A 288,358-nucleotide genomic window follows, 5' to 3' on the forward strand; every position below is an offset into this window, starting at 1 on the left:
CAACTTCCATTTCTAGAAAGACCGCTGAGTGATCGGACAAGTGAACCCCTACATGTACAACCTCTTTCACTTTATCCGTTATTCTTGTATCTAATAGAAAAAAATCTATTCTAGATCTATGACTATATTTTTTATTATAATATGTATATCCAAGCCCAGTCCCAGCCAATTTCCTCCAAATGTCACATAATCCAAACTGTTCTATTAAATTTTTTACACTAGACGCCATTTTGCAATTTCCCAATGCTCTACTATTCGCAGATCTATCAAGCTTGGCATCTAGTACTGTATTAAAGTCCCTGCAAGAACAACGTAACCTGACAGCCCTGTCATCTCTTTTGTTAGTTCTAACAACGAAGTGTTATCATCCTGATTAGGGCCGTAATATCCAATAATATTATATATATTGATCTCGCTAACTTTAAAGTCACAATCAGCCACCTGCCTTTCTTGTCCGCTATACTACTCTCTACCTGGCAGTCCAGCCCATTTCTAATTATCACCAGTATTCCTCTAGTAACCCTTGTTTGTGGTGAACTATAAAAGTGTCTTATCCACCGCAGTCTACCCATATATTGTTTACATTCATCCTCTGTTAAATGAGTCTCTTGAAGAATCATTACATTCGCTGAAGTATCTCTCAAATACTTCAAAATCCTGTCCCTTCTCGCTTTTACCCTTAAACCATTGACATTCCATGACATCCATTTCACCATCTGTGTTCTTCAACTCGTACTCTTAGCCTCCATCATCATATGTTGCTTTCGAACTTTTTAACCTCAAGGTGGTCACTGGCATATGAGAACATTTTTGTTTTTCACCCCCCCTCTACCTAACCCACCCAGCCCACACCTGTGCCCCAACTGTCCCCCCCCCCCCCCCCCCCCGGGAGAACCCTACCAGATTCCTAAGGCCCAAGCCTATGCCCTGTGAGTGCCGGTCACCAGCGTGCGTGCTACCCAAACTTTTGAAAATAACCCATCTTTCTTTTTTTTATTTTTTTTATTATTTGTTTTACACTAATTATGCAAATTACATGCAAGTTACGCTACCCGTGATTTCGTCCTAGATCAATTAACTATATCCCACCACCCTGACAATACTCCAGGAAGCTATCCACGTCTTCAACAAATCTAAAAGAGTACATTTTATTGTTCCACATGACTTTTAAGAAAGCTGGTAATTTTAACTGCACCGTCGCTCCCAACTTCCTTAAAGGCTCGATTCGCTTCCCCAGCTCCCACTGCCTGTTTGCGGTGACTACCGACAAATCTGATCTGATCTCAATTTTAGCTTCCCCCACTGTTAGGGAGCCTTTCTTCAATGCCAGGGCAAGGATCTTTTCTTTTAAACTGTAAGTGAGGAAATTAATCAAGATCCTTCTAGGTTTGGACTGATTTGGATTCAATCTGAAGGGGTCCCTATGTACCCTCTGTATATCAGCAGCAATCTCCTCTTCCGACTCTTCTATCTGCAGTTCAGATTTTAATAAATGGACCACAAAACCTTTTAGATCTTCTCCCTCTTTTCCCTCTGGAAGCTTCAACACTTTCAGGTTATTCCTTCGCTGCATATTCTTCAACTTTTCTAACCGATCCTCATATGCTCTCTCTCTAAATTTAGCCTCCTCTAACTCCTTACAGTTGTCTTCCACAACCGCCTGTATCTCCTTAACCTCCTGCTCAAGTTTTCCTGTCCTTGTGTTTAACTCATCAAACTTGGCCTCCAGTAACCCCACTGCCTCTCTAATACCATCCTGCTTGACTTTAGATTCCTCAAACCCCCTATGTACATCTACATCTAATTTTCTTAGAAGGTCTATCACCACAGTGTCTGAATGGATCACTTCATCTCCTAAGATGGCTCCCTCCTCTTCAGCCCCTCCCGTCTTATCCGCGTTCTCAACCTCTCCGCCTCCTGGAATTTTCTCTGACACTATCAGCTTTTTAAATGTGCCATTTTCTGTTGGAGTTACTGACAAACTATCCTCCTTAGCCTCCATCTCTCCCCCTTCTGCCTTTAGCTCCTCCTCCCCCTCCACCTTCAGAATTTTATATCGGTTCAGACTCAAGTGTTCCACCCAGTCTGCCCAGCTATTATTCAGCTCCGTTATTGACTCTCCTTGCTTACACCCTCTAGTGCGAACCAAAGTCTTAGGAACAGGTTTAAAAAAAGAGTTTAAAGACGGATTGGTAGAGATTTTCTTCCCTAGAATTCCTAACCTGCTTGTTTGCTTTGTAGTTTGTTTTGTTGTTGTTTTTTTAGAATTTATATTAGGTTTGCTTGAAGCTTTACTCCTCTGCTGTTTCTGGTGTGGGTTCTGGGGACTCCACCCCCCTTCTACCGGCCTCCCTGTACTCCTCAAAGCGTAGCCTGAGTTAAACTTTTGCGGGCTTTTTCCTTTTTCCTTTAAACGAGTGGCCAGATCTTTGCAGTTATTTGACTTCGTAAGACTTCCCCCAGCTAATGCCTCTCGCCCTACTGAGTCCTGTAAGAAAATTTCAGAGCCGGGGTGGTCCCTACTTTTAAGAGGGGGAAAAGCAGCTACTTGAAAACTCCCCTTCTGTGCTAACCCTCTCCCCACAGCCCCACCTGCAGAAAACTGGTACCTCGCCGCCGCCCGCCTGCCTCTGCCTCTTTCTAAGGCAGCACGATTCCAACGTTCAAAACCTCCTGGCGAGGACACCTCAGGCAGACTACTTGCTTCTCCCTTCTCAGCTGCCTTCACTGCCACTAGTGCAGTGCAGCTTACGACGCCCTCGTCTATGTCTGTGCTATCCATAAGCCGCCGCTGCCTTGAGCCGCCTCCTCTGCTACTCTGCTGCCTGTACGCCGGCAGAGCCTGTCAGGTTTCAAGTCAAGCGATAACTCTCCGCTATCCGCTATCCCGCTATGTTTCTAAATCGCGCACCTCACTATCACGGGTTCACGCACGGCTTTCAAACCTCAGAATCGCTGCTTGTCCATAGTTTTTCTCGCCGCCGTTTCTTTTTTGCTCGATCCTGCGGACCTGCACGCCGCCTCTGACCGGCACTCCCGACCAGTCCCTCTAGCTGGCCGCCATGTTCTCCCTAACCCTAAATTCCTTGTGTCACCCGCTTTGCCTGCTTTGTTTATAGTTGTCTGACTGTGCTGACCAGTCTATTAGCGCTTCTTTAAGATCGTGCCCCATCTCGTCCTGTTGCGCTTTTTGACTCGCTGCCATTTTGTCTGTTTGTTTGTTGTTCTGCCTCACAGCCCGGCTATCCACCCCGCTCCCGCCTCCCAGCTGCTCCTCCCTCCCACAGAGAGTGAAGCCCTACCCATCCGACAATAGCGCTGTGACCGTCCTGAGCTTCTGCAAAGCGGTCGCTCCCCTTGCTGCTCCCTGCACATCAGCTGGTATCGTTACGATCGGATCTCCATGCTCTGCACGCATTGCTCGCACTGCTAGAAGCTGCTAGGCATCGTAGCGCCTATTACCTTACTTGCTCGCACTGCAGATTCATTAGAGATTGTAGCGCTGTACTTTTGAGACCGTGCATTGATATTTACTGTACCATTATTTTTGTCTGTGTCTCCCGCTTTGCCTGCTTTGTTTATTGTTGTCTGACTGTGCTGACCAGTCTATTAGCGCTTCTTTAAGATCGTGCCCCATCTCGTCCTGTTGCGCTTTTTGGCGCGCTGCCATTTTGTCTGTTTGTTTGTTGTTCTGCCTCACAGCCCGGCTATCCACCCCGCTCCCGCCTCACAGCTGCTCCTCCCTCCCACAGAGAGTGAAGCCCTACCCATCCGGCAATAGCGCTGTGACCGTCCTGAGCTTCTGCGAAGCGGTCGCTCCCCTCGCTGCTCCCTGCACATCAGCTGGTATTGTTACGATCGGATCTCTACGCTCTGCACGCATTGCTCATACTGCTAGAAGCTACTAGACATCGTAGCGCCTATTACCTGACTTGCTCGCACTACAGATTCATTAGAGATTGTAGCGCTGTACTTTTGAGACCGTGCATTGATATTTACTGTACCATTATTTTTGTCTGTGTCTCCCGCTTTGCCTGCTTTGTTTATTGTTGTCTGACTGTGCTGACCAGTCTATTAGCGCTTCTTTAAGATCGTGCCCCATCTCGTCCTGTTGCGCTTTTTGGCTCGCTGCCATTTTGTCTGTTTGTTTGTTGTTCTGCCTCACAGCCCGGCTATCCACCCCGCTCCCGCCTCCCAGCTGCTCCTCCCTCGCCCCACCCCCCTCCTCTATCCCCTTATGACAGATGCCTTTGCGCGCAGCGTTCACACGCAGCGGTCGCGCCGAAGGTGCGCCAAAGGTAAGCCCGTCTACGCCCGTCCGCGCCTGGACCACGCCCAGCGCCAGACCCCCTGGTCCCCGCAAAATTCACTCCACCCGCATAACGTATGCCGCCGCTTCTCTCCTTGCCCTTAACCCCGGTCACACCCCAAAATACTGCATAGCTACCCCAGGACACACCCACGGTCCTTTCTCCTGCCACTCCTGCAAGTTCGCCTGCATCAAGACCCATACCAAATCCTCCTCCTCCAAACACAGCTCCGAATCTAACCACCTTAAATGCATCCTGCTGAACACCCGCTCGGTCCACAAACATGCCACTGAACTCTGGGACCTACTCGACACTACATCACCGGACGTCGCCTTCCTTACAGAAACCTGGATGAACACCTCATCAGCGCCCGACATCGCAATAGCCATCCCGGACGCCTACAAGATCATCCGAAAAGATCGCACCAACCAAACAGGAGGAGGCATCGCCATCGCCCATAAGAACACCATCCGAATCACGACCAGCTCTGACGATAACCTCGCGACCGCCGAACACCTTCACTTCAAGATCCACACCGACCCCAGAACCACACTTAGAGGCACCCTCATCTACAGACCACCAGGATCCCGCACACAATTCAACGAAGACATCACTGACTTCATCAGCCCACATGCCCTCACCTCCGAGAATTACATTCTACTGGGAGACCTCAACTTCCACCTGGAAAAGAAAAACGACAGCAACACCACCACCCTTCCGGACAACCTGGCCAATCTCGGACTCAAACAACTTGTAGACACCCCCACCCACTTAGCCGGACACACGCTCGACCCTATCTTCACCTCCAGCAAACACATCTCCTTCGATCACACCACAGCCCTCCACTGGACGGACCACAGCTGCGTCCACTTCAGCTACAAAAAGACCACGACCCACATCCCACCAGAACCCATTCCTCGAAGAAACTGGAACAAAATCACCACTGACCATTTCTTCACATCGCTTAACCAAAACCCCCCCGCCATATCATCGGACCCAAACCAAGCTGCCACTAATCTCACACAATGGATCACCCACAGCACTGACGAATTAGCACCCTTTAAAAAACACCAGATCAAACAAGGAAGCAAAAAGGCCCCTTGGTTCAACGATGATCTTAAGAAATCCAAGAAGTTATGTTGTACCCTCGAGAAAACCTGGAGAAAAAACCCAACCACTGACAACCTGAACACCTTCAAGGACGCCACCCGCAAACACCACCAATTGATCCGATCCACCAAGAAATCAGATTTCAAGGACCGACTCGACAACAACACCCACAACAGCAAGGAACTATTCAACATCGTCAAAGAATTTACCAGCCCCACCGCCGGCACCAACGACATCACTCCTCCCTCCCAGGACCTCTACAACTCTCTATCCTCTTTCTTCCACAACAAAATCGCCAAATTCATAACAGCTTTGAAAACCTGTCCGAAGAACAACCCACTCCACCCAACTCCAAACCAAAACAGCACTCTCACAACCTTTGCGCCTGGAACCCAATCACGACTGAAGACACCATCCGCCTGATGAACTCCATCCACTCGGGATCGCCAACTGACCCATGTCCCCACCACATTTTCAACAAAGCAGACTCCATCATCGCACCCCATCTCCCCAATGTCATCAACTGCTCCTTCATCTACGCTACCTTCCCAGAAAGCTGGAAACATGCCGAACTCAGCGCCCTTCTGAAGAAACTCACAGCGGACCCCTCTGAACTTTAGAAATACCGCCCCATCTCACTCCTCCCCTTCCCGGCCAAAGTCATCGAGAAAGGCGTCAATAGTCAGCTCACCGCCTTCCTTGAATCCAACAATTCACTTGACCCCTCACAGTCCGGCTTCCGAGCCAAACACAGCACCAAAACCGCCCTCATCGCTGCTACAGACGACATCTGAACGCTACTGGACAACGGAGAAACAGTTGCCCTCATCCTAATTGACCTCTCCGGCGCATTCAACACAGTCTGTCATAACACACTCATACAATGCCTCAACAACGTCGGAGTACAAGGAAAAGCATTGGACTGGATCATCTCGTTCCTCGCAGGAAGAACCCAGAGAGTCGGCCTCCCCCCATTCAAATCAGAAGCCACCGAAGTCATATGCGGCGTACTACTAGGATCATCACTCAGTCCCACCCTCTTCAACGTATACATGAGTCCCCTCACATCCATCGCGCGACAACACAACCTCAACATCATCTCCTACGCTGACGACACCCAGCTGATCCTCTCCCTCACCAAAGACCCTAACACGCCAAAACCAATCTACACGAAGGAATGAAAGAAGTAGCCGAATGGATGAAAAACAGCCGTTTAAAACTAAACTCGGACAAAACGGAAGTCCTCATCTTAGGCTCATCCCCCGCTGCCTGGGACGACTCATGGTGGCCACCGGCCCTGGGAACCGCACCCATACCTACGGACCACGCACGTAACCTGGGCTTCATCCTTGACTCCTCCCTATCGATGACCAGACAAGTCAACGCCGTCTCATCATCATGCTTCAACATCCTGCGCATGCTCAAAAAAATCTTCCACTGGATCCCCACCAAGACAAGAAAGACAGTCACCCACGCACTAGTCACTAGCCAACTAGATGATGGAAACACCCTTTACGCCGGAACCACAGCCAAACTACAGAAAAAACTCCAACGCATCCAAAACGCCTCAGCCGGACTCATACTGGACATCCCCCGTCAAGCTCACATTTCCGGTCATGTGAAAGATCTCCACTGGCTTCCCGTCAACAAGAGAATAACGTTCCGTCTCCTCACCCACACACACAAGGCCCTCTACGAACTAGGACCCGAATGCCTCAACAAACGACTGTCCTTCTACACACCCACCCGCCAACTACGTTCATCCAATCAAGCCCTCGCCGCAATTCCACGCATTAATAGATCCACCATGGGAGTAAGATCTTTCTCCTACTTAACGGCCAAAACCTGGAATTCTCTCCCCACTCACCTCCGCCTCACACAGAACCACCTCTCTTTCAGAAAGCAGCTAAAAACCTGGCTATTCGATAAGTAACGCATCCACCCTCCCTCAAGCGCCTTGAGACCCTCTGGGTGAGTAGTGCGCTATACAAATTATTGAACTTGAACTTATATATATATATATATATAAATCTCTGCCACTCCACTCCACAAGCAGGATGCAGGCGCTCTCTCCTCACGAAAAGAAACGTGGAGCACAGACCCAGGTAAGTGTAAAAGTTAGTTGGTTTATTGAGCTGTTACTCAGTCGGCCATTATATATATATTATATGCATCGATCAATCACAGAAAAAATCTTGTGTTCCACAGCTCCGCATTCATCACCTTTACTGTGATGGCCTATAAATCAGTTTCTTCATGCTTGTTTTCTTTCAGGTTAATCACACTTCTGAAATATCACATGGTTCTCTAAGGGTGAATAGCTTTAAGGTCTGGATCTAGTGACTAGCAGTAGTAATGGATGGCAGATATAAACGTAGGTAAAGGTTATGTGCACAGTTAACTTGAGGACCAGTAATCCTTACATAAGATGGCAGCGAACCCTTCCATCTTCCTGTGGGAGCAGCAATGCACCTGAGCTTGGGGAACAGAAGCGGTGCATCAGCTGGGTGTTCAGATTGAAGCTGCACCAGTGGGGTGCAGGAGCCACTCACCACCTGGAGGTGCAGGAGCCTGGCGGTGGGTCAGAGGGGCTAGTGCTGGTTCACACTGTCCCGTCGGTAGAGAGTGTCCATAGGTCTCCCCTAGCTGTCCTATGTACCTCCAGCAAATCCTTCAGCGTCTCAAGCTGCACATGCTAACCATTGCTAGTGTACATATATTTAGTTTAGTCCTCCGTAAGATGTTTCACAAGACCTGCACAGATCACTTCCAGGCACTGCTGCTCGTCATGTCTGTTGGCTGTCCCTGACAACTCTAAATAATAATGCTGTAAAATTGCAAGTACTGGCTGAACGACTAGGGATTTAAAAATAAATTTGCTTTAACTGTTTTATTTCAGAGTAAAAGACTAGAGAATCAATATCAACAGGAGTGCCTGCACGCCACAGCAGATTGTGCTGGAGACATTGAGACATGGTGCCTCTTGCACCAAGATTCACTGAATACAACCATTTCTAATCAGCAGTTGCCTGTGTATGAATACCTCTGAAATTATCTTGGAAATGACTTGCAGATCACAGAAGATTAGGATGGTTTTAAAGTGGTGGGTTGGAGCCGGTAGACTCTGCTATGCGACTGCAGGAGGTGGAGTTTTTGCCAAGCCTTGTGCTTCAAGCTTAGTGCAGAGTGGCAAAACTCCATAAGTTCTGCCGGCAAAACAGCATTCACTGCCCGCTACTACATAAAAGCCTCCCCAAACAGCTTTTAGAGCCAACTGCAGTGAGTGCCTCTCAGGTCTTGGAACCTTGGTGTGGCTCATGGTCTTTAAATCAATCATTTGGGCTCTTCCCTTCCACTGACAATCAGCATGAGCCACCACCAGCCTGTTTCTTCACACAGCATGAATAGTTCACCTCCGCAGGATAACCAACATGAAGCACCAGCCCGCCTGTCCGTGGTGTTTGGCCTGCTGTTTGCGCCACACCAACCACTGCCCATGACACTCTCCTTGCTCCCCTCTGCCCTCTCCAATATGAACAGGATTCTCACTACAAAATTAGTGAAGGTAATATGTCAGCAGAACTAACCTGGGATTCCATCCAACCTGTCGTGGCCAGCCTGAACTTCGGACTTTTTCCCAGTCCATCGCGACCAGATAGCCGCTGTTGGGGCTTTTTGCTTTTCAGCGCTATTTTTCACTTCATTTTTAAAATAATCATAACTCTGCTTCCACAGATTGGATTTTTGTTGTAAGGTTGTTGGTTTATTTATTAAATACAGCTCTATTTTTCTAACCTGGTATGGGATCTTTTTGTGTGGTGTTTCCTCAATTTTACTGTTTAAAGTGTTGCACAAATATTTTACACAGTGTCTCTAAGTTAAGCATAACTGCTCTGTGCCAAGCTACCAGGGGACAGAGCACAGGTTTTTTGAGATTTAGTTGTACTTTACCTTGACCATGAACATGAATACTGCTTGACCAGGATCCACACCCCAGTCAATTAGTAACCCAATTCTAAACAATGGTGATCAGCAGTGAGGATAGGACTTGTGTTTGTGCAGTGCCATACAATTGTTTTGTGTATACTACATTCCCATATCTAAGACCAATTTTAGTTTGAATGTCCTCCTGATTGCCCTTTTTGTTTGTAAATTCCTTCTACTTTAACTATATGTTTGTGTCTGTGGTCCCACATGCAAGGATGGAGGTAGAGCTTGCTAGGCTGGAGGACCACACAGTGGCTGAGCTCAAGGAGTTTCGCCAGGAGAGAAGGCTGTCCGCTAAAAGGAGCACCAGGAAGGCAGAGCACCAAGGCCTATTGAGGAAGGGGATAACCTACTCCCAGGATTGGAAATCCCTCCCCATGCAGGCAGCAGTGTGTCTTACATGGGCTTAACCTCAGTAGTAGTTGGGGGACCGGAGGGTAGGAAGATCACGCTACAACTGGGCAAGTTAAATTTGGAAAAGAATGAGAAAATGGCTGAGGCTGAAATAGAAATGCTCTTAGACAAAGTAAATGCATGGCTGAGGAAAAGAGGACTGAGGCTGAGAGGGCATTGGCCAAAAAGAAGGCTGAGAGGGCCTTGGAAAAGGAGAAGGCAGATGCTGAGATGACCTCTGCTGAGAAAAAGCTACTGTTGTAGGATGAAAAGAGCATGAGCGAGATAGAGCTAGAGGCAAGGCAACCTGCTGGAACCAACCTACTGGAAGCAACAGTGATGTTGAGTCTTCATACCTCAGAAGCCGGTGCGTACCTATGTGGTGGGAGATGATGTATAAAAGTGGTTGGCTGCCTATGAACTTGCATTCAAGGTACATAAGTTCCCAGAGGAGTTCTGGAGGGCTGGCCTGTGGCATGGTGGGGAGGGACATACTCCTGACACTGGAACAAGAGGATCAGATCAGACATGCCCCCATGAAGTCAATCCTTGTTGCAAAGTTTGAGCTGACTCCAAAAAAGTAACATCAGCGTTACAGGGACAGCCACAACCTCCCTAATCAGTCCTGGTATAGTTCCTAGATTTTGCCAGCAAGGCACTGAAGGGCTGGGTGAGGGACAGCAAGGTGGATGATTTTACTGGGCTAGAGAAAATAATTCTGAGGGAGCACATATTCAATATTTGTTTTCCAGAGCAGCAACAGCACCTTGTACAGGGGTCTCCAACCATTTATATAATAAGAACTACTCATGTTCAATGAAAATCCTCTATAGCTGCTGATATTCTAAGAGTGGTAGTAGTAATCATATCAGACAAGATTTCATTAGTGGCAACCATATGAAAGACTACTAGCAGTGATAACCTCTGTGCATTAGACACAGTTATCATTAATTATGTAAAAATGATTTGTCAATGTGGAATACCTCTACACGAGTAATACATAACATCCATAACTGCAGTGCCCCTACACCAAGCAAATAATATTAATAATAGTCACCTCAACACTATTTGATTTTAATCACCCAAATATCAGCTTTGAATATATTTTTGAAATTCAACCATTTTTCTCCAGAAATCAGCTTATAAATTCTAAAAGTACATACATTATTGTTTCAAACAGCTGCAGCCTGTGCAGGTAAGAGCGGTGGGGCCGGGTGGGAGGTTATTTTGACAGACAACGAAGGAAAATTAAATAATATTCCCTCGTTATTTGTTGAAATCCCCCGCACCTAGCCCCACTGCCTATCGCTCTGACCTGCATGGGCCGAGGATGGTTTTAACTAGAACTTTTCAATTTTGCCATTCAAATATTAAGTTAAACAAGTAAAAGCTTCTAATTTTGTTCACTGGGCTACACACAGTAGATCTACTTACAGGTAGCTGAACTGTTACCAGTAGCTCAGAGCTTCTTGTTGAAGAAAGCTAGTGGATAGCAGGCTTACCTGCCACAGGAGGCTTGCTGAGGAAGCAGACCTCTGGGTCAGCACCAGAGTCTCTAGGAAGGTGCATTGGTGGGGGCGGGTGGGGGTGGTGGCTCCAAATAGAGTAGTAAGGGTTCCCCAAAACAGGTCTCAGGAAAAAGTGACCCACTCCCAATCTGGCCACCAGAAAAAAAGGCTTCACAGATCAGAAAACAGGAAACTCTGTCTCAAAGTTCTATGAGTGCTATGTGTATGGGCATGGGAAGGAAGATGCCAAGTGTTCCAAGTGGGTGCCACCACACAACAGTGGCGGGTAGTCACAGGGGATAGTGATCGTGGTGACTGGGGATGAGATGGCTCCAGTTGGTGTGATGTCGACTAGTGAGGTTACTCGAGTGTCCCTAGGTGATACAGAAATGGTACCCAATGCCCATATGCCTTGCAATACCTCAAAGTATAGGTAGCAGGTCACCATCAATGGGCAGAAGTGGGAGGCTCTTAATGACATAAGAGCCAGTATAAGACTTAGTACTGTCTGCAGTCATTTGGTGTCATCAGAGCAGATGATTTTCAATACATTTCACCAGTTGTGGTAGCAGACAACAAGGAGAGCCACTACCAAATGTCTTGTGTACTCTTTAAGTGCAGGAGGAGCTTCATGTCTTCTGAAAGTTGCTGTCAGCCTTGCTATGAAAGTGGTCTGTCTGTTAGAGAATGACTTGGAGCACATTGCCTGGAAGGTAGTGGATCTCAGGACACACCTGGAAATGTTTGGGTTTCCTGAGTAGACCTGTGCAACTACCAGGTCCATGGCTGCCCAAGAGAAGAGTCAAGAAGGACTGGAACCTAGAAGAATGGCCAGACAGCTGCCAGGAAAGGGAAGGGCAAGGAGATGGATGATGCGCTCGAGGAAGCTCCCCCAGAGCCCTCTGGGGAGGACATTTTCTCCCTTGGTACCCTGCCTCAACTTTCTGGATAGCAAGTGGATGAAGAGCCAACCAGAACGGAGTTCTGCAAGGTGCAAAAGGAGTGCCAATTCCTTGAGGACATGAGGCAGCAAGCCAAAGCCCTGGCAGCTGGTTACACCTCTGTATGACATTGTTCTGTATTCTGTCCATCAACTGTTGTTTTTGTGATTGCCTCATGCACTAGGAGAATGACCTCCTGTATAGTTAGCCTAAGACTCCTGAGCATGGGGCAACATGTGTACTAGTAGTTACCCAATGTTACGGGCCATCCTACTGGGGCTGGCTCATGAGATACCGCTTTCTGTACATCTGGCGCAGTACAAGACCTATGACAGGCTTGTCTCCTATATTAACTGTGCACTGGATGAGGACAGCTACTGCTGTATTTTCCAATACTTGTCTCAACTTCCAGGCTAGTGTGAAGACTGGGAAAAAGGTAAAAGCTTATTTGACCCCCATGCATGTTGTTTGTACACCCTTTGAGAGCATGGAAATGTATGCTTTTACACCCTTGGACATCAAGACAGCATTAGGCAATAGGTTTATCCAAGTCTTGATGGACCATGCCTCTAGATACCCAGAAGCCATTCCTCTGAGGTCAGTCATTGCTCCTGTAGTGGCCAGGGCACTGATAGGGATTTTCAAAAGAGTGGGTTTCCCCAAAGAGGTGAGATCAGACAAGGGCCCCAACTTCATGTCCAGAAAACATGAAGTGTATGTGGAAGGAGTGTGGTAATACCTTTAAGTTCTCTACCCCTTACCATACACAAACAAATTGGCTTGTTGAAAGATTTAACAGACCCTTAAAGGCATGATTATGAGCCTCCCTGAGCCTATGAGGTGGAAGTGTTGCATCATCCTGCCATGCCTGCTTTTTGCTTACATAGTGGTGCCAAAGAAGAGTGTGGGCTTTAGCCTATTTGAACATTTGTATAGCCACCTTTTAAGAGGACCACTTAGTCAGGTGAGGGAAGGGTGAGAGAAAGCCCCTAAGAACCCTCCCCATGCCCAAGAGGTGGCTAACTACATGTTAGCCATCAGAAACCAGGTGTCCAAGTTCTGGAAGTAGACTTCTCAGAACGTTGAGGCTAGCCAGGAGATAATGAAGCAATTGTCTGATCATTCGGCTGAAAATACAACCAGGACAGAAAGTGTAAGTGATTGAGCCAGTAGAGCCCAGCGTCTCCAGAATTGATGGACTGGGTCATTTGAGTTGGTGGAGAAAAAGGGTGAGTTTACCTACCTTGTGGATCTCAAGACCCCCAGGAACCCATTAAGGGCACTCCATCTCAACTCCCTCAAACCGCACTATGAGAGGTTTGAGGTCACCATGCTTCTGGAGACAGATGAAGGGGAGAAGGAGGAGAGTGTACCTCCTATGAACTGTCATCTCAAGAGAGGAATGGATCTGTGGAGAGTGTCAACCTTTTCCCCACCCTGACCCGCTAGCAGCAGAGGGACTGTCGCCAGTTACTGGAATAGTTTCCCTCCTTATTTTCCCTCACTCCTGGGCGTACACACTTGTGTACCCATACTGTATATACTGGGGACAGTCTGCCTTGTCAAAAACAAAATATACAGGCTGTCTGACAAAGTGAGAGCCAGCATCAAAGCCAAAGTCACTAAGATGCTGGAATTGGAGGTCATTGAGCCCTCCGGTAGTCTCTGGTCCAACCCAGCACCACTCCAGAGTTCAAGTTCTGTGTTGACTACCAGTGACTTTTCTCAGTCACCAAGACTGATGCACCCTTGAGCCGATGAGCTTATTGATAGGTTAAGGGGTGCCAAGGTCCTGAGTCACTATTTATTTTACTTCATGATACTGGCAGATTGCCCTGAATGAGGAAGGCTATGAAGAGGTCAGCCTTTTCCTCCCCCAGAAGGCCACATTTAAGTTAAAGTGAGACCCTTTGGACTCAAGAATGCCCTGTCTCCTTCCAGAGGCTGGTGAACCAGGGTTTAGCTGGAATGGAGTCCTTCACTGCTGCGTATTTAGATGCTATAGCTGTTTTCAGAAACACCTGGCAGGACCACCTTTTTGTTGTTGGTTGAAAGCTTTATTCGATATGCAAAGATATCTTACAAGCATAACATACGTTAAAAAACAACATTTAGAAAAAGTACAGGTATGTCATACATTTTAAAAAGGTAAAATTTTAGGGAACCCCCTGAGATAAATTAGCTGAAAAAGAATTAAATCGATATAGTCAATCTATTGCAACGAATCAACCAAGAACGTTTTAAAAATTTGGAAACACCACAAACTATAACTGGAGAGGTATCAGTCAATAAAATTCGGAGAGCCACCGAATGCATGCGTGTTCCCAGGCGTTTGAAGAGGGGTTTCAACCAGTATCTCCTTGGATGGATATAGTCTGGGCACTCAAAGAGTACATGTGCCACCGTCTCAGGCCTGGTTGGACAACAAGCGCAAAAGGGGGATAAATGAGCATAGGACTTCCACTTCGATACAGTTGCTCTTAATGGAAGAGTGCCAACTCTGAACTTGAAGTAAAGGGCCCTGTCCATTGGCATAGTAATTAGGTCCATATAGGGTTCATATGATACCACATCCTTTACTTTGAGGAACGCTGCCGTTGAATTGCAATGATGTGGATTCCCAATTAGTTGGCAAGAGACCCACTCCCAATATAGTGTTTTGAGGACTGCCTTAGGAGGAGCAGATCTTGTAGTCCTGCAGTCTCCTAGGCCCAGTTCCCCCAAAAGAGATTTTATGTCCCTCAGCCACTTGATCTTGTTCCAGCCCCCAGTGTTCAATATTTCTGATAGGCCATCGGCATAGGATTTTAATTCCGGGACCCTCCATATGCAGGACCATAGGAGCAATGGGCGAAGATGGGCCTGGTCTTTGATGCTTTTGCAGCCCAAGTCCAAGAGCACTGGAACTGTTGGAGTGCTCAAGGGAAGAGCTAGGAGGTCCTTCAGGAACTTATTTTCAGTCTTGGATAGGGAATCCAAATTGCAGTGACCCCATAACTCCGCACCATACAAGGCAGAAGTAACCCCCCTTGCCTTGTAGATCAAAATTGCAGGCGCCACTGAAGATCTGGGGGATGCATGATATTCCTTGAGTAAGGCACCCCCAACCCTTTTGTGACAGAGGACCATCTTGTCGATATGTGAAGGCCAGCTCATTTTATCATTCAGGCATAGTCCCAAATAATCAAATTCGGTCACTTTCTCCAGAGGGACTGAATTCAAAGTAGGAGGGCGACCTAATTTCCTTGGTGGACGTAGTATCAGATATTTCGTTTTTTCTACGTTTATCACCAGCCCTCTGGTTACGCAAAAGTCCTGAAAACGGGTCAACAACTTCTGGAGCCCCGGGGGGGTCTTTGAAATGAGCAGAGTGTCATCCGCGAACAATAATGTTGGGATCCGCACACCCCCCAGACAGGGTGCGTCCGCAGGTTCCTGTAGGAGATGCTCCAACACACCATTTACATATAAGGAGAAAAGTGTGGGAGCTAACACGCAACCCTGTCTGACACCCCTACAGACAGGGATCCTATCTGTTGTTTCGCCATTTCTCCCCCAGCGAACCTGGGCGAAATTGTTCGTGTGGAGTTTCATAAGAAGAAACAAAATGTACGGGGGCAGGCCCAAATGATGGAGAACCCTCCAGAGTTCTTCCCTGGGAACTAGGTCAAAGGCAGTCTTCAAGTCAATGAAGGCCAAATAGAGACTGCCCTTGCCCAGTTCCACCACCTTCCAGTGCAATAGTGTTAGCCTAAAGACCTGCTCAATTGTGCCTGTTCCTGAGCGAAAGCCTGCTTGGAAGTCCGATAGAACTTGATTCTCATCCACCCATTGAAGGATTCTCCTCCAGCTACTTTTTGTGTAGAGTCAATCAGGCTTATTGGCCTATAGTTCCCTGGAATGTCTCTACTTCCCTTTTTGTATATGGGGACTACCACTGCCCCTCTCCACGACTCTGGGATCGGGCCGCCCTCCAAGATGGCATTTAAGAGGGCCGAAATCACTTGGCCCCAATCAGATGGGTAGGCCCGCAGTAAATCCCCTGGGAGCCCACGGTTTTGATGGCATTCTCAACCTCCCGGGGTGTGAACAAGCCAAAGGAGCTATCCTCCGTGGAGAAGGGGAATAGAGCTGGCTCGTTTAGGGGCCCTTCTATCACTGAATATAAGGCCCCAAAATGATGAAACCAGTTCTGGAGTGGGATGGTGCAAGTTCTCAGAGTATCGTCGGGTCTGCTACGGGAGCATATCAATTTCCAGAACCCTCTAGCATCTTTACCTTTACTAGCAACCAGCAAGTCCGCCCAGAATTTCTCCTCCCATTCCTTCTTTGCTATCTGGATCGACTTGGAGTAGACCTTCCTAGCCTCCCTTGTCCTGACTTGGGATTTTGCTTTAACTGCCTCGACTAGGTTTGTTTTCGCCTCCCTACAGTTGTGGGTGTACCAGCCGTCTCTTTTGTTGGCCCTTTCTCTCGCCCCGCCATGCCTCTTACGTACAGTAAACAGATTTGTCAAGGCCCCCGTTAGTCCACAAAATACTTCACATACCTCCCCCAAACCCCCTTCAACTGCGCCTAGATTCTGGTGGGCTCGGGCCAGTAATTGGGACACAGCCTCAAGTTTACTTGCAGACAAGAGAAGTTTTGACCACTTCAGGCGTCTTCCGCAAAGGGATACCTCCGCCTCACCTAAGTCAACTGTGGGGCTAGATACAGGACCCCCACTACTAACAGACCACCAAGGGGCTAGAGTGAGGGACAACAGATTATGATCACTCTCAACTGAAGGTAATATTACCATATCCCTCACTGAGCTCCATAAGCACACATCAAGCAGGATGTAATCGATTCTTGATGTGTGGTTGGGCCTATTATATGTATGGGCACCCCCCCTGTCCAAGCTTGTCCTTCCATTTAGAGCCCTCAGACCGTACTCTATACTAAGGGCGTTTAGCTGCAATGCCACCTCAGACCATTTTTTGATCGGGGGCAGCTCTAGGATAGGTATCCCCCTCCTACCATCCTCCTCGTCCTGGTCCTGGGTAACATCCGAGCCCAAGGGCTCGAACGTACAGTTTACATCACCTGCAACCAAGCTGCAGGCTTTGTATGGCGTTGCCCCTAACAAATCCTCCAACAAAGCGATTGTGGGAGACTGCCTCCCTCCCTTAGTGCCACGGGCATAAACATTAAATATATTCAAAACAGCACGGCCCCTGGCGTCCTTCAATGTGATGTTAAGTAAATCTGGGCTATTGGTCTTAGTTTCCACTACCCTACAATTTAGGGATGAAGCTACCCAGATAAGAAGTCCCCCCGAAGGTCGTCCTCTGCCCGAGTCTGGGCAGACAGCTGGGATGGCATAAGCAGAGTACCCTGCCCTGTGTACTGGTTCTCTACTCCACGTCTCCTGAAAAATGCATATGGAATACTCTTCCACTAATGCATTCCAGTCGGGCAGTGCCAGTTTCCTAGTTATTCCAGCTGAAGACCTTTAAGACTTGGTCCGTCACAGCAGGAGCGCGACGAGAAACTATTTTCTGGCATGGAGCCACCCTATCTGTACCTGGCAATGCTCCCCAGTGACCACTAGGAACTAGGTCCCCCAAAGGTTCCAAAGTAACCAGTGGTATAGTTTGGATTTCATTAGGGGAGGAAGAGGTAGGTGACATTGCTGTATCGTATAGGGGCTCACCCATTTCTCCCCTATCTAGGCCTCCCGTTACCTCAAGTCAGTGGCTCATAGGGCCACAGTTTTGGCCGAGCCACCTAGTCTGTGGATATGGAAAGGGCTCAAACATGCTGTACATTCCGCCAATAGCACCCTTGCTTGTTTCCCCCAACAGAGGCCTAAGGATGGCATGATTTACATGCCGCGGGTAGAAATAGGTCAGGTCCACTGCACTAACTCCACTGCCCCCCACCGTTTGATCTTGACTACATATCAATCTGGCCACTCTATTATCCTGGAAGTTAATAATGACGCAGTCCCCTTCCAGCTGCTTCTTGCTCTTGCCAACCCAGCTCACCCTGCGGACACCGAGGATTAATCCATCAACGCCCGCAGGGAGTGGTCTATTTGTTTTTAGCCAGTGAAGGCATTTATTTTTTAAGGCCTGGTGGGTCTCTGGTTGGTTATCTTTCAAGGGTGGGACCTTAACCAGTACAACTACATAGGGGTGGCAATCCGGGGGAAGGTCAGTGCAAGGAATACGGGGAAATTTCTTCAAGGCGGGGGTGCAGCTAGATCATGTACTGCCGAGTGGGTTTCGACAGGGTTAGCTAGCAGAGCTGCCCCATCTCCCTTGGTCTTAGCACTATTTAAGGGTAATTGCTTAAGTTTGGAGTTGGGATTTTGCCCACCCACTGGAGCCTTTGGTTGCATTGCTATCTTGTGGGCTTTGGGGACGTTAGTGGAATTCCCTTGCGGTGGATTAGATTGCGGGGCAGGACCTGGTTTGGACTTAGGTGGGGCAATATTGGTTGAAGTTGGTGCCACACTTGGTGCTATTGGAGACACCGTCTTTAGCGTGACTGGATCCTGTAGCGGAGCAGCTGCAACAGCTGCTCCTTTTCCCAACTTGCCACATGTGGGGTCCTAACTATTTCTAGTCTGTTGTTTGATCAGGGTTTTGAGTGAAAAAAAGTTGTCAAGAGACGACTGCTCAAGACTATTTACTCTGGCCTCCACCCTCTTAATTTGGTCTATGAGCGGTATCAAAGAGCGATTGAGCGCGTTGATAAATTGGTCCAGGCAAACAGGGACTTGGATTGGGGATGACTTGTCATTAGAATCAAGACCGCTTACCTGGGACAGGGGCTCTCCCGACCCATCTAAGTGCTCCGGACTCTGACCATTACCTATTTTTTCACCCGTGGCCCTTGATCCTTGTTTCCTGAAGCGCTTGTACAGTGTAGGGTGACTACCTTTGCGTGTGCTCACAACTCTTTTCCTCTTGGCACGTTTCGAAGCACCCTGAAACACGCAAGGCACTGAGGTGCCCACAGGAGTAACAGGGTCTGACAACGGGGGGTAATGACTAATGACAGGGGAAGATAAAGGGGAAGGTAAAGGTGAGACACACCCTCCCTCAGTCTCGTCACTAGCAACACCTGGTGTTAGCTGTACTACTAAATTCTCTAACCTGTCAATACTTCCGCCTATTTGGGATAGCCGGGGATGCTCAGGCACTTCTACAATAGGTGGGGATAGAGCCCTAACTATGAGAGGTGACAAGACTTTACCCGCAGGGCCAAGAGAGGATCGCCTGACTGGTAAAAGATCCCTGGAGAGGCGACGTTCCGTCATTGCAATCTCCTTCTCTATGACTGCCGCTACTCTAGTTATAAACCTATCCATAGTGCCTATCATTGGATTCCCCCCAACCCCTTCTCCTGCAGCTCTGAGCGGTTTCCCAGAGCGAGTGGACATGATTGATGTTTTGTCCTCTAACAGTGACACAGTGCCTTTCAGGGCCAATATAGAAGATGTTGGGGACCTGGCCCAGCCCAGCCTCTGTCAGCCCCTGACTGCCACAGACTGCCCGCCCTTTGCTCGGGCTTCGCTCGGCGTCCCGCTCGCGTCCCACGAGACAGTAGACAGGCTGTTGAAATAAGGGGAGTTGCAGGCTGGGGGCGTGGCTATCAGGGGTGCGTCCACGATCTTCCTGGGTGTGCAGGGACTCCTGGAAGACAGAGTCCCTGCCGCGCTCCACCACTGAAACAACTGCCACACTCCAAGTCTCCCACACAATCCGCAGCACAGTCCTGCCGCCTGAGCCCACGGTCCTGAGCGCGAAGCGGCACCCTCTAAGCGGCACCCGCGAAGCGGGTGCGGCAAGCTGCAGCGCTGTTAGCAGAAATCCACTGAAGGGTCCAAGAACTGCTGCCCAGCCCGACACACAGCAAGAAGGTAGGCGTCCCACAGGCACGCAGGGAGGGCCCAACTATATCCACCTGGACAGGCTGGGGGTGTGGCTATCAGAGGGCGCGTCCACGACCTTCCTGGGTGTGCAGGGACTCCTGGGAGACAGAGTCCCTGCCGCGCTCCACCACTGAAACAACTGCCACACTCCAAGTCTCCCACACAATCCGCAGCACAGTCCTGCCGCCTGAGCCCACGGTCCTGAGCGCAAAGCGGCACCCGCGAAGCGGGTGCGGCAAGCTGCAGCGCTGTTAGCAGAAATCCACTGAAGGGTCCAAGAACTGCTGCCCAGCCCGACACACAGCAAGAAGGTAGGCGTCCCACAGGCACGCAGGGAGGGCCCAACTATATCCACCTGGACAGGCTGGGGACGTGGCTATCAGGGGGCGTGTCCACGATCTTCCTGGGTGTGCAGGGACTCCTGGGAGACAGAGTCCCTGCCGCGCTCCACCACTGAAACAGCTGCCACACTCCAAGTCTCCCACACAATCCGCAGCACAGTCCTGCCGCCTGAGCCCACCGTCCTGAGCGCGAAGCGGCACCTGCAAAGCGGGTGCGGCAAGCTGCAGCGCTATTAGCAGAAATCCACTGAAGGGTCCAAGAACTGCTGCCCAGCCCGACACACAGCAAGAAGGTAGGCGTCCCACAGGCACGCAGGGAGGGCCCAACTATATCCACCTGGACAGGCTGGGGGCGTGGCTATCAGGGGGCGCGTCCACGATCTTCCTGGGTGTGCAGGGACTCCTGGGAGACAGAGTCCCTGCCGCGCTCCACCACTGAAACAACTGCCACACTCCAAGTCTCCCACACAATCCGCAGCACTGTCCTGCCGCCTGAGCCCACGGTCCTGAGCGCGAAGCGGCACCCGCGAAGCGGCACCCGCGAAGCGGGTGCAGCAAGCTGCAGCGCTGTTAGCAGAAATCCACTGAAGGGTCCAAGAACTGCTGCCCAGCCCGACACACAGCAAGAAGGTAGGCGTCCACCTTTTTGACCTGCAGGACATTCTTCAGGCCCTGCAATGGACATGCCCGACTATCAGGGTCAGTAAGAACCAGATTCAGCAGGGGTCAGTGGTGAACAAGGACGCCTGGTGGACATGGGTCAGGTGCAGGCTCTAAAGGCCAAAATAGAGACTATCCTGGCCTCGGAGCCTCCAAAAATCTAAACAGAAAAGTGGGCCTTCCTGGACCTCACTTGATACTACAGGAGATTTCTCAAGGGGGATGGCACCATTGTTGCACCCTTGACTGAGCTGACATCCAAGAAGCAGCCCTGTAAGTTGATCTGGATGAAGGCCTGTCTGAAAGCCTTTTACTCCATAAAACAGGCCATATGCACAGCCCCTGTAGTCAAGGCCCCTGACTTTTCCCAGGAGTTTATTGTACACACAGGTGCTTTGGAGCATGGCATAGGGGCAGTCCTATCACAGCGAAATGAGGATTGCCTGGGTTCACTTCTGGGTTCAGACAGCCAACAGGCCCCTTAGGTGGCTATTGCAAATGAGGGGTGAGAGTCCAAAATTGTTAAGGTGGTCCATTTCCCTATAGAAACTGGACTTTACAGTGGAACACCACCCTGGGTAAGACCACAACAACGCTGATGGTCCTTCCAGGTGTTTCCACCTTAGTGAAGAGGACTCCTAAGAGGTTGGGTAGCTCTTCCCACTTTCAGCCTGACGTAAATAATTAATTTACTCTCTTAATTTCTATGCAGGTAAGTACTTAATCAATAATAACTCAATCGGAATGAAAAAAAGACAGAGTCCGTGGTGTTAGAGTTTCTAAGGGTTTTATTCCTCATAAAGGAATCAGGATATCATGTTCTGACCACCACAGGGGTGTCAGAAGGGATAGAGCGCTCTCGTTTATTGGGGGTGGGGCGTACATGTTAGATCTGTCAGCTTTAGGGTGGTGTTCCCTCAAATATTTTGCATCTCCTCCTCCATTTCTCTAGTCCTATTTTTGTTTTCCTTAGGACTCTATGGCAATTTACTACTGCAAACCAGTGATAACCTGCTTGTGCTCCCTCCCCTAAAACATGGATAAATTGGCTTACACCTAATTAGCACATATAATTTACTTGGGAACTCCTTTTTACATTTAATACTCTGTAATTCCCAATTCGAAACTTGTGGCTACAACATGCTCGGTGTCTATGAAATTTTAATAATAAACTCTCTTTAAAGTCGGATTTTAAATTACGATTTTGAAAATGCCACTTTAAAAAGTTGGCATTTTCCTTTCCCTAGTCGTTTTGTGCCCTAGCCTGTTCCTGGGTCGCATGACTGGGTGTGACTGACAGTTGGCATTTGTTTATTTATCCTAGACAGCCATCACACAATAGAGAACTTAGGTGTACCTCGATTGGTCATCACTGGAGGCATGAGAGGGCCGAGATGGGCACTGACCTACTTACACTTGAAAAGGATGTGTCCTACCACCACAGAAAGGGCTGCATGCACCCTCTAGATAGTCTTGAACCATGGTAGGGAAGGCATTATGCTTGGGGAATCCAGTGGGAAACCTCTAGAAGCTTCTCCCACTTCAATACAGAACTCCCTATAAAGATTAAACCTCAGAAACCAACTCTTCAGTGGACTCTGCCATTTGTGAGTCCTACCCCATGGACTCTTGGAAGTAGGCCGGAAGGTGCTCTGCCAGCCCATTTGTGGAGCCAGCAGAACAAATTGCCTATCCTCTGTGAAGCAGCGCATCGCCGGGCACAACTGTTGTGTGGCCTCTGCTGTGAGGTTCCTCTCAGCGCAAGCACTCAGCATTGACCTCACAGTCTGCAGAGGAACTGCTGCTGATTCACTGATGCAAGCCCTCACATCACAAATTTCTCATCAGCAGTAGCCTCAGCGATGATGCACGTTCTCGCATCACATCCTCACAGCTCTTCAGAACCGACACATTACCTCAACTGCAAGTCCTTGTTGACGGTATCCTGGATGTCAACGCAGGGCCTCACATCACAACCTCACAGCTCCACAGAACTGATGCATCGCCTCAACAGTACAACACAGCCTCCCCTCAAGACCTCAACACTCCCTGCAACCAGGATTTGAGGTATTCTTCTTCAATGGGCCCAACTGCGTTCCTGTAGCTGGCCCGCGCTCCGTGTGGGTCAACCTGATCTTGTGACTTTGCTCGTGTCCAAAGCGACCAGCTATCCACAGTTGGCGCCTTGTGCTTTTTGGTGCTATATTTACAGAAATCCTTAGACCTGCATATCTCCAGTCCTACTGATTGGATTTTTGTCATCTTGGTCTTGTTTAATTTTTTTTAAATGTACTATTTTTTTCTAAACTGGCGTGGGATTCTTTTGTTTTGTGTTTTTACCGTGTTACTGTTTGACATGGTGGACAAATGCTTTACACTGCCTCTGAGATTTAGACTGACTGCTCTGGGCCAAGCTACCACAGGCTGGAGCACATGTTATTTTAGGGTTTGCTTGTGACTTCCCCCTGACAAAGATTGTGGTTCCTTCTTGAGTAGGGTTTCACTCCTCAACCAGTAACCCAATTTCTTACACCTATCATAAAACTATCACACTGGTTATAATTGTATTCTTTGGGGCAGGGATATTTAAATTTCAACCTTTTAATCACCCTCTCCTCATCTGGTAAATTGCAGTGCCAACACTTAAGGCGTAGCACATCGATTCAGTACATAACAGTTGGTAATCACTACCTGATCATTGCTTCTGACATATCGAGTATAGGTCAGCGTTTTCAATACAGTTTCGTTAGTGGAACTGATTACGTTCAGGCACCCGCATGTCTTTATAAATCCAGAGTGTGATAAACTACGTTCTAAGCTAATAGCACGTTTCGTGTTAGGGCTGCACAATGAAAAACAGTCAGCTATTTAAACTAAGTAGAAAATATGCAACGCCCCCCTCTTTGCCACAAAAAATACAAATTTCTGTTTATTGAAATAGTAAAGCTTAATTATAAAAATGTATTAAAACGCACCTAATTTTTGAACAGTATAATTCCTTCGAGCCGTAATACATTAAAAGCTCCCGAATAAACTCTTTCTGTGTTGGTTGTACTGCATTGCTCTGTGACGAGTTAGTGAGTTGTTCATTCAGGCATCAATGCGCTCAAAAGTAAACACCGTGGGGCAGATTTACAAGCCCCTTACGTAGGGTGACCAGACGTCCCCGTTTTCCCAGGACGGTCCCCGTTTTTGGAGAAGTGTCCCCGTGTCCCGACACTTTTCTCCAAGTGACTCAAATGTCCCCGTTTTCAACCAGTGTCCCAGGTAAACACAGAAATGTCCCTGTTTTTCATTGTTCCAGTTGAGCATGCGCGCGCATGCTCTCTTTGCACTGGCATTTGCTAGCCAGTTATGTTTTATTGATTTTTGGCAAATATATGCTAGAGTCCTTAAAAGTGTAAATGTAATAAGAAGTACTAATGCTGCTGTGTAAAGGAGAGGGGTGCCAATAAAATACCTCAGATTTGTTGTCTGTAATGCTTCATCTCGGTCTGTGGAGGGAGCTGTCGTTGTTGTCCCTTTTCTATATCTATGACAGCTGTCAAATAATCCTACTTTTATGTCGATGGTTACTGCAAACCGTAGTCCTACTTCTATGTTTATGACCTGTCCCCGTTTTTTGTTTTGAGAATCTGGCCACCCTACCCTTACGCCACTTTTGTGGTGCAACGGCGGTGTAAAGCCAGTGCCATGCTGCTGGGTATTTACAACGTGACGCATCTAGGGAGATGCGACACGTCATGTGGGAGTTCCAAACAGGGTGGGGCATTCCGACGCAGGAACGCCTCGCAAAAGTGACTCGGTGAAATCTACAAGATTTCACTCAGTCACTTTCCCGAGCCTGCTGCGTCAACAACCTGCACCTGCTTGAAGCAGGTGTAAGGCTTGACACACTATGTTGGACATAGGCCAGTTTGAAACAGTGCTGGAGTTGCGTCGCACACCAGCAGATGTGACACACATCTGTTTATCCTTGCGCCATGATGCACCGCATTGTAAATGCGATGCATCTGTGGTGTCGCGATGGTAAACTTGCGTGACGCATCTTTCCGGGCGCATCCCGGCTGATTTGCAGGGATGCGCCAGGAAAAGTAAATCTGTCAGGGCCGGACTGGCCATAGCGGCACCGGGCAATCCCCTGGTGTGCCGCACAGGTGGGGGTCGGTTTTGGGCCCCTGGGGGCCGTTTTTGTTACAGGGCCGTTTTTCAGCCCTGTACCAAAAACTGCCAAAAACCTGCCCCGGCAAAGAGCTTGGCGGCACCTCCAACCACCCCTAGTGGTGGTGGGGTCCGGCCGAGCACTTTGCCTGGGCCGGTTGTGGTTCTCAGTCCGGCCCTGACATCTGCCCCCGTGGACCTGATCAAGTGGAGTGGGGATCGGCGAGGCCAGAGAGCAAACCCTAAAATGTTTGAGTGCTGGAGGTTTACATTCATCCCTCATAATGCGTTTAAAAATGATGAATTCAGTTACAGGTACATACAATTATTTTTAGCATGCTTGGCTCAAGAAATATGTCTACTTGGGGTGTAGTTCACTTTATTGCACCATCACAAAGGTTAGCGAAAGATAATTATTCCTTAATTGCGTTTAGGTTTTATCGGTTTCCCTCGTTAAGAAGAGAAGAGCCCACTGTGATTTCAAGACCAAATTGTCATCAATGCCTTGCATTTTTTATCAGTGCAATAGAGTATCACAGCACCTTTCATCTGTTAATGACTTTAAAGAAAGTTGGCTGTTTCTGACCTTATCGTGCCCTTGAATTTGGAAGTATTGTGAGTATAACACAACCATAATGAGAACGTATCAACTTGCAAAAAGAAAGGATGTATTTACCGCTAGTAACTTTTGTCCCCTGAGATAGGGATATTTCGCAACTCGAGTGTTCTCATCTATGCTATGGTCGCCCTATACAAGTCTTCCATGTTGTGTGTAACAAGATTTTAACATGTAAAAATACAGAAGTGAACATTTATCACTCAATAAAGTGATTTGAAATTGAGTAGTCATTCTTTTGTCCTTTGGTGAAACTTGTAGCATTCTTGAGTGTTTCCACATGAGCACAACCACATCTGGTACTTACATGCTATTTTGCAAGGGCGTGGCGACAGCCTCTGTGGGCAGCATTTATGGGCAAGCAGATGGAAACAGTTGCCCTTCCCTTCTAATGCTGGCTCCTAATGTAGACAGAGACGTGTATTGCATTTGAAAAATATTGATCTAGTTTCAAATGCTTGGCAGCTGTTTTAAATGTATTCAAATTGTCAATTGTTTTGTTTTTTGCATAAAGTCGTTTTCTTTGTACAATACTACTCCTAAAGGTTGCAGCCTGCAGAGGCACCTTTAGCATTTCCGCAATCTGAAGAAATAGTGTTCGCTAAAAATCAAAGTAATCATTTTATGCCTCACCACTTTCACCATTCACAGCTGCCACTGGCTACACCTTTGGTAAAAGTACAACTACGGAGCATTATGCCATTGGACAATCTGCAACTATGACTGGTCCATCTTCTCAATAACATATCTAATTTAGATCTCTGCATAGATCGTAATCAAACATAACACATCTTCTCTTATAACGGAGACTATGAATACCTTTTGTAGAGAATGTAATTTGATTGTACAGTGTATGTGATGAATGAAGTACACAACGAATTGTTGTAAAGTTGTAAAGTTCTCAAGTATGTTAACTCACTATGAAAGAAGGTCAATAAACAGATTAAACAAAACACAACCAGTGTGCTTGTGTCTCGTACGAACTTTTCAGATTTTGTAACCATCAGTGCCACTAACTGGCTTTGTGGTTCATAGCCCAACAAAAAGTCATATCATAGAAAGAGAGTGGGATGTACAAGTGCCACTATTTAAATACTAACATATGTTTTGAAATTCTGATTGAATTCACTATGGGACTGATTATGAGTCTGTTGGTCTTGCGACCGTCAGACTTGCGGTGGAGCAGGAGTGGAGGTCCAACGTTTTCTGATTACGACTTTGTAAGTCGTATCACGGTGGACCACTGGCCTGGCGGTGGCGCAGGAGTGCCACAGCGCATTATGCTGAGCAGGAACTGGTGCAGTACTGCTCACCATATTTTGGGATCCTGGACCACCAGCCTTTTCATGGCAGAGCTCCACATGAAAAGGTTGGCAGTGAAGGAACAAAGAGGGCCCTACATGGCACCCATGTCCCCCTCACCATGGGGATACATTCAGCAGAGCACATTTCCTCCCCCCTGTCAGTATTCCCCCCAGTTCCAGCATGACATGGAATTCACTGTCCATGCTGTGCTGGAACTTTTTGCCTGTTCCCCTCGCGGTACCTGTTTTTAAGGCACCGTCATGGGAAAGGCCAAAGGACCACCGACCGTATTACGAGTTGTACTTTTACAACTCTTAATACGGCCGGCAGTCCATGTGCCCTATGTTCTTCGATTATTTTATTTTCACATTCTGAATCACTTGCATTAACTCAAAAGATCTTTGTTGTAAGCATTTAAATCCCCAAAATATGGTGACATTGTATGATTAAGAGAAGCAGTAATGACGGCTATGCTTCCTTCTTCAAAGCAATTTCTTTGCATGGTCCATTCTGAACCCACACAATTACAATTAAGAAAATACCGACTGTGTCTTGAAAGCGTACAAAAATATTATAACAAAGCATATGAGACAAACAGTTCTGACGTTCACACTGAATCAAACACTACCACAGAAGGAAGAACAAGCACTTGCAATGCAATAGGTCTCGCAGCATTAAAGTTTGAGTTACTGGCATTGTAAATGAAAATGCTTTGCATTATTTTTTTTTTAAATTGCAATTGGTAGGCACTGCCTGCACTGCACGGGGTCACTGCTTTGCACACTCATACAGGAAAGTCCAAGGCACTGTCTGCACTGCGTTACTGCTGTGTGCACTCATACAGGAGAATCTCAGGCACTGTAGGGTTTGCTGCACTAGAGACCTTACAGCATTGGAGGAGTGAACCCTAGGCTCCCACAAAAAGGGATACCCCTGCACTGCATGAAGTCACTGCGCTACACTCACACTGGCCTATTCTACACTGTACCCCTTATCTGGCACATGGAATAGAGGTACTGGACTGAAGCCATTTATTGCCTCTCTCAGGGCTGCAGTGAATAGGATAACTGTACCCGGTCACAGTACCGCACACGGTGTGCCACTGGCGTAACAAAACTTGAAGGCCCCCCTCTGGCAAGGTACTTGCCCCCACCTTCCTAACTGTCAGGAGCTCTCAGGCCAGCCTATTGTGCTGGGAGGACCCCTGCAGCCCCCACCCCACTGCGGGGGCCTTTGTTACGCCACTGCCAGTGTCCCTCACTGTACAGCACCGTCCTTTGCCTCCCTCATTGCTGCAGTGAAAGGGGCTACTGCACCGCGCCCGGTCACCCGCACTGTACTGCGCCCATCCCTTGCCTCCATCACTTCTGCAGTGGATGCGAGTCACTGTACAGGTGGGCTTCCTCCTATGGCAGCGGAGGCAGTGTTCCTTCACTCCCGGACTTCAAAAGTGACAGGGTTGTGAAGCGCCCATATGGGTTTTATTTGAAACAACTGCCTAGACCCTCACACTGCAGCAGTGACAAACGGTAAGGGAACCCTACCCCGCTGCCCTCCCCTGCACTACACCAGAGACAAGGTGCCATTCAACCTGTACCTGGATTGCCTCACACTACAACAGCAGTAATCAATGTGAAGTGAGGGGTGGGGCACTGCTCACCTACACGAGCAGCAGTGATGTGTATATATTCTGATCTAGCCTCCCTCACGCTGTACCAGGGGCCAGAAGTTACTGCGTTCATACCTCGGCTCTGATACCAGCAGTGGCAGGCTGCCCTCGTACGTCGAGCTCTCGCACTGCAGCAGTGATCAGATGTCACTGCGTTCATTGCTCCGCTCGGACTCTGCAGCACTGATTGGCTGCCCTCGTGCACGTTGCTCCCTCGGAGGGCAGCAGTGGTCAGGTGTTACTGCATTCATATTTCGGTTCCGTAGCAGTCCTGTCTCACCCTGCATTTCAGGCTCATGGACTGTGTCAGTGGCAGGTGTTACTGCGCTCACTGCATCGGCTCCCTGACACTAGCAGTGAGAGGCTCTCCTTGTATGCTTTCACTGTAGCAGAGACAGATGTTGCTTCACTAAAATCGGCTCCCTGACACTAGCAGTGAGAGGCTCTCCCTGCACGCTTTCACTGTAGCAGTGACCAGATGTTAGTGCATTCATACAATGCCTCTAACTGGCTACCCAGTTATCTTAGACTCACTCGCTTTGCATCAGTGGGCAGATATAACTGCACTCCCCCCACCCCTCGTGTTCTAATTTAGCGCATACTCGACTCAAAGGTATTGGAGCGCTTTACTCGAGCACCCGTTACATTACACACGTCACATGCGTTATTTATAGGCAATGCGAGATAAGTGATTTGCCCAGAATTCCGTTGAGCCGACGCCAAGACTCAAACCTTGTTCCCCAGTTCCAAAATCGGTATCTCTGGTTGTTATTCCACACCCTCTTCACTTTATTTTACCTCAAACTAACATTTGTGGGAAGTAAACCTAAATATAAAGCGTAACTAAACAAGTTGCAGCAGAGAAAAAAAAGTACATATTTGATTATTGGCCAGTTACTATTTGTTCTCATAATATATATCTTTGAGGTTTTCAAAAGCCTCGGTCCCAACAATAGCGTATACATTTTGTCATGAAAGGACATGCAAACAAAACGTTAGCGAAATCGAAACTTTCCGTGGGGCGGGACTTCCGGCTTCGGAAGCCCGCGCATGCGCCCACGGAGAGAAGGCGCGCCCACGGACAGAAGCAGTGCTGGTGACGCGGGGCTCCCATGCCCTAGAGAGAGCCCCGCGATGGCGGCTGAAGTCCGGAGTGGCGGTAAGTGGGCGGGCGCTCGGTGCACTTGTGTGTGTGTGTGTATGCGACGGCGGGGGTGGGTTCTCTGTATGTGTGGGTGCGTGCGTGCACGGGCGCTCGTGTGTGTGTGTGTTTGTCTCTGTTTCTGCGCATGCGTGTGTGGTGTTGCTGCTTCCCAGGAGACAGCAGCTGAGCGCGTTCGCGAGCGCGTGGCCTGCTGAAATCGCCTCCCTGAAGAGGCAATGCGCGCGGCCAGATGCTGTCTCCTGGGAAGCAGAGTCAGTGACAAAAGATCTCGGCGAGACAGCGCTTACGCGCTGTATCGCTACGAGACCTAATAAACAAACCATGCACTTATGTATATTAAGACATGTATTGCGTGTGACATGTAGCTCTGCGGTGTAAATACCTGAAGCGTGGAAAGCACACCAGGCTGTGTATTTTTCAGATACACATTCAATGAAAATGCACCAAAGATACTCAATGGTTTAGTTATTATGAGATTTACTCACACCACGAGAAATATATATCTGGAAGGACTTACATCGAATTCATAGATTTCATTTACTAAAAGCCAAAAGTCACGACATTTTAGAGAAATCCAAAGTATTGCAATAATTAGAGAAGAAATGCCGCTTCAAATTGAAGGTCTTGTGATAATGGATGATTTCGTAAGTGCACTTTTAACTCAAAAAGGCTTGTAGTCCATGGTCCTTGATATGAACAGAAATGTGCAAGCCTTGCAATGCAGACAGATTTTCATTCTAACATTTTTTGTTTTTTTAGAGTTTATATAGCTCGAACTAGACCCGAAACTGGGTATTAGAGCGCTTTACATAGCACCAGTTTCGTTACAGAAGGACATATTAATTTTTGTTAGGCACGGGGAAATTGAGTGATTTGCCCAGAATCACAGGATGTTGAGCATGGTTGCAAAGACTCGAACCCGGCTCCCCAGCTTCGAGGTGGATCACTCTAGAAAAAAGGCGACATCCTCTCGTTAAATACATTATTCAAATCCATTTAAATTTGAGCAACTAGCCTTAATCTGACTTGGCAGGGCTTAAACCAAACTTGAACGTGGTAGAATGGATGCATAGTTGGTTGGAATCAGCTTTATCACGCTTGATCCATAGATAACTGCTAATTTGAACCTCCTCAGGCCAATTTGAAACTACATAGGAAGGTTTCCTTGGGTTTTACTTCAGTTTGTCTTGAAGAACTGACCATCGAGAAGAAGAGAAGGAGAGCGAGGAATAGTGTTCAAACGAAAGAGCAAGTGTAAGAGTGATGTAGAGACAGTGCAAAGTTGTTTGAGCTAAAAGCGTTTTCACTGATAAAATAAGCAAATCAACATTAAAACGTTCTTTAAATATACTTGTATCTATTTTAAAGAGGTAAAACAGAAAATGGATAAACATGTTATGTTTTGAAAATCTATCTCTCATTATTTGTGGACACGAATAATGTGGTATGGATACATTGGAGTAGTAAAGGGACATGGACCCTAAAGCAAGCAAGTAAAATTAACCAATTGTTTGGTAGTAAAATAGAGAAATATAAATGGTTTAGTAAGCCCTCAGTCCTCTGAGCCGCAGTGCCACTGCACGTGCTGCACCATTAACAGCTGTGCCTCTTCATTGATACGACAGTACAATAAAAACTTCAGAAACATTTTAAAGACTAAAAATCATTGAAGGATATATAAATGGATGACCCATAACAGGCTACAGAATGGCATTTTTAAGGGTTTGAACAGGTTTCAAATATTTTCAACCATTTAAAATTTTTGATGTAAACATTTTGAATCATTCAACCTGATCTAGGTCACTTTTAGTTTAGTAATTGTTTCATTAATAGTTAATTATATATTTGAAAGTTATGCAAAGTCATAACTACTTAATAAGTCCACTTGTATCCCTGAAATAAGAATTGCACGTTCTTCATATACTAAAGGACTAGAAGCCACAGATTTTACCTTTGAAAAAAAAGAGTGAGGAAACTATAAACCTGTCTGTGGATCTCAAATAAAAGTACTTAATGAAATATGTGACCTAAAACTATTATTCACTCCTGATTTTGAGAACACTACATTCAGGCCGAAGTCAACTGAAAATAAGCCTCAGGAAAAAGTCATTTTTCAGCTTCTCTTATAGCAATATTCACGGAATCCTGTGGTTTAAAAATGTTGACTCCGGCCTTACCTTCAAGTGATAAATTGTAGAAACTTCTTGCCAGTGTTGGAAATCACTAATAAAATTACCAAATGAAATATCTGCCCAAACACTCTTCTTTTCAAGGTTTACAAACATCCATAGTCTTGACAATAGCCCATTCAGATACAATCTCAGAGCCAACCAAGTGTCTGATAGAAGTCTGGGAATTGCTCACACTAAGCCTCGATGGGTATTTCCTCTTTCCACGTCTGTGACTCAGTGAGGTTCACTTTTGAATACCTGGATATAAGGATTATTTCCAGTGGAGCCACAGCACCCGCAGTAGTGCACAGAATACTATTGCATAGGCAAACGGTAGTTTACACGGTTAACCCACAAGTGACCTCACAAACTGGAGAAAAACAAAAATCAAAACATTGATGTGAACCGAGTAATTTTCCTCAAGCAAATTACAATAGGTGGAAAAATATTTTCTAAAACTATAACTAAAACCTGAGCCCAACCTGGTTGCAAGTTGGCTGTAAGCATACACTAAATAATTACCAGAACATATTAAGGCTATTTTGTCATAATCGACTTTATTACAGGGAAGTGGTTTGGCGCCACGGCTAGGGCGACTGACTCCGGAATCTGTGGATCATGGTTCCTTCCATCCCCGGCACCGGCGGCAGATAAGCCCAGCATCATGTGACTCTGGGTAATAGCTTGCTTAATCTTCCCGATGACCACCAGCGCCTGGAGACACCTTATGGGTGATTATGCGCTTTACAAATGTGGATTATTAATATAATTATTACATTAGAAAGGCAAACATTTCCTTCCTTTGTCTAATCTGTTTCTGTTGATTCATCATATATGTCAAACTGTACAACGGAATTCCTGTCAGACTTTTCTCAAAGTGTATAATATGATATGCAAGTAACTCGTTAATGTGTCATTTGATTAATACATCATTGGCCAGATGTAGGTGGGAGATTTTGGCCATTTACCGGCCGGTAACGGCCGAATTCGGGCGTTACCGACCGGTAAATGGCCATGGAGATGTAGGGGGATAAAAAACATGCATTTTCGGTAATTTTACCGAATCGGTAATTTTGCCGATTCGGTAAAATTACAGAATCGGTAAAATTACCGATTCGGTATATTTTACCGAATCATTAAATATACCCGTCGTAAAATTACCGAAAATGCATGTTTGGTATGTAGGTGCCAATTTTAACATTAACACAGGGCTTTGAAAATCAGTATTTTACCATGCAATACAATTGCATGGTAAAATACCGATTTAGGTGTACATGCACATATGTGCAAGTACACCTGTGCCATGTGGCACACATACATGCCCTTAGTCTAAAACAGGGGTGCCAGAAGGTGTCAAAGTGACACCCCCTGCACCCTTGCAAAAATCGGTATTTACCGATTCAGTAAATACCGAATCGGTATTTGATATTGAATCCTATGGGCTTCAAGGCCCATAGGATTCAATAGCAAATACCGATTCGGTATTTACCGAATCGGTAAATACCGATTTTTACCGATTCGGTAAAATTTACCGAATTGGTACCTACATTAGAAATTCCTACTCTTAATTACCGAATCAGTAAAATTCGGTAATTAAGAGTCGGTATTTCTGATTTTGCTACATCTGGCCCATTATGTCTTCCACACAGCAACCAGAGCGGTGAATTTTGCAGCGAGAGCTTTGGCACCCGGACCCAGAGGCCTATGTGGTCCAGTGACCCTGATATTTGGCTGAATTGAGCTGCCCAATCATGGGTACGGGCATATTTTCCTTGCTTGTACTAGGGCTCATAGCATCCTTGCTACTCCACTACACAGAAATATTTAAACTCAAAGAAGTTCAGTTTGATATGACGGACAGCCACTTAGCACTCCCTGACCAATTATGTCCATGGGACTATCTGTGACCTAGTGCATCAAAACACTCTCAAGGGATGAGCAGTACGGCCTGCTAATTTTTCTGTATTATTGACGATAGATATTAGGGCGCACGTGGGTGAAAATAGAATAATTAACACCATGTTCTCTAAGAAGAGACACTATTTTCTTTTCCTCCCAATCATCATTAAATACTTACTTTATAATTACTCACATTAAAACCATTTTGAATGAAAGGCCAGTCCTATTTACTGAAACAATGTAATTTATTGTAGTATTTCACAACTGAAATATTTTCATTTTGGAGTGCCAAAATAGTGTTTTCTTTGGCAGCCACTATTGTGTGGTTCTGAGAACATTTCTCATTCTGGGTTTCAAACAAAGACAACAACAGTTTTATCATTTTCACATGGCATAACTATTTTCAAATTAGATACCTCCTGTATACTAAGGAGAAAATTTCGCTTCAAATTGCCTGAGGTAGATAGTATCATATGCAATCACCCACTTTTGTGTTATGTCCATTCCGATTATATCTCCAAATGTATCGACCTTACCACAATTCACTTTTCTCGTGTAGCTGCTGAAAGAGGCCATCCAGGGAAAAGAATAAATGTTTTTCCTTGCCAGGAAACCAACACTACCAATCACCAACAAAAGACATTCTAGAAAGCTGCTTTGTCTGACGGTGTCAGCTGGGGTTTTGAGATCTATGGTGACATTTATCATATGGCTCCTTTAACACCAACATGCACAAATGAGCAAACGATAGGAATGGGTACTCACAAACATTTTCCCTGTGCCACAAAGTTTTGTCTGTAATGTGACCAAGGGATGCATTGATGCTAGCAGTGTGGCAGTAAGGGGTGGGGCAGGGGGTTGGCAGTAAGGTGGGGGGGGTGTAGGGGAAGGAAAGCATATCCATTTAGTGTCTGAATTACACAATGTGAAATCGGAATCTTGGAAATATTCGTGGCTTCTCCACTCAAACAAATTGTGTGATCCTATTCAATTAATTTATTTCACTTTCCCTCCTGTTTCTTCATTATCACATAGGAGGAATACATGACTTGAGGATGTGTGCTGTGCAAAACCACCACCTGTGTTTGGTTTGATAAACTATAATGCTATTCATGTACCATAGTAACCCATGCCACCCAAAGAGAGCATATAATTGACTTGACTCTTAATTCACTATTGACATTGTGTCAGGGTGGGGTGAAGAATGAATATTTCTATAATCTGATGTACTAGAGAAAAACAGTTCTGCGTGTGACTGGAATAACATTTTGAAAATACTTTATCAAACCTTTACAGTCTTACTGCAAGATGTCTCACAGAATGAAGGGATTTTTAAAGTTAAGCAGTGCAGGACACCCTAGTTACTTCCTTTCTTTAACTTAACCTCTAAATAATCGGGTTTAAAAATCTTTTTAATGTTAGTGTGGAGTTGAGTAAACAGCAGCTCAGTGCTGCTGTTAACTGAGGGGGGCGCATGTAAAGGTCAGGAGGGCTGCATGCGGCCCCTAGGCTGTAGTTTGAGTATCACTTCGAGAGGAAGACATAACCCATGGTTGGATTATGACACATTGGTGAGCCTGAAACAAAAATACAGAGTGAAAGGGATGTTAGGTGGCACGACCCAAACATCCTATGCCATGTTGTGACACTTTTCTGGTCATCTCCCACTATTACCTTTCCACAAGTTTGAACTAACAAAATCCCCCAGAATAAAACAAGGTAGGAGAGGAAATTACAGCACCTTGTAAATATGCCATGTAGTAATTATCACAAGACCTAGAATATCAAGCCCAACAGAATCTTCTGTTTGTACATGGATCAAAATGAATCGCGAACTTCATAATCACAACCAAAGTTGTATTTTGAAAATGCAGAGACATTTTCCAGCTGTTCTTTATTGTCCATTTGTAATAGCATGTTTACATACTGCCTTTTATCGTTCATCCACAACATCTGCTTTCAAGGGGACGACTGGATGTCACGCACTCAACCTGGGCTTCATCCTGGACTCCTCCCTCACAATGACCAAGCAAGTCAACGCCGTCTCGTCATCCTGTTTCAACACCCTGCGCATGCTCCGAAAGCTCTTCAGGTGGATCCACACCGAAACCAGGAAGACAGTCACCCAGGCCCTTGTCTCCAGCCGACTGGACTACGGGAACACTCTCTATGCAGGAACCACAGCCAAACTCCAGAAAAGACTCCAGTGCATACAGAACGCTTCTGCAAAACTCATCCTGGACATCCCCCGTCACAGCCACATCTCTGCCCATCTGAGAGACCTGCACTGGCTACCCGTCAGCAAGAGAATCAGGTTCAGATTCCTCACCCACGCACACAAGGCTCTCCACTACATGGGCCCCAAATACCTCAACAGCCACCTCAAATTCTACACACCCACCCGCCAGCTTCGATCCGCCAGCCTCGCTCTCGCCACCGTACCACGTATTTGCAGAACCTCCGCCGGAGAAAGATCCTTCTCCTACCTGGCCGCCAAGACTTGGAACTCCCTCCCCACCCACCTACGGCTGAACCAGGACCATCTCTCCGTCAGGAAACAACTCAAAACCTGGCTGTTCGAGCAGTAGCGACTCCCCCTCCCCCCAGCGCCTTGAGACCCTAACGGTTGAGTAGCGCGCTATACAAATCTGCTGATTGATTGATTGATTGATCATATTCTTTGCCAGTTTATCAAGCCCATATGTTTCTAATAAACAGAGAAGCGATAAACCATCAGAAACATTTATCCTGTTGCTGCCATAGTGGCTGTAGAAGGACGTCTGTCCTGCCTCTTGTTTGGAAAGGATAACCAGAGACCACTGACGATCATATATTAGGCTAATAAAAAGGAGCAGCTTCATTTTGACTTCACTATTTCATGCACAATTAGGCCCCATATATGCATTGTGTGGCCTTATCATGTGATGCGATGTAACATTACTAATATAATGTAGTGCACTTAAACAGTTATAGAAAATGCATCTTGAGTATAATCTTGACATATATATGACTGTACATATCAACATGTTCCCCTACAGTAACAGTGAGTTGAAGTTTTCACATATATCTGCATTTGTGTGGTATGAATAACATTGTAATTCTTATATATTCAAGCCTTCCATTAAATAGCACTTTGCATTTATGTCACATTGGAGTGGATTAATTTAGCAGATAGCAATTTGAAATTCACTGCACATTACAATGAGAACCAAGTTGAATTTTTGGACCTTCTCATTAGAGTCAACGTTGATAAATTGGAGGTGGATCTATTCGTGAAGAAAACAGCACGAAACACCCTATTACATTTTAGTAGCTTTCATCCAAAATGCCAAAGAGAGAGCATCCCTTTCTCGCAATTCCTCAGGGTCCGTAGGAATTGCACAAATTTGCAAGATTATGACAAGCAAGCAGCAATTATGCGCACGAAATTCTGTGAACGCGGATACCCGCATAGACTAATAAGGAACTCATACAAACGTGCTAGATTCTTTGATCGTGACGCGTTACTCACCCCCAGAGAAAAACAGGAAAATGATCGAATCGTGTGTGTCACCACCCATTCGACCATGAACGAACGGATTAGGCAAATCATCAATGCCAACTGGCACATCTTGAATTGTAATCCTTCCTCGACTTCCACCCTGACTAAACCCCTATTTGCGCACAGGAGAAACAGGAACTTGAAAGATAAAATAGTGCATTCAAAATTCAACTTTAAACATCAGAATGGTGATCAAACACAAAGATCACTATTAACGAATCTACCGGTACGGGGCACAGTTCCATGCTCCTCCTGTAAATCTTGTAAAAACATTTTGGGCGGCGAGACGTTCACCCACAATGGCTTTATATTTAAGGCACATGATCTGTGGAATTGCAAAACCACTAATGTGGTTTATTTCATTAATTGCCCGTGTGGTATGGGCTATGTTGGTGAGACGTGCAGATCCATGCAAACACGTCTCACTGAACATAGATCAGCCATCAAAACCCAAAAACTGAACGCACCACTAGTGAAACATTTTCTGGATTTAAATCATAAACCAGAAGATGTACACTGGCGCATCCTAGAAAAGATCAAGACCCCAGATAGCAAAGGAGGATGCGCCATCAGAAAAAAACGTGAAGTTTTTTGGATTTTCGTTCTGGACACACATAAAAAGGGATTAAATAACGAAATCCCTTGGGAAAACGCCATCTGTCTTTAATGGTAGTGCTGCCTCATGGGTAGTAACGTCATTGATCCATTCTCCGGTGGCAGAATCCCTTCCAGTTTTAATATCCTTTCAAAGATAATAATGCACGATTTTGGCACACAAATTATTATGATGCTTTTTTGAATACCCAAAAATACCTTCTAGCATACTGGGAGGAGCGTTACAATTATTTCTTATGTAACAGCAATGCTGATACTTATTGAGCTATCGGTAACCCCGCTTACCCCACACACGTAAATATGTTAATTTTGTTCCCTTATTTGTATCACGTTCAGTGATTTACAGCTTTTAAATTTTATCCCCCCTTTTTTTCTAACAAGGACTCTAATCCTGCACATAAGTGACAATGCAACCTTGTTACTCGCAAAGTGTAGTCCGTTTTTTATATTTAGCGCTAGCAACTTTGTTACACGCACTTTTGGAGTCCTTCATTTGTATTCTTTATTCCGGGACCTCCCTTCCTGACGTAGTAACCTTGGTCAACCAATCACCTAACACAGGTAATTAGGTCATGGCCTTTTAAGAGAGGGTAGATGCACTTGCAAGTTGATCATCTTTCCGAACGGCTGCGGGACGCCATTAGATTCATCGATCGTGACGCCCGCAGGTTGATGTACACGTAGATTTCTTTTTAATCATCGGTAAGCGAACAGCACCCTCTCCTTTTGTTTACCTGTTTAAGATTAACGTATTCCATTTATTTAATTTCGGCTCCCTTCAGTAATGGGCAATTGTACCTTTCCTTTGTCCCTCAGTATTATAGACAACGCTAAGGGAGCGGATATACTGACTGCGGTCCCTTGTCACTTGAATATTATCGATTCAACTGAATACTATTCACGTAAGTTCGCCGCCCATAGTTTTAAGCACTAGAACGAACTTTAATGTGGAGACAGCTTCCAAACGCCTTTGTCCCACTCATTTAGTCGGTGTTTTATCCTCTTTGCAACTGCCCCGATTCTCAGTCTCATCTAGCAATTGAGTAGCTGTAGTCGGTGTTTTATCCTCTCTGCAACCGCCCCCATTCTCAGTCTCATCTAGCAATCGAGTAACTGTAGGCCTTTCCACTTTTACACCCGCAGTCTAGAACAAACTATCAACAGAAACGAGCGCTAGACCCACAAGCAGCTGTCCCGTTTCGATATCAACAACTACCTTGTTACACACATTAGGTAAGAGTCGCTGCACTATCGATACCAATGTTTTGGCGGTTTAAGCCACTCGGCACTCGTTGAATAAATCATCCGGTCTTTGTTTATGTTTTTTTGACCTACAGTACTGGGATCGATTGGAGGTTCCTTCAAGTACTAAACTAGATGTATCGACTTGTTTAACATTAGGTAAGAATTTATACATCCACAGCCTGATACAATATTGCCGCATTTATAAATAATTTGAGTTCACAACTAAAAAAGCTTAAAATGTGTTATATCACTTTATTGTTTAGTATTTCGGCCTGGTGGTTGGGTACAAATATAAGAATCTGAGCCCTTTCAACCACTTCCACAACTGAGGACAGGTCTCCCTCCTATGTTCCATTTATCAGTTGGAATTATACAGAATATCCAGATTCTTGGTAAGGAAATTGCGCATGTAATTTATTATATAGCTGCATTATCTGATCAACATAAGCATCTAGAAGCAGCTACTTTATTGATTAACTACACCATAAAACAGAACTAGTAACAACTATTTAATCCTATTAGGCATGTGTGTATCATCGCATTTTGCAAGTAATGTTCAGTGAGACCTGTTTCTATTTTCAGGAAATGTATTTATAAGTCTACTCTTTTACTTGGATCAGTTGCAAGAATGAAGAGAACTAGGTTAGAAAATTTATCTAAAGTTATTTCTGTTCAGTTAGGAGAATATATTTGCATATATGAAGGAAAATTTCCCTATTTGCCACCTTTAGCAATATGACTCTAGTTTATCAAGCTCTTCGAGTCTGATATACAATTGAGTTAAGGGCCCAACTATCTTATAAGGCCCTTCTGTGTATAAACTACACCACTGCTCAAATATAACACCTTATAGTTTGTACCTTGTGTAGCTTTATAGTTAGGCTACACAAGTAGGGAGTTTTTCGATATGTAAAGCAGTTTTTTGATATACATCCATATGTACTTGTATTGAGATATTTTTGATAGGCGAGTACAACTCTCCTAAGTATGATTTTTAATTTGCTGTATATGTTTTTCAGATTGTGTATGTGGCTCCTGAAGAAGGCGTTCTTGTGAAAACGCCGAAACGCGCGTCGAAGAAGACTATAATTGTCCGCCACTGTTCTATGAATTGATAATTAATGGTGTCATTTTTATTTTGTATTGCGTTGATCGCTTAGAATAGGTTATGTGTTTCATTTTATTATGTGTCAGAATTTTAATGTTTTTATCCTGAGTATATATACTTAATAGTAAAAAAAAGTTTGTACTTTTTAATTGATTGTTGTGCTTTATACTTGTCGTTTTCTCCCTGGTGATATTACATTTGGTGCTCCTTTTCACATTGACATTGAAAATGTATCCATATGATTAATGCTTTATATTTATATTGTAATTGTATATGTACCTGTAATCATGGATTTAAATGTGCATTGAGATTGTTGTTGAACTGGGGTGACCAAAGGCCTTAAGCTTTGGATGTTGCATTGTTTAACATTTTAATGTGAATGTTTGCTTTGTTGAATGATGCATTGTTTTTCTCTCTGCAGGTACAGTTGCATTAGCTCCTGTTTAAAGTAAAGGACATTATGTGAAAGATATAGTGAGGCTCAAAAGGAGTATCTTTTGTGTTAGACCTGGCATCTTTGGCATGGTTTTCCCCTGTCTTTTTTGCTTCTGACCTCCTGATTTTGACTGCGTGCTGCATTTCGTTTTTGCTGGTTTTAGAACTCTGGGCACTTTACCACTGCTGATCAGTGCTAAAGTGCATATGCTCTCTGTATAAAGTGTATTTGTAAATAGTTATCCATGGTTGGCATATTGATATTGATATAGGATTAGTGGGAATGGCATGCCCAGATGTGGATCGCAAGGTCACTTCACTACTGGATTCAAGCTAGCCTGGCTGAAGAGGGGTGATGCCCCTAAGACGGTCCCAGGACGCTTGCTTTCGATTCAGGGAGGACCAGGTTTAGCAGTTTGGGCTAGACTCTTCCCATGGGGAACAGGGTAAAGACTGATTTGCATGTGGCTGGATCCAAATTGGGGTGGCTTGGTGAGCAAAAGAATGATGTAATAAACCCAGATCTCTTGACTGGGGGTGAATGTTTTCATTGTTCAGCATTCCGTCCATCAATTGTTCCTTTGACTTTTAGAAAGTGGACATTTTCTTGCTTTACCATTTTGTGCCTCTGCCTGTCTGTGGAATTCACATCTGGTTTAGACTGACTGTTGGGCTGTTTGTGAATTCACTCTAGACAGTCACACAAAGGGAGCTGAGCTGTGACCTACATATCCTGATGACCCATCACCAAACTGATGGGTCTTTCTGAGCTAGAGTGGTGGGAGGAGTTGCCACTGACACCTGAATAGGGCTGTGCCTGTCCTCACTCAAAGCTGTCTCCACCCCCTGTAGTGTGTCTTGAGCCAGGTCAGGGAAAGGCAGAGCCTTGTGCACTACAGAGACTTTCCTTTGAAGTTTGCCTACTTCAAAGGCAGAAACTGGTATACATACTAGAGAGAAGATTCTGCCAGGAAGAAGAGATTGAGAAGCTGTAGATGGGGAACTGCAACCCTGCTTGTTGCTGTGTTGTGATGGCCTACTGCTTGATGCCTCTGTCTTGGGCAGTGAAGGGACTGGACTTTGTTTTCTGTATCCTGCTTTGCAAGGTTCTTTAAGGGCTTGTGTGTGCTTGCCTCCTGTTAAGAAGTCTAAGGTCCATCAACAACTTTACTTGCAGCCCCTGAACTCCTCTGCTGGTAGGTTTGACCTGCCAAGTGGTGCCAATTCCAGTTCTGGGCCCTTGGAGGTTGTTTGACTGCAAAGGACTGAAGATAATCCACACATCAACCATCACTACCTGTCTTTCCCACCGCAGCAACACTAGGCAGTTGAAAAATCAACGTGTCACTGTGGTGTGGCTGAAGAATAGACGCAGCACCTGCTGTGTGGTGAACAGATGGCTGCAGCCCAAGTCCTGAGAACTGGGTCACCAACATCCATTGTACCTGCTCCGACTCCTACACAGGTCCTGCTGTGCAGCTGATTAAATCAGCGTATCACCTGCTTGCAGCTTGAAAATCAAGGCAGCACCTGTTTCACCGCATCGATCCAACGCACGTTTCCCTTTCCCAGCAGTATAGTACCCAGGCCGCGTATACGGAAACCAATGCATCACCTCCTGTTACAGTAGGGAACCAACTCGTCATCTCCTCTGACAGTAAAGAACTGACACATCATCTCCCCTGTGCTGCAATAAAGGATCTGACACATCAGCTCCCCTGGCAGTAAACAAGCAATGCATCACCTTCACTAGGAGTTAGGAACCAATGCATCACTTTGCTTTTCGGGCACCTCACCTCCCCTGCACATGCTTTTGTCTTTCAGTGTGATGCATCCCAGGTACTTTGTGATAAAAGTAACACATCCATACTTTCCTATGGACTGAACTATTTTGAACATATCATAAGAGATAGCTTTGCTTGTGTATGTCAAATTCTTGTTATTTTGGTCTTGTTTTATTCAGATCAATATTGGTTATTTTTCTGTTGTGGTGTCCTTTTTTATTGTTATCTCTGTGTTACTGTGTGTGTTTGTACAAATGTTTTACATATTGCCTCTGAGGTAGGACTGACTGCTCATGCCAAGCTACCAAGTGGGTGAGCAGGGGTATTCTTAGCTGTGTAATCCCCTTACCCTGACTAGAATAAGGATCCATACTTGGACAGGGTGTAAGCCACTGCCAACTAAAGACCCCCATTTATAACATTTTTGCAAAGATAGGAACATTTAACGAATGAAGGGAGAGCAACTGTCCGAGATAGGAGGAATCCAAAGACATTTTACTGTGTGGACCAAAGTAAAGAAATTTCAAGACTAGTTGCCAAGTTTGAGTGTTTAAGATGGAAAAATAATTGGACACATGACATGAGATTCTCGAAGGTTCTTTTGCTGGGCTTAATTGGATTTCACACTTGAGTCTTATTCTGATTCCCTTTAAACTTTGAGAGGTACAGACCTCTTTGCAACATTTATGTTGTGTGGCTGCATGCTATACAATATTCTTATTTTTGAGAACTTCTACAGAAGTACTGCTATGCTGAAACCTTTCTCTGCTTCCCTTACTCAAATAGGGTTCTTTTGATTTCTAGTTTAGAATAAGGTTTAGTAGATCTTCTTGTACAACCTCATGTATGGGCAAGGGGATTGAAATTTACAACCTATTCACCAGACTTTGTTTCTCATCCTTTGAATTGCAGAGACATAATTCCTTATTTGCTTCCTTTTATCGAGGATATCATTTGTAAGTCATTTAAACTATTCTCTAGTGATTCTGTAGTTTTATACTATGTTTCTGTGACTGATTTATATCAGATTGGCATTGAAATTGTAATTAAACTGTACTTAATCCCTTCAATCAACTCTGAGCCTTACTGTGCGGCCAAATTGGTTACACTTTAATTGGCAGATTGTAGTTGATCCTAACTCCTTGAGCATTCACAGTTCAGAGTTCACAGCGCTGGCAGGCCTCAGGGTAGCAATGCACTCTACAAATGCCGTTACAATTAATATTACAATTTCCGCACACTTTTATAACCTTCCATTGCAGGGCCCCCAGAAGAAAGAGTTCTCGGTCTATGCCTTCTCACAGTTAATATTCCTTACCACTGCTTTCTCCACACTCCCTGCTCCAGTTCACTAGAACCTGAGAGAACTGTTCAAGCTCAACACTTCCCGAAAATGAAGTGTTATTTGAAATTCGCCTTGAAGCCAAATTCTAATATTTCCGAGATGTCAACATCATTCATCATAGACTACATTATAAATTAAAGGGTGAACATTTGTGTCACTACGGTTGGGATTAGTGCCTTTACTGTTTCTATTTGTTACTGTTTTTTTAAGTATTTATTTAGCACAAGTGGTGCAGGACAATGGAATCGGTTACACATTAACAATGGAAAGAGTCACTCATGTGTGGTTAGAAGTGTCAATGTAAAAAACAGAGAGGCAGGTGAGTGGCTGGTGGAGAGAGAAGAATACAGAGTGGCAGTGATGAGAGTGTGCCGAGCAACTCAGTTGGATGCTGGCAATATTGGTAACAAAAGGCACATTTGTATAAATTCTTTCACAACAGTTTGTAGAAAGTGGAAAAGACCAAGGCTACTGTCTCAGAAGGCACACAAAAAGAACTGTCTATGGGTGTGTGTTTTTTTCTGCTAGTACCTTTTGGGTGTTCTGCAAGGGGAGTTTTACCAGCTGTGTAGAGCCTCTGTATATGTGCAGGTTGTCAGACAAATAGTCTAGATTGTATTTTGGCAGATCCTCAGAGCAAAAGAAAGAGGTTTTGACATTAGTTCAAGCCAGAAAAGATAGCATTTGAAGTTTTTTCAGGGGGGGTTAATGTGGTAAAGTTTTCCTTAATGCTAGAGGAGATAAGCAGCAGAATGCATGATCATTTAAGTGGGGCCACAGTGGTATTGGGACGACAAATAGAGAGGGCACTGCTGTCAGCAATGTGGGAATTCACAAGCGCCTGGACAGCAGGCCAAATTTTGCCACAAGGCAAGAAGAGTTTGATCGTGCTAAGGAGGATGAAAATTGGCTTAACATTCTACATGAAAATTAGTTTTGTGCAAGTAAGTTAATAGATCTGCCAGTAGTCAGAAAAAAATCCTCCTTTAGGCAAATACTTGGTACTAAACAATCACTCACATCAAAACCAGTCAATCACCAGAACAAAACACAAATACCCTCAATAGGCCAAGTGTTCAAAAGTATAAGTATTTATTTTAATTAAAAAGTTTTTCATCACAGTTAATCATCTACAATACATGATCTTGTCATTTTTCTAAAAGATAAAAACATAGATCAAAAGGGTAAAAACAATCAAACATTATATACACATATTTCATACTGGGGAGAACCTGCAAGAAAGATACTTTCCTATCAACAATGAAGGCAAAGACATTAGATCCAGATCATTTCTTAATCCGTAAAATTATTATTCTGGCTACTTGATTTATTTGAATGACAAATGTCTCCACAATCTATAGTCTGCCTTCTTAGTATTGCGTCAATGCTTTTCAGTGGATGTCAATGATTAGAACCACCTTCTTCAGGACAAGAACTAAAATCTCCCATATAAGAATTTTTCAATCTATGACAGACACTAGAACATCAATAACAAACAAACATTTAGCCCAGGGAGTGTATACACTTCAGAAGAAACGTAATACAACTCATCATACAAAGTTTTACGTCTTTATCTGATTATATTACTTCAATAAATCATAGATGTAAAAAAAAATTACAATCCAGAAGTCTGGAGCACAATGGATGCCATATCAACTCAAGATCACTTAACAACTGTGGAAGTAGTAATATAGTGTATTTTTTGTGGTGCCCATGTGGCAAGGGCTACGTAGGAGAGACTGATAGGGAGCACCCGATTAGACTCCAAGAACGCCGCTCTGCCATTAGCACGAAGAAGGCCAGTGCTCCCCTAGTAGCTCACTTTGTAGAAATGGGCCAAAATGATTCAGATATTGACTGGTTTATATTAGAGAAAATTTGGATAGGAGCACGTGGAGGCAATATAGAACAGAACCGCAAAGCAAGGGAACAATTGTTTATCTCAAGCTTTAATACAGTTAGAAAGGGCCTAAACTCTAAAGAAAAATGGGACCGTCTTATCAGGTGATTCACACTCTTCTTTTTTACATAATTCTACTGTGTAGAAGGATGGAGCGAGGCATCTGCATACAGTGGTGGAGCTATTATACTTTAGGCCAGTAACGGCTGATGTAATGCTGGTAAGAAATTATTGATGCTCGGTAGCCTGCTTTTACTGTATATCATTAGTGTCTGAGGCAGATTGCCTGTATTTCAGTAGTCTTGAGGGTGGCTGATCTTGACAATAGAGATTACACAGAGAGTACATAGACCTAATATGACCCCTTGGGCAGTTTAAGATGTCTGCCCTGATTGAGAGAGTGCAGCATACAGAGTTATGGTCACATGTCCAAATATCCGGAACGTGTGTTAGTAATTGTAGAAAATTAGCAATCACGGACGCCCATATTTTTGGAGAGAATTATTATTAACTTACTAACAAGCTAACAATAGAATTTGTCAGGATGTTAAAAATGGCCGATACAAACATATATTAATATAGAGGGTAGAAGTGAAGGAATCAGCCTGGTTCTGCCATTAGACAGAACAGGGTATTATCCATAAACTTATCTGTATTGTTAATATTTGGCAATATAATAGCGGCGCAAATATATAAAAATGGTAATAGAATGAGGCGACTGCAGCCTACTGATATTTTTTAATACATAGTTAGGAAAGGCTAAGATGGCCGCCAGAGTAGCAGTACGATCTCATGCATTTCTTAAGAAAATGCAGCTGTGCCTTATCTCTGCAACTAATTAGATATAGGCTAGATATAGTGGTTTCTGTGAGGCTCAGAATCCCTGAACCACGGAGCCGTCACCCTATACGAGGCGAGAATGCTCCTACTACAGATAAGAAGAAGGAAGACCGCAACACTACGACTAGCTCCTCCATTCAGCTTTTTCGTTTTTTATCGAGCTTTTTATCTTGTTCATGAAGTGTATTGCTTAAGCGCTATATATTATGTTGCTAATGCGTATTCTTCAGCTGATCTTATTGGGTTATAGTTAGGGTTTTATATAACTTCTGGTCTCGGTAATATTAATGAACGAGTAAGGAAAATGGGGGTTGAGCTCATCGCTGTAAATCAGTTTGAAAGCTGCTGGGATAATATAACCCAGTTTTGGTGAAATACATTGTGGTATTTGTATGGATTGCTTTTTTAAAACTCTGCTCTGTGCAACAACAGGACCACAGTGGGGTGTTTTAGTCCTGAGAGAGTTACTCGATCACCCCCAATAATGATGTTGCTATATAAATAGTGAGGCTAGCCTTGCGGGATGGTGTAAATATTTAAAACATCATAACCCCGGGGTGCCTAAACTTTAGCACATTAGTTAGCATTAAGAGCTAGGTCAACAATGGAACAATTTGGTAACTTATGACCCTCTGTTTTTCTAGTAATAAAAGAATTGCCTAATTGAAAATATGGGCACATTTCATTTGGACCGAGGAAGAAGCTCTGTGCTCAATATAACAATAAAGGTAATACTACCCACATGAATGTTTAAATCAGAGTGAATTGGACAGCTAGAGGAGTCATTAAAGCCTTAAATCTTTTAATCAATTTAAGATTTTTTTATATATCATCCATAACCTTGTCCCATAATTATCAGGATTGATGATTGGCAGGTAACTATTGTGGGTCATATTATCCAAGGTGATATATTTATTTTGAGGGCACATTGTACGCAAGGTCCTTATCTCATATGGTTCCCTTCTTTTCAGATTGATTGGCCAGTTCTAGAGCACGGCCTCAGGGAGAGACTTCCGTCCCTTGACACGATTTTGCAAGGTTCCCTACCTGCAACCTATTTGGATGTGTTTTGCAGCACCTATACAGGTATAGATGAAGTTTAATGAAAACACAAATACCTAAATGTGAAAGTTAGATATTTAGGAAAGGGTGGACGGATCAGTACCATCTAGAATGAATGAAAGTTTTTTTGTATGAATGAAATGTGGGATAGATCACCAGGAGAAAAACACTGTTGTTTATTTATGTACCCTCCGTATGGAGAGTCACCTTTTATGTCCTAATTGTTTTTTACATCTATGTTTTATTGAAGTAATATGATCAGATAAAGACATAAAACTTTGTATGATGAGTTGTATTACGTTTCTTCTGAAGTGTTTATGCTCCATGGGCTAATTGTTTGTTTTTTAGTGATGTTTTATTGTCTGTCATAGATTGGAAAATTCTTATAAGGGTGATTTTAATTCTTGTCCTGAAGAAGGTGGTTTTAATCAGTGACATCTATCGAAACGCGTCGGCGCAAGACTAAGAAGGCAGACTGTAGATTGTGGAGACATTTGTCATTCGAATAAATCAAGTAGCCAGAATAATAATTTTACAGATAACGAATTATCTGGATCTAATGTCTTTGCCTTCATTATTGATAAGAAAGTATCTTCCTTGCAGGTTCTCACCAGTATGTAATATGTGTTTATAATGTTTGATTGTTTTTTAATCTTTTGATCTATGTTTTTATCTTTTGGAAAAATTACTGGATCATGTATTGTGATGACATTAACTGTGATGAAAACCTTTTATTCTTAAAATAAATACTTCTACTTGTGAACACTTGGCCAATTGAGGGTATTGGGGTTTTGTTCTGGTGATTGACAGGTTTTGTTGTGAGTGATTGTTTAGTACTAAGTATTAGCCAAAAGGGAGATTCTTTTCTGAATTTCTGTCTAATTGGTGCCCTACACCTTTGTGGTAAAGGGCCCCTCTCATTAATTTTGAGTTAATAGATCTGCTACAGGGCATGATGCAGGGGAGAATGCTTTTAGATTCATATCTGATGACCAAACCTAAATGTCAGGTCAGAGGGAGCCACTGCAACTTGCTTATAAAGAGCTTCAGAAGGAAGATGTCCATTCCTAAATTCATGGTCATGAGTCATACATTTTGAAATAGAGTTTCATGTATAGGTTGATGTGGGTAATGGCGACATTATGCTGTGTAATTGGAGTTTCCGCTGGTTCCATAAGAAGGTTCCAGATTGTGTATCATGGTGGACTTCTTTTCAACACGCATTTAAAAATTCAAAAGGTTACACCTTTGGAACATATTGGCTGTGTCAATTGTGTTTAACCATGCTGTGCAGTATCACAGATGCTGTGTAATATGGCTAGAGAATGAAAAAACCTTTTTACATAGCCTCCTGTGTCAATTTGCAGGTCCACGCACACCACACATGGCCCCTGATACGATATGATGGAGGTGCTTTTTTCTGCTTAGTCATGGATCCTTTGTGGATCTGTAAGTAAAAGGAAAAAAATGCAAAAAATGTAAGTTGGGCAGAAGCAACATGGGACAAAAGCAACGTGGAAGGCGCGGCTGGGAGGGAGAAAAAATATGGTTAGAAAGCAAAGCAGTTGGGGGAAACTCATGGGTGAAAAAGCAATGGTGAAACTACACAATGGCAAGCACAAAATAGAGGGTAGGGGACAAAACATAGGGATGATAAAGCGCAAACACGGAGTGCAGGTGGAGGGATGTATACGGGGAAGACAGCTAGAAAAAACATACACTCTAATGAAGTGTTTAACTGATAAGAAAAATGTAGTGCTTCATCAGCAAGCAGTCGTACCATCGATCCCAGCCAATCAAAAGTAACAGTAAAGAGGCAATGCTCCATGGGATAGACAAACACAAGATTGACGATGTGGGACTCGAATATGAAACAGGCAAATGAAATTGACAGGAAAGTCAACCAATGGTAAACAATCTGTGGACTCAAAACCCCTGTATTTTCTTGGCAAGCCCACAATATATACAGAAATAGAGGATGCATGCACTGTCCAGTAGGTGAGAACTAATAATTACAAGCTAATCTGTATAATTTTGGACTGTATGGAGAGGTTTAAGCACACGCACAGGGTAATCTATGTGATGTTGGACTATATAGCTAGATTTGAGTACAAGCACAAGGGTTGCAACCAAATTGCCACATGGTACCTCTTTTCACGTCTGCCTTCCAAATCTGTGATTGAACGACCAAAGACAGAGAGGACTTAGCAACTAAAGTATCCGGAAGGGTGTTTTAAAGTATTACATCAGCTTTTAATGCAAATGTTTACCAATGTTTTTTTTAATCACTCCACCAATTGTGCAACGCATTTGATGTTCACAAAGAGCCAGATATGCTCATGCTTTTCCAAAATAAAGAAAATGAAGGAAAGACGTTTGTCTAATGTCTCCTGTCTAAACAATTGCATGGATTGTTTTCCTTAATTCTATTGCTGTTCATGGTATCACCATAAAAAATATGCTTGACTACACCAAATGTTTACATGGATTGTGGGGATAGTCATGTGATTCATAAAGGTACCAGTATTGCTGATGAGTGATCATAGTTTTCTTTTATGCAAAGCTCTACTTACATGTTCTCTCCACAATTACAATGCAACAATAAAGATCTTAATCCTTTGAGGAAATCATCAAAACTTTCATCATCTTTTTGCTCTCTGGTATAGAACTTGAATCTGTTTAAAGCAATACTTGTAACAGGCTTAATTCTTGTTTCTATTCTTAATAAAGCCTCATTATATACATTCAAATTATCACCGCTACCAACGCTCTGGGATGCGATTTGAGGCAAAGATCTAAACACAACTTGCCCCTCTGAACCTAAACAATGCAACAAAATACTTTTCTTTCTTTCTGCCCCCATACGTTCGCCATCTATAGCTTTCATATATGTAATAAATTCTTCCTTCCATCTAGCCCCAGGTATGGGGGGATCACCCTTGACTGCAAAAACTTTGCTGGGGGGTCAAACTGCATATTTACACGTTGTATTGAGAAAATGAAACAAGCAGAATTAAATACTGTATATATGCATCAGCTAAGTTTTAAATTTGCATGATATTATTATATCATTATATTATATGATAATATAATAATATAATAATAATTGTTAAACTAAGACTCTTAACATATTAATGTCATTTGAAAATATTCTATTATTTTTTAAAGAAAAAGAAATACCACATTAGTAGACCCTTGTGTTGAAATGCAGAGTAATCACCGTGAATTACTCGGTAAAACACAGGAAAATAAAGAATAAATTGTAATGTTAAACTGTAAAAAAAAAAAAAAACGATGTCTATATGTAAATCACCGTAGATGTTCGTAATTTGTTTATGAAGGGTTGCTCCGGTGATGAAAATGGCCGCTGATGATGTCAGAAACAAGCGTGCAACGTGTTGACAAAGAATTATGTGCTGCCTTCCGTGACGTCTTGACAAAGATCGATGTGGTGAGGTTAATGCCAAGACTTGGTTGCCATGGATGTTCGTTGGAATCTTGCAGTGTTAAAATACAGCCGCCGGTGCCATCAGAGCACAAATAATAAACAGTAATATCTCAACTGCGTCTGGTGCTATCAATGCACAAAAGTACTTAAAAATGAATATATTTTTTAAACACTCCGTACCTGTGCTGTTCAAAGGACAGGAGTGTACCTTGGTTCTTCTCCCTCGTCACCAAAATATTGTTAAAATCAACTCCAGGAATGAAATAAATTAAGTTGGTGTTTATTATCCAGCACAGCATTCATAGCCCCACTGCTTCAAGATCCAGATGCAACTAGCTTCCCTTCTCCCAACCACCTTCCAGAATGCAGAATGGTATTAGAATATCAACATGGCGCATGGACAGCAGCTCAGGAGCATCATGATGCCACTTACCCAGATGTTAATAAACATAGAAAAAGTATGACACAGAATTTAACAATGAGGCAGGTAGTTCTTCAGTTCTACTGGGTCAGAGGAAGGTTTCTTCAGGAAGGGCTTCACTGCAGCATGTTTCCAGTCCTGAGGGAAGGAGGCCTAGTTTATGGAGATCTTCAGGACTTTTTGGAGCATGCCGCTAATCATCTTTCTCCTGAGGTTGCAGAAGTTTGTGGGTGCTCCAGAGTGCGCGGAGTTCATGTTGGAGACTGTAGCTTGAGCCGTGAGAGGGTCCCAATGGGTGAGCAGGTACTCAGGGTTTGTACTCAGGGATGTGAGCTGGTTGATAGGCTCAGAGGGGTAGGGCTGGGGTTCGAAGTTTTCATAGATGGCTGAGATTTTTTTGAGGAACAAGTCTGCTAAGGTGTCACACAATTCATGGGAGAGGGTGATTTCATTCCTGTCAGCTGCAGAGTTGGAGAACTACTTTAAAATGGTGAAGAACTCCTTGCTCTGGTTTGTGCTAGCTTCTATGAGGTCTGCTAGGGTGTTCTTCTTTGTTTCTTGCAGGAGGCGGTGGCACTGGTTGAGTGCTGTCTTGAAGGTGGTGTGGTCCTGTCTCTTTGCTGGTGCGCCACTTCCTTTCTAGTTGCCAGCAGTTGCGTTTGGTGGATTTTAGAGCTGCGGTGAAACAACTGGCTCATCTGGCAGTTCCTTTGGAATTGGTGGGGGATTGTGTCGGTGCATTCTGTGATCCACTGGGAGAAGTTCTACACAGCCTGAACTCGGTTGGATGTTGTGTCTGGGAGGTTCGAGTGTTTTTCCACTGGTTTTCTGATACCCTTTTCCAATTTCTGCATGTGGAGCTGGAGGGCATGGTGACAGTATTGGTAGGCCCTGAGATGCTGAACTGGGCGCCATAAGGATCAGTCCAAGAGAGCTGTGAGATGTCATTGAACTTGGCTGTGTCGCTGGATGTAAATATTAGTTTGAGCTTATTTTTTGCTATGTGAGAAGGGTCTGTATCAGGTTGCTTGAGGCCTATGTTGCTCATGCTTTCAAGGAGGTTGGTTATGTTGGTGCCGTTGGGGTCATCAAGTTGAAGTTAAGATCACCTAGGAAGATGTAGAGCTCAAAATCAATGGCGGTTGGGGAGATGGTGTCCGGGATGGCGCTGCAGAAGCTGGATCATGGTCCTGGTGGTCTGTAGGCTAGGGTGCCTCTGATGGTGCTTTTTCCATCTGTGTGGAGTTGGAAGTTGAGATGCTCCGTGATCGGGGTCGAGTCATCTGAGAAAGTCATGCAGTGGATTGTGTCCTTGTGGAAATTACACCTCCGTGTTTGTTGTTCCGTCCCAGTGTTTTATCTTGTAGCTTTGGGGGTGGAGCATTGAAGATGTCAGGCACGGATGCAGGGTTCAGCCAGGTCTCTGTGAGGAAGATGACTTCTGAGGTGAGGGATGAGTTGTGTGCCAGATCTCCATGGCATGTTTGCTGAGTGATCATGCTTTGAGAAGGATGTACTGGAGCTGTGCCAATGCAGTCTTGGTTGGCATGGTGGACAAAGTCATGTTTGCGGTGTCTCTGGCATTGTTGATATTGCTTTAGTGCTGCAGGTGAAGTGGCAGTGCTGGGAGGAGAAGGATCCTCTGGTGGTGCATGGCGATGTGCAGCCGAAGTTGTTGTTGCCGATGCACCTGGGATCCAGTGCTTGGAGGTCTGCTGCAGTGTAGTTGCGTGGAGTGGAAGAGCCAAAATTCCTGGCACTGGATGCTGTCCAGGTGCGGACAGGGGCCGACGGGCTTGCCTTTGCTACAATTTTGGCTGAAATGCTTTTGGTGTCCAATATTTTGCGTCCCTTACAAAAGTGTATATGTCTCCCAGTACTGGTATATTTTATGTAAAAAGAGCACATGTCCTTTCTCTGGTGTGCTAATGTAGGTGTCTTCGATTCCCTGTACCATGGCCAATGTGTTTTCTGCAGCCGTAGGTGCATTCCCTGTTGAAGACTACCCAGGAGTGTTTGTCATCTTAGTCCACATGTGATTCTCTCCTATCGAAGGTTCACTATTACAACGTCAATTTTGCGCAGTTAAAATGCAGTTCTCTTTTATTTCTTGGTATGCTAATTTCCTTATTCACAGTCTTACTTGCTGACATAACCTGGGGCTTCCGGAAACAATATTACTTCCCATTATACAACTGTACACGCACACTTTGGTCCGTGTAAAAATGGCGAATGGTACTAAATTATCCAAATAAATACCAACTGAGATTGGATTAAAACAAGGCTGTGTATTAGCCCCCCATTTATTCAACCTTTTCATGGCTGACCTCTCACCTCGACTGGATCAAGTAAATGCACACCTGCCGCATTTGGGAACATTGGCCTTAACGCATCTCTCTTACGCAGATGACATCGTTTTCTTTAGCCTGACCCGAGTAGGCCTACAAAGAGCACTTAATGAACTCCTGATGTTTGCTAATACAAACGCACTAAAGATTAACAAGACCAAAACAAAAACTATGTCGTTCACGAACTGCACACGGTATCAGTATCATTTTAAAATAGGAGAAAAGCGCCTTGGAGTAATAAATACCTATAAGTACTTGGGGTATACATCGACAAAAGCCTGAATTTTCAATCTCAGAAACATTATCTTGAAAAAAAAGGAAACGGAAATATCTATACTTTCTGCGCTATCGCTAAGAAGCTGTATGGTCCCTCATTTACGCCACTAATCTCTGTGATGGCCGCAAAGTTACTACCGGCAATCACCTATGGACGCATTGTGTTAAATGGAAAAGATGGAAAAATCTTAGACTCGTTACAAATAAAGACCTATAAAAAAGTCTTCAGATTACCCCAGTCAGCAGCCCCGGCACAGTTCCGACTGGAATTTGGCCTCATAAAGCAGGAAATTAGGAGAAAATATGCAGCAATCAAAACCTGGTATAAATTATGGCAGAATCGATCTAATATGCTAAATGATGCCTTGTGGCAAGCCCAGGAGGATCTAAACTCAAGCTATGGTAAATTTTTGAAAAAGGCATTAGATGACACCGAGACGAGGGATCTATGGACGAAGAACCCTTCTTTTCAAATCTTCCGTAGCTTAACAAACAAGGCGGCAAAATTGCATTCATTATTGGTAGACAAAGGTACCCTAGCAAAAATATCCCACGGCTGAATGGTCCTGCAATCTATATACATCACTTCGACCGGCGGAATACCTCGGAGCAACATACTCGCCCCACTTGAAACTCAAGCTAATGGCAACTAGACTTGGGGTATTACCAAGCCTGGCTGAACAACCATTGTGGAAATATAGTGGCGTCAAATCTTGTGGTTTATGTGGTGAAGCCTGGCAAGACATTGTCCATCTAACATGTGTCTGTCCCACCTTAAAAAACGGAACGTATGGTATTACTAAAAAAGGCTTTTAATGACAGAGGAATTCGAACATGTAGAGGTGCAATTATTAGAGGACTTGGCACGACAGACCCTCAGCTGACTTGTATAATAATGAAATTCTTACAGTATTATGAGACAAACTATGTGGCACCAGGGCCGGCCCTAGGCATGTGCAAACTGTGCACCTGCACAGGGCCGCCAAACTCCAGGGGCCGCCACGAGGAGGATCGGATCAGAAGCCGAAGGTCACTGGCGGCCCCCTGGCAGGATTTGGCTTCCTCCGGGCAATGGCAGCGTGAGCGTTGTTGTCTTCAATTCATAGGTGACAGTCACTGCATCATCCCCGACCTGTGAGTGAATTGTTCACTTGGGAGCAGGGGCATAACAAAGGCCCACGCAGTGGGGGGGGGCGCGCTCCAGGGGGCCCCTCAGCCTCTTCATGAATGAAATGCCCGGCTGGCGGCCTCTTAATAAAACGGTGCGCCATGCCTGCTGCACTCACGCCTGGGGGGCCTCCCGCTCCAGGGGCCCCATAACACAGACTCTCTTCATGAATTATTTTCAGGGACTTGGCTATCAATGGCGCAGAAAGCAGTGGCAATGAGGCTCAGGGGTGTGAGGGTCCCAGAGACTCAAATTATGTTTGCATTTTTCTACAAAGCTGTGACTAACATAAATTAGAGAGGATCAAAAAAGTTTTAAAGAAGCGCACTGAATCTCACTACGTGAGTGTAACTGTACCTGTGAAAACAAAGTTACTTAGTACTGACCTCAGATATACAAGCAACAGTTTTTTTAAGCTTACAGGGCCAAGGGTGTTGGCAGAAGCATATATTTTGACTAACCTCGATGCCACATATTGCCATGAAGAAGTTCCCTGTAGAGATACGAAATGCGTTGGCTGGCCTTTAGGTGAGAAATTGGTACAAAGAAGTAATTGAACATGGTCTGAATTGGTTTGGGCAATCTATGGCATTTCACTCACTAAGGACTAGCAAACAACTTAAAGGAAAATAAAATATTTGAACTTTCGAGAGTGCCTTCCTGTCCTCATTACTTTTGTCAGCTAAAGGCACAGGAGGGGCTCTGCGCCACAAAGCTGCTTGAGGAGCATGTTCAGCAACTGTGATGCACATTGGCCGGCTGACGGCCTCCAAATAAAATGACATGGTGCGCATGCACATCTCCGGGGGCCCCGCGCTCCAGGGGCCCCCTCACAGACTTAGCAGCCTTTCATTAATTAAATGGCAAGGGCCGCCTGGCAGCCTCTTAATAAAATGGTCAAGGTGCGCACGCACGCCTGTGCCCCGGCTGGGCCTCCGGTGATGTCGATGATGAGATGTGCAAATAGTGAACGGGGTAATGAAGTGATTAATTTGCACTGTCACTCAAATACACACACTAAATGGTGGTGGTGTGCGGCCCCGGCCAGGAACGAGCCTCTGCCTGACTGAGGATCTTTATTAATTTATTAAATTGTGGCGGGTGAGTGTGGGCGGCACGCTGGTGTCATCCCGAGTGGGCCGGCAGGGGCTGATGACCAACCAATGCCTTTTATTTTAAATTAGTTGTCAGACATGCGCATTGCGAAGCGGCGCGCCCGCAATTAAAAGTGCGCTTGATGCTAAGACATGTGAGCCTGAGGTGAGCGAGGGCGAGGCATCGTGACCCTGCCACGCTATGCCTAACGCCCCGGCCAGACACTGAAAAGGACCGTCACCGGCCCCGGGCCATAATTTAAATTATTACTAGCCCTGGGCCCTGCTGCAGTGCCTGGCTAGCTTGCCTTTGCCCTGCCTTTTGTGCTGCCAGTTCGCCCCTGCCTCTGAGTCTGAAGCTGCAGGCCTGCCCTCAAGTCAGTCAGGTGAGTCTGCCCGAGGCATGCTCCAGGGGCCCACTCAACTCAGCAAGCCTTTTCTGACTTCTGCTGCTTATGAATGAATGTAAATGTTAAATGTTTTTGTACTTGTATAGCGCACAGCTACCCGCAGTCAGTTTCCCGGCGCTTGTACGAATACCGCAAGGGTACCCTTCCTGGCTTTCCCTGTGTAGTGTCCACTCCTGGGCACCCCCATGGTGCAGACCAGGCATCCCTCGCGTTGTGGGGGCCGTTGTGGAGACTAAGCAAGCTATTGCCCAGAGTTGCAGCGTGGGACCCATGATTAGAACAGGCACTGAGGCGAGAATATCCGGTCAGGGGAATTAATGAGCTCGAGACCCGCCGAGGTGGGAATCGAACCCTGGTCCCTGGCCAGAGCTCTGCATCGAGGTCTGCCTGCTCTAACCATTTAGCCACACTTCTCCAATGAAATGGTGCGCACCACGCCCGCCACCAGTGACACGGCCTCTTATAATAAATTAAATTGTGCGCACGCACGCTGGGCCCCAGCCGGGCCTTAGAGGCACTTCATAAATTAAATGGTGCCTGTTTCGGATATTTGTATGATTCCAAGTGTATGACTTAGACATGACTCTGATACATGGAAGTCATTTAACAATTATTTCTTACGCTGTGCACCAGTTAATTTAGAGTTTCTCGTTCCTCAAATGAGTGTAATTTCTCACATTTTTATGTTTTTCCTTATCTTCATAGCTTGATTTTGCGCGCAAGAAAATGTCACTAATGTTCATTAAAATGTCACTCATAATTACTCTGAAATTATGAAAATGTCACACATGGCAATCTGAAACCATGGCAGCTATGCTCTTCCTATAGTTTAGAGGTGTGCAAACTTAATTGATCACTGATATATTCAACAATTAAAGAGAGCCTTATGGAAACATGGTGGCAGCTTGACTGACACATATTGGAATGGTGTATCTACTCTAATTAGTTTGGAATTACAGGCAGGACCCTTAAGGAAATACAGCGGCCCAAAGTACATTGTTGGTCCTTTTTTAGAATTTCTCTTTCTGTAATGTTGAATGGATGATTTATTGAAGGTCCCAAGATTTAAGTTTGAGGGAACTTTAGATGGAAGACATGTCCAGATGAGACCCGAAAAATTGTCACGGGTCGAAAAGTCGACATCCCATCCCTACATTGCTTTCAAGAATTACAGGGTTCCCTAGAAGATACTGTATATATGCAGATAGGATCTCTACTTTTGTTTATTTCCCAAAAATGTGTATGCAACCCTAGGTTCTGTTCAGAGTCTTGTTACATGTTTTATAAATATTTGTTCACTGTGAGCACTGCGTCATCTGCAGTAATTTTGAGACATAAGAAATTTATATTGTTTCTATACCACAATTGTAAGACTTAAAAACGTTTTTTGTTGTAAATCAAACAATCATCTAACGACTTTTCTGGACGTATTATTAAAACACCTTCCTGAGCTCCGCCCCGTCCGGACCCCCTCTTCCGGGGCCCCCACCTACGCTCCCTGCACAGGGCCACCATGAGCCTAGAGCCGGCCCTGGTGGCACTTCCTAAACAATAATGGTTAGAATTTTATGGTCCTTTTATAAGAAACGTAAAAAAAACAAAAAAAAGGAAAGTTTTATGTGTTACAACTTGAAATCAATAACAATACAATGTCTCAGAATTATGTACAAACTTTAAATTGGCATCATGAGAAGTACACCGCTTTTGCTCTTTTGGAATTATATGATTAACATGCTTGTTCTTGTTTTTAAGTATTTTTTAATCATTTTATAGGGACATTACATCTGTTTTATGACATTGTTATGGTTTTAAATACATTAAACAATAAAGAGTCTACTACTTGCTGACTCACTATGTCCTCAATGTGTTTCCTCTAACTAAGCCCTTGGATCCATGTCTTAGGGGCAGATTTATGTTGGACTTGCGCCACGTTTACGCCGGCGTTGCGTCTCGCAACGGCGCGGAAACGTGGCGCATCCCTGCGACCTATTTGCAACGTGACGCATCTAGGCAGATGCGTCTTGTTGTAAAGCGCTGCGCCACATGAAACCTGCGTCAGGTTTTATGTGGGCGTTCTGTCGCAGGGTGGGCGTTCCCTCGTAGGAAAGCCCTGTAAAACTGATGCAGTGAAATCTACAAGATTTCACTGAGTCAGTTTTACGACGCTGCTGGGTCAAATCCATACGCCTCCTTTAAGCAGGCGTAAGGAGTGACGCACCACGTTATGTATGGGTGGCCTCTGTACATTGCAGGAGTTGCGTCGCACTTGCGACGCTACTCCAGCAATGCGCCGCCCGTACACCACAAGATGCATCACGCATCTGCCCTTCCTTGCACCATGGTGCGCCGCATTTACAATGCGGCGCATCTGTGGTGCCGCAAGGAGAGAATTGCGTGACGCATCAGTTCTGGCGCATCCCTGCTGATTTGCAGAGATGCGCCAGAACTCATAAATCTACCCCTTAGTTTCCACAGTTTGCCAGCTGCAGGTTTTCTTTCCCACCATTTACATGATGCATTTCCTGCTGTATGGTTACTCCTTGCCTCAGTGGAACTTTATTTCCCCCATGCACTAGTCTGTTTCCCATTTTCTGTAGGCACTTCTGTGTGCCTGTAAGTGCCTTTGAAAAGTTAACAGAAGAAGTACGGTCAAGTAGATAATCCTGGGTCAGAGAGGATTTAGTAAAGCTGCACACAGCAGGCACTGATTGCAGTATGTTGTATGCCACATCATAACAATTAAGGAGAGTGTTTGTGGACTGTCACAATATTGCAGCTCAGTTCTCATTAGTGAACAAATTCAGACTACTTAATGCTTAAAATGACTACTGTTTACAAAACTGTATTCTCCTGCCAGAGCATCTATTCTAAACCCATGATCTCTATTTTACCAGAGCATTCTACACCAAGAACGTACCCTTGCTATATTATCTATAAGTACATTTAAATTAATGCGTGAGGTTATTTACATCTATATTACAATTCTGTTAACTAAGGCACCTGAAGGCACTTCTATTTAAGAGATATTGTTTGCAAGATTCAGAACAGATGAAGTCTGAGTATTAATTTCCAGTGCGCTTGAACTCAGAAATGTCATATCCTTTTAGACTACACTTTATGTTATTGCCAGAGGAACACTGGGATATTCTGTGGGCATAGTTCTGTATTTTATTACAACAGTATTGGATGGAATTTGCATGAATGAATGTGTGTATTAGCCAGGGTTCAAGATCACCAATTTTTCCATTGGACATCTGTGAGTTAGTGTAGGACTTCTTTCAAGAAAGCCCATCCTGTCCTGTGTTTCATGACACTTCATATTTATCTACAGCAAAGTCCATTGAGTACAGTGAGTTGTCAAATTCATGTTGTTTAGATTGTCTTGTAAGTTTGCGGTACATTTGTCACTAGGGAACATTTCATATGTTTGCTACCAATGTTTTTCAGAAAACATGTTCCTATCCATGCTTTGTAGTGCTTGATTGGTGATGCATAGATAGAGTTGACAGAAATCAGCATTGGAGTGATAGATATTATTATGTTAACGGATTATAGTTAATTCAGTGGAGTTAGGACACTATGAAAAGTTGGCCTGACCTGGCTTGCTAGATCTGGTTCAGGGACAGAACTTCATTATGATAAATATCATACTCATATTCAAGATATTAGACCTATCAGCCTTAGGGTGGTCTTCACCAAACCTTTTGCCTGCTTACCTCCAATTATTTTTGCTGGTATCTTTTTGTTGGCCTTAGGAATTTGAGCACTTTACCACTGCCAACCAGTGCTAAAGCGTGCGTGCTTCTCCGCCAAACATGGTTTGATTGGCTTATTTACAACTGGTATATTTAATTTATCTATAAGTCCCTAGTAGAGTGCACTACATGTGCCCAGGGCCTGGCAATAAAATCCTACTAGTGGGACTGCGGCACTGATTGTGCCAACCACTTAGCCCTCTAAACATGTCTCAGGCCTGCCACTGCAGTGCCTGTGTGTGCAGTGAACACTGCCATGTCTACTTGGCATTTAAAACCACTGGGTAAGTCTTAACCCTCCCCCCCCCTTTATTACAAATGTCTCCCTTAAGGTAGGCCCTAGATAGACCATATGGCAGGGTGCTGTGTAATTAAAAAATAGGACATGTACTTTTACATTTTGCATGTCCTGGTAGTGAAAAACACCAAATTTGTTGTTCACTACTGTGAGGCCTACCCCTCTCTTAGGTTAAGCTTAACAATTCCTTATTACACTTATAAGCTATAATTCCTGATTGAGAAGGAATAGCACCGTCATGCTACATATTATTGCAATGTTAATGATACATTTTTGCTGAGAGATTTGATTTTATCATTACTATTTTAGAAATGCCACTTTCAGAAAGATGCTAATTCTTTTCTCTTAGCTCTGTGTACCTTCAGCCTGTCTCCAATACACGTCTGGGCTGGGTGACAGCTGGCCTTTGTGCATTCCCTCTAGACGGCACAAAGAAAGACTAGGTGTGACCCAGTAGCCATCTGCATCCTGATGGGTCATACTGAGCCGGATGGGAGGGAGGAGCTGAAACTTACACCTGAATAGGCCATGTCCTGTCCCCACACAAAGGGCTGCATAAACCCCTGTAGTGAGTATAGAGCCAGAGTTGGAAGGGAGGACCTCTGTGCACTTCAAAGTCCCACACTGAAATCATCTCCAATGCAAAAGCATAATGGGGTACTGGGTGTTTGACCCCACCAAATCAGACACTAGTGAATCTGTGAAGAAAATCTGCAAGGAGAAAGGCCTGCTGTGCTGCTACAAGGACTTCCACTCTTCTGGACTGCTGTTCTGAAAGAGCTGCTTTTATGCATTTCAGCCCTGCTGTCTAGTACCCTCTGCCCTGCTGAGGAAGAACTTGACTCTTTGGCTTCAACCGAGAGTGATATCCAAGGACATGCTCGCTTGCTTCCTACTTTAAGACTCACATATATCAAAATCTTACTCTTGTGTGTGGTCCATTGGAAGTGGATCCAGGCGCTTGCTCCAGTGAAACTGATGCACCATCTGCTGAGTACATCAGAATCAACGCAGCACTGCTGTTTTGAGAACAGAACCGGTGCATCGCACTTGAAACCAGCGCATCAGCATTAGAACCGACACATCTGAACCATCGCCTCGTCACCACTGCAGTGAGAGACAATCGACACATCCCCTCAAAGGCAAGGAGAAACCCAGTTTATCGCACTTGGATCCAACAAATCTCAGAACCAACGATTCATCTTTGGAACTGGCGATTTGCCATTGTTGCATGGAGAAAATCGATGCATCACCTCAACTGCCCAATCAACACCTACGGATTGCTGGGCTGCACCCCACATCTCACTGTTGCAATCAGAATCAAGGTACTTTGGTTCAGTCGGCACCCATGTATCCAGCCTGCACTCCATCCTGGCCTGAACTCTTGACTTTGCCCTTGTCCAGCACAACCAGATGACCACATAGGTGCCTCTTGCTTTTAAGTGCTATTTTTCACTTTAATCTTTAAAAATTCATATCTTGACTTCTCCTTACTGTTTTATTGTTATTTTGGTCTTGTGTTGTTTATAAATTCATAATATATTTTGCTAAACTGGTGTGGTGTTTTTTTCTTCTGTTTCCAGTGTATTACTGCTTGAAGGGTTGCACCAATATATTACACATTGTCCCTTAAATTAAGCCTGCCTTCTCTGTGCCATGTTTCCAGAAGGTGAGCACAGGTTAATTTATGGCTTGGATCTGACTTACCCTGACTAGGATTGTGGTTTCTGCTTGGACAGGGTGAATATGTCTGCCACCCAGAAACCTAATATATACTAAATGGGATCAGTATTGCTCACCTTTTGCCTGGACTTTGTCCTATGAAACCTCTCCTAAAGACGGTAATTGCTGCTGGGGGTCTGCCCTTAAATATTAAACCTTTACAGCTTATACCTTGAACCTTTTGAAGTCTAACATTATGTCTAACTTTAACCCCTCCGCCGTGGCCGGAATTCTGCGCCTGTGCGGCACATTCCGATCGTGGGCGTGGTCATGACGGCTCCCGGCCGTCATCAGCACACGCCCACCGTAACTGATGACGACCGTGCCGTCATCAGCACCGAAGGGGTTAACAAAGTACCTTTATGGTGGTCATTTTATCAGCTTGTCGGCCTGGTGAGTCGGCTCCTTAGTCAATCTGACCCTCTTTTTGACAGGCTTTTCCATACAAAATTATATTATTGTTTAAGTCTGGGTTTTCAGCCTAAAGTTATTTCAACATTTCATCTAGGAAAAGACATAACACTTCCTTCTATCTCAAAATAGCAAATTCCCTAGTGTCTACAAGATGTTTTCCAAGCAGTCTAGATATACTTATTTAGCTGAATGCGTTCCCGAAACTGTGATAGCTTTTTTGTAAATTGTGATATGTTAAGCATAGATGTAAAGCTTCCAACTCAACTCTGAATTGATGGGTCAAATGTGTTATTTCTTTGGTGTCGGCATCTCAGGGTGTTCTTCTTTCTTGAGCTGTACTGTGGTGAGTCACTAGAACAACTCTGGCTACCTCGGCATAGGCTGGGGAGCTTCTCTACAAGATAGATACAGCCCCAATAAATGTAAATGTAAAATGTAAATGTGTTTGTCTTGTAAAGCGCACTGCTACCCGGATGCGTCCTGGCGCTATAGACCACTGGGGAACCCTTCCTGGCTTTTCCTGTGAGATGTTCCTTCCCTCCTGGGTATCTCCAAGGTGAAACCAGGCATCCCCGGCGTTTGTGGGGGGCTGTGGTGGAGATGAGGCAAGTTAATGCCCAGAGTTGCCGAGTGTGATCCCTGGTTAGGGTAGGCAACGAGGTGCGAATTATCGAGTACCCTGACCCTGATTCAGGGCCCCGCCGCGTCCGGGATTGAACCCTGGTCCCAGGCTGTCCTCTACTTCCAGGTCTGCCGCCTCTAACCAGTGAGCCACACCACTCCATCTACCTTTGTCTCTCACTACAGGTTACTACTCATGGCTGCACTTGAGGACTAAAAAGTCCTTCTTCGTAATGCTGTACAGATGTCTTTCATTAGTTGAGAGTCTATGAGGTTTTTTTTCATAGTATGTCTTAACTATACATCTCTGTAGTATTTCCTTCAATACGTACTAGACTACGGGATTGATGATGTAATGTGTTGATTAATAACAGGTAATTTTCATTATCCTGATTACTCAACGAATTCCCAGTCGTTACAACCCACAGTCCAATTCCTAATGAAGATGTTCATATTTGTTGCTCGGAGTTAGCAGGATGTGTTGAGAGAAGGGCTTATCCTTTTGGCCTTTGAGGTGGTAAAAGCCCGTACGGAAATTGAGAGGAGATGGTATACGTTTTTCGTATTTTTTTTGCAGTCATGTAGCTAGTGGTGATTGGATTAATGACGACTGCAAGTAAAGTGCTGCATGTCCTAAATATCACTTTCAAAATGCTCCCCATTGGAGTTAATAATTTGAAATATACTCCCAATCGGACGAAACGTCTTCCACACAACTATGTTTGTGTGGTCTCGAACGTTGTCACTATTGACACAACCTTTGTTCCTAAAGTTTCTTTCCACGGGAGAAAAATCTCCCCAAAGTGATTTTGGTGCCCGGGTTGGTGATTCCAAATCCTAAAAAAAACATCGTTTGTTTTTAATGTAATACCTCTACTGCAAGTTGTTGACTCGGATCTACTTTTGAGATTGTCAGTACTTTTCCTGTGGCCTTTTGCTCTAGAATATGCATAATTAATACATTTTATATGCGTCTTCAATTTTGTAGTAATTAACCATGAGTGAGCGTTTATGCGGATAAGCACTTCCAGGGGAACAGAGGGAGGCAAAAGCAAAGCACAAGGAATTTTCAAGGTAGGCATTTCTAAAGAAACGTGCTGAAAAATGTGTGTTTCTTTGTGTTTTACCAACAAAATGAACACCAGTCATAGGACTACAGCGCTCTGGCAAAACATTTTCATAATGACGGTATTATGCTTCATATTGATGCAAAGCAAACACAATTTGTTTTTCTAATTAAAAAATGCTCTTAAATTCGAAATTTATATGCTGCCTGTGAATTGTATTTCTGCTCTAAATTAGTTGCAGGGCTACACTTAGTGGATTATTCATCATTACCATCATTTTAACAACCGTCTCACATCGATATTGTGCATATAATTTCATTTAAATGAAACCTTAAGTAAAAAATCGGTATCTGGTTTTCCTTTTGCTTGTAAAGACAGAAAGGGCATAATTCAAAGCAATTTTGAGGGACATTGATTCTCTAAAATCATTTTAAAAGCCTTTTCATGAGGGTGCTAATAGGGGCATAAAATGTTCACTCGGCGCTTAGGCTACTGTATGAACTATTTATAGTGCAGGATACATAAAGTAGGCGCCCTAGAGAAAACACATGTGTGACTAATATATTTTAGACATGTAATACGACATGCATCTCACTATGGTTTATTTTTTGAGTAAAAGGCCGCAACACCACCTACTCATTTGGAAATGTTGCTCATAAGCGTAGCTCCTTCAGGGCAACTTTTATTTGTTTTAACATTCATACTAACAATGGGTGCAGCTTCCTCCTTCCGTCTTATTTCTCATTGGGGTTCCAATAGTACTGTAAAGCTGTGAGTCTAACAAGAAACTTGTATACATTTGACATGGTTGCAAATGTGTACTTTTAAGCAACGATGAAAGTGAATCTAAATATGTTTACATTTATTTTCGCAGCTCCGTCCTTTCTGTATGGCTGGGACTTGGAACTGTTTTGAAGCTTCCCTCAAAATTCTTGTACAGTTGCCATGTTTTCGCGGTGCTGATTGATAGTTATTGGCCTCGTTGGGCTATGACTGATCGCAGAAACAACTGTCTCTACTTCTCACCGCGTGTTTGTAGTTCCTCTGGTTTCCTAGCGAGGATTCCACTGCACTGCCCATCGGATATCATTTTATCTGCTTCTGTTCAACAGAAATATTTCTCAGACTTTGCCAAGAAATTCGAAAGCGAGTCCCCTCCCACAAAAATTGTCAGAGAAAAGATGTAATATGTTTTTTGTAAAGAACAAAATGTTAATTCTTATTTTTAAATACTTGATATAGTAGTAGAATGTTGGAACAAAAAACCCTGCTATGTAAACTGAAAGTAAGTAAATATGCACATCAAATCTTGAAATTGGTTTCCATGAAATGATCTAGAACAAGCACTGACAAACTAACAGTTCTAACATCAATGCGCCTATATATGCAAGAAGCATTTGTGCATGTTTTTGTTGCATGCATTAGCATATTGAAACCGGAAAATATTGGATTGTGGTAGTGCCTGTTTAAACGTTTAGTTGAAGCAACGCGGGTACAAGCTTCTGAGAATAGAAACTGACATTATCCAGAAACTTCATAGGTTCTAATCCCAATGAGTCCGCTCACTTTTGATTTCTTCTCAGGTCTAAAGATAAGACTATTTATTTGGGCAATTCTAATGCATATTTTCTGCCTCAAGTAGAATACCACACTATTTCGTCAGAAAAATCTACCTCAAGTAATTACTATTTATCTTGCCATGCATATTCTAATCTATTTTGTGTGAATTAAGTGATGAAACACATTGAAAGAAACACATTTTCCTGCTTTATACTCCATGAATTGTGAGTCTTCTAGGTGAACTAACAATCTCCACAACAAGCATCCTGTCTACTGATAAGTTTCCTAAATTGAATGCATCAAACTTCTGGCAGTACCCAAAAAAGGCATATTTTAAGACTACAAAAGGGAGAATTTTATTTCACCACCAAGTGGCTCTCAGGACTCCTTGCGAAATGGGCATGGTGGAGCCTCCACTAGCTCAAAGAGTGGTAAGCTCAGTCGGCCACACGGAACTAGTGCGCCATCAGGAAAACATCGATGTTGGTAACTACAGAACTCCATCAACAAGACTGCGCATGAAGCCAGAAGTTACCCTCCAAGGCTCATAAATGTAACAATCTAGGCAAAAGTAATACCAACCATATTGGTAGTAGTAAACGCATCCTTCTCCCTTATATATTAAATTGTATCCAGTGATCCTGCTCTCCTCTCAGATTTCTGTTTCAATATGTATATCTAAATCAGTGTTTACTCTTAAGATTGTGTTATTATATTTAAATAACATACAAAACAATTTCTTTTTTGTAAAGCACTGAACCTGAACTAAAACTCCACATCTGAGAATGCAATACTGGCAACTGGGAGTGGCTCCTGGTGAACAAGTCTGCTCACCCATGGCTTTCTTGATCCAAGAAATTATTAGGGATACCAGTAGAAATAGCTAGTTTTGAATTTAAATAAAAACCACTCTTTAGAAATTAGTGGAACATTCCCTGCTCTTTATCAAACATTATCATGCCATTGTCTTTACACTTGACTCACTAATAAATTAATATCCAGACTACAGAAATGTCATCTTTCTCTCCTGTTAGGCCTGAAACTACACTTCTGCATCTTACCAGCACCGAAGGCACCCACCCACTCAGTCACTGTAAAGATTAAAGCACTTTTAAAATTCATCTACCTCATCCAGAATATCCTATATAGCCAACTTTTGAATCACCTAGTAAAGTTATTTGACCCTTATCCTTCCATCAGTTATCTAATGTCTTACTATCTCTGGCATCTCGCTGCCTTGTTAGATAACATTTGGAGGATTAATCATTCATGTGCAAAAGGTGCCGTGTAGAGTTGGGCAACGCGGGTGAGGGTAAGGGAGGGGTTGGAGGCTACGACTGGCCAGAGGCCAGGCTCTGAAGACAACTCCCTAGTTTTCACAGGCACATTTGGGCCTAGGTGCAGGACTTGACAGAGGCTGTGTACAGCAGGATATTTGGCTAAATATGATTTAAAAAATTCAGAAATTCACAGAAAAAAATGAAAGTTTAAAGTAATACTGCAGTTAAATATGGTAATACAAACTTAGACTACATTAACCACCGCCCAAAAATTCCCAGAACATTTCCATATCTAACTATATATATATATTCACTGAAAAAACAAAGGTTGCAGGGACATTATAGTTAGGCTCGCATTTCACTCATGCAAAACCACAGGAATTCAGGAGTTAAAGTTACCTGAGCCAACTATAACTGATGCCCCTGTGATTCACTGCTTATAACCTCACATATTACATCACTCATGATGATCAGTGACATCACTGATGACATCTCAAATGCAGCACTGATGACATCATCAAATGAGTGTAAGTGTTTTCTAAGAGTTTATGATTTTTAAATATATATACTAACCTTCTGCAATGGTTAGATTAGTATCCTAGGTGTACTAGTACTGAGTGATACTATTTCTAACATATGTGATCTGAGTAGCTGTGTGACTGTATCAGTGTGTGGCTGGGTATCTGAGTGTCTGTATTGGTTTGTGAGTAGGTTTATGAGTGGTGTATGGGTGAGTGAGTGGGTTTCTGAGTAGCTGTGTGGGTGTGTGAGTAGTTGTAGGAGTGTGTGAGTTTTGTAGGTAGTTGTGTGTGTGTGTGCTTACATGGATGTGAGTGGGTGTGTGAATGGTTGGGTGTGTGTGAGCCAAGACACTGCCACATCTCCCATTACCTGCACACACTCCACTGGCTCCCCATCGAGGCTAGAATCACCTTCAAGATTCTCACCCACATACACAAAGCCCTCCACAACAACGGACCAGCATACCTGAGCAGCTGACCCGAATTCCACGCACCTCAAAGGACCGTACGATCAGTCCAGCTTTCCTACGCTGTGGTCCCCCGCGCCAGGAAGACCAGGTTTGGAGGCTGCTCCTACGCCTTTCTCGCGGCCAGACCCTGGAACGACCTACCGCTCCACCTCAGACAGACGACATCACTACCCATCTTCATGAGAAACCTCAAAACATTGCTCTTCAATAGACCTCTTCCTTGATGGCCTGGAACCTGCTCCTCCCTAGTACCTTCTTGACGAGTAGTTGCGCTTAACAAGCACATGATTGATTGATTGATTGAGTGGTTGTATGGGTTTGTAAATTGGTGTGTTAGTGGTTGTATGGTAGAGTGAGCGTGGGTGTGAGTTGTGGGGGTGTAAGTGGGTGAATGAGTGGTTGTATGGATGTGTAACTGGGTGTGTGAGTGGTTGTGTGAGTGTATGTGTCTGTGTGTGAGTAGTTGTGTGGGTGTTTGCATGCCTGTGTCAATAGTTGTGTGGGTTTTATGGGTGTATAATTGTGTATGTAAGTGTATGTGTAGGTGAGTGAGTGGCTGTCTGAGTGCCTATATGGATGAGTGAGTGGGTAAGTCAGTGTCTGTATGAGTCAGTGATTAATGTTATGTTAATTACATTTAATATACCACACAATTCACCCTTGGGCATCTCAGTGCTGCCTGCAGTAGCAAGCCTTTTTTTTTCAAAAAGAATTACCTGGCCACCAGTTTTAGAACTGCTAGTTACTCATACAGATTTGGAAATACAACGCATCACGTCATTGCATTTTACTTTCACAGTTGTATTAATTCAACTTAATTTCAAACATCCTTTCATTTTTTTTGAAGCATGAAAAGAATACACATTTCATTCATTTATACATTCCTCATGAATAAATGTTAATAAACACATAAAAAACTGGACAATACAGTAGCAAGCAAGCATCCACAAGAAAAATAGATCACTTAAAAATAGGGAAGCTTTCAACTGTTTCCTAAATTGGGCGTAGTTTGTGCAGATGCGAATATGTACAGGAAGTCTGTTGAAATAAAAAGGAGCCAGATAAGAAAAGGCTCTGTCACCACATCTAGCCAAAATGGATGCGGAGTACACTCAACAGGGCTTTGTCCTTAGATCTTAAACTTCTGGTGGGCACATACCGTTTGATTTTCTGTTGGGGATAACTGAGATCTTTGCCCCATAAGGCATTATAGGTGAGGCAGCAGACCTTAAGCATGCTTCTCTATGTGAGTGCTTCTGTGGACATATGAGTGGGTGTATGAGACTTCATGGGGTTGTGAGTGGGTGTGCAAAGGAATGTGTCGATGATATCTTCTGTGATGTCACTGACCATTGTTGTGAGTGATGTGATATGATGTGGGCATAAGTTATAGTTAGATAAGGTAACTATAACTGCTGAATATCTATGGTTTTGTATGAGTGAAATGTGTGCCTGACTATAACTTCCCCATAACCTTTGCTTTTTTGTGAATTTCTAAGTTTTTTTTAAAATTCTGATTCCTAAGCATAACTCTCTGTAACCTTTGGTTTTCTTCATTGACTTTCATTGAACTTCTACGTTTTTTTAAAATTCTATTTTCTAACTATAACTGTTGGACTTGGCCCTGAACTTTTTTTCTTCCTCCTAGTGTTGGTGGTTTTAGGACTCTGGGCACTTTAGCACTGCTGTCCACTGTAAAGTGTGTGTGCTCTCTGTGGTAAATATGATAAGATTGGTCTACATCTGTTTGGGGTATTTAATTTACCTGTCAGTCCCTTGTTAAGTGGTGTCTCATATACCCAGGGCAGTAAATTAAATGCTACTGGTGGGCTTGCAGCACTGATTGCACCACCCAACAAAGCAGCCTTCCAAACCTGTCACAGGCCTCTGCCACTGCAGGGCCTGTGCATGCAGTTTACTGACGCTGTGACGTGGCACATAAAGTGGGTGCCCCTTGAGTCACCCCGAAGGTAGCCCCTAGGTAGCGCTATGGGCAGGGTGCATTGTAGGTAAAAGTTAGGACAGGTATCTTAATTGTGTGACATGTCCTGGTAGTGACAAACAGCCATTTTGGTTTCTCACTGCTGTGAGGCTATCCTTCTATAGGAATGCATTGGAGATTTCCTGATAGGTTTTGTCAGTGGTAATCCCTGATCTGAAAGAAGTAGCGAGATCAAGTTTGGTATGTTTGGAATAGTATAAATACATGCTATGTAATGGTGTGCACAGATTTATTACCACTGCTTTAGAAATTCCACTTTTAGAAGTGCAAAAACAACAGTTGATGGACAGAATGCAGAACAATGTCATACATTCACCTCAGTACAGAGACCTGGGCCTAAATCCATCGTTTTGTTGCTCACCATGACATTCAAGTTTGAACCCAACCATATACAAATCAGTCTTGACTCTGTGCCCCATGGGAACAGTCCAGCCCGAACTGACAACCCAGGTCCTCCCTGGACTAGAAACAAGCATCCTAGGACCGGTTTCGGGCTTTCAGCCCTCATCAGACAGGATAGCTTGATTCCAGTGGCATGGAGAGCACTGGAGTCACGTTTGAGCATACCCGTCCCAAACCCGGGGTGACAAATGCAAAAACAACAGTTGATGGACAAAATGCTGAACAATGTCATACATTCACCCTAGTACAGAGATCTGGGCCTAAATCCATTGTTTTTTTGCTTACCATGCCATTCCAGTTTGAACCCAGCCATATGCAAATTAGTCTTGACCCTGTGCCTCATGGGAACAGTCCAGCCCGAACTGATAAGCCTGGTCCCCCCTGGACTGGAAACAAGCATCCTAGGACCGGTTTCGGGCTTTTAGCCCTCTTCAGCCACATAGCTTGAGTCCAGTGGCATGGACAGCACAGGACTCACGACTGAGCATACCCGTCCCACTCGGGGTGACAAATGCAAAAACAAGAGTTGATGGACAGAATGCAGAAAAATGTCATACATTGTTATGTTAATGTTAATGTTATATGGTATTTATACAAGCGCACGGCTACTCCGAGGAGTGTCCCGGCGCTAAGAGAAAATTAAGAAAAAGATCCAGAAAAGAGAGACCCAGTTTACTCCTAGTCATACACAAATCTCAAATATTGATGGAACAGCCAGGTCTTCAATTGGCGTCTGAAGCTCAGAAGCTCTGCTCCTTGTCTCAAAGACAAAGGGAGCATGTTCCAAAGTCTGCTCACTACCACCTGGAAGGAGCGTCTGCCCTTCCTGGCCAAACAAAATGTTGGCACCCGCAGCAGATGTTGAGTTGATGACCTCAGGCCCCTGGCTGGAAAATAGGGCAAGATTCTTTTTCTGATATACTGAGCCCCACTATTATGAAGAGCCTTAAAGGCCAACACAAGAGACCTAAAAACGACTCTGTTCCTTACTGATAGCCAGTAAAGTGCTTTCAGATGATTCAACATGTGGGTTCTAGGCCCGACCATTGGGATTGCTCTGGCGGCTGAATTCTGAACAACATGAAGACGGTTCAGTAAATACTCAGGAATACCCAAGTAGAGCACATTGGCATAGTCCAGTTAAACACAGCACTCAGACACAAATATATTTGGTTTTCATCAAAAGGTTCACCTTTTTCATACGTGAACAGAAGTTACGAATCGTCGGCGTAGGTGAGAACCTTAGCCCCTAAGCTCTCGGCTAACGGAGCAAGAGGTGACCTATAAATATTAAAGAGAGTGGGGCTCAAATCTGAGCCCTGAGGCACTCCCACGTTCAGCGCAGGGATATTGTCTGTAAAAGGAGGCGCCCAGACCGACTGCTGACGGCCCTCCAAAAAGGAAGAAAACCACCTTAAAATCGTCCCCCCGACCCCACATTCCTTAAGCCTCTGAAGGGGTCGCCCATGGGGCACGGTATCAAAAGCTGCTGAGAGGTCTAGCAGTATTAAGACTGCTTTACCTCCTCGATCAAGAGTACCTTTGATACTTTCTGAAACCTCAAGTAAAGCGGTTTCAGTGCTATAATTAGCCCTGAAACCCGATTGGGTGGAATGAAGAACATTGGTGGCCTCAATAAATTTTGTAATAATCTTATTTGCATGCTTCTCCAAAGTCTTGGCAAAAAAAGGGAGCAATGTAATAGGCCTATAATTACTGGCTACCAAAGGATCCGCTGAAGGTTTCTTCAGAAGAGGTATAATTTTTAGGTGTAAGAAACAGGCGACACGCCTCACTTCACACTACCTAGAACTGAATCATCGACCAGAAGACATGGCTTGGACAATATTAGAACAACCATTCATCCCACAACATATCTCTGATATATCTTCTACTTAGAGAGCAGAAGTGGGTGTTTAGGCTAAGAAGTGACACTGAAGGATTGAATTACTCTATTCCTTGGTCTAGTTTGTAGTTGCACGTACCAACAGTGTTCTCTGGTCTGTAGGGGCTGCGTCACATGTTAGCGTTTTTTGAGTGGAAAATCTTTGGAGTATTTTGGTTTGAACATTTTTGTGATCATTTATTATACTCTGAGGCGTTATGATGACAACACGTGGCTCGCGCCCCTTATAACAATTTTTCGCATTTTGTGGTTTGACATATAAACAGTAGTCAATGTCAGAAACCGGTGCACAATCCTAATGAGATAGGTCGTTGTGTTAAGCTGGATGTACGTGCTAGGACACCGTGTGACCTGTAAAATTATTGACTCATTGGGATACTTTCAGGTTCCACATGTAACTATCTGTGGTCATCTGTTTCCCCCTTGTTTAGTTCAATTAGAGCTCTAATATGGCCTGATTTGTATTCTGTCGACTTATAGACTGATAAACTACATGCCCCATGATTCTTAGGCATTTCTGTAGTCTCAGTAGCTGCTCGCAAGAATACGCGCGTCTTCCCGCAAGGATTGCGCTGAGGGCGTTTTTCGAGAGGAAGCTGCCTTGGTAACCGGGTTTGTTTAAATACACCATGAAAACCCCCGGTCGGTACCTCCCCGACGGCTTGGATGTACGTCTGAGGTACCGAAGGAGAGGTAAGCGTTTCCTCTTTTTTGTGATTTCTGACATCAGGCATAGCGTTTAGGAGCCCCGCAGCTGACCTGGCAACCATTGTGTTATTTGTCATCAGTAGTGATGAATGGTCGTACTTAGGCTATGCCTGGTTTGTACGCTTGAACTTTGGGTTCAGGTACCAGTAGCTTAGTTATGGCTACTGTGTTGTATGTCGAATCCATCCTTTTAAGGGCTAAATACTCGCTTGAATGTACTGTTGTTCTATCTCTTAAGGAGATAGGGCACATGGAGGGTCGCTATTAACTATATACATTTCTAAACAGCACATTTTAAGGTTGTGCTTGAATGACATATCACCACAGCACTATACAGTGGATGATGGATTGATTATTAGGAAAGACAGGTTTTTTTGAGCGGTGAGGGTTCTCGCTATTGTTATGGGCGGTATGTATGTGTTTTTATGTGCAGAGGGGATGATCCACCATACGAATTAAGGTTTGGTGTTTTCTCCCTGAGCTGTTGCCAGGTGGGGTGGGGTTATTCCTCCATACCCTTGAGGCAAGGCTTGATGGAGTGTGCTTAGTCTACTATTTAGAGCTCTTCTGATGGCAATTTGTAGCCGCATAGATTTCTCAAAGACAAAGAATTACTGTTATCCAAGACTTCATTATGTACCTCTCACATTTCTTATAGATTTTTCAAGAGGCAAGAGGATTGTTTACTGTGAGAAGACTGGCTCACAACGTATCCTTTATGTTTATCATTTAAGTTTACATCACTTGTTTTCACTTTGCAGTAGCATATAATATCTAAGAAGTCCTGACGAAAGAACTAGGTGTAGTTTTTCCTGTTAGTGTTGAAACATGTTGACCAACTCTTATGTATGGAGTGTTATCTATTGAACCCGGCCTTTTTGCACTGTTTTTAATGTTTGTTCATATCAGACACCAATAAAATCAAAGTCTGATTATGCTTCAATTTTAATACTCAGATCGTCTTTTTTTGCACTGCTCTTTCGTTTATTTCCCATACACTCTGTATACTATACTTGCTCACATCTGTATCTAGAAACTTTGAAAACATCCTTGGGCTCCTCCATCACTAGGGTGGAGTGTTAGCCCTGTCAAAGGAGACCCAGATGATGAAGCATGTCACCGGGACCGGTGAGTGTTGGGAATCCGTACAAATTTTGCATATTTTTGGTTAGTCTTGGTAATTGTCAGTTATTCTTTGCTGTTTTGTCTGTAGACCGCAGGGTATTTTTCGTGTTTTTGACTAGTTAATATTGGGGCTGTATATCCTGCAGAGTCGTTAAACTGTGGCCTCTGACCCTATTTAAAATTTTAGTGTGTCCTGAGGTATAATTTTTCCCAATTTTCATCTAGCCGGAACCTGTCCACTGGACAAGGAAAGATTCAGGACTTTATTCACAGCAGGATTTAAAACTTCAGCGACACAGCTATTATCTTAGCTGGACAAGGATCCATAGGGGAACCTGATTTTAATGTCTTCATAATAGTAAGTGAGGTATCCAGAGACATCGGAGGAAACTCCAGCAGTAATTTTTCTCTGTGGTCTCCCTTCAGAGAGTATCTATCGTTCTGATTCAGAGCAACAGGCATATCAAAGGTCTGTTGAATGGCCTTAATCTTGTCGTGGAAAAATTCAGCAATCTGAATGGTCCATTCAAGGGTAGGAGCGAAAGGTCTTTGAGTAACTTTAGATGAAACAATGTCCTTTACAATCTTAAAAAGTTCCCTGCTACTATTACTGGCTGAATCAATTTTAGTGGTCAGGTACCTCTTTTTCTCCTCGCATACTCTAAGATAGTGCATTTTCAGTGCCAATTTATATGCCTGTTTGCTTTCAGAGTCAAAACTTTTCCTCCATAGGCGTTCCAGACATATACAGACACTCTTGCTTTTCTTCAGTGCTTCTGTAAACCAAGGAGCAGAAATATTTTCTCTAGAGGTCCTATGTACCTTAGGAGGAGCAAGATACAATGCCCAATTCTGCAGCCACTCCTCAAGACTAAATGTAACGTCTTCAAGAGACCCTTCTCCAGGGATAGGATAAAGGTCCAATATATCAGCCAAAGCAGCGGACTAATAAGTTTAAAAGATCTAAATTAATTTATTTTTTTCCCGACCTTGGATAGAGACCTGGACGTATCTTTCTCCATCTGAAATGTTAACATAAAATGGTCAGACCATGTGATAGGGAGGGAATCATCAAGGGCGATATGGCGTGTGGAGAAGATCTGATCCAGAGTATGCCCTTTTTCATGGGTGGGAGATATTACATATGGTGACATACTAAAAATATCCAAACATTCACATAACTTCTTAGGCTCAGGGTCTTCGTTTTGGTTAAAATGGAAGTTAAAAATCTCCAAGTCCCTGACATTGGCTGAATCTCATGGCAATAGGTTTTATGGCATGGCCAAAGGTCTCTAAAAAGTGGCCCGTCGGCCCTGGAGGTCTATAAATAATTACCCCAGCCACCGACTGGTGGGCGGAGACTGATAAAAGAAAGCCTAAGCCTTCTGCGCCCTCGGGGCCAATGATAGGTATAGGTGAGCAAGGGAGGGAGTGCTTAAATATAATTTTGAAACCTCCTCCTAAATTGCCCAATCTATCATTTCTAATTATCCTATAATTTGGGGGTATAGCGTTTGATAGAGTGGGGTTAGATCCCTCATGTAGAAAGGTCTCGGTAATGAACAAAATATCCGGCTTGGCTTCAATAAGTCAAAAATTTGGAATTAATGCTTCTTTATAGATCTGGCATTAATAAGCATAGCCTTAAGCTTTTAATCACTAAAAACCGTCAAGGGAAGTTGCAATATAGGAGTACAATAATTTCCAACTAAAACTCTTCCCTCTCTCCCAAGGCAAGCAGCCTCCCAATTGCAGGTGTCACATCGCAAGTGCTCAAAGTCAGCAGGCAGCTTCATAGAAAGACAACATTCGCTACGGTTCCCAATCTTCATCAGGCTATCTCTGCTGTATCTGACCATCGGTAGATTGTTACTGCAGTGGCCTCCAAACAAATGGGCAGCCTCTCCTGGGCCAGGCGCTTTCGGGATGCTGACGGGTGCAGATGGGCTTGCCTTTGGCACGCCGAAGGCGTGGCAGCAGCGAGCCCGCTGCGGGAGTCCGCTGCTCCCCAGTGCAGCATCCCCTCCAGAGCGACTCCAGAGCGGAGCAAAAATGGCAGCTCAGACGTGCAGTCCGAAGCAGTCTGCCCCCGGTTCGAGTCCCCAGTAATTTGACGTTATACACTGCCCCCAATTCAATTCCCACACAGCGAAAATTAACACAGTAAAAACTATTTCAAAATACAACTGGGAGGGTGAGTTAAAATGATCGTGTGGGTAAGTAAGAGCAGGGGAAGCATCTGCTCTCAATACATTCACCCCAGTACAGGCCTAAATCCATCGTTTTTTTTCTCACCATGCCATTCCAGTTTGAACCCAGCCATGTGCTCACTAAGCCATTGGAGTGAAGCTATCCTGGCTGAAGACGGCAGATAGCCAGAAACCGGTCCTAGGATGCTTGATTCCGGTCCAGGGAAGACATGGCTTGGCAGTTCAGGCTGGACTATTCTCATGAGGCACAGGGTCAAGACTGATTTGCATATGGCCCTGTCTGAACTGGGGTGGCTTGGTGAGCAAAATAATGATGGATCAAACCCAGATCTGTGACTGGGGGTGAATGTTTTGCCATTGTGCAACATTCCGTCCATCATCTTGTGTGTTTTACTTTTAGAAGTGGGTATTTCTGTGTGTTCTGTGTCTCTGTGTCTCTGTGCTCCAGAGGGGGTGGGTGAGTCAGAGCAAGGCTGAATAGGCAGATTTGCATTTGGAGTAGTGGGAGGAGTAGCCCCTGATCCTGAATAGGTCTGTGCCTGCCTGGGACAATGCTGGCTCTGCCCCCCTGTGGTGTGTCTGGGGCCAGGACCTGCGATGTCAAAGGGGATGGTTGTGCACTGTAAATAGAGTATTGAGTGCCCCCCAGAATTGGTCTTGGCTGGATCCCCAAGCCCTGTGCCAGGGCAGAACCAAGACCTGGCTCATATAAATATTGGGACTGTGACCCCATGTGTGTGGGCTACTTTGTACCTGTTGTGGAACTGGTGGCCGGCAGGCTGCTCGGCTGCCAGCAGGAACCACTGTGGGACCCAGCTGCTTCTTCCTGGGGGTCCCTATGTGCTGGTCTGTCTGGGTCCAGCTCTGCCCCTGATGACTTTGGACTAAGTGCCCTGAAGAGCACACTTGGTGCGAGCAGGGCACTGCCAGACTTGATGGGGGTGAATCACAGAGAGCGCGTACTGAGCGCTTATGCTTCTTTACCTTTGAGCTCTAGTGAGTGGGGTGATTGGCAGAGAGCGCGTGCTGAGTGCTTTTGCTTCTTTACCTTGAGCTCTAGAAGTGGGCTCAATATTCCAAAGTGCGGCGGGTGCTTGTCCTGAAAACATCAAAATCGATGGAGAATTTTGCTCCGTGAAATCGCTCCATCCCGGAATCCAGGTGGGCTGCCTGGTTGTGGGGAGAGCCGCGCAATGCACTGGAAGCTAAGCAGAGCCAACCGGGCTTGGATAAGGGTGGGGCTCCTGTGTGGAGGAGAGAGACCTGTGTGGAGTGCCCAGGAGGAGGCTCGCTCCATGTTGCCAAAGGAAGAACCCAGCGGCAGGGAATCCCGATCTGGATTGCCCAAGCAATGAAGAGGGGGGAAGTCAGGCAAGTTTGCGCCTGACCATAGGCAGGGCTCCTGTGAGGAGAGGGGGAGCCCCACAGGTTGCCCGGAAGTCAGCAGAGAAGAGGAAGTCAAGCAACGAGCACCTGGTTATGGGTGGGCCGACAGAGGCTTTGCTCTATGCCCAACTGTCTGTGATTTCCTTACCGGGCAGTTGCTTAGCAGGGTTGAGGGGGACCCCAGAAGACGGAACCAGGATGAAACCTAAGGCCCTGGGGAAGATCCTCCACCTTTCTAGTCGACTGTCCCTGCGCTGCACGATCCCAGGCAGCGGCATTCTCTGTAAGCAATCTGAGAAGCCCAGGTGAATGGGGCTGGATGGGGAGCACTCAGCACTGATGGTGCCCAAGTGTTGGGTGCCTGATTTCTCCCCAAAAAGTAGCCCCAGGAAGCAGGGGCCTCCATGGCACTGTGGTGCTGGTTTTTAAAGCTGCACCATCAGAGGGCAGGCAGCTGCAATGTGGGGGCATTCTTTTTAGGAGACTGGGGTGAGTTGCACCCCGCCCCTTTCTCATTGCGTACATTTGTTGCAGCTGCTTAAGCAGCCAGGGGGGCCAGTGTGAAGGCCTCATGAGGGTAAGTTTGCTCTAAGGGGTTATTGTGGGGTGAGCCCAGGACAGAGACCCCCGCGTGGAAATCCTGACTCATGGGGCGCAAGGCCCTGAGGAGATGATTGCACCTTACCAGTGTTACTGGGGTGCCTTGCCAAATGTGATGAGGCGTGGTGTGATTTATACCAACGGTGATGATGCATAAGGTGGTTTATGCCAAATGCTAATACCATTGGTTACTGGTTGTGTTATGTTCACTACTTGTTATTCTAATGGTTCTGACAGTGGTCCCATTGGCCCTGTAATGTATATAATCCCCTGTAAAGTATTGCCTAATGCTAGGTGGCACAGTGTACATTCGTGATTATAATTCTGAAGGGTTTCTTGGACAACACAAAGGCTATTTTAACATAACCTTGTTTGGAATTTATTTTGTGGTGTGCCTGGTGTGTCGCTGCTATGTGTGTTGCGCAAACGCTTTACACACTGCCTTGGAGATAAGCCTGACTGCTCTTGCCAAGCTACCAAGGGGCTGAGCAGGGGTTTTCTTCGGCGTGTAACTCCCTTTGCGGCGCAAATTCTGCTGCAGTGCGGGTGGATTTTGATGTGTCCGCAGAACAGATGGCCTCCGGCTGTCCGAAGCACACGCCCACCGTTGCGTCAGACGGCGGGGGGCATCCGACGCATCAAAGAGGCTAGACTGGTGTTTTCTGCCTGGCTTAGGTGCTTGCCTTAGTCAACCAGAAATTCAATTTCTAACAATAACGTACCTGTAACTTGTGTTTTTTTCTGTGAATTTCGAAGGCTTTTTTTCTAAATATTTCCAATTTTTTCTCTATGTTTGCAAATCTAATTCTTTACTATAATGTCCCTGTAAAGTTCTCTTTTTAGTTACAGTAATATGGTGGCTATGTATTTATTTGTAGATTTTTTATTTTGGGGAATCGCAGACCTGTCGCAACCTTTCGTGTCAGGGTCAAAACTTCAGATTGCTTTTGGCAGTACTGAAACAGATGGATAGACAGTTTAAAAGTTATGTTCAAGGTAATTGGTTTACTAATAAAGTAGAATAATCATAGAAACTTTTTTTACAGGTTTTTTAATACATATCCTGGAGTAGCAGGAGGGGTGGCCCGTATTTCCGGTGTCGCAGGAGGAGAGTGCTGAAACACATATACAGATGCTTTTAAAACTGTGTGTAAGGTAAGAGGTTTACTTAGAAAGTATGGAAAGTACTATGATAGCAGAAGAAAAACATTTTAAAGGTTGTTTTAATACATTTTTTGGTTGCACAACATTAATATGATGTAAGTGCGACAGCTTCACGAATCCCATGTGACACAGACGCAAATGCATTTGATAGATTGAACATGTTTCCATCGTTAAAAGAGGAAACCCCAACCCATTTATCTCCATCTTTTTGTGTGTCTCTCTTTTTTGACACCCCTGTATTCTGTCTGACAACGTAGTTTTTTTTGGGGTGTTTGTGTTCCTATTTGTTTGTGTTGAAGATGGCATCAGGTCCTGCTCAGAGTCCAGAGGATCATGGCAACTCCTCCCAGGATGATGAATCTATAAAAGCAAAGTAGGAGACTATTGACTGGACCTTTTTTGCAATAGGACCAGGAGAGAAGAAGGTGAATACATGAAAGGTGACGTGCAAAATTAGCATTAAGATCCACTCTAGAGGATCTGAAAATAAATACTCCTGCAGAAATTCTTCCATGATGAAGCATCTTCGAACCATGCACTCTACGTGGATTCCAGCAGCAGTGAGAACAAGGGAAACCAGCTAGCAAGCATCTGGTGGAGACGGTGTGCATTAACACTCATACGCGTTTTTTTCCCCACTTATTGGTGCAAGTTTTGTGCTTTTCATTAGCAAGCACTCTGTTTCAAACTTTTCTTTCAAGAAAACCCCCAAAAAACACATACCTAGAAAATACACAAATTGTTTTAAAAAAAAGCAAAACAAAAACAACAGTTACTGTTAGAACTACAAGTTCTAATTTAAGACGGAATAATTATATATTACATGTATGTTTTTAACAGTGTGAATATGTTTTATTTTGCGTGTCGGTGTGTGTTTTACTGTATAGATGATTGACTGGTTGTGCATGGAAATGTGTGAGTTAATGGCTGTGTGTGTGAGTGGCTACATATGTGAGTTAGTGGGTACGTGAGTCATGTGTGTGTGAGTGGGTGTGTGAGTAGCTGTATGTGTAAGTGAGTACGTGTGTTAGTGGTTGAATGGGTCTGTGAGTGTCTGTATGGGTGAGGGAATGTGTGTGTGAAAGGGAGTATGAGCGGGTAATGAAGAGTCTGTATGGCTCTCTGACTGGGTGTGTGAGTAGTTCTATGGGTGATTGAGTAGGTGTGTGACTGTATAGTTGACTCAGTGGGTGTGTTAGTGGCTGTACATGTGCATGAGTGTGTGTAACTGTATATGTGAGTGGGCGAATGCATTAGTAAAGTATGAGTGAGTGAGTGGGTGTGTTAGTGGCTGTATCGGTAAGTGGATGCATGAGCAATGTGTAAGTGCATGTGTGATTGCTTGTATGGGTGATTGAGTGGTTGTATGAGTGTCTGTATGGGTGAGTGAGTGGGTGTGTTAGTGATTGTGTGGATAAGTGTGGTGAAGTGTGATGCCCTGTATTGGTGCGTTGTTGCTGTGCTAGTGGTTGTAGGAGTGAATGGGTCTGTGTATGGGTCACTGTATGAATACATATGTGAGTGTATGCATGGGTAAAGTGAGTGGGTGTGTGAGTAGCTGTATGTGTGTGTGAGTGGGTGTGTGAGTATATGTGTGGGTGAGTGAGTATATACATTAGTAGAGTATGAGTAAGTCAGTGGCTGTGTCAGTGGCTGTAAGGGTGAGTGAGTGAATGCCTGACAGATGTATGGGTGAGTAAGTGGGTGTATCAGTGCCTGTATTGGTTAAGTGAGTGTGTGTCAGTGGCTGTATGGATGAGTATGTATAAGTCTGACTGCTTGTATGTCTGAGTGACTGTGTCTGTGAGTGGCTGAATAGATAAGTCAGTGGATGTATGAGTACCTGTGTGGGTCTATATGTGTTTTGCTGTGTGAGTGGGTATACAGGTGAGGGGGTGAGTGATTTGCTATATGGGTGAATGAATATGTGTATGAGTGTAGGTATGGGTGAGTGAGTGGATGCATTAGTAAAGTATGGATGAGTGAAAGGGTGTGGCAGTGACTGTATGGGTGAGTGGGTAAATAGCTCTTTGACTGGGTATATGAGCGGTTCCAATGGTGAGTGAGTGGGTATGTGACTGTCTGTATGGCTGTGCAGGTGAATAAGTGGGTGTGTGAGTAGCTGTATGGGTGAATGAGTGGATGTATTAGTAGGGTTTGAGTGAGTGAGTGGGTATATCAGTGGCTGTATGGGTGGGTAAATGTTTGAGTCAGTGACTGTATAGATGAGAGTGCATGTGTCACTGCTTGTACAGGCGAGAGGATATGTGTATGGATGTATGTGTTGATGAGTGAGTGACTCTATGGATGAGTGAGTGGGTGCATGAGTTGCTTTATGCGTGAATGAATACATGTATGAATATATGTATGGGTGACTGAGTGGGCATGTGAGTAGCTGTGAGTGTTTAAGTAGCTGTAGGGGTGAGTGAGTGAATGTATTAGTAGAGTATGAGTGAGTGAGTGGGTGTTAAAGTGGCTGCAGTGAGTGGATGCATGATTGGTGTATGGGGAGTATGTGGGTGTGTCAGTGGCTGTATATGTTAGTGAGTGCATGTGTCAGTGGCTGTATAGATGAGTAAATAATTGTGTGACGACTTGTCTGGGTGAGTGAATGCATCTGTGAGTAGGTGTATGTATAAGTGAGCAGATATATGAGTGGCTGTCTAGGTGTGTGGGTATGTGTATGAGTGGCTGTATAGGTCTGTGAGTGCCTGTATGAGTGTCTGTATGGGTCAGCAAGTTCTTGTATGGGTAGTGAGAGGGTGTGTAAGTAGTTGCATAGGCAAGTGAGTGGGTGTGTGAGTAGATTATATGTCAGTGAGTGTGTCACTGACTGTATGAGAGAGTAGCTGTTTGAGTGTATGTATGGGTGAGTGATTGGCTGTGTGAGTGGCTGTATAGCTGATTAAGTGCAAGTGTTAGTACCAGTATGGATGAGCCAGTGTATGTGTAATGGCTTGTATAGGTTAGTGCATGTGTGTGTGAGCAGTTGTATGGATGTATGAGTTGGTATGTTAGTGTCTGCAAGGTTGTTTGGCTGGGTGTGTGCGTGGCTACTGAGGTGACTGAGTAGGTGTGTTAGTGGCTGTATGGGTGAGTGAGTGTTGGTATGGGTCTTTGAATGGGTATGTGATTGCTTCCGTGGACAAATGAGAGGCTGCATGGGGGTGTAAGTGGGTATGTGAGGGGCAGTTTGCATATGTAAGTGGGTGTGTTGGTAGCTGTATGGGTGAGTGAGTAGATGCATAAGGAGAGTATCTGTGAATGATTGGGTACATAAGTGGTGTATATCACTCTGAGTGGTTGTATGAGTATGCAAGTGAGTAAATGAGATGCTGCGTGAGTAGAGCATGAGTGAGTATAGTATGAGTGAATAAGTGGGTGTGTCAGTGGCTATATGGGTGCATGAGTGTGTATCTGACTGTATGGATAAGCGAGTGGATGTGTGCATGTCTGTATGAATATGTGTGTACACATATGTATTGTTGAGTGAATAGGTATGTGATTGCCTGTATGGATGGGTACGTCGGGTGTCAGTAGCTATATGGATGAGTGAGTAGTTGCATGAACAGTATATGGGTCAGTGAGTGTGTGTGTCAGTGATGTATGAGTGAATGACTGGGTGTGTGATTGGCTGTATGGGTTAGTGAGTGACTTTGTGAGTGGCAGCATGTTTGAGTAAATGGGTAAGTGATTGCATGTAGCAATGTCTAAAGGCATTCAAGGCAAGGTACTGGACTGGCTGTCCTCTTTCCTTTCCAATCGGACTCTGGCAGTTTTCACCCCCCCCCCCTTCACCTCTGACAGTCGCCCGCTTAAGTGGGGAGTCCCTCAGGGCTCTTCACTGAGTCCCCTTTTATTTAATGTTTATTTCTCCCCCCTGGCTGAGCTTATATCTCAGTCAGGAATCAAGGCAACTTCTTATGCTGATGATATTCAGCTTTTATTTTCTTACGAAACTCCCACCCATACTACACTCGATCCATTAAAAAACTGCCTCCGGAACATCGCCCGTTGGATGGACGACAATTTCCTGTGATTAAATGCCGGAAAAACCGAGGTCCTTTTTTCCACCAACCCTCCCCGCTAGATTCGAACCTCTGGTGGCCACTGGACTTGAGTCTCCCTCCCACCCCCAAGGACTCAGTAAAAAACCTAGGGGTCAGATGGGACTCATGTCTCTCGTTCCACAACCAAGAACAGACGGTATCTGCTGCTTGTTTTTAAAAATCCGGATGGTTAAGAAATTCATTAATTTCCTTCCTAGTAACACCAGGAAAACCATTGTACAGGCACTAACAACCTCACACTTAGACTATGCCAACGACCTGTACCTAGGGCTTGCTTCCGGGTTGTGCTATCAGACAGTCCAGAATGCGGCAGTCCGACTGGTTTGTGGCATCTCTCTCCGAGAACACATTTCATCACATCGACGCAGTCTACATTGGCTCCCTATCCAAAAGAGTGCAGAATTTAAAGCCCTTACTTTGGCACATCGGGCTATCAAGGGAAAAGGATCTGCCTATCTTTCTTCTTGTCTTCGTCCTTATAGAAACGTCAGACATCTCCGGTCCAGCTCAAAACACCTATTCTCAACCTCCAGATTTAAAAAAGCCCGTTCCGGAGGAAAATCTTTCCAGGTATGGGCCTCATCCCAATGGAATAAACTCCTGATTTCCGTTTGGACGATTCAGGAGGAGATGCCTTTTCGGAAAGCTCTGAAAACCTTCCTCTTTGGTTAAAATCACTGATGTAAGATACAGCAAACCTGCAGAAGCGCCGGGACACCCCGTTGAGGTAGCTGCTCACTATACAAAACACACTAATAAATAAATAAATAAATGTGTGACTGGGTGTGTGAAAAGCTGAATATATGTATTTAGAAGGACCAGTTCCTGTATGATTGTGTTGCTATGTATATACCTTGACAATGTAAGTTTTTGAATAACATAGAAAGAACTAGTTAGGAAATTACACTACTGCAGTAGACTGTGTCATTTATCTTTTTAAAAAGAAAAGCAACATAAGTTAGTATTATATTTTCCATAATTGCACAGTAAACTTTAAAAAAGTAGTTATCTCTTATACTGTAATAGCATCTTATAATATATGAAACAATTTATTTTTCCTTTTTTAATGTTTTCAACTTTCATACCTGTTCACCATAAACGATGTACTACATCAAGCTTCATCCTTGAACAGTGTGAAAAAATAACCATAAAGGTCGGAGGGAACAAAAACCTGCTCAGTATATCACTGTAGTTAACTCACACTATGTATTGCATTCATTATAATTCATTTATCAGTTGTTTTACTTGCAGTTACTACACTATTCTAAACAAACCTATCTTGAAACTATTTGTTTTATTATTATACCTGGTACAATATTACTAATAAATATAAATCACACTTGAATTTTGCAAATCCTTTACAAAACATCATCTTTAGTACATAGACTTATATCTAAAATGCTGATTATCAATATGGACAAAGCCTCATAACTTATTTTGTTCCACAAATAGTATGCAGAAGTTTGTTTGAAGAAACAAAAGGGGACAGTTTGTCATTTGAAAGGCAGATTTGGCATCAATTTAACGTTCCTATGACTGCATTGAGTCCTTCCAGTTTCACTCTATAATCAGTCAGTGTCGTATCCAGATGTTATATTAACTCCTTTGTAGAAGACAAAACCACTCTTGAATTTTGGAGAATTTTTTAAAGACGTCACCCCTGATAGGCCAAATGGTGTCTAGAACATTGATGATCAATGTAGAAGAACACCGCACATTACTTTTTTTCCCAGAAATACTCCAAAGAACTTTGGTTGACAAAACAAAAGGTAAAAATGTTGTTGTTTGAAAGGGAGTTTTGGTTTGAACTTAAGGTAGCTGTCATTGCATTCCGTCCATCCAGTTCCACTGATTAAATAGACAGTTTAACGTCCAGATGTTATATTAACCCCTTCATAAATGATGATAGTCATAGTAGCATAAGTTCTTCCCAAAATTGATATTTGTCCTGCTTTGAAGTTTGTAATTTTGTTTTCGAATTTAGATCCAGCTGCTCTGTATCATTGCAGCATTAATATAAGGTATTTTCCACTTTTTTGTTTTTGTAATGTTGTCATAACATCTGCTCTACAATTTGGGCCGGTCATATTTTGATTAGCTATATTATTCAATCTATCGAAAGGCACAGTTTTGCAATGCCGTAGTGTTAAGTAAAGAAATCTCTCAGAATGTATTTCTTTTTTTATTGTTTTTGTTTTTTCAGAACCAGTAGAGACAGCAGTCATAATACAGAGTACATAATCAAATAATAACAGAACACATGGTCACAATTGCGATTAAAGTATAATCATTAAATGCGAGAGAGTAAATCTGCTAATCAATCTAAATATTAAAAACACAGGAAAGAAAAAAAGGGCGGAAGGTTAATTCAACACAGCTTTAAGATATATGTGACCGAACCCCGGTCTTCCAATTGATTATGGGCGACCAGATCGCCTCCCTACTTTTAGCAGCCTTAATCCCTCTAGTGGTATATACAGCGTTCTCAAGATTAAAAACAGCATGGAGACGGGCAAGCCACATTTGAAAGCTTGGTTGATCGGTATCTTTCCACCGTGCTGCCAGTATGATTCTTAAAACAGCGGTTCCAATAAATAACATTGCTTCTTCCTTTATATTAAGGTTGAGTGTATTATCATTTCCGAGCATATAAAGTGTAGGAGATTCCGGAACCTTATGGCCAAACACCTCTTCCCAGAAATCAGACATAATTCTTTTAATCAGGGCTAACTCCCGACACTCGCTAAACAGATGTGTTAATGTTGCTGGGCCGAGTAGGCATCTGGGGTAATGATCATTCTCCCTCTTGCCCCAAGCATGCAGTTTTGCGGGAGTGAAGTATAGATTGAATATAGTTTTTTATGTCTGGGCTTTAAGGCTTGCTGAGATAAGAAGACGAGATGTTAACTCTAGGCTTTTATCAATGTCTATATTAGGGTTAGCCAGTTTATCTGCCCAGGTTACTTCTGTTTTTTCTAAATCATCTTGGAGTTTTACCATCAGTAATCCATAAATTGAGCCGATTCTAGTCGTTTTTCTAGCAATCGCTTCAATGATATAGATTCTACCCGTACCGACACTAGGCGCTTTTAGTTTAAGTATGGTATATACCTGGACACATTTAATGTAGTCCCCATTGGATAGATGATTTTTTTTGTAAATCTAAAATGGTGGTATTGTGGTTTCTCAACAGGAAGTCCCCTACAGTGTTAATTCCTAAAGATTCCCATTTTTTTGAGATGACATCAAACTCTAGGCCAGGAAATAGATCAGAGTGCCAAAGAGGGGTGTATCTATTTATTTTTGATATTTGCATATACTTAATCATTTTGGACCATATTCTCCAGGCATTGGATGGTAAGATGTCAATTAGTCTGGAGGTTTCCCTTTTTTTGGAAAGACGATTATGTTTGTCTCCTTCCATGATTCTGGAGGAATACCACTCCATTGGATCCCCAGAAATAAATCATGGATAAGTGGACCTATGTATTGTCCCAGGCTTTTCCACAGTTCGAGGGGAATTTTGTCAGGGCCTGCGGCTTTTCCAGATGCAAGTGATGATGACAGGGCCAGCTGTACTTCCGCAAGAGTAATTTCCTTCTCAAGATCCTCCCGTGTAATATCATCAATGAGCTTGCTTGCCTCTGGGTTATTGAGAAGAGTACTCAGAAAGGTGTGTGATTCAGCCCTGCTTGCTGTAATATCATCCTGATATAAGTTCTGATAGTAATGCTGAAATGCACTAATTATATCAGGGGTCTGCGTGAGTGTCTGCTCACTTGCTTGTATAGATCAAATAGCATTAAATACGTTTTTCTGACGGGTACGCAGCGCAATGTATTTCAGTGGTGCAGGGAATATACCATGTCTGGTGGCTTGGAGCACTAATGCCTCCACTGCAGGGGCCCTTTTTCAACATCATGGTCACAGGTTCAAATGAATACAGTTAAGTTGCGTAACTTAATAAACATTTGTTATTCAGTGCCAAGATACCCTATTGGGGTGAATATTTGCTTTACAAATACAGAGGTTATGGTATGAGAGGTAGATGTAAAATAGGAATCTTCACAGCCATGGTTCCATATGTAACTCAGTCCAAATAAGTCATCTATGTTTAGTTCGTCTTCTTATAAAACTCCAAACAGAATCATTATGAATTCCTGTGCATCTTGGTGAGTGTTCGGAGTAAATAGTACTGATCCACTATATATATATATATATATATATATATATATATATATATATATATATATATATATATATATATATATATACTAGATATCAAATGCCCAAAGCACAATGCATTATAGTACTATCAGTAAGTGAATGTTGTTGCCAAGCACACAGTGAAGAACATATTTTCTTCTGTGCTTTCTGTTCTATTGTATTTATAAGATGTGGTAGATGAAATAATCCATTGAGTACAACATTTGCATAGCAATTGACTCCAGAAGTGTTTGGCAACTGGTAATCTGAAATTTCCCCCTTATTCTCCAGTTTTCTCTTCTTAACATCTTTCTTTTCGTCCTTCTTTTCAGCAGCATCAGTAGATTATTTAGTGAGCTTCTGCTTTTGACTGATTAATGATTTTTCAAAAATGGGATACTGTCCTAAATGAGGAGTATACACACTTCTTAACCAATTTTACTCTCTGACACAAGTTGCATTGGCATTAATTTTACTGTCGTCAAAATCAACCAAAAACAAACCAGACAATGTTCTTACATGAGACAATGCTACATATACCACAACATCTTTTAAAACAGCACCAACAATATTAATAAAAGCTACTTCTACACTTAAACCTTCAGATATATGGACATTTACAGTGTACGCTAGAGACACTGCTGAGAACTGCTTTGAAAGGACCTATAAGTCTTTTATGAGCAGAAAACATACTGGGCATCAGACTGTCTGCTTCCTGCCATCAATCTGGTCAAATGTTATGGCTAAATATTTAACCTCATCCTTATTAGGAAAATTAATTAAATCAATATCTTTACCCATAGCACCATGTACTAATCATTCCTCATCACTTACATTTCTATGTAACATTACTTTACAGGTTTTACACATGTGCAAACACTTTTCCAAAACAGGAATCTTGGATACAGATTTCTCCAAAGAATATTCAATTTTGTCAATAGCTGTAAGTTTAAAAATGTCTTCTTTCTCCAATTTTAGTAATTGTTCATTAGAATTTGAGCACTCTTGAAGTGTAGGCATTAAACAGACTATAGATATGCCTTCTTCAATTAAATTGAACATCAGCATTGTTACAGTGTTCTTAGAGGAGCAACGTTTGCTGATAAGTCAACTTTCTAAAGTAGGTTTCCCCTCCTTTTTTATCCTACTCTAAAATCCAGAAGAATATTTCCATTTTCCGTTTAGGATTTTTTGATGCATATTCCTCAGTAGTTCTTTGTATTTGAAGTTTAGCCAAATGTTTACATTGCCAATACTTCCCAAAGAATTCTGAGTTTCATCATGTAGAAGTGTCTTGAAAAAAAACAGTCCTTTGACAGGGTAAGTTGCAGTAGATAACTAAAAGACAATTAAATGCTTTACTCCAGTGACAGTACTTCCCATATCTATGTAATTAAGTAAGTAAATAATTTTTATTTAGCATAGTTAATTAAAACCATTGCAATACAAAACAGAGGAAAATAACATTTTTTTAAAAACAACATACTTGGTAAAACACAATCACAGTTTCTCCGTTCATTTTAGACACAAAATTTCATCCTGTTAGATTTGTCTTTTAAAATTCGATTCAGTTTTGTTTTATGATATATTGTTTCTTTTCCGGTACCTTCATTTTTCTCTTTAAGTCAGCCATGACAATAGATGCTGTTTTGTTTTATCAAATTGTATCGAAACCTTTAGGGATTAGTTTTTGGCATCTTCTTTTCCACTACCTTCATAAATTTCACAAAACTACAGCTCAATTGGGGATTTTTTAATTAATTGTAGGTTTGTAATGCGCTAGAATCGACTCCCGAAGGAGTATCTCTGCGCAGTAGATCGCTGGGGAACCCGTCCTGGCTTTCCCTGTGAGATGGTCCCTACTGGGTATCTCCAAGGTAAAACCAGGCATCCCCAGCGTATGTGGGGGGCCATTGTGGAGATGAGGTAAGCTAATGCCCAGAGTTGCCGAGTGTGATCCCTGGTTAGAGTAGGCACCGAGATGAGAATTATCGAGTCTGCTGACCCTGGTCCACGACCATGCCGCGACAGGAATTGAACCCTGGTCCCAGGCCGTCCTCTGCTCTCGGGTCTGCCACCTCTAACCAGTGCGCCACACAAGATCCTGAGAAGCAAAGCAGGCAAGAACTGCATTACTTCGTGTATTTATCCTTCATCGATTAAAGTGATGTTTCAGCAGATATTTCCGTTTATCCAGCAGTTTCTCGCAGGAGCATAGCAAGTGCAGCATGTCCTCTTGATCTAGGCTGCATAACCGACAGAGGGACCCTGCTTTGTCTTTTAGCCAACATGGAAAGTTTTGAGTGCAGGGTAGCAGGCCCAGCCTATACTTTAGGAAACACATTTTAACAGATTTGGCATAGCCCAAACCAAAATAGCTCTGTGGTGCTTTTGTTGAGTAAGAGTTCAGGGTCATCCAGTCATGCGTTCTTTTTTTTTTAAAGGACTGCCTTATCTTGAACCCACAATTGTTGTTTAATAGTTTCCTTGACCACATTTTTAAATGTTGTGTGATTTGCTGAGGTGTTCTAAAGCTGCTTTAATCCCGTATTTACCAGGCTGCTCGCAAGGTACTTAGCTGCTGGTGAGGATGGATGTTGCTCTAACTCCGTCCATAGGTGCTCATTTAGAGTTCCTTGTTTAGATTCCCTCACTTTGTCCCAGGCAGAATTATAGGCCCCCTGTCTTGCCAGGAACTGTTGTTGGATACCTGTAACAACCGGATTCTCAGGACAGGCAGCTCACCAACCGTGGCTAACCCAGTCGTCACGTAACGACACTCTTCTCAGGCCACTATTTACAAGATATCTAGAATACTCACCTGAGAAAGTGAAAAGAAGCTATTTACAAGCCTGTACAATCAAAGATACCACTAACATCTAATGGATTCCATATCTTATCCTATAGTTACCTCACTTTACACTTTATTTATAGTCCCGTAAGACTTTATCTTTATAGTCACCCGACTTTTATCTTTATAGTCACCCGACTTTTATCTTTATAGTCACCCGACGTTATCTTTAACGTCACCCGACGATATCTTTATCTTAATCTTATCTTTAACGTCACCCGACGATATCTTTATAGTCTCACGACTGTCTATGCTATGTGGGGTAGGTCTATCAACAATTTGGGCATTCCTGCTTAGGAGCCGATTTCCCTTCACCAGAGAGGAATCACCCATCTCTCTGTTAGCAAAAAGGGGTCCGACCTTCCTCCACAGAAACTAAGGGCCAATTATATGTTCTGTCTTGCAACCATCCTTGATCCTGAGTAGTGTACCTAGTTATCAACAGTTACCCGCTAGTGGGGGTGTCTTTCAGCCCTCTATACATCAGCAATCAGCATCTGGTTAAAAAGGAACCCTTTACTCTCTCTCAGAGACAGTAAACAAACAGAATTTGACTGGGGTCTCTTTATTACAATGACAAAGATCTAAATGACTAATGCTCTATATAGCGAAATGATAGAATGCAATCACCAACACATACATTTATATAAAGAACTGAAAAGTAAAGTGAATAATCATGGCATACAAATAGATAGCTGAAAGAAAAGTGATTAATTGTGACAAATAGATAGCTGAAATAAAAGTGATTAATTGTGAACAGATATAATAGAAACATGTTAAGAACACCTCACCCTATTAAGAAGGGTCCAACTCTCTGTCCCTCTCTGGTGGAATTAGGACTCTCTCCATCACCATGGCACCAGCACCAACGGACCAACATCTGCTGTCTGTTCCTCTCTCTCTGGTGGAATCAGGACTCTCTCTCTCCTGCACCATCACCAACGTGCTAACTTCACTCCACTGGTTCAACTGCTCCAAAAGCTCCAACTGGCAGCTCCAACTCTTCCATCTGACTGGCAACTGCTTCTTCATTGACTGACAGCTTCACCTACCCAAATCCATCTAACCTCTCTCTTCAGTTCCATCTGATCTCTCCACTGCTGTAAACCATCTGACTACTCTCTTCAGATCCAAAAACCATCTGACAACTCTGCTCTTCTGTTCTCTGATGATATGGGAGGCTCTCTGCTCATGGAAATTTCCAGCAAGCACCCGGCCTCCCACCGAATTCCGGTGCCAAGCCCCGCGCCCCCTGCGTTCCCACAGTGGCAGGCTGTGGTTGCGTCTAGAGCCTGGGAAAATAAGCACATTCCTTTGATAAGGGCCGGTCCTCACCGGTTTCTAACTACTGAAAAACAACGTAATTCTAAACATCACCTTTACCCTGCAAGCGCCTCAGTCAGCAGAGGCAAGACAAAGATGGCTTCTCTCTAGTTTAGGCCTCTAGGCCCGGAAAGAGGCAAAGAAGGCACAGAATCATGCCAAACTCAATAGGCAAACCCTACAAATAGGCTGAAATAAAGGATTCATAGCAATATATTGAGATGGCATGCCAAAGCCCATAGGCAAACCCTACAAATTGGCTGAAATAAAGGACTCATAGCAATATACTGAGATGGCAGTGGACTACTAGTCATCACTAATCCAAATAATCCTTTCGCTACAAGGTCAGAGAGATCGGTCAGCCAGAGCCCACAGCCACTCGGCATTCACTTGAGCTCTACAGTTTGCAATACACAAAGCAAAAAAATGTGTGCAGAGCCTGCAATGATGCATGTGAGTGGTGCAGACAGAGCACACTGGATCAATGTCTTTTCCTACAAGACTGCATTATCTACAATACTGACTCAATGTCAAATGTAGACACAGAAGTGTGCGGTATAGTCCGGAGAGAGCATTCAGCAAGGGCACACAGGGTATGCAACGTTTACAACGCGCGCGTTACCACGACGTACCATTACCACGCGGTTGTAACAAGTAAAGTTGTTACAACGAATTGCGCTGGGGGGCGCTCGAGGATAGTAAATCATTTAATTTACTATCCCAACACCTTCCCTACTATCCACGGGGACTGGTGTTGGAATAGTAAATTAAATGTTTTGAATTTGCGCCCCCCCAACGCAAGTCGTTGTAACGACTTGCGTTGTTACAACCGCGTTGTAATGGTACGTCGTTGTAACGCGCGCGTGGTAACATCATATATCCGCACACAGACATATGGCATTGACTTGAGCTCTACAGTTTGCAATACATAAAGCAAAAAAACAACATGTACAGAGCCTACAATGATGTGTATGAGTGGTGCAGACAGAGCACACTGGAGCAATGTCTTTCCCTACAGAACTACCTAATCTACAATAGCAACTCCATCTAAATTATGAACACTGCTGTCTGCAGTGTAGGCCAGAAAGAGCAGTCAGCATGAGCCCACAGCCAGCTGGCATTCACTTGAGCTCTACAGTTTGCAATACATGTGCAGATCCTGCAATGATGATTATCAGTGGTGCAGACAGAGCGCACTGGAGCAATGTCTTTTCTACAGGACTGCATCATCTACAATACCAACTCAATGTCGAATGTGAACACTGAAGTCTGCAGTATAGGCCAGCGAGAGCGTTCAGCAAGGGCCCACAGTCACGTGACATTGACCTGAGCTCTACAGTTTGCAATATGCGAAGTGGTGCAGACAGAGCACACTACAGCAATCTCTTCTCTTACAGGACTGCATCATCTACAATAGCAACACGATCTGAATTGTGAATAGTACTATCTACATTGTTAATTAAAAGCAGTACTCGCACTCACAACCATCAATACTTTTTCTCACTCCCTCTTTACAAAATAAAACAAAATAAATTACAGAGAACTCTATAATGAATAAATCAAAACAATTTGAATTGGGATTTCATCTCTCCACAGTCTACACTATTCACTGTTCCTTTGGACTTGCAAGATGAATTTGGTAATTTCACTAAACCATTAAAAAAACTTATTGAAGAAAGTATACTAAAACAATATTGTGTATGTTTCAATAGATGTTCTAATTACTTAACTACTGGATTCTGTAATTAAACAATCACCACACAATCTAAATTGTGAACCTCTGAACCGCAGTCTACACCAAATCCAGTGGTCATTCACAACTCACAGCTACATACCGTTGGATTCGGAAGCACAGACTTGGCTGCACCTGATCAGAGGGGATAGACAGAAATGATCACAGACTGTAACTTATGACATCCTCAATCATAGAATCAAGACCCCATTTCACTGTTTGCACCTGCTGTACCACAGTATACTCCACCGACTACTGTCAATTAAGCCCAATAATCATGTGCAGCAGTTACCTATAGAAGCACAGACTGTGATGCACCTCAACAGACGAACTTCTGAGAAAAGCAAGCAGAAGTTAATATCGGACATTGTCCACTGTGTGAACAAGACACCATTCCACTGTTGGGACCTAGAGTTTCTTACACCTACTCAAAGAGAGTACCTTCATCTCCACTCTCAGATCCACTTCTAACATCGTCCACTGAGGGATCAAGACACCATTCCACTGTTGGTACCTAGAGTTGGTTGTGCCTCATCAGAAGCTATACACAAAAATCATCACACACTTTAACTTCTGAGATCCTCAATCATAGAATTAAGACCTAATTTCACTGTTCGAACATGCTGTACCAATGTGTATTCCAGCAACTGCAATAAACCATGCCTAATAATCATGTGCAGCAATTAACTACAGAAGCACAGAGCCTAATCCACCTCAACTGAAGGAGTTCTGTAAAAATCAAGCAGAATGTAATAATGAACATCTTCCATTGTGGAATCAAGACACCGTTCCATTGTTGGAACCTAGAGTAGGTTCCACCTGGTCAAAGGGAGTACCTTCATCTCCACTCTCAGATGCGGTTCTAACATCATCCATTATGGGATCAAGACACCGTTCCACTGTTGGGACCCAGAGTTGGTTGCAACTGATCAAAGGGAGTACCTCCATCTCCACTCTCAGATGCAGTTCTAACATAGTCTACTGTGGGATCAATACACTGTACCACTGTTCGAACCTAGAGTTGGTTGCACCTGATCGGAGAGGGTACACCAAAATCATCATAGACTTTAACTTCTTACATCCTCAATCATAGAATCAAGACCGCGTTTCATTGTTTGGACCTGCTGTACAGCGCTATAGTCCAGCAACTACAGTCAACAAAGCCCAATAATCCTGTACAGCAGTTAGCTACTGAAGCACATAGTGTGATACACTTCAATGGAGGGAGTTCTGTGAAAAGCAACCAGCAGGTTTTATCGGACATCATCCAGTATGGGATCAAGACACTGTTCCACTGTTGGGACCCAGAGTTGGTTGCAGCTGGTCGAAGGGAGTACCTTCATCTCCACTCTCATATGCACTTCTAACATCGTCCATTGTGGGATCAAGACACAGTTCCACTCTTGGGACCCAGACTTGGTTGCAGCTGGTCGAAGGGAGTACCTTTATCTCCACTCTCAGATACAGTTCTAGCATCGCTTACTATGATATCAAAAACACTGTTCCACTGTTGTGACCTAGAGTTGATTGCAGCTGGTCGAAGGGAGTACCTTCATCTCCACTCTCAGATACAGTTCTAGCAACGCCCACTATGGAATCAAAAACACTGTTCCACTGTCTGTACCTGTCCAGAGCACTCCACGGTGCTGGGCCTCAGGCTGGGTGCTGTGTGCCTGTGTCACGGTAGCCAGCGTCGATCTCAGGAGCCTCCCGAGCTCGCAAACCTAGGTCCAGGAGCTTCCGCCGGCACATGGTGGGCCCTCATTTACATACCGAGGTGTAGAAAGGTGAACTGTGGGGCATATATGCGCCACAGCGGCCATGACGGTTTCTGAGTAACAGCAGGCTGAGAGCATCATTCACTCACCCACCTTCATTCACAGCGTCAGCCTCGTGGTGGTGTAAGCTGCGCAGACCTGGCAGACATGTTTGACAATCCGGAAGAGAACCACACCCAAAGAAACGTGCCTTTTATTCACATCCCTATGCTAACCTTGCATACGCTGAGCCAGCCCACTTCCCTAAACATTTGGGGGAGAGGCACGTATGCGCTACCATTCTGTAATCTTCCCTACTGACTGTACTATCATGGTTGCGTCCACTGTCCACTTCACTCAATAGACCATCAGTGTATGTTGACCAGTACATGTCTGTGCTTTGCATACTCAAGTCTGTCCGGCACATCCGCTTTTATAATCGAGAATTACTTGCCACCTCCGCACATACTCTCTCCGCATTCTGCATAGTGAGGCAGAGGTGTCATGCCATGTTAGGTTTGTATACATGGATAGCCACGGTTCCCACACTATGTAGTGTCATTGTGTCTGCTACGTGCACATGTTGTTTGTCATGTTGAATGTCAAGGTAGAGCGTTTATTCATGAGCCGTGGTTTATCCCATTCACATATTGCTGTCTTAAAGAGCTTACAAATGTTTTTCTCACAGGTGAATAGTGTGACCACAATGGCAGTCATTCATTACTATCTAAGAATGTCCAACTGCACAGCGCTTCTAAACTTACAGCCACCAATCTTGCGTCCTTTCTTAAAAGGCACCAACTCTCACAATCACACCAACATTCACACAGCTTTCTAACAACAGTTATCTGCTTCTAAATACCATACAGTCCTACCGAATGTGAGCTGGCCTACAGCATGTCCTTACTGTTTCAAACACAGTAACTTCCTGTGGCAATATCTATTCCCACCCACACAAACTAACTCCCAAACTTCAACTTGGTCTTCAATTCCTAGTTTTAAAACACATTTCAAGAAACAAACCAAACTAAAAGCACCTTTGTTCAGAAGAGAAGTCTCCCTCACTTCTGCAAAAGAAACTTATCGGCTGCAGATACCACAAACTTCAAATAAAATACACTCATTTTAAATATGAACCACCAATTACACTTTGTGAATTGTTACACAATTTTCAACACATGTCACACTCAAGGTCTGGCACACGTTTTTAACACGGTCTCCTACAGCCTTCTAACATGCTTTCAAACTATTCTTCTTATAATACCAGACTACGGTCAGACATATTTTTTGCTCATCTCTGGAATAATGAGAACAGTGCCCATAATTCTCGCCCTCTTTGCTGCCATCCTACTACTAATTCTACTTCTAGAAATGGCTACACTCTCTATGGTAACAACTATGTCCGACAGAATACGCCTTTAAGCCAAGCTACATCAATACTGTAAAAAAACCGCAAAAACTTTTCGGCTACCTGCCTTTATCTATTATCGGAGCTAGCTACAACATAAAATGTATCTACACTTATGCAATATGCGTACAACCATCGTTTGATTGCAAAACTTGCCTATTCGACTGGCGAATGGATGTATGCCTTTCCAACATCTCAACAACGGCTCCCGATATCGAGCAGGTAATGGAGTATCTTGAAAACCATGAACATGATTGTTTTGGCAGCATAGCAATGGCTAATGCAAAGCAAAAAGGAATCATAGCGGAATGGGATTCCTGCGCAGCCGCGAAAGATCTCCTGCAACGTGTGACCTTTCACAACATCGCAAATTGCCTGTCCATTCAAAGTACTACTCCAACATTCGAGGAACATTAGAGACCCTTCGAGGATATGAATTGGATCGCTTTGCTTTTCTCACACGATGGCAACAATAGCCTCTTGGAACATTATGCATCTCATGCCACTGAAGAACTTCTGGACTAGAATCTCCAAGACTTGTAAGAAACTCACATTATTCTTGAATGGATTTTTTCCATCTTTTTTGACTTTTTTCGTTTAAATTTTTTATAATACACTTCAATCCTACTACTTTGATATAATAACTTTCTAAGTATACTCAGACATTTATTTATTTATTTATTTAAAGAGTTTTATTTAGTGCTAGCTAGACCCAAAGGTATCAGAGCACTTTACATGAGAATCAACAATGTAACAGAACAAGTTCAACAGATTACACAGTACATCAAAAAATAAGTAATATAATTAGGAGGGAAGAGAAAGGACAGAGAGAAGTAGTGTTGGGGGCAGGGGAGGTGGGAAAGGGAGGATAACGGAAGAGACAATAAGGAGAGACGAAAAGAAGTCTGTCTAAAGACCGACTGGGTAGGTGACGACCAAGGAGAGAATCCACGGCCCATCTCCTCTATAGCTAAATCAGGTAGCTCAATCGGGCGACAAAATAGTTCAGTCTCAATACATTGAGAGGGGAGAGAAGGAGAGACATAAAATAGAGGGAGGATGGGGAGGAGAGGACAGGAGAGAAGAAAGGAAGTGGAACAATGTGGTTCAACAATATAACCGAAAAACATCTACAATTACACATTACATCAAACAATCAGCAATACATTGGGAGAGGAGAGAAATGAGACAGAAAAGTATTGGGGGTAGGTGAGGTGAGAAAGTGATGATAAGGGAAGAGACAATAAGGAGAGACGAAAAGAAGTATGTCTAAAGACTGACTGGGTAGGTGACGACCAAGGAGGGAATCCACATCTAACCAGGAATTGGTGATGTATGGCCTATGCAAATACGCTATTTACTTCCAAAATTAACCTAAACCCGACACCCATTTAGAATCCACGTCTATTCATTGTGCACACACCTCTTAGCCTGCCTGTTATTCACAAAGCCCTTTCACACATTTTTACTTAAAGTCAGCCTCTGCTCAGAACCTTACGATAAAAATGTAAAAAGATGACTTTGTTTAGGAACTGGTTGGCACAGTGCAATAATCGTAAACTACCTTTGTTTTCATTATACAATTTATTTATTTATGTCTAATAGCTATTCTGTAGGTCGCATAGAACTGTAACATATAATGTGCAATTCACTGATGCAGGAGCTTTGATTTGACTACAGCAGAAGCGGTTGGAGTTTGTCTAAACTCGATGCCTTAGCTCTCTACACAAGAATGTTTTTTTGAAACAGCTGAAGACAATAATGTACGGTTTCTCAGAAACAAAATGTTTGTATTCATCCTCAAAGTTCCAATGTGGGTAGAACTAGTACCAATTCTGACACGCACCACATTGAATCTACTGTACAACAGACTGCTAACTATTCTACTGTTGATAATTTTCTGTTACAAAAAAAGCACTGCCAAGTTAAATAAAAAGTTTGATGACTACATTTTGCAATTTCTTTTTATTTCTTACACGATACATGTGGTAATCGTATCCTACCTTTATTTTCCTTATAGAATGTAGAGTCATTCAAGTGTAATAGCTATTGTTTATTCCACATGCAACTGTTTACATGAGCCTACGTATTTTAAAAGTGTGGCTAAAATCTATACAGATTTCCTAGTCCCAAATACGAATTTTCCTGTCTAGAGGCTGGCTCTTTGGTAGAGTAGACTATATTTATCTTACTGCAAATAGAATTGTATAGAGGACTCTCCAACCTACCATAAGAGAGAGAAAATAGACCCTAACATGATACAAGTTTTTCGACTAGGAAATCTGCATAGATTTTAGCCACACTTTGAAAATACGTAGGCTCATTGCCCATTCAGGGCACAATTGTGTAAAGTGCAAACTGGGTACGATATTATGTTGAGTTTGGTTGATTGAATTACTTCAATGAATTGTTTTTATATTACATAAATAATGGTCAAACAATTTACAACAATGATACATTGTATTACCCAGAAATCGCATATTTTTGCTGAACATATTGTTTAATTAACTTCTTTCTGTCACTTCACTTTTCTTTTTGCACTTTAAAGATGGCTGCCACGGATTTCTGTGTATAGTTACCTTTTCTATTTCTAGCATTTCGTGGTAAATGTTGAGATCACATGCACCAATGACATGTATTTAAGTTTATTTTTAACTTTATGAAACTGACATTGAGAAAGGCGTTCTCGCCGAAACGCGTCTGTCAGCACGAGGGTGGTAGACTTTCAAAATAAACTTAACTGACCGATGAGTGCACCTGTTTTGCTGGTTAGACTGTGCCACTGTGGCGAAAACTATATATATACTAGCAACCCATCCCGACGTTGTCCGGGTATGAATTGCTGCCAACCAGTAGTATATTGTTTTGTAGGATTTCATTTTGATAGCATTTCTTATCTGTGACAGGCCTGTGAAACGCTCGATTCACAGTGCACTGCTGATGCACTTAAGAGTGCGCGTTCAGTAGTGTGTGAACTCGAGTTTCCCTAATTCATTTTTCCTTGCAATATTATATAGCGCGAACTCGACAACATGGCATGAGCACAATTTACATTACAGAAGAACACATTCATTTGTGGTAGGCACGGGTAGACAAAGCGATTTGCCTGGAATCACAGGATGTTGAGCGGATACCGACATTCGAACGTAGCTCCCCAGCTCTAAAGTTCGCAATTCTAGAACTTGTGGCGGGCGGTGTCTCTCAAAGTGTATGTCGGTGCTGGCCATCGATGAGAGAGACCTGTGTATTTTTCAAATGGGTGGTGAAAAAATATGAGCATGTTGCTGGAGATGTGGGCCGCCGTGCCACCAATGTACTTACCGGGGGAGGGTGAACACCCATTATTCCGCAACTTTCTTTCCGCATACCATCACTCCTCATACTTTCATTACGAAAGTACCATGACTCCGCAATGCCATTATAACGCATGGCATTACATTTTATTTGCTTTTACCACGCATACATTTACAACGAAATTCGTTGTAAATGCATGAATGGTAAAATCATGTTTTTTTAATGTTTGGATAAGGTAAGTATGGGTATAGGGGTATATGATTTGGGGTACTGAGGTATATGTTTTGGGGTGTTTGGGTATTTTAAGGGTTCAGATATAGTTTTGGGTTATGGGGTACAGGGGTAGTTTTTAGGGTTTAGGGATAGGTATGGGTTTTGGGGTACAGGGGTATTTTTAGGGTTCAGGGCTAGGTTTGGGTTTTGGGGTACAGGGGTATTTTTAGGGTTCAGGAGTAGGTTCGGGTTTTGCGGTACAGGGGTATTTTAAGGGTTCAAGGCTAGGTTTGGGTTTTGGGTACAGGGGTATTTTAGGGTTCAGGGGTAGGTTTGGGTTTTGAGCTACAGGGGTATTTTTTGGGTTATGGGATAGGTTTGGGTTTTGGGGTACAGGGTATATTTATAGGGTTAAGAAGGGTTAGTGTTTAAGGGTGTTGCGGTATTTTAAGGAGTAAGGGTGGGTTATGATTATGGGGTGCAGGGGTATTTAAAGGGAGCAGGGTGGGATTAGCACACAATATGAGACATGGCATGAAGGGCGGAACATACCACACTCCCCCAGCGTTTGTCACGCCCCAGGCACACGCCCACAGCACAATGCAGACACGCCCACAAGGCACACTCTCAGAACGTCCAGGCTCCTTGCTGGTGAACAGAGAGAGACGGACCCGGATACATATGGCAGGTAAGATCTTTTATTAACTCCCTCTGCAATGTGTTTCGAGCACCCTGTGCCCTTGTTCATATATATATATATATATATATTCACTGAAAAAACCATAGGTTATAGACCATATATAGTTAGGAATTAGCATTTACAAAACCTTATTTTACTCACACAAAACCATTGAAATTCGCATATATAGTTAGTTGCACTAACTATATATCGCGCACCCGCAATCCACTGCTGATCATGTCACATATTACATCATTCATGACATGGTCAGTGACATCACTGATGACATCACTGATGACATCACAAATGACATCACTGATGACATCACTGATGACATCTCAAATGACATCACTGATGACATCTCAAATGACATCACTGATGACATCACTGATGACATCTCATTTGACATTACTGATCACATCACTGATGACATCATTCATGTGATTATACGATGAACCTCTTCAGACTCTAATATAACCTTAGATACACTCAGTGTAAACAGACACTCACAGACTGTCACTCATCCATGGAGTTACTCACACACCTAGTCAGTCATGCAAAGAATCAATCACACCTCCATTTCATCAACTATACAGTTATACACACCTTACCTATTCAAACATATACTAACACATATTTACTCTCTTATACAATCCCTGATACAAGTTCACAATGATCCATACAGCCACTCACACATTCACTGGCTCTTATGCACAGTTATTTATATATGTCAACTCTCACATGTACTGTGTTTTACATATGTACTTACTTTGACATGTAGCACTGAGATATCCATTCACTCACCAATACACTCATGCACACAGTCAACTGCCCATACAGCTGTTTCCACATGCACTTTTGAACCCATACATCTAGTGAATCAACTGCTCACACATCTATGCACAGAGTCATACACCTCCCAGCCACCCACACACACACTCAGTCTCCCATACAAATACTTGGGCAACTAATCAATAACCCATACAGTTACTCATATAGCTACTGATCAACACATGCAGCAGTTTACAGAACAACAGACATAATGATGCACAAATTAAGACAGTTTAGACACTAACCCATGCACTCAGTGAGACACATTTAATCACTCACTCATGCAGTCAGTCATGCACCTACTAAATCCTTCATCCAGACACTTATACATCCACTCATTCTTCAATATGTAAGACATATTAGAACTTTACAGAAACATACAGTCACAGGATGTTGTCATCAGTGATGTCATCAGTGATGCCATTTGAGATGTCATCAGTGATGTCATCAGTGATGTCACTGACCATGTCATGAATGATGTAATATGTGACATGATCAGCAGTGGATTACGGCTGCGCGATATATAGTTAGTGCAACTAACTATATATGCGAATTTCAATGGTTTTGTGTGAGTAAAATAAGGTTTTGTAAATGCTAATTCCTAACTATATATGGTCTATAACCTATGGTTTTTTCAGTGAATTTTCAAGGTTTTGTAAATGCTAATTCCTAACTATATATGGTCTATAACCTATGGTTTTTTCAGTGAATTTCAATGGTTTTTTAATAGCAAATATCAAAAGCTGTAAAATGTATTCTTCTTTTATATGTATTTAATATAATTTTTTTATGTATATAAATTTTTTGAGGGAACGAATTTATCAACTATCATGCTGAAGAAGAGTGTGGGGAAAAAGAAAACAAAGAGGAGGACTAAGAGGAAAGAACAATCAGTTCAAAAATACAATTGCTTTAAAGCATGAAGTGCTTTTCCACACATTTACATTTAAATAACCCATATTAGAACATACAAAATATCTACAGAGGGGACGGTGTACATTGAATTTTAGACTCTTCATTGGTACCTACATGTTGGTACTTACATCACCCACACAACATAACAGCTCTATTCAGAGCTACCCTACTTCAAAGCACCCTAAAATATTATTTTACTATTTCCCTTGGTTTTCCCCTTGTTACGCTTTCCGGAACGCTACCCGGTGCGCGGACCGGGCGCTAACCGTGCGAAAATTTGAAAAAAAAATGGTGTTTTTTTTACATATATGGGCCTCCTCAGCCACCCTCAGAAAACCTAGGGGGTCAGGATATGTCTCCCGTGCCCCCTTATACCCATTCCCAACATTGTTTATCCTCCATCTTGTGACTAAATTCGTCCGAAACACAAGATGGCGGACTCCCGTTACGCTACCGGTGAGCTACCCGGTTCGCGCACCGGGTAGCGCTTCCACAACGAAAAAAATAAAATAAATTATTTTATTTTTTTGCCCCGCAGGACCCTTTAATAGCCCCCACATCAATCCTAGGGGGTCAGGAGGGGTCTACCTTGCCCCCTTTCATTCATTTCCCCCTTCGTATATTTCAACCTCTTGTCTCTCGATCCTACTGAGAGACAAGATGGCGGCCGCTCCGGACTGTTTAGAATGTTGACAGTCACCGGAGAGCCAATCCGCTTCTCCTCGCGAAGTTCCGTTACGCGTCTGGTACGCGAACCGGGGAGCTAACCGGGACGCTGTCACAGATATATATATTTTTTTGAACTTTAATTTCTCAAAATCCACTGGAGCACATATCTTGAGACCTAGCAAAGGCACATCGGGCAAACAGTCTCTACAATTTTGCCAAGTTTCATAGAAATCCATTCAGCCGTTCGAGCTAAAAGTGAGTCCAACCGCCCTATGAAAAACTCAATGTTAAAAACACGTTTTGGGACCCCCCTTTTTTATCGGCCCCGCTTGACGAAACCCCCCCAAACTTTCAGGGGATGCTCAGAAACAAAATGTGCCATTTTCCTGAAAATTTCAGCCAATTCCGTCCATCAACGCCAAAGCTATTCAACATAGAATTTTCAGAAATCCCTATTCAAAAAAATCCTAACTATATATACCTACTGGCGACCGCCAGTAGGTTATATATATATATATATATATGTACGAGACACTTCGTTTTTGAACGAAAGATGGACGGCACTCAAAGTCTATTGTCCAGAAAAAGAATTTTATTAGGCAGACCCCCTGCCCCCTCGACAAACGCGTTTCGCCACTAGGGCTTCGTCAGTGAAAAAAAAAATAAAAAAAAAAATATATATATATATATATATATATATATATATATATATATATATATATATATATATATATATTCACTGAAAAAACCATAGGTTGGAGACCATATATAGTTAGCTGGATATTTCAATCATACAAAACCATTGAAATTCCCATATATAGTTATTTGCACTAACTATATATTTCGCACACCCGCAATCCACTGCTGATGATGTCACATATTACATCATTCATGACATGGTCAGTGACATCACTGATGACATCTCAAATGACATCACTGATGACATCACTGATGACATCATCCAGTGACTGTGTTTCTGTAAAGTTTAAATATGTTTTACATATTGAAGAATGAGTGGATGTATAAGTGTCTGGATGAAGGATTTAGTAGGTGCGTGACTGACTGTATGAGTGAGTGATTAAATGCGTCTTACTGAATGCATGGGTTAGTGACTAAACTGTCTGAATGTTGGCATCATTATGTCTATTGTAGTGCAAGCTGCTGCATGTATTGATTATTAGCTATATGAGTGGCTATATGGGTTATTGATTAGTTGCCCAAGTATTTGTATGGGAGACTGAGTGTGTGTGTGAGTGCTTGAAAGTTGTGTGACTCTGTGCAGATCAACATGTACTTGTATCAGTGATTGTATAAGAGAGTAAGTATGTGTTAGTATATGTTTGAATAAGTAAGGTGTTGTGTGTATAACTGTATAGTTGAAGAAATGGAAGTGTGATTAATTCTTTGCATATCTGACTAGATGTGTGAGTAACTCCATGGATGAGTGGCAGAGTGTGAGTGTCTGTATAGGTGTATGAGTGCATATGATAGTGTTGTATTGATGAGTGACTGTATGTATGAGTGATTCTATGGGTGAATGAGTGACTGAGTGTGTAGACCTAGGAATCAGTGTGCGCGTATGTAGTAACTGGTATTGGTGTGTCAAAGGTTTCAAGAATGGTAGTCTGTATTTAACACTGGGTGTTTCTTAGGTTATATTAGAGTGTAAAGACGTGCATCGTATTATCACATGAATGATATCGTCAGTGATGTGATCAGTGATGTCAATTGAGATGTCATCAGTGATGTCATCAGTGATGTCATTTGAGATGTCATCAGTGATGTCATCAGTGATGTCACTGACCATGTCGTGAATGATGTAATATGTGACATCATCAGCAGTGGATTGCGGGTGCGTGAAATATATAGTTAGTGCAACTAACTATATATGGGAATTTCAATGGTTTTGTATGATTGAAATATCCAGCTAACTATATATGGTCTCAAACCTATGTTTTTTTTAGTGAATTTTCAAGGTTTTGTAAATGCAAATTCCTAACTATATATGGTCTCCAACCTATGTTTTTTTCAGTGAATTTCATTGTTTTTTAAAACGCAAATATCTATAGCTGTAAAATATATTCTTTTTTATAATGATTACTTTTTTTTCTATGTATGTAATACAATTTTTGAAAAGTTTAATATTTTTTTTTTTTTTTTTGCCCAGGTGCACTTCCGTTACGTGCACCGGGCAGTGCACCGGTAAGCGCAGTTTCGTGCAGCGCCCCGGTGCGCGTAACGGAGAGCGCCCGTTAGCGCATTTCCCGCAATCGAAAACAACATCGTGATGCGTCGCGTAAGCGTGACGTATCGCGTAGCCGCATGATGCGTCTCATGACTCGCCGCGTAACTGACGTATAGCGTTGCCGCGCAATACGTCTTATTTCGCGCTTCGTAAACGCACCCGGAAGCGCTCTACGGCACGACCTAGAGCGCATAACGTAAACGCGCGGGAGAGCGTAACGTAAGCGCAACTGGTCATGTGACTTGGAAATAACACTTTTCATTGGTTCAAAACTTTTTTTTTTTCAAATGATGAAAGCCCCCACCTTTTTACTCACTCTGACTTTCTACTTTGAGAGAGGAAGACCTGTATCTGATTCTGACAATGGCATCATTAGTAGCTGCAGCTAGTGGACCCCCTCCACCACCACAACCACCTAGAAAGGAAGGACCACCATCCCAGTTCCTTGTCTCTGAACAAGAAGAGGATGAGGAGGAAGAACAGGAGGAGGAGGAGGAACAACCCAGGCAATTTTTGCCTAAAAGCCAAGACAGAGGCACATAAAAGTGCATTTTATTTGGGACTTCTTCTCCCACCATTCCATGGTCTCTCATGTAAGCAGAAACAGATTTATTTACATGTTTCCTCGCTTTCTCAATTTGTGGACAAAATTGATTGGACCACCTCCATTTTTGTCTTTGGCATATATTTGAATACACCAAGGCAGTTTGAGGAAAAAGTGCTATCAATTGCTCAAAGGTGTCCTTTAAAAGCATTTCCAGACCTACCCCAGTCAAAGTGCCTAGGTCATTTCCACCACAGTGCACAATTATGAGGTCAGGGTGTGGCAGATGCAAAAAGGTTTTCACCAATGATATCAATTGGTGAGATCTCAATCCTTTCTGCCAATCCACTTGATGTCCACATTTGGTAAATTGAGGTTGTGTAAATTTCTGTTATCAGCGTACCTTTGAGCCCAGTGGATGTAACTATGTCCAAGAATCCAGACAGGTTCTGCTGCAGTCAGATGAAGTGTGGGAATGAAATGGCAGTTGAAACAGTAGGAGTTTGCAAAGAAAAAAAAACTGTGGAGTTTCAGTGCTATTGATTCACTAGCAGTGATTGGTGGATTTCGATTGCTGAAAACTGAAAGTTAGGGTGCATGGTTGTGTTCTTTGAAAGATGTAATTTGAATGGTTAAGAAAAAATAATTTTAAGAAGCATTGCACTAGATTAGCAGGTGTACTAAAGGTATGCACTTTACACTGACGATAAGAGGTTGCAGATGACATGAAGCCTATCCTGAGGTTTGGAGGAGGTTTGGCCTGCTCGAAGTTGCAAATATAATTTATGTACGTTAAAGGGTGCAGAAAAGGTAACTACCGTGTAGGAGTACAGAGGAGGTGAGTCCAATTTGGTAACAACATTTTCTAGATAGAGGAATTTTTTTGTAGGTGAAATAGTGAGGTTTCAGTAGCGAAATGAAATGCTTGTACATAGGACCTTTGGTCTTGTTTAAAAATGTACTTTTTAAAACGATTTTGGGGTAAATGAAAGGCTAGTAAAATTCTGAGAAGGAATACATAAGGTTTCTCTTTTATGAGGCTCCACATCACTTTTACGCCGCTGGCTCCATATACAACAATAACTTGCGTTACTACATGCAAGATATCTACAGAGGAGATGGTGTGCACTTCTCAGATGAGGGGAACAGAGTTTTCCTCCAAAATTTAAGACTGTGTATTGGTACCTACTTATAAGTACCTAAATGTTCCACAGAACCCAAAAGCTCTTTTCAGAGCTACCCTAACTATAATCACTCAAAATAAATTTTAAATTTAACTTTTTTCACTAATTTTCACCATTTTACGCTTTCCGGTGCGCAACCCGGTGCGCGCACCGGGCGCTAACCGCTCGAAAATTTTTACAAAATATATTATCTTTTTTTTACATATATGGGCCTCCACAGCCACCCTCAGAAAACCTAGAGGGTCAGGGGGTGTCAACCGTGCCCCCTTTTACTCATTCCCATCGTTGTTTGTCATCCATCTTGTGTCTAAATTCGAACGAAACACGAAATGGCGCACTTCCGTTACGCTGTAGGTGCACTTACCGGTGCGCGCAACGGCAAAAAAAAATGTGGGAAGTTAATTTACAAAAAAAGCACTGCAGACACTTTCACCAAATTTGAAATTGTCCCTACTACATACCAGCCCCAACCATTTTCCCAAATTTGAAGGAATTCCATCGAGCCATTCAGGCTGTAGCCCTGTCTAAATATCCTGAGGTAAATTACATGGCAAAAACACATTAGAAAGAGTTGACCTTTTCAACCAATGATAACATTACTTTCAAGTTGTATTTTTATGTGCTGACATTTGATTGGTTTGGTACATGAATATATATGAAAAATAAGAGGGAAAGACAGCCATTTTGACTGGAACTCCCTGAGGCACATTTACAGAGCATTTCCTGAGAAACCTAAGACACTTTTCCAAAGGTAAGTTAATAGTTTCTAAGGAGAAATATGTTGTGCACCTAAAGTTATTATTATAAAAACGTTTTCTGTTAGATATTTACTGTCCCTCAGTTATAGTTATGGATTGAGTTAGGCTTCTCTGTTGTAGTCATGGATTGAGTTAGACTTCATCGCATGCAGTACTTTATATTTCTACTTCCTGCCTTAAACAATACACTTCCCAAACATAAATGCACTCTTAAAAACTCAGAACTATGTTGTACACGTTAAGTTAAAAATAAAAATGTTGAAATTTCTTACTTAAACTCTATTTCTCTCTCTCTTTTTATTCTACCTTAACAGCAATTATGGATAAAGAAGCACAGGAACCCAAAGTACAATCAGAAATACAAGACAATATTGACGATTTTTTTAATGTGACAGTGGACGAACAACTGTTGGAATTTATGGAAAATTATGAAAAACAAGAGACAATTTATGAAAATAAAGATCATGAAATTCCAGATGAAATAATACTTGCAATTTCCAAAGATTATTAAAATTAATATCAATAAAATTTTATTTATAAATTAAAAATTGTTTGAGACATTATTCATTTTTTTCCAAATTTAAGATATAATATTAGAGTAATTATAAAAAAAAGTCAGACTAATGGTAAAGAGTACAACATTTTTATATTACTATGTGCTCAGGGAGTGCTCAAAGGATCTGTTTCTACTTTCATGACAGACTATGTTATGGATTCCATATTAGAACATGCAAGATATCTACAGAGGAGACAGTGTACATTGAATTTAAGACTATGCATTGGTACCTACATGTTGGTACTTAAATCACCCACACAACACAACAGCTCTATTCAGAGCTACCCTACCTCAAAGCACTCTAAAATATTATTTTACTGTTTCTCTTGGTTTTCCCCTTGTTACGCTCTCCGGTGCGCTACCCGGTGTGCGCACCGGGCGCTCCCCCCGCGAAAATCGAATTTTTTTTTTTTTTTGCCCAACGGGGCCCTTTTATGGCCCCCACATCAAACCTAGGGGGGCAGGGGGGTCTACCCTGCCCCCTTTCGGTTATTTGCCCCTTCGTTTTTGCCACCTCTTGTCTCTCTTTCCTACCGAGAGACAAGATGGCGGCCGCTCCGGACTGTTTAGAATGTTGACAGTCACCGGAGAGCCAATCCGCTTCTCCTCGTGAGTTCCGTTACACGGCAGGTGCGCGCACCGGGAAGCTCACCGGAAAGCTCACCGGAGCGCGCTACAGATATATATATTTTTTTGAAATTAAATTACACAAAATCCACTGGAGCACATATCTTGAGACCTAGCAAAGGCACATCGGGCAAACAGTCCCTACAATTTTGCCAAGTTTCGTGGAAATCCATTCAGCCGTTCAAGCTAAAAGTGAGTCCAACCACCCTATGGAAAACTCAATGTTAAAAACACGTTTTAGGACCCCCCTTTTTTCTTGACCCCCCCCAAACTTTCAGGAGACGGTTGGAGACAAAATGTGCCATTTTCCTGAAAATTTCAGCCAATTCCGTCCATCAACGCCAAAGTTATTCAACATGGAATTTTCAGAAATCCCTATTCAAAAAAATCCTAACTATATATACCTACTGGCGACCGCCAGTAGGTAATATATATATATATATATATATATATATATATATATATATATATATTCACTGAAAAAACCATAGGTTTTAGCCCATATATAGTTAGGGATTAGCATTTACAAAACCTTAATTTACTCGCACAAAACCATGGAAATTCGCATATATAGTTAGATGCAATAACTATATATCGTGCACCCGCAACCCACTGCTGATGATGTCACATATTACATCATTCATGACATGGTCAGTGACATCACTGATGACATCACTGATGACATCTCAAATGACATCACTGATGACATCTCAAATGACAACATCCAGTGACTGTATGTTTCTGTAAAGTTAAAATATGTCTTACATATTGAAGAATGAGTGGATGTATAAGTGTTTGGATGAAGGATTTAGTAGGTGCATGACTGACTGTATGAGAGAATGATTAAATGTGTGCATGAGTGCATGGGTTAGTGACTAAACTGTCTTAATTTGTGCATCATTATTACTGTAGTTCTGTAAACTGCTGCATGTGTTGATCAGTAGCTATATGAGTAACTATATGGGTTATTGATTGGTTGCCCAAATATTTGTATGGGAGACTGAGTGTGTGTGTGGGGGTTGCTGGGAGGTGTGTGACTCTGTGCATAGATGTGTGAGCAGTTGATTCAGTAGATGTATGGGTTCAAAAGTGCATGTGAAAACAGCTGTATGGGCGGTTGACTGTGTGCATGAGTGTATTGGTGAGTGAATGGATATCTCAGTGCTACATGTCAAAGTAACTACTACATATGTAAAACACAGTACATGTAAGAGTTGACATATATAAATAACTGTGCATAAGAGCCAGTGAATGTGTGAGTGGCTGTATGGATCATTGTGAACTTGTATCAGGGATTGTATAAGAGAGTAAATATGTGTTAGTATATGTTTGATTAAGTAAGGTGTGTATAACTGTATAGTTGAGGAAATGGAGGTGTGATTGATTCTTTGCATGACTGACTAGGTGTGTGAGTAACTCCATGAATGAGTGACAGTCTGTGAGAGTCTGTTTACACTGATTGTATCTAAGGTTATATTAGAGTCTGAAGAGGTTGATCGTATTATCACATGAATGATATCATCAGTGATGTGATCAGTAATGACAAATGAGATGTTATCAGTGATTTTACAAGTGATGTCATTTGAAATGTCATCAGTGATGTCATCAGTGATGTCACTGACCATGTCATGAATGATGTCATTTGAGATGTCATCAGTTATGTCATCAGTGATGTCACTGACCATGTCATGAATGATGTAATATGTGACATCATCAGCAGTGGGTTGCGGGTGCGCGATATATAGTTATTGCATCTAACTATATATGCGTATTTCTATGGTTTTGTGCGAGTAAATTAAGGTTTTGTAAATGCTAATCCCTAACTATATATGGGCTAAAACCTATGGTTTTTTCAGTGAATTTCAATGGTTTTTTAATAGCAAATATCAAAAGCTGTCAAATGTCAAGTACGTGATAGGTAAAAACTTTTTCGTGTTTATGCACGCTGATGTGCTTTGAACGCTGCCCCCCCCTCTTTTCTCTTAGTAGTACTCTCTCTTTGCAGATAGTGAAGGGTAGTTAACGCAGGCCTTTGCCCCCGTTATAATCCGTCGTGCCTGCTTGTCTCTCCATTTGATTGATTGTTATCCAAGCATTTACTGTTTTAGAATTGATTCTCTTTGGTTCATTCTCTATTCACAAACAAGCACAAAGTCGCAATACTCTGTTTAGTCTTTGCAGATAGTGAAAAATCGTGTAAAAAAACAAAAGTAATCGAGCAAAATCAGTAGGCCACTAATGGGATCTCTTTTTGACCTCGCTAAAATAGAAACATTAGGAACAACCCTTCATGAGAAATACGAAAATAGTGAGATGAACTGAGCTCCACACCATGAGGGCTGCAAGACAGCTCGGCTCCGCCACCCACCCCGCCCAAAATAATGATAAACTCTATACAAATATTATAAATATATACAACACACCAGCAAAGTAACAGGGTAAAACATTTTATTAAATAACTATTTACATAACTATTTTATACTTTTTGTTGCCTGATCCGGCTAGCTCAATCGATCGAGCATGAAACTCATGCACTCTGATAGCAAGCGTTGCTGCTGATGCTATGCAGACAAAAACTGGTTTTCAGTTTGTACATTCTTCAAGATTTTTCCATCCAAGGCTGGTTGAGAGTTTGTAGAACGATGGCTTCAGATTTTCAACATACGGTGTGGTGGCGCAGACTGGGAGGGGGTGCTTGGCTCCTGCCCCCTCCCCAAGTCGTGTTGCCCTGGTGTGGCCTAAGATCGCCCCGACATAGGCGGCCGGCTCCCGGGGTCCGGCGGAACTTTTTGCCTTTTGATGACTCTTCCATTCTGGACCTTGTCCCACAATTCGTTTGACCTGAAGACACGCTGTAGTGGGGCGCCCCTTTACCGTTTCAGTTGCCATTCCGCCCGCTTTTGCTACACTGTGCCTCTTCCGCCATTCAGCTGTTTACCGCCTGCTCTTGCGACTACAGCGTCTCGCTCACCATGTAGTTGAGTTGCTCCCGCTCTTGCGATGCAGCGATAGGCGGCTGCCACAGGACTCTCAAAATGGCGGCCGGCTCTTCAGATTTGGGCGTGATCCACTAAAATGGCCCTGGGACACCTTGGAACTCGGACGCTTGTCTGCTAGGGCTTGGGCCCCATTCTCGAAAGCGTCCCCTGAGCCTTGAAGATTCTACAAAAGTCTTGTGGGCCCCCGACTCCCGCAGGCTTCTGGTGGGGAGCGGCTGCCATGATTGCTCGTGGAATGGCCACGACTGAGCTACGAGATGGTGGTGCTCTCATGCTGACGCCAGCTTCAGTCTGAAACATCCAGAAACATCGTAGACTACCAATTCGATCAGTTCCGGTAGCGCCCCAACGTGACCCGGTAGGGAAGAACTTGCCCTCCCCTCTTTGACTGATGGTTCTTGTTGCCTGTCCCTTCTGTTGTCATTTAACAGAACTTTTTAGACTGCTGAAAGGGGTTGTGTTCCGACCGCTGGTTGGTGGAGACATTTTGACTATATTCTGGACCTACGTTGTCGCGTAATGCGTTATATGACACGCCGCGTTAGCGCACCCGGAAGTGCTCCGGTGCGCGAAGCGCAGCTTCCCGGAAGCGATCCGGGGCGCGGCGCGTAACGTAAGCATAACAGGTCATGTGACTTGTTTATAAAACTTTTCATTGGTTCATTTTACTTTTGTTATTCTAATGATGAAAGGCTTGGTCATATGACCTAAAAATTACGCTTTTTATTGCTTTCGAACATTATTTTTTCTTAAACTATATGTTATAATGATCCAGGCTAATGTACTTTCCCGGAAAATTTACAACTGTCCTGCAAGTAAAATATATTCTTTTTTCTAGCAAAAGGGCGTTTCTTCGTCCCATGACGGAACCGTTGAGCAAAAGATGCTCGGCCTGCTGTCTTAGTCGCCGATACGCCTGAATATCAGATTCTTATTGATCACTTTATGTTGCAGGAGTAAAAAACACAACAGCCCTTGACCATTTATCTTAACTGCGTTCCTGCGTATTATACCTTTTATCCGTCATGTAATTGGACTGCTTTATTTCACTTGCCTTTTACTGATTCGAAAACAGTGACTAAAATTAAAAACTTTACCAATGTAAATACTACTACCATGTTTTGTTTTAAAAACCTTTATTGTGAAAATGTCAGTATACAAATACGGGCCTATAACCACGTGGGCCGGCCACGGAGCAAACTGGAATCGTATATGATGAGGAGACATTTACACTGTAGAGGAACGTAACGAGCGGGCCATTAGGTTGCAAGAACTAAGGTGTCTAACAGTTGCGGAATCGCTGGACGTACATTTTGTAATTAAAATACGACAGGGCCACTTACAATAAAATTTTCTAGATATACATTTGCGGGCAAGTACCATGGGTGACGTTAATTCGAACTTACAATAGTACAGTAATCAATAACACATCAGAACTTAATATCAATAAGGATGTCGAAATATTCAATCAATTCTCGTCCCCGCCCGCCATTTGCTTCAAAACTGCATACGTATCTCGTGATATCAAGGTTGTGCAACCAGTACACAACAAGGAGTTACGAGTCCCATTTATACCGGCGCCATTTTGGGCGAGGCCGGGCAGGTCCAGGATATAGTCAAAATGTCTCCACCAACCAGCGGTCGGACCAGAACCCCTTTCGGCAGTCAAAAAAGGTTCAGTTAAATGACAACAGAAGAGATAGGCAACAAGAACCAACAGTCAAAAGAGGGGAGAGCAAGATCTAAAGCCATTGTTCTACAAACTCTCAACCAGCCTTGGATGGAAAAATCCTGAAGAATGTACAAACTGAAAACCGGTTTTTGTCTGTATAGCATCACCAGCAACGCTTGAGTCAGCTTTGTGTGAAGCCGCCATTTTGATTCAATCAATAGCGTCCCCCTGCACACATTCAGGGACCTGGTCGTGTCTTCAGGTCAAACGGATTGTGGGACAAGATGCAGAAAGGAAAAGGAAAAAAGTTCCGCTGGCCGCCTATGTCATGGGCGATCTTTGGCCACACCAGGGCAATAGTGAAGCTGCAGCAGGTGCAAATAAGCTTCAGACAGTGTTACAAGCACTGCTCAGAACTCTCAACTATGGCACCCAACATCCAGGACTTGCCATCCGGATCTTGGCGCCTTGTGCTGGTTCCGACCTATTCACACATCGGTCCGCTACTGACACCACCTCATAAGCCAACGGGGCACCCCACGCCGACTTTCGGTGCAGCATTGTAGGATGGCCACACCAGTGCGGCAACTTTCTAGACACCACCTCGGTGCCATCCAGATCTCGGCGCGTTGTGCTGCCTTCGGCCTACTGTAGCCGCAAGTGCGGACGCAACTCAGCTGGATAGCGAGTGAAACACCAAGGGGCGCCCCACTGCAGCCGAGGAGCCTCCATCTTGGGGGCGACGCACAGCATCACATTGCTTTCCAATGCAGTCAGATCCTCAAACAGCCCCCACTGACTGACGCGACCTCACAGGCCAACGGGGCGCCCCACGCCGACTTTCGGCGCAGCATTGTAGGATGGCCACACCAGTGCGGCAACTTGCTGAACACCACCTCGGTGCCATCCGGATCTTGGCGCGTTGTGCTGCCTTCGGCCTATTCGCACATCGGTCCGCTACTGACGCCGCCTCACGTGCCAACGGATTTTCTACGCTTTTTATAGCAGCGCGTAACGTAAGCATAACAGATCATGTGACTTGTTTATAAAACTTTTCATTGGTTCATTTTACTTTTGGTTTCCTAATGATAGAAGGCTTGATCATATGACCTAAAAATAACACTTTTCATTGGATTAAAACATTTTTTTTTCCCAAACGATGAAAGCCCCACCTTGTTTCTGGATGTTTCAGACTGAAGCTGGCGTCAGCATGAGAGCACCACCATCTTGTGGCTCCGTCGTGGTCATTCCGCGAGCAATCATGGCAGCCGCTCCCCACCGGAAGCCTGCAGGAGTCGGGGGCCCCCAAGACTTTTGTAAAATCTTCAAGGCACAGGGGACATCCGAGTTCCAAGGTGTCCCAGGGCCATTTTAGTGGACCAGGCCCAAATCCGAAGAGCCGTCCGCCATTTTAAGAAACCTGTGGCAGCCGCCTATCGCTGCACCGCAAGAGTGGGCGCAACTCAACTACATGGTGAGCGAGACGCTGTAGCCGCAAGAACGGGCGATAAACAGCTGAATGGAGGATGAGGCACAGTGTAGCAAAAGCGGGCGGAATGGCAACTGAAACGGTAAAGGGGCGCCCCAGTACAGCAGACGAGCCTCCACCTGGGGAAGCCCGTTCACGCCGCCTCCCCCCCCCCGGGGCGCCCCACGCCGTTTTTCGGAGCAGCATTGTAGGATGCCAAAACCAGTGCGGCAACTTACTGGACATCACCTGGTTGCCATCCACATCTCAGCGCGTTCTGCTGCCTTGGGACTATTCGCACAACAGACCGCTACTGACGAGGCCTCCCCCCGCACCACCCGGGACGCCCCACGCCGTTTTTCAGAGCTGCATTGTAGGATACCAAAAACCAGTGCGGCACCCAGGTAACATCACCTGGGTGCCGTCCAGAACTCAGCACGCTGTGCTGCCTTGGGACTATTCGCACAAAACACAGCTACTGACCATTGTTGCTTCTTTTTTAAAAAAATGTTTAAATGTATTTACTGTTTTTGTTGTGTTGTATATATTTATAAGTTATTAAAATGTTATAATCCTACTACTTTGTTGGAGTGCTATATATTTTTAATGTGACACATAATTGTAAAAACTTTGATGTACAAAGAGGCATCCCTGGAATTTTCCGCTTCAGGCTCGGACCCACACACCCTCACAGTGAAAATCCCCTCCCCAAGCACAATACAGGATGGTTATCGGATAGTAGGAACGTGTGTGGTGTGACGGATCTCATCGGGTGGGGGCCTTGATCTACTGTAACTCCTTTGAAGAGGGGTGATTCTCTACAGCTGGGACCATAAACTACACCTGCAGGGCTAGGTGATAGCCTGGGACTGGCCTGGACAATCGGACACAGAGGAAGAGGAGTGTCAGAGGGTGCGGTAGTGAATAGGGTGAAAGGGAGGTGTCGGGCGGGCACAGGGTGTGAACAGCGCAGATGGGAGGAGGTTTCTGGCCCATGCATGAGAGAGAGCGGGGGTGACCAGTGCGTGGGGGAGATGCTTGCGAGGGTGGGAAGCCATGCTGAGGATCGGCGGCGTGCAGAGAGTGGGTCTGGTCAAGGCATCTAAAATGGCTGCCGTGCTCAACAAAAGTGTGGCATTGCAAAAAAGGCAAGATGGCGCAGACAATGTTTATCAATAAGGATTAATTTATAACAATTATTTTTAACAAAATATTTACTCGCAGTGACAAAATGGCGGTCAACAGTTCCTGATTTCCATCGAATCGAACGTTAACAGACGTCACGCAGCAAAAAAAAAAAAAACGCTCATGCACAGCCGCTGGAAGACATGTATCAACATATATGAGCCTCCTCAGCCACCCTCAGAAAACATAAGGGGTCAGGATACGTCTCCCGTTCCCCCTTATACCTAGTAATTTAATTAAATCGAAACACAAAATGGCGAATTCACGTTTCGCTACCAGTTTGCGACCCGGTTCGCGAACCGAGAAGCGCTTCTACCGCGAAAAATCAAATTTTTATTATTTGCCCCACGGGACCCTTTAATAACTCCAACATCATTCCTAGGGGGTCAAGAAGGATCTACCTTGCCCCCTTTCATTAAATTCCCCCTTCGTTTTTATCCTCCTCTTGTCTCTCGATCCTACCGAGAGACAAGATGGCGGCCGCACCGGACTGTTTAGAATGTTGACAGACACCGGAGAGCCAATCAGCTTCGCTACGCAAAGCTCCGTTACGCGAAAAGTACGCGATCTGGTGCGCTATCTGGGACGCTGTCACAGATATATCTGTTTTTTTAAACGTTAATTTCTCAAAATCCACTGGAGCACATATATTGAGACCCAGCAAAGGCACATCGGGCTAACAGTCCCTATAATTTTGCCAAGTTTCGTGTAAATCCATTCAGCTGTTCGAGCTAAAAGTGAGGCCAAAGGCCCCTATGGAAAAATGAATGGGAAAAACGCGTTTTGGGACCCCCCTTTTTTCTCGGCCCCCCCTTGACGGAAGTCCCCCAAATTTTCAGGGGCTGCTCAGAAACAACATGTGCCATTTTCCTGAAAATTTCAGCGGATTCCGTCCACAAACGCCAAAGTTATTAGACATAGAATTTTCAAAAGTTCCATAGAGAAAAAATCCTAACTATATATACCTACTGGTATATATATATATATATATATATATATATATATATATATATATATATATATATATATATATATATATATATATATATATATATATATATATATAACAATTTGTGGAGCTGGAAAGCGGGCTGCTTTTAATAGAGCCGGAGGGCTGAGCAATGCGTGTGACCTCTTGAAAGCTGGGGCATTTGTGATGAATAAACTGCGCGGCCGTCCTGCCGTGGAGAGGAGCACCGTCCCCAGTAGGTAACGAATGGAGAGCCTGCTGGGTGATGCAAGTTGTGATGAACTGATCTGAAACAAACAGCACGTTGCTCATATGCAAAAATGAAACCTGCCGGTAAGCTTCTTACCTTACTCAAAGGACTAAATACTGCAGAAATAAGTACAAGGCATTGACTGACCCCTGAACGGACTAAAAGGTCCAACATGCACCACAATAATGTTTGTAAACTTTACCGCCAATCAAGTGCGAGCATGTGAAATAAAAAGTATGAACCAATCAGAGGAGAGTTGAATGCTTTGTTGCTGCGAGCGCATGAAGAAGCAGCGAGGATGCCGTGAAACACGTTGGCCAAATCAACAATTTGTGGAGCTGGAAAGCGGGCTGCTTTTAATAGAGCCGGAGGGCTGAGCAATGCGTGTGGAAAGGGGCGACCACTCGGTCCCCCCGAACGTATGGCAGAGTGCCTCGATCCCCCCGGGAAGACATTTTTGGGCGGGAGGCGCGTCTCGGCTGGTATGCCCGAAGCGGCGTAGCCGGGGCGCGCTTTTTCCCGCCCTTGAGTGGGCTGGCCTAGACACGGACGCCGCCGGCCACGCCCTCGGGGCAGGCAGGGGCGGGTTTACGCCCGCCCTGAAGATGGATAAAAAGAGACGCAAGACCAGAAGACATCCTCTTGTTCCTGTGCTCTGAAGCTGCACCTCCCCGCTGCACGTGAGCTCGAGACGGAACGAAGAGCCAATTTTGAGCGTTTTAATCGTTCTTGTTTGTCTTTCAGTTACTTTGTTGGGGAATGCCGAAGAAGGTTGGAAAGCGCATGAATACCGACCAGATGCTGCGTGTTCTCATGAAGGAGATGTCCGAGCTAAGGAAGCGGGTGGACATGAATGAGGAAAGGGGTCCAAAACGTCCTTTGGCGGGAGCAGCCCCGGGAGGGAAAAACAAGAGGCCCAGGAGGGGGGCAGCGGGAGAGGAGATCCCCGGTCCCAGTGCTCCGCTCGAGGCTCCAACTCCTGTGCCAGAGGAGGGGAATCCGATCACCCCCGTGTCCGAGGATGATATGCCGCCCGAGTTGGCAACACAATTGGCAGCGTGGTTGGGAAAAGGTAACAAGGGCGCCACGGCTGTCGAAGCGCAGGAGCTGATTAAGCAATTGCGTGAGAAGCGCGAAGCAGCCGAGGTGCCCGTGCCGGCTGCAGTGGGGGACAAGACACCAGGGACGGTTGCGACCACAGAGGCAGCGTCAGGTGCAGGTAAGCGGCCATTGCCGATCGCGAGGGATGAGTCAACACCCTCTCGGAGAGAAAAGTTGGGGCAACATGTTCCTTTGGCAATTAAGGAAAAGATTTGGGCGGGGGAGTATGTGAACATTTTTTCGTTACTTGTTGATCATTATGAGGTGGAGCATGTAAAGAGTCAGAAGGACCTAATGCATCCGAGTGTTTGGCGCGCAAAAATGGCCGCCTTTAAAGTAAATGAGAATATCGCCAATTGGGGCAATGCCTGGGGAATCTTTACATCAATCCTGGGCGAACGTAGGCCTGAGTTGCTTTCCGAGTTCCCAATCTACCAATCACGAATCATGGGGTACTCGACATCGCATCAGGGGAATCATTGGTTTTGTTACGATAATATGTTCAGAAAGGAAAAGGAGCATAATAAAAGTTTAACCTGGGATTGTTATGATGCCTTGACCTGGGATAAAATGAAGGAGTCAGGGATGTTAAAAATGCCATTGGTGGGAAGTAATGTGGGTGAATCCTCCCGACAATATGCGGGGACGCCCTTTCGATCAGGTTCGGGGGCCGACGATCACTCGAAACCTACCGGCAATACCGGAAGAAAGGGTTTCTGTTTTAATTACAACAGAGGAAAATGTACGAGACCGCAGGGATCGTGTAAATTCAAACATGAATGTAGTGGTTGTGGGTCGTCCCATCCTGAGGCCTCGTGCAGAGCCAGAACGGGTGATAACGGGGGGAGAGGAGGTGCCAAACAGGTCTAATATAGTCCGAGGGGCGCCTTTACCCACTCCCATTGATACCCTGGCAATGATCCCTTGGCTCAGTGATTACCCGGATCGTACTTCTGCTGGGGTGCTGCGAAACGGTTTTTCGTATGGTTTCCGCATCCCGGTGGGGGACTTTCAGGGTGTGGTTAAATGTAAAAACCAACTTTCCGTCCTGCAGCATACAACCGTAGTACAGGAAAAGATCCGAAAAGAGGTGACTCGAGGTCGGGTCGCTGGCCCGTTTAGTGTACCCCCAGTCCAGAATTTTGTTTGTTCTCCCTTAGGGGTAGTCCCCAAGAAAGACCCTGGAGAGTTCCGACTAATTCATAACTTATCAGCTCCACGAGGTCTTTCCGTAAATGAGGCAATCGATCCAGAAGTGTGTTCGGTGCGTTACGCATCCTTCGATGAGGCCGTAGCCATTTTGAATCGCCTGGGGCCCGGGGCGCTGATGGCGAAATCAGATATCGAGTCAGCGTTCCGATTGCTCCCGGTACACCCAGACGACCAGCGTCTCCTAGGTTTCATGTTTCAGGGTTGTTATTACATGGATAGGTGTATGCCAATGGGGTGTTCTATATCCTGTGCTTATTTCGAGAAATTCAGTTGTTTTCTACAATGGGTTTTCACAAAGAAAATGGGTTTCCAAGATGTAATGCACTACCTTGATGATTTCTTATTTCTTGGGGCAGCCGGGGGTCTTGAATGTGGCCGGGCCTTGGCCGAATTTTGTGTGTTGATGAAACAGTTAGGCGTGCCATTGGCACCGGGTAAAACAGTGGGTCCTACGACTTGCCTCGAGTTTCTGGGGATCGAGTTGGACTCCATTGAGGGGTGTTTCCGTTTGCCAGCCGAGAAAGTGTTGAAGTTCAGGGCTGCGCTGCAACTGTGTATAAATGCATCAAAAGTTACGCTGCAACAATTACAGCAAGTGGTGGGACAGTTGAATTTTGCCCTGAGGGTGATACCAATGGCCCGCCCCTTTTCCCGTTCAATTGCCCAAGCGATGGTCGGCCTTAAAGAAGGCCATCATCGCACGAGACTATCGGCCGAGATCCGCCAGGACATGCGTATTTGGTTAGCATTCTTGGCGGATTTCAATGGTAGAATCGTCTGGAACAAACCAGCCGTGTCTTCTGAGGAGCTGGGGCTATGGACAGATTCGGCGGGAAGCATAGGTTTTGGCGCCATTTTCGGCACAAAATGGTCGGCACAAAGATGGCCGACTTGGTGGCATGAGAAGGGTCTGACGAGTAATATTGCTTTCCTCGAACTGTTTCCCATCTTGGTGGCCTTGAGAACATGGCCCGATGGGTTCAAAAATCACTCGGTCATATTTTGGTCGGACAATATGACTGTGGTCGAGTGCATCAATAGTCAGGCAGCACGTTGTAAACTGATCTTAAGACTGCTTAAAGAAATTGTTTTACTATGTATGCAATTGAACGTGCTATTCAGAGCAAAACACGTGCCAGGGGTGATGAATCAGGCAGCTGACGCACTGTCTCGTTTTCAAATGCAGGCTTTTTCGGGTTTCCTTCCCTCAGCGGACCCGGAGCCGGCACCCTTTACCGAAGCTCTCTGGTCTCTCGGTGCCCCGAACTTCGTCACCTCGTGGGAGAAAGTCTAGCACCAAGGACGAGGAAGGCATATGAAGGGGCGTTTCGGGCCTATGTAGCCTTTTTGGGGAGTGATAGAGAGCGACTTTGGGGTCATGAGGAATGGGTGGTGAATTTCCTGATGTCCTTACGTAGGGCTGGGAAATCGGTGGCCACGGCCCAGAGGCATCGTGCTGCCATTTCCTTTGTTGCCAGAGCACACGCTATCCAGGACCCAACAGCGTCCTTCGTTGTACAGAAAGCGCTGCGTGGGTGGCAACGCCTTGAGGGTCGCAGAGTAGATGAAAGGCGCCCGATAGGTTTGGATAGATTGTCCCAGTTGTTGGCTACACTTCCTGCCACATGTTCATCTCAGTTTGAGGCAGTGCTGTTCCGAGCCGCCTTTACGCTAGCATTTCATGGAGCAATGCGGGTAGGCGAACTAGTTGCAAGGAACAAAGTGGATGTGGCGGGGGGTTTGTGCCGGGAACACGTTCAGATCAGGGGAGAAACAATGACTGTCTCCTTTGTAAGGTCTAAGACTGACCAGGATGGGATGGGTGACTGCGTCATCATACGCAGGATTCCTGGGTCCCCCATATGTCCGGTTAAGTGTTTAGAGGATTACCTAACACGAAGGGTGGCATCATGGGGGGGGACTTTGTTAAGACACGCGGACGCCACCCCACTGACGAAATTTCAGTTTCAGCGGGTGCTTGCGATGTCAGTTGTCGCTGCGGGCTTGAACCCGGGCGAATTTGGGACCCATTCCTTTCGGATAGGGGCTGCTACGGAAGCTACAGCCAGGGGTCTTAATGTTGAGCAAGTGAAACGAATGGGGCGTTGGTCCTCCAATTGTTATAAAAGATATGTGCGGTTGCACATGTTGTGAAGCTGTAATTATGTACTCTGTACTCACGCTTCTTGTTTTTTGTTTGGTTTCAGTTACGCAAGCCTACGAGGCGGGGCGGACTATGCAGTCGACCTTACACCGGGCCAGCGGTCAGACATCACCGGCTGTGAAAAAGGAGGTGTGGGTCGTGGGCCACTCATACGTGAGGCGTGCCGCAGACGTATTCAAAGCAGGTGACATGATTCACGTAGCTGGGGAATACGGGTACAGGATGTCCTTCTACGGAAGGGGCGGTCTCTGTATTGACCAGTTTCAAACATTTTTCGAGGGTTTGTTAGGGCGGACAAGGTCACCGCCGTCTATAGTTATAGTGCATGTTGGGGGCAATGATTTGGTCACCATCGGTAGACGACTACTCCTGGAGGCAATGCTTTCCACTGTAAGTTGGTTGGCGAGGAGAGTTCCGGGGTGCACGATTGCATGGTCCCATTTGATTCCACGAAAGGTGTGGCGGGGGGCTATCTCTATACCTGCTTTGAATCACTCTGTTAGGAAGCTTAACAATAAAGTGAGTAGGTTGTTCCGTTCCAGGACATTGCATTCTATTTCTCATAGCTGTATTAATGATGACAGGATGTATTCGGGGGATGGTGTGCATTTGTCTTGGGAGGGGAATGAGTTGTTCTTAGGAGACTTCTTAGCATGGTTGAAATCTTTGAAACATGACCTTTAGGTAGGAGTTTTGTGGGGGGTCCGGATAGCCGGTCAACTATCCGGCCTGTGGCGGTAAGGTCATGATCGGTGAGCACTAATTGGAAGATCCCTATGAGTGGGCGTCACCCAACACGGATGGGAGCGCTCGGGGGAGGTGGCCTTTGGCCCCTCAACGGGGAGGCGGTCCCTTCTAAGGATGGGTCGCCGGAAGAAGAGGAAAGGCGGTCAAGGCCCCTTCCTGTGTAGGAGGGGTTACAGCCCCCTCCTGGGGAATTTCCCGGGGCCAGTGACATCTGCGACGGCAGATGCGGTAAGTTGTGTGGGGTTGGGGGGAGGTCTACGATACCTTCTAGATACCTCACACGAGTCTTCGAACGACCTTTAACTGGCGTCGAGTTGATAAGTGCCCCCGTCAAGACAAGGGAAATTGTAGTAGTTGCACGTGAGTACGCCTCAGTGCTGTCGCCCCTCCCAAGTGGGGGGGGTATGTCTGGTTAGGGATCTTGACACCGGTTACGACCTTGCCGTTGGCCCTTAAACGTTAGGATGTACAATTTCAATATTTCAAGTAAATGTTTTGTAGGATGTTAGATCGGCTAGGAGAACCTCTGTATTAGAGAATCTGTTAAGGTTAGCCAAACATCGCAGTGTGGTATGAAATTGTACATTAATGTTTAAATGTTCTAATTTTTTGTTTTTAATAAATACGGCCGGGAGGGTCACTCCCTCCCACTTCCAAAAACTTCAAGAACCGTTTCCGGTTTCCCTCATTTGGGGATTGTGTTGAGAGGGGGTGGCGGGTATCTCAGCCATATGGAAAGGGGCGACCACTCGGTCCCCCCGAACGTATGGCAGAGTGCCTCGATCCCCCCGGGAAGACATTTTTGGGCGGGAGGCGCGTCTCGGCTGGTATGCCCGAAGCGGCGTAGCCGGGGCGCGCTTTTTCCCGCCCTTGAGTGGGCTGGCCTAGACACGGACGCCGCCGGCCACGCCCTCGGGGCAGGCAGGGGCGGGTTTACGCCCGCCCTGAAGATGGATAAAAAGAGACGCAAGACCAGAAGACATCCTCTTGTTCCTGTGCTCTGAAGCTGCACCTCCCCGCTGCACGTGAGCTCGAGACGGAACGAAGAGCCAATTTTGACCCACCCACCAGCCCCTGAGGACAGCGAGTTGTTTTTAATAAAGTTGATCAGTTATTCTATTTCGTTTTCAGGTTGTTTTGGTTTTATGTTGATATTTAATGTGTAATAAAGATTGGTATAATGTTACAAGTTGGTGATTAAAGAATGTCGGATTTAAGGTCCATTTAGACACAGGTTTTTCGGTCATAGTGGCCAATGTAGTTTCGTTTAGTTAGCACTTGTCGTATTTATTTCGGTCAGGCGGTAGGCGGTAAGGTCATGATCGGTGAGCACTAATTGGAAGATCCCTATGAGTGGGCGTCACCCAACACGGATGGGAGCGCTCGGGGGAGGTGGCCTTTGGCCCCTCAACGGGGAGGCGGTCCCTTCTAAGGATGGGTCGCCGGAAGAAGAGGAAAGGCGGTCAAGGCCCCTTCCTGTGTAGGAGGGGTTACAGCCCCCTCCTGGGGAATTTCCCGGGGCCAGTGACATCTGCGACGGCAGATGCGGTAAGTTGTGTGGGGTTGGGGGGAGGTCTACGATACCTTCTAGATACCTCACACGAGTCTTCGAACGACCTTTAACTGGCGTCGAGTTGATAAGTGCCCCCGTCAAGACAAGGGAAATTGTAGTAGTTGCACGTGAGTACGCCTCAGTGCTGTCGCCCCTCCCAAGTGGGGGGGGTATGTCTGGTTAGGGATCTTGACACCGGTTACGACCTTGCCGTTGGCCCTTAAACGTTAGGATGTACAATTTCAATATTTCAAGTAAATGTTTTGTAGGATGTTAGATCGGCTAGGAGAACCTCTGTATTAGAGAATCTGTTAAGGTTAGCCAAACATCGCAGTGTGGTATGAAATTGTACATTAATGTTTAAATGTTCTAATTTTTTGTTTTTAATAAATACGGCCGGGAGGGTCACTCCCTCCCACTTCCAAAAACTTCAAGAACCGTTTCCGGTTTCCCTCATTTGGGGATTGTGTTGAGAGGGGGTGGCGGGTATCTCAGCCATATGACCTCTTGAAAGCTGGGGCATTTGTGATGTGATGTGATGAATAAACTGCGCGGCCGTCCTGCCGTGGAGAGGAGCACTGTCCCCAGTAGGTAACGAATGGAGAGCCTGCTGGGTGATGCAAGTTGTGATGAACTGATCTGAAACAAACAGCACGTTGCTCATATGCAAAAATGAAACCTGCCGGAAAGCTTCTTACCTTACTCAAAGGACTAAATACTGCGGAAATAAGTACAAGGCATTGACTGACCCCTGAACGGACTAAAAGGTCCAACATGCACCACAATAATGTTTGTAAACTTTACCGCCAATCAAGTGCGAGCATGTGAAATAAAAAGTATGAACCAATCAGAGGAGAGTTGAATGCTTTGTTGCTGCGAGCCCATGAAGAAGCGGCGAGGATGCCGTGAAACGCGTTGGCCAAATCAACAATTTGTGGAGCTGGAAAGCGGGCTGCTTTTAATAGAGCCGGAGGGCTGAGCAATGCGTGTGACCTCTTGAAAGCTGGGGCATTTGTGATGAATAAACTGCGCGGCCGTCCTGCCGTGGAGAGGAGCACCGTCCCCAGTAGGTAACGAATGGAGAGCCTGCTGAGTGATGCAAGTTGTGATTAACTGATCTGAAACAAACAGCACGTTGCTCATATGCAAAAATGAAACCTGCCGGAAAGCTTCTTACCTTACTCAAAGGACTAAATACTGCGGAAATAAGTACAAGGCATTGACTGACCCCTGAACGGACTAAAAGGTCCAACATGCACCACAATAATGTTTGTAAACTTTACCGCCAATCAAGTGCGAGCATGTGAAATAAAAAGTATGAACCAATCAGAGGAGAGTTGAATGCTTTGTTGCTGCGAGCCCATGAAGAAGCGGCGAGGATGCCGTGAAACGCGTTGGCCAAATCAACAATTTGTGGAGCTAGAAAGCGGGCTGCTTTTAATAGAGCCGGAGGGCTGAGCAATGCGTGTGACCTCTTGAAAGCTGGGGCATTTGTGATGACAAGACAAGACAAAAGAAACTTTATTTCGATTGAGTTTACAATCATAAAAGTGCATTGTAGAAAAATATTTGCAACAATTTATAATTTTTTTTTTCACATGAGCAATATTCACTGATAGATACAGAAAACATAAAATTAATCTTTAAAAGAATCGTCTATACAATGATACCCTGTACGGCAATGGAATAAAAGTTATTCACATAGAAAAGAAGAAAAATTTACAATGCAGAAACCGTTAATTGAGATCGAATTTTCAGACATGCCTTTAAGAAGCAAGCTATAGATTTGGCAACAAATGGGGTGTCTAAAAACTGTAGTGCCAAAAGAGCAGGTCTGCATCTTCTCAGTCCTGTTTTTCGGAGAAGTGGGACCAACGAGCGTTTACGCGGGTGTAAAGTAGAGATGGAGGCTGTTGTATCTCATAAGGTTTATTTGAGAGAAATGATAAAACAGGTGGAGCCAGGAAGCACAGCTAACAGCAGCAGAGGAAGGCTTCAACTGGCCTCGCATGGAACACGAATGCAAGAACAGTAATTAACATTCTGCATGGTGGCACGCTCTAACGCGAGCCTTAAAGCAATATTCAAGTAATAAAGAAAAGCACAACATAACACATCCCCCCCCCTCACAATAATAGGCAAAAGGAACTGGAAGGAAAAAGGCAAGCTAACAAGGGAAGGGAGGAAGGAACAAAGAGGGAAATAATAAACTACTTCACATAATCCTTAAGCCAACAAGGCAACACTCGTGTCCTATTGGAAACTTTAACAGCAGGTAGTGTGGGTGCTGAAACAGCATCATTGTTAACAGAAGAGGAAGTTACAATTGGAAGGGAAGGCACACTATCATGCACGTGACCAGTGTCAACTGAATTGGGTTCCTGTTCAATATTGTCAGGTTTATGTGAGAATTTATTTGTCTGACAACCGTGAGAAACAGGAGAATCGGTTACCCCATCCCCCTCCCTTAATTGAGGCAGAGAACTATTAGGCGCAAGTTGAGACTGCAAACTGCTGCCTTGAAAGTAATCCTCAACCCAATCAAAATCAGTAAGTTTGTCTCTCACATCTGCATCATGGTTTTGACAAATATCCAAAGCCACATCCTTCAGGTTCCAAACCTTCCCGTCACTTAACCTGACTGAGTTCCTAAGAACTTCAAGAACCTGTTTAGGCGAATCAAATTTGTTCTCACCTTTCAAGACCTTGTACGGTTTCTTAATCCTGACCCAATCACCATTTTTTATAATGACATTTTTCACGCCATGGCGCTGATCATAGTAAGTTTTGCTCTTGTCATGCACCAATTCCAAACTTTTCTTGACCTCAATAGGTGACCACTGCTGGACGTTATCTTTGAATAACCAACCGGGGTTGAATTTACACCTAGGTAACCTGCCACGCATCATCACAAAAGGGGAAACTCCTGTGCAGTTATTTAAAGTTACTTTGTAAGACCATACAGCTTTTTGTATTTCCAATTTCCAATCTAAACCTTTGTAATTCGCAGCTTGCAAAATCCCCTTAATGACTCTATTGAAACGCTCAACAGTTCCATTCCCACTGGGATTGTACAAAGAGGTCGTTTTGTGTGTAATACCACATTTCGCAAAATAGTCTTGGGCAACTTTGGACAAGAACTGTACACCATTGTCCGTTAGGATGTTAACGGGTAGACCTTCCACAATAAAAATGTTATCCAAAAACTTCAACACGGTCTGAGTATCCACTCTGTCCGCAAACTTCACTACGGGCCACTTGGTAAACAGATCAATGGCAACAAGCCCATATTCCTTTGGGTCACCTACAGGGCCAAAAATATCTACCGCGATAGTTTCCCAAGGCATGCTAGGAATGAGTCCCTCACTCATAGCTGGTCTAAGAGTCCTCAAAGACTTGTCTGCAGAACTGCAAATAGAGCAACCTCTGACAAAGGTTTCCACCTCACTGTCAACTTTGGGCCACCAAAACAAGTTTTTAACCGATAGCTTAGTCCTTACTATACCGAAATGTCCCTCGTGACATAACTCTAAGATTTTTTTCCTCAGCCCAGAAGGTGGAACAATCCTGTCCCCTCTCAGTAGAACCTCTTTTTCAAATGATAATTCAGAACGTACCTCCCAAAACGGCTTCACAGTGCCAGATAAAAATCTCTCCTTTGGCCAGCCGTGGCAAATAAACTTTGAGACTTCCACTAATTCCTTGTCAGCATTGTGTTCTCTTAACCAATCCTCCCTGCTAATGGCTGGGAAACCAGAATCATGAATAAATGCTACACTAATGTTTCCCCAAGGATCATCAACGCATTCTTCCAGAGGAGAAGGGAGTCTAGACAGGCAATCAGCGACAACATTGTCTTTACCAGGTACATATGTGATCACGTAAATGTATTCTTTCATCCGCATAGAGATCCTTGCCAACCTGGCAGAAGCAGTAGCTGTGCCATCAGTGGATAAAATGTGGACTAACGGTTTGTGATCAGTCCTAATGTGAACCATTTTCCCCCAAACAAATGCACGAAAATGTTCTAAAGCCCAAGCGCAAGCCAAGGCTTCCCTTTCTATAATCGGGTATCTGCTTTCAGCAGGTGACAGGGCTCTGGATGCAAACAAAATAATTCTGTCTTTACCCTTCTCATCAACCTGTGATAAGACTGCGCCCAAACCCTTGTCACTCGCGTCCGTTGTCAGATAACCAAAGTGCGTATTTTTTTTTTTTTTAATGAGTTCCTTCGGTGACAGCGTCTCGGTGACTGATTTTCTGATATTTACTCTACCAACTCAAAATGGCCGCCACGCAGGGTTACGCAACGTGACCTTAGCGCAAGTACGTCATCACGCGATTGAACTGAGAGCGTGTGTCAGACGTAAGGCTGTGGTCGCGCGTATAGAGATCGCGCTTGGAACTCGGCATCAGATTGAAAAAATGCCGGCCTGCGCAATCAACCGGCGTCTGGAAATCAGTGAGTCACAGTTAAAATAAATTGTAAATATACGAACCAGGTAGCATCGTTGACTGTAGATGGTCGTTGAATGTAGAAGGCTCAATAATTAGTAAAGTTGTAAAGCGATTTTCTCCTTCTTTGTTTAGACGAGGAATGAAAAGTAGGGAGAAAAAAAAAATGAAATCCAAGGTTGTATGATGTAGGGTGTCGATCCCGATCGTCGCCAATTGTAAAGTAGAGATGGAGGCTGTTGTATCTCATAAGGTTTATTTGAGAGAAATGATAAAACAGGTGGAGCCAGGAAGCACAGCTAACAGCAGCAGAGGAAGGCTTCAACTGGCCTCGCATGGAACACGAATGCAAGAACAGTAATTAACATTCTGCATGGTGGCACGCTCTAACGCGAGCCTTAAAGCAATATTCAAGTAATAAAGAAAAGCACAACATAACAGCGGGGTCTCGTAAAAGCTACAAAATAAAGTTACGTGCAAAGTAGACTGAGGAGAACAGTCGTCGCAGGGACATCTAGTTAGTTCACGAGACCAATCTGAGGGCTCAGGGAACGAGACAAGACGGTAAAAGGAATCAAACCGAAACCTAGTTAAAACATATCTATCATAATTTGACAAGTAAAAAGACAAATAGGGTTGTATGCCATAGGAGGATTGTATCATCGTTAAATGGGTATTTGATTGTTTGCCAATTTCAGAACACATGCGTAGGTCTCTTAGATGGGCGACACATAAATTATTCAAGGTCTTTCTGGGTATGGCCATTAGTGAGACAGGGTTGGAGAAAAACGCTGGACAATTCAAATCATTCAGAAAGTTAAAAACATAAAATAGCCAGGGAATCTTTTTCCAGTGGGTCAATGTCAGGCAATCGGTCATTAACGACCGACTAAGGAGGCATTGCTCCTTAGTCCATATACGGTGCCAGAGGAGTATCGGTTGGTATCTAATGGTGTCAGATAGATAATCCCAGCCGAGCTCAATATGGCTACCGTAGTTAGGAGCACTTCGGGGGAGGGCTAATACATATTTCAAGAAATCATTTTCAATTACTTGAAGCTCAGTAGCAGGAGCCTAGCCCCATACACCCGCTCCGTAAGTAGCCACGCTCAAACATTTGGCTTGATAGATTTTCAGTATCACAGCAGGAGCGGGCTTGCCCAACTTCCTTGAAAAAGAGGTCAGCGCCGTTGTTGTGCGCTGAAACTGCAATTTCTTGCTGGAGGTGGCAGGTTTCCAGGACATATGGTCGTCTATAAGGATCCCTAAGTAAGGATATTTTCTAGCATTTTCTAGCCTAGTATTGTCAATATAGAGAGATTTGCATTTCTGAGCTTTCTTTCCAATATGCATAACAAAAGTCTTGGATTTATTTACTTTTAAGCCAAGAGAAAGCATATATTGACAATACTTGTCCAGTTGGAGCTGGAGCTGATTTGGTGTTCTCGCTAGAATGACGGAATCGTCAGCATATAGTAATGCAGGGATTGACCGGGTGTTTATGCAGGGGAGATCCTTATTGCCTACCAGCATCGCTTGTTCCAATCCGTTTGTATAGATATTAAATAGAAATGGAGCAAGGACGCACCCCTGTCTGACGCCTTTTGCGATGCTGAATGATTCCGATAGCTCTCCATTAATGCCATACCTCACACATGCTTTGGCATCCGAGTAGAGCTCTCGAGGAAATTTCAGGAGTGGAGGGTCTACGCCCAGGTTACTCAGGATCTCCCACAATTTAGAGTGGATTACGCAGTCGAATGCGGAGCTTAGGTCCACATAGACCAGATAAAGGTTGCCGCCTTTGGCCCAAGCATATTTACCCATGAGTAGTGTCAGATTAAGGGCCTGTTCTACAGTGCCCAATCCCTCTTGGAACCCAAACTTGAGGTCGGTTAAGATCTTCTTCTCTTTGGCCCAGTCCTGGAGACGTTCCAGGATTAGTCTCCCAGCGACCTTACCCAGCGAGTCCAAGAGGGAAATGGGTCTGTAGCAGGCTGGGTTGTCGCGTTCTCCCTTTTTAAAAATGAGTAGAAGCACAGATGTAGACCAAGAGTCGATAAGGCCGACCTGTGAAGCTGCGGACATGACTTACATGACAATTGGGGACCATAGGTCTAGGTTGCTCACAAAGATGTCAAGTGGGACGCCGTCAGGGCCGGGAGCTTTCCCGGTCTTTGAGGAAGTCAGCGCAGCAGTCACCTCCACAGGGTCGAAGTGGAGGTCAATAGGATAGGTGTTATCCTTAGTAAGGACTGCCTTCCCAATTCTGGTGGCCTCAGTTGTTGAAGGGGAGTCTCCAAAAATCTGTGAGTAGTGGGTTACCCATTTTTCAGCAGGAACTGCCACGTCTAGGTGACGAACAGCTGTGGCGTCCGCTAAAAAGGGGGACTTGACTGTTCGCCAAAACAGTGTGGTGTCCTTGCTCCTTGTGCTCTCATGCAGTTGGGCCCAAAGTTTGTTTTTTATTTCCCGTTTACGGGTTTTTTGGGCCAGCTTATAATTCCTTCTTAGTGAGGCTATTAAGGCCATGTCCCTATCTTGACTATGTAGAGCTCGTTTTAGTGCGCTAAGGGCTTTGCGGCAATGGGAATCAAACCACCCCCGGGAATCCTTATCGTGTGTCTTATGTTGGCGAGTGAGCTCCTGCCGAATAGCTTCTAAGATGTTAACGAAGCTAGAGAGGATCAACTGGGGAGATGAGGTCTCCTCTAAACAATTATATATTAGGGGAAGGGTTTTTTGAATAATCCTGCTGGTGACCTCATTGGGGTTGATCTTTGACCATTTTACTGTAAAGCCATTGGTTTTATCCATCTCCAGAGATTGCTGCGTTAAAAGACTGGTCCTAGAGTGGGTTGAGGGAACTGAATTAAATATAATGGTGATACTGTTGGAGTAATGATCGCTGGAGGGATCAGTACCGGTTATAAAGTTTTTTAATCGATTGTTTAAGGTTTGCGAACACAGGATGTAATCAATGGTAGAGGAGAGACCTCTGCCATGAAAGGTCGGCTTGAACTCGACAACGGGACACACTGATTCGTTCGCAAATTCAAGTTCTAGTGAAAAAAGACAGTTGTTTAAACTAGTCCCTATACTGGAGTGAGTAAAGTGGGTGATGGGGAAATCGTGCTCGTCTTGGAGCCCGCAGATACCTTTTTTATAGTTGCTGCATAGATAGACATTAAAATCCCCACCCCACACAACATGACATTGTAACTGCGAGTTCTTAGCTTTCTGATCATGCAGATATGAGGTGATTTCTATCAGAGACTTTACACAGTCCGCAGGTGTAGAGTTATTGTACATGTTGATAAAATAATAAATGGAGCTTTTGTCGGAGGCTAGCTGAAGGATTTGGAGAGTTGGGGACACTAAGGGTACTTCAATAGTCGTAAATGAGATTTGGTTAGCGATATAGATAGCTAGGCCACCCTTAGATCTTCCATGTATGGACGGGCAGGTGGGAATATGGAAAGTTTTGTAGCCCTGGATATGAATAGGGTCAGTAGCCCAGGTTTCCTGGAGGCAGACTATTTTGTGCCTATTAATCAAGTCGATCCAGGACTGAAGATGTATCTTGGATCTAAGGCCCGCTACATTCCAATAGATGACTGGAAGATCCCAGGTTGGTGGTAAAGTGGAATTTGTGATCTGTGGATAAGCAGAGGATGGTGGATCGCGGGTCTGGGTGGTTGGGATAAGAGTGGAAGAAGTGAGTTTTGTATCACAGGAGGTTGAGGTGATGTGTTGTTGCCTCAAGTGTGTCTCCTCAGAGAGGATTGGATGAACATGGCTGGGATCTTGGTCCCGAGGGGTTGTCAGTTGAGAAGGTAGATTTAACAGGGGGGTACAAGGCTCGATATGAGAGCCGGACGGAGAAGGCAGAGTGGATCCTGCCAGCAGAGTTTTTCTGGAAATATGGTTAGAATGAATCTGGGTGTTAATAATGGCTTTGGCGTTGATGAAGGGGACTGATGGTCAGTCGACCATATCCAAGCATTCATATCTGTTGGATAACGATGGGCCTCTCCAGTTGGTAAAATGACCAGGGGCTGGATTGCTAAATCCGTAACCTGCCCAATGTCCTCGATCTCTATTCCCATCCCAGTTCCCCACTCTCGTCCAGCTCCAAGGGGGGCCGGCATTATGTCGTGGAGCCAGGGGATAGAAATATGACAGATTGTGGGTGGCTATCCCTTCAGTGGAAGTGTGATCTCCCCAGGAGCAGATATGCTCAACTGTATTAGGGTCGGCGAAGTTCACTATGACGCAGTCACCCTGAATGCTTTTAGGCTCAGTACCTAGCCAGGGCACTCTGCGCACAGTGGTAACTCTGTTGTCCAAAAAAGTTGGTAGAGGTCTGTTGTTGGACAACCAGTATATAACTTTGTTTTTTAATGACCAGACCGGTTCATCCTGATTAGGGGGGAGTTCCGGGACACCTGTCATAATTACTACGTAGGGGGATGCCTCAGGCGGAAGATGGATAGGATGGCCCCTCCTCTTTCGATTTCTCGGGATGGTGTTAAATCCAACAGAGTGTTTGGGGAGGGTAGCGGCCGGGGTAGGAAGGGCGGGAGGAGGTTTTGGTTGGGTAGACAACTGTGTCTTGGAGTTGGTTGAGGGTTGAGTCGGTAGGGGGTTAGGTGGTTTGGGTGGTACTTGGGGCTTGGTTGTGGTTGGTGGTGGCAGTTTTTGTATGAGTTTCTGCGGGGCCTTTTGATTAGTATTAGAGGGATTAGATGCGGTCGAGCCGGGCTTAGATGTTTTTGTGTTGTAAGTAAGGGGCCTCCCTTGAGCTAAATTGGAATCTTTGATGGTACCCTTACTTGGGTTCAGAGCTAAAGACAATTGGGTTAGTTGGGATTGGACCTGATTCAGTGTCTTTTCTATAGGCTTTAGATAGGACTTAATTAGGTCTCCAATTTTGCTAAGCAGTAGGCTATCGTTACTACAGGTGTTAGTAGTTAGATTACCGTTGTCAGCCATACCACCCTCACTGTCGTAGCTACTAGAGCTGGTGGAGCTAATGTTCAGATTATCTGTGGTAAGGTTCGTTGCGTGTGCAAGTGAAGGGGAGGGTAGTTGATGGGGAGTTAAAACAAGGTTAATGGTTTGTGAGGGGGGATGGGAGGTGGAAGGGGTTGTGAAGATAGTTATGGGGGGGGAATTAGTAGTATGGTGAGACTTACTAGTTTTCCTCTTCTTTTTTTGGGGGATTGCACCTTCGCGTGTACCCCTGTCTGTAGTTGGAGAAGGGGCAACATCAGTTTGGCTAGCGAAAATGACTGGAGATTTTTCAAGTGACAGATGTGATTCAGAAAGATCTAAGGATGCGGACAGGTCCACAGTGCGAGGGACAGTATGCAACTCTGCATGCACTGTCAATGGAGGGGGTAACTCTGCAGGACGCTGGGGAGTTTTTGCAGTAGCCAGTAAGCCCATGGAGGAGCGTCTGGCGATAGCCAGGTCCTGTGAGACTCTCCGCTCCAGTAGGGTAATACCCTGCTCAATGGCCTCGTTGGCTTTAGTTATAAATTGGTCTATCGGCCCGATAACCTCAGCAGCAGCCTGGGCCTGTTTTTTGACAGTATTCCTAGTGGTTCTGGGGGACATGATGCAATGTGTTTCGTTGTGAGATAGTGATACTGTAGATACTGAGTGCAACCTAATAGCAGGTTATTTAATAATACATGCAGTAACAGCAAAGATAAAGGGGGAGGAAACAGACGTAAATAGGGTGGCCCAGTCCAGTCCTGCCCGGTCTTGAACGGGCTTAAACGGGCCCGCCCTTGGCCCGGGCTTCGTCCCGCGTTGCGGGAAGGGCTGATCAAATTAGAGTGGTTCGTGCAGGGGGGCGTGGCCGCCGGGGGAAGAGGCACCAGCTGAGAGGTGTAAAGGCTGCTGGTCCTCGCAGTCCTCCGGTGAAGGCAGCTGGTAGTTTGTGGTCAAGCGCACGCTGGGAGCGTGCAGGCAGTCCGCCGATTGCGGAGAAGCTCCCACCAGCGGCGCGACCTCCCAAATGAGCCTTTACTGGAAAATACACCCTCCGTGTGCAGCGGGAATCCTTCCTCGGAAATGGCAAGAGTCAAAAAGCAAGTGAGCGGCACCCGCGAAGCGGGTGTCGCAAAAGGTAAATAGCAGCTGGTGGGGGGCGTGGCCGCTGGGGGAAGAGGCACCAGCTGAGAGGTGTAAAGGCTGCTGGTCCTCGCAGTCCCCCGGTGAAGGCAGCTGGTAGTTTGTGGTCAAGCGCACGCTGGGAGCGTGCAGGCAGTCCGCCGATTGCGGAGAAGCTCCCACCAGCGGCGCGACCTCCCAAATGAGCCTTTACTGGAAAATACACCCTCCGTGTGCAGCGGGAATCCTTCCTCGGAAATGGCAAGAGTCAAAAAGCAAGTGAGCGGCACCCGCGAAGCGGGTGTCGCGAAAGGTGAATAGCAGCTGGTGGGGGGCGTGGCCGCCGGGGGAAGAGGCACCAGCTGAGAGGTGTAAAGGCTGCTTTTCCTCGCAGTCACCCGGTGAAGGCAGCTGGTAGTTTGTGGTCAAGCGCACGCTGGGAGCGTGCAGGCAGTCCGCCGATTGCAGAGAAGCTCCCACCAGCGGCGCGACCTCCCAAATGAGCCTTTACTGGAAAATACACCCTCCTTGTGCAGCGGGAATCCTTCCTCGGAAATGGCAAGAGTCAAAAAGCAAGTGAGCGGCCATTTGTAATGAATAAACTGCGCGGCCGTCCAGCCGTGGAGAGGAGCACCGTCCCCAGTAGGTAACGAATAGAGAGCCTGCTGGGTGATGTAAGTTGTGATGAACTGATCTGAAACAAACAGCACGTTGCTCATATGCAAAAATGAAACCTGCCGGAAAGCTTCTTACCTTACTCAAAGGACTAAATACTGCGGAAATAAGTACAAGGCATTGACTGACCCCTGAACGGACTAAAAGGTCCAACATGCACCACAATAATGTTTGTAAACTTTACCGCCAATCAAGTGCGAGCATGTGAAATAAAAAGTATGAACCAATCAGAGGAGAGTTGAATGCTTTGTTGCTGCGAGCCCATGAAGAAGCGGCGAGGATGCCGTGAAACGCGTTGGCCAAATCAACAATTTGTGGAGCTGGAAAGCGGGCTGCTTTTAATAGAGCCGGAGGGCTGAGCAATGCGTGTGACCTCTTGAAAGCTGGGGCATTTGTGATGAATAAACTGCGCGGCCGTCCTGCCGTGGAGAGGAGCACCGTCCCCAGTAGGTAACGAATGGAGAGCCTGCTGGGTGATGCAAGTTGTGATGAACTGATCTGAAACAAACAGCACGTTGCTCATATGCAAAAATGAAACCTGCCGGAAAGCTTCTTACCTTACTCAAAGGACTAAATACTGCGGAAATAAGTACAAGGCATTGACTGACCCCTGAACGGACTAAAAGGTCCAACATGCACCACAATAATGTTTGTAAACTTTACCACCAATCAAGTGCGAGCATGTGAAATAAAAAGAATGAACCAATCAGAAGAGAGTTGAATGCTTTGTTGCTGCGAGCCCATGAAGAAGCGGCGAGGATGCCGTGAAACGCGTTGGCCAAATCAACAATTTGTGGAGCTGGAAAGCGGGCTGCTTTTAATAGAGCCGGAGGGCTGAGCAATGCGTGTGACCTCTTGAAAGCTGGGGCATTTGTGATGAATATATATATATATTTACTTAAAAAAATAAAGGTTACAGGGATGTTTAGTTAGGTTCAGATTTCACTCATCCAAATTCATTGAAATTCGGAAGTTATAGTTCCCTGAGCTAACTACTACGTACGCCTCAGCAATGCACTAATTATGACCTCATGTATTACATCACTCATGACATGGTCAGGGACATCACTGATGATATTGATAACTCAAATGACATCACTGATGACATCATCCACAGAAGGACTCACACACTCACTCACACATCCACACAACAACACATACACCCACTCAAACACCCATACAACTACTCACACACCCACTAACTGAAATATATATCTTAAAATGTACTCAGTGAAAAAAAGGGATGTTACAGTTAGGTTCATGTTTTACTGAGACAAATCTGTAGAAATTCAGCAGTTATAGTTATGTTAAGAAAATAAAACTTGTGGCCTTAACCTACTTAACGGTATGAGTTATAGTTTCTTCAGATAACTATAACTATAACTGCTGAAATTCTATGGTTTGTATGGGAAAAATGTGTAACTATCTATAACATTCCTGTAACCTTTGTTTTCTTAGTGACACAGAATTCACATACTAACTTGGGTTTTAAAGAGATGTGTTTATTGTTCAACGACATATGGCAGACGTATTGACTTGCTGCCCTTGTCAATGTCACTGCATCCGGCACCATTCTTTTATACATGTACATATGTAAATCACTATTCCAACCCACAGAGTGGCTTCTAACAACCAAAAATAAATTATGGACAATACTTCTTTCAAGCCCCTGATTCAAATTATCCAAAGCCAGTCACAGATCAACTTACTTTACATATTGCATGACTACCTCCTTTTAGATACCAAATTATTTATACCATCCAATCAAAGACATTATTTTCTTAAACCAGGTCCTGTCCTCCATTTTGGCTGCTTTCCATTCTACTAACTGCTTCATTCAGCTCCAACCTTCTCCTGATGTCTCTACTTTAGCTCTTCAAAGCCTGCCTGCTCCTGCTATTAAATGCTGATATCTCTAACAGTATTGAACAGATATACACCAAGCAAAGCAAAGACATACCTCCTATGTCGCCTTAAAGGATGCAAGGAGAATGCAAAGGCTTCATAAATATGGGCCTAATTTTCGTTGACCCCCCCTTTCGTTTGTTACCCCATAGTTGTATCTAGTTGAAATGTAATGCCCTCTTTGCAACGAAGCCGGATTAATGTGTTCTTATTTACTTTTGTGTAGATTATTCAATTAGTGCTAAGTAAAGCAAAAATTGCATTTTCCATTGACAGTCACATATATTCTTCTAATTACTACACACCCGTAGGGGCCCCTTCCTTCTTGGACCTGATCTTTACTTTTGGCATCTGTCCTTTTTCTGTTGTTTTTATCATTTCCCATTTGTTTATGGGGATGGCTCTCCCTGTGCCCATTTTTCTAACCTTTTCCTACTTTTAATTGTAATTGTTATTTTTGACCATAATTGATATCCCTTACTATATACCATCTTGATGGATGTGCCCATTTCATATCCTTTCTGATAATATTCCAACCAGTTTTTGACCATTTTATCGGCTTGTCACCCGAAGAGTTTGGGACAATATAGAGGAATAATGTCAAAGGCTAGTTGATGGGTTATTTGAAGAGAAACTAGTTAAGAATAGCCGAAGAGCTAGCGGCCCACTTCATTACAGAAACAGCAGTATTAAATATGCTCAGTAATCTGAATTTCAAATTAATAGCTCCGGCAGCAGGTTTTATCATGTCAAAACTCAATTATAGTAAAGTATTAAATACTGAAGTACCAATGTCATTTATATACAGATTTTTCATGTATATTATCGTATATTGCTGACCTCCATTTATTATTTCTCAATATTTGTTTTGAACGTGTAATTAAAATTGAATACTTTTAGGCATACTCGGTTACACTCTTGTACAGAGGACTTTGCAGACAGAGACATCGAAAGGATTTACATGTGGAGGGATGCTGGGTTGCATATAGGATTTAAATTGCCTTTCTCCATTCCAGGGGATAAACTGTTGGCGTTCTATCAGAGAGCCGCAAAGTAAACTAATTTCACCGCACATTCTACAGCAAATCCCTTAATAATTTCCAGTCCAATATAAAACACGACGATTTGCAAATGCTATTTTAGGGAGAGTCTCCTATGAAAGGAACTTACAGATATGTTCTACGGTTTATACTGCATAGATTGTAGGAACAGGGTCAGACTGGGACAGAAAATAAGTTCGGCCACCAAAATAAAAGTGGCCCCAATTTCCGACGCAGATTACTAAAAAGGAGGCCGACATTTGCACATAGCGCAGTTTCTAACTTGCAAAGACATGCTATATAGGTATTTTGCATGTTATAGAAAGTTGCATGCATTTGTTAATGCTATAGGCAAAATTTGTAGTAATGTCAGGGAAGCAAACAATAATATCCTGCCCGTCAGACCATAAAACCTTAAAAAAAACAGCCCACACACTGACCTATTACACCAACTCTTCGGGCACTGTCTGATTGCCCTGTAGGCCAGTCCGACTGTGTGTAGGGCAATCGTTCAATACTTTCATCTCGATTTTCTGTCATCATGTGTTTGTAAATTCGACCTGGAACCATCCTTGAATTAGAATTAGAAATTCTGACTCTGCTGTCATGCGGTGATGTCAGCATCCCTACTAAAGCTGCAATGTTCAAGCACTTACTGCAGATAATGAGTCACTACAAATGGCATTCCAATCTACAAGCTGATGTCTGCATAGCCAAGTCTTCAAGGTCAAAATATCATGAAACTGAAGTTTGGAAGCGAATCTGGTTGGTTTTTTCCTATGCTTAAAATAGACATTTTTAAACACTTTGGCCCCTATTTATCATTATTTCACGCAATGCAATACAGCAAGTCACCTAACTGCACTTCACTGCATGAAAGGAAGATGGCAGGAATGTGCTGTATTTAACATTATAGGGTGCATTCCTGCACTCTTCCTGCACTGGCGCAAAATCTGCTGCCTATCGCCAATGCAGGTACCCTTGCACCATGGTGCAAGGGTGCCTTTTTTATAGTCAGGAATGTTTCTGTTTTGGAAGGGGCACTTTCCTGTAGTTAAACAATAATCAGAGGTATTTCCCTCTTTCTAAGTGTGCTGCAGAATGTCCTGCGTCGTCGTCAAGGATGCTGTCAGCCAGTGGCTTGAGATGCGAAAAGCCTGCGCCAAGGCTGCTTCGTGTAGCGGGGGTTCAGAGGATATTGCGGGCTGCAATGCGCTGTGAGACTCTGTGTCAGGGATGAGTCATGCGTTACTGGTTTCGAAGTGGAGGTGAGAGTAGTTGCATTGTGCTGTGTCAGTTCCGACTGCAGGATAACAGCTGGGCTGGCAGAGCAGCTTTAGGCCCACTTCTAATTGTCCTGGACTGGGGTGGCACTCCTTGGGTGGTATGACTCACAGCATACAGAGTCCAGGTGCTGGATTCAATGGGGTTGGAGTCTTTTCTGTTTCTGAGGCACTCATCAGGAAGACAGCAAACTAACCATTGAAGTCACTCCACTGGCCCTATGTTTATGGTGCCAGCCAAGTCCTTTTCACTCAGGCAACAGGGCAACAGTGTAGCAGTCCTTCTTGCACAGCAGCACAGCAGTCCTTCGGTTTCTTCCACATGTTCAGAGGTGGGTGTATTGAGGAGTTGAGTGTGAGGGTCCATTAATTATACATGGTGCCCACTTTGAATGTAGGGGAAGGTTCAGAAGGGTTCCACCCCCAGTGGTGTTTGGAATTTCCTGCCTCCTTGCCGGCAGCTTGTCTAGGGTAACAGAAGACTAGTGGCAAACCCTTTGTGAGTTTGCTCACTCAAAGTCTTTGTGATATGTAAGTGTGGCTGGTGACAGCTGCTCCCCCCTCATCAAGTCAGAGAAGGCCCATCCTGTCAACACCTATTTTTGTCTCTTTCTGTCTGAGAGCAATGCACAAAAACTAACTGCCAGCTATAGCTAGCCATGTGACCCAGGATGAAGGCTGCAAGGATCAAATGATAAGGACAGGAAAATACAAACTTTGTAAAAGGGGCATGTTCAGAATTGTGACTTAAATTCCAACTTTAGAATTAAAGAGGCTTTTCAATTCCAATTCTTATACACCAAACTCCACATTCCATCTTGCTCTCAATTGAAAGTTAAAACTTATTACATGTAATAAGGCAACCCAATGTTATGTTAAGGGAGAGGTGGTCCTTGCAGTAGTGAAAAGCAAATGTGTGAGTTTTTCACTACCAGAATATGTAAAACCTACTAAAACATGTCTAACCATTTAAATACACTGCCCCATGCCCTCAGGGCTGTACAGGGCCTACCGTAGGGGTGACTTATATGTATACAAAAGGAACGATTAGCCTGCCAAAAGGTTTATTTTACCAACATTGATTTGGCAGGATAAACTTTGCACAAAGGCTGCATTGGCTACTTCGGTGGGTGGCACAATTAGTGCTATAGGCCCACTAGTCATTCATTGCAAGCACAAGATGGACGAGGACATCTCCCTCCTGATCTGCTCTAGACTTGGTGATTGCTACAGCGGCACTCAACTAGGCCCGGGCGGTAATTCCGTTCCATTTGCGGAATTTGCGGAATTTGGGTAATTTCGCGATCCGCGTAGAAAAATTGCCCATAAGTCTGCGTTCTGCGACTTAGCGAACTTTTTTGCTTGTTTGCGTTCTCAAATGCCTGTTCGCTAGATATTTTCCCCCGAGCACGGAAACAGCAATTGCGAACAGTAAAAAAGCATTGTGAACTAGCAATTCCGTGTGTTCGCGGAATTCCTGCGTCGTCGCAGAGATTTTTTACCGTTTCACGGAGATTTACGTAACGCGATTACGCAAATTCCGCCCACCCCTATACTCAACCCCATTCTACCCTCTGGTGACGACTTGAGAGTTACATCTGCATTGAACAGACGATCCTGAATGGTGTCCGCTGACACCTCTACAAGTAGGATAGAAGGAAGCAAATCACTACACTTCCTTGGAACTATGCTATCGTCTCTTTTCCTGTCCTGATGAAGACCCGTTAACCCCTTCGATGCTCATGATGGAACGGTTCCGTCATGAGGCACAGTGGAGCTGTGCTGATGACGGAACCGTTCCGTCATGACCACACCCATTGCTATTATCCCTCAGCACCGGAGGGGAATATGTGCAGCAGCGATGTGGTTAAAGATGCTTAAGAATCAGCACCATATCTTAGGGTCGAAACGTTGACGTTGTTAGTTAAACTTGTCCACACAACCCCACAACTAGAATAAGGAACACATTATCCTGCTGTGGTCTATGCATCTAATGTTGAACATCTGTGTAAAATTTCATCCATATGTGTAAATATGTGTTATATATGTTGTTATTTGTGTACACCACCTTGTCACTAAACACGATCATTCACTAATTGCTTCACATTCCCACATGCTTTATTGTGTTGGACAGCCGTATATAATTTGACTGATTTATCTAAAGAGTAAAAAGGAACTCATTCCCTGAACTCAATGTAACGTTATGTGTTTGTTTCATTAATGATTAATGGAATTTTCATTACACCGATTAAGTACATTAGAAACTAATATACGTGACTCCTGACATAACCACTGTTTTTGTTTTGCATACATACCCAGGTTCTGAGAGTTACAGGGTTACCCCATTATCCTTAATGGCAGGCATACTAGTGGCATTTGATTTACAGGCCCTGGGTAAATGTAGTACCACTTTGCGATGGACTTACAATTAAACTAAATGTGCTGATTGAGTGTAAACCAATTTACCATGTGTAAAGCAGAGAGTACAAGCACTTTAACACTGGTTAGCAGCTGTATGGGCTACAGCGTCCTATAGCCAGCAAAAACAAAGTCAGCAAAAACAGGAGATGGAAGGTAAAACGTTGGGGTAAAACCATACCAGGGATGTCAGGTTCAACACCCTCAAAAGCTATTTTCTTTGACAGGAAAAGTAACTTTTAGAAAGTACCTTTTTCCAGCCTGAAGCTCTTCCTGGAGGCTAATTGCCTTAGACTGCCTGCATCTGCCAAGAATGTGCTTGGCCTTAATGAGGTGTTAAAACTGCACCTAGAGCAAGGATAATTGCCAGGGTGTAGTGAGTTGTTTTTCTTCCCCTTGTAAGAAGGTCAGGTAGGGTATACCCAGGAACATCATTAGCTTGAAAGGGCCTACTCTTTCACAGGGATATGTTAGATGAGACTGGGGAAGGGAACCATTTCTACACCCATTCAGGTTGGCTCAGTAGGAGGGAAGCTCCCCTCAGACCCAGATTTGAGTGACCATAGAGTAGAGCACTTCTAATTTCCCTGAATGCAATAGCTCTGCACAAGGGAGGAAGGGTTTTCCCCATCTTGGATTTTAGGAGCTGAGTGCACTGAGGGATTGTTTGCAGTTAGGCCCACTCAATAGCTATTGTGAACCATAAATATGGAATCCCAGATCAGCTTCCTCTAAACACTTTCCGGACATGCAGAGAATCTGAAAGAAAGATTGACCTGCTGTCCATGACCTAAGAGAGGCCTAGACAGTCTAGACATGCTTCTCTCTTTTACCCAGGATAATGAAGTGGACTTCAAGGGTCAATTGTCTGACCTCTTGTGAGGCTTTATGGACACACCAAGTGCCCAGCTGACCAGTAGTTACTGGGTGAGGATTGAAACTTTCTGGTGGCCTTTGCTGGAGTGAGTCCTGGCCCATAGGTGTTGCTCTTGAGTACCTAATCATGTGAGCACTGGAAGTGCTATCTTAAGACAATGTCTGTGCACAGTTTTTAGGTTTACAGTCATCTTAAGTAATTTCAAGAGCTGGAGCAGTGCTATTTCACCAGGTTAGTCAGTTGTAAATTTCTGCTTTTGGCTATAAATGCAGCAATATTTGTTGACATATCTGAGGTAAACAACTGAACATAACAACTTAGCATACACAAAGTAATAAACCAACACAATTAACACCTTAGCTGCTATGGAACGTCCAGCTCCAGTGCTGAACGTTCCATTGCGCAGGTGCAGTTGGAACGTCCAACGGCCGACGGCAGCACTCCCGAGGTAGTGGTGCCGTCGGCCGTTGGACGGGCGCAGCACTTATGAGGATAAAGCATAACAGCATCACAATAAAACATTCAATACAGAGTGGAATACCACAGTGCAACACAACATAATCACATTTCAATAATGTAGCGCAACAACATAGTAGCACAAAAATTTACCAAAACACAGCGCTACCACAACAAAACGTCATACCACAAATTTAGACAAATGTTTTAGTTGCACATTACCACATACAGAATCCTGATTTCATAACATGGTGTTAAAAGGCATTTGGCTCAAGCAGTACCTTATATCTTCAAGAGGGAGCCCAGAGGGTGAAAGAGAATGCGGGTTGCCCTCCACTCACAAATCACAAACACAAGTTAACCCGTTCTCTAAGGCAAATTGTACTTAGATAGAGTATGTTGGTCACTTTGGTTTCCTACTCTGCGAAGTGTGTACATCACATACATTTTTTTTTTTTTAGCAAACCCCCCCTATTCTTTTTTGGTGGTTGTTTGCAAACTCTTTTGCCTAATTACTTTAAACAGAACCTTTTTCCACTGATAGTCCTCCAGAAGGAAAAAACGGTGACTGATTTATGATGTTTTGAGCATTACTCAATCTGTTCAGTACACCAATCAGCTTCTTAATAAGGAGTCAACGCCAAATATTGGTGAAAAAAATGTGAAAAGACAAAGTGACCCCTCACGGGCGAACCACCAAAGGGGTAACTGGCAGGCACCCACCAGATAAGCCCACTGTTCTCATCATCGGCGGTCACAAACAAAAGAAATTTGACTGTGCAAGTGCAATAGAGTGGCAACTAAGTACACTCTATAGTGGTGACGAAGTGTGATCAAAATTGACAGGCACACCTTTCTCACAATTATTTTATTATTCACTAGGAGTGAACTGTCAAATTAAAAATGTGTGCTAGTTGCTATCAATGCATACCAATTTCACATGCTAACATGTTTCATTGCCTACATACTTTTTTGTCAAGCAGTACCTTAACATACCACACAGGACATAAACTAGTTCCATTATAAAAGGTGTTGTGATCCGGCCCTGTATGTGGAAATAAAAATTTATTTTTTTTGCGCAACAGAATATGAGGGTTGGTTCAGAAATTAAGTTTAAACTGAACTTCGGTGTGCACTTTGCTTTTGGCACTGTGCTCTGGCATGAGGTAAAATTGAGCCTTTGGCTTTCCAGAGGCACCGTAGCACAAGATAATCTTATTTGTTGCAAATCCCTACATATAATACTTTCTAGAGGTGATTTCAAGTGCATGCATGTGTATGATGAGTGTGGGTAAAATGCATTGCTATTGCAAGAAATATGATCTCCAGTTGTCAATGTTTTGCACCCTGTTCAAGTAGGAACCCACACTCAGTCAGAATAAATGTAGTACACACTAAGGGCCTCATTTATGAAAAGTAACGCATCTCTGCGTGAAAACAACGATGCGTCACTTTTCATTGTGCCCTCCTTGCGACACCAATGATGCATCATATTTACAGTATGACGCATCATGTCGCAAGGAGTTACAGAAACGTCAGTATTTCTGACATATCTGTAGGCGCAGAAATGAGACATTGTTGGAGTGTGTCACAAAAATGACATCTCCAGCAATGTGTCATTACACATGGGCAAGTCCCATGTGAGATGGGTTTGCATCAATTCAGTCTGACTGCTATGGAGCACGGGTCGGCTACAGGAGTCACATAGACCCAGGTATAGTACCTTCAATGCATCACAAAGTCAAAGGCAGGTGATGCGCCTGAGTCTTACTGTTATGCAGGTTGATGGCACGATGCATTGCACAAAGGAGGTGAGGGGTCACAGTAGCAAAGTGATGCATCGATTCCTGGCGGTGGTGCAAGGTTGTTGAGCCACTAATGCCGGGGAGGAGGCTGGGCACAGGGAGGTGATGTGTCATTTGCAGGTGCAAGACCTTGGGCCCTAAACGCAATGTGGTGTCGATAATGCGTCAATGTCACAGGGCGGTGCGTCGATTCCACTGCGTCAATGTCAAAGCACAGGGCCACAGACTTTAGTGAAGCACTGCTCGAGACTCACACAACGGCTACCCAGGGGATACCTTGGGCTTACCTTGGGGGCAATTTAAATGTCGCAAAAGGGAAAGTTTGGGCGCAGCAAGTAGGTGTACTTGCCTGGTCGACATGGCAGTTAAAAACTGCGCACACAGGCTCTTCAGTGACAGGCCTGAGACACGTTTCGAGGGCTACTCTTGTGGGTGGCACAATCAGTGCTGTAGGTCTACTGGTAGCAATCGGTTTATAGGACCTGGGCACACATAGTGCACTGTATGAGGGACTTATTAGTAAAACAAATATGTCAATCATGGAGAAACCAAATGCCATTATATTTTAGACACAGAGCTCATGCAGTTTAGCACTGGTCAGCAGTCGTAAAGTGCCCAAACACAAGTAAAAACGAAGTCCAGCACACAATAAAAAAGGAGGCCTGGAGCAAAAAGACAAGCCAAAAGATTCCAGGTCAAATAGATACACACAAACACCCACAAACAGATCTTTTCACCAAAGAAAACCCAGACACAAGTGAAACGGTCATGTGTATGGAGTTGGCACATGTAGAGCTCTGAGTGCGTACAGCACCCAGGCCAAATGTATAAACTGATCCCTCCAATAAAACACCAAGAGTTGCAGTTGCTAATACATGGATTTATGAAAACACAAAAGAAATACCAGCATACAGAATCAAAAGCTCTTCTGATCAGTCTGCAATAACCCGTGCCATCGTGTGTAAATATCAGCAGCCAACGGGTTAATGAGACATGAATAGAAAATCACATTTAATTGTTAGAGTTGTTTTATTTTGTTGTTTCTGCTTTAATGCCGTTCTTTGACACATTTTCAAATGAAGGCCGCACGAGCATATACATTAGTGTGTATTAATATTCATGCATAGAATAGGATTGTAAACAGTACCGAATTCCTCTTAATGATGAAAGGAGGAATGTGAAACAATTCTGTCTCTGTCAATGCTCTGCACTTTTATAACGCAAGTAACGAGTCTAGCCTACCTGGACGCTGGCACAGTAGACGCCTATCAATAATTCATTGTTGTGTGTAAGACAATCCTGCTCTATTTTCCCACTCTGCCTCTGCTCTGTGTTCTTTGGCAGGAAGCCAACACTAAGCAAACAAAATTGAAACAGCTCCTTTGTCTAAAATCTCCAGTGCTAACATATCTGTACTCAGGAGGTTGGTGCCACCTGGTAATGGGATGAAACGTCTGCTCCAGACTGCGTGACCGTTCCCGCTCTGCCTAGCTGTGGAAAGATTGTTGGCATTGCTGCTACCACCGAACGCAGTCAGAAGTTATACATACGCTGTGGTTTTATGAAGTAGAAAGGAGCTGACAGCATCAATCACAGATTTATCAGATTGGACTCAAGAAACGTCAAAAAAAGTAAAACACTTACATTTTCTGGTAATTCTGAAACCCTGTCGCCCATTTACAGTGGCGCTGTCATTATTAAGCGCAGGGATTTGCCAAGAACGTGTTTGATTTACTCCTTTCTGTTGCTTGTATGAATTGCTTGAAATCATGATTGCTTATCTTGTTTAGGGTGCCAAGATACATTTTTGAAACTTAGTGTACAGTATTCTTTTTTGGCAGTGATTGAAGCCGAAAGAAAACATAGACATATACTTAAACCCTGTAGCATGCCTAAAACAACTTAAATCACATACAAAATGTGGAAGGGGTTCCAAATACCAAATGTTTTCTCCATACTGTCAATAGGCAAATCATTGACGTCGTAGACACGACGCTACTGTGCCGTAAAAATGGTAGGAGAAGGAGCACCAAACGATTACCTGGGCTGTCATAATAGAGAGATCTTTTAATTAAGCCACATTGGCCTCAATGCTTATGAGTAGCTAAAAATCTAAATGATTAAATAGTAGAAAAATATCCCAAAGAAGAGCATCAGACTGTTATGTATGTTCTTTATATTCTTTCTTCTTTTGCTTTTTTTGTATATACAAAACATGAAGACACAGCCAATATATAAAGTGTCTTTCTGCAAGGTGTGTGTGGAGCAACCTTCAACAGTGTGCCAAGAGTCAGGACTAGGGGGTTGTAAATGATTTTTGTAAAGGCAAAAAGGGGTCTTTGTATGCAGAAATATTATGCAAATGATCCCCGCCCAAGCCTGGAGCAATACTAAGCTAGTAATAAGCATGTCAGGACAGGTTAAGAGTTGGCTGTAAATTCTCATCCTCGTGAGAATTCCGATGGGTGGCTTTTGTTCTCACAAGTTTTTGGAAGCACACTGTGAGATTTCACAAGATCTCTACTGCACCTTGATATGATCTAGGATGCTCCACAGAGGTGTAGAGGTAGGATTTCTAAACTCGGGCATAAGGACTTGGGGCCATGATTCCTAAAGTGGTGGTTCATCGGACTGCCAAACTCATGGTGGTGTGGCAGAAAGCGCCATACTGGCTCTCCGACTGCTGCATTATGAGGGCAGCAGTCCCACTGCCACAGGAGTACCGCAACTGCCGGAGATATGTGATCCCTCAGCTGTGGGGCGGCGGTCTGGCCCAGCAGTATGCTGGTGGCGCCCCTGCAGCACTGCCAAGCATATTATGACTTTCCTCACAGCCACAGTGTTCATTGTGGTGAGCCCACCATGCTAACTGTGGCAATTACGGAACTAAATAGGTACTACAAAGCCCCCTGTTGCCTCTGGGTTAGGAGATGCATGCAGGGGGGCACATGGAGTGCCCCTTGCCTGCATGCAACCCCAGTTCCTGCACAGCATGGACTTCACGAATCTGTGCCATGCAGGATTGTGCTTTGGCACTCCCATTGCAGTGCCTTTTTGATAGGCACCTCCGTGGGACAGCCAAAGCACCGACCACCAGACCAAGAATTAACTCGCAATCTGGCGGGTGGTGTGCAGACGAGTTTGGTGGTGTGGGAGGAGGGCAGTGGCATGGCAGCCCGCCCTTACACCACCAAACTCATAATCAGGCCCTTGGTCATTGCATCAATACAAATTAGAAATCAAAGTGACTACAACTCATACACAACCCACTGTGCAGTAGTAATGCATATGAAGTGTATTGTGGTAACAATCAGTCTGACAAGATGAGTGCAGGGACACAGTGGAACTCCAAAGCCTCTTTTATAAATAGCCCTAGCAGAAGTGACATATGTTTAAACAATTTATTTTAAAGTTCTAAACTAGTGCATTAACTATCAATGATAAGTACACAGAATCCGAAAGGGAATGTAACCAAGCATGTCATGGTCATTAAAAACAGCAATAACTTTTCTGGCTACTGAGTTCTTGTGAAATATAATTTTTGTTGAAGCAATAAATAGCAAGCCCTTCTTTGAGTTTCTCAAGATGGATCACACTGTATACCTGATTGCCAATGATATCATATATTATGAAAACAAATACAGAACTTGTAGTCACTAAAGTATCAACAAGACTACAAGACTAAACATTCATGGTGACATGTCATTTCAATTCACATATTGATTATATGCCTGTATAAATAAAAATAAATCATAACATGTAAACAGTAAGGGGGCATGAAAGCAGACGAGCTTAGGCAGACTTGATAATAACATTCATACAAATGTCATGAAAACTTCACACTTTCCATGAAAGAGATACACAAGTCTGACGATAGGCTCAGCATGAAATCAGAGCAGCCTGATTTGGCTAAATTAAGGAAATAGAAGTACTTGAACAGGATCTGCTGGTGTTCACTACATTACAGTTTATCAAACAAGCATGGACGTCATTTGTGGGTAGTCAGGGGTCGCAGCTGTGAACTCTAGCTTGCTCCCTGCTACTCCTGGCATTTCCTTTTTGATCCCTGGCCTTGAAGGAGACACAACTTCTACTCCTCTGAGGCCGGGGTCACAAAGGAAGTGCCAGGAGTAGCAGGGAGAAAGCTAGATGTCCCAGCTACAACCCCTGACTACCTCAAAATTATGTGCATGAAAATAAGGCATACATTGTTTAAAATGTGTGCCAGGACAAGGGTACAATGACGAGCCCAAAGAATGACTTGGGGCATATTATCAAGGGGGTTTATCTCCGCTTTTTTGGTTTAAAAGCCAAGAAAGCGGAGATAAAATTATCTCCCTATTACCTAGCTGTCGCTAAGACCAGTTAGCGACAGCTAGTAGGAGATAGCGACCATCTTCGGCCCCACTTTGCATGTCAGTGATATTTATCACTAATGACATGCAAAGTGGGCGTGCCAAGATGTTAGCGACTGAAAATAGTCGCTAACATCGCTATCTCCTATTACCAACTTTTGGAGATATTCGCGCTAAGCGCGAATACCTCCAAAAGCTAACACCTGCCCTGAGCAGTTCTTAGCCATGTTATCCAATGGGAGGTGGATAACATGGCTAAGAGCATTAGCTCGGTAATGCATGAATATCGCTGACTTTTCAGCGATATTCATGCATTGCGGCGATTTTTATCGCATTTGCGATAAACCTTGGTAATACCAAGGTTTATTTGCGGTAAAAATCGCCGCAGCTCTGCGGTAAATTTTTGTCTCTAACCAAGTAATAGCGATAATTATCGCTATTGCTTGGTAATATGCCCCCTGGTGTAATAAATATAGTGAAATCCACTTCTGGAAAAAGGGATAAACTAGTTTAACTTTGCCATCATTTTCTCTCTGAAGGGTGATTGTATGCTCTTTTGTGTAAGTCATTAATTCAATAATGTTTATTTCGGGCAAAGCAAAAAAAAACATATCTGTTGGAATTGGCCCTTCTGGCAGGTTCACCCCTAGACTTTTTGCTTTTAATGGTGACCTGGTGATGGTGATTTTTGGGTTTTGCGCACTTTCACTGTGTCCCAGTGGAAAGTGCGTGCGCACTCTGAGTGCATGGAGTAAGGTTGGCCTGCCCTCCCATAGGAATGCATGTCCCTGGTAGTTCCTGATGCGTGAGGCGTGCATGCTCAAGTTTGGTATGTGCGAACAAGTGAGAAAGAATGCTGCGCAATGGTATGTGCGGGGTGTATGTGTCTAGTGGGGAAGTGCCACTTCTAGACATGGCTGTGTATGTGCTGTGAAGGTGCTGGCGTGTGATTGGCTGGAGCTGGCTGGGATGCCAGGCTCCATGAGTCATGATGGGTCTGCCCGGTGGTGAGTGTGGAGATTAGCATGCTGATGGCTGGGGAGGAGTGTACCTGTGTCCTGAATGAGGCTGGGTTTTCCCCAGACAATGCTGGCTCCGCCCCTTGTGGTGCGACTGATGACCCTAGCCCTGCCAGTGAATGAAATGGGTGGTTGAGCAATCAAGAGTGCTCCAAAAAAATCTGCAACTGGTTTCTCCCCCACCCTGCACCCTTAGACAAAGGAATGTGGTGTATAAAAATGGGGCTGTGTCCCCACAGATGTTGTTCTCTTCCAGGATCCTGCCTGAGGGGGCTGCTTCTGTTGCTGGCCAGAGGACCGCCACTTGGACTGTCTCCCTGCCTGGGGACCCAGTGAGCTGGCTCTGGGCCCAGCCTTGCCCCCCCCCTTGCCTTGCTGCATTCCAAGGACTTGCGCTGTCCTATAGCGCTGGGAGCGCTGGGGATTGCCTTTTAGCGCTGGAAGGCGCTTGATTTAACGTCTAGCGCTTGGGAGCGCTTTGTGTGCTCTGGCCGGTGCCCACCCGGCATCTCTTCACCCCGTGTGGTGACTAAGCAGCGCGGGTGCCACCCCGCTCATTTGCTGCCGTTATTTGCCTCGGTTTATATCATTATCTAGAGCCGGTGCCCACCCGGCATTGCCCCTCTAAAATCACCGCCGCAGCCCAGGGGCATTGAAATCGTTGTCGGGCCACTGCCTAGTGCCACCCGGAAGTGCCGCCTCCACGTCCCCAGGGCCGCGCTGCTACTGGCTGCCCTCAGCTGCGTGACCCGGAAGTGCACGCGGCTCCCCTCGTTGTAGGCGGGGCCTCAGGACAGGAGTAGAGCGGCGCTGGACTTCACGGGGCTCCCGGGACTGAGGGAGAGCCCCGGAGTGCAGCCAGGAGGCTGAAGAAGAGTCCCGCAGCCCACGAGCCGCCGCGACGTCGGAGCATCCCCGCAACCAAGCCCGGTGAGTGTGAACGGGCCAGGGGGACGCTCCAGGGGCCATTGTGAGTCTAAGTCCCCGAGGGGGACTCCGCCAGTGATGGGGGCATCATTTCTTGTGAGCCTGAGAGGCGCCGCAGTTGGCTCAGAGCCACGAGGGGCTCAAGGCGTCCCATTTGTGTAGAGCCCACGAGGCTCTTGGGGGCACCTTCGATTCCCGAGTCCCCAGGAGGGGGACTCCAACGGCGGGGCACATTCTGCTTGAGAGCCCACGAGGCTCTAGCACCACAGGAGCAGTTTCTTCTTTCTCCCCCAAGCGGCCCCATGTGTTGACGAGCCCGGGAGGCTCGAGGGGCATTTCTTTGTCTTGAATCCAGGAGGGACTCCATCATGGGGCACATCTTTATTTCAGAGCCCTGAGAGAGGCTCAGCAGCGCCCCATTTGTTTTAAGAGCCCAGAGAGGTTCTTGAGGGCCACATTAATTTCTTAGAGCCCACGAGGGGCTCAGGCGCATTATTGTTGGTTGAGCCAGAGAGGCTCTTGGGTGACATTGTATTTGTTCTAGAGCCTGGAAGGCTCCAGCGTTGTCCCCACCCTTTTCACCAGTTGCCCAGCACTTTGTGGGGAACTGCCACGTTTAGGCCCCTGACTCTGGGACACAGGGCATCCTAGCCCCAACCAGGCCAGTTGGCCTAGGGACAGTCACAGGTGGTGACTAATGTGAGTTCTGGCGCATTTATGATTTATGTGCCAATGTGATTACTGCGCAATTGTTATTGCTACACCTCTGAATGTTTTTAGGCATCATGTGTTTTCCTCCCCTACACCTCTGAATGCGTTTTTATGCGTCATGTGCCTTGTTCTTACACTTCTGAATGTATTGTTGATGCATCATGTGTTTTCTTTCCTTACACCGCTGAATGTATGTTATGCATCATGTGTTATGTGCTTACACCCCTACAGGTATTGTGATACTTAGGTGGTTGTTCTTCTCCTAGTGCAGGTGGTGCTAGTGAGGTCCTGGTTACCAGTAGTTACTGGTTGTGTGCTTTATGTTCTGTTTTGTGCTACAGTGATTATGATTCTATGTTCTAAGTGCTAATTCTACAAAGTGCTAAGTTCTAAAAGTGCTATTCCTGACAGTGGTCCATGTGGCCCTGTCCTGTACATATCCCCTGTAAATTCTGCCCGTGCCTGTTGGCACATTGTAAAGTGTGTGTTTTATCTAATGTGTTTTGGTGTAATACAAAGGCTATTTTTATATATAACCTTGTATGAAGTTTCCTTTGTGGTGGGCCTTGGGTGTTGTTGCTGGGGTGCGTGCGCAAATACTTAACTCATATCGCCTCCATGTTTAGCCTTGCTGCTCGCCCCACGTTACCTAGAGGGTGAGCAGGGGTTATCTTGGCGTGTAACTCCCTTGCCCTGACTTAGGAGTGGTGGTCTCTGACTGACTTTGGCGCAAGCCCTGGCCAGCCAGGGATCCAATTTCTAACAATATCATACTAAATAAAAACATTATAAAAACATTAAATACATTCACCATAAATGACATTACGCCATCACTTACTCCATAAAAAAATAAAAAAAATAAAAGTGAATTCATACAGCAACAAAGATAAAAACAGTCAGCAGATATAAAGTGCAAGTGACTATAACATTATATTTGTAAACCCAGTGCTTTTCATATGCGCCAAACGGCTTTTAGGTAGCTGCCAATCCTAGTAGACTGCCTGTGCTACAGTCTGTCCTTAGGAATCAATATGCTTCTCTATAGTTTCTTTGTACCTATGGAGATGCAACTAGGTTTAATCTAGGTCCTATTGGGTCTATTATAAACTGGCATAAGAATAGAATATGACACTAATCTTCGAGCTTGTAGGAACAAAAAGAGCAATGTAATGTTCTAGAGACACTGGGATCCAAGTTGGCTGTAAAGCTATGTTCCTGCAGCATACTCACTCTAAGCTTTACAAGCAGGGAACCTGCTAAAGGAGGAACATATACTTCCATGTACTTTTGAAGTTGAGGAGAGGGTTTGAAAGGCAAAAACTTTTCAACCAACCCACCCGACCTGGCATTTTGTGTGATGTGTATTGTATTTATGGAACCAATATTTCTCCTTGACACCTGCCTTAGTGTTCCTGTTTATCAAGGATGTGTTTGAACAGTATGTGCTCAGAACAATAGTTCCTGAAAGTTGTTTTATATATCGGAGCCAAGGGATAGGACTACTTTTCCTTATACTCATGACCTCCTCTAGTGGAGCTCAGTATGAAGCCAGCTCTGTGTAGAGTATTGTCTCTCTTTATGTAAGACTATCTAAGCAGTTAGGGGGGCCAATATCTTCATTTTAACCTTGCTTTCTAATATTAGAGATTTTTTCTATAAAACACCATGAGTGCAGGAATCCCTTGCCATTGCACCCACATGATATTACAGACACTGGTGCTTACGGCAAGGAAGCCGTTAGGAGGGACACTGATTGTGTGCCACATATAGATGACACACAGTCAGTGCATCCCAGGATGGCACCACTTGGAGATGGGTTATGGCGTAAGGTTCACACTTGGACTTTGAACAGTACATTCACTGTAATAGGCAGTTGGAAATGGCCCTTTTAGTAGGGTTATCCCCAAAGTTTTTGCTTCTTCCTCCCTTGTTTTTCCTGATCTGTGGTTGTTGGCAATAGCACGCTGGGCACTTTACCACTGCTGACCAGTGCTAAAGTGCATATGCTCTCTGTGTACATTGTTATTGTAATTGGTTATCCATGATTGGCATATTTGTATCACCAAGAAGTCCCTAGTAAAGTGCACTGAGTGTGCCAGGGCTGGTGATACAAATGCTACTAGTGGGCCTGCAGCACTGATTGTGCCAACCACATGAGTAGTCCTAAAATGGTGTCTCAGGCCTGCCACCGCAGTGCCTGTGTGCAGTCTGTGAACTGCCATGTCCTCCTGGTCAGTGCTCCCACTGACCAGGCCTAACCTTTCTCTTTCTGTGCATATTGGTCACCCCTATGGAGGGCCCAAGGTACCCCCTTGGGCAGGGTGCAGTGTAGGTGAAAGGTAGAGCATTTACTAGTGTGGGTGAATGCTCTGGAAGTGAATTACAGCCGCTTTCGTTTTTCACTATTGAAAGGCTATCTTGCCCATAGGCTATAATAGAGAATGCTGTGTATAATGTTTATCTGCATATCTTACCATAGGAGCAAGATAGAAAATTGAAGTCTGGTATCCCTGAACTCAAAGTTTAATAACAATCTTTTAGGAAGGATGGTTTTTAAATCCTATGTTTGAAAGCGGCACTTTTCTAAAGTGGCTGCTTTCTTGTCTGACCTTTCTGTGTGCCTTTTTGCTGTTTGTGAATTGACTGTCTGGTTGACAGGCTGAGTGACAGGGCTGGGGGATTCCAGGAGCAGAATGAGTCCGCCCAGTGGTGAGTAGAGAGATCTGCATCTAGATGGGAGGAAGGAGTTGCACCTAGGACTTGAATAGGACTGTGCCTGCCCCCCACAGTGCTGGCTCCACCCCCTGTGGTGTGTCTAATGTCTCTGCCCTGCACTGTGAAAGGAGAGAAGGAATCATGTCAACAAAGTGCTCAAGGACTGTGCTTTCCCTCTACAATGCTGACTCCACCTCCTGTGGGGGCGTCTGATGTTTCTGCTCTGCACTGTAAAAGGAAAGAAGGAGTCATGTAAACAGAGTTCTCCAGAACTGGTTTGGACTGGGCTCAGAGCCCTCCTGCACAAAGGGAACAAAGACTTTTTGGGGTATAAGTACAGGACCTCAGACCACTGAACTTTAGATCATCCTGGAATCAAGAAGGAACCTCTGCCAAGGAGAAAGCTGGAAGACTGAAGAGGAAGGACTGTCCTGCTGTGTACTTGTGGGCTGACCTGCAGTTGCTTTGCTGCCAAGGAGAGGGGAAGGACTTTGCTTTGTGCTGTGTCTCCTTGCTTGAAGAGATCTCCAAGGGCCTGAGTAGAGCTGGCTTCCTGTTAAGAAGTCCCAGGAACATAAGGACTTCACCCTCAGCTTCCCCCCTGAACTCTACTGAGAGAGTTTTGTCCTTCCTAGAGTGCTTGTTCCAGATGTGGTGCCTCTGGAAGTTGTACCTGTTGTTTGGAATGCTGGACAAGGAAAAACTAAGACAATCTGCAAATTTTCACGCATCGCTCGCTTGCGGAGCGCATTCCCGACAGTGCAAGGAAATTCCCGCCGCCGCGAAGATCGAGACCGTCGCAGCACCTGTTGCCGCTGCAAGAACCGACGCATTCTTTGCTTGCGGAACACAACGCTCCTGTGCGGGAAATTTACCATCACTGCGAGTATCTTCGCAGAGCTTGTCGTCTCTGGGTGAGATCACTGCACCGCTTGCTTGCGGACCTCATCGCGTCGCTGCGTGTATCGAAGATCGTCGATTCGCCCCTTTGCGAGACGCCACCTATGGACCCTGCGCACCGGAATCCATATAAGGTATCGCCTCCCTCCCCATACAGATCAGATTCATCGCAACATGCCTGCTGCGTCCAGCGGGGCTGTTGTATCGCCTCCCTTGAGTCTCAGGAGTGACACATCGCTTGTTTTCCAACGCCGCAGCTTTTACTTGGTACTTTTTTCGCATCTAAAGATACTTTTGGCTAAAACGTGACGCAACTGTGGATTATTTGAACACAGCCTTAAGAACCCTTTTGAAACCATATTCTTCAACTGTGTATGTTGGATTTTTGTCGTTTTGGTCTTTGGTAGTTTATATTACATACCTTTATTTTTCTAAACTGTTGTGAAGTCAGTTTGTGTTACTGTGAGTGTTTGTACAAATACTTAGCACATTGCCTTTGATAAGCCTGACTGCTCGTGCCAAGCTACCAAGGGAGTTAGCAGGGGTTATCTAAAGAGTGCATCCTCCTTACCTTGACTAGAAGCAAGGGTCCCTATTTGGACAGTGGTACCTACCTCTGCCAACTAGAGACCGCCAGTTTTAACATAGGCACACAGTCCTAGTCTGCTGCCGGTGCACCCGGTTTATAGTGCATCGTGTCACAGAATGGAAAATGAGCCTGTATGGTATGGGTCCAAGCTATTTCTGCAGAAGATTTAGATGGTGGATTGTTTGGATAAATAGCAGGAAAGAGATATAATTTGCAAGACACATAAACCAAAAGGTAGAGGGAATGAGGGAAGTGAGTTTATGTTTTATATGGCTCTCCCATGGCTCCTCTACAGCAGCACTGCACATCCGGTCATGAGAGGATCTTTTTGTCTGTCACAGGTAACATAAGTTTCATTTGAGTACCTGTGAATAAAGGGGATGCTTTCTCTTTGAGCCCTTCTTTGACTCATGCACTACTCAAGCCTCCCTCACTTAGAGCCTTTTTGATGAAAAAACATTGCCCATCTTTAAATATATTTGCTGTAATTGGGTCCGGTAATCCACTGCTCTTCTATTACCACATTAAAAATCATCCTATTTTTTTCTTCTTCTCACAGTGTACCTAAAGATGTTTTTATCTTAAAGCAGAAGAAAAAAGCTGAAAAATAATTAACACGCCATAAAAAAATAATGTTAGATAAAAAATGAAAAACTGTAATTTACCAAGCGTTTTTTTATTTATTTACAAATATTACTTATATGCAGGTGTGGCTCCTCCACAAAGGCGGAGGAGCGTCACCCATTGTTTTTTAGAAAAAATAAAATGATGATTACTTTGAGTTATTATCATTTTGTGTTTCCGTGCTGCTTTACAGGTGTGCGGATGGACGGAGCTGCTCTGCTCCCGGAGCAGGGGAGTAATGGTTTGCCCACTCCTAAGAGCACATGACTGTTTGGCCAGCTCTCTCGGGCTGCCCAAACAGTCATGCACATTTTCCCTGTTCTCCATGCAGGCTGCATTACAGCCTGCATGGAGAACAGGGCCAGGCTCCGATTCCCTGGCTGAGCATCGAACCAGGAAGCTCAGACTAATCACAACACTGCATTGCAGCATTGACATTGGTCAGTGCTTACCAATCACAACACTGTATTGCAGCATTGTGATTGGTCAGCTGAGTCAGGGTGAAGGGAATCTGGCTGTGCTTCCTGTTCTTCGAGTCCGACCTGAAGAGTAGGAGCAGAGAGGCGGGACCCGTCAGCAAGGTAAGTCTTTATTTTTTATATATTTTTTTCTACACTGCGCCCCCGGGCCAACCCCTCCCTGTGCCCACCTTACCCCACGAGCCATGCCATCCGCCACTGCTTATATGAAAATTACATCAAACACATGTATGTAACTGTCAATATTTGCAAATTATTGAACCTACTTCCAGCACAGGCAACCCAAGCTTCACTCTCGTCGTCTATGACACCACCTTTAACAATTGTTTGCTGAAAATCATTCTCATTGTTGACTGATACTTTTTTAGCTATTGATTAAAAATCACTTATTCTTCATTGCATATGATGCTTTTTTAAAACTCTATTAGAATTCATATTTATGTAGCTATTTTATGAGATGTTTCCCCAAGACACCCAATACAATCTGCAGGATTTCATGGCCCAGTGTATTACCATGCCAAGGGGTTGCAATTGTTTATGAAAACATCAAATAAATATTTGTTTGTAACATATAAGGCTGACTCTTTGCTTATCTGAAACAAGGGTTGGTGGTGTTTTTGACTTTAGGAAGCAGATTTTACCTAGCAAATATTTTAGTATTCAGCTTTTAGTTCATTTTTCAAGACTGCCACTGGCTGTACGATGCACATACTTACATTTGATCAACTACAAAACGTGAACAGTTGGCACGTAAGGGCCAGTTCAGCATATTCACTATGAGCTTCACTTGGTACAGGTACCTCAAAATAGATGCTTTGTATATTAAATATTTTTTTTTAGTTTGTTGAATACATTTAACGAAGAATGATGTGCCTAGTCTTTTATGTTTCTTTGGTTCTGCTTTGACAATGCAACTACTACTTAACCGTTTGTGGAAAGAGATTTAAGAAACAGTACTGAGAAAGTGTGTTGGCTATTCCACATGTTGATCTTTCTTCTGAGGCACATTGATTGTGAAGACATTGTTTAATCTATCCAAAGTGTGACTTTCCATCTACAGCCCATAACTTTGAAACAGCCAGAACTGATTACCACTGAATAATGAGGGGCTATTCACCCATTTAAGATGGCCATAATCTCGATGTTATGACGTTGTATGTGCTGTTTCCCTGAGAGGATTACTCTTTCAATCCAATTTGGTTTCTAGCTGGGCTGATTCAGTACTTTTTTTTTACCATTTTAAGTGCTAGAGCGAGACACCTTATTCTGCTCATTAAATGTAATTATCAGCATATTGCAGTTGATAACGTTAAAACCCATGTACTTATTTAACACAAACATTATAGTAGGTAATCAAACTTAGACACTATAATCAAATACTGAAATTAACATATTCCTATGAATGAAGTTGCTGATGCCATTTTCAATGTTGACTTTACACGTTTAAGGCTAATAGGCCTGTTTACTTTGGTTTGCACAATATGATTTTCTCTTTCTTCCCACTGCAGAAGCTGTACTTTTTCCAGAAGCAGTCTGTTAGTTAATGTATATGCAGATGTAAATGTATTAGACAACATTTAGTAAGGTTCTCACTGGAAGGAAGGGAAGATGCCAGGAAGCATGACTCGCCGAAGAGCTGTCTGAGCTATAAGATTCTGTTTAAAGGAACAATTCAAGGACATCATTATGAATTACCTTAGTAAAGAAGTGTGAAACTCAGGAGTTTACCTGCTCCCAGAGTTTGCTGAAGTTAGAAATTGTGTCTCTAGTTGGCAGAGATTTTCACCCTAGTCAGGTGAGCTGAATACACACTTTAAATTAACCTGTGCTCACCCTCTGGTAGCTTGGCACAGAGCAGGAAGGATTAACCTAAGAGGCAATGAGTAAGGTACTGGAGCAACACACACACTAAGTAACAATGAATTCATCATAAAAAGACTCCACACAGTATTGGACAAATAGATAGTATATAGCTGAGTAAAACCAGACTTGAAAGATAAAAATCCAACCAGAAGAAGTCAAGGTATACAATTTTAAAGAATAAATGGAAAACAGTGCTTAGGAGTTAACACTTCTTAAAGGGTACTTAAGGTTGCAAGGGACCTGGGTAAATACAAAGTTCAGACCAACAGCTATAATGGGCTTGCCAGCTACAGTCCCTGCACAGGGTCTGCTGAAAAAGTACCTTGGATGGAGCAAAGATCATTATAGAGGGTCAGATGCATCGGTTCTGATTCACACAGTTGGGTCAATGCATCGATGTCGAGCTACGTAGTCAGGCCTTGGATCTCTGCTGTGTCAGAGTCAAACCTTGATGGCAGGTCTTCGGATCGGTACTGAGTCATCGCCGAGCCGCACAGGGATATCTTGGGTTTGACACTGTGCCAGCCGTACAGGTCAATGCCTTCATTTTAACAGGCGCAATGGTGACAATGCACTGGTTTTGTAACAAAACAGCTGCAAAACTCACTTCTAGGTCCCAGGAATGGAGGGGGCACCTCATGCAAAGATAGGACTTCTAGATGGCAAAAGTCAGCAGCACCAGCAGGATTGCAGGCAGTATGTTATGGCTCTGAGACTTCAGAAAACAGGGGACAAGCCCGCAAGCCCTTGTAGTCATTCTGATTTCAAGTGAGATGGGTCCAGTCCTTGTTCCCAGTAGACCTGAGATCAGCAGAAAACAATGCAGCTCAGCAAAGCAGAGCCTTTACTCCAACAGAGTTCATCCTAGGTCCAGTAGTGTACCAATTTCGTCAGGGCAGAGCCCTAGCACTTATTCCCAGAGTGCCTTTGTTGGACCTGGCCCTTTTTGGCAGGTTCATCCCAAGACTTTTTGCTTTTTCCTAGCCTGTTTCTGTGACCTGGTGTTGCTGATTTTAGGCCTCTGCGCACTTTTTCACTGTGGTAGAGTGTAAAGTGCGTGAGCTCTGTGTGTGTGTGTGGTGAGAGTGACCTGCCCTCCCATAGGAATGAATGGGGAATATGTATGCCCATGGTAGTTCCTGATGTGTGGGGAGTGCAGGGTCGAGTTTGGTATGTGCGAACTCGTGAGATTGAATGCTGCGCAATGATATATGTGGCATGATTGTGTCTAGTGTAGAAGTGCCACTTTTAGAAGTTGGCATATTTGTGTAATTTGTGCCTGGCGTGTGATTGGCTGGAGCCTGGCTACAGGAGTGATCCTGGGCCTGCTTGTGGATTGACTGTCTGGTTTGAGGGTCCTGAATGGGGCTGGGTTTCCCCACACAATGCTGGCTCCACCCCCTGGGGTGCATCTGATGTCCCTAGCCTGGCCAGTGAAAGGAATTCCCTATAACCAGTTCTAGCAGGTTCTCACATTGCCTGCACCCTGCTAAACAAAGGATTTCTCTGTATAAAAAGGGGCTGTGTCCCCTTCCAAAATGTTATTGTCTTGTACTGGAATCTGCCTGGGGCGGGCTCTGCCCAGCCCCTGGATGCCTGGAGGACTTCTGGGGGACCCCTCTGCCTTGCCTGGGCTGATTGGGGGACTTTGCTTTGCCCAGGGACCTTTATCTCTTGCCTTTACCCAGGCTTGTTGAAGACTAAGCGCCCTGGGAACGCTTTTTAAGGAGAAGGCTTGTGACTCTGCCGTAGTGCTTAGAGAGCGCTTCCATTTTATGCCTTTACAACTCTGGGCTGCTGTTCAGGGAGTCCCCCGTGATGTCAGCCCTGCGGGTGCCACCCCGCATATTTAATTATTTTTTATTGATGGGTGCCACCCCATTTATTTAATTGCCTAACGGGTGCTCACCCCGTTTCTACTTTTATTTTTGCAACCAAGGGTGCCCACCCCTTGCTGTGCCCCTTCGAATCACCGCCGCGGCCCTCGCGCCGCAGAAACAGGAGGTCAGGCAGCTTTTGGCCAGGACGGGGGCAGGACCTGCAATCCGGCAGGAAGTCCCACCCCCCACCGCCGCCGGCCGGAGGAGAGAAGCTGCCCGGGAGAGGAGAGAGCCGAGCAGAGGCTGCTGTGTCCAGCGGGGCTCCCTGTGTAAGGGAGAGCCCCGCCTGTTGCCCGCGTGGAAGGTGCCGCACCAGAGCCCCTGGAGACAGAGTGCTGCCGTCGCCCTGGCCGGTGAGTGGGGCATTGGTGATGTTGGTAATAGAGGGGGGCGTCGGGGCACATTGCCGGTGCCCGCCCCCCCCCCCCAGTGTGCTCTCCCCGACGAGTGGGGCCTCGGACTCCCCCGAGCGGGACTTCCGTGTCCGGGGGCATGTTGTGAATGAGACCTAAGAGGTTCAAGCGGCCCCATGTGTTGACGAGCCCCGAGAGGCTCGAGGGGACATGTTTGATTTAGAGCCCGGAGAGGTTCCTGGACAGTTGAAGATTTTCGAGTCAACGAGGGACTTCAACGAGGGGCAGAATTGTTTTAGAGCCCTGAGAGGCTCCTGTGGGAAGTTCTGTTTCTGCTCCACGAGGGAGCCTATGGGTTGGTGTGGTGCCGGTGCGAGGCACTACATCAGAGTGGTCCCGTGTGTCAGTGGGCCGCTCCAACGTGGGGAGTATCATTACCTGGGCTAGAAGGCCCTTGATTGTCCGGTTAGGGGCATATTTCCTGGTGGCATATTTTAATGTCAGAGCCTGTGTGGCTCCAATGTGTGCCGAGTACCAGAGCCTGTGTTGCTACAACATGTGGCGCAATTTACTTGTAGGGCTACTGAGAGCCCATGTCGCATGTTTGCTATTTCTCAGCTGCCCAGCAATTAGTGGGCAGCTGCAACGTTTAGGTTTTGCGCCAGTGGCACACCCCTGACTGGCGCTGCATTGGCAGCGCGCCCTGATATCTGGACACAGGGTTGGTGAGTACCCTTGTTGGATGGCCAGTTGGCCAGGGGGCTGGTATATGATTTCTGCGCAATGCGATTTCTATGTTTTTGATAGTAATTGCTAAGGTGATGTTTGCGCAATGTGGTTACCTGCTATGTTTATGATGGTAATTGCCTAATGTGAGTTTTGCGCAATGTGATGTGGTGCTAGGAAATGTAATGCATTTAATATGATTACGCACCTTAATCTTACACCTCTGAATGTTGTTAGGCATCATGTGTCTTCCTTGATTTTACACCTCTGAATGTGTTGGTTTATGCATCATGTATTTTTCCTTCCCTGCACCTCTGAATGTGATTTTGATGCATCATGTGCCTTGTTCTGACACCGCTAAATGTATGTTTTATGCATCATGTGCTTTCTTTCCTTACACCTCTGAATGTTGTGATGCATCATGTGTAATATGTTCTTGCTTATAACCCTAATTGCATTGTGATACTTAGGTGGTTGTTCTTTCTAGTACAGGTGGTCCTAGTGAGGTCCTGGTTCCCTGCGTGTCATTCTCCTAAGGTGGTTAGGGTTGCATAGGTGGTACTTACCCGTTACCAGTAGTTACTGGTTGTGTGCTATACTTGCTAATTTGTGCTACATTGATTTTATATCCTATATTCTATGTTCTAGAAGTGCTATTTCTACTAAGTGCTGATTTTGACAGTGGCCCATGTGGCCCTGTCCTGTACATAATCCCTTGTGAATATTGCCCGTGCCAGTTGGCACAATGTACATGTGTGACTTCTATCTGATGTGTTTTTACAATACAGAAGTTATTTTTATATAACCTTGTGTGGAGTTCCTTTTGTGGTGTGCCTAGGATGTTGTTGCTGGTGTGTGCTGGCGCAAATGCTTTACACTTTGCCTCCGGGATAAGCCTGTCTGCTCGTGCCAAGCTACCAAGGGGGTGAGCAGGGGTTATCTTGGCGTGTGACTCCCTTGCCCTGACTAGAATGGTGAGTTCTGCCTGGCTTTGGCGTCAGCCTTAGCCAACCAGAAATAGCCAGTTCTAACAGCCTTTAAAGTAGGAGTGACTTAAAAGCAGCTTCTTGAAGTACACATGTTCCCTTTCGTCTTAGCTCTATCTGCCAGGCTATCTGTGGGGGGTAATCAGTCCTTTGTGTGGGAACATGCCATAGCTTATTCAGATGTAAGTGTGAGCTCCCTCTCATCCTTCCTGCCCAGGAAGGCTTTCAAAATGCAGATGAGTCCGCTGTCATACTCACCCTTCCTGTTTTTGTGACTATCTAGAGGGAATAAACTAAGGATATCCCTCACCCAGCCCAGACATGTTTGGAGACAGGCTGCAGGCACACAGAGCATAGTTTAGGAGCAGAGAAATCCCCACTTTCAAAAAGGGGCATTTCTAAAGTAGTAATGTCAGATCCAACTTTCCTACTGAATAGGATGTATCATTACCATTCCAAATATATGAACCATGAGTTAGATACTCTTTCCTAATTAGGAAAGCTTACAGGTTTTATTTAAGAAATTCCCGAAGCTAGGCTAGGAGAGGATTAGGCTTCACAGTAGTTAAAAATGAATGTTGTTGTTTGTCACTACCCGGAAATTTAAAACTTAAATGTACATGTCCTACCTTTTACTTGCACAGCATGCTGCCCTTAGCGCTACCTAGGGCCTACATTATGGGGGACCTATGTGTAATAAAAGGAGAGTTGAAGGCTTGGCAAGGGGTTTTAAATGCCAAGTAGTTGTGGCAGTAAATTGCACACACAGGTCATGCTACAGCGGGCCTTTGTCTGCCGCCATCTCAGTATATAATTATGAATCCTTTATTTCCGACTTTTTCCTACCTATCTGCAAGGTTTACCTATGTGCTTGGACATGATGTCATGTCTCTTTCGCCTCTTCCCGGGCCTAAAGCCTAAGCTAGAGGGACTCCATCTTGTCTCTGCCCTGACTCTCTGAGGCGCTTGTAGGTCAGAGGTAGTGTTTTGGTTTTAACTTGTTGTTTGCTAGTTAGAAGCCGGTGAAGACCGGCTCTTATCGAAGGAATGTGCTTATTTCCCGGGCTCCAGACGCAACAGCAGCTGGTCACTGTGGGTGCATAGGGAGCACGGGGCTTGGTACAGATATTCGGTAGGAGGCAGGTTGCTGGCTGGAAATTTCCATGAAGAGAGGGCCTTCTATATTATCGAGGTGCAGTGGAGCAGAGAGGGAGTTCAGTTCCAGTAGTCGCTGTATTCAGTACCAATAGTTGTCCCCGTGGATGCAGCATCGCTATCGTAGCTGCAGTTGGAGTTTGAAGATAGCTGGTGAATGCTGAAGAAGGTGGCAGTTTCATTGAGGCATAGCGGTGCAGATGTGTCTTCGTGATTGCAAAGCAGAGTCCCGAATGAACCGAAGCAACAGTGAGAGAGTGGCCAGCTCGACTGCCAAGGCCGGCATGTGCAGGACCAAGGTGGGGCGTTCTTAGTTAGAGTATGATACATAACCATTTATTCTTTGCTCTTTAGGTTGTGCTTGGGTTTCTATTTGCATAAATGCTATTGCTCTTTCTACCTTATTATTGTTGTGTAATAAATAGACTCCAATGATTACCCATTGCATTCGAATGTTATTTCTGAGTCACAATTAACTTTCTTTCTAGCCAGGTGCTGACATATAGAAGGATGTGTAATTCCCTTCTTACAGGTAACTGATGATAGTAGAATGTGTAGTTCATGACAAGGAATAACTTCAGATGAGAATTATTTGGCCTAACAGTTCTTGCTTGGGAGGATTGAGACCTTTCTTTACCAAATGCTCACAGAGGGATAGGTTATTTCCCCTCTAATGGGTAGTTGCTGATATAGAAGTGAGATCAGCTCTTGAGCAGGAAATTCCAACTAATAATAGTATTCCTCTAGTTTATTGTCATTTTCCCCATTCTCAGGTAGGTATTTTAGGTGTTGTGCTTTCTTGGGCCTGAGAAGGGGGGTGGTACGTGGCGGCTGGGTGTGCTATTATTGGTAAGCTGATAACCTGGTCTGAAAATCCGGTCGGTAAATTTGGCGTCGCGAACAGTTTCCGAGTGGTGTTTGTGCGGAGGCTATTTCTTTTTTTTTTCTTTTTCCGTGTTGATTGTCGGGAGACGTTAAAGAGAACGTCGAGTGACGTTTAAGTGATCGTCGGGAGACATTAAAGAGATCATCGGGAGATGTTAAAGAGATTGTCAGGAGACGTTAAAGAGATTGTCTAGTGCCGTTAAAGTGATCGTGGGGAGACGTTAAAGTGATCGTCGAGTGACGTTAAAGTGATCGTCGGGAGACGTTAAAGAGGTCATCGAGTGACGTTAAAGCGAGTGTCGGGAGACGTTAAGGAGATCGCGGAGTGACGTTAAAGTGATCGTCGGGAGAGGTTAAAAAGGTCATCGAGTGACGTTAAAGTGATTGTCGGGAGACGTTAAAGAGATTGTTGAGTGACATTAAAGTTATTGTCAGGAGACTTTAAATAGATCGTCGAGTGACGTTAAAGTGATCGTCGGGAGATGTTAATGTGATCGTCGAGTGACGTTAAAGTGATCGTCGGGAGACGTTAAAGTGATCGTCGGTTGACGTTAAAGTGATCGCCGAGTGACGTTGTAGTGAGCGTCAGGTGGCGTTGAAGAGGCGGTCGGGGGACTGTACAGGAGTGGTGTGATTGTTACGTAGCATAGATTTTACTTGTGAATGTTTACTTTTTTGTGTATAGTGTTTTGATTGAGTCAGTGTATATATAGATTATTCAATATGTTTTCTAGGAAAGCGAAAATGGATTTAAAATTTCCTTTAGAGATTCCTGGGTGGGAGTCGACCACTTATGTGGCATTGGCCCATGAATGGGCTAATTCTACTGGTTTAAGTGAAAACTGGAATTCATGTTTGGATGATGCGGAACCGGCTCGAGTGGTGGCATGTTTTCAGAAAGTGCCGGTATTGAAAGGTGAAGACCTTCCTACGTTAGGACGAAGGGGATGGATTTTGTTAAATGCGTACAGGCTTGTACATGAGAAGTGTGTGCAATTGCGGCGTGCATGCAAAGAATTTGAAGAGCAGTTTGTTGAAGTGCAGAATGCTAACACTCTTTTGAAGTGTCAGAATAAATTACTAGCAGATAAACCGGATACGTATCAAACAATTGCGGAAAGGGCTGCGGTGCGTATTCCAAAATACAAATACAGAAACAGACGGGGCCATGTTAATAAGAGAAAGGTGCGTCTGGTGATTGCGAAAGCAGGGCTTGATTGGAACCCTGATGAATGGGATGGAAATATCTGGGATTCGACTGAATCTTTCTCTTCTGGTGAGGAGACTGGGAGACCTAAGTCTTCTCCGTCTAAACGTGACTGTAAATCTGAGGTGCGCAATGAGGTTCATGCGCAACCTAATCATCGGAGAAAATTGTAGTGTGGTCCTAATAATCCCCAGGGGGTTTCTTTGGATAACTTAGAGGATTTTACTCGACAAGAGATTAATGACATTTTGGATAGATTTTGACAAAAGCCGGGTGAGGCTTTGCTTACCTGGATGGTTCGCATTTTTGATTTGGGTGCTGCAGGGATCATGTTAGATCATGGAGATGCTGTGAAATTCTGCACATTGAGCACTGACCCGACTACAAAAGAACATTTCAGTAAATATGCAAATAATATTCAAACTAGTCTGCTGCAGTTGCCGTTAGACGGTTGTAATCACAAATACCCTTCTGAGTCGTATAGGCCGCCTAATTGAGAAGCCTTGGTATACTTTGAGAGATGTGTCACAAAGACTGATAGAAGAAGTGATGAAAATATCTATTTTTCTAGGTACGGCAGACAGGTTCATGGATGGTTTACTTAATGCTTCTGTGAGAAATAGAATTATTCGTACAGCCCTTGCTGCTTACAAACAAGTGATGATGACATATTTGATAAACCAAACAGGGAATTCGTTGTCTGATGTAATTGAGGCAGTTCGCGAATTGGGAGAATTGGGAGAGTGGATTAGACCTGAAGGACAATCTAGACCTGAAGCCCGTACTAATAATTATAAGTTTTCTAGACAATATATGTTACTAGCCCTGCTCAATGATGGAGTGAGACGGGAGCATATTGATGGACAGTTCAATGGAAAATTGTGGATTTTGTTTCGTAAACGAGGTTTGGATAGGATTGAGGGGGACAGAAAAATTAATAAACAAGACCACAAACGTGTGTATTCTGATGAGATTGGTGATGAGAGAGAGAGACAGAGGGGGAGAGAGAGAGAGAGAGAGGGAGAGACAGAGACAGAGAGAGAGAGAGAGAAAGGAGAGATGAGTCCTCACATTATGAGAGGGATACGTCCCCGAAATACAGGCCAAAATATGAGAGAGAGAAAGAGAGGGAGAGAGAAGAATATGTTGAACACAGAGACAGGGATGAAAGAAATAGATCCCCTGAGGTGAGACTGAGAGACAGATGACAGAGATCTTTTGACCGGAAATCACAATACCTTTTTGATGATAAAAATACTTTCCATGAAGTAAGAGGGTACGAACAAGATGTACTGCCTAAGAAATATGAGAATCTTTATCCTGATTTGTCGTGGGCGTTAGATCGTAATAAACATGACTAGGAAATAGGTCAAGCTCCAGTACGGAATTAGGCTCGCAAAGATTACAGACCCTATGTAGACACAGACATTTTTTAGAAACATCGTAATGTACAGAGGGCCCAAGCATTAGTAGATACAGGAGCGGAGGACAATATTTCACTATTACAGGTTTAGGTGGTAAAAAAACTCCCGTAGTGCAAACTAAACTTCAAATGAAAATAGGCAAAATTTCCCGAAAAGAATATACTGTATTGGTGGTACCCCTTTGTGAATACATAATTGGAATTGACATTTTGTATTTAGATGACAGATGGTATCGATTTGGAGACAAAAATTATATGTCATCAAAATCTGTGCGAGGCGGACGTTTAAAAATTCCCCCTACACAAATACCCCAAGCTACAGAGGTAGTTTCAATGAAGCAGTATCGCATTTCAGGTGGACATGATGAGTAAGCATGGGCGGAAAATCCGTTACGCTTGCGGATTTTGCGGATTTTCGGTAAATTTGCAACCCGCGAGATTCGCGAATTTCCCGCAAAATCCGCAAATTCGCACGCAGCGGATTTTTTTTCTTTGCGGTGTAAGTTCGCAATTGCGAACATGTACGTGCGGCGGGCAGCAACAATCTCGCACTCGCGAAATTACAAAAATTGTAATTCCGCACAACAAATCTACTAGCAAGCAGCATAGACCTTCTGAAAATGATTATTTTTATCAGAATAACTCCTCAGGTTGACATTTGCCTGCACTTTTTTAGATTTGAGGCCTTTTGATTTTCTTTGGATAACTTTTGGATTAGAAATCAACTTTCTCATATAAGCTTGGTGGGGCATTAAAGTTGCTGTAATGCTGCTCTGCAGAAAAACGAGTTTTGCAAAAGTGAAAGCAGGTTCAAAAGTTCAAACTCATCATTAGTAACCGTTCCCTGTAGTGCTTCCTGACAAGGGCCCCTCCAGAGTTCAGTTGCTAGTTGCAACAATTGTATGACCCTGCTCTGACCCTCACAGCAGGCTCATAGAATAGCTACAAGTAGGCCACAAAGGTCCTGGAAAAAAAAATTGCACTGCAACAGAAAGCAAATTACAGATAAGGATGCAGGTGCCAGACTGGAATTTTAAAACAGTGACACATTAATAAATCAACCCCAAATGAATTCATGTCAGTTGAAGCAGGCAGGTGTGCTTGCTTTTTCCCCCCATAATCTACAGTGATGATGAACCAGAGGGTGGCATAAGGCATTGATGTACCAGAGGGTGGCATGGGTAAAACAGAGGGTGGCAGGGGTGAAACAGAGGGTGCTGGGAACCTATGATGATGAACCAGACGTAGAAACAACATAATCGTGACCGTCGCGAGCCGACATGTAAGTTCGCGATTGCGAACTGTTACAAAACCCTCGCGAACTGTCAGAAATCCTTGCGAACTGGCAGAAATCCTTGCGAACACAAAAAAAAAATCCGCAAATTCGCGAGAATTCGCGGATTTTGCGGATTGCGAGTTCGCAAATTCGCAAAATTTGCGAACGCCAGATTCGCAAAGTTCGCCCATGCTTAATGATGAGATTAGTGCTACCATTCACGATTTGATGGATGCTGGAGTTGTGATTCCAGTCACTTCAGCCTGGAATAATCCCGTATGGCCAGTGCACAAGAGTGATAATTCTTGGCGCATGACATTTGATTATTGCGAATTAAACATACATACACCCCCTTTGACTGTTGCGGTACCTGACATTATTACTTTGATTGAGAGAATTCATAAACATCCAGGAACATGGTAGGCGTCCATTGATATTGCTAAGGCCTTCTTTTCAATTCCAATTGCCCCCGAATGTCAGGAACAATTTATTTTTACATGGAATGGGTGTCAAATGACGTTTAGAAGTCTTCCCCAGGGCTATTTACAGAGTCCAACCATCTGTCATCGGCTGGTGGCAGAGCATTAAGCTGAGGTACCGGTGAATCAAGGAATCCAGGTGTGTCATTACATTGATGACATACTAATTCAAGGTGAGACACAAGATCAGGTTCAAATTCAATTAGACCAAATTATAAATCACTTACAAAGTAGAGGCTGGGAAATTAATCTTGATAAATTTCAAGGTCCGGCACAAAGTGTAACATTTTTAGGCATCCAGTGACATGAGGGAAATCGAGAAGTGATTCCACAGTGAAGCAAAAAATTAAATAGTTTGCAGTCCCTAGAAATAGGAAAGAGGCCCCGAGATTTATTGGTTTATGTGGTTTTTGGCATCAACATATTCCTCATATGAGTCAGATTTTGGCCCATTTGTACAGAATTACACTTAAGAAAAATGCGTTTGAATGGGGTAAGCAACAGGAAGATGCGTTTGACTCGGCGAAAGAAGCAATTCAACATGCTCTAGATTTGTGGCCTGTACGCGATGGAGATGTTGATCTAAATGTATCTGTACAAGGTCCCTATGCAAATTGGAGTTTATGGCAGAAACAGGGTAGGACAAAAGTGCCTCTAGGATTCTGGGCTAAAAGGTTACCTGATGCTCGTGAGCGTTATACACCTTTTGAAAAACAATTACTTGTATCCTATTGGGCTCTGGTGGATACCGAGCAACTGACATTGGGACACAATGTTATTCTGAGACCTGAAATTCCTATTATGCAATGGGTTTTGAGTTCCTCTAAAACTCATAGAATTGGTCATGCACAGGAAGCAAGCATCATAAAGTGGAAGTGGTATATACAAGACAGGACTCGTGTGGGTCCGAACGGTGTTGCGATGTTACATGAGCAAGTGGCGCTGGCGCCGTTAGAAGAGGAAGACAGAGATTGCTCCGTACCTGTAGTACAGGAATCCCCTGTTAGGTGGGGTAGACCGTTTGATGATCTGTCCGTAGAGGATAGAAAACATGTATGGTTTAAGGATGGTTCAGCAAGGTACATAGGAGAGAAAAGACACTGGAAAGCAGTCTCATATAATCCGACCACGCAAAAACTGTTAAGTACTACAGGCGAGGGAAAAAGTAGTCAATTTACAGAATTTTATGCTGTGTATCAAGTTCTGAAACAAGAATTACCAGGAACGTGTCATGTATTTACTGATTCTTGGTCGACTGCTAATGGTTTGGCAGTCTGGCTACCTACGTGGCACTCACATAATTGGAGGGTGCATACTAAAGAGATCTGGAGAAAGGAACTATAGCAAGAAATTTGGGAATTACTTCCTCAAAGCAATGTGACAGTTTTCCATGTTGATGCTCATTCTCACATTGATTCCATTGACAAATTGTTTAATGATATTGCAGATGAACAATCTAAAATTTCTGAGGCAAAATTCTGTTTGGCGGGACTGGCGAGGTGGGCACACCAAAAAGCATGACATTTTGGAGAGAGAATTACTAGTAGGTGGCCTACTGACAGAGTCATCTATATTCCCCTTGATTTAATTAAAACGGCTATACTTAATTGTCCTATATGTCAACACTCTCGACAGCAAGAGGTGCCCCAGATAGTGAAAGGTCAATTACATCGAGGAAAATCACCTGCTCAAATTTGGCAGATGGACTATATAGATCCCCTTCCCATGAGTAAAAATTGTCAATATGTGTGTACAGCCATTGATACTTACAGCGGCTTTATAGTTGCTTCTCCTTACAAAAGAGCTACCCTGCAGATTACTCTTAAAACTATGGATTTGTTAATGTTGTACTATGGCACGCCAGTGCAGATGCAAACAGATAATGCCTCACATTTCAAAGGAAGGTTGGTACAAGAATATTGTGCAGAACACAATATTGAATGGGTGTTCCATATACCCTATTACCCACAAGCCGGTGGCTTAATTGAGAGAATGAATGGTTTGTTGAAAGAACAATTGCGTAAATTGTCGAATGGTACCTTACAGATTTGGAGAGATCATTTATTTGAAGCATTGTTAATTTTGAACAATCGTCCTTATTTGTATTCTGATTCAACATTAATGTGCCTGTTTCCTCCTACTATAGATGTAAAACCAAATTCATGTCGAGATACTGTGTTCTACTGAGAAATTACCCCCGGAGCCTTGGCTCCATGCAGAGCTACCCCGGGATCTGCAGGTTTAGATCTGCATTCCTTGACAGATTTTGTCCTAAAAGTGAGAGACATTGCTATAGTTGAGACTGGAATTGGTGGTCAAATACCAGCTGAGAATTTTGGAATAATTGCCCCGAGATCTGGTCTGGCCTTGAAGGGCATCCAGGTGCTTGGAGGTGTCATTGACAGTGATTATTAGGGTGAGATCAAGGTGATCCTGTTAAACAGTGGTAACTCTGACTTAACTGTCTGGAGAGCAGATCGAGTTGCCCAATTGGTCATTATGCCTGTTTTCAGTGGTACGATCCAGAAAGGCACTGCTCCAACATTACTGACTGTGCGTGGTGAGAAAGGGTTAGGTTCAACCATTAACCCAGGAGCCAGAGTATGGGTACAGTCACCTAATAATCCCCCTGAACAGGCTGAAATAATAGCTACAGGATCAGACAACACAATCTTAGTGATGAGGCCAGGTCAAGGGAGGTGGGACACAGTCCCTGCTGACAAATGTTATTTGCGTGAATGAATAATGCCTGTTTCTGACTTCTTTCCCTAGACCATTGTATGGATTGCTCCTGCCGGATATGTCGTCGCTGGACTCCTTTCGACTTGCTGCTTTTGGAGACGAGAGTGCTCACGGGACCAGACTGACCATCTTGTCCGAGGACGTTGTTCCTTTGCATCGTGGGATCCTACTCCTAACTTTTGGATTCAACTTGCACATCAGGTTGTCAACTCATCACATTTCTGTTTGGCGTCTATGCGTTCTATGACTGATTTGCTATCAACATGTCTTGTGGCTGTGCCAACGCCTACAGTCTCCTTGCTTAATTTTTTCAATGTGACTGAAGCTCATCCTGAATTCATCAAAAGTGATTTTTCCGCATATGACTATTGTGCTTCGTGCACTGTCCTGACTGAACTGAAACCTCCTTTAGCTTTTGTAATTTCCACTTATAACATCACAGAAGGCAAGTGTGCACATATCCAACTTAATAATGTTTCTTCACTTTCTTCCCATGAGAAAACTGTATGTGTCACCAGAACTCCTACTACTTGTACTTCTGTCCAAAACAACATGACCTGCAAACACTCTCATATTGACTGCTAGCCATTATCGTACTGTATGGCTACCTCCCGGATGCCTCTTTTCATGCGGCAATATATCTTGGTCTTATATTCCAGCGAACATTTCTGGTGGCCCATGTGCATTGACACAACTCAGTTTGTTAATGTTTTCTTTGAATCCTGGTGTGCTTTCCCGTACCGTGCACAATGCCCCGTTATTAACTGAAGATTGTGATTCATCTTTGCATTTGTTTTCTAAGTCTGAGTATATTAGTTTAGCTGTTTCCATTTTAGGTATTCCTGCATTGTCTATTAATAATTCTAAGACTATAGGCAAACTTGCCTGCTGGATGGTGAAATTGCTTAATCATACTTCTGCTATTTTATCTGATCTTTTATTAGACGCTCAAGGTGAACGTGGTGCTATTTTGCAGAACAGGGCTGCCATTGATTATCTTTTGTTGAAACATGACAGCGGCTGCTCAGATTTTGAGGGATTTTGTTGTTTTAATCTGTCAGATCATTCCAAATCTATTCAGTCCCATCTCGATACACTTCATGAGCTAACTCGAGAAGTAAAGCAAAATTTAAATCAAGGGTGGTTTAATTGGCTTTTTGGGTGGTTACCAAATTTTAGGTGGTGTCCTATTAGTTTTATTTTTTTAGTATTTAGTTGCTATTTGCTTTTGCATTCAATGTGTACTGTCCTTTTTACATATGTTGCGCCCACGGCTTATATCTAGATCCATTAGTTTTGGTTCTTATTATTCTTCTGCTGATTTACGTTCTATATAGATTTCCTACTGTCTATACTTTCGATGTTAGTGGACAAATGTCAAGGGTGGAGTGTAGTAAAAGGATAACTTGTACTAATTGGACTGGTGGTGACCGTTGTCCACCGACATCTCAGTATATAATTATGAATCCTTTATTTCCGACTTTTTCCTACCTATCTGCAAGGTTTACCTATGTTCTTGGACATGATGTCATGTCTCTTTCGCCTCTTCCTGGGCGTAAAGGCCTAAGCAAGAGGGACTCCATCTTGTCTCTGCTCTGACTCTCTGAGGTGCTTGTAGGTCAGAGGTAGTGTTTTAGTTTTAACTTGTTGTTTGATAGTTAGAAACCGGTGAAGACCGGCTCTTATCAAAGGAATGTGCTTATTTCCCGGGCTCCAGACGCAACAGCAGCTGGCCACTGCGGGTGCGTATGGAGCCCGGGACTTGGTACAGGAATTCTGTGGGAGGCAGGTTGCTGGCTGGAAATTTCCATGAAGTTAGGGCCTTCTATATTATCGAGGTGCAGTGGAGCAGAGAGGGAGTTCAGTTCCAGTAGTCGCTGTAGTCAGTACCAATAGTTGTCCCTGTGGATGCAGCAATCGCTATCGTAGCTGCAGTTGGAGTTTGAAGATAGCTGGTGAATGCTGACGAAGGTGGCAGTTTCGATGAGGCATAGCGGTGCAGATGTGTCCCCGTGATTGCAAAGCAGAGTCCCAAATGAACCCAAGCAACAGTGAGAGAGGTGCCAGCTCGACTGCCAAGGCCGGAATGTGCTGGACCAAGGTGGGGCATTATTAGTTAGAGTATGATACCATTTATTCTTTGCTCTTTAGGTTGTGCTTAGGTTTCTATTTGCATAAATCCTATTGCTCTTTCTACCTTATTATTGTTGTGTAATAAATAGACTCCAATGATTACCCATTGCATTCAAATGTTATTTCTTAGGCAGAATTAACCTTTCTTTCTAGCCAGGTACTGACGTATAGAAGGATGTGTAATTCCCTTCTTACTGTGTATGTAGTTCATGACAAGGAATAACTTCAGATGAGAATAATTTGGCCTAACAGTTCTGACTTGGGGGGATTGAGACCTTTCTTTACCAAATGCTCACGGAGGAATGGGTTATTTCCCCTCTAATGGGTAGTTGCTGATATAGAAGTGAGATCAGCTTTTGAGCAGGAAAGTCCAACTAATAATAGTATTCCTCTAGTTTATTGTCATTTTCCCCATTCTCAGGTGGGTATTTTCGGTTTTGTGCTCTATAGGACCTGAGAAGGGTGCGTGGCCGCTGGGTGTGCTATAATTGGTAAGCTGGTAACCTGGTCTGAAACTCCGGTCGCTACAGTGGCACAATCGGTTCTGCGGACCCACTAGTAGCATTTAGATTTTAGTCCCCGGGTATATGATATACCACTTTACAAGTGATCTACGGGTAGACTAAATATGCCAATCAGATATACACCAATGTCACCATGTTTTGGGGAAAAGCACATGAACTTTTGCACTGGTTAGTAGTGGTAAAGTGCTGAGTGTCCTCTGGCCAACAAAAAGATACAGCAAAAATGGAGGTAAGTAGGAAAAAACTTGGGCGAAAACCACTCCAAGCATGACAGGTCTAACAGGAGAAGGCTGATTGGAGTAGAAAGGTTACAACTAGAGAATTTTTTCGAATTATGATAGCTTATATTTCTTAGATTAGGGTAGAGCAGATCTTAGAAATGCTTGCTGACTTTGAGGGGAGACGTCCCTTCCAGTTGCTGAAAATCTCCACTGACTGAATGCTAAGGCTTTATTCCTATGCATTCTCTCATCCAAAACCTTCATTAGGTTTTATGAAGCTGACACCTTACTTAGTTTGTTTGAATGCCATTCTCACCCAAACCTTCTTTAATTTAGATTATGGATTTTCCTGTATGGAATACGCTTGCTGTATATTTTGCATTACATGTTTAATTCTTACAAATGTGCTCATTTATTTCAATCTGAATAATGAATTTTAGCCTATTTTAATTTGCAATAATGTTAACTACATGTGAATATTTTTAAATTCATGATCTGTTTTAAACTAGTTTGTTAAATAAAATCCTTTAAATGTAATGTAATTCTCTTTGCCATTTCCTATGCAGTTCTAATGAGTCTTCCCAGTTATAGTAATTAATGTAATGATAGCACCTTAACCAGTCTCCTTGTCAACTAACAAAGGTCCATACGTATTTCTCTGTAAATCTTTATTCAACAATCAAAAAATCATCATAATAGAAAAAAACATCCATCAACCAATAAATATTGATATTAAACCACACGGCTCTACCTCTTCTAGCAGCGCTGCCCTCCCAGATTTCACCCATAAACCTAGTGCACTGGTCCAACTTCAAAGTATATGACGAAAACTCTGTCTCAATAATTCTATTCTCCTTAAACCTGAACAATCTTTACAACAATCCTCTCCCCTCTAACTGCCTTGCCACCGCCTCTCAAGCTATCATCCCTTCTTGGACTGCAATAATCAATGCATCCCTCCTACAGGGAACGATACCTGACTCTCTTAAAGCAGACTAAGTCGTCCCCATCTGAAAAAAACCTACGCTGGATCCTGCATCCCCTGACAATTATAGACTAACCCTGGTCAATGAAATCCGCTCCGAAAGCGGAAATTACAGAGATTTGGTAACTACTCATTTAATTGAGAACATGGAATTCATGCAAGAATTTCTACTCTGCCACACAATGGGGTTACCTACAACCTTTTGGTAAATCAACTTTACCTTTGCATGGTAAAAAACATATAACCAAATCACAAAAGTGAACTTTGAAAAACATAAGGCAATGAGAGAGGTGATGATTTTGGGGTCACCCCTTAACTAGGGGGAGGGCAAGCAAATGCATTGAACACAAAGAGCATATCATGCTGAACAATTTGGTGGTGGTCCCATCCTCCTAGGACCACCTCTTGCAAAGTTATGGGCAAAAATGCAATGCCAACGAAAGGCCCAGCAAAGCATTATGGGGGGAGATTCTAGAGTTTAGTGAAGAGCCCGAGAGCCTGCCCCTTGAGGAATGTTTAGATATCGGATACTATAATATTCACTGCACTCTAGAATATTGTCCCATAATGCTTTGTAGGGCCTGCAGTTAGATTGTATTTTTTGCCCATACCTGTACTTAGGGTGGTCCTAGGAGGATGGGACCAACACCGAATCATTTCCGCATGATGTGGTCTTTGTGTTCCAGACATCTGCTTGGTCCTCTATTTTGGAGAGATTTTGCACCGGGAACAGTGCACATTAATATAATGTGAAACAATTAAACCTTAGACCCAAAGATCAAATTATACAGACAATACTACTGTTATAAAAATAAATATTTTTTCTTTTTATTTCACTACTTTTGTTCTTCAAATTATTTTAGATTTAGAAAAACATACATAAATCCATTCATGATAAATTATTCTTTTCATAAAACACACATTCTAGATCCCTTGTACATTTTTAAACCACTGAACATTACAATGTATGATATAACCTGATAAGTGTAAGTATCTTCAGCTTGTATAAATAGAGCAGTCAAGGCCGATCTACGAGGATTTGTCTGAATCCTGCAAACAAGACACAACATATATGCTGATTTAAAAAAACACTGGTTACAGTTCTTAACTACCAACGCGTTTCGGCAAAGCCTTCTTCAGGGTTTTCATACCAGTGGTTTACTAGAATGAGAACATTTTATTTTATTTTATTTAAAATAATTTAGTGGTCTAAAGCTTAAGTGCAAACTACAACAATAACATCAATGTCTCTCTGTACAGACGACCACCCTCCCTTATATACATGGTCAACAACCTCAAAAGTTTGAACCCTGCTGTGAACCACAACAATGATTATTATTACAAAACTTGTGAACACATGACACACAATCTCTCATTGCACCCATAATGTGATGTTATCTATACACAAAATGCCTATAATGATTTCATTCTCCTCTCTTTTTTGCTAATAGGGTTTATATGTTTACCCCAAAAATAAGCGATTAGATAGACCAGGATTCTAATTTTGTAGACATGATTTAAAACTTGTGTAAACTTGTACAGATCTTTATAATTCATACTAGTTTTATAGTGTAAAAACACTATGTATCACTGGGCCTATTACTTTAGCACTACAAAGATGGTCTAAGTATGTCAATTCATTATACTTCCAGAGTTATACTCTATCTAAGCACTATCCAATTTATTTGCTGTATATTGTCAAATAGAACATCCATTCCAATCTAAAAAGGATAGAGACTCAACTAAACCACCTGTCTGGTTTCAACGAATAAAGGGATATATTTAAAAGTATGGGTATTTCCCGTTCATTTTCTTAACATGACCATACATATCTTCAATAGGTCTTATATATATAACCTCTATCCACTCCTTTAGAGTAACAAGGTTGTGTATACCTCCATTACCAAGGGTGTAATCACGATCTTCCTCCCGTGCTTTTATGGATGAACCCCTGGGCTTGCGTAACCTAGGAATTGAATGGAACGCCTCATGTAATGATATAAATTGATAATCTGAAAAGTTAATCTTTCTACATATATGGCGCTAATGATCGCGCCTAGTGATTACTCACCAGATCTATTATAATCACTTCCTTTGCTTATTTATATTCAAATACTGGATCAGGAGATCAAAATCGGGGACTCAATAAATATATAGTTATGGGTGAAATATTAAATTAATCCGCATTAGCTAATCTTTCTACATACGTGGTGCTAATTTTCACACCTAATGGTTACTTACCAAATCTTTCGTAGTCACTTCCTTGGATTATTTATATTCAAATACTGAATCAGGAGGTCAAAATCGAAGACTTGATAAATATATAATATGCTGAAATTATAAACTAATTCATATTAGCGAACATCTAACTACTTATTTATAATACTACAACTCTTGAGTGTCTCAACTGATTGGTCCTCTCCCTAGGTTAGGAAGGACCCCAAAATCATCACCTCTCTCACTTCTTGCTGAATTTTCGTTTTCACTTTTGGGAGATGATTATATGCATTTTAGCATGTAATAACAGATTTACTTGTTCTACCAAGGGTATGTGAGGTTTCTGTTTTATTGATTGTGGTGAGATGGAATAGAGTTGCAGAGTGGAATTCACAGAGTTTTGATCAATTCAGCACAATTTTGTGTAGTGGTACTCTGCCAAATATGCCCATCCTTACCATAGACCTATATCCACATCCCACTCTTAGCGAAAGTTCTGGAGAAATGTGTGTAACAGCAGTTGAGCCAACACATCACCAACTCCCACATACTAGATGACTTTCAATCCGGTTTCAGACCTGGGCATGGCACTGAAACCACCCTCCTCCACATCGCGGATGATGCCCTCCAAGTCCTTGACCAAGGCAAAAACTGTCTCCTAATCCTCGTAGACCTATCCTCGGCTTTCAATACGGTTAACCACGAAACACTCCTTGAACACCTCAAACTCAGGATAGGATTGTCTGACCAGTGAATCTGTGATCTGCTGTACGGGACAAGCCAAAGGATCCTATGGCCATACTCAAAACCTAAACAATCCAATATCACATTTTGTTTGATAGCAGTATACCAATTGCTCCATGCCAACATATATAAAAGCAAAGGGAAAAATCTTATTGAATCTTCCATGTACGCTAGTTTCAGGTTTTTGTGCATGAAGAAATTAGTGGGTTCATGTGGCCAATCCCAGGCGCCTTCTACAGAAGTGATTTTCCTTTTGTTGGAGTCTTATACAATCTTGATATCTGAATATACCTACCCCATACATAAAAACAGGAAGCTACTTCAACTTATATTCATCCAGCAGGGGCAGGATAGGTTTGCTGCCAAAACTAGAAGCAAACTGAAATAGTATGCCTCAGGATTGATTAAGCAAACAAAACAGGTGATGGACCGAATGTGGATCAATGTCACACATTCACCCCAGTCCAAAGATCTGGGCCCAAATCCATCGTTTTTTTGCACTCCACACCACCCTGGGTTAGACAATGGCAATATGCAAATCAGCTCTGACCCTGTGCCCCATGGGAACAGTCCAGTCCGAACTACAAAAGCCATGTCCTTCCCAGAACGGAATCAAGCATCCGAGGACCGGACCAGTTTCGAGGTAACACCTCTCATCAGCCCGGCTAGCTTGACTCCAGTGGTGTGGAGTGCCTGGGACCCACGTCTGAGCATCCCCAGCGCACTTATGGCGAATTTGCAAACAAAACAGGTGATGGACCGAATGTGGATCAATGTCACACATTCACCCCAGTCCAAAGATCTGGGCCCAAATCCATCGTTTTTTTGCACTCCACACCACCCTGGGTTAGACAATGGCGATATGCAAATCAGCTCTGACCCTGTGCCCCATGGGAACAGTCCAGTCCGAACTACAAAAGCCATGTCCTTCCCAGAACGGAATCAAGCATCCGAGGACCGGACCGGTTTCGAGGTAACACCTCTCATCAGCCCGGCTAGCTTGACTCCAGTGGTGTGGAGTGCCTGGGACCCACGTCTGAGCATCCCCAGCGCACTTATGGCGAATTTGCAAACAAAACAGGTGATGGACCGAATGTGGATCAATGTCACACATTCACCCCAGTCCAAAGATCTGGGCCCAAATCCATCGTTTTTTTGCACTCCACACCACCCTGGGTTAGACAATGGCAATATGCAAATCAGCTCTGAGCCTGTGCCCCATGGGAACAGTCCAGTCCGAACTACAAAAGCCATGTCCTTCCCAGAACGGAATCAAGCATCCGAGGACCGGACCGGTTTCGAGGTAACACCTCTCATCAGCCCAGCTAGCTTGACTCCAGTGGTGTGGAGTGCCTGGGACCCACTTCTGAGCATCCCCAGCGCACTTATGGCGAATTTGCAAACAAAACAGGTGATGGACCGAATGTGGATCAATGTCACACATTCACCCCAGTCCAAAGATCTGGGCCCAAATCCATCGTTTTTTTGCACTCCACACCACCCTGGGTTAGACAATGGCGATATGCAAATCAGCTCTGACCCTGTGCCCCATGGGAACAGTCCAGTCCGAACTACAAAAGCCATGTCCTTCCCAGAACGGAATCAAGCATCCGAGGACCGGACCGGTTTCGAGGTAACACCTCTCATCAGCCCGGCTAGCTTGACTCCAGTGGTGTGGAGTGCCTGGGACCCACGTCTGAGCATCCCCAGCGCACTTATGGCGAATTTGCAAACAAAACAGGTGATGGACCGAATGTGGATCAATGTCACACATTCACCCCAGTCCAAAGATCTGGGCCCAAATCCATCGTTTTTTTGCACTCCACACCACCCTGGGTTAGACAATGGCGATATGCAAATCAGCTCTGACCCTGTGCCCCATGGGAACAGTCCAGTCCGAACTACAAAAGCCATGTCCTTCCCAGAACGGAATCAAGCATCCGAGGACCGGACCGGTTTCGAGGTAACACCTCTCATCAGCCCGGCTAGCTTGACTCCAGTGGTGTGGAGTGCCTGGGACCCACGTCTGAGCATCCCCAGCGCACTTATGGCGAATTTGCAAACAAAACAGGTGATGGACCGAATGTGGATCAATGTCACACATTCACCCCAGTCCAAAGATCTGGGCCCAAATCCATCGTTTTTTTGCACTCCACACCACCCTGGGTTAGACAATGGCGATATGCAAATCAGCTCTGACCCTGTGCCCCATGGGAACAGTCCAGTCCGAACTACAAAAGCCATGTCCTTCCCAGAACGGAATCAAGCATCCGAGGACCGGACCGGTTTCGAGGTAACACCTCTCATCAGCCCGGCTAGCTTGACTCCAGTGGTGTGGAGTGCCTGGGACCCACGTCTGAGCATCCCCAGCGCACTTATGGCGAATTTGCAAACAAAACAGGTGATGGACCGAATGTGGATCAATGTCACACATTCACCCCAGTCCAAAGATCTGGGCCCAAACCCATTGTTTTTTTGCACTCCACACCACCCTGGGTTAGACAATGGCGATATGCAAATCAGCTCTGACCCTGTGCCCCATGGGAACAGTCCAGTCCGAACTACAAAAGCCATGTCCTTCCCAGAACGGAATCAAGCATCCGAGGACCGGACCGGTTTCGAGGTAACACCTCTCATCAGCCCGGCTAGCTTGACTCCAGTGGTGTGGAGTGCCTGGGACCCACGTCTGAGCATCCCCAGCGCACTTATGGTGAATTTGCAAACAAAACAGGTGATGGACCGAATGTGGATCAATGTCACACATTCACCCCAGTCCAAAGATCTGGGCCCAAATCCATCGTTTTTTTGCACTCCACACCACCCTGGGTTAGACAATGGCGATATGCAAATCAGCTCTGACCCTGTGCCCCATGGGAACAGTCCAGTCCGAACTACAAAAGCCATGTCCTTCCCAGAACGGAATCAAGCATCCGAGGACCGGACCGGTTTCGAGGTAACACCTCTCATCAGCCCGGCTAGCTTGACTCCAGTGGTGTGGAGTGCCTGGGACCCACGTCTGAGCATCCCCAGCGCACTTATGGCGAATTTGCAAACAAAACAGGTGATGGACCGAATGTGGATCAATGTCACACATTCACCCCAGTCCAAAGATCTGGGCCCAAACCCATTGTTTTTTTGCACTCCACACCACCCTGGGTTAGACAATGGCGATATGCAAATCAGCTCTGACCCTGTGCCCCATGGGAACAGTCCAGTCCGAACTACAAAAGCCATGTCCTTCCCAGAACGGAATCAAGCATCCGAGGACCGGACCGGTTTCGAGGTAACACCTCTCATCAGCCCGGCTAGCTTGACTCCAGTGGTGTGGAGTGCCTGGGACCCACGTCTGAGCATCCCCAGCGCACTTATGGCGAATTTGCAAACAAAACAGGTGATGGACCGAATGTGGATCAATGTCACACATTCACCCCAGTCCAAAGATCTGGGCCCAAATCCATCGTTTTTTTTGCACTCCACACCACCCTGGGTTAGACAATGGCGATATGCAAATCAGCTCTGACCCTGTGCCCCATGGGAACAGTCCAGTCCGAACTACAAAAGCCATGTCCTTCCCAGAACGGAATCAAGCATCCGAGGACCAGACCGGTTTCGAGGTAACACCTCTCATCAGCCCGGCTAGCTTGACTCCAGTGGTGTGGAGTGCCTGGGACCCACGTCTGAGCATCCCCAGCGCACTTATGGCGAATTTGCAAACAAAACAGGTGATGGACCGAATGTGGATCAATGTCACACATTCACCCCAGTCCAAAGATCTAGGCCCAAATCCATCGTTTTTTTTGCACTCCACACCACCCTGGGTTAGACAATGGCGATATGCAAATAAGCTCTGACCCTGTGCCCCATGGGAACAGTCCAGTCCGAACTACAAAAGCCATGTCCTTCCCAGAACGGAATCAGGATTGATTAAAGCACATGCAGCAATTAGAAACACATGGTGTCCAACAATTCTGCACATCAAACGCAATGCTCAAATAGGGGATCCTACTGACCCTCCCAATTATTTTGCCCTTGATGGAGAATGGCCTTGTTATGCTGGTCTGCCGGACACACAACATATAATGTATCTCAGAGATATTCAAATCCAGATGTAATCCATCCATTAATCTGGCAAAGGCATCAACAAGAACCCTAAAGTCATTGGGAGTGCAGGAGAACAGGACTGCATTATCAGCAGGGATAAGTTCAGATTTCACTTTAGGCATATACTTTCTATTAGAAACTAAAAAAAGAGTTAAGGTCATTAACATACAGTAAAAATAAAATGGGGGCCAGGACACTGCCATGTCAAATTCCTCGGGAGAGATGAAAAGATTTGGTACATTCACCCTCAGTACCTTACCTGACAAAAGCTCTGACCCCCGTATACAAGGCCTGCAAGAAAACGACCAGAAGAGAAGGCATACCAATGCGGGATAAGATATCTCACAACTTGGACTGGTTTATCCTGTCAAATGCGCTACTTAAATCTGTGAAGGCTAAATAAAGTGTTCCTTTTTTTGCTGTAAGATACTTCTCAATGATAAGGTTAAGATTTAAGTGTTGTTCTGAAGTGCCCAAGACTTCCCTGAAACGACATTGCACCGGACAAAGGACATTGTGGCATTGTTATTCCACGCCTAGGCCTCATTTCGATTTAAGATGAAATGCCCCAAAATCTTCACTGTAGAGTCCAACAGTGATATGGGTCTGTAGCAACAAGGATCCTGTCTATTAACCTTCATAAAAACCAAATCTATTGTTAAACATTTCCTTGAATCTGTAATTTTAACAGAGATAGAAGCATTTAAAACACTGGTAATAAGAGGGACCCATGGCTCAATGTTTACCTTATACAAGTCCAGGAGCACCCAGTCCAGCCCAGGGGCCTTTACTGACTGGCCTGAGCATGATAGCACTAGTGACTTCTGCATTCTCAAAGGAGATTTCCAGAGGATACTGTGGGGACTCCTCAGCAGGCTCAGTCATGAGGCTTGGTTCTAATGAGTAGATCTGTTTAAAATATTTCACACATTATCTGGAGTGATATTAGACCCTGGGCCATCGGATGATTGTAGGAAAGAGTTTTTAGTATTAACGGTCTCACGGACCCCTCATGTATCTTTTTCCCAAAATGTAGAAACTAGGCATTTCCAGCTTTTCTCCTTTAGTTCAAATTTCCTTTTCTAAATAGCCTTTCTATAATCTAGTATTGCAGCCATGATACCCTCCTGATCTCCTACCTCTCAGAAGTTCTCAAAGCCTATGGTTGGTGACTCTACACTCTTTATTGAACCAACAGAGCTTACCTGACCATCTTGATCCTGAAAGATTTAGCATGATTTCCCTAGCAGAAATACTTAGACTTGAGAAAGCCTCTAAAATATCAGAGGCTAAAGAATCAATACATATGACCAATGGCTGCGTTTTTTTAAAGTACAAGAATCCCTCTGCGACATACATTTCTTGCTGTTTTCATTATCAGAGATGTCCCTGTCCAATCACAAATTCCTGTCTGACAATATTCTCTGAGAGAATGGTCTTGCCATTTTACAAATCATAGAAAAGCCTTCCACTGTTTCGCAGCTCGCAGCCTCCCAAGCTCTGGGTGAGGATTAAAGACATGCAGAAAAAGGTCCAATCACAGTGTCTCCTGCAAAGCAACGGATCCAACTTCCTAATAGCAAGGTGTATTTCTCCCCAGCTACACGACAGGTGACATTAAACCCAGCATAATGATGTTTGGCATTAGTTTATTTTAAGTTGTCACTCCCAGTAGTTGTGTTGCTATTTATGGTCAAGAATGACTCCCCCACCCCTGTGACAGGCTTGGGGCGTGTGGCCTTGGAGATTTGTAATCCCGGTATGGCCGTACATCTCTGTTGTCTTGCTGGTAAACAGGACACTAGTTGTGGTGCTGGGTGGTTCCTTCCTGGAGGCTCTAATCTGCCTCTTGGTCCAGTTCAGTGTGCTTTCTACAGCACTGATCAGGGGTCCTTATTCCTCCAAGCTTTTACATACACAGACACAACACTGTTAGCAATAGTAAAAAGTTTCATGCAAAGAAGTACAGTTATGGTCCTAATCCATAACAGTCACACACACTAACACACATCCTTTCAAAGTATACATTCTGACATCCCTAACAGACTAGAAGTCACCAACTACCAGAAGCACTCCCGGAACTCTCAGGAACTAGCAGCAAAGATACATATGTGTGGCTAATAAAATCAGAAGTTCCTCCACAGTGAAAGGCACATTTGTGAGTATGTTATTGTGGATTGGCCAGTGGGTGAACGCAAGATTATCTCAATCGGTAGATAATATTATGCATGGATGCAGGAGTGAATCACTGAGTGCACTGATATAGAATGAGAGTATGAATAAAGAATGAGAGTATGAATAGATGGATTATTCATGGCATGGAAGGAAGCATCAACACGTTTTAGTCACAGGCCAGACATTTAAGTATTAACAATTGTTGGTTTATTTCATTGCTTGAGATTCTTAAAACCGTGTGACACCTTGAAACTGTTTCAGCTTTACTTCTTGAACCTGCTTGAACCAAACATTGCTGAAATTAAATTACTATGCAATACAAAATGAACACACATTATGCCAAACTTCAGTCTTGTAAAAAAAATCAAATTGTAGAATACTTTGTTCTGATATATATGTCTCATTCACATGCTTTCTTTTTAATAGAATACTATTTCACACCTGCTGTCTAGTTACTACCAGGGTTCTGCTTGATGCAAAACCAATACACAGAAAAGTATTAATACCACCACCAATCCTGCTCATCCCAACCACAGATATTCTTTATTTAAATCCTCATCCATGAGCCAAAATATACCTCCCCTCCATTAAAGCACTATGTTCATTCATGGAATACTGGCTTTTACCACCCATTTCTTCCTTTTAGGACTGCTTCACAATGCAGTGTTTTCTATATTTTATGTGCACAACAGAAAAAGAGGTTTCAGTATGAGAGAGCAGCTTTATCTCTGTTCGCATGTTTTGTACAGCATTTGGTTGGACAGAGGTTGTACAGTTTCACTGAAAAGGAGTACTTGTATTACACTTTCGGTTTCAGTCAAAATGCATGATCAACATAGGAGGACTGTGTTGGTTATGGTGACAAATGAGTAACTAGAGCAAAACGTCTGAAAGCTTTATTATGAAATATAAGCAAATTGGCATAGCCTATTTATCATGAAACACATATGCTAAAGTCAGTAGGACTTTCAGGCTGATTATTATTACACTGTTAAATTCCTGTAGACTGCTACTTAGGGGTGAATATTGTTTTACCAACTGTAACTTATTAGTTTTGAATGTTTGCCTTTTGAGAAGGTTTATGGTCAATACAGTAAGACTGAGTAAGTTACAGTGATAAGTTTGATGGACTCATTGGGAAAAACTGTGTCTGATTCAATCAGTCCGATCTGCTTTTTATAGGAAAAAGGCACTACCTCCATCTGACATTTTTATTGTGAAAAACATATCTTAAAGGCAATAGGCCTTTGAAAGTAGATTATTATTGTACTGTGTTAAAGCATAGAAACATAAGTTTTGTTAACTGGAATCTCACAAATTACTGTAGTATGCAATGGTTTTTGTGTTGTCTACCTGTTATGGCACATACTGGGATTAGAAGATTTGCACTGTGATGTACATTGTTGGGTCATTTTAGGAGGGATTGTATATTAGTTTGTACATCTCTGTAATGTAATGCCTGATGGTTGCATTGTAAAACAGATTACATTCATTACAGTGGGCATGAGTTTGTTACAGTGACAAATTAATAATAAAGACCACAGACATGATTGGTTCACTGGGAAAACATATGTCCAATAGCATAGGTCTTATCTCTGTAATATAAAAAGATATGAGAAAGTCAGCATGCCTTGCTTATTTATTATGAAATATATTGTTAAAACCAATAGATCTTGAAGTGTGGATTGCTATTACACTGTGTTAAAGGCTGTTGGAAGCTATTTTGTAACAAGCAATCTCACAGATTACTGTATTAGGCAGTGGTTTGGTGCTGAGCAACCTCTCTGCCAAACCCTGAGTGTAGACCATTTCAACGGTGACAATCCTGGTTAATCTCTTTTAGGAGGAGTTTCATATTGCTTTACAAAATGTACTTTTGTATATATTTGTAATTTCATTACTATATGCCAGATTGCTGTCGGTGTATAATTAAGGCAGTGGCCCTGAATTGGTTATGATGACTAGTCAATTGTAAAGACTATAGGCTACACTGATTAATTGGAAAAATTGCATTAGATGCAATAGGTGTGATCCGCTAGTGAGATAAAGCTATGACAAAAGGCAGTAGGCTTGTCTTACTTATTGGGAAAACCATATGTTAAAGCAAATACGTTTTAAGGGTAGATAACTGTGTTACAGGCTGTAGAAAGGTTTTGCTATATGTGAGCTGACAGATTATTATTGTTGCCACATTTTTTAGCATTCTTTAATCCCCTTGGTAAATTCTTTTAGAACTTGTGTGGATCACTGACACAATATCGATCTATCAAATATCGAAACACAAAAATAACAGAAAGCAAGGGGCTAATTAGGATGGCGGGGGTACTTACGTCTGCCCGCTATTGGGAATCGGGACCACCTGACAGGCTGTCGGTGGTCCTGACAGGTATTTCAATGCGAACACCACAACTGCGTTCGCAATGCCTAAATCTTGCATTGCAGCGGGTGCTGCTGGCTGCAGCACCCACCACAATGCAATATAGGGACGCTGCACATATCCCTGCACTATGTGGCAGGCACCTTGCGATGCCTGCCACATGGTGCAGGGATATGTAGGGGGGCATCATGGGTACCCCCTAGTGCCCACATCCAAGGGGTAGGGGTGAACCGCCATGAAAAGATGGGTGGAAAGGGACATTGTAATTCCTAAAGTGCTGCCTGTAATGCATCACCACCATGGTAGGGACTATAAGCCCCTCCACCGCACTAGCGGGCTCAAGGAGCCCGTCGGATGTGTGGAAGTCAGTCTTTCCGACCACCACACATCTGCCAGTCATTGACATATGACAAGTGGCTATCATGGGTCCGATGGTGGCGGTCTCACTGTCATTGTAGTCAGCCCCAAAATATTGACTCCATATATGTCAGGAACACAAAGATCGTTGTTAGAAATATAAGTTTTTACATACATCCTAAACAAAATTATTTTTCAAATAAACATAGAGTATGTCAAACATATTGATCCACACAATGTTGAGCACAATAGTATCACCAAATAAATTATTAATGAACGAAAAAATAACTTTTCACATTAAACAGAAAACAATTGCTTTAAATAAACCCAAAGCTTTTAAGACAGATATTTAAATTAAATAAAATATATTAAATCAACAAAATAGTTACAATTCACCCAAAAAATTATATATCTTAAATATATACCATAGAGCCCCCTAAAACAGGGAAAATCCCTGTTTTATTTAAAAAGGATAACAGCTTAAAAGTCAGCCATGTATCAACCCTCTCACAGAAGAACACGCAAACAAGGATAACAGTACTCAACTATAGGGGCCTGCTGGAAGTAACTGGCCATTATGCCTGCTGTAACTGCAGTGTTTGTTACCTAACTAGCACTACTTAATCCTTGAAATTGGAACCAGGAAAGAATTGGACACTGAGAAATCATAAGAAAATGCAATTCCATGAATAGGGTATACCTAATATCCTGGCCAAGCAACCTCCAATATGTGATGTTGACCACTAGAAAGATAAAACCACAAATCTGAGAGTATCGCAGTAACATAGGACGTAAGTGAAACACCACAAGAATGACAGACCACTTCTTAAGAACTGGGCACACAACAAATGATATGAAGTGGGTAGTCATACAACAGATTGAACAGACCACCGAGAACACAGAAGATCTGCTCTTTGGAAAAGAATGATGGATATACCGGATAGCGATCCATAAAACAGTGTTGAATGAGAATATACTGTGGTACTCGGAACTACAGCAATGGTAATAATATCACCCTTTGGCTTCTACAGATCAGGACTAGTTGACGCACTCAGCAGTACCATTTCTTAAAGATCAACCATCCCCATTTAAGAGGCACATACACCAATGAATCTGTGAGCCAGAGGGTGATATAACATGTTTTGGAAAAAAGTATAAGCCCTTTACTAACAATTGTCATACTTTTTATCCTGATCTGCATCAAGGTTATGCTGGGTCATCATAGAAAGAACAGTTCATGACAATTATGTGTAGTTCTTTTTCCATTGGAAATGAGCACCACAACTCAACAGTGAGGCACAACAAGGGCGAACTTTGTTATCCCACCTTCTGCCCTTTTTCTTTTAGTGCAGGGTAAAAATATTTATAGAACGCACTGAATTTATTGACAAACAAATATGGACTATGGTCACTGTTTTAAGAGTCACGTTGCCAAGGCAACACACTGATGGAGACAACCTTTTATATTTTGAACGATTCAAGTGACAACAGAACCAATCAGGAGGCAGGGCCATCCAGTCCTCGGCAGAGCTGTGTCGTCATTGCAACACACAAATGAGGTAACCTACTTTGATTTGACGAGCATTGGGCACAATAGCAAGAGGCAAGTTCTCTTAGACCTCGACAATAATGCTGACATGGAGGTGTAGTCAAACAGCTGTCAGATGTGAGACCAGTCACTCACCTGAAATCTAGGAGCATCTGTAAGGGCGATGCTATGTACTCACCCCACCTGAAACAGCTCTCAGTGTTACCGATTGTACAGGAGCCCTGGCAGCTGTCCAAAAAGGGAAGGGGAGTGGGATGAGAGAAAAACAAGAAGAGAAGATACTGCCACTATCTGCCACCTGGACCAGCCAGAATTCTTATAAGCAGGAGTAGCGTTGGTCTTCAACCTAGGTGTAAAAGGAATGATTACCCACCAAAACTACTCTCACATGTGATCTATATCTAGAGAAAATATTTGTGGTTCTAGAAATGACCTCTATTCTACTGCGAGTAATACGTGATCAATAACATCAACCAAAGTGGCTTTTTCTCTCAGGAGTCTTGATGCGTGTGTATACACTTACAGTGCTTGATGATTAATCTAAAACAATCTAGAACACAAAAAACAATATATTATACTCTTGTGTTTTTTTTCCAAACATCAACGTATTATGTTTTTTGAATTACACTCACCTTGGTCGTGGTGTACGTATATTTAACAAGGGTATTGCTGGCATTCATGAATAATTACTCTACAAAAACAATTTTCTAATGTCACCCAAACGATTGTTCAAAAAGTCTAATGTCATCTTAGACCGTTCTGCTGCAAGTCAAAACAAAGTCACATTTCACACAATGTCATTAAATGAACTTGAGATGCCAAGCAGAGGACTTAGAAAACAACACTTAGTTCAGCGCTTCCTGCCCCGATGCTGTTTCTCGCTGAAGCCAGCTTGCAGCAGAGAAAAACCTGGAAAAGAGCAGACGCGCCAATTTCCGTTGCTGCAGTGCGTTGATCAAGTAGCAGATGAAGGGACTTGCGGTCCGAACAGCTGAGTCTCCAAGCGTGTCCCAGGTGTTAAAGGCAAAAAGCCAAGCACCGCGTCTCGCTGGGTGTGGCTATTTATAGCCAATCTAAGGGTGTTGTCTAACATGTCTAGAACGTTGTTTGTTGACAGTTAATGGCACGTGTCATGAAGCGTGCTGGTGCATTTCAAGTGCCTCGGTGTACAAACAAGTTAATGCTTCCCATGGGGCATATAAGAGAGCATATTTTAACACTCATAAATGTGCTTGAATAATTACAACGAGCATTGATAAAAACAAGTAGTGAGTAGCCAAGCTTGTAACTAGATACATATGATTCCAAACAAGCACAAGATAACACAATTTGTATCTAGATACACAGGAGAACATGATTCATAAACTGGCCATGGGAATGTTGACAAATGACTCAAGCCTGATAACAAGTCTTACCAGTATCAGCCTGGTCAGTATGAGCCCGGGCCCTATTAGTCCTCTCCCTCAAAGAGTCTACCACTGGTCATGGTTTAGTGGGATTTCGTAGATGAAACAATCGCACCAGTCGGGGGGCATGAACAGAAGATGCAGGCTCCCAGGAATTTTCTTGTGATCCGTACCCTTTACATGCCAAGAGATGGTGTAGAACCCCTGCAAATGTTTTAAATCAAGTACCTTAGCTACTTCAAATTCCCAGTGATTATCAATCTTATGGGGGGTGGTGGTGGGCCATCCCAAGTAGTGGAAGAGTAGAGCTTAATCAGGGAAACATAAAAACCCAGTATGAATCCAAAAGTCAATAGGGAGCTCTAATTCTACAGTGACTGGGTTAATCAATCTTGTAATTGTAAACAGACCCAAGTATCTTGGATGTAATTTAGTGATTCACACAGTCGTAAATTCTTGGTGGAAAGCCACAACTGATCCCCAATCGCGTACAATGGAGCTGGTTGTCTATTTTTATCTGCCTGAGTTTTCAAATGTTTTTGATATGTTGCCAAATACTGTTGAGCATGGGTATGAATGCGTAGTAAGCTCTTCTGGTGTTCTTGGACTGCTGGAATTTGGGTAACTACAGAAGTTGATGTTATCGGGAGCATTCGAGGATGATACCCTAGTAAACAAAAGAAAGGGGAAACTCCGGTAGCTGAGTGCATGGTGTTATTATACACAAACTCTACCATGGGTAAGGCCTTATCCCATTTTGCAGTCCATGTAGATAGAAAGCAACGCAAGATTCGCTCCATTGTTTGGTTCAACTTTTCGGTTTGCCCATCAGTCTGGGGGTGATAGGCCGAGGACAGATGAATATCGATGTTCAAGGATGAACAGAAGTGACTCCAGAATCTAGAAAGAAATTGGGGTCCCCGGTTGGAGATAATGGTGGTCGGAACTCCATGTGCTTTCACTATTTGTTGGGTAAATAATGTAGCTAACTCTTTAGCTGAGGACATATGTTTTAATTGGTGAAAATGTGCCTTCTTTGTTGAATAATGAACTCCATGTGCTTTCACTATTTGTTGGGTAAATAATGTAGCTAACTCTTTAGCTGAGGACATATGTTTTAATTGGTGAAAATGTGCCATCTTTGTTGAATAATCTAGTACCACCCATATGAAAGAATACCCATTAGGCATAGGGATATCCGTGATGAAATGCATACTTAAAGTATGCCAGGGTATGGGTGGTATTGTCATGGGTTGCAAAAGTCCGGCAGGAGCAACATGGGAAGCTTTTGATTGCGTACAAGTTGGACACGATTGTACATATTTTATAACATCAGTTACTATGGAGGGCCACCAGAATTCCCGCAGACACAGTTCCAGGTTTTTTTTATAGCCAGGGTGACAGGCTAGGGAGGTGTCATGATTCCAATGCAGGACAGCCTCCCGTAAAGGTTGTGTAGGGATGTACAGACGGTTTTCATAATATGCTAAATTCTCTTTTTTGGTGACTTTAGAAGGTAGAGGTTCAGTAAGTAGTGCTTGTTGTACTTGTGTTAAGAAGTCTTGGGAAGTGCATAAGGCAACAATTTTATGTTCAGTAATAATGGAATCAGATGGGGTTACTGTTGTGTCCAAAGTGGGGTAACTTACACATGATAGAGTGTCAGCTTTCTGTTGATCCTTCCCTGAACTGTAAGTGATTACAAAGTCAAATTTGTTGAAAAACAAGAGCCAACGAAGTTGGCATGGTGTTAATGTCTTCACGTTTTGATAAATTTGAAGATTACAGTGGTTTGAATAAATAGTACCAGTATGGCGATCCCCTAATAAGTTGTGTCGCCATTCCTGAAATGCTAGCTTTATTGCTAACAGTTCTCTTTCAGCCACTCTATAATTCTGCTCAGCTGGCAAGAGTTTTTTAGAAAAATAGGCCACTGGATGAGGATGTCCTGAATCAGAATCTCTTTGAGAAAGGACTCCCCCAACAGCTACTTGGGCGGCATCTGCTTCCACATAGAAGGGTTGAGAAGGATCTGGATGATGCAAGATGGGAGCTTCTGTAAAGTTTTTCTTTAATATCTGAAATGCTCATTCCGCCTCAGGAGACCAATGACATTTTACTCCATTCTTTAGAAGGTGGGTAATGGGAGAAACAATGGACAAGATGTGGGGAATGAAGCACAGCTAAAAATTGGCGAAGCCCAGGAATCATTAAAAGTATTTTAGAGTTTCCCATCGTAAGATGACCTGCAGCTTTGAATGGTCCATTGCAATGCCTTTGGGAGTAATCACATAACCTAAGCATTCGAAGTTAGTGGCATGAAAGACACACTTGTCTAATTTGGCAAAGAGATTGTGTTCTTGCATTCGTTGTAACCCTGATCTGACATGACAAATATGCTCTTCAGTTGAGGATGAATAAATGAGAATGTCATCAATGTAGCAGATGACAAACACGTTTAAGAAGTCACGTATTACTTCATTAATAAAAAGTTGAAAAGCTGCGGGTGCATTGCAAAGCCCGAAGGGCATCACGGTGTACTCAAATAAACCAAATTTTGTCTGGAAGGCGGTTTTCCACTCGTCTCCGTCTTTTACCCCTTATTAAATGATATGCACCTCGCCAATCCAATTTAGTAAAGATGGTAGATTGATGCACTTGGTCAAGAAGAACTGCTATCAGTGGGAGGGGATACCTTTTTTTAACAGTGACTTTATTTATGGCACAATCGTCGATGCAGGCATGAAGTTCATTGTTCTTTCCGGGGACAAAGAAAATTGGGGAACTCACAGGCAATATAGAATGTCTGATAAACCCTTTTAATAAAAGTTCATCAAGGTATTTTTTCAAATACAGGGTCTCCGGTTCGGACAGAGCATATACTCTGCTACATGGTAAAGTGGCTCCTGGAATCAAGTAGATTCGGCAGTCATATGACCTGTAGGGAGGTAAATGAGTTGCCTGCTTTTCAGAAAACACATCCTGGAAATCCTCATAAATAGTTGGTAAGGTATTACTGATGTCCGTAGAAAGTATAGGTGTTGATGTCCCCTGTATGGAGGCACATTGCAACAGAGTAACCAACTGCTGTCTATTTGCCGAACAAGCATGCCAGTAGTGCATAGAATCTAGCGTGACTGTGCATTTAACCCAGTTGATTTTTGGGTTATGCAATTGGAGCCAAGGTATTCCTAATATGGCTCCAAAAACAGGGTTATCTATCAGATCAAACTGAATTGATTCGGAGTGTCCATATGCACAGTCAAAAGTCTTGTTTGATGCAAGATCAAACCAGAAGATAATTGAGATCCGTCAACAGCTCTTACAGGTTTGGGGGTCTCTTTTTTGATGGTGGGAATATTAAGAGTGTGTGCTAAACCTATATCCACAAAATGTCCTGTAGCTCGAGAATCTAATAGAATAGATATTACCTTTCGCATTTGGTTTGAAAAAATCAAGGTAATAATTAGAGTAAGATGGTGTGGTGTAGGAGTTAGGGAGTTTGCCAGGCAATGATATGAGGCAGTGTCACCCAGTGTACGTAATAAGGCGGCCTCCGTCCTTATCAGGCCTGGGAGTTTTCCGACTGTGTCTATGGCAAGCAATGGAGTATCCGTAAGAACTATAGGTTTTCAAGAAGGAGTTTTATTTAAACAATCAAGGGCAAAGTGTCCTGCATGATGCAGTAAAGACATACATTTAGGCATCTTTTTCGGTCTTTCTCATCTTTTGAAAGTGGTCCCCTGACACTACCGATTTGCAATGGTTCTGAGCAGTCAGAAGAAGGGGAGTTACTATGGTGTTCTTTTTTCTCAATTTAACTATAACCATCCATGCGAGATCTCCACAAGTTTGTTGCCTCTACGCTCCACAAGACAGTGATCCAGCCGGACCACCAAGTCAATAAATTCTGCACAGTCTGTAGGAAGGTGCACAATCTGTGCAATTACGTCCTTCACTGTAGTAGTATCCCAGGGCAACTCCTGTGGTTTATATCTTTGCAATTCACATTGTAAGGCATGATTGGTCTGATTCAGAACTGCTACCTCCTGTTGTAGTACATTCAAAGGCCTTGGACTGTCCCTCTAAGGAGATAGCTTGATCAACAGAGACATCTATCACCCAGACAGACTTCAGTTCATTCATTCAATCATCTTTATTTGATCATATAAAAAAGATCATAAAAGCACAATATAAATAGTTCATATTCAAAAATATTTTGAAATTCTGTCTTTTAAACTTACAAAATATGTCATCACTTTTTTTTGTTTTAAATCAAGATGAAGAAACGTTAAAAACATTTAAAAAGAAAGAACCATTTCATATACCCAGTCTAGATGCTTTAGCAAACTCGGAAATCTATGCTCTATCCCTTTCCTCTTCCTCATACAGGCCCATAGGAATGACGCAACTACATAGCTGACCAAAGGGTCAGGGAGTGTTTTTAGGAAATATAATGCTACCTGACAATGAAGTACATTGTCTTTAAAATTGGTTTATGGTAGATATTCCTTGTCTTCTCATATAGGCTGCAAAATAGAAATATATGTAAATCTGTTTGTAATGATAGGTTATTGCAAGGACACGTGCTTCAGTTCTTGTGGTTTGGCAGATGTGAGACCAGCCACTCACCTGAAATCCAGGAGTGTCTGTAAAGGTGACGCTATGTCCTCAGCCCGCCTGAAACAGCTCTCACTGCTACTGATTGTACAGGAGCCCTGGCAGCTGTCCCATAAGGGAAGGGGAGTGGGATGAGAGAAAAATAGGAAGAGAAGATACTGCCACTGTCTGCCACCTGGACCAGCCATGATCCGAGTTCTTATATGCAGGAGTAGCGTTTGTCTTCAACCTATTTGTGAAAGGAATGATTAACCACCAACACTACACTCAAGTGTGTTCTATACGTGTGTATACACTTACAGTAAATAATGATTAATCTAAAACAATCTAGAACGTAACTGATGACGTCACATATTACATCACTCATGACATGGTCAGTGACATCACTCATGACATCACTGATGACATCTCCAATGACCTATGTAGACACTCATGTAGCTACTCACCAACCTATGCAGCCACTTATTCAAAAAATGTGTGAGACTAGTACAGATATTTACATATTTAAACATTACTCACTAACCCAAGTATTCAGTAAGATACAATTAATCAGTCAGTTATACAATCCGTTTTAGAAAAAAACATCCATTTAGACACTTATTTACCCATTTATTCTTCCATCAACATTTAGATATACAAATACAAAAAATATTTATTTTTTAGAAAGACAGAAAGACACACATTCACTGGATGATGTCATCAGTGATGTCATCAGTGATGTCATTTGAGATGTCATCAGTGATGTCATGAGTGATGTCACTGACCATGTCATGAGTGATGTAATATGTGACGTCATCAGTAGTGCATTGCGGGCGCGCAAGTTATAGTTAGCTGACCTTACTATAACGGATGAATTTCATTGGTTTTGTAAGAGAGAAATGTCTAGCTAACTATAACATGGCTGAAACCTATGGTTTTTTGAGTGAATTTCTAAGGTTTTTTAAATGCTAATTCCTAACTATACCGTGCCTGAAACCTGTTGTTTTTCAGTGAATTTCTAAGGTTTTTTAAATGATAATTTTAAAATGTACTAATTATTATATTTCTTTCTTTTTATAGTAATTTCCTACATTTTTATTATAAATACTTATATTTATTTTATTTCATATGTTTAATGTAAAATAATACCAAAAGTAAATTCAAAAAGAATGCACTGCTAGTGAAACTGCCTGGGTGAATTTCTAAGTATTTGTAAGAGGCAGATTTACAACACCCTTGTGCCTCTTTCACACCGCCGTTGCATCACTTTTCTGATGAAGTGGTGGTGTAGGAGATGCGCCATGGTATGTGGTATTTAGAATGTGACGTATCTGGGAGGTGCGTCACATTGTAAATCCCTGTACCAGAAGAAGACATTCCTACATGGGGGGGGGTGATTTTGGGGGGGAGGGGGCGTTCCGGCGCAGGAACACCTCCTAAAAGTGGCTGACTGAAATCTACAAGATTTCACTTTGTAACTTTTGGGCTCATGCTGTGTCAAAACCCTGCACTACCTTGAAGCAGCTGTAAGGATTGACACAACAGTCTGAGCATAGGGCCCCCAGAGCATTGCTGCAGATGCTTTGCCCTTGCAACATAACTCAAACAATGCACCTCCTTTACAGCACAGATACAACACATATATGTGCCATTTTTGTCCCATGGTACACCGCATTGTAAATACGGCACATCCATGGTGGTGGTGTCACGGAGCACAATAACTGACATATTCCTGGGGATATGCCAGTTATTGTATATGTGCCCATTAGTGTTTTAATATAGTGAATAGATTACTACATACCGATGAATGAGTCACTACAAAACTAAAACAACAGTGACAGAGTGTTTGGTGGAAGTGTGAGGATGCAAACTGGCAAATTGAACGTATAAAAGACAAATTTGCAAGTACATAGAGACTGCATACATCGTCTATAAGGGTTTGAAGCAGTCTATGCCCTAAGGCCTATTTTAATGCATGAGTACTTAGGTAGTGAGTGGATGATTATAGTTCTGCAAGGAAAGAACCTGATTGAATTTATAACAGCCTCAGTTTTACCATAGTATACAGATAAACACATACTGCTGAATGGCTCACTACAATATTCATACAGTAGTGTGAGAATGTTTGCTGCAAGTATAAGGATACACATTGATGAATTAAACATATAAAACATAAGTTTCCTGGTGCATAGAACAGTGCATGCACAGTCTATAGAGGTTTGAAACAACCTATGGACTAAAGCCTCTTTTAATCCATGAGTATCTAGATACTAACGGGATCATTACACTTCTGCAAAGAAAGTTCCTCACTAAATTTATTACAGCTTCAGTTTTACCATGGTACAATGGAAAAGAACATACTGCTGACTGGCTCACTACAATACTAAAACAGCAGTGTCAGAGTGTTTGGAGGAAGTCTAATGATACAGGCTGGGGAATTGAAGGCATAAAAACAAGTTTGCGGGTGCATACAAGACTGCATGTATACTCCATATGGATTTTAAGCAATCCATACCTTCAGACCCACTTTGCATATTTTAAATAAATACAAACATTTAAAAAATGAATATCTGAATCTATAAGTGCTTCACTTTTAGTACAATAAATACATTAGTAGATAATGCTCAAACTTTTATTATTTTTAAACAATAAATGCATTTTATTAACATCTCATAATTTAACACACATTCCAATAGAAGTTCATCAGATATGTCATTCAGATCAATTCCCTCGTTAGCAGTTTCTGAATTAATTTGTTTTAAACTTTCAACATAATTTAATGCTTCCAGGACATCTCCATCAAAGCTTTCATCTTCAAAATCACACCTCAAGTCTGCAGCACTAATTTCCCCTTTTTCACTGTCATTGCCTGTGACAGATACGATTACTTCTTCAATTATACTCAAGATAATATCCAAAATCTCCTCAGTATGAGGCTGTTCTCTTTCCATAATTCTTCCTTTATGTTCTTGCTCCTTGTATAAAAATATAAACAGTTAATTACATCACTTTTCGTAATATATAATACAAAACTACCATTTTCACCTATTTTGGCCTCCAAAAAACACTATATAAATACTATTATCTAATAACATTCCATTAGTAGAGTTTTAGTCCTTTGCAAAGTTATATAAATATAATTACTTACAAGGATATCCTGTTCTTAGCTTTTCTTAAATGTTGAAACAAGTCACTCCTTATGACTATAGGAAAAGACTCAGGCTGTTATAGTAAAATACACGGCTAAAAATGTAGAATATGTCTATTCACCTTACCCATTCCAAAATACTAAATGTGTTTTACTAAAATGCAAAAGATACTATTCATTGTCCAGAATAACACTGTGTATCTGTGTATATTTAGACATCATTATCACACTACTTTGTGAATACTTCATGTGTTTACTCTATCTCTATTCCTCATCTATAACTTAGTCTAACCCTACTAATTACCTACTCCTTCAACTTTCGAACTAGCCTCCCCTTTTTATCTGCAACCTTGTAGCTTGCGGTTCTTTATTTTTCTCACTGTTTATAACCTATAATTACCTAACATTCATTAACCTAGCCCTCTCATTTTATTGTCTAATTTGTATACTATTAATTTCCTTGTGTTCTTCTACTAACCTTTCTATATGCAGTTGCTTGTTATCTATTCTATCAATCCTTGAATATCTTGTGTTTTTCGCTAATGTTCCTTCTAAATTCAAAAGTCCGCCTAGTATTCCATACTCAATGTGTTCTTTTCCCTTAAGACCTTGCTTAACACAAACCTCGTTTCTTGTTTTAAGTTATAGAAAATACATTGACTGAATACATTCAATATTGTCTATAAAGTCAGGTAAGTTTACTTACTCACTAACTTGTCATACAACGTTTTTTAACTCTCTCAGAAATATTTTCACTTTCTCTTCAGGAATGTCTAAGGAGCAATTGAAAACGAGTCTGAACTCCGGAACGTCGTCGGTGAAGTGCGCACTTGTTAGTGAGCGCGCGCCTCACCAAGGATTCCCCAAAAGTCTGTGATAAATGACTAGATCGCTACTGCGTCTTTCAGCTGCGGCCGTGGAGGGAGTTGCGGTGGGGCAGGCAGGCGGGGCGGGGGAGGGGCAGGGTGGGGGGTGATAAACAACGGAATCTGGATGATTGCAGGTAAGTAAACAATCCAATTAATAAAACAAATTTCGTTCCATGCCCTGCATCAAAGGCTCAACAAAGGCCATCAAAGATTTTGACCTTGGGGATCAGGAAGTCCTATAGCAAATAGCAAACTTTTCTGATCAATCTACACACTCAATCTACACACATATACAAATAAATAAAAAATCACATTTATTCCCACATTAAATTCAAAAAGAAACACACTTTTATATTGCTTGAACTTTTGCACTCCTTCCAACTGACAACACTTTCAACACATCCCCCATTCCACAAACTGACAGTTACCATAGAAACACTTCAGGGAACACCTAACTCAGCGCACAGGTGAAAATGTCATCATAGATTGTTGCAAATTAAAACAGCAAGTATGCTTGACTTGAGAATATACCAGCCTATCTTATGTAACATTCTGTTCTATCAGTTTTTTTTAACCAATTAAAATAAGGCTTTTAAAAAACAGAAACATGCACCCTAGTTTCATGTAAAATGTTGTAAAACAACGAATCATTTCTTTTCTTTTTTCAAAACTGCATGTTGTCCACCATTTTAGAAAAATGTTACTTTTCAAACTGCCATTACATTTACAGAGACCATCAGAGTGCATCCAGACCTCTCTTCAAAATGCTTACAGTGTGGATTGTGGGACACAGTTATATTTTCTGGAGTCAAAGGTACGCACAACAGAAAAGAATTCACAAAGACCTACGTTTACCAAATGTAGACATTAAATGAATTGAACAGAGAGGATTAAAGTGGCATCAACTGATGCCATTGGTGAAATCCTTCTTACAGCTCCAACACCCTGACCTCATAATTGTGCACTGTAGTGGCAATGACCTAGGCACTTTGACTGGGGTAGGTCTGGAAATGCTTATGAAGGATACCTTTAGAGAATTGATGGCACTTTTCCCCCAAACTGCCTTTGTCTTTTCTAATATATGCCAAAGGCAGAAATGGAACTGGTCCAACCACTATTGTCAACAGATTGAAAAAGCTAGGAAACATATGAATAAATCTGTTTCTGCCTTTCTTCAAGACTATCGAATGGGGTCCATCTACCACAACAATCTGCGTTTCAATATGCATGACATCTATAGGAGAGATGGTGTACATTTTACAGATAGGGGGAACAGAGTCTTCCTCATAAACCTAAGACTCTGCATCAGTACTTACTTGTAGGTACTAACATTTCCCAATAAACACAAGGGCTGTTTTAAGAGCCACACAACACATAAAGAAATACACTTCATAAATATCTCAAATTATTTTTATTTTTCTTGCTTACGAACATCGTCCATACATGCTTGGTTCGCGTACGATAAATCTACCATATAAAAAAAAATGCCTTTATCACTAATTTTCTATAATTCCCGACGACCTCATCCCCCGGGGCTCAAATCTAAAGTTGCTGACCGTGGAAACAGCCCCAAGGCCTCCACGATCCCAGCCGGCTCCCCAATTCCTGTGGGAGCCGGCATTGCTATTCCTCACAGAGAGCAGTTTACATGCTTCCATTCTAATTTCAAACATGATTCCAACAGTTTCTTATTTATAAAATAATATAGTACTGCACGCTAAAGCAGAAAAGTCAGCACAATTATGATAGAATACAAAATAGAAAAAATATATATACTTCTACACTCAACAAACTTGTAAGCAGAGTACACAGTTTAATTTCAAAGCACCCTACCACAACTAGTTTTTGAAATGCATTGTACAATAAAATCCGTCACAAAATAGGCTACATACATGCTGACTCTACAACGTCACATAGAAAAAAGAAGGCCACTCTTTCGCTACTAGGAAAACACAACAAAAGTAAAAGTCCCAAACTTCCATTGTAGTGATTTCTTAGTTGCAGGTCTAGTTGTCAGATCGACACACACACTCCCTCATGGCTGTTATACACCCACACCACACCCATTTAGCGCATTCGTCACTACACACGTGACCCTATCTATAAAAAAGACGGTGCGCACGTGTTGTATGCCATTTTAGAGTTGTTCCCAAAGCACCGAACAAGGGGCCCACTACTACATGTGTGGCCTCTCTGGTCACTGAGTTAGTGGTGCCCGAAGCACTGAGCGGGTGAAGAACTTGCGATAATGATAATGATGGGAGAACGAGAATATTGTTAGCCATACAGATATTAAGACTCAACACGATATATGAGACTTCTTTGTTGGAGATCATGACTACATCATGAAGAAACTGTAATTTACACAAAAGATAAGCAGTGACACTTGAGTACGCATCAGAAGGAGTCAAAGGGTTGTAGCTGACTACATACAAAAAAATTTACGGGAACGCACTCCTATCTAAAGTATTAATTTACATGTTTAATTTTTTTCTCAATAGTAGTAACGTTATTATAATCGCTGAAATGTCCGAAATATATTCACAATACAAACAGGGACAGATTATCAAGGACCGGTGTTAAAATTATCACCGTTTTATCAGCAGGAAACTGCAGATAAAACAGCGATAATGGGCTCGATAATACAGCCTTATTATTTCCCATAGAAGCCCATGTTAACACCAGAACATGAGCTTCTATGGCAATTAACAAGGGCCAATTATCAAGCCCATTATCGCCGTTTTATCGGCAGTTTCCTGCAAATAAAACGGTGATAATTTTATCACCGGTCCTTGATAATATGCCCCATGGTACGTAAAAATATGACAATGAACGTCTATAAAGGCGCAATGTTATCTAACTCCAAATTAATATAGCAACAATTATCAATCATAACATCTTTCTTTTAATTCCTTTTAGATGTACAACTTCACGATGGATTATGTAACAAGGACGACGGCAATAGCACAAGGTGAGCAAAGAAACTTGTTTCTTGAACAACAAGTTATCTTTAAAAGAAGAGAATCTATTGTATGCCGCAGGCGTGCAAAACATACATTGGGCTAACGAGGCTTCAGCTAGGATGACATAGCTTCCTGCGCCTACACACACTCGCACCCGACTACGTCACAGGTCTTTTAAACACATTTTGCTTGTTAGTGAGGCTTTGATGTCCCCCCCGCTTACAGCCCCTGCAGCTCAACTCTTCTTTTTGCTTGAACTTAACACCCCCCCCTTAAATTTTTGACTGTGGTTGCGCCTCTAGCTTCACGTACACCCCCCCTGTCATGTGTTTCTCCCACGTTTTAATGTCCTTTTTTTCTCTTTCTCTTTCTTACTCTCTCACATTGTTTCTCTTTCTTTTTTAAAGTTTAGGACGCTGCTATCTCTACTCTGCTGTATACAACCTTATCTAAATTGAAGTAGTTAACTGTCTTGATTACAGTACATACTTCTTCCACACGTAGAGCAGCATCTTTCAATCACCCCGATGGCACTAAGTGACAAAGAATTGAGGGCCATATTATCAAGCAAGGGCGATACATTATCGACGCTTTTATAGGCAGGAAACTGCAGCGATAATGGGCTTGATAATATGCCCTTGTAAAATCCCATAGCACCCCTTGTTTTTGTGTTAACTTGGGCTGCTATGGGAATTCACAAGGGCATAATACCAAGCCCATTATCGCCGCTTTATCAGCAGTTTCCTGCCGATAAAAGCGGCAATAATGTATCACCCTTGCTTGATAAAATGGCCCTTTCTTTCCGAAACAACAACAAATTATTTGTGAAAGATAAGACAAAGTAGTCTGCAGCAGCTTCACAGTCTAGAAATGTATAATTACCTCCGAGCAGTGTCAACAGATAGGTTACAACAGTCTGACAAACAGATCTACAAGCTTATTACGCCACTTTTCTGTCACTTTTAACATGAGGAAAGTGACGTAAGGAGCTTGTAAATCTGTGTCTGACTTTTCAAGAAAAACTCTCAACTACAAACTCTGTGACTCAATGGGCTGAAACAGTCTAAGTACGGAATATTAAGAACCCACATTAAAATTCACTTTTGACAGTAGTTTCGCAACTCAGTTTACGATGATTAATCAAAATGTCTTTTTATTTCCTTCATCAAACATCCTTCAGAAGCAATCACGGCCTATCGAAAAACAGCAATGGAATTGTCTGCAACGTATTGAATATACTTTGATGTATAGAAGCAGAGTTCAACTCAAGTTGTGAACTCTGGTGGCCGCAGTGTTTATACAAGGTAAGCACAGCACCCTACATATACAATGCCTTCATAGCAATGCATTAGAAATAAGTTGGCATATTTACAATCCCATTGTGCCACTTTTGCTTCAGTAACGCAGTAAGCACTTCCATATAGACAGCACTTGAACACGGCACTATAACAAGTGAAATGTACCAGGCACACTGCACTCGTAAAACCGTAGTGTTACCTTTATTTGTGAATGGAGAGAGTTCGTAGAGTACAGCAGCTTCTCTGTGTAAAACCTATAATTACCTCTGAGCAGTGACAATAGATAGGTTACAACAGTCTGACAAACAGATCTACAAGCTTATTACACCACTTGTGAGTCACTTTTAACATGGGTAAAGTGACGCAAGGAGCTTGTAAATCTAAGTCTGACTTTTCAAGAAAAAATGTCAACTCCAGACTCTGCAAGACAGTTTTAATGTTCTTTTCTCTCTCTTTCTCTCTCTCACTCTCTGTGACATCATTTCTCTTTCTCTTTTAAACTAATACACACTGCTGTCCACTTGGACGTGTAGAAGAACAGCCCAACTGAAGTTGTGAATTCCACTGTCTGAAGTGTTTGGCCGCAGTGTTTATACAACAGTAAGCACAGAGGCCTAGATCTACAAAGCCTTCATAGCAATGCATTCGAAATGAGTCTGCATATTTACAATCCCGTTGTGCCACTTTTGTGTCAGTAATGTAGTAGGCACTTTCATATAGACAATACTTGAACGCGGCACTATAACACAAGTGAAATATACCAGGCACACTGCACACGTAAAACCGTAGTTACCTTGACTTGTAATGCTTCTTTTCATTTACTCACATCTACATAATTCTAAACTCTAATTTTCTTTTTTGTTTTGCAGATTACCAATCGGACATCTTTTGGAGTCCATTTCACAATTTGTTTATAATATTGTTCTTTTTTAAAGTTATTTTTCTAGTTGCTTCTAATATAGTTATAATTAAGTTTTGTTTACAGTTATTGTTTTAATAAAAGTTAATAAAAAAAAGACATACTTCTTTTATTTTGTGGGTGTGGTGGGGGGTATGACGGTCCACAATAAAAATAATGTTGAAATACTATAGTAAGATGTTCAAGGGTAGGATTGAAAACTACTAAGTTATATTTCCTCTGGATCGACTACAACTTAGAAAAGAAATCAAAATAATATGCGAAGATGTGTACCACATTTACAAACCTCATGCGACATTTTCCCATGAAAACCTACCCCCCTACAAAATTAAATGTGTGGACCTCAATCAGGCCCCTCAAACCACAGACACAATCACCCCACAAAGATTTCTATATTGTATGAGGAGCTGCGTGCCCTACGCCTACTGCTCTGGAGTCCACAACGCCCAGACCCGGGGGAAACTACCATTACAATGCGGTCATAAGCACGCGTGATCGTCACCACGTAGACATAAGCAAGCATATAGCTTAACCACGCATGCCTTTACCACGCATTCTTTTACAACTAGTATGCATTTACCACGCATGATAAACACATAGTATTAATAATGTCTTTCTGTTGACGAACACCCGTTGTAATGGCTGTGGATTACATCCTTTAAATTAGTTCTTAGGTATAAGTGTGACCAAGTCTGATAACATTAGAGGCCAAGGACAAACACTGTGGTGTCTGTGGCAGGAAATCTCATCGATCACAGTGAAAATAGGAGGATGGTAAAATGAAAGTAACAGATATAATAAAAATAAAGGTGAAAAACTACTAAAATGGCGGTGGACGGAGTACGAAATCAATGTTTGGCGCTTCGGCACTACGTTTCAAATAAATATAGATAAAGTATGATTATTAATATATTACAAAAGTACAGCAGCGGATGACCCACACGACCCAGGAAAAGAAAGCGGCAAATTTGAAACCTGAAATAAAGAAAGGTTTGCTTGTTGAACTTGAATAAAAAGAAAAAAACGTGGGCTTCGAAACGAGGCTGCGCATGCGTAGAGCGTACAACTGCTGCACAAAAAAAAACAGAAAGTTATACATACTATCATAGAAATATACCTCTTTTTTTGACCAGTAAACTTAGGTGCATATTATCAAGGACCAGTGTTAAAAACACCGCCGTTTTATCGGCAGGAAACTGCCAATAAAATGGCGATAATGAGCTTGATAATATGCCCTTGTGAATTTGCATAGAAGCCCAGGTTATGGTGTTAACCTGGGCTTCTATGGGAATTCACAAGGTCATATTATCAAGCCCATTATCACTGCTTTAGCGGCAGTTTCCTGCTGATAAAAGAGGCAATAATGTATCGCCCTTGCTTGATAATATAGCCCTCTTCTTTTTTTTTTTAGCCCCAATTACCCCACGATCCCAGATGGCTCCCCACGTCCCACCAATCTCCTTTCCTACTTGAAAGAGAGAGCAGATTAACTTGCTCTCTCTTTTTAGAAAAACGGTTTGCTGTGGTAAAGTGGGAGCGGCGACGGTACCGCCCTACCATACCCACAGCAGTGTCCCGGGAGTACGCACCCCGACACACTGCAAGAGCCGGCCCTGAGAAATGATGCTCCCCAGGACCATCAAGAGTTCCAGTAAGGGGACCGCGTGACGCAAACCTAGAGGGTCAGAATGTTTCTAGCCTGCCCCCTTCGCTTATTTCTCAACTTTGTTTTACTGTTTTCTTGTGACTCAGTTCTATCCAGGCACTAGATGGTCGCCAACAATTCCTGGTTTCGACTGTTGACAGACACTTGACAGCCAATCAGCATACAGCTCGCGCTCGTAATTGAACGGATCTCAGTCCGCGTGTAGAACTCTGTCTCTAGATATCGCTATGATTTTACTTGTAATTTTCTCAGAAACAACTGCACGGTTTTACACCATTTAACAAAACGCACAATCTGCGAACCAAACTCTACCTCTTTGCCAAATTTGGTGTAATTTCGTTTAGCCGTTCGAGCTGTAGCCCTGGCTAAAGGTCCCTATGGAAAATTGCATGGGGAAAACACGTTTCAGGACCCCCCTTTTTTCTCAGCCCCCACTTCACGATTAACCCCAAACTTTCAGGGAAGGAGCAGAGCGGAGCAAGTCATTTTCTTGGAGAATTTCGCGAAGATTCTTCGACCAGAGCTAAAGTTATTCCAAATAGAATGTTGCGGATATATATATATATATATATATATATATATATATATATATATATATATATTCACTGAAAAAACCATAGGTTTCACACCAGTTATAGTTAGCTGACATAAAACCATAGAAATTCCAACGTTATAGTTAGTTGGACTCACTATAACAAGCGCGCCTGCAATGCACTGCTGATGACGTCACATATTACATCACTCATGACAACGTCAGTGACATCACTCATGACATCACTGATGACACCAGCCAGTGAATGTGTGTCTTTCTTTAAAATTAATATGTTTAATATTTGTATTTGTAAAGGTTGATGGAAGAATACATGGTTAAATAAGTGTGTAAATGGATGGGTTTTTTTTAAATGATTGGTTAACTGCTTTATTAAGTGTATTTTATTGAATACATATATTAGCAAGTAACTTTTAAATATTGAAATATATGTATCAGTGTTTCACTTTGTGTATAAGTAGCAGCATGGGTTGGTGACTGACTCACTGTTTGTATGTGTTTTGAAGACAGCATATGTGCAGGATTGTATGGGTGGATGAGTGTGTATATGTGTGTTAGTGAGTGAATGACTGTCTCACTATTGTGTTTTTTTAGTAACGACATATATTTTATTCTAGTGTATGTGAGTTTTGATGTATATAAGTGAGTATATGTGGGAGTAAGAGATTGTAAGAGTTCCTGTTTAAATAAGTATATCTTTATATAAATGATTGTTTAAGAGAGTAAGTATGTGTAAGTTTCCTTAGAAGTAAAGAGGTAGTGTGTGTATAGTTCTATTTGCAAATAAATGGATGTTCAATAATTCATTTGCATGTGTGAGTATGTGTGTGAGTAACTTTTGGATGACTGCTGGTGTATAACAGGATGTATAGATGTATCACTACATATGATGAGTGAGTATATGTATGAGTGACTATATAGAACTGTTGGTGAATGAGTGGATGTGTATATAGATGGTGGAATTACTGAATTGGTTGTTGTAACTGGTATGGTATCTCCATTTTTTTGAAAATGTTAGTTTCTATTTTTGAATATGCGTTTCAAGGGTTACATTACACTAAAAGGAGGTCTGTCACTCTGTCACAAGGATGGCGTCATAAGTGATGTCATGAGTGATGTCACTGACGATGTCATGAGTGATGTAATAGGTGACGTCATCAGCATTGCATTGCAGGCGCGCTTGTTATAGTGAGTCCAACTAACTATAACGTTGTAATTTCTATGGTTTTATGTCAGTCAAATTTCCAGCTAACTATTACTGGTGTGAAACCTATGGTTTTTTCAGTGAATTTAATAGGTTTTTTAAATGCTAATTCCTAACTATAACTGGTGTGAAACCTATGGTTTTTTCAGTGAATTTCATAGGTTTTTTAAATGCTAATTCCTAACTATATATAAGGCCTCAAACCTATGAAATGTAATATTTTTTATAATGAATCCTATATTGTATATTTATATAATACTTTTTTTTTGTTTTTTTGCCCTGGTGCGCTCCCGGTGTGCGCCCCGGTGTGCGCACTGGAAAGCAAAGTTTTTCTGGAGCGCCCGGGTCGCGCACCAGTGAGCGTCCCGTTATCGCTATTGCCGCGAACGAAAACATCGTGACGTATAGCGTAGCTGCGTCCGCGTGATGCGCACGGCGTAAGCGCACCCGGAAGTACTCGAGCGAATACAATCGCGCAACGTAAGCATCTGACGCGCTTACGGGACGCGCCCCCCCAAATGATGAAAGCCCGGGTCATGTGACCTGAAAATAACACTTTTCATTGTTTCAGGACAGTTTTTTTTTCCAAATGATGAAAGACCCCACCTTTTTTCCTTATTCTGACTTTGTCCTTTGACTGAGGAAGACCTGTTTGGAGATCTTTGAGAAATATTTTTTACTTTAAAATGGCTACAGTAGCAGCAGCAGCTGGAGCATCTGCACCACCACCACCACCACCACCAAGAGGACCACCACAACATCACATTGGTGGTCAAGAAGAAGAGGAGGAGGAGGAGGAGGATTAGGGGAGAAGGTGGCTGCCAGAAGACAATACCCCATACAGGCCAAGGCAGCACATTGTATGGGAGTTTTTTTCTATCCCAGAGGGCAAGAAGAAAGTCAATGCGCCAAAGGTGACTTGCCAAATCTGTGGCATTGAACTTTCAAGGGGGAACCCTAACAAAAAATATTCATTTGGTAATAATACCATGATTAGGCACATGCAGCGCAAGCATCCGAACAACTATGCTGCCGCAGAGGTGAGAGAACTGGCCAGTAACCCTCCCCAATCTTCAACCAGCACCTCCAAAAGAAAGCAACCTACTCCAACGGGACAGAGACAAGGGAGACGATCCCTTGCATACAACCACGGTTTGGTGAATTCAGGATCACATGTATTTTTTGTGGTAAGACCATCTCCTATGGTGAGCAGAGCATAAAGCTCATCCTCCTTGCTGGTGACAACCACAATTGCCCCAAAAAACCCTAATTTGTTCCTGATTTTTTTTTGATCCAGTTGAGCCATTTTCAATTCCCTGTTTTTTGTTTCTCCCCATAAAAATAACAAAACAAATATAAAATAGTTCATAAAAGCCAAAAAAAGTACAAAATGTTCAAAAAACATTAAAAAAATATAAATCAACAAAATGAAGAAAAAAACTGTTCTTTTTAGAACTACCTCCAAATTATAAAAAAAGGCAAAATTTTTTTAAAACTCTATCATTCTTTTTTCCCCATGGAACGCTCCCCGGTACGCTCCGCGGTGCGCATACCGGGCGCTCCCCCCGCGCAAATAAAAAAAATAATAATTTTTTTTTTGCTCCGCGGGCCCTTTTATAGCCCCCCACATCAAACCTAGGGGGTCAGGGGGGTCTACCATGCCCACTTAGGGTAATTTCCCCCTTTGTTTTTGCCACCTCTTGTGTCTCGATCCTACCGAGACAAGAGATGGCGGCCGCTCCGGACTGTTTGGAATATTGACGGACACCCGAGAGCCAATCAGCTTTCCGCGGGCGAACTCGCATAGCGCGCTGGTTAGCGCCCCGGTGCGCGTACCGGGGAGCGCTTATAGATATATATATTTTTGGGAACCTAAATTACTCAAAATCCACATATCTTGAGACATAGCAAAGGCACATCGGGCTACCAGTCCCTACAATTTTGCCAAGTTTGGTGGAAATCCATTCTGCCGTTCGGGCTAAAAGTGAGGTCGACCGCCCTATGGAAATTAACATGGGGAAAACACGTTTTGGGACCCCCCTTTTATCTCGGCCCCCGCTTGACAAATCCCCCCCAACCTTTCAGGGACAGACCGGGGTGCCGCGAGGCAAATATGAGGAAATTTTCAGGCAGATTCCTCAACCGACGCCAAAGTTATTCACAATAGAATGTTGAGATTTTGTATTGAAAATAATCCTAACTATAACTACCTACTGGCGACCGCCAGTAGGTAATATATATATATATATATATATATATATAAATATATATATATATATATATATATATATGTTACACCAATGCGCTCCTGCGCTTCAGAAAAGGCTCACCTTTGAACAGGCGTGCAGTGTTGCTACGCCGGCAGAGACTGGGGAGAGATGACAACATTTTTACTAACAGCGCGACATTCTCAACAAATATGCAACTGTGCAGCTTATCTTCCAATTCCTACTATAGGATTGTAATGAAAGATTATTTGCATACATGGAGGCACACAACCTACTAAAGGCTTTCAATGTTAAACTTACCTGCAAAACTACAGTAACCAGCAAGCCTGGGGACGTTTTGTTATAAACCACGCCCACTGAGGGAGGACTTATTCAAATAAATCGCGTTTGAATCAGCAGGTGAGAGTGGTGTGCCTCTATGTAATGTCCATGATGAAGGGGTGGTTGGGCCCCGAAACGCGTCGGACTCAAGTTTTAGTGCTGGGGGAAGGTTGCACAACTGCTCGGGAACCAAGTATCAGCCATCTGGCTGGAGAATGTGGTGGTGAGCCTTTTCTGAAGAGCAGGAGCACATTGGTTTAACATATATATATATATATATACATATATATATATATTTCATATTTTGTCTTTTAAATATAACTTAAAATTAAAAAGCAAATTTTTATTGATTGACTCAAATATTTTTTTACATGTATTGATTTTTTAACATTACAAAGTTTCTAAATATTATAATTATTTAAAACGTATTTGCTTTTAATATTTTATATTTTTTGATAAAAGATTACATCAATATTTTTTACAAAGGAATTAAAAACAACACTGTAAACAATATTTTTACCTTTGATATTCCTTCTACAATTTTTTTGATGTTCGAACTTAACACAATATTTTTTTTCTTTTTGACACACCATCATGTGCCCTACAGTAACTATTACTCGTACCCTGCCATGCCAAGCACAGTGTTGTCATTAGTGATGTAATTTTAGATGTTGCAGTGATGTTATCAATGATGTCATGAATATGATAGAACATGTCATGAATGATGTAATATGTGTGGTACTTAGAAGTTCATGGCGAGGGAGCTAGTTATGGTTACACTAGGGCATGATTTATAGTTACTTGAGATAACTATAACTGTTGAATTTAGTGGTTTTGTTAATTTAAAACAGTATTTTAACTGTCAATTTCACCTAACTATAATATAACTTTGTTGGACTTGGCCCTTTTGGCCGGTTCATCCCGAAACTTCTTGCATTTTCCTAGCCTGTTTCTGTAACCTGGTGTTGGTGATTTTAGGCCTCTGCACACTGTTTCAATGTGGTCCAGTGTAAAGTGTGTGCTCTCTCTGTGTATGTGTGGTGAGAGTGGCCAGCCCTCCCATAGGAATGCATGGGGATATGTGTGTCCATGGTAGTTCCCGATGTGTTGGGAGTGCAGGGTCGAGTTTGGTATGTGCGAACTTGTGTGATTAAATGCTGCACGATGATGTGCGCTGATTTGTTGTGTCTAGTGGAGAAGTGCCACTTCTAGAAGTTGGCGTGTCTGTGCAGTAAATGTGAATTGACTGTCTGGCTTATGATTGGCTGGAGCTGGCTGATGTTCCTGGCTCCAGGAGTCAGGATGGGTCTGCCCCAGTAGTGAATGGAGAGATCTGCATGTTGATGGAAGGGAGGAGTGCACCTGGGACCTGAATAGGGCTGGGCGGTCCCTACACAATGCTGGCTCCACCCCCTGTGGTGTGTCTGATGTCCCCGACCCAGCCTGTGAATAGGCAGAGGGGCTGAGCCAAACAAAGTGCTCAAGAACCAGTTGCATCTGGTTCGCCCCTTGCCTGCACCTTTGGAGACAAAGGCTTTCTGTGTATAAAAGAGGGGCTGTGACCCCATGAAAATGTTCTTGTTAATTCTTAAATCTACCAGGGGCGTGCTGCTGCTGGGGCCTAGGGGAAGGATTGCCTCCCTGGGCCATGCCCAGCCCCTGGATGCCTGATGGACTTTCTCTTTGGACCCTGCTACTTGCTTAATTATTTCCTGGACCTGGGAGAGACTTTGGAGCTGCCTCAGCACCTAGTGCGTGCTGGCTTAGTTTCTTTTGATGCCCCTAGTTCTCCCTGCTCTGCCTTTCCCTCTGGGAGCGCTTTATTTTTGCTTGGCAGTGCTGAGCTGCCCCTTGCCCTGAGGGAATTCCCGGCGTAGAGTTTCCCCCAAAAATGGCTCTAATGCGGGTGCCCATCCCGCTGATTTAATTATTTATATTTCGGGTGCCCACCGCGATTATGGCCATTTCTGAAATGGAGCCCAAAGCGGGTGCTCACCCCGCTGTTTATTTTTACATAGGGAGCCTACCCCTCGTTGTGTCCGGGGAAGGTTTCACCGCCGCTGCAGCGGCAAAATCGGAAGTCAGTCAGCCGATGTCTGGAGGTGGGCGGGACTTCGGCTGGAAGACAGGAAGTCCCGCCCGCCGCCTAGATCTGCCCGGAGCCTCACCGGCTCCATGTGGAAGTTCCGGTTCCCCGAAGGGGGCCCAGGTGAAGTGAGAAGGAGGCAGCGGCCGCCGATAGCAGCGCGGGGCTCCCAAGAGGGACAGGGAAGCCACAAAAGGAGAGTTGGTTGGAGCCTCGCGGGATCCCCTGCAGGGTACCTGTCCCCAAAGGGGGGAGACGGAGCCTGCCTTTGTCCCCGTGCCTAAAGAAGTTGTCGCACGAGGAGGAGCACCCCTGAGCAGCCAGGTGAGTAAGCAAGGGCTGGGGGTGCCGTGTGGCTGAGTGTTGGTGCCGGATCGAGACACAGTGTGGCTGTACACTTAGAGCAGCCCCGGATGGCAGCGGGCCACTCCAACAGTTATAGCCTGTTGTTTCCGAGCCCACATGGCTCCCACGTCTTGGGGGTCAGTGCCTGATCGAGGCACAGTATATTGGTGGAATTTCAAGTGGCCCCTGATGGCAGCGGGCCGCTCTAATGTTTTCACCAGTATTCTATAAATTGCCCCAAGTAGGACAAGGCAGCTACAGTGTTGTGGGGGACATCTTTATTTACAGAGCCCCTTGTGGCTCCAGCCTGCGCATATTTGTTTTGAAGAGCCAGATGGCTCCAAGGGGCACAGTCAGTTGTTCCTACGGGCTAGTGAGAGCCCATGCCCCCTTTGCATTGGCTGATATACAGCAGCCCAGTAAGTAGTGGGCAGCTGCACCGTTTAGGTGCAGTTCCAGTGAGAGTCCCTGAGAGGGACAGAAGTGGCACAGAGGTGCCAGGCCTTCCACAGCTGCGCAGCACTTAGTGCCAGCTGCAGCGTTTAGGCCCTGTTCTTATTCTCAGCTACCCAGCAAGTAGTAGGCAACTGCAACATTTAGGTCTATGCAGATTGCGCAACCCTGACTGGTGCTGCGCTGGCAGCGCGCTCTGACATTCTGGACACAGGGCATTTGAGCCCCTTCTTGGATGGCCAGTTGGCCAGGGAGGATGGGATAGGACGTAAGGCCCTAATGTGATTGATGCGCTCTAAATTTGGTGCTAGGAAATTTAATACATTTAGTATGTTTTACGCACCCTGTGTTTGATACCTCTAGAGATGGTTTTACCTATGGAGGTTTGTGTTAGTGAGATTGTACTTCACTGTGATTCACGCCCCTAATGTGAGTTATACTTAGGAGGTAGGGTCTAATGTGTTTAGAATAGTGAGGATGGTGCAGGATGTAATTTGCGCCTGATGTGACTGTGCATAATGTAGTTGATGTTACAGGTTGAGGTGGAGTACAGTGATTACCAGTGGCTACTGGTTGTAGGTTTATGATCTATTTTTACTTGTACCAATTTCTGCTAAGTGTTGATCCTGACAGTGGCCCACGTGACCCTGTCCTGTGTAAATAATCCCTTGTGAATATTTCCCGTGCCAGTTGACACAATGTATATTGTGTGATTACTATCTGATATGTTATGAGAATTCAAAAGCTATTTTTATATAACCTTGTGTGAAGTTCCTTTTGTAGTGTACCTGGGATGTTGTTGCAGTGTGCGTGCGCAAATGCTTTACACACTGCCTCTGGGATAAGCCTGACTGCTCGTGCCATGCTTCCAAGGGGGTGAACAGGGGCTATCTTTGGCGTGTAACTCCCTTGCCCTGACTGGAGTGGTGGTTTCTGCCTGGCTTTGGCGCAAGCCTCAGCCAACCAGAAATCCTAGTTCTAACAAATTTTAACCTTTGTTTTTTTCAGAGAATTTGTATGGGTTTTAATGTGAATTAAGATGCTGACCACCATTTGAGAAGTGGGCTTTGCCCCAGTAGATGGAGTGCTGGGGCCCAAGAGAGGATTTGGCAGAGGGGTTACGCTCCTCTTCCCCATTTATTTTTTTTAATGTAAGGGACACGGTCCCTGGGGCTCAATAGAGGCTTGTGGCATATCCCTTGGGGAATGGGTTTCAGTTTACACCTTCCTCTCCAATTATTTTAGAATCAAGACAGCCCAAATCCCTGGCCCATCAAGTTACTTTTTTTTAAATGTTTAGTGGCACTTGTGGCACTCCCAAAGCACTACTTTGGAATTAGGGCACAATTAAGAAAAATATTTTTTCTTTTGGCCCCAGGGGATCCTTCTGGGACCTTCCCAAAATGGCTAGGGGATAAGGGATCAATGTTAATCCAAATACTTGCTTCTATATGAAAAGGTGGTATTTTATTTCTATCTGCACATTAGCAAAGAAAAGCAATACTCAAATGCAACAACATAAGTCCCTAAAAGTCATGGCCTGTGTAGCTCAGGCAAATCCATGCCATCCTTTGTGTAATATTTTCAGGGTTATATTTTCCATCCACTGGAGGCCCCATCAGGCAATACAAACTATTAGAATGAATTCAAGTGTTCTGTCTTTTGACCCTTTAGGAACTAAAGACAAAAGAGTTCATTGTGCCCAAGTACCATAAGCAGCAAGTTCACTTGGTGCCAACTGGCCCAGTTCTTGTCTTACCCACTCTTACAGTACAAAAAAGCTCAAAGATGCAGCGGTCACCTTCAAATATGCACATGTTCAGAGAGGTCGGGCTACTCATGATCCATGCAATGGCACGCAGTGGGGCAGGCTCTCTCTCAGCAACAATGCTCCTGGAGATCTCTCAGATGTCAGAACAGTTTTCTGCTCAAAAAATGGTAAGTTGGTGTGGGGTATTCTTTCTTTAACTCCAGACTGGAGGAAGCGACGATGTGTTGTAGTCCATGGTGTGTCTGACAATACTACACAGTGAATTGGGGGCAGTTCCCTTGCAGCTCAGGTCCAACCCATGAGTTGTAGCCTCAGATGCTCCTTAGGGTGGTGGCCAAAATTCTTTGCAACTTTGGTACTGGTAGCACCTCCTGGCATACAGGTTGCCACGGTGCATGATGACCCAGGTGCAGCCTCAGCACCCCGGCACAGACAGTTCCAGTTCTTGGCACTCCCTGTGGCAGTACTTTACTGGTGGCCCAGTCTGGCAAATGGGGTCCCAGCAGCACATCACAGTGGAGAAGTGTGGCTCACTGGTTAGAGCGGCAGACTCTGAAGCAGAGATCAGGCCCGGGACCAGAGTTCAAGTCCTGACGCGGCAGGGTCTTGAGCTCAATGTCCGCGGACTCGATAATTCTCGCCTCAGCGCCTACTCTAATCATGGGTCCCATGCTGCAACTCTGGGCATTAGCTTGCTTAATCTCCAAAACGGCCCCTACAACACTGGGATGCCTGGCTTCACCTTGGGGGTGCCCAGGAGGGGCTTCTCACAGGGAGAGCCAGGAAGGGTTCCACAGCGTTATACAGCGCCGGGACACCCCGTTGGGACAGCTGTTTGATTTATAAAATACACTACATTTTACACAGCATTACGGGTGTGGCAAGATCTTCATGGTACTCAACATATGGCATCTACTGCCGCCCTCTTCCGGCATGCAGAGGTCACAGAAACAAGCTTGCACTCAGATATTGGCCCAAAAGGTGCTCAGCCAAATCCTAACGAAGGGAATTTTCATGGTAGGGCTTCCCACTGGACCTTGCTCCCTACAATGCTCTCTTCTTCCTCATAGGGCACACTGGTCTTGGAGAGCAGGCAGACGCTATTGTTCCAGGCTCAAAGGCAGGTTGGCTTGGGTTTCCTGGGTGATGTCCCATCACCCAGCAGGGAGACAAGCAAGCCTTGAACCCCAGGCCTGGTCACAAAAGTGGGCAGTACCTTTTCTTCTCAATCAACCACAGTTGACACATTTTTGGGGACTCCAACTCTCCTTCTAAATGTTTTTTTCCAGACTAGGCTCACGGAGTTCTGAAAAAATCCTCTTTGCATAGCAGAGCAAAAATGTTTCCTTGCTCATGCTCGCCAACAGTAATTTGGTGAGCGCGAGCAAGGAAAATCCAACTTGAGACCGCTTCCCAGCAAGATTTCTCAAAGCGGGTGGTGCAGACTGTCGCTGGTGCTCACACTAAGCATGGGCGAATTTTGCAAATCTGGCCTTCGCGAATTTGCGTATTTGCGAACTCGCAATCCGCAAAATCCACGAATTCTCGCGAATTTGCAGATTTTTTTTTTGTGTGTTCGCAAGGGTTTCTGTCAGTTCGCGAGGGTTTGGTACCAATTCGCAATTGCGAACTTACTTGTCGGCTCGCAACGGTCGCGACTATGTTGTTTCTACATCTGGTTCATCATCACAGGTTCCCAACACCCTCTGTTTAACCACTGCCACCCTCTGTTTCACCCATGCCACCCTCTGGTACATCAATGCCACCCTCTGAATCATCATCACTGTAGATTATGGGGGGGGAAAGCAAGCACACCTGCCCTGCTTCAACTGACATGAATTAATTTGGGGTTGGTTTATTAATGTGTCACTGTTTTAAAATTCCAGTCTGGCACCTGCTTCCTTATTTGTAATTTGCTTTCTGTTGCAGTGCAACTTTTTTTTTCCAGGACCTTTGTGGCCTACTAGTAGCTATTCTATGAGCCTGCTGTGAGGGTCAGAGCAGGGTCATACAATTGTTGCAACTAGCAACTGAACTCTGGAGGGGCCCCAGTCAGGAAGCACTACAGGGAATGGTTACTATTACTAATGATGAGTTTCAACTTTTGCACCTGCTGAGTGCTTTCATTTTTGAAAATTCGTTTTTCTGCAGAGCAGCAACTGTAATGCCCCAAACAAACATAGGCAACTGAACTCTGGAGGGGGCCCTCAGGAAGTACTTCAGGGACTGGTTACTAATGATGAGTGAACTTTTGCACCTGCTGAGTGCTTTCTGCAGAACAGCAACTGTAATGCCCCAAACAAACTTACTTATGAAAGTTGATTTCTAATCCAAAAGTGATCCAAAGAGAGTCAAAAGGCCTCAAATCCCAAAAAGTGCAGGCAAATGTCAACCTGAGGAGTTATTCTGATAAAAATCATCATTTTCAGAAGGTCTATGCTGCTTGCTAGTGGAATTCTTGTGCAGAATTGCAAATTTTGTAATTTCGCGAGCACAAGATTGTTGCTGCCCGCTGCACCTACATGTTCGCAATTGCGAACTCTCACGATGCGTCGCCAAACTCCTGCGGGATCCCGCAGCAAGATCCAAAATGGCGCAGCACTCGCAAAAATATCAAGAAAAACAACTCCGCAAACGCTGAATGACGGTAAGTGAACGCCGCAAAATTGTATCACCAAGAAAAAAAAATCCGCTGCGTGTGAATTTGCGGATTTTGCTGGAAATTTGTGAATCTCGCGGATTGCAAATTTACCGAAAATCCGCAAAATTCGCGAGCGGAACGGATTTTCCGCCCATGCTTAGCTCACACTGAAAAACCTTCGTATGCCTTGCGAAAGCTGCTGCTCGAGAAGAAGTTCTACTCGAGTGGCCAAAATTAGCAGTACCCTGTTGCTCTGCATGCGATGGCTTCGTGCTGATTTTACAGTACAGGACAAACTCTAACTAAAAATCAGCATGAACAACGAGAGGTAATGCACTCCCCTGCTTGTGGAATTCAGCGTAGCTTAGCAGAGTTTTTTTTTTCACTTTGTGGAGTTCTGCTAAGCAGAAATTTGCAAACTCTGCCCAGGCCTATTCCAGACACCAAATGTAATTTAGGGTCTGGGTCTTTGAAGTTCTATGCTGTGGCTCTGCTTCTTTTAAGGTGGACACATCTCCTTTTCATCTTCCTCCCTGAAAGAAGTCTGCGACAGCAGACATTTTTCCCAGGCTGATTGTCCACACCTGGATGTCAGGATGTTTTGCAGTAGCTACCTACAAAAGTCTATGGAAAATGTTAATTTATGTTATATTACTTTGTATACTACTTTATTTCATGTTATTTTATATTACTTTATATGTTACATAATGTTATATTACTTTACATGTTACTTTATGATATGTTATATTACTTTATATGTTACGGTATGTGATGTTGGTTTACTCTATATCTCACGTTATGTTATGTGATATTACTTTATATGTTACGTTTTGTGATGTGTTACTTTGTCTTACTTTATGTTATGTTATATTACTTTATATGTTACCGTATGGTGTGCTATGTTACTGTATATGTTACTTTATGGTATGGTATATTACTTTACATGTTAGACCTGGGCAGTAAATTCCATTCCGCTCACGCTTTTCGGGAATTTGTGAAATTTTGCATTCGACGAAGATTGCAGAATTGCCAAAAATGCAGCGATCCGCGGCTTCGCAGAATTTTTTGCTTGTTTGCGCTCTCAAAATGTGTGTTTGCAAGATATTTCTCCCTGAGCACACAAACAATCAATTAATCAATCAATCAATCAATCAGAGTACTTGTAAAGCACGCTACTTACCTGTGAGGGTCTCAAGGCACTGAGGGGAGGGGGTGCCGCTACTGCTCGAAGAGTTAGGTCTTGAGGAGTCTTCTGAAGGCGAGTAGGTCTTGGGTCCGCCGTAGGTGCGTAGGGAGGGTGTTCCAGGTCTTGGCGGCGAGGTAGGAGAAGGACCTGCCGCCAGAGGTTGCTCGTTGGATGTAGGGGACAGCGGCAAGGGTGAGGCTGGTGGACAATGGCTGTTGTGTTAGGGTGTAGCAGCTGAGTCTGCTGTTCAGGTAGGCTGGTCCGGCGTTGTGGAGTGCTTTGTGTGCGTGGGTGAGGAGCTTGAAGGTGATCCTCTTGTCGACAGGGAGCCAGTGTAGGTCTTTCAGGTGGGTCCGGCGGGGGATATTGACGATCAGTCGGACGGAGGCGTTTTGGATGGGTTGTAGTCGTTGCAGGTGTTTGGCTGGTATAATTGCGTAGAGTGCGTTGCCGTAGTCCAGTCTGCTATTGACGAGGGCCTGTGTCACCATTCTTCTTGTTTCAGTTGGGATCCACTTGTAGACGCTGCGAAGCATGCGGAGGGTGTTGGAGCAGGAGGAGGAGACGGCGTTGACCTGTTTAGACATGGAGAGGGAGGAGTCGAGGATGAATCCTAGATTGTGTGCATAGTCGGTGGGTGTCGGTGCTGGTCCGGTTGTATGACGATCCGTCGATGTCAATGTCATCGCGGCACTTCAAATTGCGGGCATTACATTGCATCTGCCCTCTCACCGGCCATTATGGCATCGCAAGCAGTTGCGTCGCAAATGCGGCAATTTCATTGGATCGCGTATCACATCGCCGATTTAACATCGCGCGACATGACAACGCGATTGCTTGCAATGCCATAATTGACAGGTTATGCAGCAGACAATGAATTATGTCACAAATGTGGCATTTCTATAATTCAACAACAAACTCAGCGGCCGAACAATCCCATAATTCAAGTAGCCTTGGCTATAATATATTGTTTTTGCATAGTGCAGGGTTCACCACTAAGCTGCCCTCTTGTCGCTGTTAGAAGTCTTGGTTGCAGCTATCATTTGCAAGAAATGTGTCACGTCTGTAACCTCTTGTGTATGAGTTTGTTTTAGCACACAAAAAACGTTTTTTAGAGGCGTAACCCACATTTTGTTGAATCCATAAATGTGAGTGTTGCACTTGTAACAGGATTTACTCACTCAAACACTTTATGCGTAAACCTAGTGTTGAAATGCCCTGTGATTTTCTGTGCATTCAGAAATATGCAAGTTTCCTCTCTGACCCCTTCCAACCGTGCACAGGGATCCGGAAAATCCTGAACATTGGTGGCTGTGTAGTGCAAGGTGTATTTTGTGATAAAAAATAGTTTCGCTCGTGGAGAAAACAAATCGCATTTGCACTCAACTTGCCCGGCAGAAGAGGAAATATGCACATGTAAACACATGTAGAAAATGTAATTCACAAATATGAGGCCATTGTTTTCCCGGGGAACACCTGGAAAGATTCAATTGCCACAAGTTTGCAGGTGCACTTTTGGAAACTTTTGAACATCCCTAAGAATTCGACATTTGCACCAATGCGAACGATCAGATCTACCATTTAACTTGAGAACTGGACCCTGGATGTCCTGGAAAAACTACAACCATGAAAACGACCTGGGTTGTTCCTGCAGCTTCTACCACCAGCACAACCATGGAATTTATTGGAATCTGCCTGTCCATGGCAAAATTGATTCTCAGGTTCATGAACCCATTATCAAACTCTGGGAATGCTCAGCTGTATGAGAGAACCAGTAGGTCAGGATTTTCTAGTAAACTATCAGAGAGTTTGCTTTGTCCCCCTCTGCAATGGGATTCTTATTTCTTTTGGTCAGTAAAAAATGTCATGTCATGGCCTGCTGAATCTCCCTTACTTTTGTACAATGTACCTGCCCTTTCTGAGCCGTTTTCAATATCCCCTTTCCTCTCTTGCTTCCTTAAGAGGGTTACCCTGCCCCATCCTCTGAGTCTTGCAAGCCACGCTCGGCTTGGATCTAAAACAACTGAAGCAAACACGCTTAAGAAACGGACTACAAGTCCCAGAATGCAATTAAAAGGCTTGGATTGGATGACCTGCCCAGGCACTGAGTTGGGGAAACCTAAGAGCTCTGATACCGGCTTAAGCCAGTGTGACAAGAGGTCTTTAATGGTCCACACCGGACCTCTTGAAGGAATGTCCCCTATCAGAGTGAAAGGACACCCGGGGCCCCATCTTAGATGATTCCCATCACTCGCTCTCTGCATCTTCCTGTCCCCATAGTCCATTTGCAGCCTCTTGGTTGGGCTGAGAGTTGGTTGTTTAGTAACTCTCCATAGCGTATTGTTCTCCCTTTCTGTCCTGGAAATGACCTTGATAATTGGGCCCAGCAGCCAGACGGGCCTGTATCCTGTTGAAATTCTCATATTTATACACCCATACATCCACCCATCCATACACCCATCCATGCAGCCATCCTTACAGGCATCCATGTATCCATCCATGCATCCATCCATACACCCATCCATGCATCCATCCATACACCCATATATGCACACCCATCCATCCACCCATCCATGCATCCACCCAGTAATACAGTAATAAATAGGTAATGAGGCACTGTACTGTAATTTAGCACTGACCATATCCACCCATCCATGCATCCATCCTTACAGGCATCCATGCATCCTTCCATACACCCATCCATGCATCCATCCATACACCCATCCATGCACACCCATCCATCCACCCATTCATTCACCCATCCATGCATCCACCCATACACCCATCCATGCATTCATCCACCCATTCATGCATCCATCCATCCATACACCGATCCATGCATCCACCCACCCATGCATACACCCATGCATCCGTCTATCCGCCATGCATGCATCCACCCATCCATCCATCCACCCATCCACCCATCCATACATCCATCCTTACAGGCATCCATGCATCCATCTGCCATGAATTCATCCACCTATCCAGGCATCCTTTCATACACCCATCCATGCATCCATCCAGTAATACAGTAATAAAAGGTAATGTCGCGCTGTACTTTTAATTCCTGCATCCATCCGTAATACATTAATAAAAATGTAATTTAACGCTGCCCATTTAATGTCTCCGAGTTGATAGGAGGCTCGAACCCTTGTTGACCACACCTAAGTCGGCACACCTACCCACTAGGCCACATCCTCTCACTGTCATTGATGCGGCCATTGTAAGCTATATTTGTTAGTCCGTTTTTTGCAAAATGATCTTTTATTCTGTCCGCATTTTTGCAAAAGCTTTCTAACTGTCCATTTTTACGTCCATTGTAGCAGTGTAACTGTTTCCGTAGTCCATTTTAACGTCCAACTTTAGCTTTCTGACTAATTCCGATTTTGTCTAAAATCCATTATAAAATTCATTTCCCTTTTCAAATATCATCTTCCGTTCCCAATTTTTATAAGTACATTTATGTAAAGATTTTTACGTCCATTGTTGCAGTGTAATTGTTTCCGTAGTCCATTTTAACGTCCAAATCCATTATAAAGTTAATTTCCAATTTTAAAGTTTATTCCCGTTTTAAAGTACATTTTCCATTCCCAATTTCCTTTTTTTATGCGCAGTAATGGCATTTTAACATTGCATGCGTTGTAATTGCATGCAATGTTAATGCCATCGGTCCGTTGTAGCATGAGCAGCAAAATGCTGCGATGCCAACGACAATGCGATGTAAACGTCGCGGTGCACTAGCACCGCAATGTATTTCCAATAATGTCATTGGTGTTTCCCTGCTGATCCCAGTGTGGTCGGCCACCAAGAGTCGTCCCAGGCTAAGGGGGTGGGGCTGAGGTTAAGTACCTCCGTCTTGTCCGAGTTCAGCTTCAGAAGGCTGTTCCTCATCCAGTCGCCGACGGCCTTCATTCCCTCGTGGAGGTTGGTTTTGGCGGTGTCCTCGTGAGGGTCCTTGGTGAGGGAGAGGATGAGCTGGGTGTAGTCGGCATAGGAGATGATGTTGAGGGGGGCTATGTAGACGTTGAACAGGTTCGGGCTGAGGGATGAGCCCTGGGGGATGCCGCAGATGATGTTGTGGCCTCGGATCGGAATGGCGGGAGGCAGACGCTCTGCGTTCGCAAACAGGAAAAAAGCATTGCGAACGGGTGGAACAAGCAATTCTGCGTGTTCGCAGAACTTTTGCATGCTCACTGTGATTTTTTACCATTTCGCACAGCTCTGAGTAGCTCGACTGCGCAAATTCTGCCTACCCCTAGTTATAATACTTTATGTGTTATGCTATGTCATGTTGATTTACTTTATATGTTACATTATTTTATGTTATATTATGTTAAATGTTATGTAATGTCATATAACTTTACATGTTATGTTATGTTATATTACTTAATACCTTTCATTATGTTATATTACTTAATATGTTACTTTGTGTTAAGTTATATTATTTTACTTTAGATATTAGTTTATGTTTGGTAATATTACTTTATAGGCTACTTTATGTTATGTTACATTATATTACTATTTGTTACTTTATTGTATATAACTTTATGTGTTACTTTATTTTATGTCATGTTGTTATGTTACTTTATGTTATGTTACATTACTTTATGTTCTGTTACTTTATGTTATGATACTTTATGTTATGCATAGTTACTTTATGTTGTGCTATGCTACTTTATGTTATGCTATGTTATGTTATATTATGTTATGTGTTACTTTCCACGTTATGTTCCTAGTAAGTGCACACTGTATGTCACACATCTCAGTAAGAAAGGAAACATGCACTGCGATAGTGATCTACAGTTGTAGGATTGTAGAGTGCCTCAGGGGTATCACTCTGATCAATGAGTGTAATTAAATCGTAAATTGGTAGCGTCTCCTGGTTAGGTGACGTCCCCCTGAGCACAGCAAAAAGAATTCTAGAAACTTGAACCAGAATGCTGTAAAGGATTGGAGTTTCAAAGAATAGACGTTGCTGCTTGAGAGGATTTTTATTCTCGAATCGATATTAATGCTTCATATTGAAAGTTGTTGATTAAATGCTGCATTGAACCATCACACAATTCAGACGTATCTCCTGATGTATTTCGGGCAATGATAGCCCTTTATCAGGGAAAATGTCTATAAACGACAGAATCCAATTCACCTATGAGGTTAATGAACACACAATAGCTTACTTGGATGTACTTATTAGCAGAGCTGGAAATGCATTGGCGACCAACATCTACAGAAAGATAACGCACAGAAACAATATGTTACACTACCACAGTTTTCATCACAATTTCCTTAAGATTCATTTACCCTATTCACAACTGTTGAGAGTAAAAAGAATAGTATCAAATCCCAGAAATGTGATCATCCCGCTGAGGATATGTTAAACAGATTGAGCCGAAGAGGCTATTCATGCAATGTGCTAGAACAAGAGAGAACACGCAGCCTGACGAAATCCAGAACAGACCTCCTGACTAAAACTCAGAAAAGAGACCAAAAATGGTTGGTTGTAGTGTCAAAATTCTCCACCATGAGTCAACGATACAAGAAATCTATTAAAGATCATGGCCTATCCTTGCTTTGGAACCTGATTTCAAAGATATGTTCAGCTATATGCCTATTTTCACATACAACAGAGGCAAACATATCAAAGAATTGATAGCGTCAAGGCCTAAAGACACCATTCAATCCGGTTAAAAAGGAAGTACACCATGTTATAATTGTAGCAATTGCAATGCCATTATAAAAGGTTCAATGATAACTCATCCCATTAAAGGTACTAACATCAAGCTTAAAGTTAATGCCAATTGTGATACAATGAACATAATAGACATGCTTAGGTGCCCATGTGGCCTGCCTTTTCTTTGAAACTCAAATCCTTTAAAGCATTCTGGTTCAAGTTTCTAATATCCCGCACTTGCAGGTTTTTTTGCGGCCCTCAGGGGCACATCACCTAACCAGGAGATGCTACCCATTTACACATCTCACTACAACATTAACTGAGAATGTAAAGCTTTTAAGTTTTTAAAATAAAGACATTTTACTGATGACTTTTATTGATGAGATAAATTGTTAAGGTTTTAACTCACTAAACAGTAAACATTCATTATCATCATCATTATGTTATGTTATGTGTTACTTGAAATGTTATGTTATTTGTTACTTTATATGTTACTTTACATGTTACTTTACTTGCTATATTATTTTATGTTACATGCATTTGCAAAGCGCCACTGAACAGGTGTGTCGGCCTAGGACTACCTATGGTGGTTGGTTAATTGAAAAGCCTGGTCTTCAGGTTCTTGTGGAATTCAAGAATTCAAGAAGAGGGGAGGAGGAGGCTCTGATGTGGAGAGAGAGGGTGTTCCATGCTTTAGGAGCCATATAGTAGAATGATTGTCTTCTACATCTGGATCTGTGTATGAGTGGATGTTGGTGAGGAGGAGTCCTGAGAAGCAGAGGTGTATGGATGGTTGGTGAAAGATATGACTTTTAAGGTAAGTGAGGCATAATTTGTGAAGTGCCTTTAAATGTGTGAGTGAGGAGTTTGAATTGAGTGTGTTTGTGTACTTCCCTAATGTGTGGTGTAATGTGGTTTCTGTGTGCAAGATTGAGGATGATTCTGACCAAGTCCTGGATGGCATGTAGTTTTCTAGGTAGGAATAGTTAGGACCATGATTCTAAAGAAAAATCATTTTTGGTGTGCTAATAACTTTGGCACCGTTTGAGGAAACTTCACAAAACGTTCCCAAAAAAATGTCATGCACTGCGGCTCCTTCCTAGAGTTTGAGAAATGGGTGGCAATCCTAACTGTGTTTTTCCCTATTCATTTTTCCATAGGATAATTAGACACTATGACAGCAAAAGGGCTGAATGGAAGTACACCAAGATAGATCTGTGTCAAGAAAACATGCCTTTTGTGATTTCGTCTTATTCCGATCAGCAAATTTGGACATAATAAGGTTAAAAATATAGATATTTCATGCTGTAGAGGATCTGACAGATCTTAAAATAAGATCTGTTTGGCTACACCACAAGGATAAAGATATGACAGCAGCCATATGAAGACTAAGGGACTCCACCCTGCCTTTAAAAAGGTTAAAAACAAGCACAGTGGCAGGGTAAAGGTACCTTGCCTCCTAGCCCTGGTGAATGGTCCCAAAGAACCCCACCTCTGGCCAAAATTATTTTATTAAATGTTATTGCAAATTTGCTGTGATCAATGCATCTCTAGTAAAATAAAATAAAACAAGAACACCCCCAGATGGGACAGGACCTGAAATTTGCAGGGATGACCAATTCTATAATCTTTTGGGAATGAGGCATGCAGCACCTCCCTCCTTTATCAGGCCCTAGCAACGCCCAAACCTGGTGCTGCATTTAATAAAAAGGGGAGTGGGTGCATGTCTGGCTCCCTGAGATTTACTAGGCCCCATGGAATGCAACCTATAGAGCAGCATTTAATTAAAGGTGGAGGGCGGAACACACCCCAGACCCATTTTATGCCCAGTGACCCCATTTCCTGGGGCCTGCACATAGACAATGTTTGGACCCCAAACACCTGGACACCTTTCTTTCTCCTCCCAATGAAAGCACCAGCAAGGAAGTCATTTCTGCTACCACTCTGTGGGAGCAAAAATCTTATCTACTGGAAGGGAACACAAATGTGTCTCCCGCCTCGCACTCTTTCCGGCAGGGACAAAAACTCAATTGCTTCTGCCTGACAAGAGCAGGAAGCAAATTACCTCTTTCCAGACAGGAACATTTCCAGTTCCCATGTGGAAAGCGCAACCTTGTGCCCTGGAAAATACCACTTAAATCCAAAGGAGTACACATAGTTGGCGGTAAAACAGAGCAGTTTTATTATGCTCGAGCGGGTGCTAAACAACACAGAAAAAGCATGTCTGTGAAGGGGATGATCAACCGAAACAATTCTCCTTTCATATTTATACTATCTAACAAACAAGTCTGCATGCAAAGTCCACTCCCTATCCCTAATCCATTTGACATTTCCTTCCAGTTATGCATACAAAGAAAATAGCTAATCTCAGTACACATTCTAGGCCGGCATTGTGAGAGAAACTCACAGGGCTTTACTAACTACAAATTGGAAGGAAATAGCATGGTATTCCATTTTACGATAAGCACAAATTGTTAACAGGGTGTTATTATGTTTGCAACCATTCAGTACTTTCCAAGGGCATGGCAAACAAGAATATGGACAAGTGAGCATGTCCATGGAAAAAATCCACATGCAGCAATGCACAAAAATTTCAGGTAGATACAAAAATTGCTGAACTTGTGTTCATATCATACAGCCTTTCTTAAAATAGTCAGTGAACATACATTCAATATTTTGTTATTACTGCTACCTCTAACCTATAGTATCAGTAGTAGGTCATTTGGATTTTACCCTTATATCATGATAGTGCTTCATTCCCAGATATTCTCCATCATAGCATTGTAACAGGGGAAAATATCAAACAATGGCTAATCTGTGACAACAGTAACATTAATGCTCATTAAATCCCACATTTCTACATCTTGCAACATAAGCATATTCTGTTGTGGAACAGAAACAGGAGGGGGCTTGCAGGACGAAAGGCACATTGTGCAACACAAGGGAAGACAATTCGACATAGACAGCATCCTAATTCAATCCCACCGACAATCAAGGCTATAACTAATAGTTTCCAACCCCATGTGAGTTGTACTTCTCAAAACCAACCTGACCAAGTCTAATCTCCAGAATTTTTATATACCTCTGCAGCAATTTTGTCAAGTTTTTGAATGGCCAAATTTACATTAGGGGCGTTATCTGGTATATACCTACAGCAAGAATTGCCAATTATGCAGAATATCCCTCCCTTTTCTGACAAAAGGATGTCTAAAACCATACAATATTGAAAGGAAACCAGATGGGCAGCTTGCATTTCTACAATAATGTTACTGAAGGCACCATTGATAACAGCTTCCAGTACCCTGGTGATTAGGTGGGTCTGAACACTATTGGCCATGGGACCCCAGAAAGGCACCAGGCCCTTCATTGCAAGTGTGATATCTGTCTGGTCAGCCTGTACTTCCCATTTTATGATAATCGGAGGGTGAGAGGTAAGTGAAAGAAGAAATGATATATAGCATCTGCCTGACCATGCTCTAGGGAGCCAGACATAAGCCTGACTACCACAAATACAATAGGTATTTTGTGAAGCCACAAATGATGAGCAACTAGTACAATTTAATACTATTAACAACAGTGCGGGACCCTTCCCCTTGAACACAAAAAGGGGCTCTACTGGCATGCACAAATAGGAGGACATGGCACCCTTGGAAATATTTCTCTCATTAAAAAGATAATAGCCTAGAGAAGTTGTTATAGCTAGTGAATTTAACCCTCTCCTCTATGGTGCCATAGATCCTAACAACATTTGGCCAGCATGGATAATAGAGGTGATCCCTAAACTGTCTCCGTACAGTCTTATTAGTGGCTAATATAGGACTTGTAGGAAAAAGTAGGTGAATAAGAGGTGCCTTCCTTTTGACTGTAGATCCAACAATCCATAGCATTAAAGCTAATATGTGCATTTTGTAAAACCTGCATGAATACATTATGCATGCATGAATACATTATGCGTGCATAAATACATTATGCACGCCCTTCATAAGCATGCACTGTGCTTGCTTATGAAGGGCGAGCGTTGTGTAATGGTGCTCCAGTATTGGTGTGGTGACTGGTGTCACTGACTTGGTGACTGGGTGATTTTCTTCTAACCACCAAAACAATCCTAGCATTTCTAATATTATTATCAGAAGGCATAGAAACACCACAACTTTAACTTTCTTGATCCAGAATTGTTGTAACTTAATAGGGATACCATGCACTGGAGTCTTTCCCTCCTGTCAGAAACCAGAGGGTGACCTCCCAAATGGTCTCAGTTCAATACTCCTAGTCTTACCTGTAATGTATTCATCATGTATTACAAACAAATACCTATTCTTGATAATTGGCTGATGCTTCTCCTAATACTTGTCTTTATACACAGACCATTCTTTTTCCTACCCTTTCTTGGATAGAAAATATTGTTTCCACAGTCCTCTTCTTTTTTTTATAAAACAAAAACAAATCTAAAGCTCCTAACAGCCACAAGCAAAGTAACATGGAAAAGACATCCTAAAAATCCCTATCTACTCTAACAAAGAGCATCAAGAGTTACCAGTGTCCTTTGACTCAAATCCTCACTGGCCAGCTTATCTACAGGTCCGGACGTTGGCAGTCTTGACCACTGGCATGGGTTCCTATCTCTCCAGAGGTAGTTTCTTTAATCAAAGTCAATAGTCCTTGATTTCTTGACAGTTTTAGGTCTCAAATTGTATCTAGGAGAATCCCAATCTGGATGCTCCAACAGAGGTATTTGTCATTTTGGACTCAACAGGAGTAAGGTTGATCAATCGAAGCACTGTTTCTTCTTCAACAAGTTCACCTTCACTAAAAGGCATTTGCTGTGGAATTTGATCACATTCAAAATCAGAAATCCCTTCCTTTACCCATTGACCATAGGGCAAAGGCAGTGGAGGTATCGTGGAGGTATCATGACGCGTCTGACATGTATCCAGTGCTTATGGCCAGTACACTTAACAGCTGTCTGGGTGGCGAGTAGCACTTGCACTGGCCCTTTTCAGTGAGAGTCAAGGCTAAATTTTTGTTGGAAGTTGCAGGTCAAGATTCAATCTCTGGGTCTCAGTATATGTCTGTTTCTTTCAAGGCAAGGTGGGGGGCTGACTTGACCTGTTGATGAATGAGATGCAAATCTTTAGTCAATTGTTCACAATAGTCAAACAGCAAAGGATATTACGTTTCAGAAAATGTCTTTAGTCTAGGTAGATGCCACACATTTGCAGGCCTCCCCATGACTACCTCACAGGGAGATAACTCAATTTTCGAGTGTGCAGTGGTGCGAATAGATAAGTAATGCTTTTGGTAAGGTGTCAGGCCATGTCAATTTACGTGTTGCACATGTTTTTGCCAGTTTGTTTTTCAAGATATCATTGTACCTTTCCACTAGGCCTTCAGCTGGCAGAGTATGCTCAGACGTGAGTCCCTTGCTCACTTTGCCACTGGATTCAAGCAAGCCGGGCTGAAGACGGATGGAATGCCAGAAACTGGTCCTCGGAAGCTTGTTTGTGGTCCAGGGAAGACATGGCTTGGCAGTTCGGGCTGGACTGTTCGCATGAGGCACAGGGTCAGACTGATTTGCATATAGCCATGTCTGAACATGGGTGGCAGAGTGGGCTAAAGAACGGTGATGGATTAAACCCACATCTTTTGACTGGGAGTGAGTGTTTGATTGATTCAGATGCTCCATCCATCACCACCCCCATTTGTACCGTGTTATCCTCCAGGGCACAGGCCTCTACCCATCTGCTAAAGGCACAGACCACAACCAAAACAAACTTCATTTTCCCCTCTCATTCTCTTTCAATGAAGTCCACCTGGAGACTCTCAAACGGGAGATCTGGTGGGGCAAAATGTCCTGGTGGTGCAACGCTGCCTTTACTTGCGTTATGCATCGCATAAATCATACAATTCTTGACCCAAGAGGCAGCAGTTTGGGCTATCAAGGGATTCAATCAAACATCATCTAATTTCTTAGTTAATTCTTTCATTCTGATACGAGCAGGGCTCTAGCCATAGTAACAACTGCGTTGACATAACAATTTGGGAGCTTGTTGTCAGCTTGTCTGACAATTCTACCAAACATCCAGCATCATCTAATCTACCATACATCTGCCATGTCTCTTTCTCTTGCATGGTAGGTTCCTGTTGTCTCTCACTGACACATTCTAAGGTATTGTTAAATATCGGTACTTCAGGGAGCCATCTAGCTGGTCCTACAATATACATTAGACTGCATTCAGATCTAGCTGTTTGATTGGCTGTTTACAACCCTCCTTTGTATCTGAGGCAATCAACAGATTATCAATGTAGTAGAGTAATACAGATACCTTAGAGGGGGCATAAAGGGCTAATTGTTTCTTCAAAGCTTGACTGTATATGCTAGGACTTACTGTTTATCCCGGGGGTGCTCTAGTAATTGTAAAGCAATGCCGTAGGAAAATTAGAAAAGGAGTGAACTTTTGTTAGCAACAGGCAGACTAAAAAATGCATTTTTCAAATCAAGCATGGTAAAATATTTGGATGAAGATGGGAGCATGGTAAAAAGAATTCATGTCAGGAACAACAGGATATTAGGGTACTACAACTTTTTAATGGCTCGCGGATCAATCACTAATCTATAGTTATCGGCTATTTTTTGAAGGACAGGAAGTAAAGGTCTGTTACATGGGCTACCTTTTATTTCCTTTATTCTACCCTTATATATTAAATCAGAGATAACATCTTTGAGACCTTCCTCTCCCTCCCGGGATGTTTTGTATTGAGGAATGCGAGATAAGGGAATACCTTGTTTAAAGTTATTACTGTGGGATATATGTACATTTTACCAACATTATTATCTCCTGATACACAGACTATTTTATCAATCGCTTCTAATTCAGGTGGTGGGTGAGTAATATTGGTCATTGCAAACATTTGCTACAGTTAGCAGAAGCCATTAAAGATAAAAACATCATCAGGTGCACAATATGGGCCTCATTACCATTTCAGTTGGAAAGCAAACCGACCAACTCCTTGTTGGAATCAGTTCTGATTGACTCGCTTTTGCCGAGTCCGAACAACCAATTACGATGCTTCCAAGCACCGTTCGGAAGACCTCCTATTGATTTCAATGGGTGCCTGTTTTCCAACCGTCAACACAGGCTCCCATCGAAAAATGGTGTGGTTGCAGAAAATCCTGCACCCTGTCGTGGGCACCCCATAGTGCCTGTCACGCTGTGCCTGGTTTCAAAGGGTGGTCCCTTGGGTAACCCCATGGGTCCCAACCGGAGTCCTTAGGATGAAGAGAGGCCTGCAACAGGCCCACAAAGTCAGTTTCTGACAGCTGTTCCATGTCAGACAGACCTATTTGGAAAGGGTGTCCAAATCTGACTTTGTAATATGTCGGTCGGAAACGCGATCCGTAGAGCTTTACGATTTGGCTTTGACCGACTCAGAGTTCTTGAATGCCGATCGGAACCAATTTGGACTGATGAAATGCTTACCTTTCCGTCATAATCGGTCTGTCAGAAAGGTTTCCGAGTCGGTCAGAAACATAGGTTCCAACGCGGATTTTGAGAATCCGACTGCCGTTCTGATCCTCTCCGACTGACATCCTAGTGAGGCCTAAAATGTTAGTATTCAGTCTTTTCAATAGGTCCAGGCCTAATAAGTTCTCAGCACAATTTGCACATGAGCACAATGGGGCAGAGGTGGTGAAGGGACTTATAGTAACATCTAGGGATTTGTAGATGAGGCTGTCAATGGGGATAACAGAGAATCTCACAGATGTATTCATTGTGCCGGAGAGGGGAGCTCCTGGAATTTGGTCATGAACCACAGAGGTGCGAGTGGCACCCGTATCAACAATAAAGTCACGTACTTCCTCTTCGATACCCATTCTGACATAACGATCTGCTTGATTACCTGAAATCATGACCCTCTTTCCACACTGTCCATCGCTTTCCTGTTGTGAATACACAAAGGTATTGTAATCAATGTGAACATAATTGAAACTTTTGTTAACTTGTTGGCCTTCAAAATAATTCTGATGTCTATTGTCATTCTGATGATGAAATCTTGCCTATTTGTGCCACCTTTTCCTGTATCCTTTGGCACCGAGCTACCTCTTCCTCTCACCACAATTCCCACCTACAGACTAGACCTTCACTATTCTGATGACCTTCCTCTAAGAAATAGGCACATTGATTGTGGCCTTATCCTGCTCTGTGTTGCTGCACAGGAACCGATGAGAATCTGCCATCCCCTCTTCCACCTCTTCCTCCCCTCACATTTCTCATGCCCATTTGGCCTCCCCTATCTGGAAAAGCTAGCTGCAGTAAAACCTTCGTTTTTAATTCTTAAATTATCTTATCATTCTTTTCTGTATTAACTTTTTGGTAATTCTCTTAATACGTAGCAATTACCAAAAGGTCAGCAGGTTCCTTAGTTACAAACTTCAAATCCTGACCACTGTGAGCCCGGAATATTTCCTCCATCCTAGAAAATAGTCTGAGACTTCTTCTGTAGGCTTTTGTTTACAAGCTATTATTTTATCCCAATTTTTGTCTTCACTCTGTATTATTAGTTCAATTTAGCAATAAAGCGAGCAGGCAAATCAAGTATACGTGATCTGGTCTGTCTCCTGGCCTTCTTTGTGTGTCTAGATGTCAAAATGTCCTTTTTCTCAGGCAGCACTTTACTTTAATCACTGTTATGTTTTAGATCTGCAATGGATGTCCTCAACATTCTCTCTAAATGTGTGATGAGAGAAGGAACGGGTAGGGCAAGAAGAAAACCCACATGTATCAAAAATGTCATTGATGAGCTGGGTTGGGTCCCACATAAAGCTTTCTGTAAAAGAAACAAACAGATGAAATTATTACAAAGCACCGAAGGACAAATAAGAAGACAGAAAAAAAAGTGGAAATAGACAAAGGACTCCGATTTTTATTGTAGAAAAGAGAACAGGAAGTGAAAAGAAAAAAGACAAAAAAAGAGGAGGAAGAACCAGAACGGGAGATGCTGGGAGAATCAGCCAGCAGAGAAAATTCATGGCTCAACTGGTAGCAAACCCAGGAGAGTACAAACACACTGGAGGGAGATGAAGAGTTCAAGTACACAGAGACTTTTTAAGACGTGGGCAAAGTGGGCTCTGTAGCAGGGCTATAGCCTTTCAGGTAGCCCCCTGATAGATCTGGCTCCGTTCTCCACACAATCCTATTCTGGTGGCCTTAAATGATTGTTAAACATAGATTGTTTTAATATAATTTACCTCTAATTGATATTTAATATGGGTAAGGTGTGGGAGTCTGTTGCAGACATTTTGCAAAGAAATATTGTAATTGTTTTTCAACACCATATTTTTTCTAATTTTAGTTCAAAATAGGACCTCACATATGAGAAAAGGCAGTGGGTCACAGAAATTAATTCGATAATATTAGTGAGCTGCTGCTATATTACAAAAGAGGAAACACACATCACTATCTTTGGCTATTAGCTGGAAAATCGTTTAGAATTTGGACTAGTCTGCCTATTGCAGTGTTTGCGACCTGCCCAACCAGGGCATGAAAAGGCTGAAATTTCACTGTAAATTCAAATCTGTTCTGAACAGGGGCCAGGGCCCTCAAAATCCTTTAGATGTCCATGGAACTACAGCAGGAGGCAACAACTTCAGCCACAATGCTTCCCAGGCGGAGAGAAACCCAGCTCCAGCCACACATGGAGCTGGGATTGACCTGGATAGTTCCCCTATGCGACTGTGGAGGAAGCATTCCTGGCAGAATGGTAGAGGGAGTGAAAAGTGCTAACATTTATTTGGGTAAGAAGTAGTTATACAAAGGAAAGCTAGAGTCACTATGTGCATTTTGTTCCTCCTTTGATTGTGTCAAGTGCCTTAATTTGGTCACCCAAATTAATCTGGTAAGATTTCCATCACGTGATTAACTGTTTATGATTGTGAAGGCGGTTTTGATTATTTCTTGGAAATACCTTATTACTTTGTCTTTTTATAAGATGCTCACTACACGCAGGAACAGATGAGCAGAAGAAATGTAGTTAATACTACAAGAAAAATAGATAGCGAGATAAAAACAAGATAAGGAAAGTGAAATAAGAAAGGAGGCACCTAAAAGAACTAAAAAAGGTATAATAAAACGGTGAGAAAAAAAAAAGAAGTAGAAAAGGATAAAGACATAAATGTCACGTCCGGTCTCCCTGAAGGAAGCACCTGAAAGAGAAGCAAAGAAGCATTGTCAACAACAAAGAACAAGCAGAAGGACGAGAGACAGATAGAAATCAGGACAAGTTAAGAACTATGGAGTACTTGTCTTTAGAGAAAATGCAATAAAGAAGCTTTACATTTGCAATCAAAGAAACATAGTAGTCTGGAGTTCTGGTCCAAACTACTGCATAATGTAAAGAGAGGGGACTCGAGGGCCTTCTGGCTACAAGTTAACTCCGTAAATCGGACGGCCCAACCAACAAGCATGGCCTGCTTAACTGAGTCTGAATGGTCCAAACATATAACAGACACATTCTCAATCAACAACTCGAGCAGAGCCACAGCCCTGAATATGGAAACAACAGAAAACCACGAGCGGGAAGACACCGCCCGAGCTCACCAAGGGAACTGCGCAAAGGCTTCCGAAGCAACCGCACTATGCTTCAGGCAAGTTGACGTACAAAGCATTTAAAAAATAATCGGAAAAAGTCGAAAAGACAGCGCCCCAGGCCCAAACGGCGTCCCGCAAGCCATCTACAAGAAGGATCCACAGTACTGGGCTAGCAAATTTAACCTACTGTTCCGATCGGTAACCAACACAGGCGGCTTCCCCGAGAGCTGGATGGGGGTGATCATAACTCCCATTTACAAGGGAGGAGACCGCAAGGATCCAAACAACTACCGTCTGATCGCCCTCCTTGATGCAGAATCAAAATACTACGCGTCATCGATACTAGCAGATCTGATCGAATGGTCTGAAACGAACAGTCAAATACCACTGAACCAGACCGGATTTCGCCGCGGCATGGGAACAATGACGAATGCCATGTGTGGTGTCTTCCACTCAAAAGAAATAATAAATCAGGAAAAAATATACTTGAAGAGAAGGCTTTAATCAAAACCTCAGCCACAGGATCAATCTTCAACTGACAGCTGGAACCTCCACGTATTCCAGAATCTCACACGAGACTAGAATACATAGGGAAGGAAGTTCTAGCATATTAAAGGTACATAACAGGAAAAGATAGCATCATCACACCATGGCACTATGCCTGATCGCCGAGAAAAGTCTACAGAATTCCCAGGAGCTTTACACGTGTTTCGTGGACTTCAAGGCGGCTTTTGACCGTGTCAACAGGCAAACGCTATGGGCAAAACTAAAACATCAGGGCCTACCGGACTCAATTCTCTTGCCCATCATCAACCTACATACCGGAACGTGGATGCAAGTAAAAATCGACAACGGGCGCCACTTGACCAGGAAGATCTACACCGTCGATGGACTAAAGCAAGGCTGCGTCTTGGCTCCACACTTATTTAACTTATTTATGAGTGATCTGACAGAAAGTTTAGACAAGGTCAATGCACACCCTCCCAGGCTAGGTACCCCCCGTCTAACGCACTTATCATACGCGGATGACGTGGTACTGTTGAGCCAGACAAGAATCGGCCTTCAACGCCTGCTACACGACCTGTCCAGCTACACAAAAAGGAACCTGCTAACAATACACATCAGGAAAACAAAGACATTGCTCATAACACGACGTCGCAAAAATCAGCCAACCTTCCGAATAAATAATAATCATCTGGAAGCCGTAAATAGCTACAAATACCTGGGGGTCCACCTAGATAAGCGCCTAAACTTCCAAGAGCACTTTAAAGTCATAGAAAACAAGGGGACCACCCTACTGCATGCCTTTACCAGACTGGCAATAGAGCTAAAGGGTCCTCTCGTTTCCCCTCTGCTAACCGCAATGAAAGCAAAATTACTGCCCACAATAGCATACGGCAGCGTTTTGCACCACGGGAAAAGCGCCACCCTCCTGGACAAAATACAAACCAAAGTCTACAAATGGGTTTTTGCGCTACCAAATAGTTCCTCTCCAGCGCAAGTTAGACATGAATTCGGACTACAATATCAAGTCTTACTGAAAAAATACGAAGCCATCAAATTCTGATACAATGTCTGGAGGAACAAGGAGAACATAATGAACGTCGCACTCTGGGACGCAATCCAGACTAGCCCGAACTCTGACTATTCTAAGTACCTAAAACTTTCACTAGAGGCAACTGAGCTGGGAACCTTGTGGGAAACAAAACTGCCAGTTCCTTCGTTTAACCAGGTGGTGTAAAGGATTGCTAAGAAACACTCGTTCTTCATTGACAAAACAACTTTTAGCACCCGAACCCACGCCTGGATGACACTTAAATCGTACACAAGGCCTGCCCCAGCACCTTACCTAGACACCGCATTCTCGTTGACACTTAAACGTAAATTCCTCCATTTACGGCTGGGCATTCTGCCCACAAAACTAGATCAACCTAAATGGCGACCGCAAGAAACACCGGAATGCGATCTTTGTGGTGCAGGTAAACAAGACATTATACACATTGTTTGCATCTGTCCTGCCATGCATCAAGGTTGGCGGCACTGGCTTAAAGACAAATTTAATGAGCAAGGAGTCCGCACCTGTCGATCCGCGATAGTCCAGATTCTATGTTCAGCGGACCCTCAACTGATCTGCCGATCAGTAAAATTTCTGGACAGTTTTGTGAAAAAACGAGGCCCACAGCCATAGGCCCGATCCTCGTTGAGACCTAAGAACACCATTTGAAAGACAAATTTGTGCCCCAGCAAAGTTCACTGAAACCAGTGACAGTCTGTTTGTAACATAGTTTTCATATTCGTCTTTTAAATTCTCTTCCTATCCCCTTTTCCTATTTATTATTCCTTCCTCATTTCCTAATAGTTGTTTTAAATGCTGCAGAATGTTATACATTGTAATGGTTTTAATTAACCGAGCAATAAAGAATGTACTTACTTGCTTACTTACTTAGTAGTCTGGAGTTCTCTTACCATTAACCTTGCTGTCCGTATATGCCACATGAATAGATTAGTTTTGGTATCATTAATGCAAAAATAAAGTGGAAAATCTAATGATCTGATTAGAGTTCCCAGTGGGCAGATGCAAAGGTGGCAAAGAGTAGGAGTGAGGGATGACCCCTGCAGAAACTCACTAGAAACAGGTTAATACAAAATTTTGGAAAGGAGGCAAATACACTGTCTGGGGCTGAAAGAGAGGAAGGATTTAATCTATTCAATAATCAACTCTTGAATGCCCACTTGACTAAGGCATTAGTTCAAGGTGCAGCATTGCAAGATCCTCACAGGTGTTTTGCCATTTCTATAAATGTTATAATGATTGATTAATTGATTAAAGATGTCATGGGAGACTGTGTCAAAGGCAGCATTCAACTCAAGTAGAATTAGAGCTGACATCCCCTTGGTCTACAAAATGTCTAAAATCACCTTATAACTGAAAGCAGAGTGGGTTCAGTCTCAATAAGGGGACAGATGCTGGAATGGATCAAATCAAGAATTGTAGGGAAAGTTGTCTATTGTCTTCTTTTTCAAGAGTTGTAGCCGTGAACAGCAGACGAAATTTAGGCAAAAGTTACTTAGATATTCAGGAACAGCAAATGGTTCGGTTAAAATGGATACTATCATGAAAGTTTATAAGCAGGAAGGAATTGTTCCTTAGAACATGAAATATTGCAGAGATATATAATAGGTGGCAGATGATGTCAGAATCTAGGGCGATATGTATCAAGCAAATTAGCATTCGCAAAGGCCGAAATTTGCAGAATTTCGGCCTTTGCTTATGCTAATTTGCTAAATGGTATGCATGAAACATTTTGGTAGCAAAATAAGGAATCGCAAAATTTGCTATTTCTTATTTTGCAATTGCACTTAAGGAATCGCAAATTGTGCGATTCCTTAAATGCAATGTATCAAAGGAAAATTAATTTAAAAATACCCATAAGGATTCGCAAATTCTTTTAAAAAAACAATTTATTTAAAATCCAAAGGTGCCATATGACGCTCATACATGCAATTTAGGAATGTAAAGGAATCGCTAAAAAGAAGCGATTTCCTACATACATACCATTTTGCGATTTCTAAATAGCGATTCCTTAAAAATCGCTATTTAGAAATCGCAAATGGTCATGATGATACATATGGCCCCTGGAGAGAGAATGATAGCAGGCCAGAGACCTTAATAGTTTAAGAAAAAACAATGGTCCTTGACTATCAATTAGGAAAAAACTTTACATGAAAAACATTTCTGATTCGGAGAATGCAAATTAAATCTGCATGCTTTGACTCAAGCTAGATAAGGGAGATATAAGTCTTATCTCAATTGGCTCTAGATACATTAAATGTAAATGAAATAGTACCCTGTAATGTCAGCAAAATCAATGAATTATCACCACACTCTGAAAATGTGTACTTCCTAAGAACTTACATATTTATTTACAGTTTTTATAAAACAATAGTAATCATAAACGGCGCAAGGACTATTGAGTATAGTCAGTGAGAAAGTAAAGGGTGCTCAAGTGTTAAGAAGAAGAAAGAAAAGCAATTCAATATACAGTTCTGGTATTTACAATAGGACAAAGCGGGCAACCTTCCACTGTTGGTATGTGCCTGTCCGCACGTTTTTTTTGGGGGGTTAGGAGGGGGTAGGGACGTTATAGGTACAGGCACATTAGTAATAAAAGCGTCGACGTTTCGACCCTGGTGCTCATGGGGTATTTGGGGCCTCGGCGGCGGGTCTTCCTCAGGACGGGGGACCAGAGGGGAGGGGGGAGGGGTTGAGAGCTTGCTTGGCCGTAGAGACCTTAATAGGAATAAAGACGAGGAGCTTAGATTGCTATTGTTTTCAAATGTCATAAGATTTAAACTCTGGCCAATAATTTACTAACCATGTTGTATCATTCTTTGTTTATTTCATATGCAAAACATTTCTTCTTACAGGACATGAAAAAGCGAACAAAAATCCAAATCCTTAACTGTATTACACAATGGGAATAGTTGTCGCTCATTAATGTTTCTGCAACTTTCAAAGCAATAGCTTTGTTCAGATCTAAGGTTTAGATATTGATATTGGGATTGTTAGATTGTCAAGTACGTGCTCTATGCACTCCTTCCACTTCTCAGAGCAGAGATGGCCAACCATGCTGATGCCTTTACAGCATACAGGTTCCCCACAGATTTCTACACAGGTTCAGTTTTTTTTGATAGCTGTCCTCCATGCCCGAGCTTAAGCTCACCGATGAAAAGGAGACAGCTGTCAAAATCTTAGGCACCAGCTTGAATTGAGTGCTTGGGTTGTGCTCTGCTTGTGGTGGGAGAGAGGAGGGTGAGGTAAGTCATTCTGTGGGGTCCATTGGAATGAATGTGGCTCCCCTGCAAAACTATATTTGGGAAAGTACTTCCTGATGTTTCAACTGATTTCCTTGTGTTTTTGAAGGGGGGTTCTCTGCTATAATACAAATATCTGTTCAAAATAATAGCTAATCAAGGCGGGTGCGATCTTTCACTCTCAACTAGGAGGAAAACACTGTGAAGTGCCTTTGTGCTGACGTGATATTCTCAGCTACGTTTTTTCTTACTGAGATGGGTTCCTTTGGTAAGTTAGTCCACTGTTCATGTTTAGGCTCGTTTACAGAATAATGTGCCATAAATTATTAAAAGCAATGACAATTAAAAATAAATGTTGTATGTCAGATGCTTAAGGGCCTCCCTTCAATTTCATGTTTTCCCCAAAAAATAGACCTCTACTGGAAATTCGAATTACAGCAGCACCTCCTTCTTCAGTAGCCCAGGTTCCCATGTCTGTGCTTCAGAATATGTCGGTCCATGGGGCAACGCACATAATTATGGGAAGGAAAAGTCAGCCGGGGCCCGTGGAGGGAGTTCCACGGGGCAGACAGGCGGGGCGGGTGAGGGGCAGGGTGGGGGGTGGTAAAGACCGGAATATGGATGATTGCAGATAAAAACAATTAAATTAATATAACGAATTTCGGAGCGCGCCCTGCATCACATTTTGGAATGCAGGGCGCGTAACGAAATTTGTTTTATTAATTTAATTGTTTACTTACCTGCAATCTTCCATAGTCTGGTGTTTACCACCCCCCACCCCACCTGTCTGCCCCACGGAACTCCCTCCACGGGCCGTGGCTGGGAAAAGTGCTGAGCAATTACACTCAGTCAGCACGGATGCAAATAATTAGAACCAAGTACTACAATCCCCTTGGATGTAATCCTCATACACCTAGGCCCTCCTGCACACACATTGTTGAATACACTCTTAAATTCCTGAGAATGAACATCCAGCTTGGATAACATTCTAGGGGTGCTTTCTCTTTTTTGGATGCTTTAACAAGACCCTCTGTTATTGGTAAAAAATAGATGTCAGGTCAGAATTTAATTCTGAAAGTTCCTCTCAGCCGTAGTCCGTGCAGGTAACAGCGGTGGGGCCGCGTGTGGGAGGTATGGGGGGATTTCGAGGGAAGATGCAGAGGGAAAATCAAATAAATAATAGATTTTTCTTCCGCATTGTACCTCGAAATCCCCCCCACTCCCCCCCCCACCCCCCCTGCAGCCCCATTGCCCCACTGCTGTTACTTGCATGGATCGCAGCTGGTTCCTCTGTTCAGCAATCAAATAGGGAAAAAAGTAGTGCTTGGGCAAGTGTGGAACCAATACAGGCCAAGCTCTTTCAATAAAGAGAGACTGATTAAAATTATGTCAATTCAGATGTCATTGGGGATGTTATCAACGCAGTCACTGAACAAATTGTGAGTGATGTAATATGTGAGGATACAAGCAGTACAGGGTGAGGGCTGACATAAACTGATTGTACCCTCACATATTTCATTACATTACATTGATATATAGAGAGTGAAGACACAAGAGAGAAGAGACAACACATAAAACAAAAAACAAGAGTGTGGGTGGTATGAACTTTTGTGCCAGGCCTGTTTTTTTTCTTCTCCAGCCCAAATTTAATGTCCTTGTTAACTCAAATGAACAAAAATACATCAATTGCCATTTCAGTGCAAATTACATTCTTTCTATGAGCAATGTGTCCTAATAATAAAACATTCTGTTGTTGCATGTGGCCATAAAAACAAATCTTACCATCTAATTCAAATGCCTGCACGTATTTGAGAAAAATTGAGCTTTTGAAACTATCAAGCCATAACGTACCTGCATTTTTGATCTGCATGATAACATTGATTTAGACTTGTAGCATGGTACTTTAAGAATGCAATGCTTTTATACATATTGTTCTCCGATTATAACATTATCACTAACTATGCACCTTAGGGCAAGCCTAATAAAGACCATATGGAGCATGAGAAAAAGCCTATCAAACTACAGCATCTGAAATATCATGCAAGAACTTTTTGTGTCTTGATTGCTTTAGCGATTCCAATGCCTGGGTGCATGTTTTGCTTCAACTTTATATGAACTTTTACTTATGATGTCTACAATCGTTTCATGACACAATTCTATAGATAACTAAGTATAATGTTATTTGTATTTCACTTTACCACTAAGCGGTATTCAGGGAAAGGTCTGGGCACTTTTCAAAGGTCAGTAGGTAGTACAAAGGTAAGTACATTAGAAAAGATTTATATATACAAAATAGCTCCAATCTACAGTGCACAGAAAGAGAATACGTCTCAAATTCAGGCAAAAACCATAGATTTAGGGCCATATTTATGAGACTTTGCGACACTTTCGTGCTGCCGTTAGTCCCACTTTTTTGTGACGCACCAGCAGCTTAAAAAATGTGCCATGTTGCACCCTATTTACCAATGACACATCTAAGCAGATGCGTCCCTTTGTAAAGCCCTGCGCTACATTACATCAGCATTAGGTATAATGTATGCAGGTTGGGTGCTGCCAAGTAAAAAGCCTCAAAGAAGTAGCCACTTCTAGGACCCCACTTTTTAAAATCCTACATCTGCCTCACAGCAGACGTAAGACTGATGCAGGCCCTTACACATGGAGCTTCCCCATGTGAAAAACACATTGCTGGAGTTGCGTCACTTTTGTGACACACTCCAGCAATGCATCATAACTGCTCTTACAGATACATCAGAAATACTGACGGATCTGTAACTTGTTGCAACATGGAGCGCAGTGAATAAAATGCAGCACATCCATCGTATCGCAGGGAGGGTGAAGTGAAAACTGTTGCATCGCTGTTATAACGCAGCAATGCAACAGTTTTCATAAATGAAGCCTTTAGACTTTAAACATGTTGCTGAAATGCAACAGCAGCAGTGGAACCCAAAAGAGGAAAGACAAGTCCATTGCTAACACAGCAAATTGGGAGACCTTATGACAAAGAAGAGTGATGACTGTCATACAAAAGTTGTTTCAGGTGTTTTTAAATATGAAATAGAACAAAAGTTGAAAATAAACATCAGGAAATCTAAAGTAATTGTTTTTGGTAACGAACAGAGGGAAAAGACCTTCTCCTGGTACCTGGATGAAATATTGGACACAACCAAGATGTATACATACCGAGGAGAACTTTTTGATCATCAACTTCAGTTTTCTCCCTATTTCCAAGTATTAACCCCTTCGGTGCGCATGACGGCCCCCAGCCATCATGCGTCACGGTGGGCGTGTGTGGAGAGCCATCCAAAACCCGCCAAATATTTAAATGTTAATATTAATTTAAAAATTATTATTTTAAATATTTAAACACAGTACGGAAGCGGCCCTACTGTTGGTCACGGAACATCTAAAGGAGGTGCAGGACCAGGGCGGGACCTCGTTTGTGATTCTGCTGGACTTGAGTGCGGCTTTCGACACGGTCTCCCACAGGATCCTGTTAGAGCGACTGTGGGAGATCGAAGTCAGAGGGAGTGTCTTGGACTGGTTCGCGTCTTTTCTATCAGACCGTTCCTTCCAGGTGCATGCCCCGCCATTCTCATCCAGTAGGCACTCTGTGGAGTGTGGGGTCCAGCAGGGCTCTGCGCTTAGCCCCACATTGTTTAATGTGTATGTCCGTCCCCTGGCAGTGTTGGCACGAGATCGTGGAATTAGGCTGGTATCGTATGCTGACGATACTCAACTTGTTTTCACTATACTCTAAGGACATTGAGCTAGACCAAATCAAATTCCAGGAAGACATTGTGGCCATCTCTAACTGGTTGTCCCAGAACTGTCTCCAGTTAAACTCCTCTAAAACAGAGGTACTTGTCATAGGCAAGGAAACACAGAGTTGGAAGCATCATTGGTGGCCCTCCATATTAGGTCCTTCACCTATTCCTAAGGAGGTAGTAAAAAATGTAGGTGTGATGCTGGATAGCTCGCTCTCCTTAGAGTCACATGCCAAAAAAGTGGCGGGCACCTGTTATGGCTGCTTGCGTGCTCTTAAACCCATTCTTGGCTTTTTTGAGCCTCCCACTCGTCAGGTCATAGTCCAGGCGGTAGTCTTATCCCATCTAGACTACTGCAATGTTCTTATGCTGGGCTCTAACCTGACAGTGATTAATAGACAACAGAGAGCTCAGAATGCGGCTGCCCGTACTCTGTTTGCCTTGCCTAAAACCAGCCATATTTCCCTGATTCTTAGACGCTTGTACTGGCTGCCTATAAAACAACGCATCCAATTTAAAACTCTATGCATTACTCACAGAATCCTGAATGGCTCCGGTCCACGAATTCTGCAGGGACTTTGTACCCTCTACGCCCCCACGCGCACACTCCGCTCAGCGGATCTATCCCTTGCCGATACAATCAAAATCCGGAGAAGTAGAGCCGGTGGCCGCTCTTTAAGGTACCTGGCCCCGAAGCTATGTAATTTGATTCCCCTAAAAGCTCGGGCCACCTCGAATCACATGCTCTTCAGAAAACAGATTAAAAACAGGCTGTTCTCTTCTATCTAGCTCTCTCTCACTGGCCGCGTTCTTGCATTTCTTGTTATGTCCATAAGCGCTGGGACGCCCCGTTGCTGGGGTAGCCATGCGCTATACAAGCAAAATTAACATAACATAGCATAACAAATCGGCCTGCACAGCGCGAAAATGTGTGCAGCACTGAAGGGGTTAAAACAAAGAGCAAGTCCTCTTCTATCCTCATTTAAATCACTGCAGACTCATTTGAGAGGTCCAACACTGCTTCCCTTGATCAAGACAATCGAGGCTAAATTCATACCATCGCTTATGTATGGATCAGAAATAATAGGTGGGCGTAACTCAAAGCTTTTGGAGACACTACAAGACAATATCTATAGACACCTGTTCAGACTGCAGCCCAACACTTCTCAGGTCGAGTTCCACTTGGAATTTGCGTTTATTACATTTTTTTTAAAAATCCCATGAGCACCAGATCCTACCTTGGCCTCTTGAATCTGGGCAGAATTTCGAACTGCTAAAGAAAATACTTAATTGGTAGAGTATCTGACCTCTGCATTGAGCACCCTAGGGCTTACTTCATTATTGGCCTCTTCCATCTCAGGCATTCTTTAAAGCATGTGCTAAACAGGTCAGTTAGAGTTGTCTCTCACTCGCAGGACAAAAAACAATTTGCCAAGAAAGCTCATTGGTGGATGCTTACAAATTCTTACATCTGTCAATACCAGTCTTTCTTAAACATTTAGCGCCCCATTAGGATGGCGGGCGGATTGCCCCGCCAGGCTGGCAGGGGCGTTCCCCCCACCATCCTTGCTGCAAAGACCTCCCACCATATTAACATGGCTGGGGGGTCCGCGGCGGACGGAAAGATCGTCAGCCGCTAAAAGCACCACCCGCAGCAATGCAAAAAATACGGAATGCTCCCGCCACTGTGGCGGGCGCATCCTAATATCAACCACGGGACTCCCGCCCTTATGGCGGGCGGTCCCTTTCACCGGTAGGATGACCCCTGTAGAGCCTGATTATGAGTTTGGCAGTGCAGGAGCGGGACTGCCCCACTCCTGCACCGCCAAACCCAAGGTTGAACCGCTAGCCATATTAGGAGTATTCTCCTGGTCTGGCGGGTGGTTCTTTGGCAATCCCACTGCAGTGCCTATTAAATATGCACCACAATAGGAAAGTCAAAGTCAGTACCTGCACGACAGGGACTGCTGCAGTCCATGCCCTGCAGATACTGGGGTGCATGCACACGGGGGAACAAAATGTGCTCCCCTGAATGCACCCCATGGCCCAGTGGCAATAGGGGGCAGTGTAGGGCCTCCTATGTTTCCCCTCTGCCACGGTTTTTCATGGTGGAGGAAACTCGTAATATGGTGGGACCCAGTGGTCTCACCAGGCATATTGCGCCATCACTAGTGATTTCTGATCTCTGGTTTTTGATGTAGTCCCAGGGCAGCCTGACTGCCCTTTTTGTAATAGACTGCTGCCTCCGCACACCCACGAGCCTGGCAGTCATTGGACCACAAGACTCATAATTGCCCTTGATTATTCTTATTACATAAAGTTAAAGTTTATTATGTTAAGGATGGGTGTTATTCCCACAAGAATACATGAGTCCACATTGGAAACACACCTGGCCAACACAAACTTTTTGCATATGTTGATATAAAGAAGAATCAGCAATTTACATTCTGTGTTTGCCCTAACTTGATTGATGCATGTAGACACTTTCTGCACAAGCACTTTAATACCGTACAAAATGCTCTTGTAGGGCTTGTGGGAAGAACCTAAAACTTTTTTTTGTGCACCCACAACTCTCATGTAATTTTGTCAAATGTATGGAAAATGTGTGTGCTAGGATGCCACTGCATTGAATTGTACTGACAGTTCATTGAATTATCCACGTACACAACTTGGCAAAGCATATGGTCTATGTGCTTCCGCATATTTTATTACTCTGCATTGCACATAAGGATTAAAGAGGTGGATACACAGATGAACTTATATAGATTCTACACTAGTTTATATCAGTAGTCAATGTTATACTACATATTTATGATAATCATGTTTTATTGAGTTTTTTATGGTATAAGCTGAATTTTGTAATGCATAACTTTTTTATTTCATTCAGTCTTACACCGATTGAGTTTGTAACCTTTCACGTAATTTGCAATTGTTTTTATTAAATGAAGCAAACAAAAATAACTTGAAACATTAAAAAAGAAAGAGATTTACCTCCAGCACAGAGAGGGTGTTGTGGAGTTCCAAATTGTATGTGGTGTAGCCTGAGAAAGAATGTGAACGGTTTGTGATGCTTCTTTAGTTTTGGTGTCTCCTGAATAAGTGTCTCAGTGCACGGAAGCCTGCTACTGCTCCAATTTTATTTTAAAATGGGGGAACATTTCTTTTCAGCCCTTCTCATAAAATAAATGTTGCGCTCATACGTAGCCATTGCAGGGCAATAATGAGGAAGAGGATGATGCGGTCAAAATATCACTTTTAATGAAAGGGAATGGGCTGAAGGATGAACCTGAGGGGTTGGGGTGCTCAAAGATTGTCAGGCGCTGATTTAATGTTGGCAAGAGTGTCTAATCAAGTCTGAACATGAATATTAGTGAAATGGCTGTAATATGTTTTTTACGTGTCTTTGTATGATAAAGAAATGACTGTATCTCAATGTCAGGCTGGTTGCCCTATGCCAGTGGTGAGGGTACCAGTGCATGAGCCCTGTACCCCTACAGTACCCAGGTCTATTCCTGGGCACTGTAAGTGCAGTGCTTCCATTAAGAGTATATGGTGCTGGGAGTTTGTCATTATGAACTCCACAGCACCATAATGGCTACACTGAAGAGTGGGAAGTTTGGGTATCAAACTTCTCAGCACATTAAACCCACACTGATGCCAGTGTGGGATTCAATGTAAAGTGAACCACAGAGGGCATCTTAGAGGTGCCCACTGAAACTCGATCAACCTCTAGTGACCTGACTGAGTGGCTGCCTAGGCTGCCACCACCAGACATGTTTCTGGACCCCTTGGTCGAGAGCTTGCTGCTCTTGGGGGCCTGAAACTATGGTTGATCAACAACAAGAGAGATAGGGAGAGTCACGAACACTCTTAGTCCCCAAACTATATTAGACAACAACAACAAAAGAGTGTTCCTGTTCTGATTTGAATAGAAAGGATGCACAGAGCACAAGGAACCAACAAAGCCCATTTGGTTTGTTAAGAAAGCCCTCACTCATCGACCTGGTCGGTGACTTGCTTCATCATCGGGCCCCACCGGGTGTGACCGAATGCCACCCCGGTGTGCTGCGACGCCAGAGTTACTGCGGAGCTGGTCTTGTGAGGGTGGGAGGGCTATGTGAAAGATTATGTGGATAGTGTGAAGTGGTGAATTAAAATTGCCTTGTATGTATCAAAAAATTCTTTTAATCAGAGATCATCAAGGACAAGGTTAAAAAATGTGATGGTGAGTAAGGCCAACTAATTGGATGGTCTACTACCACTAGCATTAAGTGACAACGTGAATGGTCAACATGAACATGTTTCAGCCGGTGTGGTATAATTAACCTGGCATTCGTCAGGACCTAGAGTGTAAACCTCGGCGGTATGGGCACTCTAAGGCCCACCCAACCAGAGGACTTGAAAGTGAAAAAAGTCTGTGAAGTGCAAAAAACGAGGGGGCATCACCACCCAAGGGCAGGACGCACACAGCCTCAGGTCTCTAAATTTTAGAGACAAAAAGTAAAAAGCACATGTGGGGAATGAAAAAGATACAGACAAACATAAAAAAAGACAAACAAACAATTAGAATTTTTGTCGTTTTAGGCTAGCCAATTCAAGCCAGTTACTTGTGCTCAAGGTGCCAGGGTGCACAACTCATACCTAATAGCAGAGGTGCGTGGCTCTGCCTGTGGCTGAGACTAAATGGTAGGTAGTATAGCCTTAAACAGTGAAGAGACACTCTCATGGTAGATTGCCAATTGCAAGATCTATCTGTGCGAGTGCGCAGGGAGGGAAATAAGTGAAAAAGGAGGCGAATGGCAGTGAGGACATTCAGACACAACTAAATCACTCTGCGATCAATGGGCCAAATGGCCAGTGACCATTCAGCACAAAAGAGAACGAAAGGGGTGAGAGAGGTAAGTTCTCACTTCACAAGGGATGAAAATCCACCCCATAGACCGCGGGAGGGAGGGGACGGCGCATTTGGCACATCCTGAAATGAAAGCAAAAAATGGGAAAGAAAAGGGACAAACACTGTCAGCAAGCAGCGTCAGTACTTAGCTCAAATGGTCCTTTGCAGCCAGGGTGGTACTCACGCCCACGGCGCCTGTCTCCTGTAGGTACACCTAATCAGCCCTCGGAACCGGGTCTCGCCGATCCGGGCTTGAGGAATATGGGCGGTTTTATGAGCCTCAGGTGAATGTTGCCGCGTCCGCGCTTCCGGGATAGGAAGCGTGCGTTGTGCGCATGCGTGAGAATAACGGAAAAGGAATAGAACGTGAACCGCTTTGGGTAGGGGATACTCACTTCCGTGTGGGAAGGACTACCTATTGCGCATGCGTGCCGGTTCGACTGTCACAGTAGAGGCAGCCGGACTTGGAATTTATGTATGGTACGCATGCGCGGAAGTTGGACCAATGCGGAAAGATGTAAACAATCTAGAGCTTATCGTAGTGCGCATTGGAAGCAGAATTAACCATATGAGTATCAGGTGAATAAGGAGGGACAGACACAGCACATGGGAAAGAGTTAAACTCAAAAGAGATAGAGATATCCCAGGCAAAATACCCATCTCTGATTTAGCGTGAGTAATAGGTAATGGAGGTAAATCCTCATCTTTAGGTTGATTTATTCAGGACAGCTGATTGTGGGGCAGTATACACCCACAGACAACAGGAGTTTACGGAACAGCAACGAGTCAGGAGATAGTAGGTTTACTTGAGGACAGAGCCCCAAGGTATATCGTCATTTAGGCCATTTACATGAGTGCCCAGGCGGTATACCCAACGCTGTTCCTTTTCAAACAGTCTTTCTGCAATGTTGGTGCCCCCAGGGATTTGTTCAATCACCGTCCATCTCAGATCATTGGTAGTATGATTGGTTTGTAAAAAATGGTCACTCATTTTTGTCGTCGATTTCTTGCACCTGATTTTACTCCTATGCTCACATATCCGTTGTTTGATTTTTCTAGTCGTCATCCCCACGTACCGGAGGGAGCAGGGGCATGTGACAAGGTAAACAACATTTATGGAGTTGCAGTTAGTGTGTGCTTTTTGCCACCATGTTTTCCCGGGTTCAAGGGTCAAAGATTTGGTGGGGGTTGTCAAGTGGCAGACGGAACAGTTCGAGCAAGGGAAGTGGCCTGTGACTTTCGGTAGGTTCCATGCATCCGTGACACTCCTCAAAGGGGTCGCTGGTAGTTCTTTGGGTCTTGTGTGGACCAGGGCATCTTTGAGGCTGTGTCCTTTCTTGAAAGAAAACAGAGGTTTTTGCCAATCCTTCTTGGTACTTGTGATGATTTTCCAATTTTTATTTATTGATTTTTTCATTAGATTGGATAATGCACTATAGGTGGTTACACAAGTCAGGGGAGTTTCCATCGTTGTTTTTATGATTGGTTCAAGGAGGGCTTCCCGTGGTTGGTTCAGTGCCCGTTTAAAACCTTTGTTGAGAAGGTGACTTGGGTAACCTCTTTGTGCCAGCTTGGCCGTTAGATCAGTTGATTGACGTTTGAAATCATCTATATTGCTACAGTTCCGGCGGATTCGTAAATATTGTCCATAAGGGAGGTTCTCCCTTAACGGACGAGGATGGAAGCTGGAGAACTGTAGTAAGTTGTTTTTGGCTGTGGCTTTATCGTGGGTCTTGGTAGTCAGAGTTGTCCCACTATTCATAATTACCACATCAAGAAACACCACCTCCGTGGTGCTCACTGTATGGGTAAATTTCAAATATCTGTTGATGGTGTTAATCCAGCAGAGGAATTCCATTAGACCTTCCATGCTTCCCTTCCAGATGAGCAGCACGTCGTCTATGTACCGTTTCCAATACGAAATGTTCCTGGCAAACGGATTGTTTATAGACTGGATGTTTTTAGCCTCAAAGTCTGCCACATACAACCCCGCTATGCTGGGAGCAAACGTACTGCCCATCGAGGTACCGGAGCATTGCAGGAATAGCCGTCCTTTGTAAGCAAAGAAGTTTTCTTTGAGTGCGATTGTTGCGCATTCTGTTATGAAATCTCTGGGAGTGTTGTATTCCCATGTGACAGAGTTCAGAGCTGCACTTAATACCTTGATTGTTTCATCTTGCGGAATACTGGTATACAGGCTCTCAATATCTAGAGTAGCCAGAATGATGGTATCTGGCTCAAAGGTGATAGTCTGTAGTTGGTGTAACAGGTTCTTTGTATCCTTGAGATATGTCGGTGTACCTTGAACAATCGGTTTTAGGAACTGGTCACAGAAGGTGGACAAGGGTTCCAGTAGAGACCCAATTCCTGACACTATTGGGCATCCAGGGGGCGGCAATTTGTTTTTATGGGTCTTTGGGAGTGTGTAAAAGTAAGGGACAATGTTCTTACTTGTAGAAAGGAAATCTGCTTCATTTTTAGACAAATGTCCCCTCACTTCGGCTTCCTTAACCAAGTTGGTAATACGGTTCTGGAGATCCGGAGAAGGATCCTCAGTGAGTGGAGTGTAATTGTTGATATTGTTTAGTAGTTCCTCACAAACTTTCTCATAGTCCGTCGTATTTTGAATTACGATGCCTCCGCCTTTGTCGGCAGGTTTTATTGTAATTGCGTTATTGTTCTTCAGTTTTTCCAGTGCCCGATACTCCTCAGCACTAAAATTGCCGTAGCTCTGTGGTTCAGGGCTTGTTTCTAGATCCAGAAACACTGCTTGTTCAAAAGCTGTGATGGCAGCTGGTACACCAACTACAGACTATCACCTTTGAGCCAGATACCATCATTCTGGCTACTCTAGATATTGAGAGCCTGTATACCAGTATTCCGCAAGATGAAACAATCAAGGTATTAAGTGCAGCTCTGAACTCTGTCACATGGGAATACAACACTCCCAGAGATTTCATAACAGAATGCGCAACAATCGCACTCAAAGAAAACTTCTTTGCTTACAAAGGACGGCTATTCCTGCAATGCTCCGGTACCTCGATGGGCAGTACGTTTGCTCCCAGCATAGCGGGGTTGTATGTGGCAGACTTTGAGGCTAAAAACATCCAGTCTATAAACAATCCGTTTGCCAGGAACATTTCGTATTGGAAACGGTACATAGACGACGTGCTGCTCATCTGGAAGGGAAGCATGGAACGTCTAATGGAATTCCTCTGCTGGATTAACACCATCAACAGATATTTGAAATTTACCCATACAGTGAGCACCACGGAGGTGGTGTTTCTTGATGTGGTAATTATGAATAGTGGGACAACTCTGACTACCAAGACCCACTATAAAGCCACAGCCAAAAACAACTTACTACAGTTCTCCAGCTTCCATCCTCGTCCGTTAAGGGAGAACCTCCCTTATGGACAATATTTACGAATCCGCCGGAACTGTAGCAATATAGATGATTTCAAACGTCAATCAACTGATCTAACGGCCAAGCTGGCACAAAGAGGTTACCCAAGTCACCTTCTCAACAAAGGTTTTAAACGGGCACGGAACCAACCACGGGAAGCCCTCCTTGAACCAATCATAAAAACAACGATGGAAACTCCCCTGACTTGTGTAACCACCTATAGCGCATTATCCAATCTAATGAAAAAATCAATAAATAAAAATTGGAAAATCATCACAAGTACCAAGAAGGATTGGCAAAAACCTCTGTTTTCTTTCAAGAAAGGACACAGCCTCAAAGATGCCCTGGTCCACACAAGACCCAAAGAACTACCAGCGACCCCTTTGAGGAGTGTCACGGATGCATGGAACCTACCGAAAGTCACAGGCCACTTCCCTTGCTCAAACTGTTCCGTCTGCCACTTGACAACCCCCACCAAATCTTTGACCCTTGAACCCGGGAAAACATGGTGGCAAAAAGCACACACTAACTGCAACTCCATAAATGTTGTTTACCTTGTCACATGCCCCTGCTCCCTCCGGTACGTGGGGATGACGACTAGAAAAATCAAACAACGGATATGTGAGCATAGGAGTAATATCAGGTGCAAGACATCGACGACAAAAATGAGTGACCATTTTTTACAAACCAATCATACTACCAATGATCTGAGATGGACGGTGATTGAACAAATCCCTGGGGGCACCAACATTGCAGAAAGACTGTTTGAAAAGGAACAGCGTTGGGTATACCGCCTGGGCACTCATGTAAATGGCCTAAATGACGATATACCTTGGGGCTCTGTCCTCAAGTAAACCTACTATCTCCTGACTCGTTGCTGTTCCGTAAACTCCTGTTGTCTGTGGGTGTATACTGCCCCACAATCAGCTGTCCAGAATAAATCAACCTAAAGATGAGGATTTACCTCCATTACCTATTACTCACGCTAAATCAGAGATGGGTATTTTGCCTGGGATATCTCTATCTCTTTTGAGTTTAACTCTTTCCCATGTGCTGTGTCTGTCCCTCCTTATTCACCTGATACTCATATGGTTAATTCTGCTTCCAATGCGCACTACGATAAGCTCTAGATTGTTTACATCTTTCCGCATTGGTCCAACTTCCGCGCATGCGTACCATACATAAATTCCAAGTCCGGCTGCCTCTACTGTGACAGTCGAACCGGCACGCATGCGCAATAGGTAGTCCTTCCCACACGGAAGTGAGTATCCCCTACCCAAAGCGGTTCACGTTCTATCCCTTTTCCGTTATTCTCACGCATGCGCACAACGCACGCTTCCTATCCCGGAAGCGCGGACGCGGCAACATTCACCTGAGGCTCATAAAACCGCCCATATTCCTCAAGCCCGGATCGGCGAGACCCGGTTCCGAGGGCTGATTAGGTGTACCTACAGGAGACAGGCGCTGTGGGCGTGAGTACCACCCTGGCTGCAAAGGACCATTTGAGCTAAGTACTGACGCTGCTTGCTGACAGTGTTTGTCCCTTTTCTTTCCCATTTTTTGCTTTCATTTCAGGATGTGCCAAATGCGCCGTCCCCTCCCTCCCGCGGTCTATGGGGTAGATTTTCATCCCTTGTGAAGTGAGAACTTACCTCTCTCACCCCTTTCATTCTCTTTTGTGCTGAATGGTCACTGGCCATTTGGCCCATTGATCGCAGAGTGATTTAGTTGTGTCTGAATGTCCTCACTGCCATTCGCCTCCTTTTTCACTTATTTCCCTCCCTGCGCACTCGCACAGATAGATCTTGCAATTGGCAATCTACCATGAGAGTGTCTCTTCACTGTTTAAGGCTATACTACCTACCATTTAGTCTCAGCCACAGGCAGAGCCACGCACCTCTGCTATTAGGTATGAGTTGTGCACCCTGGCACCTTGAGCACAAGTAACTGGCTTGAATTGGCTAGCCTAAAACGACAAAAATTCTAATTGTTTGTTTGTCTTTTTTTATGTTTGTCTGTATCTTTTTCATTCCCCACAGGTGCTTTTTACTTTTTGTCTCTAAAATTTAGAGACCTGAGGCTGTGTGCGTCCTGCCCTTGGGTGGTGATGCCCCCTCGTTTTTTGCACTTCACAGACTTTTTTCACTTTCAAGTCCTCTGGTTGGGTGGTCCTTAGAGTGCCCATACCGCCGAGGTTTACACTCTAGGTCCTGACGAATGCCAGGTTAATTATACCACACCGGCTGAAACATGTTCATGTTGACCATTCACGTTGTCACTTAATGCTAGTGGTAGTAGACCATCCAATTAGTTGGCCTTACTCACCATCACATTTTTTAACCTTGTCCTTGATGATCTCTGATTAAAAGAATTTTTTGATACATACAAGGCAATTTTAATTCACCACTTCACACTATCCACATAATCTTTCACATAGCCCTCCCACCCTCACAAGACCAGCTCCGCAGTAACTCTGGCGTCGCAGCACACCGGGGTGGCATTCGGTCACACCCGGTGGGGCCCGATGATGAAGCAAGTCACCGACCAGGTCGGTGAGTGAGGGCTTTCTTAACAAACCAAATGGGCTTTGTTGGTTCCTTGTGCTCTGTGCATCCTTTCTATTCAAATCAGAACAGGAACACTCTTTTGTTGTTGTGGCCTGAAACTATGCACATCCTGGGACGAAGTGTGAAGCCTCCCCTCCCAAGGATGGGAAGAGTTCACGAAGGAGAGGCTTTAAAGCCATGCCGCCTTTATGAGCCTCTCCAGACCATTTGCAGCTTTCAGCAACTGGTCCCCACTGGTTCTACCCCTAACTTTGGGTGGGAGAACCGGCGGGAAAAACAAGTTAGGAAGAGGGGTGTGCCCACCTTTGCCAATTCCACCCCTAAGGTGGGGGAGGCGAGGTGAAGAACAAACTTGGGTCCCCCCATCTTGAGGCATGGGGGACCCAGTCAACCAGGGACAGGCTCCTGCCCCCTCCCACTGGAGAGTGGCAGAATAAGGGGTGTACCCACCCCAGGGAAGGGACCAATTGGTCCCTACCCTTTACCTACCTGTAACACCCCTACATTTAGTATTTAGGGGCACCCTGAACCTTCCTTCCTCAGATCCTGCATCCTCAAGAAAAAGAAAAGAAGAAGAAGGACGAGAAGCTGTGCAGAGCTAACAAGAGGACGACGCTCACTGGCTTGGCCCAAGCCCTACAGGCCTCTCTCCCCTCAAACCTGCTCCTGCAAACCCCTACCGTGTCCAGCGGCCAGCACCCTCAAAAACCCCGGAGGACCTGCCTGCCTTCACTTTCCATGCTGTTTCTCCTGTGAACACCTGACGTGTTTCAACTGCAGCTTCTGGTGCCAGCCAGGAACTGCGAATCCAGTCAACTCAGCGCCCGCGGAACCCGGCCTGAGTTAGAGTGGAAAAATACCATGAGGAGGTCCCCCCAGCGATCCTGACCTGAGATCTGGTGACCCCTGACCTGCCTCAAGCCTCCAGACAACGCCTGCAGCCTTAATCCAGAGGACCCCTGCTACCGCGACCAGATCGGGTAAGAAAATCCTACGTCCCAAGGCACCCCTGCCCCCCCCAGACGGCCCACGGGTTTGTGTGCCAAACCCAGCGGTGCCTAACCAACCCTCAACATCCCTACTTACCCATTGAAGTGGTGGTTACTCCTCGAAGATCCTCATCCCTGAGCCTGCAGTGTTTCTTTGTCCAGGAGAATCTCCATTGAAATCAACAGGGTACCCGATCTCAAAAAAAGCACCCTGCACCTGGCAGCCCTAGTGCAGCTGAGCATGCCCCTTTTGTGCTAACTTTGTCCCCAACTTGCCCTGAGCCTAATCCTAGGAGCTTTGCTCCCACAACCCTGTGGTCTGCTTGCCAGCAGCCACCAACCGGAACCTCCCTATCCTCCATAGGATAACATTGGGCCTCAACACTCTGCACCCGGCCGCCTGAGTGCTGCTGAGGCTGCAACAACACTGACTCTGGGAGACCCCTGAGTCTAACCCCAGAACCCTAACTCAAAAGACCGATTACTTACCTCAAAACCGATAACCTGTTTTTCCTCATAGAGTAACAATAACACTTTTTCTCCCAAAAAGTTTGTGTCGACTTTTGAAAACTAAGAATATTGCTTAAAAATTACACAAATACCCAAAACACATTTTCTCAACTGCTTGCAGGAAATATCCCAGTGCTGAATCTAGGTATCCAGCACTGAGTAAGAAAAGCAACGTTAAAGTAACTTAATTGTTAATTGAATTTCCTTTCATAGGATAACATTGGTGGTTCTATGTGAAAACGTTTTCGTGTCAACTTTTGAAATACAAGAATATTCTTTAAAAATCGTACATCTAACTAAAACGCATTTACTCAACAGGAAATGCCCAAGTGCTGAATCTAGGATCCAGCACTGAGTTAGTAAAAGTAATACGAAAAGTATTTAATTGCATTTTTCTTGAAAAAGCCTATTGATTCCTATGTACTCAGTCTACTAAGTTTGTGCATTACTTTGCAACCCCTGGAAACTTGAATTGGTGCAAAGTCGTACTCTATTTTGAAAGTATTCAACAACAGCATTTTGTAGCTGAAAAGTATTTATATGCTTACCTGTACCAGTCTTGCTTGGCTCTAGAAATAAAACAACAGAATATTTTATATAAAAACAATTGGGCTTCAGTTTAGTTCTTGAGTGTGTGAATTCATTTGCTGACTGAGTGTGAACATCAAATGCATAACACTGTCCTCTGATACTGCCTTACTGCTCAACCAGGCTACCACTTTAGATAGTAAGGTTCCATCTAACTTTAACCTCTGCCAAACCTCTGTAAAGGAAACTTATTGAGGTGACCGCTATGGTTATACCGGGCACGTAGTGGAACTAAAGTTGTCCTTCTAAACGCTTACCATGTGCTTCTGATTGCAGCAATACATACACCGTAGTGGAGGCATGAAGCATGCTTAGCGAAGGCGGTACTAAGTAAACCAGCCGATGAGTGGGCGAGTGGGTTTGTTTTGGTCCATTTTCGATACCGCCCACTCATCGACTGGTTTACTTAGTACCGCCTTCGCTAAGCGTGCTTCATGCCTCCACTACGGTGTATGTATTGCTGCAATCAGAAGCACACGGTAAGCGTTTAGAAGGACAACTTTAGTTCAACTACGTGCCCGGTATAACCATAGCGGTCACCTCAATTAGTTTTGTTTCCCCCTGTTTTTAGTGATTTGAATATCTTTGAAATTTTGGAGTACAATCATATTCTCCTTTTGGTTCCTTTTAACAATTGAAGAGGAGGACACGCTTGGACTTATGACCAGGTAACTAGCTCCCGAGGTCCACTAATTACATCTAGTCCACTGTGTGGTGTTTATGGGGACTTGGTGGCTCCAATTGATACAAATTCCCGTTACTATTCTTTTAGAAACGCATAGAATTAGAAATGGACACTGATGCCCATATCTCCACTGGAAATTACAAGGTACATATGATTAGCCCTTTTTTGGGGTACTATCTATCATAAATAGAACCCCAGATCAGCTCCTGACAAAATCCCATTGTTCATTTTTATAGGACTGAGAACTACTTTTTCATTCGTGGGAACTATCACCATTTTACACCGCTAATGGTAAGCAAATTTAAAAATGGGCATACTCCCAGAGATACTTAGGTCTGGCAACAGTTTAAATGAATATCTATCCTCTCCCTTTTTCATAGGGTCATCTTTAAAACCCTCGGTTGTCCCACCCCCCCCTTTCATTGTCCTGATGAAGACTCGCATGGCCCAGGCATAAATGACAGAATGGCCCTAAGACGAGTCGAAACGTCGACGTTGTATATATAATCAAACCTGGACCCTGATGCTCGTTATGTTGATGTGCAAAATCTATGATAGATTTATCGTTGGAATAGAGAAAATAAGTTTTCATCTAAATTATTCAGTGGTCAGGTTTCCATAGGTGGGATGAATGTGGATCCGTCACTGTGTTGCGAATCAATTTGAATATTTTATGTCACTACCTCTTGAAATTCCTTTCCCTCTTTAATCACTTTACACATTCTTCTTGCACTCTTTGGCTATGTTGCACACTCCGTTTGGGGCAACCACTATCATCTGTAATGTTTTGCAGTTATAAACATTGGTATTTATTTTGACCAAGAGACAATGGATTAAAAATGATTGCTCTGTGTTGAAACTGTTGTTTGTTTTATGCCCTTATGATTGTATTGAACGTTTACATAAATGTATAGAGCAGATTAATGTACATGCTAGAAAATTTGTTTAATTAATGACTATTCCCTGATTAACTCAGTACAGAAATCATAGAGGTCTTGGACCATTGTCTTTCTCTATAACGTATGATACCCAGGTCCAGTACCTTTTGGGTTACCCCATTATTTTAATGGTTGCCAATGATAGTAACAACACAACTTCTACAAAAAAAAACAATTTAGACAATTCCTGGCCCCCAAAGCTATTAGAATGGGCTGGGTGGAGGAAATAGTAATTTTTAGTGTATAGTGACTTAATAATCATCTTATGTTTTGATCATCTTTAAATTAGTCAGACGGCGCCACCTTGTGGCAGACTGTCACAAGTGCCGGTGTTGACAATTAAGTGCTGGTTCCGAGCACCGGAAACAACGTGCTCAAATTAAGCACTGAAGCAGACTATACAAGTGTCCCGATTTATAGAAATCTGATATCTGACTATTATCTTTCATTATTTAGTGAGCCTCGCTGGTACACTATATCCTGGCTCACACTGTTGCAGGGAACATTCCCTGGCCCTGCCTTCTAAGTGTATTGGCACCTTGCACACTGGTTGGAAGTTTGTGGTCCATCTTTATACTATGAAGTAGTTATGCATTTCAACAGTCAGCCCTGTGAGTAGTTTTTGCCAGTTCGGTCCCTTTGGTTATTTTACTCAGACTGATTCAACCAAAATCTTTATCACAAGATATTAGCAGGAAGGTGAGGGTAAGCAAGAGTTCTGAGAACCTGTGGGTAGTGGCCTTTCCAGCAAACAATAGGCCAGGGAAGGGAAAGTGATTAATTCTCCAGTTTCAAGGATTTCTCTGTCTCCTCTTCCACACCCACAAGTTTGTTCCAGTACAAAGGATCACCGCACTGCCCTAGAAGAGCCCTGGAATTCACATATGCTGTCTGACTTTGCTCCATCCCTCCATCTTAGATACCACTTGTAGCAAAATCTAAATGGATTCCAGCATGGCTGGGAGCACCTGTATCATAAGCGACCCATACAAATATCCTCTATACAAGCAGAAAAAAGCATATATAGCATTCATGTCCCTCATGGATGGTTGAAGGACCCGGTTGCAGGGGACCGGCTGGCCAATTTACAGTGAGGTGCGAGAGGAAATAGGTCACTTTAGTTGATGATGAATATTAATTCTGTTCTTAATTTTTCGTTTTATGATGTTTTTATCTTACTGTAATCTGTGCAATACATATATATATACTCGTTTTTAATGTAGGTTGTAAATTTTCGGTCGCTTTGATTGACAAACTAAAGATTTTATGATGATTGTAAATTTTGCCAAAACATGGGGTAGGTTAAGTAAGACCTTTCCTGCTCTGTTCTACAGCACAGCATGGTACAGTGTGGTCTCTGATGTTTGTGAAACAGATAGTTCTATGTACAGAGTCCTCGGTTTCTTCTTACCTCCCACTCTGTAAAAACACAAACCGCAAGTACTGGTATTATGCGATTCCCCTGATAAGTGTATGGCCAGTGCATGCCTATGGTTTTACACTATGAGAGAAATTACAAGGCTCAGTATCTTTTGCAATCAATTAAAGATTTTGTGAAGCAAATATGTCCCAAAGAATGCTACTGGGATATGGCACATAGATGGGTCACTCACTGTGCACAGCCAAGAGCTTGGTTTCTATACTGGCAGGGAACGAGTAGAACTTATTCAATGTGCAAGCTAAGCCAATGAGCATGTGCTCAAAAGGGCCAAAAGTGATCAAACTCAAATAGTCAAAGGTCAGTCAGACCTCCAAATGTTACCAAATGTGCCATCTGGGTGTGTACCTTAAAATCATCAATCTAGAAACAGCCTATCCTTTTAACATGAAAAACTAGGGGCAAGTAAATTACTGGATTACTAGCTGTATTTATTTGCATGCAGCAGACAAGTAGTCAGCACTGAACAGCACAGTAAAAAACATTACCAAACAAGCATTAATAATAAAAATGAAACAGGTCTTGCTTTTCATTAAGTCAAAGCCATTTACTTTGCTATACAATACCATTAGCAAAGCAAATGGCTTTAACTTAATCAAAGGCGAAATCTATTGCATTTTCAATTCTTGTTCAGTTCTGGCTGGCTGGCTGGAAAGCAGATTTACAGCAATCCACAAAGTCCTCAGTGAAGCTCTTTTTTTCTTTCCAGGTGGTGTCAAGGGCGGCACCACCAAAGTATTCTGATGGTCACAGTGGGGGCAGGCAGGCATTGTCCTCATTCAATGAGGTGTGAATCACGGGCTGACAGCAGCAAGCAGGGCCATCAGAGGCAGCAGTTTTTGTGCCAGTGCTAAGACTGATCAGTGTCACTTTGCAGGCCCCAAGGCACAGAGGGGAAGGGGAGGAGGTCAGGCGCACTGTAGAGTCCTTCTTCGATGTGCACGGTGCACCACACAGGCTGAAAAATAAAGTTGTACTTTTAAAGCAGGGCTAATCCTGCAGTCCCGGAATGCTTTTTTAAAACAAAGAAGTAGGGGAACGGACTAACATCATTTTTAAAAGTAGGGGCACGGTGTGCCCTTCCGATCCCGCCCACTTCTAACACTATGTGAGGGGACCACTCTGTCTTGTGAAAGAGGGTTGGGTGAGGCCTCTCCAAGAACCAAAACAAGAAATTGAGGACTACGTGCTTGGCCTAAGGTCCAGAATGGCTGAGTACATGGAAAAGGCATCCAAGAATCTTGAGACCAGCCAGGAGCTTCAGAAGCACTGGTATGACCAAAAAGCTGCACTGTTTGAATTTCAACCTGGGCAACAGGTGTTGGTTTTGGAGCCCGTGGCACCAAGGGCACTCCAAGATAGATGCAGTGGTCTTTACCCTATCCTAGAAGAAAAGTGAAGTCACCTATTTAGTTGACCTGGGCACAAGCTGGACACCCAAAAGGGTTATCCATGCTCTAAAATGACAGGGCTGACATCACCCTGCTGATGGTGACTGATGGGGAACAGGAAGCAGAGAGTGAACATCTCCCCGATGTCCTCTCCTATAGCCCAAAAGATGGGTCAGCAGATGGAGTTGTCTTTTCGGACACTCTTCCCAACAGCAGACTGACTGCAAGCAAGTCTTACAACGGTATGTAAGCTATTTTCCCTGACCCCTGGTGTACCCATGATGTGGACACTGGTGACAGTGCACCAGTCAAAAACAAGATCTATCCACAGTCAGACCAAGTCAAGGAAAGCATCAAAGCTGAAGTCAGCAAGATGCTGGAGATGGGGTTATTGAACCCTCTGAGAGCCCCTGGGGTTCTGGCCCCAAAACCTCATCCACAGGGTAGAAGGAGAGAAATGAGGTTCTGTGTGGACTAAAGAAGTCTCAACTCTGTCACCAAGACAGATGCTCACCCTATCCTAAGAACAGATGAGTTGATAGACAAATTGGGGGCAGACACATTTCTAAGTACCTTTGACTTAACTGCAGGCAGGCAGATTGGCATGGCCCCAGGAGCAAAAGAAAAAACAGCATTCTCCACACCTGATGGGCACTATCAGTTCACTGATATGCTCTTTGGTTTAAATAATGCTCCTGCCACCTTCCAGAGGTTGGTGAATCAAGTCCTTGCTGGGTTGGCGTCCTTTAGTGTAGCTTTTCTTTTTTTTCTTTTTCTTATTGAGCCAAGCAGATGGGCAATTCATACAAAATACAATAATCAATGATCGGGAATACTAAAAAACTATAAGAAAGACAAGCAAAATCTGGAAAGATCTTTTGGTCAATAACGTTATCAAGAAACAGCAAAAAACAATGTTCCTACTACCATGATTTTTAAAGTGCTAACAGTGCTAAATGTTAAAATACAGCAGGGTTGACCAATACCATACATTATTGTTGTTGTTTACCTTTACCCCAATACAGGTCATATTCATTAAATGAATAAACATTCTATCCAATCAAGAAGCCCTGCAATACAATTCTTATCTTCCCGTAAACATTAACCCTGGGCAAAGCGCTACGCTACGCTCGCGGAGTTTGCGAAGTTTGCGCTACTTCGCACTACGCGAGCTGCACGTAGCACAGTGCGAACATGCGTAGTGCAGCGTAGTGTAGTACAGCGCTCATTTTTTGCTTGTTCACGACCCGAACGTCATGTTCGCGACCACGAGCGAGCAAAATGACATTCCGGAGAGATTCTCAACGCGGGAAGGTAAGGTTTCTCATTGTGAGTGGTTGCGCATGCTTGCGTCGCTCTCAATGAGAAACTACCAGTTCGCGTTGAGAAAGCTGCAGCTCGAGTAATAATCTACTCGAGCAGCAGAAAACTACACTTCGCACTGTGCAAGATGCCGTTTTCAATGATTGCCCGCACTGGGCAATCATTGAAAACACATCTTGCACAGTGCGAACATGCTACTACGCAGCTCGCTTAGTACTACGTGAAGTTCGCGTAGTGCGAAGTGCACTTCGCGTAGCTTCGCGTAGGTTCGCGTAGCACTACTTCGCGAACTACGCCCACCCTTAGTAAACATATAAAAAGAAAGTGCCAAGTGCTAACGTTCCTACCGTCCTAATTTCAAAAGTGCTAACAGTGCTTCATACTAAAATATTGCAGGGTTAAACATAATTATTGTTGTTGTTTACCTTTGCCCCCAATATAGATCATATTCATTAATAGAGTTAACACTCTATCTAGGCAAAAGAGCCCTGCAACATTAAAGTGCAATCGTGACTGTCCTTGTGCATACAAAAATATATAGTTCTGAGTGCTAAAGTGCTAAATATCCGTCATGGATTCCCAGATATCAGAGAACTTCCAAACATTAGCACACTTTTTTATTGCACCGACACTCCAAACCTCCTTGTCCTTAGCATTTTGTTCACCCATTTTCAGTAAGATGGTACATCCTCAGACCTCTAATTTTGGAGGATTAGGGAATGAGCTACTAGGGAACAGATTGCCGTGTATGTCTCTTCGGGTTTGGTCAGATCAGACCTTTTTTTGGAGATGCCAAAAAGAGCCACCTCAGCCTCGCGGTCAAGCATCTTATTAATGGCCTGGCTGATTGACAAAAAGATATTACGCCAAAATGTTTCAATTTTTGGACATGTAAAAAATATATGTAGCCAATCGCCCCCACCTCGAGCCTGACAATGAAAACATTTATTTTCCACTACCGGAAAACGCTTATTAAGAGCTTTTGGGGTGAAATAGGCTAACCACTTAGATAAAAAGGCCATCCTTTTAAAATTGGCTGCTCTAAGGGCATTATTTCCTAGCTGGGCTATATCCTCCCACTCCTGCCCCAAGAAGGAACAGTCAGTTTCAAGGATTATTTTGGCCAGAACTTCTTCAACCAGGGGAGACTCTTCACCCTTTCTCGGTAAGGTATACCAATTTTCCACCCCCTTCAATTTGGCTTTATATAGGGCATTAGCCTGTACTGATGGCATCCCACATGATAACTGATTATATTTATTTATAAAGTTTACAATCTGGAGATACTCCAAAAACCCCAGTTTTAGTCGATTATCAGATCTATCTAAGACCCTTTGCCAGGTGATTAGTTTCCGTGAGGTAAGGAACAGATCCAATTCTCCTCGACCGCAGTCTTCCCATCTTTTGGGGCTGCTAGAGTGGATTTGAAGCCCGAAGATTTTACACTCCTCTAATTTCATTTAATAAAAACCAGCAGACCCAGTTTGTTTAAAGAAGGGCTGTAGTCTACTGAAGAAGTCTTGAACAGTCTTGTATCGGTTCTTTTTTGGTAATTTAGCTGTTTCTAAAAATGTAGGAACTTGCGATACAGACTCCTGGATCATTCTGTCATAAAAAAACATATCTACTAGACCATAAGGTTCCAGAAAACGTGCTGGAAAATCCAAGATTGCTGCCATATAATAAGTACGAATATTTGGTAGCGCTAAACAAAGTCCCTGATCATCGACTTAATCTCTTTAAAGTATGGGAGTTCATCTTAGGCGGTACATTTATAAAAAGAATAACCAATAAAGGAAGAATAGACATTTTGATGAGTGTTATGCGGCCAATCAGAGTTAGCGGGTGGAAGAGTCCACCTGTCGGGCAAAATTTTAATTTTGTAACGCATCGCTAAATAGTTTAAACTAAATAATTGTTCAAATTGATTGGAGATGTATATTCCCAAATATCTAAAAGGTTCAGCCTTCAGGGCTTGAGATTTTAAATTTAAGGGTAAAAAAGGACAGTCCATATTCAATGGTAAAACCTCAGTTTTGCTTTGGTTTATTTTATATCCGCCAATTAATTCAAATTGACGCAATTTGTGTAGAGCCTGATTGAGATTTTGTTTGTCAGGGTGCAGATATAGGATTATGTAATCTGCAAATAATTTTAATTTCCCCATGCCTTCTATTGGGGTTTAATTTCGGGTTTCCACGAATTCTTATATCTAAAAGCTCGATAAAAAAGGTGAGCAGAATGGAGGACATCGGACAGCCTTGTCTGGTGCCCCCGATTTATATGTATTTCCCCTATGGTATTTGCATTTACTACCACCCGGGCTTGGGCGCCTTGATATATGTTATTTAACATATTAATTATCTGAACAGGAATGCCAAATTTTTGCATTCCAAAGAAAAGTACATCCCAATTTACTAGGTCGAACGCCTTTTCGTCATCAACCATTGTAACTGGAGTTGGAGTTTTGTTGTTTATAGAAAAATCAAGTTTAAAACCCAGTATTAGAGGACATTGATCTCCCTGCCACAAACCCTGACTAATCGGGATGAATTAAAGCCCGGGTGATCGGAGTGAAACATTGAGCCAATATTTTCATTAAAATCTTAAAATCGGCATTGAGGAGGCTAATCGGGCTATAAGAATTAACATCCTTATGGTTCTTCCCTTTTTGACAAAACTAATGATGATAGACTCCTTTAAGCTAGAGGGAACAGTGCCTCCCAATCTAATGTATTAAATAGTTTCGCCAAAAAGGGAGTCAGCTCTTTGGGAAAGATTTTATAAAATTCAATTGGGCAGCTTATCTTGATGATCTTGATGATATTGCTGTCTTTAGTTCCACCTTGCAGGATCACCTGATCCACCTTGGGAAGGTCTTTAAAAGCCATGCAAGCTGCAAACTGCAGGCCTAACTATCAAGGCATCCAAATGCCAGATAGGGCAGAGCACTGTGGTGTACTTGGGCCACCTTGTTGGTGGAGGCCAGGTATAGCCCTTACAGCCCAAGATTCAGGTCATCCTGGACTGGGCAGCTCCAACAACCCAGACCCAAGTCAGGGCATTCCTTGGCTTGACTGGGTACTACAGGAGGTTTGTGAAGGGATATGGGTCCATTGTGACTCCCCTCACAGAACTCACCTCCAAAAAATGCCCAAGAAGGTTAACTGGACAGTAGTTGCCAAAAGTCTTTTGACTCAGCACGAGTTCTGAAAGGTCCAGATTATGCCAAGCAGTTCATAGTGCAGACTGATGCCTCTGAGCTAGGGATAGGAGCGGTCTTATCCCAGACCAAGGATGAAGGCCAAGACCAACCTGTTGCTTTTATAAGCAGAAGGCTTCTCCCTAGGGAGCAGCGTTAGAGTGCCATTGAGAGGGTGGCCTTTTCTGTAGTTTGGTCCCTGAAGTAGTTGAGACCATACTTGTTAGGTACCCACTTCCTGGTTCAAACTGATATAAGGCCTCTCAGATGGCTAATGGAAATTAAAGGATAAAAAATCTAAACTGTTGAGGTGGTCCATCTCCGTACAAGGAATGGACTTTGAAGTGGAACACAGACCTGGGACTGCTCATGTCAATGCAGATGGACTTTCCAGGTTATTTCACTTAGACAATGAAGACTCTCTAGGGCAAGGTTAGTCTCATCATCTTTCAGTTGGGGGGGGGGGTGTTCGAAAGTGCCCTCTTTCTTGCATGTTATGACCCCACTTTTTGCTGAATTGCTGATGCTCTTTGACTGAGTATGCCCTGGGCTGCTGCTAATCAGGTACCCAGGGCCTTTGTTCCTTCCCTAAAACTGCATTGAAGCCTAACCCCAATTATCATCTCTGGCCACATGTCAACCCCTGGTAAATGGTACCATAGGTACCCAGGGCACTGTGACCAGAGAAGACCTCTAAGGGCCTCAGCACTTTTTGTGCAACCCTAAGAGGCCCAGTACCCTGACACTCACACACTGCCTTTGCAGGCTGCGTGTCTTTGTGCAGAGCAAAGTGAAGAGTCGACATGGCACACCCTGTGTGCCATGCCCACAAACCACTGCCCTGGCATACATCAGTCACCCCTCTAGCTGGGTGCCCTATGCCAGTAGTGAGGGTACAGGCACATGGGACTTGCCTATGTGTAATGACCGATTGCTGGGGTTGCGTCACTTTTGTGACACACTCCAGCAAAGCATAATTTTTGCGCCTACAGATACGCCAGAAATATTGACGTATCTGTAACTCCTTGCGACATGATGCATTATAATGTAAATATGACGCATCACTGGTGGCGCAATGAGGGCGCAATGAAAAGTGATTCATCAATGTTTTCTCGCAGCGATGCATCACTTTTCATAAATGAGACCCTCCGTACTTGTGGACACTTCATACTGATGGTGCTGGAAATGGCACCAACCAGCCCTATATGAATTATGAGATTTGTGGAAACACTGCGTATATGTTTACTGCATGCTTTCAGCAGACAAAATCTGTTATTGGAAGTCTAGGGCAAAATGAGTATTAACTGGGCAATCAGAATCACAATAACAACTTCTTTTAATGTCTTCCTTCTTAGTGGACATCAGGGCCCAGCCATAATTGCTGAATATTTTTTGCTCCCAGAATCACCAGTATTTCTTGATTTGGTAATTCCGGGAGTGGGTAAATACAGGATGGGGATCCTGAATATCGACTACATAGACTGTAGTGGAAGGATCAATATTATAAACAAAATATTGAAAGGTAAGTATGTAAAAATGTTATATACCTAACTCCACATCCATATATATTTAGGGACAAAGATGTGGCATTAAGAATAGTAAATTAATACTTTCCTGTGTGCACGTACCTTTTGATATTCGCCCTTCGATCCTATAATCCCAGTCTGTCTTGCGAATTGACAGGCTCTCTGCCGGGTTCACAACTCCCTTAACAACAGAGGCCTTCAACGACTCAGGGATCTATTTCAAAACGGCATTCCCTGTAGACAGCTTTGATCTTCAGGCAAATATCTTTTAATTACGCCTAGGTACAGGAGATCAAGGGGAGGTAGAGCTTTCTCAGAGGGGGCATCCATGTTGTGGAACTCTCTTCCCCCATCAATTTCCAGCCTTCAATCTCACACCTTATTCTGTAAGGATTAAATACCTGGCTGTTCACTCTATAACAGCCATCAGCTAGCTCCTTTTATTTTTCTCCTTCCGTGTACTTTATAAATCTTTTTCATTCATTTATAAATCTTTTTCATTCAAGTCCGTCATCAATAATGCACACAATCACTAAAAATAGCAATTCCAGAAAGTTCCTATGGTAGCTTGGCACAGAGTTGTGAAGCTTAACTTAAAGGCAATGTGTAAAGTTTTTGTGCAACACTTCAAACAGTAATAAATTGTAAGCACAACACAAGTACACACCACATTAGAAAAAAGTAAAACCAAGCCCAAAATGACAAAAGTCCAATCAGTAGAAACAGAGATATGCTGTTTTAATGATTTAAGTTAAAATAGTGCCAAAAAGCCCATACTGTCACTTGCTGTTATCTGGGTGTGCGAGACTGAGGATGAGGAGCAGGGAGAGTGTTGCGGTTGTCCAAAGTAGCACAATAGCCAGCCAGGCATCGCACATTGGCGTTGCTGTAGCTTGAAGATCCTGTATGTTTCACAGATGGTCGGTGATGGAGCCTCATGCTGCTGTAGCAAGAAGAGTTGGTTTACCAGAATTTCATGATGGTGACCTGCGTGGACGGCAAGGCCTTGTATGAATGGGCCAGTTCGCATTCATGAAGTGCCCATAATCTTATAGCTGGTGAGTTCGACTGAGCCACACTAAGGGCCCAGTATCTAAGAGGCACCAACGGGGGGTCAGAAACTCACTCCAGCAGAGACCACCAGGTTCAGGCTGGTCCTGTTGCAGGTATAGGGTGCAGGTAGCTGTGCAGTTGCAAGGAGCCTCTGGAGGAGCTTGGTATTTCCCTGTAGCTCAGAATAGGAGGCCAGCTGACTGACCCTTAAAGTCACTTCATCCTTCTCAGCAAGCAGGACAGTGGGTCACCAGAGTAGCAAGTAAGCAGAGTGGCAGTCTTTCTGGCAGCAAAGCAGCACAACAGCCCTTCTTCTGTCATAGCCACAGGACCAGGAGTGTATGGAACAGTAGGTGCCTGAGGTCCAATATTTATACCTGGAGCCTCTTTTGAAGTTGGCAAATCTTCTAGAGGTCTCCCTTTGCAGTGCATATATTTCCTGCCTCACCTGCCATGGCGGTAGACTAACTACAGGGGATTATGCAGTCTATTGTGTGAAGGTAGACACAGACCTTAAAGGTGTAAGTGGGGCTGTGCCTAAATCCCTCCACCCCCTTCTGCCAGTGACGGCCCATTCAGGCACACCAAGCTGTCTTTTGCATGTGGCTGGCTAGGAGGAATACACAAAGACTGACTGGCAACTACACCCAGTCATTTGACCCAGAGATAAGTTGCAGGCACTAAATGGATAAGGTCAGAAAATGCCAAATTTCTAAAAATTATAACCAAGCGTTTCACTTTACTATAAAAAAGGATTCTTCATTAAAATTCCAAAGACACCGAACAGAAACTGTTTACTTATTCCCATTTGGTAGTTACAGCTTATTAAATATAATAAGTTAACTCCAAAATTCTGGTGACAAACACATTTCAGAGAGTTTTACTATGAGGACATGTAAAACTTACAATTACAAGTCCCATTTGTTAAATACACTGCACCCTGCCCTCTGGTCTGTCCAGATCCTACCCTAGGGGTGCCTTACATGATTTAATAAGGAAGGTCTGGGCCTGACAAAACGTTTATTTTGTCAGGTCAAAATGGCAGTTTAAAATTGCACACATAAGCTGAAAAGGCATGCCTAACAAATGTTTCGAGGGCTATGTAAGTGGGGGAAAAATAAGTGATGCAGGCCCACTTGTAGTGCTTAATTTACAGTCCCTGGATCCATGTAGTACTGCTATACTAGGAACTTTTTCATAAACTAAATATGCCAATTAGGTTTAAGCCAATTCTACCATGTTTAGAAAAGAGAGCAGTAGCACTTTAGCACTGGTTCTAATTGGCCAAGGGGGCTTGTTTCCCTTGGGCCAAATCTCTCCCACAGGAGTTACAGTGCCGCCGCAGCGAGTCCATTGGTTTGTTGGCTGCGACATGAAGAAGAAACTTGCAAGCAGCTGTTACAGTACTCAAGAACCTATCTCCTGTCCTAACCTTTAAAATTAAAAAAGAAATAAGGGTCTGTCAAGATTACAAGCACCCTTACCTGTAGGTCACTTGTAGATGGATTTCGCAGAGACGTTATGGACCAACTTCCCCAGATTCTAGGCAACTCCTAGTGATTTGTTTTTAAACACTTAGGTAATCAAATAGAAATCAGGGAGGTAGGCTGGATCGTGGACGCTACCTCTTTCTTGGTTGTCGACCTGCGAGGCAACAAAGAAAACTTTTGTAATATCTATTCCTATATTACTAAATCATTTACCCTACTAACTTTTCTTACAGAGTCCTTTTTAACTAACTTTTAAGAAAAAAGCCTACCTGCGACTGATAAATTCTAGGCGTCGCGTCCGTGTTGTCGTCGTGAAGGATTGGAGCTGAGCAGATTTGTTATGACGTGAAAGTGTTGTCAAGAAGATGAATTACTCCTAAAAAGCAATTATTTGAGAATAAGTTACTTCCTTTTCTAATGTTTGCTTAACACCTTATCACTGCACCTAACAATTTGCATGCCACTTACTCTGTACTCCCAGTTGTGCCTTTCTTCTCCTTCACTCCCTAGGTAAAAACAATACTAAACAAGAGACAATTTTGCCAACAACATTCATCAATAACTATTGTCCCAAAAGTTCGCTTTGATACTTCTCAAAGCCTTATTTGTCTTTGTCTTTTCCTTTCAGATTGTTTTCTAAATCAGAATGTCTCTACAATCAAGTTTCACCAAAAACGTCTTTGAATTATTGTCCAGGTAAGTTTTCAAGTTCTGTAAACCAATTGCTGCTTGCTTGCTTGTGGGCGCCTGGTGCTGTTAGCTTTAACTTTCTGTGTTCTTCTTTTGCAGGATCGTGTGCCAGATGCGCGAAGCCGGGATGAAGACCTTCGGAGATTGCAAGGGCGTTGGCTGTCGTCTTCCGGCTCCCAGGGCTCTCCTAGATGATCCTCTTGAGGGCGGTGGCAGAAGGCAAAGCGCTGAGCAATGTTGGGTGTAGCCTTTTATAGCAGAGCCACACCCAGGGATTAATGACGCATCGCGCACCTTCTTCCAGCGTGCGCGAGCGTCTCCAGAAGATTCTCCCGCCCGTCTGTTTAACCCCAAGCCCACTCGCCTGCCAGCAACTCTACAACTCGAATATCAAAGCAAACCTCCTCACTAGTTCCATTCAGCGCTTTTTCTATTGGCAATAAACAGCACTTGGCAAAACCATTAAAGAGATGCAAAAGAAATGTACAATAACACCAAAAACCATTACCCTCATAAATGCATAAATGAATAATAAAGTCACACATCATTACTCATTATACTCTGGAGTGCTGGTAGCACGGGACATGGGTGGGTTGCTTGATTGGGCAAAAACTGCTCATGTTAGAGCTGGATGTGTTTAGGATTAGTGATTCATGACAGGGGTAGGGTAGGGATACTCTGTCCTTTTCATTCCTGTGAGTGTACCAGAGAAAGCCCCTAGGGCCAAAATAAAGAAAAATAAAAAAAGTTAAGATTCCATTGGACTCTCGCAGAACTCCAGCAGGATATTGACTTTCAAAAGAAAAAAAAGAAAACGTTCACTGGAATTTTAAATTTTATATTATCAACCGCCAGGGTGAGCCAGGGCCTGAGGGAGTTATAGGTATGCGGAGGTGGACCTTAATAGGGCCACCCTTCCTGAGCCACTCCGGGCCCCGGGGATCCCATCCCCTTGGGTCAAATGCAAATTTTAGGGAGGGAGGCTGCAGCCCACATTCCGAGCCACTGATTGACCTCAGGGACCCCATCACATGGGGCGAACTGTCCTTGGATGGGGAAGGGTGCATGCAGGGCCTACCCTTCTCAAGCCTCTACTGGGTCCCGGATCACCACCCCTGGCGCCAAAAAAAATTCAAAAGGGGGAGGGGGCTGCACACCCCTTTTCCTGTGGTGATACCTACCCGATGGACCCCAAATCCCAGTGTGTGATACTATACAGTGTTCCTCGGAGCCCACCACTGGGACACTGTGGTTCTCTGCCCAGAAGAGTGAGGGCATACCCTGCCCACATTATCCCAGGTAGGGAACTCCACTTTGCTCCCACCTGGTGGAAGGAGTTTGAAAATGCTGGCGTAGGCAAAGGTAAGGCCAGGCCCTGTGGCCAACTCGTCTGTGCACGGCACAGGGTTGGCTTAATGTATGGTAATAAAATAGAAAACCACTGAAAAAAACAAAGGTGAAACTGATTTTATCGTAAGGGAAATCAGTGACATCTTAATGTTTTAACCAAAAAGAAAACACTGAAATTCACAAGTCAAAATTAACGCCAGCAACTATAACTCGTGCCCTAAGGTAACTATTACTTGTACCCTTGCCAACATTGGGAACTTACAATAGCAGCAGTCAGATACAAAAAGGCCACCCCAAAATGAATTTACAGCACCATTACCAGGAGACAGGAACTGAAACAGAAAGAATGTGTCATATGTCTAAAATAGAAGAAGAGCTGGTAGAAAGAATACTGTTGGTAGTAAGACAGAATATCGGAAACAGAAATATCGTAGACCAAAATATCATGCCAAGAATATCGAGAACACAAATATTGTGAAAGGTAAGTTTCAATAGGTGACCAAAGTTTTACTATATATAACACCACATCTTAAGATATATATATTTTCAAAGAACGTAGATGTGGGGTTAAGACTAGCAAATCTATAATTACCTATTTGTACTTACTGGGGAGACCTTTTTGTGAAACCAAGGATGCTGAGACGCCGAACTGCTAAACAGATTAAGGAATTCACTGCCTGGGTGCAACATAGCCGCTGGGTCATCCTGCCTGCCTCCCGCCGCCCACTCGCCATTTCCAGCTGACGAGTGACGCCGCCGAGTGGAGTGCGGGAACTACATTTCCCAGCAGCCCATGCAGGCAGTGACACCGGGAAACGCGTCAGGAGGCGCATATAAACTGTGACAGCCCATGCTGAGGGGAGAGACCTTTTTGCAAAACCAAGGACGCTGAGACGCCAAACTGCTAAACAGATTAAGGAATTCAATGCCTGGGTGCAACGTAGCCGCTGGGTCATCCTGCCTGCCTCCTTCCGCCCACTCGCCATTTCCCTCTGACGAGTGGCGCCGCCGAGTGGAGTGCGGGAACTACATTTCCCAGCAGCACATGCGGGCAGTGACACCGGGAAAAAGCGCCAGGAGGCGCATATAAACTGCGCCAGCCCCGCCTTGCGAAGCCCGGGCAAAGGGCGGGCCCTCTGTAGCCCTCAGGAGCCGAAGGAGGCCGGGCTGGGCCTACCCACTGACATCTTGCTCAAAAAACCCCTGCATTCAAAGGTACCAAGTCCTTTACACTTTCTTCCCTCGTTCTGTCTTATCCCCCGTTAGCTTGCTAGTTCCATCTAACCAAGCTCCCAGCACTTCGGGGGCATACCCTAACATTGCCTTGCTTGACCTCGTCCCGGATAATCGCAGTCTTGCATCATGGCACTAGTCAACACAAAAGACTCCAGTGGTTTTAATAAACGAACTTTGGACAATTTTGTGTACAGGATTCCCTCAGATATTGACAAATAGAGTACGCTTGCAGAACGACGAGCTGAGCGACGTTGCTCAGTCAAACTGATTAAAAACAAGCGCATCTCTCCCGTGCGGCCTCAGACAGGAACCATATTACATAACAGTGGCCTTGCTGAAAATGAGGACCCAGACACAACTATCAATAGTATCCCTATCCTCTTACGAGATGTAATTTCCACCCCTGACATAGTCAGTATACCACACAGTCTAGTCTTAACATCTTATTCTAATCCATTACCCAGAGATCGAACTTATCCCTGACACGCCCTTACCTGTAGCAAAGGTTACGCGCAAAAGCCTGAAAAATTCTAAACACCCCAGAGTACAAGGCTCACCCCCAAGGAAACGTAGAAAAAAAGGGAACGAACCACAGAAGAAAAAAATTTGTCATATCGACTTCGGCAAATCCGCTAAACTTCATACACCGAGCACTGCGACGATACCCGACCCAGGCACTCCCCCACCACGTCTGACGCTAGAAACCCCCTGTAAGGATTTAATAGGTACAATAGAACATCTAATTAGACCCTCCACACTGCCACTAATAGAGAGACTCAAATGAATAGAAGCCAGGCTCGGTTCCTTAGAGGAAAAACTAGTGGCAAATACAGGGCTATCCAATCGCATACCCAGGTATTGTCTACAAACCGTACTGTCCAAAATGACCCAGTAATCATAGAGACAGCCAAAACAAAACCTCCTAGGCCAGATACTGGCAAGACAACGCACCATCCCATACAACACGCAGTCGGAGAGGCCCCAAAGGAAAAGACAATTCCTAACTTTGGAAAGACACAAAGTAAGCATGATAAAAACACCTCAGAAGGATTAATAAAGCCAACGGGCCGCCAAGTGGAACTGCCACCGGAAGCAGTTCCACTAGTGGTGGTCTTAACAGGAGTCCCAACTCTAGAAGAAGGAAAGAGGGAAAATCACTCCCAGTTAAAAAATAAAACTACACACTGGCTAAGGCAGAATGGCCCCCTCCCTCCAAATCTAAATGGCGAGATACTACATGTCTGCCGCCTTCCATGGCTCGGTCCCAGAAAAAAGGACAAAAAGGGAGACATAATTGTCATCAACTTTAGAAACCATAGAACAGTAAGTCACATTTTAAACTGGTTTCCTGAAAAGGGAAATAAGTCCATCTTGCCCTGTGACCTATTTCTATCCCAGGTCCTTACTGGTCCCTCCGCCCAACTTCAGAACCAATAATTCTAGAACTAGTAATTGCTTCCAGGCTAACTATCCAATTCCCTTTCAAAATCATTATGCGAGTCTTTCCGGACTAGAGGGAGTTGATTGACTGCACCATAAGTCTATACCACATGTCATACTAAATAGCATTGTGACCGCCCCCTCCAAAAATACCGAGACAAACCTCGGATCATCCCCCAGATGCCAGTGCCAGATAAAACAAAATGACCCCCAGGTCATCACCAAAGACCTTCCGACTATTACCATTGCTATCAATCAACCTCCCGCTGTAACCAGTCCCTCTCAGGACCTAAAAACCACCCCAACAAACTTAGGAAAAAGGAGACTTAAAGAGAGAGAATCCAGGTCTTTGCTCCTTGCCTCATTCTGGAACATAGCAGGGCAACGCACCAAAATCTTACTCGAAGAATGGATGACATTTATCTCCAACTTCGACATCATCGCCCTACAAGAGACATGGTTACACGATCCCATACACATTGCAGGGTTCAAGACTTATTTTTCATCAGCAATACCCTCATCGTCAGGACGAGCAAAGGGAGGTTTAACCATTTATATCTCCAATCTCCTGACAGCGATGGAAATAGAAATGATAAAACTCGAGTGTAGCTACCAGATCCTTGCCCTAACCTTAAATAATAGGGATAAGTTCCTTATAGTGAATTATTACAACAACCTCCCAGAGAAAGAGGCAACAAACCTGGTATTCTCGATCCGCTCTACCCTTCGAACCCACACAGAGAAGTCCAACACGGAAATAGTGATAATCTGGGGGGGGACTTTAATTTGGGCCCTTGTCCAGCTGGCAATAATAACATATGCAGCATCCTTGATGAAAGGGAGAACCCTATATCCCATTTTAGACACAGCACACTTGGAAGCCAACTTAATGAAACCATGTTTGAGCTAAATCTTGTCCAAGCAAATAATTTTTACAATGATAAGGCAACATTGGCCCCCACTTTTCACGGTCAGGGTTATCAAACAACAATAGACTACATTCTGGTCTCAAACAGGGTGAGGGTTAGGGACATATTATTCACAAGACATTCTAGTGTACTTAGTGATCACTATCCTTTAAGCATCTCATGCCCGTTAGCCTGTAACCCCAAAATCAACCCTGGTTTAATCTTAGACCAAAATAACCTGACACTGAATAGATTAAATGGCTACGCCCTGAAATGTGGGAAAGTAGACCCAAAGGAATAATCTACTCAAGTGATTACAGGGGCTTTTCCCTTCATTTTGAAATGCCTTGATCCAGATACTACAGATGAGAAAATCATCTCAAATTTTGGAAGGATTATTAAAACCATAAATGATGTTCTATGGATAGAACTCAAACACAAATCCAAGCCAAAAAAGGGTTGGTTCAACCATGAATGTACGACTACGTACCAAGACCTAAAAACTGCATTTAGGAAAGTGGTGAGAAGCCCACTGGAAATAATAGACCTCAGGAATAAATATAATACAGCTCTAAAGAACAGGAAAAAGGAGCTAAAGTCCCTTCTCTGGGTTCAACTGCACGAAAGCTGCACCCTTAAAAACTCAGCTGCTTTCTAGCAAGTCATTAAGTCCCCTTTCTTAGCAAACAACACAGTTCACCCTAAAATAGATGTTGTAATAGACGAAAAGGAGTGGGTCCAGCACTTTTCTAAGATATTTAAGACCAATCCAGTTGATCCCATGCCCCACGATGATTCCACCCAGAACACTGCACAAATTGATAAACCTGAAAATTCGTTCCCGATTGACCTTCAGTTCTCAATGAAACAAGTTGATCTGGCCCTACGTGCAAGTAAAAGCGGCAAGGCACCGGGTCCAGACGGCGTCCCTATCGACTTTTTTAAAGCCCAGACGGACATCTGGATCCCACTTTTAACCAGAGTACTCAACGCAACATGTTCTCTCGGTCTCCTGGCTTCATGGTCCAAATCCATACTCGTCCCAATTTTTAAAAAAGGAGATAGGGGGTCGGTAACCTGCTACCGTCCCATCTCACTCCTGGATTCGCTGGGAAAGGTGGCAGGTCGGCTAATACTCGAGCGACTACAGGACTGAGCGGACGATGGCAGGATTATCTCGGACCTACAGTATGGATTCCGCCAAGGGCTGGGGACCATAGAGCAGGCTCTGAATCTGACACTATTAACAGATAAATACGTCTATGTTAAAAGGGGCGACATGAATATGGTCTACGTGGGCCTATCGTCCGTGTTCAACTGCGTGTCCCACTCGAAACTCTGGACTCTATTGAGTGACATGGGTGTCCCACAAAACTTGCTCAAGATACTGAGGGAACTTTATTCTAATGCCACAGCTATGGGGTGCAGGGGGAACTAACAAGGGAATTCGCTGTAAAAAAGGGAGTTAGGCAAGGATGTGTCCTGGCTCCCCTCCTCTTCACTCTCTATACTAACGGTCTGGAGGATGCGATGATCAGGCGATCCCAGGAACTTCCTATGGTGAATGGCCGACCAATACCTGCGCTCCTCTATGCGGATGACGCTGTCATCTTAGCCCGTACCCCCCTAGAACTGCAAAAGAGCATGGACAGATACTCGGCTTTCATAGCAGGGCTTGATCTGAAAGTTAACACAAGCAAAACCTTCGTTATGAGGGCAGGCATAGACGCAAACGAAAAATGAGGGATATCCACTTATATGGACAAAAACTAGAGACCACGCAAAATTACTCGTATCTGGGCGTAGCGATAGATAACAAACTAGCCTGGAACACAGCTGTAGAAGCTAGAAAACTACTTTTCTTAAGAACCACAGCAGCTCTAGTTAACTTCTCCGGAAAGTTAGGCAAGAGACCTCCCTGTGAATTAGTTAAGATTTGCAATGCCAAATATCTATCAGTTGCTCTCTACAGAGCCGGGCTCTGGGGGTTTGTGCCGATATCTGAAATACAGAAAGTGGAAAATTCCTTCCTGAGGTACCTTTTGGCGGTCCCGTGGAGCACGGGCACCATGGCCTGCCACATAGAGCTGGGTTTGCCACACATGACTGATTTAGCAAAAGCTGAACCAATATTATTATGGCATAGAATCTGGAGGTCCGACAAAGCCACTCTCACCAAGTCTATCCTTACCGACTGTCTAGCACTGGACAACGCCCACAACTCTAGGTGGTTGTGCTACATCAAGAAGTTCCTGCAAGATCTGGGATGGGTGAGGTGTTATTATGATCCCTCCTCCCTGTCCGAAGTTTCAAGAAAGGCACTAAAAACGAAATGCTTAGCCCATCTAGAGGAATTGAGACTAACGTAAGAGGCAACAAAATCTTCAGTAGCATGTATCCTGCAAATACAAACGACTGCCTCTATCCAGCCATACCTCACATTTAACACTACAGGCTATGAGAGGTATCTCTTGGTAAGGTTCAGGCTGAACTTTTTTCATCGTTTGGTCACATTCCCCACCAGAAATAACTGGGCCAAAGACCTTCCGCCTTGTCCTTTGATTCAGAAAGCACCTCCTGAGGCGAAAAGCCGGGAGACTTATAGCTGCCATTCTTTTAAAAATTGAAACGTGTGTAATTGCTTTTTAAACTCACTCACCCCCTGGGCACTTGATACCTCGACCAGCCGACACCCCCGCACAGCTGACTGCAAGCTGTAGCGGACGAGTGCCGACCCACTCCAGGCGCCATTATCGGACAAGGAGACTCGCCCATTCGGGCAGGCCACGCCCTCCCCGTCTTCCCTCCCACTCCGCCCATAAAACTATGCTCATTCGTAGGACGCGCAGCGGACGAGCGCAGCGGGCGCGCCGATTGCGCGCCAAAGGCGCGCATAAGGCAAGCTCACCTGCGCTCGTTCGTGCCCGGCCGGGCCCCGGGGCCCTGCCCCATGGCTCTTCAGGGGCCAGCAGACAGGTATACAGCTCGAGCCTTTTACTGCAGCTACGTCCACCGATACTACCAAGCTGTGGAACCCCAAGACATCCTTTGGAGATCCCCCACCGCTGCATGCATTGTAAATCGGAAATAACCTCTAAAACCGCCAAAACCAGAGCTGAGGCAAAGGACTACTCTATGTTCCTACTGAACTGCAGGTTACTAGTAAAACACTGTATATAAATCTCTTTGCTACTAGATGAACATTCTCCTGATGCTATTTTTCTAACCGAAACATGGCTGAACCAAGACTCTCAGCCGGACCTAGCACAAGCCATAATTCCAGGATACCAGATAGCGCGGGCTGATCGACCACTAGGTAGAGGTGGCGGCCTTGCGATTATCTACAAAGAGAACTACGTCTGCCGCTGTTTAGCGGACGACATTGAGGACTGCGAAAACCTCCCTTTTTCCATCGAGTTCTCCCCCAATTCCAGTTTTACCGGCATCCTCATTTATCGCCCCCCCCCCCGGGTCCCATCGGACAATTCAATACCTCTCTCCTTACAGTGGCGTCACTGCTGGTTGTCTCCCCCTCTAATTTCACCATTCTGGGAGATTTTAACATCCATTTTGACAACCTGCTAGATCCCACGGCATCAGAGATACAATCAAACCTGGCGGCCATTCAACTTGAGCAACTAGTTCCCTCGGTCACACATGAAAAGGGGCATCTTCTAGACCCAATTTTCAGTAACAGCGACCAGCTCAAAGTAGGCCCTATTAAAAACCTCCCATGGTCCGATCACTTCCTGATACCTTTTACCTGGACCACGTACAGACCACCCCCTTCCCTGTTTACATCCAGAAAAACTCGAAACTGGTCAAAACTTCCTCTTGACAACTGGATGAAGACTCTCAGTAGCACCAGACCCTCCCTCTCTCATGACCCTACGTCCAATAACATCAAATATGAAGAGTGGCTAACAACCTCTCTGGACTCAAGTCTACCATCACATCCATCTAGATCCAAAAGACAAAGCAAATCAGCTCCGTGGTATACAGAAGACCTCAGAAACCAGAAACGTCTATGCAAGAGACAAGAGAGGAAGTGGCGCATATCCTACAACCCAGCCGAAAAAACTATTTACAGGGAAATGATTAGGAAGTACAAAATGACCATAAAAACCTCGCAAGCAGCCTACTATACCCACAAAATAACAGTGGCAAAATCGAAACCTAAAGAAATATATCACATAGTTAATTCTCTGATAAAACCTCCCCCATCTGTCTCAGATAATAACAATTCATCGTCCAAATGCAACGACTTGGTGGAATTCTTTTTCCAAAAAGTGAATAAAATATATTCTTCCTTCTCAAACCCACTCATCGACCTCCCCCCTCAATGCCTGGACTCTGCTCTGGACAGGGACATTGAGCTGAAATCGTTTCCCCTGATAACAATGGAAACCCTAGAGAAGCTAGCTCTACAAATAAAAACCGGCTCCCCATGCGATCCGGCCCCTCCAGGTCCACTGGGCTTAGCCAGTAACCTCATCTTCCCCACCCTCTTAGAACTGAAGAACTCTTCTATACTGAGTAAGACAGTACCCGTGACCTGGAAGCACGCAATGGTGCGGGCCCTCCTAAAGAAACCGTCCCTTGACCCAGCTAACGCCAGTAACTACCGCCCAATTTCCCTGTCCCATGGGCTTCTAAAATCCTGGAGAAGCACGTCAATACCACTCTGACGACATTCCTCGAGGACAACCACCTCCTTGATGCTTCCCAAACATGCTTTCGCCCTAAACATGGGACATAGACCGCCCTACTAGCGATAACCGAGGAGGTAAGACGGATCCTGGATTGAGGGGGATCAGTGGCAGTGATCCTCCTCGATCTGAGTGCCGCGTTTGACACGGTACACCACAAAATCCTGCTGAACCGTCTTGCCGACCTGGGAGTGTCTGGAGATGCCCTGTCGTGGCTGGAATCCTTCTTGTCAAACAGAATCTTCCAGGTCTTCGATGGCACATCTGTGTCCTCTAGTAGGCCACTAGGGTGCGGAGTGCCGCAGGGCTCTTCCCTAAGCCCTACGCTCTTCAATGCATACATGAGGCCGCTGGCTGGGATTGTTCGTCCGCATGGTGTCAATATCATCTCCTATGCGGACAACACCCAGCTGGTGGTCTCCCTTGCACAGAAGAGCGGTCTCCAGTCTCCACCTGATCTGGCAGCCTGCCTGGAGGACGTAAACAGATGGATGTTGAGCTCATGCTTGAAGCTCAACAATGACAAAACTGAGCTTATGCTCCTTGGCCCAGCGACCCCCTCCACTCTGGAGCAAATATGGCCCCCAAGCATGGGCATCCCCCCACTTCCCAAAGACAACATCAAAAGCCTGGGAGTATGGCTCGACAAATCGCTGAGCCTTAATACTCAGGCCACTAAGGTGTCAGCCACCTGTATCGGCCTTCTCAGGGTGATCAAAAAAATCCTTCCCCTCCTCCCATTCGAGGCCAGACAAATTGTCATACAGGGCCTGATCCAATCACGGCTGGACTTCAACCATGCCCTTTATCTTGGAGCCCCGGACTATACCTTACAAAAGCTTCAGCGCACTCAAAACTGTGCTGCCCGAGTGCTCCTGGGAGTCCCTCGGAGGACCTCAATAAAATCTGGCTTAAAAACTCTACACTGGCTGCCTGTCAGGGATAGAGTAAAGTTCAAGGCTCTCTGCATCGCCCACCAGACTTTCTGGAAAACGGGCCCAGAAATTAACTCCTCCCTGATCTCTCCATACTTGCCCAACAAAACTTTACGCTCCTCAACCGCCACACTTGCCAAAATCCCTAGAATATTCAGAACCAGAGCAGGAGGACGCTCGTTCTCATACAATGTTGCCAAACTCTGAAACACCCTCCCTCTGCAGATGCAAAACAATGCTAATCTCGCCAGCTTCAGGAAACAGCTTAAAACCCTCCTGTTCAACAATTAGTAACCTCAGAGGTCAGGTCTGTTTTAGCTCCAGCGCCTGGACGCCTCAGGGCAACTGCAGCGCTCTACAAATTCAATTTTCATTTCATTTCATTTCATTTCATTTCCTTGAGACGACATTTCCTCACAATCGACCATGCACACCATTATCTTCAGCAAATTTTTCTTTAGGAAAACGTGGCTGGTCCCACTACTACAACAAACTGGATATAGACATTGCCGCCTAGCATTTCTATTTTTGCAGCAGTTGGAGGGAGAGAGGATAACCTACCTTGTCGCGAATTTTCTCAAATGCACAGTTAGACGTTTTTAAGTTAATTATTTGTCTTTCAATAATGAGTCACCTAATAAACTTTTAGCGAACTTTTAAAAGCATTAATTAAGTTTTAACAAACTCAAAAGCAAGAAGTTATACGCACAGTCTCGTATTTTTATCTTATAAGTGACATAGAATAATAGTTCTATTTTTAACTGAGCCCCATACCGGTGAGACTTGGTATGTTTCCTTTTATTTGTACATAATGAATTTACTGCACCCAAATGTATTGTAATATGATTGTTGCTCGCTTTTTATGATTTATATTCTAACTCAAAATAAAGCTCAATTGACTGACTGACTGACTTACTGTCTTGACATTTTGGTCCTCAATATTTTTGACACAATATTAAGTCCACACAACATTTCTGTTACTGATATTCTGTCAGTTATCCACTAAAGAGAACATCCTTGTGTACAGGCATGCTCCTTGAAAAAAAATCATAATGCAGTCATTCAAAGTGAAGTTATAAAGTGGCTGAAGAGGACTGATCCCCAGCCCCATGCTGTGTGCTGTTGTGGGTGAATGCAAAATGTGAATGAAACCGCAACAGAACAATGGATGAAGACAGCTGGCAGAAAGTCCCTTTAAATAGGAATATTACACACACACACACACACATATATATATATCTATATATATATATATATATATAGATATATATATATTACCTACTGGCGGTCGCCAGTAGGTATATATAGTTAGGATTTTTTCTCTATGGGATTTTTGAAAATTCTATGTCTAATAACGTTGGCGTTTGTGGACAGAATTGGCTGAAATTTTCAGGAGAATGGAACATTTTGTTTCTGAGCAGCCCCTGAAAATTTGGGGGGGTTTCATCGAGGGGGGGCCGAGAAAAAAGGGGGGTCCCAAAACGCGTTTTTCCCATGTTAATTTCCATAGGGCGGTTGGCCTCACTTTTAGCTCGAACGGCTGAATGGATTTGCACGAAACTTGGCAAAATTGTAGGGACTGTTAGCCCGATGTGCCTTTGCTAGGTCTCAATATATGTGCTCCAGTGGATTTTGAGTAATTTAGGTTCAAAAAAAGATATATATCTGGGCGGAGCCTAACCACACATCTGATCTGATTGGCTGTCAGCACTTCATCCAAGAAGTGTTGGCAGCCATCTTGGGACCAATATACATGATAGCACCTCATTAAAAAGCATTGTAGTTAATAGAGGGTTTTAGGACTTTAGTTACATTATAAATCATTTGTTGATGGTACCATACTCGTTTTAGGAATTGTGGTGGGTTCTAAGGTGATTTTACCATGTGAAAAAACCTTCTGCTGTGATATCATGAATATTGTGTGAAAGAAAACGAATATCTCATGATTTTCCCACAGTGGTTTGGAAGGGGATCTATAAGCTAAACTGAAAGCATATTTTCTGTAAATTCACATTATCTTTCTCAGTCATGTGAAAATGAAGTCTGACATTCTCAGTAAAACATGTACATCCAACAAGGACAGAGACTGTCAGTTGATTCCTTTGTGTTCTACTGCAGCCTCCTAGAGTGTTCTAAAGAACAACTAGAGCGCTAACAGTCCTACTTATTACAAAGGTATGGCACATCTGAAGCCATCTTGATTGGAATAAAGTGGTAACTCTTAAAACATTTAATTTAAAGAGAAACAACATGAGGGGGTATATTTTGCCATAGAAAGTATGATTAGTGCTGCAGAATGAAAAATTAGGGCACATTTTGAGTGACTTCTCAAATCCTTTTCTATTTCATTAAAACATTCTGACATGCAGTCTCCCAAAATGGCCACCAGAGACAAAAGAGCCCAAATGTAGCCCAAATATCACCCAGATGTAGCCCAAGTATAGCCCAATGACAGAATGTCCCAGAGTGTTCTAAAGAAGAACTAGAGCGCTAACAGTCCTACTTATTACAAAGGTATGGCACACCTGAAGCCATCTTGATTGGAATAAAGTGGTAACTCTTAAAACATTTAATTTAAAAAGAAACAACATGAGGGGGTATATTTTGCCATAGAAAGTATGAGTAGTGCTGCAGAATGAAAAATTAGGGCACATTTTGAGTGACTTCTCAAATCCTTTTCTATTTCATTAAAACATTCTGACATGCAGTCTCCCAAAATGGCCACCAGAGACAAAAGAGCCCAAATGTAGCCCAAATATCACCCAGATGTAGCCCAAGTATAGCCCAATGACAGAATGTCCCAGAGTGTTCTAAAGAACAACTAGAGCGCTAACAGTCCTACTTATTACAAAGGTATAGCACACCTGGAGCCATCGTGATGGGAATAAAGTGGTAACTCTTAAAACATTTAATTTAAAAAGGAACAAAATGAGGGGGTATATTATGCAATAGAAGGTATTATTAGTGCTGCAGAAAGAAAAATTAGGGCACATTTTGAGTGACTTTTCAAATCCTCTTCTATTTCATTAAAACATTCTGACATGCAGTCTCCCAAAATGGCCACCAGAGACAAAAGAGCCCAAATGTAGCCCAAATATCACCCAGATGTAGCCCAAGTATAGCCCAATGACAGAATGTCCCAGAGTGTTCTAAAGAACAACTAGAGCGCTAACAGTCCTACTTATTACAAAGGTATGGCACACCTGAAGCCATCTTGATTGGAATAAAGTGGTAACTCTTAAAACATTCAATTTAAAAAGGAACAAAATGAGGGGGTATATTTTGCCATATGAATTATGATTAGTGCTGCAGAAAGAAAAATTAGGGCACATTTTAAGTGACTTCTCAAACCCTCTTCAATTTCATTAAAAAATTCTGACATACAGTCTCCCAAGATGGCCACCAGAGACAAAAGAGCCTAAATGTAGCCCAAATATCACCCAGATGTACCCCAAGTATAGCCCAATGACAGAATGTCCCAGAGTGTTCTAAAGAACAACTAGAGCGCTAACAGTCTTACTTATGACAAAAGTATGGCACACCAGAAGCCATCTTGATTGGAATGAAGTGGTAAGTCTGAAAACACTCAATTTAAAAAGGAACAACATGAGGGGGTTAATTTTGCCATAGAAAGTATGATTAATGCTTCAGAAAGAAAAATTAGGGATCATTTTGAGTGACTTCTCAAATCCTCTTCTATTTCATTAAAAAAATTCTGACATGCAGACTGAAACATGCACTTTGAATACCAACAGCAGACGTCCCTGGTGAGCAGTAGCTTTACTACAGTGATCTAATGTGCATTAGAGTGCTAACATTCAGAATTTATGGCAAATGTGTGACACATCTGAATGCCTTCTTGATGGAACCAAAGTAAACAAGCATTGAAAATGCAATAGATCTCGCCCTCGTTTAAGTTAAAGCCATTCTGTTTGTAATGAGGTGGCTTTTTAGCTTTGCTTTCATTAGTGTTTTTTCAACTTTCATGTAAATAACATGCATCTGTATGCATATAAGTATATGTATGCATGCATTTATGTTTGTATTTATATAGATATACAGATGATATATGTTTATATATGTATGTATATATATATATTCACTGAAAAAAGCATAGGCTATAGACCATATATAGTTAGGAATTAGCATTTACAAAACCTTGAAAATTCACTGAAAAAAACATAGGTTATAGACCATATATAGTTAGGAATTAGCATTTACAAAACCTTGAAAATTCACTGAAAAAACCATAGGTTATAGACCATATATAGTTAGGAATTCGCATTTACAAAACCTTATTTTACTCACACAAAACCATTGAAATTCCATATATAGTTAGTTGCACTAACTATATATCGCGCACCCGCAATCCACTGCTGATGATGTCACATATTACATCATTCATGACATGGTCAGTGACATCACTGATGACATCACTGATGACATCTCAAATGACATCACTGATGACATCACTGATGACAACATCCAGTGACTGTATGTTTCTGTAAAGTTAAAATATGTCTTACATATTGAAGAATGAGTGGATGTATAAGTGTCTGGATCAAGGATTTAGTAGGTGCATGACTGACTGTATGAGTGAGTGATTAAATGTGTCTCACTGAGTGCATGGGTTAGTGAATAAACTGTCTTAATTTGTGCATCATTATGTCTGTTGTTCTGTAAACTGTTGCATGTGTTGATAAGTAGCTATATGATTAACTATATGGGTTATTGATTGGTTGCCCAAGTATTTGTATGGGAGACTGAGTGTGTGTGTGGGTGGCTGGGAGGTGTATGACTCTGTGCATAGATGTGTGAGCAGTTGATTCACTAGATGTATGGTTTCAAAAGTGCATGTGGAAACAGCTGTATGGGCGGTTGACTGTGTGCATGAGTGTATTGGTGAGTGAATGGATATCTCAGTGCTACATGTCAAAGTAAGTACATATGTAAAACACAGTACATGTGAGAGTTGACATATATAAATAACTGTGCATAAGAGCCAGTGAATGTGTGAGTGGCTGTATGGATCATTGTGAACTTGTATCAGGGATTGTATAAGAGAGTAAATATGTGTTAGTATATGTTTGAATAAGTAAAGTTTGTATAACTGTATAGTTGAGGAAATGGAGGTGTGATTGATTCTTTGCATGACTGACTAGGTGTGTGAGTAACTCCATGGATGAGTGACAGTCTGTGAGTGTCTGTTTACACTGATTGTATCTAAGGTTATATTAGAGTCTGACGAGGTTCATCGTATTATCACATGAATGATATCATCAGTGATGTGATCA

This window comes from Lissotriton vulgaris, chromosome 1_1 (assembly GCF_964263255.1).
Source record: "Lissotriton vulgaris chromosome 1_1, aLisVul1.2, whole genome shotgun sequence".
Classification (NCBI taxonomy): domain Eukaryota; kingdom Metazoa; phylum Chordata; class Amphibia; order Caudata; family Salamandridae; genus Lissotriton; species Lissotriton vulgaris.